This window comes from Panthera pardus, unplaced genomic scaffold, assembly GCF_024362965.1.
Source record: "Panthera pardus isolate Hobbes unplaced genomic scaffold, ASM2436296v1 HiC_scaffold_21, whole genome shotgun sequence".
In the NCBI taxonomy this organism is placed as follows: Eukaryota; Metazoa; Chordata; class Mammalia; order Carnivora; family Felidae; genus Panthera; species Panthera pardus.
Window position 1 is genome coordinate 65161319 of NW_026526777.1, and position 221525 is coordinate 65382843.

At 43.9% G+C, this 221525-nt stretch overlaps 1 protein-coding gene and 6 long non-coding RNA genes across 7 annotated transcripts; 4 read left to right on the forward strand and 3 right to left on the reverse strand.

The window, feature by feature from the left end:
• Positions 1–8576: 8576 nt before the first annotated feature.
• LOC128778869 (uncharacterized) lies at positions 8577–21203 on the forward strand. The gene is made up of 3 exons (XR_008424707.1): positions 8577–9025; positions 12430–12529; positions 21025–21203. It is a non-coding gene; the product is annotated as an uncharacterized LOC128778869 (long non-coding RNA).
• Positions 21204–39605: 18402 nt separating this feature from the next.
• Positions 39606–41642, forward strand: LOC128778871 (uncharacterized). The gene is made up of 2 exons (XR_008424710.1): positions 39606–39852; positions 41307–41642. It is a non-coding gene; the product is annotated as an uncharacterized LOC128778871 (long non-coding RNA).
• Positions 41643–60767: 19125 nt separating this feature from the next.
• On the reverse strand, positions 60768–67249 carry LOC109251157 (uncharacterized). The gene is made up of 3 exons (XR_008424708.1): positions 67092–67249; positions 63778–63867; positions 60768–62593 (listed from the first exon to the last, which is right to left on the reverse strand). It is a non-coding gene; the product is annotated as an uncharacterized LOC109251157 (long non-coding RNA).
• Positions 65913–196254, forward strand: EFCAB2 (EF-hand calcium binding domain 2). Its single transcript, XM_053909411.1, has 7 exons — positions 65913–66315; positions 127770–127854; positions 169490–169562; positions 189667–189746; positions 190890–190932; positions 191031–191097; positions 195651–196254. The coding sequence occupies exons 1-7, from the start codon at positions 66285–66287 to the stop codon at positions 195764–195766; spliced, it is 495 nt and encodes a 164-aa protein (XP_053765386.1). The 5' UTR covers positions 65913–66284; the 3' UTR covers positions 195767–196254.
• On the reverse strand, positions 162258–181938 carry LOC109251141 (uncharacterized). Its single transcript, XR_002073372.2, has 5 exons — positions 181874–181938; positions 171473–171524; positions 167506–167702; positions 166679–166805; positions 162258–163090 (listed from the first exon to the last, which is right to left on the reverse strand). It is a non-coding gene; the product is annotated as an uncharacterized LOC109251141 (long non-coding RNA).
• LOC128778870 (uncharacterized) lies at positions 180880–186904 on the forward strand. The gene is made up of 3 exons (XR_008424709.1): positions 180880–182112; positions 182253–182309; positions 182616–186904. It is a non-coding gene; the product is annotated as an uncharacterized LOC128778870 (long non-coding RNA).
• On the reverse strand, positions 191800–193278 carry LOC109251150 (uncharacterized). Its single transcript, XR_002073385.2, has 2 exons — positions 193028–193278; positions 191800–192068 (listed from the first exon to the last, which is right to left on the reverse strand). It is a non-coding gene; the product is annotated as an uncharacterized LOC109251150 (long non-coding RNA).
• Positions 196255–221525: the final 25271 nt, after the last annotated feature.

The following is a 221525-nucleotide window of genomic DNA, read 5'->3' on the forward strand; positions in this document are numbered from 1 at the left end:
CCTCTCTCTCTGCCCCTCCCCAGCTTGCACTCTGTCTCTGTCTCTCTGTCTCTGTCTCTCTCTCAAAAATAAATAAATGTTTAAAAAAAAAACTTAGGAAGAAAGAAAGAAAGAAAAAAAGAAAGAAAGGAGGCACAAAGGCCAGTCAGCCCACAAATTCTGTATCCCAACCAAGACCTCTGAGTGTGTAGTTTATATTATGGCTCTCCAAGCACGGTGGGTTTTATTTTTTAATTAGCGCTTTAGTGGCATGGAGAACTCTCTTTACATGCTTGGGAAAAGTAAACAAATTTGCCAGGCAGTATATTATTTTCATCTTTTATTTTAACAAGCCTCGTTAAACACGTGGACCAATCTATGCATTTGAAAGCTCCCGCGGGACCCAACCTCAAAATGCGGATGAGAAAGAAACGTGTGATGGTGCCCTCTCACACCTCTGCGGGCAGGAGTCCGAGGTACTTCCTCACGGTCCACATGTGAGAAGGAAGGTCACCCAGAACAACCAAGGTCCTCAGTCTCAACCTGCCCCCCAAGGTTTCCCCAGCATTGTGGTTTTTTCCTACATATCCCCTGTGGTTCAGCCAACCAACTCAGATAAACGCACAATTAAATTTCACCACAGCCAGAGGAAACTTCAGATCCCAAAATGCAAACGTTTATAAAACTTTGTATTAGTTCGCACCAGCTGCCGTAACAAAAGAGCACAGACTGCAGTGGCCTAAACAACGGAAATGTATTTTCTCACACTTCTGGAGGCTGGAAGTCCAAATTCAAGGTGCCTGTAGGATTGGTTTCTTCTGAGGCCTCTCTCCTTGGCTGGCAGACAGCCACCTTCTCGTTGTGTCCTCACATGGCTTTTATCTGTACACGCATCTTTTCGGTGTCTGTCCGTGTGGCCAAACTTTCTCTTCTTATAAGGACACCGTTTGGATTGGATAAGGCACACCCTAATGGACTTATTTTAATGGAATCACCTCCTTAAAGTCCCTATATCCAAATACAGTCAAATTTTGAGTTACTGGGGCTTTGGATTTCAACATGAATTTGGGGGTTGGGGTGGGACACAATTCAGCCCATAGAAAACAGTAAGGACGTTACCCCCTGAAGCTCAGCCTTGCACACACTCAGACTTCTTCTTCTTTTTTTACAGTTTTTTAACGTTTTATTTTATTTTTTGAGAGACAGAGAGAGACGGAGAGTGAGCAGGGAAGGGGCAGAGAGAGAGGGAGACACAGAATCTGAAGCAGGTCCCAGGCTCTGAGCTGTCAGCACAGAGCCCAACACGGGGCTCAAACCCACGAACCATGAGATCATGAAGTGAGCCGAAGTCAGACGCTCAACCAACTGAGCCACCCAGGCGGCCCACACACTTGGGCTTCTAACAAACTCCCCCTTATGTGCTGGTCAAAGCCCCCATTAAGGTCCTTCTGTCTGAGGATTATATTTCTATTTTCCAGCCTCCAGGCTGGTCTCTACCCCACAGCCCTAATGTGGTCTCTAGAGGAGGAATCATGACTTTTTGTCGGAGCCTCACACACCTACCCCACATTCTTTGGTTATCATTTTCGCCTGTCACGGCGACCTCATCACTGACTCAGCTTGCCTACGCTGCCATAAGAACCCTGCTTTCTTTCCCTTCTTCCTGATGCTTTTGGCTGAGACTCTTTTGCAGCCTATCCTCAGCCCTTTTATTTGCGGTGGAATTTCTGAGATACTGTGTTTCTCTCTGGCTTGCTTCCCCCTCCCCTGTGCCCTGTTTTCTTTAAAAGCAGTTTTGGGTATTACTCTACTCTTTGCTATATGTAGTCACTTAAATCCCACTCACCCCACACAGCTTGAATCCCAGATGCATTATCTTTCCAATCAGAAACTCATAAAGATCATTTTCAGTGATGCTTCTAACATTTCCACTATGTAATTTTGGGGGCCCTCCCACTCCTCCCAGCTTCCGTTCACAGCTCTCTCTCTCTCTCTCTCTCTTTTTTTTTTAATGACATTCTTGCTTCATGGACCAGGCTCAGACCTGACCAGCAGACTCGGCCACCCGGGAGTGATGCCCCGGTCCTTGGCTGTGGTCTGGGAGCAGCGCTGCTCCTCAGGAGTGAGTCAGGAGCAGAGTGCGATGCCCAGCAGTGGCAGTGGATTTGGGGATGGACAGCTCATGCCCGGAGCAGTCACAGGTCCAAGGTCAATGTCCTCTCCTGGGAAATTTGGTGGTATGTGCAGGTAGATACTTGGAGAATGGACAAGGATAGCATGACTAATCTAGGCAGAGGCTTATTGAAAAGACTTTGGGGGGTGCCTGGGGGCTCGGTGGGTTAAGCATCCAACTTCAGCTCAGGGCGTGATCTCATGGTTCAGGGGTTCGAGCCCCACATCGGGCCCGCCGCTGTCAGCACAGAGCCTGCTTCGGATCCTCTGTCTGCCTCTTTTTTGGCCCCTCCCCCCACCTCAAAAAACCAAACAGACATTAAAAAAATTAAATAAAAGGCTTTTGTTTTTTGTTTTCGTCTGGCAATTGTGTGTGTGAGGGTTACGTGGGTACTGAAGATTCCCAGCCTAACGCAGATTCACCCTGGGGGACCCTAAGAGGAACTTCAGTTCCGGGGTCTACTATCTGGAAAACCAAATTTAATTCTCAGGAGCCTGAAGCATCATGTGAGTGTCAATGTCTTTGCTTTGATCTCGCTTAGCTGAGATCTGATTATCTGCGTTCAAAGTTTGCATTAATATTCAGGCTAACTAACAGGCAAGGCTGAAAACGCTGAGGTTGCTGGCCAGCCCACTTGTTAACTACTATAATTGAACTAGACTGTGGTCATTAATATAAATGACAGTGACTCTCCTTGGTCATCTGGTCAGCAGTAAAGAGCACCGAGCTAAGAGCAAAGGATCTGTTTCCAATCCTAAGCCCTCTCTCAAGCATTATTTGCACCTCTCTGAGACATTTCCCTCACCTGCTTAAAGAAGGAGATGAATATCCTGAATGCGTAACTTGCATTTGTGAAAATAACACGCACACATTGTTCAAAGGTCAAATAATGCTACAAGGCTCATCGCAAAAAAAGAGCAGATTGTTTTTTATACAGATGGTCACAACAGTATCTCCCATCCTGCAGTGTTCTTCTGAGACCTTGACACCTTGGGAATGGGTGGGAGGGATTGGGGAGGGTCTATGTTTCCTCCCCCCTAATCAGAGTGACAGAGGAGTATGTATTGATCAGGGTTCTCCAGAGAGATAGATCAGTAGGATAGAGACAGAAAGACAGACAGGCACACAGACAGACAGAGACATTGATTTATTATAAGGTATTGGCTCCCCCAGTGATGGAGGCTGAGAAGTCCCACATCTGTCCTCTGCAAACTGGAGACCGAAGAAGGCCCGTGGGATGTAGTTGCAGTTCAAAGACCTGAGAGCCAGGAGCTCCAAGGGCGGAAGATGGATGTCTCAACTCACGTGGTCAGACAGAGAGCAAGTCCACCCTTCCTCAGTCTTTTCGTTCTATTCAGACATCCAAAGGACTGGGTGATACCCACCTGCGTAGGGAAGGCTGCTCTACTTTGCTCAGTCTACTGAATCAAATGCTGATCTCTTCCAGAAACCCCCTAACAGACGCGCACACAGACGACATTTAACCACATATCCCCGGACATTCCGCGAGCCAACGAAACTGACACGGAAAATTAGCTCTCACAGATGCCACGTGACATCTTGTTCCCATGGGATACTCAGCTCTGGAACCCTGAGCTGCCATATGGAAAGAGCTCCCATTAGGCTACCTGGAGGGATCCCCTAGAGAAGCCCTGAGACTGCATGGGGAGAGAGAGAGAGAGAAAGAGGGAGAGGAAGAGAAAGAGAGAGGGAGACAGGGAGAGAGGCCAGGCTGGGCCCCTGTTGCTCCTGCCCCACTCCACATCCTTGAATCTGAGCACCAGCCGGAGAGCCCTGCGTCCCAAACTGCCCAGCAGAGCCCCTCCTGAAATCCTGAGCCTGGAGCCAGGGAGAGCCAATGCACACAGGGGCGGTTACTGTTGGAAGCCGCCAAGTTCCGGGCAATTTGTTACCCGACAGTGGGAACCAGAACACTTCCCAACCCACCTCCTCATTCAGCATCTCTCTGCCGAGAGCTGCCTGCCTCCTTTCTTTTAGCAACGTCTCCTCCCTGCTCGTAACTCCAGGAGGATTACTTGGCTGATACGGCTATCCGTCTCAGACGTGTCACAATCTGACTCACTCTTTTTGGAAGATGGGAGGTATCTTATTCTTCTCTCAGCCCTCCTTCCCATTTCTACCTTGTCCATCAGCCAAACATTGTCATATCGAAATCTTGGTTAAGCCAACACTGACTTTTTTTCGCCTTATCGTTACTACCCACCGAGTACTGTCCACTGTTGAGCAATTGACCCGCGACCATTACGTCCCCTTTCTAATCTCTCCCTTGCCCACTCCTTCGGCGTCTCATGTCAGGACCGCTTCTTACTGCCACACTCCCCGACGGGATTGCAAAGGCCCCCAAAAAGATCTTCCTGCATGGTTAAACCCATCACACAGGGCCAGGGCGACAAGGCACCTCTTCTGGTCGGCATTTCAGTGTTTTAGCCCAACGGTTTCTCCCAAGAGAGTCATCCTTCTGCCTGAGGATGGGCTGAGGCCAGGCCCAGCCAGGCCCAGGCAGCAGGTGCCGATTTATCCCAGCTGCGAGGCTTCCCTGGGTCTGCAGGGCCCGTCAGACCCTCCTCTGATCTGGTGCTTTTCCCTTTAAAAAATTTTTAAAAAAAATCATTTTATTTGTTTTTAATTCTCATCACGGTTAAGTATACTCTTTAATCCCCATCCCCTCATCTCCCCATCTCACGACCCACCTCCCCTCTGGTAACCAGCAGTTTGTTCTCTGCCGTTAAGAGTCTGATTTTGGTTTCTCTCTCTCTCTCTCTTTTTCCTTTGCTTTTTATTTTGTTTCTTAAATTTAACATATGAGTGAGATCATAGGGTATTTGTCTTTGACTTATTTCGCTTAGCACAACACTCTCCAGCTCCATCCATGCCCTTGCAAATGGCAAGATTTCATTTTTTACGGCCAAATGATACTCCCTTGTCGATCTGTACCACATCTTTATCCATTCATCACTTGCTGGACACTTGGGCTGCTACCATAGTTTGGCTATTGTAAACAAACCTGCTCTAAATTTCAGGGTGCATGTATCCTTTTGATTTCGTGTTTGCGATTTTGGGGGGGGGTAAATACCAGAGGTGGGATTATTGGATTATACAGTATCTCTACATTAATTTTGGGGGAAACTCCATACTGTTTTCCAGAGTGGGGACACCAGTTTGCATTCCCGCTGGCAGTGCAAGAAGGCTCCCCTTTCTCCACATCCTCGCCAACACTTGTTGTCACTGTGTTTTTGATTTTAGCCATTCTGACAGGTGCGAGGTGGTATCTCATTGTGGTTTTGATTTACATTTCCCTGATGATGAGTGATGTTGAGCATCTTTTCATGTGTCGGTTGGCCATCTGGATGTCTTCTTGGGAGAGATGTCTGTTCGTGTCTTCTGCCCATTTTTTTTTTAAAGATTTTACTATTTTTAAGGTTTTTTTTAAATTTATTTTGCAAGAGAGAGACAGAGACAGAGACAGAGACGGGGTAAGCATGAGTGGGGGAGGGGTAGAGAGAAGGAGAGAGAGAATCCCAAGCAGGCCTCAAGATGTCAGCCCAGAGCCTTATGTGCGGCTCGGTTTCACAAATGGTAAGATTGCAAGCTGAGTCAAAAAAGAAGAGTTGGACACTTAACTGACTGAGCCACTTAAGGGCCCCTAAAGATTTTATTTTTAAGTAACCTCTATACCCAATATGGGCTTGAACCAACAACCCCGAGATCAAGAGTCATACATTCTAGCAGCTGAGCCCAGCCAGGTGCCCCGTCTTCTGTCCATTTAAAAATCAATTTTTAAAAAAATCTTTATTTATTTTGAGAGAGAGAGAGAGAGAGAGAGAGACAGAGCATGAGCAGGGGAGGGGCAGAGAGAGACACACACAGAATCCGAAGCAGGCTCCAGGCTCTGATCTGTCAATTCAGAGCCTGCCGCGGGGCTTGAACTCATGAACCATGAGATCATGACCTGAGCTGAAGTCCGATGCTAAGCAGAATGAACCACCCAGGCGCCCCTCTTCTGTCTCTGTCTCTGTCTCTGTCCATTTTTAATTGAATTATTTGTACTGGGGATATTGAGTTGTATCAGTTCTTTATATATTTTGGATACTAACCCTTTATCTGATAGGGCATTTGCAAATATCTTCTCCCATTTAGTAGATTGCCTTTTAGTTTTGTTGATTATTTCCTTCAGTGCGTATAAACTTTTTATTTTGATATCGTCCCAGTAGTTTATTTTGCTTTTATTTCCCTTGCCTCAGGATACCTATCTAGAAAGACGTTATTACAGCCGATGTCAGAGACCTTACTGTCTGTGCTCTCTTGAGCGATTTTTATAGTTCAGGGTCCTACATTTAGGTCTTTAATCCATTTTGCGTTTATTTTTGCGTATGGGTAAGAAAGTGGTCCAGTTTCCTTCTTTTGCAGGTGGCTGTCCAGTTTTCCTGACACCATTTGTTGAAGAGATTGTCTTTTTCCCATTGGATATTCATCCTCCTTTGTCGAAGATTAATTGACCATATAATTGTGGGTTTATTTCTGGGTTTTCTATTGCTTCTCCCTTTTTATGTGAGTCACCACGCTTCATCTGATTTCCCTATTCACAAAATGTATGATTACCTCTCATCCACCGTTACATTCTCTTTTCTTCTCCCCGGCTCCACAGGTTTATTTTTACGTCATTTAGGAGAGTGTCGGCAGGCAACAGGGATGAGTACTTGTGTTGTCTGCGTCGTGTTTGAACAGCAATCTCCCCACCTACACTTTGAAAGATCACTCTCAGAACCAAACAGAACAATATATGCAAAAGTGCCTTGCAGACTCTCAGGTGCCAATCAAATGTGATTTACCATCATTTGGTCCCTTGGTGGATTTTCCTGTCTCACTACTTCTGCCAAAATGGACACTTCAGCAAAGGCAGTCATCCTTCTAACCATAATCCTTAAAAATCATCATTCAGCTATGGGGCGCCTGAGCGGCTTAGTAGGTTGAGCGTCCAACTTCGGCTCAGGTCCTGATCTCACAGCTCGTGAGTTCAAGCCCCGCATCAGGCTCTGTGTTGACAGCTCGGAGCCTGGAGCCTGCTTTGGATTCTGTCTCTCTCTCTCTCTCTGCCCCTGATCCCCTCGCATTCTGTCTCTGTCTCTCTCAAAAATAAACATTAAAAAAAAAAATCTTCCTTCATCTGTGTTTTATCTAAGAAGATTTGCTACCTTTATTGGCACATTGTTTTGAGATCAGATACCCCCAAATATAATTTTAAAATAGTTAAAAGCCCTTCAGGGGTGCCTGGCTGGCTCAGTTGGAAAAGCATGTGACTCGATTTCGAGATGGTGAGTTTAAGCCCCACGCTGGGTGCAGAGTTTACTTAAAAATAATAAAATCTTTAAAAAGCATTCCTCAAAGTGATGAAACCATCATAGCTATAAAGTTGCAAAAATTAAATTCTTAGTAAGTTTAAGTGCATGAACTTAGAGTGTAATCAAATAACCAACCAGTCCTTTTATTTTTTAAGTTTGTTTATTTGGATCGGGAGCAGGGGTGGGGGCAGAGAGAGAGGGAGAGAGAGAGAGAATCCCAAGCAAGCTCCGTAGTCAGCCCAGAGTCAGACATGGGGCCTGAACTCATGAACTGGGAGATCATGACCAGAGCCAAAATCAAAAGTCGGATGATTTAACCACCCAGGTGCCCCCCACAACCAGCCTTTTAGATGCCAATTTAAAAGCTTAAAAAAAGAAGGGACCCCAGAGTGGCTCAGTTGCCTGGGTGTCCAACTTGGGCTCAGGTTATGATCTCACAGTTGGTGAGTTCAAGCCCCACATCAGTCTCACTGCTGTCAGCACAAAGCCTGCTTTGGATCTTCTTCCTCCCCCCCCCTCCCTCCCCCCCCCCCCCCCGCCCCTCCCTTGCTCCTGCTCTCTCTCTCTCTGAAAATAAACAAACATGAAAAAAAAAATAATAAAAGCTCAAAAAATAAGTTTAAAGTATCCAACCTGACCTTCATAAATTGGTTAACGTCTCAAGATGATTATGTGTGCTGTTCAAAGCAAGTTGCAGGGGTGCCTGGGGGGCTCAGTTGGTTAAGCGTCGGACTTCAGCTCAGGTCATGGTCCCCCAGTTTGTGGGTTTGAGCCCCGCGTCGGGCTCTGAGCTGACCGGGGGCCAGGGTGGGGGTGGGGGGGGGGACTCTCCTCCCTGGAGCTCCGGGCCCCTCCTCACTCCCCTGAAGTTGCTTTTCCCCTTGATTTCAGCCTGGGGTGCCAACTGCCTCATTCATCCTCCAGCCGAAGCACCCAGCACGGGGCCGGGCCCGCGCGGTGCCCACGTGTCTGCTGAAGCGAAAACACTGCCGGCGGGCCGCGTGCAACTACCACTGCGCCTTTTGGGGGGATACAGCCAAGGGAGTTGGGTGGAGACTCCGCTTGAGATTTTAAGGAGACAAAGATGAGGACGCCTTCCTCCCCCGTGGAGACAAAGTTGTGGAGCTGGCAGATTGCTTCGTCTTTTCATGCGACGGGGAACGAGGGGCAGAGAAGCAAAACCTCGGTTCTGGCAGCCGCCGAGCCCAGCGCGGGAGGCGGCGTGGATCCTGGCAGCTCGCGTGTTCCATGAGAGACACCTGCTTTGCTGGCAGCCGGGAGAGAAAGGCTCAGAATAGCACAGGCGAACCCACTCACAAAAACACAGAAGCTCCCCTGGACTGTAGGCAAGGGGTCGGGTCGGGGGAAGGCCAGGAGGAGGCCTGGGGGGGCTGACTTGGAGCATGTCCCAGCGCCGTCAGAGGGACTTGAATTTCCCCCGTGATGGGCCGGGAATGGAATCCAACGCCCGTCTGGTTCAGAGGCGGCGAGAGCCTGGCTCAGGGCTGGCAAGGTAGGTATGGCAGGCTGCGGCCGGGGGGGGGGGGGGCCAGGAGGCCATGGGGGGAGGGTCTCTGGGCCCCACTGCTGAGAACCGGGCTGTCCCTCTGTTGGGGACGCGGTGAGCTCCCCGGCACTCCGAGTTCCGGGGGAGTGGGGATGGTAGTCCTGGAGACAGTGAGAACCGCAGCCCAAACAAGAAAGCAGGCGGTGGGGGAAGCGAATCAGGGGCCGGGGGCCAGAGGCAAAGCCCCAGCCTGGGAGACCACGCTGTTAACCAGCCTGAGTGCCTCTCTCGGGCCTTCTGCATTGGTGTCCAAAATAGTCCCTTCAGAAGCTCCTTAAGGAAAGGGTCCTGGCGGGGGGGGGGGGGGGGGGGGGGGGGGGTACCCCTGGGTGGCTCAGTCGGTTAAGTGCCTGGCTTCCGCTCAGGTCATGATCTCACAGTTGGTGGGTTCGAGCCCCGCGTCAGGCTCTGTGCTGACAGCTTGGAGCCTGGAGCCTGCCTCGGATTCTGTCTCCTTCTCTCTCTGTGTCTCCCCTGCTGGTGCTCTCTCTCTCTCTCTCTCTCTCTCTCTCAAGAATAGATAAACATAAAAAAAAAAAAAAAAAAAAAGGAAAAGGTCCTGGGGTCACAGAAGTTTGGGAAACACAGCTACAGTAAACCCTCTTAGGGATTCACAACGAACAGTAGCCCCAAGGGGCTCTTCATGAAAGGAAAAATAGCAAAAACCAAACCCAAAAACGCTTTACTTTCTTTAACCCAGGCTTTCCTCAAACGCTTTTCTTCGCGTTAAGGCCTGTCAGCGTCCTGCAGAAAGAGTTCCATCAGCCGTAACACGGGGACTGCTGTTCCCCGGAGGCCTTGACCCTGGAATATTGCCTTTCTAACAATCTATAGTGAAAGATAGATTTAATTATAAATCTTAGCTGTGAGTTTTAATGTCTTCTTGTCTCAAATAACATGTCAGAGTTATGGAAAATTCACATGTCTTTTTTTGTTTTTCCAATTAGCTTTTTCAAAAAATATTTTATTTATTTTTCACAAGCGGGGGAGGGGCAGAGAGAGGGGGACAGAGGATCCGAAGCGGGTTCTGCACTGACAGCAGTGAGCCCCACTGGGGCTTGAACCCACGAACCCCGAGATCATGACCTGAGCCAGAGGTGGACGCTCAACGAACTGAGCCACCCAGGTGCCCCATTTCCAATTAGTTTTTTAAAGATGAACTTTATTTTTTTTAATTAAAATCAAAAAAAATTATTTTATTTTATTTTGAGAGAGAGAGAGAAGTATGCACAAGTAGGGTGGGGGGAGGCAGAGAGAGGGAGAGAGAGAATCTCAAGCAGGCTCCACACTCAGTGCGGAGCCCAATGCGGGACCCTGGGAGCATGACCTGAGCCGAAATCAAGAGTCCGACGCTTACCGACTGAGCCTCCCAGGTGCCCTCAACTTTAGTTTTTAGAGCAGTTTGGGGTTCACAAAAACTTCAGCCGCAGGTAGAGAGTTCCTGTATGTTCCCTGCCTCCACACAGGCACAGCGTCACTCACTATCAACGTCCCCCACAGGATGGGGCATTTGTTACCACTGATGAACCTACAGGGACACATCAATATCACATCAGTATCACCTAAAGTCCCTAGCGAACATTAGGGTTCACGCTTGGTGTTGTACAGTGAGTTTGAACAAATGCATAACGACACGTCTCCACTGTCATAGTGTCATACAGAGTGTTTTCAGTGCCCTCAACGCCGAAAGCGTCCTCTGTGCCCTGCGTATTCGCTCCTCCCTCCCCCCTACCCATGGCCACCACTGATTTTATTACAGTTACTGTCACCACACAAAGTTATTCCAATATTATTGGCTATCTTCCCTGTGCTGTCCTTCGTATCCCTTGACCTGTTTGTTTTATAACTGAAAGTTTGCACCTCTTAACCCACTTCACCTATTTCACCCAGCCCCCCCCCCCCTTTCTGGAAACCACTAGTTTCTCTCTGTATTTATGAGTCTGTTTCTGATTTGTTTTGTTTTTAGATTCCACAAACACATGAGACCGTATGATATATGGCCTCCTCTGTCTAACTTGTTTCACTTACCATAATGCCCTCTAGGTCCACGAAGAGGATATTTTTAAGAGGGGAGGGAGAGATGGGGTGCCTGGGTGGCCCAGTCGGTTAAGCGTCTGACTTCGGCTCAGGTCATGATCTCGCGGTTCGTGGGTTGGAGCCCCGCATCGGGCTCTGTGCTGACAGCTCAGAGCCTGGAGCCTGCTTCCGTTCTGTGTCTCCCTCTCTCTCTCTGCCTTCCCTGCTGGCACTCTGTCTCTCTCTCTCTCTCCCTCTCAAAAATAAATAAACATTAAAAAATTAAAAAAGAAAAGAAAAGAAAACCACTGGCCTATGGGGAAACCCAGACTCCATCAGAAAATCTCAAAAAGCTTTTTTTATTCAGCCATTTACCACTGGTAAGCATTTGGTGACCTAAAAGGTTAGTAAGAAGACAGATATGAAGACCCAGGAGATACTAAAGAAATGGGCCAAGGACATGGCTTTTCATCTCACAAGACAAACCGCATCAGGCTTTGGCTGGGACAGGACATGCGTCGGTCAGGTCGCGAGGCCAAAGGAGAGAGAAGAGGTCGTTTGCTCCCGAAGCCTGTGAAAGGAGACCGTTGGAACCTTCGTTTGCAGGGTTATCTGCAAGTCTTTTCTTGATCTGAAAAGCCGTTTGGTTCTGTGCAACTGCCCTTTTGAATGTTCCTCGAGGGGAAATACTTGCTCTTTTTCGGAATCAAAAGCTAGGAGGGGCGCCTGGATGGTTCGGTCGGTTGAGCATCGACTCTTGATTTTGGCTCAGGTCATGATCTCCAGGTTCATGGGTTTGAGCCCCACGTTGGGATCTGCACTGACAGCACGGAGGCTGCTTGGGATTCTCTCTCTCGCTCTCTCTCTGCCCCCCTCCCCGCTTGCGTGCTCTCTCTCTCTCTCTCTCAAAATAAATAAATAAACTTGAAAAAAAGAGAGAACTAATAGCTAATACTTGTTGTAACCATCTTATTTTTTTTATTCCTTTAAATGTTTGTTTATTTTTGAAGGAGAGAGAGACAGAGCGTGAGCAGGGGAGGGGCAGAGAGAGAGGAAGACACAGAATTTGAAGCAGGCTCCAGGCTCCCAGCTGGCAGCGCAGAGCCCGATGCGGGGCTCAAACCCACGAGCTGTGAGATCAGGACCTGAGCCGGGGTTGGACGCTGAACCGACTGAGCCACCCTGGCGCCTCTCTAGATTTCAGTTTAAATGTTGCTTCCCTGTCCCCAATGTCTGGGCAAGTCTGTTATATCCCTGGTCGCAGTACTTTGTGTACTGGTAATTAACCAGTCACTAGCAATAACTTCGTTTTTGTCTCCCTCGCTCGACTTTAGCACCTGTGTCTTTGCACATGTATGGTTGTGTGTTCCCAGCACCTACTGGCCCCTGATACATGGTGGGTGCTCCGGAGGCATCCGTCGAATGATGAGTGAGGTCACGCCCATTTGGACTTCCAGTTTCAATGTTGGCTAAAAATGTCAAAAAAGTAGATTATTTTTGGGGTGCCTGGGCGACTCGGTCAGTTAAGCATCCGACTCTTGATTTTGGCTCAGGTCATGATCTTACGGTTTGTGAGTTGGAGCCCCGCATCAGGCTCTGTGCTGACGGTGGGAAGCCTGGTTTGGATTCTCTCTCTCTCTCCCTCCCTCTCTGCCCCTCCCCCCGCTCTCTCTCTCTCAAAAGAAATAAATAAACTTAAAAAAAAGATTATTTCCTATTAACTTGTGTCTGTTTAGCTTCTGACCTGAGAATCATAATTTGTCTTAATTTCCTTTCAACTTTTCCTGAGAACATTCCTTCAGATCAAGGGCTGTGACCCTGACCCAGTCTTTTAAAATATTTTTCTTTTTAATTTTTTTTTTTTTTTACATTTATTTATTCTTTGGAAGACAGAGCACAATTTGGGGAGGGGCAGAAAGAGAAGGAGACACAGAATCCGAAGCAGGCTCCAGGCTCCAAGCTGTCAGCACAGAGCCTGACAGGGGGCTCGAACTCACAAACTGTGAGATCATAACCTGAGCCGAAGTCAGACGCTTGACTGAGCCACCCAGGCACCACTTAAAATATGTTTTCTATCAGTGCTTCTGAACAATTCATATCCTCGCTTTTGTATTCTCATTGGCAATGGTAGCATAGCATTTTACCATGTGGAGGGTTTATGTAACCATTTCCTATCGAGGGGGCATTTATGGTGTTTTTAGCTATATATTTTTTTAAGTTTATTTAATTATTTTGAGAGAAAGAGAGAAAGCATGAGTGGGGGAGGGGCAGAGAGAGGGGGAGAGAATCCCAAGCAGGCTCCACGTTGTCAGCGTGGAGCCCAATGTGGGGCTCAAACTCACAAACCGTGAGATCATGACGTGAGCTGAAGTCAGATGCTTAACCGACTGAGCCACCCAAATGCCCCTCTCGTTTCTTTTTAATGTGTATTTATTTATTTTGAGAGAGTGAGAGAGAATGGGACAGGGGCAGAGAGAGGGAGAGAGAGAATCCCAAGCAGGCTCTGCACTGTCAGCACCGGGCCCGATGGAGGACTTGATCTCAAGACTGGTGAGATTGTGACATGAGCTGAAATCAAGAGTTGGATCTCAACCAACCGAGTCACCCAGGTGCCCCATTCAACTTTCTGATAATCGTAAAAAAAGGAAAAAAAAAAAAAAAGCCACATTAGGGGGGAGTGGCTGGCTCAGTTGGTAGAGCACATGACTCTTGATCTCAGGGTTGTAAGTTCGAGCCCCACATTAGGTGTAGAGATTACTTTTTTTTTTTAATTTAATTTTTTATCTTTTTAAATTTACATCCAAATTAGTTAGCATATAGTGCAGCAATGATTTCAGGAGTAGATTCCTTAGTGCCCCTGACCCATTTAGCCCATCCCCCCTCCCACAACCCCTCCAGTAACCCTCTGTTCTCCATATTTATGAGTCACTTCTGTTTTGTCCCCCTCCCTGTTTTTATGTTATTTTTGTTTCCCTTCCCTTATGTTCATCTTTTCTGTGTCTTAAAGTCCTCATATGAGTGAAGTCATAGGATTTTTGTCTTTCTCTGACTAATTTCACTTAGCATAATACCCTCCAGTTCCATCCACGTAGTTGCAAATGGCAAGATTTCATTCTTTTTGATGGCCGAGTAATACTCCATTATATATATATACCACATCTTCTTTATCCATTCATCCATCGATGGACATTTGGGCTCTTTCCATACTTTGGCTCTTGTGGATAGTGCTGCTATAAACATGGGGGTGCACGTGTCCCTTCGAAACAGCACCCCTGTATCCCGTGGATAGATGCCGAGTAGTGCAATTGCTGGGTTGTAGGGTAGTTCTGTTTTTAGTTTTTTGAGGAACCTCCATACTGTTTTCCAGAGTGGCTGCACCAGCTTGCATTCCCATAGGTGTAGAGATTACTTAAAAATAAAATCTTTTTTGGGGTGTTTGGGTGGCTCAGTCAATTAAGCGTCCAACTTCATTTCAGGTCAGGATCTCACAATTTGTGGGTTCGAGCCCCACATGTGATTCTGTGCTGACAGCAAGGAGCCTGCTTTGGATCCTCTGTCTCCCTCTCTCTCTGCCCCTTTCCTGCTCGTGCTATCTCTCTCTCTCTCTCTCTCTCTCTCTCTCTCTCTCTCTCTCCAAAATAGATAAACATTTAAAAAATAAAAAGAGAATCTTTTTAAAAAATGCCATAATAAAGACCCTCATACATAAATGTTGCTACATACCCAATTATTTTCTCAGGATAAATTTCTAAAAATAGAACTGAGCATTTTCTAAGACTAAAGACATATTTTGCCTGGTTTTGTTCCACTAGGGTTGAGCTTGCGTCTCAGACTTAACTCAGGATTCATGTGAGTTGCCTGCTGACTCTATACCCACCCCTTGCTTTTTCTGTGTCAGCGCCTACGCCCGCTCTATCTCCTGTATTTCGTCCTGCTTCCCGACTGGCAACCACATTGCTTGATTTCCGTGTCTCATTACTCTCCTGACTGATTTGTTCGTTGAGTTAAATATTTACGGAGCTCCTACCGTGTGCCAGCAATGGTGCCCGGCGAAGCGAAGTAAACAGCTGTCCAAATGATAACCGAAGGTGGTAAGTGTTCTGAAGGGCGCCAACGGAATGCTAGAATGTAGTAAGAGAATAAATCTTCTCTCCTTCGATAGGTTTTGAGGAAAGTCCTTTCTGAGAAGGTGAGCCCGAAGGATAAGTAGGAACTAACTGACTGATAAGTACACGAAAAGATGCTTGACACCGTCAGTCATTAGGGCAGTGCAAATCAAAACCGCGGGGAGGTACCCCTTTGCAGCCGCTAAGACGGTTGTAATGAAAATAAACATGGGAACAGGTGGATGACAGGGAGAAATCAGAAACTTCAAACACTCCTTGTGGGAATGCAGAATGGTACAGCTGCTGCAGAAATGGTCCGGCATTTCCTCAAATGTCTGAACCTAGAGTCGCCACGTGACCCAGTAATTCAACTCCTAGGTATGTTATTAAAGAGAACTGAAGATGGGTGTTCACACAGAGCCCGCTCACGAATGTTCGTAGCAGCATTATTCCTAACAGCCAGAGATTCGAAACAACTCAAGCGTCAACTCAAGAGGTGAATGGGGAAACCAAATGTGGTATATCCATTCAGAGGAATGTTATTCAGCCATAAAAAAGAATGGAGCACCTTGCTCTTCTACAATCCGCTCCCCAAAGGCAAATCATGTTATTATGACTCTTCCGGCGCTTTCTCATCACACTTAGAATGAAATCCAAACTCCTCACCCGAGTTTACCAAGCACTGGGTGATCTGGCTCCTACCCGCCTCTCAGACCTATTCTCCGATATGCATTCATTCCCCTGCCCACTTCTTTTTTTTCTGTACTTAAAACATTCCAAGTTCATCTATACTGTAGTGTTTCTTCTGCTTGAAATCCTTTCTCTTCTGGTCTTTGACTGGCTCCATTTTATCACGTGGATCTCATCTTAAATGCTCTCTCCTCAGAGCTGGCTTTCTCGGCCGCTCAGTGTAACAAGTCGTGTAGTCCCTTCTCTCCGGACATTCAGTGTCAGCTCTCTGCATGGCCTCAGTGCCATCTGATGTTGTTTCTTCTTTGTTTCTTGTCTGTCTTTCCCACAAAATCTAAGCTCAATGAAATGTAGGGACCTCATCACTTAGAACAGTGCTTGAACGGAGGGCACGTAGGTGGCTCAGTCGGTTAAGCGACCGACTCTCGGTTTCGGCACAAATCACCATCACACGGTTCGTGGGTTCAAGCCCCGTGTCAGGCACTTGGGTCTGCACAGGGCCTGCTTGGATTCTGTCTCTCCTTCTCTCTCTGCTCCTTTCCTCTCTCCCCCCAACAAAAAAATGGGTAAACTTAAAACGATTTTTTTTTACTTTTTTAGTGTTTATTTGTTTTAGAGAGAGAGTGTGAGCAGGGGAGGGGCAGAGAGGGAGAGAGAGAGGGAGACGCAGAATCCGAAGCAGGCTCCAGGCTCTGAGCTGTCAGCACAGAGCCCGATGCGGGGCTCGAATCCACAGACCGCCAGATCATGACCCAAGCTGAAGTTGGACACTCAACCAACTGAGCCCCCCAGCCGGCCCCCAAAATCTTTAAAAATAAAGAACAGTGCTTGAATGAATGAATAAAAGCCTTTCCATGAAAAAGAAAAAAAGAAAGTGCTGACACAGGCCACAACATGGATGAAGCTTGCAAACATGATGCAAAGTGAAAAAAGCCAGATAGAAAAGGCTGTGGCCTGTTGTGATGCCATTTATATGAAATGTTCAGAAGAGGCAAATCCATAGATGAAGCATAGATTGGTGGTTGCCACGGGCTATGGGTGGGAGGATGGGGAATAACCACTTTTTTAAAGTTTATTTACTTATTTTGAGGCGGAGGAGGGGCAGAGGGAGGGAGACAGGGAATCCCTAGCAGGTTCCACACCGCCAGCAAGGAGCCCAGCGCGGGGCTTGGACTCACGAACTGTGAGACGATGACCTGAGCCAAAGTCCTACGCTCAACTACAGAGCCACCCAGGCACCCAGGGAATAATGACTTTTAACGGGTATGAGGGTTTGAGGGGAGGTGAGGAGGTTGTTCTGAAGTTAGATTGTGGTGATGATTGCACAACATTGTGAATACGCTTTAAAAAACACCAAATTGCAGGGTGCCTGGGGGGGCTCAGTCGGTTGAGTGTCCGACTCTTGGTTTGGGCTCAGGTCACGATCTCAGGGTTTGTGATTTCGAGCCCCGCGTTGGGCTTTGTGCTGACGGCACAGAGCCTGCTTGGGATTCTCTCTCTCTCCCTCTCTCTTTGCCCCTCCCCGGCTTGCTCTCTCTCTTAAAAAAGAAATAAATAACTATGAAAAAATTATTTAAATGAAAAAACACTGCATTACACACTTTAAGACGATTAAAACAGGGGATTTTACGTTAATGGAATTACTTGCTTTTGAGGTGAAATTCACCTAACATAAAATCCACTATTTTAAAGTGTACAATTCAGTGGCATTTAACACATTCCCAAGGAAAGTGAAGGAAACAACACCCACGTGTCATGTCAGGAAAGGATGACTGTCTTCCCATTGCCATTTTATGATGCGCTTGTAATTTTTTTTAGTTTATTTGTTTATTTTAAGAGAGAGGGGGCGCGCACACACAAGAGGGGCAGAGAGAGAGACAGAATCCCAAGGAGGCATCGTGCTGTCAGCGCAGAGCCCGATGTGGAGCTCGAACTCAGGAACCCTGAGATCATGACCTGAGCTGAAATCAAGAGTCGGACACTCACCTGACTGAGCCACCCAGGCGCCCCTACGACGCACTTTTTAAACAAAGTCTTCCAAGGAAAGATACTATGAAAGATTACCATGAGGGGCTTCATTTTGCTGACACGTGGTACAAGTTGTAAAGTTATAATATGAGTCCCTTAGGAATTACTTTATGCTGCTATGAATGAAATAAACTTTGGGACACCAAAAGTGCAGGGAGCAATCAGAAACAATCAGTCGGGAATAGCACAGCAAATCCAGAAGGACAAGAGCTTTATTACCACGGCTGAGCTGAGCAGGGGTGAAGCAGGAGAGAGAGGCAAATGGAAGGAACAGGGTCAACCAAAGACCAGAAGGAGAGAGACAGAGACAGAGACAGAGCGTGAGCAGAGGAGGGGCAGAGAGAGAGAGGGAGACACAAAGCTGTCAGCACAGAGCCCGACCCGGGGCCCGAACCCACAAACCGAGAGATCGTAACCTGAGCCTAAGGCAGACACCCAACTGACCAAACCACCCAGGCGCTGTCCTTACTCTTTCTTAATATGATCGGCATTTCCGAGGCCATGCTTCCCGTTGCCGTCACCAAGTTACGTCAGCTCCTTTGCGCTCAGAGACCACCCCTCTTGTATATTCTGATGACCGACCTTTTGCCCAGATCAGGAAAGCTCCATGAAGAATGAGGTTTGTCCGTTCATCCTTCCGTCCATGCAGGAAGGTATTATTGAGCAACAATCATATACAAGGCACATGTCACTTAATACACGGAAAACGGAAAAATGGCTAGGTTGATTGCTAGGGCAGAGGGTCACGGCAGCCTTTTCTGTGTGCATTTCCATCGATGGCTAGGCAGAAAGACTTCAAAAAGCAACCAGTTGCATGCAGGGGGCTCAGAGGCCTCCCCTATGAATTATTTGCAATGATCATTCTCTAGGACGGAAAAAGAAGCCTGGCAAGTTTTTATATTTGTCCTTTAATACCTCTAAGGTGGGGCGCCTGGGTGGTTGAGCATCCGACTTCGGCTTGGGACTGATGGGGTTGCTGAGAACAGGAGTTAATGCAGGTAAAAAGCTTCCACAGCAAGGGCTGGGACACAGTGAGTCCTTAAACATTATTTTGTAATTAAAAAAAAAATTTATTTATTTACTTTGAGAGAGAGCACAAGCAGGGGAGGGGCAGAGAGAAAGGGAGAGAAAGAGAATCCCAAGTGGGGATGCAGGGCTCGAACCCACAAACTGTGAGATCATGACCTGAGCCGAAACCAAGAGTTGGTTGCTCAACGTGCTGAGCCACCCAGGTGCCCCTTATTTTGTAATTCTTTAATGTTTATTTATTTTGAGAGAGAGAGAGAGAGAGCACGAGCATGAGTGGGGGGAGGGGCAGAGAGAGAGGGTGAGAGAGAATCCCAAGCAGGCTCCGCACTGTCAGCACAGAGCCCCATGCAGGGCTCGAACCCACGGACCGTGAGATCATGACCCGAGTCGAAATCAAGAGTCGGACCCTTAACTGATTGTGCCACCCAGGCACCCTTATTATTGTTATTATTATTAAAATATATACAAATTGCACAGTTTAAATCCACCAGGAATATTTAGTGCTTTCGGCAATGCAGCGTTATTTAAAACTTTATTGTGTGAAGCTCTACCACTTTTCTTGGCGATTACCAAGTTCTCTGGGGATAAAGAGAAACTTGTATATTTCACTGAGCTAGGTTTTCACGGTGACTGAAACAGGGGGGGAGTTCCAGTGACCACATATGAGTGAAGCGCACAGAATTCTCACGCGAATCATTGCTAATGGGAAAGTTGACTTTTCCTCTGGATTAAGGACAACACGACAGGTTCTAAGAACAGTGGTGGGTTTGCAGAGGATTGTAAGAGCAGGCTGCAGGGGTGCCTGGTGGCCCAGTCGGTTAAGCGTCCAACTCTTGATGTGGGCACAGGTTATGATCTCATGGTTTGTGGGTTCAAGCCCTGCATCGGGCTCTGCACTGAGAGCACAGAGCCTACTTGGGATTCTCTCTCTCTCTCCCTCTCTCTCTCTGCCCCTCCTATGCGTGCGAGCTCGCTCTCTCTCAAAATAAATATATAGACTTAAAAAATAAGAGAAGGCTGCAACCCGAGGGACCCAGAAACAACAGAGACTGGGACCTAAGTAACCACCACCAAAGAAACGGGGATCAGAGCTGTGCGTCATCAGAAGGAAATGGGTAATGGTGCTTGGGTGGGGCTTTATTCTTTCCAGGGGAGATTCAGGCTCAGAATCAGTAATTTGGTGAAATGAAAAGAAAACGTGAAGGGGACTGGACGGAGAGTTCTAGCACTAGAGACAGCACGGGTCACGTTGATGCAAGCATGGCACTCACAGGAGGAGGGCTCGGGGGAGATGGCCTTTTACCCGTTGGCCTTTCTGGGTCTCAGTTTCCCAGCCACGGAATGAAAATTCAATGGAGACCGTCTTCCTCCGCAAAGTTAGAAAAGGAGTAAAGGTCAAAGTTCCTTAAAAGAGACATTCACTAGGGGCGTCTGGGTGGCTCAGTCGGTTAAGCATCCGACTTCGGCTCAGGTCGTGATCTCGCGGTTCGTGAGTTCAAGCCCCGCGTCGGGCTCTGTGCTGACAGCTCAGAGCCTGGAGCCTGTTTCGGATTCTGTGTCTCCCTGTCTCTCTGACCCTCCCCCATTCATGCTCTGTCTCTCTCTGTCTCAAAAATAAATAAACGTTAAAAAAAAAAAAAGAGACATTCGCTAAATGTAATTATTGCGTGCGGATATTGTCATGTATTTACTCTTCCACATTAATTTTGGAATCACTTGGCTGATTTCTCGTGAAATTCTTTTGGATTTTTTTTGTTGAAACTGAGTTAATGTGTACATCAATTTGGGAAGAATTGACAGAGTTTTAATATTACATCTCTTCTTCTGGGGACAGGATATGCCTCTGCATTTATTCCAGTCTCCCTTTGTGTGCTCCAGGAAAGACTCTCAGGTTTTTGTGTAAAGGTTCCTTACATTTCTAATTTTGTTTATGACTAGACCCTTTACACTCTTTGGTTGCTATTTGAAATTGGATGTTTTCTCATTATATTTTGTATCTGGGTTATAGAAAAGCTATTTTTTAATATTGATTTTAGAACCAGTCACTTAATGAATTTCTCTTATTCTTTCCAACAGCATTTCGGTTGATTGCCATAGAGTTTCTGACTACATAGATAGAGGACCTGAAAAAGAGAGAGAGAAAAGGATAATTTCATCTCTTGGTTTCCAATAATTAAACTCATTTTTTCATTGTCTCTTTGGTTAAAAACTACCAGAACAACATTGAATAATACGGTGAGAGGGTACACATTTTACACGGTTGTTTCAGATGTTTAAAATTTTCTGATTTTATTTTTTCAAGTTTATGTATTTTGAGAGAGAGCGTGCATGCGTGCGCTCGTGAGAGAGACAGAGAAAGAGAGAGAGAGGGAGGGAGGGGGAGGGGCAGAGAGAGGGGAACAGAGCGAGAATCCCAAGCAAGCTCCACATTGTCCGCTCAGAGGCAGACGTGAGACTTGAACCCATGAGATCATGACCTGACCCCAAATCAAGAGTCAGATGCTTAACCGACTGAGCCACCCAGACTCTCCTATTTTTTTTTTTTTTTTTAATTTTAGAGAGAGAAAGGAAGCAAGTGGGGGAGAGAGGCAGAGAGAGAGAGAGAATCTTAAGCAGTCTCCACCCTCAGTGAGGAGCCAGCCCAGGGCTCGATCCCGTGATCCTGGGATCCTGACCTGAGCCCAAACCAAGCGTGGGACACTCAACCGACTGAGCCACACAGGTACCCGTGTTTCAGATTTTTGAATGAATGTCTGTAGAGGTTATGGGTATGATGTTTACTGTTGGTTTCAGAGAGAAAACTTCTAATACATGAAGGAAGATTCCTTCTATTTTTTCTTTACTAGTGGGAAAAAGAAAACACGTGTTAGTTACTAGAGTTCCTGCTTGCAAAGAGTATTTCCCACAAGGCCCCGCATATCTCGTTTCGGTCAAAAGCCCTTACATCCACCCCAATTTAGCACACATCGTCGGATTTGTGAATCAGTGATAGTTCGCGTAATCGTTAGGACCTGAATACACAAAGCGCCTTTTAAATAAACACGGCGAAAATTAAAGTAAATTCGGGAGAACAGGGATCCCGCGCAAGTGCCACATGTAAGGCATTTTGTCAGACGCTCCCAAGCAGTGTTTCTCAAAGAGGGGTCCGCGGTTCACCTGAAGTGCTTGCTGGAAGGTGTAGATTGACGACTGCATCCCAGAGCCACCGAAGGGGACGCTGGGGACGGAAGCTGGCGAGCCACCCTCGCAGCGCGCTCCCCCAGTGATGCTCGTGCACCTTGCGGTTTAAAACCCTGCCGCAAAGATCAGCAGAACTTGAACAAAAGGGAAGCTGAGTGTATTTAAACTTGTCATCACAGAGTGGCGTTAGCTTACCTGTCACGCCGCAGTGAGTCAACCAGTCGACGAAACAGCCTGCCTACAACTCACCCCGTCACCTCGGTCTGGGTGGAATCCTGACCATTTCTAGAAAGTTCTTTAAATGGCCGATTTTTCCAACAGTGCCACAGAGGCTCCAGTATGCCTCCAGAGGAGGCGGAGTTGCGGGAACTCTCTTTTTACAACGTCAAGCCTGGCGGGTCCAGTTCTATCTGTTTTAGCGCCCCGGGGAATATTCTAAGAATAAACGTTTGAAAATGACTGATCTACACCCGTTAGCGACATCTTGATTTTACTGAAGATTTTGATCTTTTTATGTCGGTGCACGTGATTACAACAGTCTTGATTCGAACAAGGTGGACATAGTCCCTTTTGTGTGTTTCTTCCTTTAGATATTGGTCTCAAAAAGTGAAATCTCTTCTATGTCAGGAACCACGACTGCGCATGTCATGTCTAAAATGCTTCTATGAATCCCAGGACATTCTATAGCTGTTCATTATTGTTATTATTCAGAAATTCCCTAAAATTTTTATTTTAAAGGTTTTGAAAAGGGAGGGGGGAACCCCAGTGAGATAAATATGGGATAATTAGGGGCACCTGGCTGGCTGGGTCGGTAGAGCATGTGACTCTTGATCTCGCGGTTGTAAGTTCAAGCCCCATGCTGGGTGTACAGATCACTCAAAAAAAAGAAAAAAAAAAAAGAAAAGAAAAAAGAAAAAGGTAATGAATGTAGGCTCTGGGCCCAGGACTAGGACAGGAGCCGGATCTCTGGCTAGAGCCTTCTGATCACCTTCTGTTTTTTTGGTGAATATCCTTATTCCCCTCTGGGTCTCAATTCCCTCTCTGTTAAATTGAAGATGCTGGAGCGTGAGATTTACAAGATTCCTTCCGGCTCTAAAAGTTGATGACTTATTTGCATGTCAAAGAATTCAACATAGCCTGCATATCGCAGTATGTCAGGCTCTAGTCACAAATAAGAATAATTTTCTGGTTAATCATCAGGTACAGAATAATGTCCTGTACCGCTAGAGATGAAGACTTATTACAAAATTAACTCAGCACAATTAGTGTTTACTTATGTGTAATTAAAAGCAAATTATTACTTTTTTAATGTTTATTTATTTTTGAGAGAGAGAGAGAAAGAGAGCACGAGCGGGAGAGGGGCAGAGCAAGGGAGACACAGACTCCGAAGCAGGCTCCAGGCTCTGAGCTGTCAGCACAGAGCCCGGCACGGGGCTCGAACTCACAAACCATGAGATCATGACCTGAGCCGAAGTCGGACAGAAAAGCAAATTATTTTAAGGGACTCTAAGCTCATCATCATTATTATATTTTTTAAACTAACGCATAATACATTAACTTCCTGTGTTCCATTAAGATCACCAGCTCATTGTGGACAAGGATGCCACATTCAATCAGGCGCGGGATCTCGTTTCTCCACTTCAGGTTTGGGCTCCCTTTCTATTTATTTTTCAGGGCAAGTTTTATTTTTTTCAGGTAGGTCCTTCCTCTCCTCCCACGACCTTAGCAGAGCTGACATTTTCGATGTGTTCTTTTGTACTCCATAATTTCTCACCGGTGCCACCGCTTATAACAAAAAATGAGTTGAGTTATGAACCTTTCACCTCTTTAGCAAACACCGTCAGAGCACACCCTGAAGCCCTAGCAGGTGCTCTAGAGCATTGGAAGCAAAGAAGGAGAGGGGATGGCCGCGGTCCTGAGCAGTCGCCAGCCTTCCTGATGTACCGGAGGAAGGGGAAACCATATCCAGCATCCCGATGTTGCGACAAGGCTGATCCTTGACCAATGCCCATTTTTCCCTTTGAAACAAAATTCCTTAGCAACAGTCTCTTGTGAAATATACATTTGACATTTTAACAATATGGTGTTCGTTGGACGCAGAGCCCCGGGAATATCTCCTTGCGGTTGTCAAAACAAATTCAATGACAAGATAAGGAGTGGGTTGAAGTAATTAATACTATTTTGGTGTAAGCATCACTAACAAAGTGGTAAAAGACAAGGGATGAAAACGACAGCCGCTTTATCTAATGATCATATTTCCCCTTCCCCTGCCCCAAATGCTATTCTACTGTTTTATAAAAGAGAGATAAGGGGTAAGGCATCTTAGCAGAAGAAAAAAGTAGGCAGATACAACCTACAGAAGGATTTATCTTCCCTTTGCTTCCATCCCAGTTTCTTCTTTGCCTAGAGATCGTAGCGTAGATGGTATTCCCAGGAGGTTGGGTTCCCCAGGGTTGGGTAAAGTAACATATCTTAAACAACTCTTCACAGCTGACTTCTCCTTTGCATTTGGATGTACCTCGCACTGCGTAAGCCCCTTATATATGGTTCTCTTTGCTTTGCTGGGTTTTTCCCCCCCTTGTGTTAAAGAGACACTCGATAGCGTCCCACAGGGCTGTGTTTATTTTCACCTCACAGCTCCCCCACTTTTGCGAATGCAAATTAGACACTGCTGTAAGGTTTTTTTGTTTCCTGCTTTGTTGGAAAAGCTTTCACAGTGGCAATATCTGTGATCGCTGGTGTATTAAATGTCAGGCCTCGAATAATTACTCGGCCCTGAGCTGATGGTAAAACAGGGAACTAATTCTTTACTTCTCATCCCGGGCAAGAGAACTGCCCTTAGGATTCAACCCATACTGGTCAAACATGCTCAGACTCAGCCCCGTTGTGTATCTCATGCTACCTCCAAGAAAAAGAAAAGAAAAAAGGAGGAGAAGGAGGAAGAGGAGGAAGAGAGGAAGAAGAAGAAAGAAGGAAGAAAGATGAATTCACAGAACCTAGACTGACTACTACCATTAAGAGGAAATTACATTCACCATATTTCCATGAAATGGCAAAGAGAACCAAGATAAATGCCAGGATGCATCTTGGATCTTACCGATTTATTAGCTTGTGGCAGAATTTAGGAGAGCAGGAAAAGACGTGACTTGTACCCTTTGGGATCAAGTAAATTTTTTCCAAAATTATTTGTAAAATATTATTTGGCGATTTATTGTGTGCATTTGAAAATGAAAGTAAATTAAAGAATCAGTGGACTTTACATCTTTCTATACTTAAACAAATATTTTTAAGTTTATTTTGAGAGAGAGAGAGAGAGAGAGAGAGAGAGAGAGAGACAGCGCGCGTGCGCATGCACATGCACGAGTGGGAAAGCCGCAGCCAGAAAGGAGACTATCAAGCAGGCTCTGGGCCGTCAGTGCAGAGCTCGTTTCTGGGCTTGAACTCACCAACCTGAGCCAAGATCACTATCAAGAGTCGGATGCCTAACCCACTGCGCCAATCAGCGCCCCCACCCCAACCTGTCTATACTTTTTTATAGTGTCTCTACTGTAGGAACGTCGGGATCATTTGTGCATTATAATTTAATTCCTTCTAATTCAAGTGTTTTCGTGTGATCTTTGAAATAAATAACAAAGAGAAGTATCAGTGTTCTTAAGTGGGAAATGGAGTACCAAATACCTCCAATTAAATGTGCAATATGTCAGGAACTGCCAGCCGGCTGCTAACATTTGAGAATTGCGGTTTTCCAAATATATGTAGTTAAGTCGTCTGTTAAAAGGATACGCGAACCTGCACGCTCTTAGGAATACAGATGTCGATACTGGACCATGGGAGGGAGGAAGCCTCTGGCGCCCGGACTTCTGGATCTAGGCTTATAAATATGGATGAACAAGGTCAAGGAAACGCAACAGCAGCACGCGGGGGGAGGGGCACCAGCCCACCACCTACCGCTCCGCGGGCAGCTCCCGCTGCACACCTGTGCCCACACCTGCACACACCACGGACACCCGCGTCCACGCCCATGTCCACACCTGCTTCCCCCCGCGTCCCACCCACCCACACCCACACCTGCTCCCACCCGCGCCCCACCCACCCACACGCACATCCACATCTGCACCCACCCCACACACCCACGTCCACGCCCGCATCCGACACCGGCCCACACCGCCTGCCACCGCGGAAACCCGCCCCAGGTGCGTGCGGGGCCTGGACTCCCCTTCTCTCCCCGCCGCAGGGATTCTTGCCGGGCGATCCTGCTGTCAGGCGCCCGGCCGCCTGCCTAACACCATTTTCTTGAACACAGTAAGAGTATATTGTGAAGGCGTAGCCTGTGTGAATGGAAGTTCATGTCAGAGATTCGAGCAAAAGAAGACAGTCCGTGCGCGTCCAGAAGGCTAGAGCCCCGTCGGCTCAGCAATTTTCACTGGTCATGCGCAGGGTGGTTCTAAGCTTGGGAATGTAATGGTTTTACAATTGTGGGGCCTGCATTTACCCTGCATTCACTTACGGTTTACCGCACCCACCTTCAGGAAGTTTGACACACGCCTGATGATTTTTTGTTACTCATTTTAGAGAAAAAAGACGCAGTGTTAATTTGGAAAAAAAAAAAAAAAAGACTAAATACGAAAAGGACAAACTACCTTCAAACTCGCGATTACATACAAAGGCTTGATCACATTCAGTTTCGATTTTTTGACGTAAATACGTCACAGGCTGATCATTTCGTACTGTGTCGCATCAAGGACACATGATACCCGGTGGCTTCTCTTTTGGTGATGACAGTATCTGTTGACAGATACTATCGACTTGATGCTTCATTGTAAAGTCCCCACCACACCCCACCCCCACCCCAGCTGTTCACCTATGGTTTCAGCAGGCCCGTGATGATCGTTTTCTAAATGCTCTATTCATTTGTGGTTGCAATTCATTTACGGTTGACGACATTTTCATTGCATCATCCCTTCTTCATTTATTAGCAGGATCTCTTCTCTTTGATTATTTGATGACCCTGAGATGCAATCCTTGCAAGAAAGGCAGAATAAATGCTTGCTTCTTTATTTTTACTCATTTATTTTCAGAACAAATGATTGTTTCCTTAACATCCTTGGAAGGCGACCAGCGAGTCCGTTTTTGGAGCATTACTAGGAACCTGTGGATATTATCACACTTGATGGATGTCACTCTGTTGCAGTATTTATTTACTTATTTCTTGGATTCTCAAAATATCCCACCTTTGGCCAGTGCCCCCGTGTCCTTCTGACGCAACCCCGGAAATCTTTGACAGCTCCCTTGCTTCTGCCACAACAAGATGTTCCAGAGGTCAAAGGAACATATTAAATGCCACTGGGGGAAAGCGATCAGCAAAATGTAGAATATGAGACACCGTGCAGGACAAATTATTCTGTTTCTGCAATAATAAATTGATTTGAGGGGGAATGAAGGAAGCGAGAGACCTCTAGATTGGAAAGTCATCAGTTAAATGCAATATCTGCACCTTGTTGGATCTTGACTTAAAAAGAAAAAAAAAAAAGCTGTACAAAAGTAACACGTGAGATAACCAAAGACGTTCTTAGGCGGGCTGGCTTTTGGATGATACTAAGGACCCATCGCTAAAAATCTGAGGTATGGTACTATGACTGAAGTTATGTTAAGAGACTAAAAGACTAAAAAGAATTCTGTATTTTAGAGATCCGTTACTAAAGTGTTTCTGGATGAAAGTATACGATACCTGAAATTTGTGTCAAAATAATCTCGTTGAGGCGGAGAAAGTCGGTGAGATACAGACGGGGTGAGACGGGCCTTGCGTTGATGATGATTGAGGTTGGGTGATGGGTACGTGGGGGTTGCCTGTGTTATTCTCTCTGGTTTTATATCTGTTTGAAAATTGCATAATAAGGGGTTTGCGATTTATGTTAAAATAGAAATCACCCTAGAAGGAAGCCGAGGAGGAACCGATCGTGGCAGAACTACACCAGCTCCAGAAATAAAGTCTTGCCTAATCCAGAAATGTGCTAGCCACCTGCCAGCCGCAGTGGCAGGGCCAGAGGAAAGATCCGGTGACTAAGCCAGGAGAACGGTACTGCCTTCCTATTAGCACTGTGTTGCATGTTTCCTGAGGTGGGCCGCGGGCTTCTGCTGGGTGCTTTGCATGCATTTACCTCATGCAATCCTCACGCTAACTGGCTCAGAGGGGTACTGTGATACCCATTTTGCGAATGGGAAGGCTGAGGTCCAGAGGGCCCACTCACTTGCTGAGCAGCACCGACACGCCTCAGACGGCTCTGTCTGGCTGTGGAGCCCATGCTATGAATACAGCAGCCTGAACAGCTCTCGATAGACGCCAGTCCCGTTCGAAGCGCTTCACGTCTATTAATTCATTTAATATTTACGGCAATAACCCTTGGAGGGTGATGCTGCCGAGATTTCGCGGAGAGGAAGTTGCAAAGCAAGTGCGCCAGACCACACGCCTAGCAAGGGGCAGGGGCCAGACCTGTCTGCCCTTCTCGCACCGGTGGCCCCTCCGCTGCACCGACGGCTGTCCGCCCCGGGTCCTTCCTTCCTGGTTTGGCAAACATCTACTGAGCATGCGCAACAGGCAGTCCGTCTCCCGGGCGCCGGGCCGTGGTGATGAAGGAGTCGTTTTCCCGCCGTCCGGTGGCTAACAGGCCCCAGGTGCCTGCCTCCCCGGGACCTACCGAGGAGATCATGAGGCGAAGACTCAGAAGCTCACGCTACCTTGTTGGCACTTCCTTGGTTGACGCCGAATTGGAAGGAGAACGGAAGCAGCAGCCCCGAGAAGGGTTCTCCTGGACCCTAGAGGGCAGCCTCTGGAGGAAGGGGCCCGTGGATCCTCTTGCGTCGCACGATGATCGTCCACGGGGCCAGCTGGTTCCTGTCCCCCAGGACACCATGCCCATTCCTGCACCAGAATGTTCTCTCTCTCCGGCTGGGTTCTGTTCGTCCTTCACCTCCTCTCTGCCTTGGCTCTCAGGGGGCTCCCCTTCTCTGAAATCGTTTATTGGTCACGCTGATCCATTTACGACTTAATTCTGTACGAACCTCAATTGCTACTTACCGTTTCACTGTGTAGTATCTTGCCTATACGTTGAAATTGTAAACATTTTCAAGACAGAGACGAGGTCTTATACTTTCATGGATATTCCGCCAGCAAGCCCCAGACCATGGAGGGGGTGCTCACTAAATATTGTTTAAATGAAAAGAGTCTGTGCACGGCAGTGTTTGTTAGATGGCAATGCATAAAATGATTAAGATCACAAGCTTGCTTCCGAGTGATGTGCCTCAAACCAAATGATTTACATTCTGAATGTCTTCGTTTTTTTCTCTAGAATGGAGATGATGATTCCTTCTTTGTGCATGTAGATGCTCAGCACAGTGCCTGGCACAAAACAAAGATTCAATATTTGTCAGACCTAATATTTTTATTATTATTTTAAAAAATTTTAATGTTTATTTCTGGGGGGGGGGGACACAGAATCCGAGCTGTCAGCACAGAGCCCGATGCAGGGCTTGAACCCACGAACCGTGAGATCGTGACTTGAGCCAAAGTCTGTCGCTTAACCATCTGAGCCACCCAGGTGCCCCTTTTATTATTATTATAATTGCCTAGCAAAGTAAGGTTTTATTAACTAACTATAGCATTTTTTTCCTACATGTGAAGTCAAATCAGAAAGTTGCTTGGTATGCATAGTTTAGTTGGCTGGGGAGGTTGGGGGGTATAGTGGAACAAGAACGGGCACCAAAGGGGTGCTGGGCCAGGGGCTCAGTCGGTTGAGCATCCGACTCTTGATTCCAGCTCAGGTCATGATCTCGGAGTTCATGAGTTCAAGCCCCACATCCGGCCCTGTGCTGACATCAAGGAACCTGCTTGGGATTCTCTCTCTCTCCCTCTCTGTCTGCCCTTCCCCACTGGCTCACTCGCTCTCTCTCTTTCTCTTTCTCTCTCTCTCTCTCAAATTAAATAAATAAACTTAAAAAAATATGTTTAAAAGGAATGGGCACGAAAGCTGGGCCAGAATTCACATCTCACCTTTAACACTGGCTGCGGGACCTTAATATTTATAAGCTTCCATTCGTTCCTTTGAAAGTTGGAAATAAGAAAAGGAATCCTGTCAGGCTGTTGTATGGTTTAGAAAACAAATACAAAGCACCTAGTCCAGAGTTTAACACAAGATGGATCTTAGGTAAACCATTGTGTTAATATCATCAAGCCTGTAGCGTCCCCTCTCTATGGAGACTATGTCTGTTAAGTAGAAGAGACATTTGTGGTTGTACATTGACCCCGCTTTTCTAGAAAGTTTTAGCCCTCTAGACTAATGGTAATACCTCCGTCCCTCTGAATTCTTGGTATTTAACAATACCACTTACTGTTACATACTCCCAGGACACTTGGTACATGATAGGCGCTTAATGACTTTACATTGAATGACTCGGTAATTTACTTTTTATAGACCCACAAAGATCATCCCCCTTGTGTTGACGCATTTATCCTCAGCTCATCAACCCTTAATCTACCAATGACTGAACTCATCCATTACATTTTTGTGCTTCTTAATGTTGTTCTCAGGGGATAACCTTCATACCTGTACTCCTTTGTTCCATCCATTTGTAAGATTTTAGATCAGATAGGAGAGAGAGCATCCCAGGCTGGGTGAATGATGTTTTCGAGGGGGTCAGGGCGTCGAGGAAGACCAAGTGAATAGTGCTTGACTGGAATCAAGAGTGCCAGATGGAAAGAAATTTAGAGATAAGGTAAGATAAGGGAGGGTGGAGACAGATTGTGGAGAGACTTTACGGTCAGGCTGAAGAAGGCGACTTGACATTTTAGGCGATTGGAAAAGCCAGGGGATTGTCTCCATAAGTTACAATGATTTTTAAATTTGATTTTCTACATTACTTTAAAGAGTCAAAAGTGCTATTAGGCTTACCATGGAAATAGTAATCTCATGCCCTACCTCTTGCAACCCCCCATTCCTCCCCCCAGAGGTAACCATGTTTGAGTCCTATACCTGTTTCTTTTGGTTATTTGAATTTATTTGTTTTTTTGTATGAGAGATGATTTCCAGCCCTTGCTCCATCCCCTTCCCTCAGTCTTCCCAATATATTCACATCATAGTTTATGCTAAATCAATTTTCCCTTTACATCACTCTGACTGTATACAGTTTGCAGCCAGTTAAATTTTCTTTCCTGTACAGTTTTTTGTTTTTCCTAGTGTTAACGATTGCCTCACTGTTTCATTTCCTTAGTTTTCTGCGTACTTACCACTAAGTCAACCCCAAGTGCCCCAATCAAGATACGAATTGCTGAAATACATTCAATAATCTATTAAACTTTTTCTCAACCTGCCATGTGGAACTAAGATCACAGAAGTTCATGTTTTGTCATTTTTCTCCTAGTATTCTGCCAAGGTTATCTTCTTCCAGTACTGAAAAAAAACCAACCAACCAAACAAACAGGGGCAATGATTTAATGAACCAGTCACGAAGGGATATTGATTAGGGCAAATACTTTGCCCGTGAATAAAGAAGGTAGGATGGTGAATGTAGGAGCATCCAGAAAGACATCAGGATGTTGTTGGCTGCTGAGGCTAACATTAATTTATGTTCCCCAAATAGGGTGGATCCATTTCTACAATATACCTGTTCTTATTCATCTCCTGTGTCCCAGCACATAGGCCATTGTTTGATTCTTAATGGACCATGGATAAACAGCCCTTGGCAATGTCCCTGACACAAAGCAACTCGTCAATATCACTCCTGTATTTGTGTAACACACATCATCTACTCAGAAACTTTGTTTTCATTTTAGCTTCTAGTGACCTTTGTTATGGAAAGCCTTTGTAGGCAATTGCTAACTTTTCCAAATATTTTCACGTTCATGATTTTCATTCGATCCTCAGAGCGTCCAAAGAATTCGACTGATTTTGAACCTTGCTGCGGTGCTTGCTAAGTGGTGTGTAAGTTACCTACTTTCTCAATTTTCTCAAAGAAACTGGGGATCACCTCACGGGACAGTTGTAAGAGTTAAATGAGATAATCTCATTTAGGCCTGGAAATGGCCTCAAAGATCATTTATTTAAGTGAACTGATCTTTCCGGTAGGGGAATCGAGGCCCAGGCACTTTTAAGTGAGCCATGGGCATGTTTTGTAGTTTGGTTTGGTTTCTTTGGGTCTGGACAATGCTTTTAAGCAAAACAGGTTTGGCCATGTATGAACAGAAAACCCAAATTAGTGGTTTAAATAGAATAAAGGTTTCTCTTCCATGAAAAAGAAAAACTGTGGCCCCTAGGTGGCTCAGTCGGTTAAGTGTCTGGCCCTTGATTTCGGCTCAGGTCATGATCTCATGAGTTCGAGCCCTGCATCGGGCTCTGCTCTGAGGGTGCAGAGCCTGCTTGGGATTCTCTCTCTCCCTCATTCTGTCTCTGCCCTTCCCCAGCTCTCCCTCTCTCTCAAAATAAATAAATAAACTTAAAAAAAAAAAGGGAAAAGAAAAACTAAAGATAGCAAATTCAAAGTGGTAACTCCAGAGGAAGCAGGAAGTTAGGTACCTATCGTTCTGCTCTACTCTTCCTAACACAGGGCTTCCATCCTCATTACTGTGTTAGGACACAAAGTGGCTGCTGGGGCTCCAGCCATTTGCATTCTGTCAGGAAGGAGGAAGACAGGGAGGGAAGAGGGGCACTTCCCAGCTCAGCTGTCCCAGGGGATCACCTGGACATCCCCATATGAATTCCCCTTTTATCTCATTATCCACCCGACGTGCAAAGGAGATTGGAAAATGTGTTCTTTTATCTGGGAAGCTTGCCGCCTGGGTTAAAGCAGGGTTCTGTTATAAAGAAAAAGGGGGGATGCATTGGGTAGGCAGTTTCTGTCCCAGTTGTCAACATTTTACAGATCAGAATATGTTATGCAGATTTTGGATTTCTCTTACAAAAATTGGAAGATAGAGCTGCGTTTGGGGCCAGGGAGAAGAAAAGTCTCAGCTGGATTGGAAGGGAGAGCCAGAGAGAGTGGGGGAGACCCGGGAAGGCTGGCTGAGGAGAAAGGAGGGAGTGGACGTCCTGAGACACGAGGAGTGATGTGGCATTCTGTTCTGATAACATTTGTGTTTTACAATCTAGTGACAGTGTGGAGGATGCGTTAAACAGAAGGAAAGCAGAAAGAACAGGAAGGAAGCTACTGCAGAGATCCAGGCATGAGGTGATGGGGTTCTAGACCAGCAACGGCAATAGAAATGTACTGTAAGCTCTACACGTGATGTTTAATTTCTTAGTAGCTGCATTTAAAAAGGGAAAGAGAATCAGGTGAAATTCACTTTCATAGTAAATTTCACTTTTCCTTCATTTGTTTTTAATTAAAAAAATTTTTAATTTTTAAAGTAATCTCTACCCCCAATGTGGGGTTCAAACTTACAACCCCGAGATCAAGAGTCACATTCTCGGGGTGTGTGGGTGGCTCAGTCGGTTGAGTGTCTGGCTCTTGATTTCAGGTCAGGTCAGGATCCCATGGTTCTTGGGATTGAGACCCGGGTTGGCTTCCAAGCTAAATGTGGATCCTGCTTGGGATTCTCCCCCCTCACTCTCTCTCTCTCTCTCTCTCTCTCAATCTCTCTCTCCCTTTACCCCTCTCCCCTGCCCACTTGCTCTCTCTTTTTCTAAAAAACTAAAAATTAAAAAACCAACTCACATTGGGGCCCATGGGTGGCTCAGTCGGTTAAGCGTCCGACTTTGACTCAGGTCATGATCTCACGATTTGTGGGTTCGAGCCCCGCATCGGGCTCTGTACTGACAGCTCAGAGCCTGGGGCCTGTTTCAGATTCTGTGTCTCCCTCTCTCTCTGCCCCTCCCCCACTCGCACTCTGCCTCCGTCTCAAAAATAAATAAACATTTAAGACATTTGAAAAAACAAAACAAAACAAAAAAACCAAGTCACATTCTCCACCCACTGAGCCAGCCAGGTGCCCCTGGATTTCACTTCTCTGACATGTTTAAAATATTATTATCTGAATATGTAATTCATATCAAAATTATCCATAAGATAGTTCACATTCTTTTTGTACTAAGTCTTTGAAATCCAGTGTATATTTTGCCCTTCCAGCACATCTCAATTCAAACGCCAAATTTTCATCAGAAATACTTGGTGCAGGGGCACCTGGGTGGCTCAGTCAAGGTTAGGCGTCCAACTCCGCTCAGGTCATGATCTCACGGTTCGTGGGTTCGAGCCTCGCGTCGGGCTCTGTGCTGACAGCTCAGCCTGGAGCCTGCTTCGGATTCTGTGTCTCCCTCTCTCCCTGCCCCTCCCCTGCTCACATGCACCCTCTCTCCCTCAAAAATAAAAAAATAAACATTAAAAAAGTTATTATTTTTCCAACAACTGAATTGAGTGTTTTTAAATTTATGTTACCTAACATGAAATAAAGTTAAAAAATCACTTCTTGATCACACTTACCTCATTCCAAGTCCCAATAGCCACGCGCAGCCAGGGGCTCCCTGCCCTGTTGGGACAGAAGGAAAGGACCCAGTTTGAGACGCATGGCTCGTAAAAGGTGGTCATCAAGAGGAACGCTGCAGACCCCCATCGTCATCACCTCACAAAGCATTAGGCCAAGCATCGCCGTTTGGCACATTCCCTAGACTCGCCAGCTTCTTTGACCTCTCCTGCCCCTTCACCTACATTGCCCTCCCTTTCTTTTTTCACCCAGAAAATGTCTCCGTATCTTTTAAGCCTCCATTCAGAGGTCATCCCTGTGAAATCTACCCCAGGCCCCTCAGGCTTGGTAAGTTGCTCTAGCCTATTTTCACACTTTTGTAGATCTGTAATGTTTCTGCGGCAGGGAACCGTGTCTTAATGGTCTTTGAATCCCTACCACATAGCAGGTGCCTCATAGATTCTCAAGAAAGGTTACTGAGTGAAGAAAACCTTCCGTTTAACCTGCACCTTGTTTCCCTATGGGCACTTGCGTCTGACACATTTTTTTAAATTATTATTAAAAAATTATTAAATTATTAAATTTTAAATTACTTAATTATTTTAATTATTTTAAATAATTATATATTATTTTCATATTAAATAATTATTTAATTATTTAAATTATTAATTATTAATTATTAAATTATTAAAGAATTATCTCTCATTATTTTTGAGAGGGAGAGAGAGAGTGTGTGTGAGCGGGGGAAGGGCAGAGAGAGAGGGAGACACAGAATCCGAAGCAGGCTCCGAGTTCTGAGCTGTCAGCAGAGAGCCCGACGCAGGGCTCGAACTCACGGACCGCGAGATCATGACCTGAGCTGAGGTCGGATGCTTAATCAACTGAGCCACCCAGGTGCCCCTGTTTTTTGTTTTTTTGTTTTTTTTTTAATGTGGAGAAATATCCATGCTTTATTGCTGAATAAAGAAAGCAAGTTAGAGATAATACTATATTAAAATAAATATGCAAGAATATTACAATGACACTTTTAACTGTGATTATATTTGGGGTATTAGAACTGGGGGCCGCATGGGTTTTCACTTACACCAACACGCGTTTCGTTATCGCTTGAGGTTCGTTCAGTGCTCACATATCATACTTATAATATTAAAAGATATTTTTAAATATATAAGGATACCGGGAAAGTAGAGAAACAAGAAAATGTGTCAACAGCAGAAAATCCAGGCTTCGTAGGAAGCAGTAACCCCAAGCCAGGCCTGCCAGAAAACAGTGACAGCTCTGATGGCCTGGTCACCTCATTCTCTCCTCAGGAACGAAGGCCTTTTGCACCCTGCTTTGGCGACATATCCATAACTACCAAACCATTTTCTTAGATTCTTTTTTTTTTCTTTTAGAGAGGGAGCTTGCATGAGGGGAGGAGAGGGGCAGAGGGAGATGCTCTTAAGCAGGCTGCACACTCAGCTCGTAGCCCGTGACCCTGGGATCGTGACCTGAGCCAAAATCAAGAGTCAGACGCTCAACCAACTGAGTCACCCAGGTGCCCCCCTTGGACTCACTTTCTAATGCCTTCTCTCCAGTTTACATAACAAATTCCCCGCGAGAAAGGATCTGATTAGGTTGGCTGATCACGTTCACCTGGGTGACTCCTGTTGGGTGAGATTCTTTTGCCAGGCCACCTCCTGGTCCTGCATTCTCCCTTTATAGCTCACTGGCTTTGGCGAGAGCCACCGCACAGTCATGGCCAAGCTTGCAGAGCTATATGACACAAAGCAAGGCAACGTGCGTAAAGATCGCCCACATTTTAGAAGAAGAGTACGGGTAAGACAGAAGCAGCATCACACGGACCACCCACTGTCCTCTCCCTTTGGTCTGATGCAACCGAAGACAGAGAGGTTAAACAGAATCAATAGTCATCCGACAGCGTGTCATGTCGAGAAAACCAGCCAACAACCCGTTTTGAAGACGTCCTCGTCAGTGAGGAGGAAGCTCGTCTTCGCCGGATATTCCTGGTGGGTCGGTTTGTGTTCCCGGGACCATGAGTTTGCACTGCACGTGCTTACGATCAACAGATTCCAGAAGCAACTTTTCTGCACTACTTGAAGTTTTCTTTTTTTTTTTTTAATTTTTTAATGGTTATTCGTTTTTGAGAGAGAGAGCGTGCGCGTGTGGGGGAAGGGCAGAGAGAGAGAGAGAGGCTCAGAATCCGAAGCAGGCTCCAGGCTCTGAGCTGTCGGCACAGAGCCTAGCACGGGGCTTGAACTCACGGACCATGAGATCATGACCTGAGCCGAAGTCGGACGCTCAACCGACTGAGCCACCCAGGCGCCCCTGAAGTTTCCTTTTCATTCAAAGATTAATTGGTTGATGAAAGGTAAGCAAAGAAAGAAAAGGAAAGGAAAAGAAAAAAGAAAAGGAAACCCAAAAATCAGTGTTACTGCTTCTGAAGGAATGACAAAAGTCATGCTGTTTGCAGGGATGAAAATGCAGAATTTTATAGAATCTGGGATTCCTGTAATGCTGTATTCTTGAAATATTTCAAAGCCCAGTCTGAGCATCTATATTTAAACCTTAAAAGGCAGGTCATTCAAACCCTCCAGGATAAGGGAAAGAAGGCAAAAGAATAGATGTGTCCCAAAAGGCTGTAGGGACGAACACTTTCTTCATTATATTTCATCTAAAAGTAGACATCTTCAGGCCACTAGTATATTGTTAGTCTTTTCTTGCTGGCGAAAGGGCCATCTGTCTTTGAAAACCGATATAAAGTCTATTTGTATGTATGGTACTCGTGAGCGGGGTAAAAGCCATACGAAAGGCGACCTGCGACATCAGGTTTCTATGCCTCGAAGCAGGAAGACCAATTCACCAAGGTGTTTTCTGGTCCGACTGTTGGGTCAGTGAAGTTTTATTATTATACAATGTCTGTCGCATATTTTTCATCCCTCGTGTAGCCCTCACGGTGTCTAATGACGATTTCAATTTGTATTAAACAACCGAGTATGGAATGTCTGTCTTGTGCCAAACACAGTGGAAGGTGCTGGGATGCCAGAGTAAGAAAGATCCGTTTGCTGGCCTGACGTTACTCCTATCTAGCAGGGAAAGCGCATAGCCAACTATAATGCAATAGAACGCGTGCTCGATGCAGAGGTCAACTGGTGGTGTCTTAAGTTTTTGTTTACTTATTTTGAGAGAGAGAGCACGCAGGGGAGGGGCAGAGAGGAAGGGAAAGAGAGAACCCCAAGCAGGCTCTCCACTGCCAGCGCGGAGCCTGATGCAGGGGTTGAACTCATGGACCTCGAGATCATGACCTGAGTCGAAATCAAGAGTCAGACCACCCAGGTGCCCCTACGTTGGTTGTGTGTTAGGGTCACATAGAAATGAGAGAGACGCTTAAGCTGGGTCTCTGAAGAATGAGTAGGGTTTTGTGCTAGGTGGAAAAGCAATGCAAGACAGTGGAAAAGCAACGCGTGACGGCAAAATCCACTGACTATAACCTTTTGAGTCAGGAGACCTGAGTCCTAACTTCAGAGACCCTGGGCCATTTCATAAGTAACAGCTGACCCTCATTTAGCGAGCGCCGTGTGTCTGGCAATGTTCCAAGGGTTTTAAATAAGTGGGCTTCTTTAGTTCCCAAAACAAGCCTGGCAGATAAGACGCTATGATTATCTCCTTTTAAAAAAGGAGGAACCTGTAGAAGTTAAATAAATTGCTCATAATTACACAGCAAAATAAGCGGCGAATTAAAACCCAGGAGACTGGCTACAGCTGTCCATCACTGACACAAAGGTCTCAAATGAGTTTTTGCCGGAATGTTGTACAAAGGTTCCTTATTATCTAATGCGAGGAAGAGGGCTTTTCAGGTGAAGGGGACACTAGGAGCAGAAGCCACAAGATTTTAAAGCGTTTAGGAATTCCTTTCGGCTGCAGATCTGGGGGGGGGGGGGGAGAGGGCGGAGGCAGGCAGGCTGGGGGCTGCAATATCACCAGACGGGAAGCTAGAAGGTTATACTGATGTCAGAGTACAAAGTGCTTCATTGAGCTCTCGTCTCTTGGACTTCATCTCTAGACCACACAGCACTGGTAAATACTTTGGAGCAGGGGGGTGACTCAATCATGGCTGTGACTTCGGAAGATGACAGCCAGGAGTGGGAAGGCGCATTCGGGTGGAGCATGATGAAGGGCAGGGGCCCATCGGGAGGCTGACCGCTTGGTGCAGGGACACAGCAGAGGCCTGTGGGCGGTAGTCATGGGAGGGCCCAGCACGGGTGGCCAGAAACGCATTTTGGAAGGAGATCTGAGCCCCGTCCCACAAAGGCAAGGGTAGCTCTCAGACAGTCACGGAGGGCGGGTCAACCAGCCACCCCGGGGCTGCAGGACAGGGGTTTGGAATCCATGTACTTCCGGGTAAACCTGGCTTGTTTACCAGGATGTTTTGGGTTTTTTTAACTTAAAAAAATTTTTTTGCTTTAATGTTTATTTGTTTACTTATCTATTTATTAAAATTTTTTCTTGGGGCGCCTGGGTGGCTCAGTCGGTTGAGCGTTCAACTTCAGCTCAGGTCAGGATCTAGCAGTTGGTGAGTTCAGGCCCCGCGTCGGGCTCTGTGCTGGCAGCTCGGAGCCTGGAGCCTGCTTCGGAGTCTGCGTCTCCCTCTCTCTCTGCCCCTTCCCCGCTCACGCTCTGTCTCTCAAACATGAATAAACATTAAAAAAATTTTAAAAGAAAAATTGTTTTTCTTTAATATTTACTCATGTTTGAGAGACAGAGAGCAGGGGAAGGCAGAGAAAGAGAGGGAGACACAGAGTCCGAAGCAGGCTCCAGGCTCCGAGCTGTCAGCACAGAGCCCGACACGGGGCTCGAACTCACGGACAGTGAGATCCTGACCTGAGCCGAAGTCGGACGCCCAACTGACTGAGCCACCCAGGCGCCCCTCTACAGAGACTGTTGAAAGTTGGTTTTGGTTTCGTTTGGTTCTTAATCCAACACAGAATGTTGCTTTATTCGTGACCGTATGTTGCCTTGCGCCTTTCACAAGCCGGTGACAGTGCTTACGGTGAGCTCGTGGCTAGAGGCGGCCTGGAAGTGAGGAGAGGATTGGCCTGAGTCACGCACAGAGACCTCAATTTCCAGAGGAGTCTGGTGAGAAGAGAGTCCACTGATGGTCAAGGGTAATCGCGTGTCCGCTGTGCCCAGAATGCTAGAGAAGGGACCTACGCACTGAGGAACAAGGTCAGCTTCTTCGTCGGCCGACGGGTCGGAAAGGGACCACCGGGAAAAGTAGTGTAAGTAGCATATCAACCAATGGGATGAAAAAACGAGCACTGCGGTGCAGACTGGACGTAGGGAAGCAGCCGCGTCTGCCGCGTGTGGCCCCCGTACGTGCGCACTGGCCTATGCCGCACGGAGCTTGAGCGGCCTTGACGGAAGCGCCGGATATCCCAGGTGTGTTTGGCCTAGTTCTCATATTGCGAAAACACGGTGGCCGAAGAGAAAGAAAAAGTGTCACCCAGAAGCTCGGAATTTGGAGGGCACCTGGGTGGCTCAGTCAAGTGTCCAACTTCGGCTCAGGTTATGATCTCATGGATCGCGGGTTCGAGCCCCGCGTCGGGCTCTGTGCCGACGGCTCGGAGCCTGGAGCCGGCTTCGGATTCTGCGTCTCCCTCTCTCTCTGCCCCTGCCCTGCTCGTGCTCCGTCTCTCTCTGTCTCTCAAAAATAAATAAACACTGAAAAAAAATGTATTAACAAAAAAAAAAGAAGCTCTGAATTTGTGAAGGTCTCTCTACAGCCCTGTGATTCCATTCTGCCTCTCCAGGCGCCATGGCTGTTCCCTCACAGAGAGCTCTTCCTCCACCGTATGACCCCATGGGCAATGGGATAGTGTCATTCTGAGCGCGCTCATCCCTGGGATTGCCCCCATAAACCTAACGGAAGTTCCAGAGATGCCCCATCAGTGATGCGGCATTTGCCACCAGGGGAAGGGTGCCGGCCAGGCCAGGCAAGACCAGGACTCCAGGTAGCACTGGGCAGACTCCCAGGAAGGGAACTGACCCATCAACGCCCCAGGAAGCTGGGGCAGGCGGGTTCCCTCCCTCCACCCCACACCGTAATATTCCAAGTAGTTCCAAGGGCTTCCAGAAGCTGCCGGAGCAGAGTGGAGGGAGGGTCTGGCGTTTTCTGGGGAGGTTGGTTCGCTTTGAGTCAGAGCCATCCAATGGGAATATAGCACAAACCACGCAGGTGATTAACCAAAATTTAGCAGCCCCGTTATAAAAAGTGAAAAGAAACAGGTGAAAATATTACGTGGAATATTACATCTCGGCATGTAATCAATGTAAACGTGTATTAACGAGGTATTTTACACGGTTCCTTTGTATCTGTATTCAGATTCTGTATCTGTATCCTTTGTATCTGTATTCAGATTCCAGGGTGTATTTTCTGCTCACACCTCAGTTTGGAATGGCTGCATTTGAAATGTTCAATAGCCACGTGTGGACATGCACAGGTCTAGACACCTACACTTGGGGCAGCCAGCGTAAAGCACCAGAAGCGTTTTGTCTGGTTTCCCAGGGCCAGGGGCCGGACTCTTCTCTTCCCCATGTCTCACTCAGCTTAGGGGGTTTCTGTCCTGAGGACGGGACTGCCTCCCTGTCCGGTGGTTCCCTTCCACTCAGCATTTACCAAAGTCTGAAAACTTCCTTGAGAGACTGAGTGTGATTTTTTTTTTTCCTTTTCCAGATTTAGGACATCCAGGCCCTTCGGCACGGAGGGCAAAGTAGGGGCCCTCTTGCTCTGGTCTGAGGCTGGTACTGGAGTGCGGTAACATTATTTCAACTCCTGGACCAAGCAAAGCCAAAACCCAGCTCTACCTATAGACATTTGAGTTATGTGTGTCCTCTCTTCTGCTTGAGGCTGTTTATGAAGGGTTTTCTGTCAAGCACAACTGAAAGAGTCCTAGCTGATATAAGGTTAACACTTCCTTTCAAATATCTGGAGCTGAATAATCCTCAAGGGACCCGTCAATGCCTCTCTGTTCTTCGGGCTGTGCAAACAAGTTACTTTCCAAAATGTCAACTGTCTTACGGGTTTCTCTAATTGCAGGTAAAGAGACAAGTTGGGCCACATCAGACAGGTGCTCCCAAGCTTGCTCAGCCTTTCAGGCAAACACATATGTTACTGACATTCTGATTTTCACAACATCCTTCGCTTATTTCAGAAGCATGGGAAGCCCATAAAATAATTCCTCAGAAGCATCGGCAAAAAACCCAAAATCTTAGGAATATGAGAATTCCTGAACAGAAGGGCATATTACTATTTTTTTTAAGTTTATTTATTTTGAGAGAGAGAAAGAAAAGAGAGCAAGTGTCGGGGGGGGGCAGAGAGAGAGAGAGAGAGAGAGAGAGAGAGAATCCCAAGCAGGCTCCATGCTGTCAGCACACAGCACACGGAACCCAACTTGGGGCTTGGTCCCATGAACTGTGAGATCATGACCTGAGCCACTATCAAGAGTTGGACCCTTCACCGACTTACACACTCAGGTGCCCCAGTATATTGGTATTATTTTTTTAATGGGATGTTTCTATACACTAACAATGAACAATGAATCAAAAAAGGAAATGAAAAACAATCTATTTACAGTAGCCTCAAAAAGATTAAAATATTTAGGAGTATCACAGTGTTAAGATGTCAGTATTACCCAAAGAAATCTAGAGATTCAATGCAAATCCCACTCAAAATCTCAATGACTTTTTTTCCCAGAAATAGAGAAAATCCTAAAATTTGTATGGAATCCCAAGGGACTCTGAATAGTCCAAACAATTTTGAAAGAGAAGAACAAAATTTTGGAGGACTCAACTTCCTCATTTCAAAACACATTACAAAGCTACATAGTACACTTCAAAACAGTGCGGTACTGGCCTAAGGACAAACATAGAGGCCAACGGAATAGAACATAGAGCCCAGAAATAAATGCTTACATATATGGTCAAATGGGGAAAGGACATTCTCTTCAACAACTGGTGTTGGGAAACTTTGGGTGTCCATCGAGGAACGAATGAACTTGGAATCTTATCTCATTCTCCATACAGTAATTAAATAAAAATGGAATAAAGACCCCCAAACTAAACTCGACGAAGGCATTTGGGAAAACTTGAAGACACTAGGTTTGGCAATGATTTCTTGGATGACACAAGCAGAGGCCAACAATAGCACAAATTAACAAATTAGATGACATCGGACTTAAAAATTTCTGTGCATCGGAGGACAAAATCAATGGGGTGAAAAAGGCAGCCTACCGAATGGGAGAAAATACTTGCAGGTCATATAGCAGATAAGGGGCTAATATTCAGAATATATGAAGGACTCCTACAACTAAACCACAAAAAAAATCGAGTAATTCGATTTAAAAACGGGCAATGGCAGGGTGCCCGGGTGGCTCAGCCGGTTAAGCGTCCCACTCTTGATTTTGTCTCATTCAGGTCACGATCTCACAGTTTGTGAGACTGAGCCCCTTGTCGGGCTCTGCGCTGCCAGCGAGTAACCTACTTGCGATTCTCTCTCTCCCTCTCTCTGCCCCCTTCCCTGCTTGCGTGCTCGCGCTCTCTGTCAAAATAAATAAAAAATGGGCAATAGGCTTGAATAGACATTTCTGCAAAGGTGATATACAACTAGCCAACAAGCACACGAGAAGGTGGTCAACACCACTAATCGTCAGAGAGTTGTAAGTCAAAACCACAATGAGATATCAACTCTACTCACTGTAATGGCTACCATCAAAAAATTAGAAAATTGTAAGCGTTGGGGGATATGGAAAATTGGATCCCTGTGCAGTGTTGGTGGGGTTGTGAACTGGTGCAACCAGCATGAAAGACAATACAACGGTTCTTTGAAAAATTACAAATAAAATGACCATATCCAGGAATCCCACTTCTAAGTATATATCCACAAGCCTCAAAAGCAGGGTCTCAAAGAAGTATTTCCACTCCACGTTCATAGCAGCATTATTCGCAACGGCCAAGAGGCGGAAGCAACCCAAATGTCCACTAATGGATGAACACACGAAATTAGCATATTATTTAGCCTGTAATGTAGGGGATTTAGCCTCAACGTAGGGGATATTACTTAGCCTTAAAAAGGAGGGAAATCCCGTCACATGCTATAACATGGATAAACCTTGAGACATCATGCTAAGTGAAATAAGCCAGTCACACAATGACAAGTACTCTATGACTCCACTCGTATGAGGTGTCAAAAGTAGTCACACCCATGGGAACAGAAAGTGGAATGGTGGTTTCCAGGGGCTGGAGGGGGAGACGGTGGCGGGCGGGGGTCAGGGGGGGTGGAGAAGAGCAGTTGTTTCATGATTATAGAGTTTCATTTCTACAAGGTGCAGAAGTTTGGGAGATCTGTTGCACAATAATGCGAACATAACACTACTGAACTGCACACTTAAAGGTTAAGATGATAAATTTTTTAAAAAAGAGATGTAGTCTGGCTCTCTTCCTATCTCAATGCACCTATGGTTGGTTCATTAATACACATGTTCTTTTTTTTCAATTTTTTTAGTTTATTTATTTATTCTGAGAGAGAGAGAGCGAGCATGAGTGGGGGAGGGGCAGAGAGAGAGGGAGAGAGAGAGAGAGAGAGAGAGAGAGAGAATCCCAAGCAGGCTCCGCGCTGTCAGCTCAGAGCCTGATGCGGGCCTCAAACTCACCAACCATGAGATCATGACCTGACTGGAAACTTTTTTATATTTTTATCGTAAGTGTACTTAGAGGTACTTATAAGAAGACATCCTATGTCCCAATTGGTTTGCTTGAACCAAACTCCAAGCAAGATGCACACATTACATCTGGGGGTTATAGCTCTTCAGTTTCTTTCGGTTAAGAGTGATCTCCTTCCTTCCTCCGTGACTCTTTTTTCAATGCCATTGACAGATGGAAGACGCTGGTCTAGTCTGTCTGGTACAACGTCCCACATTTGGGATTTGCCTGTTGGCTTCCGTCTCCTGGCATTTAACTCCTTGTCCCATTGCCTCTCCTGCTCTCTCCCTCCTTCCCCCCCCCCCCGCCCCCCATTTCCTGTCAATGAACGCTAGCTCTAGAAGCTTCATTAGATTCAGGTTCAGTTTCTTTGGCGAGATTTCATATTAGGGTGGTATAGCCATTGGTAATTTAATAAAAGTTCCTACAAAATCAAGCAATGTTGGCATCTCTCCTAAAGACGCCCTGTCATGGGGCATAAAAACTCCAAAGTCCAGCCACTAGCTTCAACCATTTTTTCTGCTCTTGCTTGTGTTGGCCAGCATTGATTGCCTATTTTTGTCATTGTCTAAAGCAGAGAAAACAACCCAAGGGCCTCCCTGACTATGGAACGTGTTGGGAATGAGTAGGTACATACCCTTCGGGTTCTTGGTTGCAAGCCACAGACATGAACTCTGCCCACCTTATGAAAAAAAGTATTGCGTTAGGGGCACCAGGGTGGCTCAGTTGGTTAAGCGTCCAACTTCGGCTCAGGTCATGATCTCGCGGTTCGTGGGTTTAAGCCCCGTGTCGGGCTCTGTGCTGACAGCTCGGATCCTGGAGCCTCCTTCGGATTCTGGGTCTCCCTCTCTCTCTCTCTGCCCTTCTCCTGCTCACGCTGTCTCTCTCTCTCAAAAATAAATAAACATTAAAAATTTTTTTAAAAAGTACTGCATTAAAAGGATATAGGATGGATTATAGAATCTCTAGGTAAGCCAGAGAACCAGGCTCAGAAAAAGGATAGAAGTATCAGGAAGCTAGGCAGAAGCACCCATAACCAAAGTCACCCCATAGGATCCTGTTGGATGGGAGGCCTACCACCAGCATCAGACGTTCCTGCCACCTTCTGTCCCTAGACCTTGCTCAATGGATGGTTCTCCACCATCTCTCTACCTTCGCGTCACTTGCTCAAGATTCAGAGTTCTGGGCGGGGGCAACTAATTTACCATCTTGGTTCACACATCCACTTCCTGCTCTCAGAGTTTTGGAAGAGGGGGTATCTGGATGCTTCGGCATCTGTAGTGGAATCCCTGGTCTTCCCTTACCACTTACAAAATGGGAGATCAATCCTAATTGGAAACCGTGTAGCCAAAAACCCTAACAAATATCCATTGCCCAGAATGAATTGGATTACTGATGAGATCTGTTCAAAGGACAGGTGAATAGGAATCACACAGAGGAGAAGGAAGGTTTTCAAACATAACCGCAGTCAAGGGTTTCGGCCAAACAGCCACATCTGATGACCTGTGATGGTTGTCACCTTGTGGCATGCGGTCAGAATCACCTGGAGGGCTTGTTGAACCACGGAACGTGGGGCCCCACCTCCACAGTTTCTGATTCTGTAGATCTGGGAAGGGGTCCAAAAGCTTTCTATTTCTGGCAGGATTGTGGACAATGCTGGTGCTGCTGGGCTTGAGTCTATACCCTGAAAACCACTAGGTTAGGTTCCAGATCAATAACTCTATGTTACGTTCTCACTCAGATAATGTGTGTAAGTGATAATCTGTGATTCAAGCTTCAGAAGGATTCTTCACATTGTGACTCTGTGGTCCAGCATTAGCCTGTAAATCTGATTTCTTTCCCATACACTGTTCAGGTTCTCGAACTTGACTTCCCCGCATTATTTGTCTCTGGCCTAAAATCCCTGGTTCCATCACTATTCTTCATGTGTCACGGGCTTAATTCTTCTCAGCACCCTGGTCACCTTCCTATGGATTCTTTTCAGATCCCTACTGTTCCTGTTAACTTGAGGGACCCAGAGTTTGAAACCTATTCCAGATGGAGTTTGACTACTGTAGGGCAAACACAAGAAATACCCTCCCTTACATTGTTCCCTAATTGTCTATTAATTTCCTTCACAAGCTGAATCATATGATTAGCCTCATTTTGATAGTTTTAGCCATGAAAGTACAAGCCAAACTTCCTTCCTTCCTTCCTTTTCCTTCCTTCCTTCCTTCCTTCCTTCCTTCCTTCCTTCCTTCCTCCCTTCTCTTCTCCCCTCCCCTCCTCTCCTCTCTTCTCCTTTCCCCTCCCCTCCCCTCCTCTCCTCTCTTCTCCTCTTCTCTTCCTTCCTTCCTTCCACACTTCTTAATGCCCATATCCTCTCATTGTAAAATTGATCATGGAAGTCTGAGTCTAGGATTTAACATTCATCCATATCAAATTTTATTGTTTGAGCCTTGACCTATCATATTTCCCTGTTATGATACTTTAATCTTAAATTACCAGGGCGTCTGGGTGGTTTAGTCGGTGAAGCGTCCGATTTCAGCTCAGGTCATGATCTTGAAGTTCATGGGTTCGAGCCCCATGGCAGTCTCTGTGCTGAGAGCTCGGAGCCTGGAGCCCGCTTCTGATTCTGGGTCTCCCTCTCTCTGCCCCTCCCCCGCTCATCTCTATCTCTTTCAAAAATAAACATTAAAAAAATTTAATCTGAAATTACCTGTTTGATATAATTATTGTGACTTGAAACTTTGTGACAGCTAAAGATATGATCAGCATAGTACAAATATTCATTCATTCATTTATTCAGTAGGTGTTTACACGTTCTATTATATTACCATTGCCGCTCTCGTCCCAAGCATTAATAAGATGTTGATCGGAACAGGGCCAAGGATAGAGCTCTATTGCACATACTCCCAGGAATACATTGGCCGCTAATCCACCCTTTGAAGGTTACCATGATTGTATCCATTATCACTTTACCTAAATCTATTTCCACCTAGTTTCCCCGACGATAATTTGTTTACGAATGTGTCTTCAGGTTTCTGGCACATACCTTGATGAAATGAGATCCATGCTGTCAAGCAAGGAGACTCGGAGACCAGGAGATTCTGTGTTTCGAACGATGTTGTGGTCCATGACTTGGGTCGTTAGAGCGAGGTGTGCGCCCCAGGTTTGCGCTTACTGCGATGAATCGTTGGCAGGGTGCGCCGGTTCTCAGAGCCTCGGTTGCCTCATCTCAAAAAAGGGAAACAAAGCCAAACTTGCAAGGTTGTTATGAGGATGAGATATAATATATTGAAAGCATCTAGTACGCACTACTCTTTTGAATGTGGTGTGTGAAAAAAATCATAGGAAGAGAAGGATTTCCAGGGAGGGGAAATCCGATTTTTTTCAAATCCTATCTAAATTCAGGAAAAGGGGGCGCGTGGGTGGCTCGGTTGGTTAAGCATCCTACTTCGGCTCAGGTCATGATCTCATGGTTTGTGAGTTCGAGCCCTGCGTCGGGCTCTGTGATGACAGCTCAGAGTCTGAAGCCTGCTTTGGAATCTGTGTCTCCCTTTCTCTCCGCCCCTCCCCTGCTCGTGCTCCGTCTGTCTGTCTGTCTGTCTCTCTCTCACACAAATAAATAAATATTAAAAAAATTTTTTTATCAGGAAAGCTTTGATTCAGGGATTTGTAAATCAGAGAATTCTGATTTACAGCATAGACAAAAATGATTATCAAATAATTTTTAAAGTTTTACTATGATCTTTAACTTCAGTGAACTGGTTTCCTACTTAGTTAAAATATACAATACGGTCATGTGGTTATTTCTCTCCTAATCTGTGGCAAGGTTTGAACCACTATTATTTCTGTATTACTATGCAGTAGAAGACCTTCCCAAGGCTCAGAGAGAAGAAGCAAATTTTATTTTCTCTGGGTTTCGCATGTAAAATAAGGACTTTGTATAGGATTTTGGAAGGATTATATGCCATGACATTTCCCTGGTTATTCTAAAAGGAAGGTAACAAGACATTAATTAAATAATACAAATATTTGCATGAGGCTTTGAAAAAGAACACAAACAAAAAAACCTGGTAACTATATCTAGAGAGGGATTTTAGGCTGGTGGAAGGCAGGGAGGAGGGAGACTTTCTTTTCATTATACAGTCTTTGTGTACCTTTTGAATTTTGTACTGCAGGCATATATTACTGATTCAAAAAAATAGTTAATCCTTTGTAAGTAGTGGAAAAAGAATTTTAAATAACCTTATCCTTTTCACTGAAAGCTTCTTTTTGTAAAATCTCAAAGCTTGATAACAAAGAAACCAAACTAAATTCCCTGAAAAGTCCCATTAAAGTCTGATAATGTATATGAGTTAAACCAGTTAAATGAACCACATTAAAATAGATTTACTTTATAACTTCTAAACACTGCCTCCCAGCCATTCCAATTAACAATAAATTGTCTCTAAAAAGATGCCTGACCCATTTGCAAAAACTTTACTGAAAACATCGAATTTTTATTTTTATTTTTATTTATTTATTTTTTTCAACGTTTTTTTAATTTATTTTTGGGACAGAGAGAGACATAGCATGAACGGGGGAGGGTCAGAGAGAGAGGGAGACACAGAATCGGAAGCAGGCTCCAGGCCCTGAGCCATCAGCCCAGAGCCCGACGCGGGGCTCGAACTCACGGACCGCGAGATCATGACCTGGCTGAAGTCGGACGCTTAACCGACTGCGCCACCCAGGCGCCCCACATCGAATTTTTAAATGCGGACAGCTTAAAATTTTTTTTTAATGTTTATTTTTGAGAGAGAAAGACAGGCAGAGTGTGAGCGAGGGAGGAGCAGAGAGGGAGACACAGAATCCAAAGCAGTTTCCGGGCTCTAAGCTGTCAGCACAGAGCCTGACACGGGGCTTGAACTCACGGACCTCAAGATCGATCATGACCTGGGCTGATGTCTGAAGCTCAACCGACTGAGCCACCCAGGTGCCCCTAAACACGGACACTTCTAAAGTATAAGGAACAGGATAGTATGCTCAATTTAGATGTTGAAGTATCAAGATCTGTGTTTTCAAAATATTTTGGACAACTGTATAACTTTTATATAGAAGACATTTTTATGGTTATATATTTGATTTTTGCTAACAAGATTGTATTCTCTGAACAGTCAACAATTTGCATAAATCCTGACTGCCTGTTTGAGGCAAATAAAATAAGAGTTTTACAAAGAAAATTGTGCACAACAGAGAGAGATTAAAACCATCCCCGGGAGTCTGGCTAGCTCAGTCGGTGGGGCATACAATTCTTGGCCTTGTGGTTGTGAGTTTAAGCCCCACATTGGGTGTAGAGGTTACTTAAAAATAATATCTTGGGGTGCCTGGATGGCTCAGTCAGCTAAGCATCAGGCTTCGGCTCAGGTCATGATCTTGCGGTTTGTGGGTTCGAGCCCCGCGTCGGGCTCTGTGCTGACAGCTCGGAGCCTGGAGCCTGCTTCGGATTCTGTGTCTCCTCTCTCTCTGCCCCCCGCCTGCTCATGCTCTGTCTCTCAAAAATGAATAAATGTTAAAAAATAAAAAAAAAAAATTAAATCCGAAAAAAATCAACTATCTCCAAGGATGACTTAGATCATAGAGCTTTATAACACAAAATGAGAGCCCTTCGGTTTGTGAAATTTCATGCAAAAATACTTGTTTAGAAAATGTTTCCGTCTTTAGGTATGAGCCAGCATCATGGAAATATTCTTTGCCTCAGCTACTGCTGTGATACAGACGCTCTGACAGAGCCCCGTATTAGCTGATTTGGCAAATGCCAGGAAAATGAAAACCCAAATCCTTGCGCTTAAGGAGTGAATAAATACCCAAGGATATAATAACTGCTTGAGAAAGTCCGTAAAGACCTGCAAAGCACTAGGACCAAACAATCAAAATTACATCCAGCAAGTATTCTTATAAGTACAGTGGATATTTAGTGTGAGAGGACTCATCATTTTTTCGGTTTGTTGAGATGACCAGAAGGAAATGCTTTGTTTCTTGAAATCATCATATAAGAGAGTCTACTTTTATTTTTATTTTATTTTTTAAAGATTTTATTATTCTATTAAACATTTTTAACATTTGTTTATTTTTGAGAGAGAGAGAAAGAGACAGAGCATGAGCGGGGGAGGGGCAGAGAGAGAGGGAGACACAGAATCCGAAGCAGGCCCCGGGCTCCGAGCTGTCGGCCCAGAGCCCGACGCGGGGCTCGAACCCGCCAACCTTGAAATCACGCTCTGAGCCGGAGTCACATGCTTAACCAACCAGGCCACCTGGCGCCCCAAAGATTTTATTTTTAAGTAATCCCTACACCCAACGTGGGTCTCAGACTCACAACCTGGAGCTCAAGAGTCCCATGTTCCACCGACTCAGCCAGCCAGGCGCCCCCAAAGAATTTGCTTTTAAACTAATAGAGATTTAATGCTGAGCAAACAGAGCAGAAGGAAAATCTTCTTCCTCGTTTACCTGGTGTAATGGTATTGTCTCCCTTGTGAAGTTCCTGGCACCGTGGTAGGTTCTTGGTACATGTAAGACCTCTTCCCTCCCTCCTGGTTAACCTCAGCAGCCGGGGTCTCCTAATTCCTCCCTCAAACTAGAGCGACTACGTCAGTGTCTCCTAACAGGCCAGTCCACTAGCAGACCGCACAGGAGGCCACTCGTAAGGAGTCCCTTGAACAGCAGTAGGCAGGCAGACCAAGGCTGTTATCTCTGCTGTCGTCGAGGGGGAACTCAGGGTCGCAGGGTGTGACCTCAGACCGCCCAGAAAAGCTCCACGGGCGCTCGATCCAGAGAGCACCCCGTCTCCCAGAGGACATGACAGGGATTCTGAAATCTTTGCCAAGCGGTTTTAACCCAGCGCCAGCGGGGTGTAGACGCAGGAGGCCAGGATTGCCCCTGTAGGTGTAGGTATATGTCGCTGCTTCCTTATAAGCTGTCCTGAGACCACGCAGGCTGGGACACACCCGCTCAAAGCTAATACTCTGTTAAATAGTTACCAGGACTCCTGAGGTTCCCAGCAGACGTCTGAGGACTCCCAGGGGCCAAAGGCCCCAACTGAAAGGTCTGGGGGTTGTTAAAATGCCAAGTGGGGTTGCTGTAGCACCTCCCAGCCACTCAGATTGCAACTGAGCCGCCCAGAGATCACTTAACTGATGTGTCTACCAAGCCCTTTGACCTTTTCCCTTCTAGGACAAGAAGAAAGTCAGAATAATAAAGAAGAACGATAACCACCTTTTACTGCGCTGCCGTTTTGTGCCAGAAGCTATGGAAGTGCCCGAGACACCACCACCGACCCGGTTTTTCTTCACAACAGCCTGCAGGGAAGTGGTGTTTTCTCATGTTGCAAATGAAAAAGCTGAAGCTCAGGCTAGAGAATTTGCCCCGGTTCTCACAGCTAACAAGTGGCAAAGATAGGACCGGAACTCAGGACTGATCGGCATTAATACCCGTGCTTACCCTACTCGGTACGCAGCTTTATAATGACACGTAGTGTTAACCATGTGCTTGGTAAGGCGAGAAGTCTCTAGCAACACAAGGATTTGTTTTTTGTTTTTTGTTTTTGAGTATTTGAAAGCGCACAACCTGTTGCCCGTCATGCGGCAGGAACTCAGTTAATTTTTTTTTTTTTTTAATCGTTGTCTTGCATCCTGGAACACGTGCAGTGCGGTGGGGTAGGCACACAATGGTCTTCTGCAGGGCTTGATGGGTTCTAGGGACAACTATTATATATTTAAAAATAGCAGCACTCACATGCTTCCATAGTAAATCAGTTGGCCGCGTTAAAAATAGATTCTAAACATAGCAGGAGCAGAAATCCAATCTAATGCCACCAAGTCACCGAAAACAGTGACGGCGGTTCAACAGGAAAGGAGACCTTGCATCAGTTGATTATGCGTTTGTCTGAAATCGTCCACCTCCGTTTCAGATTCGGTCTATCCCTCCTCTACAGCAGAAAATACACACACGTGCACAGGTGCACGTACATACACCTATGCAAGGAAACGAAGATGACACGTTCCCATTTATTTCTCTATAGTTGTGTCATTTACAAACCTGTTCATGTTGAGGCTTTGGTACTTAACAACACATACGAGATGAGCTACAACAGTATGCATTTCTATAAGATCTTTTTTTTAAGTTTATTTAATTTGAGAGAGAGAGAGAGTGGGGAGGGGAAGAGAGAGAGAGAGGGAGACAGAGAGAGGGAGAGAGGGTAGGGGCACACGTGGCCAGACTGGTCAATATCTAGAAAGGATGGGACACAGAAGCCACGGTCAAAACGATTCCCTCTGTGTCCAGCAAATTTACAGTGGCAGACATAGAAAGTTGGGTTAATACTCTGTCACTGTCATTTGAAACCCCGGGAGGTGGCATGCCAGATAAAAATTCCAATTGCGGTGCCAAGGACTCCTTCCCCAGAACCACAAATGGCTTTCAGGAAAAGGCTGGAGTTTTGGTTCTCCTTTACTATTATTATTATTTCCTTTTATTTTAAAATTTATTAAAAAAAATATTTATTGTTGAGACAGAGTGAGAACATGAGCAGGGGAGGGGAGAGAGAGGGAGACCGAGGATCTGAAGCAGACTCCGGGCTCTGAGCTATCATCACAGAGCCCGATGCGGGGCTGGAATTCACACATCGCGAGATCATGACCTGAGCCAAGTCAGAGGCTCAACCAACTGAGCCACCCAGGCGTCCTGCTTCAATTCTCCTTTAGTCCCTACTTGAGAAGTGTTTAGAGCACACAATTCATTTTTTTTTAGTTGCTAGAGTGTCCCAGCTGTGTGCCTGATTATTTAGGGAAGAAGCCACAAACCATGTGTCCCTAAGTCACATAATCTTATTTCATGAACGGCAAAAAGAGAATGACAGCTGGGTGTGTATTATAACTTGAAATAGAACGTCGCATCGAGCAACCTGTACCATAAAAAATCAAACGTAAAGGTACATTTGAGAGATGTCTTTTTTGGGGGGGGAGGTACCATATAAAGAATGTAAAAAAATTTACAGAAGGACATATCATAATATTGATTTGTGAATTAAGGAACAATAACCGTTTTCCTTAAAAGAAGTCTGAAAGAGGTTTATTTGTAAAACATGATGCAAAAAAGGAGAACTGGGGACAAAAACATAGGAGAGTGACTAATACTATAGGTTTCGGAGTCAGACTACCTGAGTTCGTAACTCACTTTGGTCAACTTTAGGTCTTTGGGTAAGGACTCTCACTTCTCCAGGTCACCGTTCCTTAGAGTGTCAAGAGGAAATAATCACAGTGTATACCTCATAGGGTCATTGTGAGGGTTAATGTCCTATATGTAATTTCAGGCTGAGCGCATAGGACTTGCAATATTAGTTATTATTTTACAAAAAGTAACAGAGCAGATAGATATTACTAAGTACCGAAGATAAGCCGATTACTACAATCAAGGACGGATTTTTTTTTCCCCAAGAGCTAAAGGAAAAAAAAAAGAAGATTTCACTTTTTGGCCTAAGAAGCGATAAACACTCATCAATAAAGACTATCCAAACTTGAATAGCACACTATTGAATGAAACTGGGAATACAGGACATTGCCTGAAATAGCAGATATCTTCAGTGGCAAGATTTTCACACCACAGAAACAGTTATTCAAATGAGATGCCTCCTGCCAGCTCTCTGAAGGGGCTACAGGCTACAGCACTGTCATGTAACTCCTGGTGGAGAAAAAAATTCTCTGCGTTCTGATATATATGCGTAGGACATGGAAAATCTAAAAAAAAAAAAAAAAAAAAAAAAAGAAACATGAAAAAATTTGAAATCATTGTTATCTTCTTTAATTTTTTTTAATGTTCATTTATATTTGAGAGAGAGAGAGACAGACAGACAGAGCGTGAGCAGGGAAGGGGCAGAGAGACAGAGACAGAATCTGAAGCAGGTTCCAGGCACCGAGCTGTCAGCACAGAGCCTGACGTGGGGCTCCAACGCATGAACTGTGAGATCGTGACCTGAGCCGAGGTTGGATGCTCAACTGACTGAGCTGCCCAGGCACCCTGAAATGATGCTATCTTCTTTAAAAAATGTTTATTGGGGCTCCTGGGTGGCTCAGTCCGTTAAGCATCTGACTTCGGATCAGGTCACGATCTCACAGTTCATGAATTCGAGCCCCGCGTCGGCCTCTGTGCTGACAGCTCAGAGCCTGAAGCCTGCTTCAGATTCTGTCTCTCCCTCTCCCATTGCCCCTTCCCTTCTTGTGCTCTCTCTCAAAAATAAATAAACTTGTTTATTTCTGAGACAGAGTGTACGTGGGTGCACGAGCTGGGGAGGGGCAGAGAGAGAGAGGAACAGAGAGGATCCCAAGCAGGCTCGAGCTTAGCATGGAGCCCGACATGGGGCTCGATCTCAAGACCATGAGATCATGACCTGAGCCAAAATCAAGAGTCAGACGCTTAACTGACTGAGCCACCCAGGGGCCCTGAAATGATTGGTGTCTTCAGTGTGCCCTTAGCAGAAGCAGATCTTGGTTTATTCATAACTTACCTAGATTTGTAACTAACCAGCAAGTATTTGTTTCAGACATTGGGCAAAGGTATGCGGGTTACAAAGATTAATAACATGCATTAGTCTTTTTGGACTTCTATGTTCCCCGTGTAGATTGAAGAAAGAGCCACATGATTTGGATGCTTGATGTGAGGAAAGAAAACTCCATGTAAAAATGAGAGTCAAATGTCCCCTCTCCTTCCAAAGGGAAGACCAGTTCAGTTGGTGCCATGGGAGATGGCGCTGTCTGCCATTAGACCATGACAGCATTTTCCTTGAGAAAGCTATGCCTTAACTCAAACACCAGGATGGCTTTGTAGCTAATACACCAAATTACTTGCCGTATAATACGAGGAAATGGTTATGGCCTGAAAAACTTGAAGATAGGTTTAATCAGTCCTTCTCTCTATTCACAAACTCGCCCTGTAGACTTTGTCTAATTTCCAGAAATGTTGGAGGTGTTTTGGAATTACATTTAATTGCTCTGTTCAGTGCTCCCTCACCCCGGGGCATTTCTCTAATATAGTACCTTTCTTATTGCACTGTTTTCCCCCTGTTAGTTCTGAGCTACCTGTTCATTAATTGAGCCAAATTATCTAGAGGATACAAATTAAAAAGAAGAGTTCAGGGACAAGGCTGTGTTTGACACAGTTTTTTGAATGGATTAGTTCATTGATTAATCCAGCATTCCCAAACTTTATTCAGTTACTTTTCATGTCTGGTTTTTGTCATATCCTTGTTACTTGTACAAGTAGATCATATTTTCTTTAACTTGACATACATTGAATAATTTTCAAAATGTAGTTTCATCTTAAGCAATATTTCTGAAATCATGGGTTTGAGGTACTAGATTTTATTTTGTTACTTTTATTTTTTAAATGTTTATTTATTTTTGAGACAGAGAGACAGAGCATGAATGGGGGAGGGCAGAGAGAGAGAGGGAGACACAGAATCAGAAGCAGGCTCCAGGCTCCGAGCTGTCAGCACAGGGCCCGACGCAGGGCTCAAACTCATGGACCATGAGATCGTGACCCGAGCCGAAGTCGGATGCCCAACTGACTGAGCCACCCAGGGGCCCCTTACTTTTATTTTTTAATGTTTATATATATGTATATATTTTAAAATGTTTATTTATTTTTGACAGAAAGAGAGAGACAGAGAATGAGTGGGGGTGGGGGGCAGAGAGAGAGGGAGACACAGAATCGGAAGCAGGCTCCAGGTTCCAAGCTGTCAGCACAGAGCCCTACGCGGGCTTGAACTCACAGACCGCGAGATCATGACCTGAGCCGAAGTCGGATGCTCAACTGACTGAGCCACCCAGGCGCCCCAGTGTTTATATATTTATTTTTGAGAAAGAAGGAGTGTAAACATGGCGGGGTGGGTGGAGGGAGAGACAGAATCTAAAGTCAGGCTCTGCATTGTCAGCACAGAGCCCAATGAAGGGCTCGATCTCACGACATGGGGATCATGACCTGAGCTGAAATCAAGAGTCGGAGGCTTAATCAACAGAGCCACCCAGGCGCCCCGAGGCACTAGATTTTAAGTACACGTTTTAAAAACCCATCTGTGTAAATTAAAAAAAAATTTTGAGCCACCTGAAATAGTCTACCACTCATTTGGGGAACAGGGGGTTAATAAATTAATGAAAAATTGAATTTGAAAGGCCTCTTTTGGCTTCTCTAATCCAACACAGTTCCACAGAGGTTAAGAGATTTGGCCAAGCCCACTGGCCCGGGGGAGGGTTAAGAATAGAACCTTGCTCTATACCTTAATGCTACAAGTTTAGTGCTTTCCTCATCATGTTTGTTTGCAAAGTATACCCCAACTAGCTGATTAGCTATTTAAATATGGGAATTTCTACCAAATAAAAGGATTTTCTTCTGGGTGTAAATGGTATGAAAGTACTTCCTCTGTCGGTAGCTAACAAGCAGTTAATAAGCCAATTGCTTTAGATCACTAGAATCCTTACGTTCTTATTTGCCAAAGCAATCATTGTCTCTAATTTTTAAAATATAATAAAATAAAAAGAATAGGATTGCACGAATAGAAAATGTTAATAATGAGGGAAATGGGGGCACCTGGCTGGCTCAGCTGGTTAAGTGACTGAGTCTTGATCTTGGCTAAGGTTATGATCTCATGGTTCGTGAGCTTGAACCTCCAATCGGACTCCATGATGAGTGTGGAGCCTGCTTGGGATTCTCTCTCCCCACTGCCCCTCCCCTGCTTGCCCTTGTGCTCTCGTGCACTCTCTCTCTGTCAAAATAAATACATATTAACAAAAATAATAATGGGGGAAATGGCGGAGGAGCCGAAAAGAGGTACAGTACATGGGAACTCTACTTTTTGCTTATTTTTTTTTTTTGCTCTAAAAAATAAAGTCTATTAATGAAAACAAATGAAGAATGCTACTGAGGTTTACTTAGTCCTATTTAAAACTGGGATTATATGTGGCTGATACTATTTTTGTCCACTATATTTTAGTAGTAGGGTTTTGCTATGGACGTTGAAGAAGCTTTCATTGCTAGGATAGCCCAAGGCTGGACGGACAAGAGTACAAACAGACTTCTATGGCATATAGATGTGTAGACCCTGGACTGGATATGAAATTTGCCTTTAACATTATCAACGTCTGATCCTAAATTCTATCTGTGTTGTTACTAGATAAGTGATTGTTTTTAATAAAAAAATGTTTAGTGTTTATTTTGAGAGAGAAAGGGAAAGAGAAAGAGATCGTGAACCAGTGAGAGTGGGGCAGGGGCGGGGAGAGAGGGAGACAGAATTCCAAGCAGGCTCTACGCTGTCAGCTCAGAGCCCGACGACGGGCTGACGACGCTGACCATGAGATCGGACCGTGAGATTGGAACTTGCCAACCATGAGATCATGACCTGAGCTGAAACCAAGAGTCGGATGCTTAACCGACTGAGCCACCCAGCTGTCCCTAGATAAGTGATTCTTAAAGGAAAAGATCATGGTTATCAGCCTAAGATTTCAAAGCATAAGTACAATCAAGTGGTAAAGATGTTATACCCATGTTAAAGATGTGGAGGCACAGAGGTCTAATAAATATTCCACAGCAACGCCAGCGGTAGAGATTTCTTTTTTTTTTTTTTTTAATGTTTATTTATTTTTGAGACAGGGAGAGACAGAGCATGAATGGGGGAGGGGCAGAGAGAGAGGGAGACACAGAATCGGAAGCAGGCTCCAGGCTCTGAGCCATCAGCCCAGAGCCCGACGCGGGGCTCGAACTCACGGACCGCGAGATCACGACCCGAGCCGAAGTCGGATGCTCAACCGACTGAGCCACCCAGGCGCCCCGAAGAGATTTCTAAATAACATCAGAGAAAAGGAGAAAGAAGATTCAGGATGATAGACCTTTGGTTCTCTCACTGTGCTGCTCATTGTTCAAGTGATCATTTAAAAAAAATAATTAACATAACGAAAGACAGGGTCCTAGTCTTTGGGCGCTCACATTTAAAAGAGAAGGGCATTAAAAAGAGATACACATAAGCCTTCATTCTGTACAGAGTTGCTTAGGATTCAGGGAGGGTTCTATGTTTGTGGACATTAATTTTAAAAGTATTTATTACATTCTTGGTTTTTCCTTTTTTTTTTGCATTGTTTTATGATTAGATAGAACAAATATAACACAAAGCTCTCTCCCCTGTGAGAGAGCTATTTATGATTAGTATTAAGTTTCTAGTTAATATTCGGTTAAAGGTCAATGGATTCAAAGGCCTTAAAGACCCATTCAAGGCACTGAAATAAAACAATCTAGTAAATAGATTTAGTCAAGTTAAATTCACAATCTCTTGATCTTCACGTGGAGATATAACCTACCTCTTACCTCCTAGAGAAGGACACCGTTGGTCTAACCCAATGACATCTTTTTTTTTCCTCTCTCTCCCCAATGACATACTTCTATGGTATTCTGGATAACTGAGAACTGGTCACACATTACAAATAAAAAACCACTACAGACATGGTAAGGTTATAGGGTGCACTATACATCATTTGAAGGGGAAAGCTGTTTTGTGGGTCACTAACTTAGTAAACGTGGGACCAAAACAAAAACAAAAACAGAAGACAAACAAACAAAAAAACGCAAACCAAAAAAAAAAAAAAAAAAAAAAGACCAGCTCAAAAGCTATCTCAGCAAAGAGAGAGCAGCTATCAGCTGTCATGTTTGTGAAATCCCTATGGTGCCTAACAGACTGTCCTGCACACCTATATTTTCTATAGTGAGCGAATCTTCCTCCTGTAAGAACGGAGGGGGCGGGTAACATGCACAAGACAGTGCCTTCCTGCCACCCCACCTCCCCTCCAGGCATTGGGGTTGACTTCCTCTTCTGACTTGGTGAGGAAGGATTATGAGAATGTGAGAAGAAATGGGAGGTTCTAGGGAACTGGTCGACCCTTTCCAGGCGAGCAAGCCGTGCCCTGGCTGCACTGCCCCTGCCTCCACTCGCCCAGTTTTCGTTCCCACCCAAGCCTTCCTAAAAATAACTTCCTTCCTAACCTCTCTCCAGCTGCCACCACTCACTCTCAGTCTCACACCTTCCCTTACTTTCTTTTTTATTTTTTTAACGTTTACTTATTTTTTGAGTGACAGAGACAGAGCATTAGCAGGGGAGGGGCAGAGAGAGAGGAGTCACAGATTCCAAAGTGGGCTCCAGGCTCCGAGCTGTCAGCACAGAGCCCGATGCGGGGCTCGAACTCATGAACCGCGAGATCATGACCTGAGCTGAAGTCGGACGCTTAACCGACTGAGCCACCCAGGTGCTCCTTCCCTTACTTCCTTGAAAATAGAAAGGAGGAAAAAAGGAGAGTATAAAGAAAACCCCAGCAAAGCTGGAGATTCTTAGGTTTGTACCATTTTGCTTAGTGATATTCTCTGGTGGGGATGGGGTTGCAAATCCCTGTTCTGGGGGAGTTACTAGGTAATATAGGATTGTATCAAGGAGTTAGCTTCCAATTCACAAGAATATTGAGTCTCAACTGATTGTTATTTGCAGGCATTTTACTAAGTGGCCATCATCACAGGCCAGGCCTATAGAGTCAACCAGGAGGCACAGCATGGAGCCACGTTTTCCAATTCTAAGGCTACAAATGGTATTGTAATTGTCTTTAATACAAGATAATAATACTGATGGGGTTTTGGGGTGTTGGTGGGGGTTCAGAGCCAACAGCCAAGAAAGAATTCTTCAAGACGTCTTTGGTGCAAAAAAGAGCGTGGGCAGGAAGAGCTGCCCTGGGGTTGTGCACAGTGACTGCTTATATACTGTGGAGGTGGGAGAGGTAAAGTCAAGAGGAAGTTTCTCAAAGGGATTTCCACATGCTAAAGAGGATTTACAGATTACTGGAGGCCTAGCTATTGTCAAGCTAAGGTTGTTTTTCCCTCTGGCAAAGCAGTAACAGTAAGACAGTAAGCAGTTCCTGGAGATTAGGCTATCGATGAGATATTTGTAAACTGATGGAGACTCTGTTTAACTATTTGTTTTCTGTCCTTTCCTTTGTTCTTGGGCAGCCAGGAGTGCCTGAGGAATCTCACATATATCCCACGTGGGGTGGGGGTGGGAGGGGGGGCGCGTGCGTTAGCTTGTCCTTGGCCTTCAGCTTCCCTTATGGTCCCTCATCAGTACTATACACAGCAATTAAAAAAATCCACATATACATAGATCTAGAACTATGCATTTATCCCTTAGGCTAGTTTTCTTTTGTCCTGTAAGAGCCATGTGGACTGTCATTAATCTGTGCAAACTCTGGGAAGGACATTTCATTAGGGTCGTGGTGGTATTGAAATGGTACAGTGAAGGAAGCGCTACATGGGCCAGGAACCACCCTCTTACCGTCTCAGAGAGAGTCAAGAACTTTACGAACCAGGAATCATGCCTCTAAAAAATTTCTAGGATTCCAGGATGTGTATAATAACCCCATTTGTTAATTTTATTATCCTATCTCTTTCCTCATACGTCAGCAGTGAAATTCTTGAAACTAAAAACAAACCCAGTTTACATGATTGTATTGAAGGGTAACAAGGAAGGTGGCATCAGAGAGATGGGGATGCTCCAGCCGCCTTCACAACACCTCTCCTCACCCCATGGGGGGACGGTGCCTCCTTCAAGAGGGAGGAGAGCAGGCCAGTCCTTGGGACACAGCAGAGGGAAGAAATGAAAAATCCAGAGTGAGATTCTGAGGCAGAACCTCAGGACAGCCTTTAGGGCTCAACTGTAGAAAAGCTACTTTTCCTCTTAGAAAAACCATTTGGGGATCTTCACTCTTGGTGGGTGTCGTCATCTTTAATATAGTAGCCATCTTTCAGGGATATTGTGATGCGAAGCAAGATAGTCCACGTGAACTGCTTGGCATAGGTCCTAGAACACAGTAAGTGAACCAAATAATCTCACAACTGGTCCTGGAGCCATTGAGGAGTCACATGGCCACAGCCTAAAGACATTAAATCAGGCCAGAAGTAAGGGAGCGGTATATGTGGCTTCACGTCCCAACTGGTCAACCCATCTCCTTATGTCCATCTAACCTCCACGTAACCTCAGGTGGGGGAAACTGAGGTTCCAGAGAAGAAATAACATGGCCAAAGTCATGTAGCTAAAGGGCAGTGGGTCCGTTTATCTCCTATTTGCTTGAATCTTCTATTCAGCATTATCTCCTTATGCGAATGCTAACACAAACGAAACTTAATTTTCAAAGATTTATTTTTGAAGCTGGAACTAAAAAAATCATTCCGAAGTCGATCACCAGCACAATTCTACACTTTTTCTCTATTTTCACACTTTGTGGGGGTGGGGGTTGGGGAGAGGTTATATGAGCGATCATAAAACATTTATCGAATCTCTGGGTCAGCTTCCCCCTTCACCTCTCAGGTCTGATTTTCGACGAAGAAAGACCAGAGACTCACCAAAAGTTACTTCATGCTGAGAGTCCCTGGAAAGTGCTACTTAGGGCAGGAAATGAATTAAACAGTGACTTGCTGTGTCAATGTGTGTTTTCAAGTGAAACAGAAAGAAACATGTGCTTTTGAGAAAAATACGGCCAGGAGTGTGATTTTTCTAGATGCTTCAAGAATTGCAGTTTCACGTAACATTTACTTTCAAGCTGCCCACAAGTGCTATAGTCCCGGCTTCCTGCCCTGGGTCTCCCTGAAAAGCCCGAAGGGGCTCTGGCACTGAAAACGGTCTTGTCCGGGGCCAAGAATTTAATGCAATCCTCCATTTTCCAGGGGCCTGAATCTCAATCTGCAGGAAGGTGGGGAGAAAAGAGGAGTCATGGGTGGGGAAGAGCGAATTTTCCCTCATCTCCTGCCCTCTGAAAGCTAAACTAAGACTTTTAAGTCTGTCCAGGCAAGCATGCCATTATCTGGTTCCCTTAGAGTCCCCAAGAGTCTCTGTCAGTTGCTTTGGTTGATGTTTTGAAGCGGTATTAAAAAAAAAAAAGTGGGGGAGGAAGGTGACTAATTCTGCCCAGAATATTTGCCCTTAACATTCTTCTCCAAATGCTCAGGTTACTAAACAGGATGTAACAGTAATACGTATTTAATTAAGAAGCAGAATAGCACAGGGGCTCTGGGATCACAACTAGATTCCTCTTACCGACTGAGACCCGAAGCAGGCCATTAATGTGAAGATGTGGCTTTCTCATCTGTACAACGGGGATGCCAGTATCAGCCTCATAAGGATTAAAAGAGATAATGTATACACAGTATTCAGTAGGGTTATTTTTATTGCCGTAACTGTAATGAAACCAAACCGTTATTCTGTTGTATTCTGATAAGGTTTTCATTTGGAGATACCAGGGGTAGGTAGGGAAGGTATCTTGAAGGGGCTGAGCTTTCTTCTGTCCTTTCTTTCTTTCCTTCCTCCCTGCCTCCTTTCCTTCCCTCCCTCCCTCCCTCCCTCCCTCCCTTCCTCCCTTCCTTCCACTAATCTCTACACCTCAACGTGGGGCTCGAACTCATGATCCCAAGATCAAGAGTCACACACTCTACCAACTGAGCCAGCCAGGTGGCCCAGGGAGAACATTCTTGATGTTAACCATCCACGGAAGGGTAATAACTTTAGGAAATGGGAATTAGACAACCCAGAGAAGTAACTGCCTCCCGGTCATTTCCTGGGTCTAGCGTTCAAGGCATCTGGATATGCTTAAGGCCACTTCTGCTTGGGAAGGTTTAAAAACGGCAGGGTGGAAATCAGGAAGGGGCCACAAACGGAAGATGCTAAGCTCTATCATGTAGACTGCAGACGGCATGCGGGGAGCAGTCACTATATACTCTAGTGAAGAGTGTGAGGCCTGCATCAGACCCCCTCCTGTTGAGTAGCTCCCACTGGAAAAGCAAACTCTCCCAGTGGAAGCTGAATCTCAGGAAAGAAGTTGGGAGTTTGACCTCAAAGCGTTCCTTCCCCCACGGAAGTGGGGGTTTATCTCGAAGAAAGTGGATTTCCTCGCAAGTTCTTAAGCTTTGGAAAGCTTTTGGTTACATCTGTTGGGTCTCATGAAAACTCCAAGATAGGGAGTTTGGACGTTGCCATTTCTACTTTTCTGAGTTAACGGAGTTTTAAAGAGATAAAAGAGGGGCGCCTGGGTGGCTCCGTCGGTTGAGCATCCGACATCAGCTCAGATCATGATCTCATGGTTTGTGAGTGTGAGCCACGCATCAAGCTCTCTGCAGTCAGCATACAGCTCGCTTTAAATCCTCTGTTCCCCTCTTTCTCTGAAATAATAAAAAAAATACTTAAAGAGATGAAATAAATGACTTGCCTAGGATCGCGTCAGTCCACTGCAGTGCCCAAGGAAAATCCAGTTTTTGCTTTCTTAATGATTCCTAGTCCAAGAAGATTTCAATTATCCCCAGAATAGGAAAGGAGACATAGTGTGAAGATGTTTTGACTATGATTTTGCATCACTCACACCACTTACGCTTTCCATTTCAGACACAACTCAGGTAACTGAGTCAATTGTGTTCAGAAGAAACATCTTCTTTGTCCCTCACTGGCATGGAATCAACGCCTGTGTAAACAGATTTAACTCACTATAAATTCAAACATGCAAAGGGACATAACCTGTACATACCCATCTGGCCCCACTGAATAATTAATCAACTGTCATTGTCTAGAACTGTGCCGTTGCTTTTTAACAGTCTGATAGTCTGATTTAGCCCTAAGATTGTATAATATCTGAGTGGGGCCAGAAATAGTTTTCCAATTAGGAATTTCAGAAAAACTCATGAAAAATCACGATGAGAATCTTAAGTGAAAGAATGCTCTAGCGACATACAGTATTATCACAAAGTTACTCAAAGTCATAGTTCAAAAACAAAATATATTCTGGGGGCGGGGGGGGGGGGCAGGAAACCAGTTGTAGTTTGCCATTGTCCAAAGCAAGTTAATAACGTTTTAAAAGAATTTAAAGTGTAATAAAATCAGAAGTCAGTTTTCCACAACCAAAGAAAAGTGGACAGTCAAGTAGCATCGTGAAGATAATTACTCACTGGCATTGTAGACCTCTATTTTGTCATTTGGATTACCATTTTTTTTTTTTTTCCACTTTGTGGAGTTTTCCAAAATAATGATACTTTTACGTGTAATCAGCTAGTCAATTGAAAAGTATGTTTTGATCTCCTAGTATGTGTCCCAAATTAGGTGAGGTAGAGAAACTATGGGTATATAAAAGATGTATATGGTCAGGCTCTGTCTTCAAACCTAATTAATTGGAAGAGAGATATTAATTAATATGTTACTTCTTTATTCATCCAAATTTAGAGAAACCGTATTGCCTTAAATATGCTGTAGGAATTCAGGGAAGTAGAGATTAATGTGATTTGGACTATTCTAAATAATCAAAAGCTTTGGTTCTTAGTGAGTCACTGAAAGGACTAATTCCAGTCTTAATTTTGAATATATATGTTATTTCAGTCACAAAAATCGGCAAATTGTTCTAGGCACCGGGGACCAACATGTGGACCAATAAAGTGTTTCCTGTCCTCGAGAGCTCGCAGTACAAGTAAATATACAAAGTCATTGCAGATCAATGGACGAGGCTCTATGAGTCCTGGACCACAGAGGAAGCTGCAAGGAGTTTGTGACCTTCAACGTCTGGACAACTGGGGGGGGGGGGGGCGGGGAGGGGGGTAAATGTGCATTTGCAGGAGGGTGAATTTTGAGAGAAAGGCATTCCAGAAAAAAGAAACTGCGAACGGCCTGTGAAAAGGCATAGTGAAAAGGAAACCGGAGATCAAAGCTGAGGTTTTCTTTCCTACGTTTATTTCAAAGCCCTTCACTATCTGTATAGAGAGAGGGAGTCTTTAAAAACAAACTACTAGACTCTAACGACCATGAAATTTACATATATGTGAATGCTAATGGTTACTTCCCCATGTTTTGGGGTGTTCAGAATTTACTGTAAACAACTGTATCCATTTTATGTAAGTCCCTATCTTCTAATAGAAGCCATTTTGTGATGATTCGATAGTTTCTAATCAATTTCAAAGAGAATGCCGGTCGTGGCACCAAATGAATGTCTTCTATAACAAATACTTATCTTAATTAAGCCTAGTTTGCTTTAGGGTTCACTGAGAGAGTATAGGACCAGAATAAAAGGGGCATAAAAACTACGTTAAGAAAATCATTAGATACTAGCACCTTGTATTTTGAAAGCCTCAACATTTACTGTGAACAGTTCATACAGGTTTACATAACGTCACTCCAATTAGCACGCACTTAAAAATCATCCAAGATTAGCTTAAAAATCTCCTATTTGAACCAGATAATGCAAAAATCATTTTAAAAAGAAAACGTCCTCGTATAATGAGCTTATCCTTAAAAGGAGACAGAAATGTAACATCAGGCTACGGCATCAAAGTTTCAGAGCAGCGGCACTGAAAACTTTCCCGTGGCGATCTTAACTGGAGGTCACGTCACATTTCGCCAGCGAGGGCATTTTCACGTGCACGTCGAGGAGGAAGGCGGACACCACTCAGGGGGCCGGGACACCCTCCCGTTTGGGGTCGGAAGCTGCAGCCCCGACGGCGCCGAGTTTGCGCCCGCTGACCCCCGCGCCCCGGCCTCTCCGCAGCCGGGAGGCCACGGCTCGGCCCCCGGCTCTCCGGCTGCCCGTTAACATCCGCAGGGAAAAGGCCGAGCGGCGCCACGTCGCGCAAACACTGGAGGGAGGGAGCCGCGTCTGCGAGGTCCCCACACGGGTCAGCAGGGAGCGAAGGGCTCGGGGCTCCCTCCCTCCCTCCCTCCCTCGTCCCCAGGAGGCGGGGAGAGGGGCGCGCGGGGGAGGGGGAGGGGCGCGCGCTCGGAGCCCCCCCTCTCCCCCCCCCCCCCCCCCCGGGTCTGGACTCGCGCGGGGGCTGGTGGGGGCAAGGACGCCTCGACCTAGGGTGACGCCAGGCATCTCCCGGGCGACGGCTCCGCAACAAGATGGCGGACGATAAAGAAAGGGAAGGCCCAGGTAAGAGCCGCCCGCCGCGATCCCGGCCCGCACTGGGACGCTCCCGGCGGGGTGGGCCGCCCTCCACCGGAGCCTCCTCCGCCGGGAGAGAGCCGACAGGGGAGGGGGCCGCCGGCCCGCCCGCGGGGGAGGCCGCCTTCCGCGACACCCGCAGCCTCCCCGCCGGCGCCTCGGCCCCGCCCAGTCCCCTCCTCCCGCTCCCCTCCCTTCTCCTCCCGCTCCCCTCCCCCTCCCGTCTCCCTTCTCCCCCCGCCGAGCTCCCGGCCGCGGCTCCGCCAGGCCGGGGCGATAATGGCGTCCTTGTTCGCGGCCGCCGGCATCCCGCCTCCACAGCCTCGCCCCGGCCTCGCTGCCGCGGACGCCACGCCGGCAGCTGCCGGGCTGCGGGCGTCTGGGGCGGCCCGGGCGACGACGGGCTCCGGCCGCCCGGATCCGGCGGCCTTTTCGGGCCGCGCCGAAGCCCCGCCCGGCGGGAACGCGCCCGCCGCCTCCATTTTGCAGCCTCAGTGGGGACGCGGGGGGGGACGCGGGGGGACCGGCCTCGGGCTCACGGGCGGCCCCCCTCCGCGCCTCCAGTCCCCGGAACGCCCGCCCCGCCCGTCGGGGCCAGTCCGGGCACACGCGCCCCGCGGCCCTGGGAGGGAGAGCCTCGAGGAGAGAAGGCGGACGAGCCCGACTGCGCGGCGCGGGGTGGGGGGGGGGGGGGGAACCCTCCCGGGTCTTTGAGGGGCGGGCGCCCCGGCGGAGCCCCGACCGTCCGCGCTGAGCTGCAAGACCTTGACGTTGTCTCAGCGCCGCCCCGATCCTCGGGCACCCTCCGCGGTTGCTCAGAAATAACAGCCTGTGTGCGCGCCAGCGGGCGCACTCGGGGCCACAGCCGCGGCCAAGAGCCGGGAGACCGGAGAGGCGAACCTCTTAAGAGATGAAAAGTATTCCAGCCCTGTTCCCCCTCTGGAGTGCTTGACACACCCCGTCACGTGTCCCCTGGCTCCGCCGGCGACCGAGTGCATTTACAAGTGAAGAAACCAGTCTCGTTTGGGTGATCACAGAAAATCAGCGGAGAGACACAGGAAACCTTGCCAAAGGTCTACCTAGTGATAACAGGAATAGGATTTGATTTATTTATAGCACCGCTAGCCTGAAGAGTCGGAATGATGGTATTACAGATGTTACCGTTCCTAAGATGGCCTTCTAATATTACTGTGCCCCTTTAAAAGTGAAAGATCCAGGGGCGCCTGGGTGGCTCAGTCGGTTAAGCGTCCGACTTCGGCTCAGGTCATGATCTCGTGGTTCGTGAGTTCAAGCCCGGCTTCAGGCTCTGTGCTGATGGCTCAGAGTCTGGAGCCTCTTTCAGATTCTGTGTCTCCCTCTCTCTCTGACCCTCCCCCGTTCATGCTCTGTCTCTCTCTGTCTCAAAAATAAATAAACGTTAAAAAAAAAAAATTAAAAAAAAAAAAAAGTGAAAGATCCATCCAAAGGCAATGATTACTTTAAGACTCATGTTAAGATGTTTTATTTTTTTAAGTTTGTTTATTTATTTATTTTAGTAATCTCTACACCCGATGTGGGGCTGGGAACTCACAACCTCAAGATCAAGAGTCCCATGCTCCTTGTACTGAGCCAACCAGGGGCCCCTTTAATTTTAAGACTTCCCCAGGAAACCAAATGAATTAGTTGTTTTGTTTAGTAAATTATTTACAAAAAAATGGAAAAATCATTAGGGGATAAATGAGCAAGTTAGCTATGGATATGTGTGTGTATATATATATATATATATATATATGTATATATGTATATATGTATATATATATATACACGATTAATGAGCATGAGAAAATGCAGTGGATCGTGTTGCGAATACAATTCTTGACTTTTTAAATAGATTTTTCTGATATTTCAGTTTTCAGAAATACTTTTCTATGTAGAATAAATTCAGAGGAAGAAACAATTCTGTTCATCGCTATAGAAGTAATGACAAAAGCTGGATGTCATTCATTGAGCTGGCATGTATTTAATGCCTCTAGAAGGTGTTCTGATTCGGCTCGGATTTTGGAAGGTGCCAAATATGAGGAAAAGCATCTTTTCTCCCAAGAGAAGTGAGATGAGAAAGGAGATAAGACATCCACAAAGGGGAGAGAACAGTTAGCTGGGCTCAGTGGCCTGTATGCCAGGTGTGTTTCTCGTCTCTGCCCTTGACCTGCTCAATCAGTCTGTATTTTTACAGATCTGTAGGTGACCCATAGGCATAGTAAACTTTGAGAAGCAGTGTTACATAGTATTTTTTATTCTTAACAATTTTATGAGTTAACTATAATAGCAGTTTAGAGGACCTGATGAAATAAAGGTCCATTGCCTGAAGGTAACCTAGCAACTCATTTGGCAGTATCTTTTTTTTTTTTTTTTTTTTTGGTTTTTTAACGTTTATTTGTTATTGGGAGACAGAGACAGAGCATGAGCATGGGAGGGGCAGAGAGGGGGGAGACGCAGAATCCCAAGCAGGCTCCAGGCTCCACGCTGTTAGCACAGAGCCCAACGCGGGCTCAAACTCACAAACCGTGAGATCATGACCTGAGCTCAAGTTGGCCACTTAACTGACTGAGCCACCCAGGTGCCCCGTATATACGTATCTTCTTTGTAGGGACATGATTCCTGTCCCGTATTTGATTCTGAGCTCTGAAGGTTGAGAAATTACATCTCCCCAATTAGTCGGAATTGATCAGCCTTTGGGGATTCACTCACGCCAACAACTAATGAATTATTTAAAATAAAATTTTTTTAAGTTTATTTAACTAATCTCTGCAACCCAATGTGGGGCTCGAACTCATGACCCCAAGATCAAGGGTCTCCTGCTCTTCCAACTGAGCCAACCAGATGCCCCTGACGAATTAATTTTTCTTCTCCTCCCCCCACCTCCAGCTCCATGAATTATTAATTCATTAGGGGTAGGTTGATACTTTAACCAGAAAGCTGATCTCTTAAACTTTCGGGGAGGGTGAATTTATATTTCAGAAGTTCCTTGATGAACATGGAATCACACAGAAGAAAGGATAGTTTTGGAGGATATATCCATTACTCTGTAAGCTTCGAGAGGTAGGGGACTGTTTTCTGCTCTGTTAAACTCAGTGTCATGCAGAGTGCTCAGCATATGGTAGGAACTCAGTGCTTATTGAATTCAGATTATTTGAATTAAAGATATTTATGTTTCAGCTAAAACACTACTTGCTATTTCCTAAAAATCTATTGAGGTTTTTTTTTTTTTAATTATAAAGGAAGATTAATTTTCTAGATTTATGTTGTATCCAGCTCTTCAACATGTAGGGATTAATCTTGATAAACGTACCGACAACACTGGTAACAAAAATTGCCTATGATGGGTAATTATGTTTTATTTATAGCATTTTCTGTAAGACTATAGACATTGAAGTTCTATTCAGTTGTAGCATTTTTGTGGTTTAACATATTTCGTCCTAGATCAAAATATGTATATAGTTATATTAGCTAAAAAAGAAAGGAATTTAAATTTTAGAATCAAGTTAATTCTAGAAATTTCTTAATTTTGTTTTACTGAAAGAATGTTTGAAATGGGATAGCAAAATTTTACTATTTGTTAATTAATTAATTAATTAATTTTTTTGCAGAGACAGTGAGTGAGGGAGAGGGGCAGTCGGAAGGGTGGGGGAGAGGAGAGAGAGAGACCGAGGGAGGGAGGGAGAGAGAGGATGAGTCTTAAGCAAGCTCAGCACAGAGCCCAACGTGGGGCTTGATCCCAGGACCCTGGGATCATGACCTGAGCAGAAATCAAAAGTTGAATGCTCAACTGACTGAGCCACCTAGGTGCCCTCAAAAACGGTTTTTGAAGTTCTGCTATTTCACTCAAGTTTTCTCAGCTAGAATATTTTTTTCCTTTTCTTTCTATTTTGTTTGTTTAAGTAGAGAACCAATGCAATTGTTGATTCTTTGAATCTTTAAATCCTTACTGTTTCTGTCTCCTAGAGAATTTCATATAGGACTGCAAGGAACTTCTGTTTGTAATTAGAATTGTATCTAGGAAACAAAGTGCTTAGGAGTAAAATTCTCTAACTTTTGGCAGGCTAGGGAGCTTTGGAAGGTATGTCAGTTTTTTTTAGTAAGCCTCAGATACTCAAAAGCTTGCTTTAGGATATACTATTTTTGTGGGGCTCACGGGTGGCTCAGTCAGTTAAGCGTCCGACTTGGGCTCAGGTCATGATCTCACAGTCCGTGAGTTCAAGCCCCACGTCGGGCTCTGTGCTGACAGCTCAGAGCCTGGAGCCTGCTTCGGATTCTGTGTCTCCCTCTCTCTCTGCCCCTCCCCTGCTCGTGCTCTGTCTCTTTCTGTCTCAAAAATAAGTAAATGTTTTTTGGGTTTTTTTAATTTAGGATATACTATTTTTTGTACTAAAATCTTGCTCATTACTTTGCATTGCTCGGTAAAGTTCACTTCAACTATCAACTCCTAAATGGAAGAAGTTTTACAGGTTTTTGTTTGTTTCTTTCCTTGTATTGTGCTGTTCCTTTCAAAACCCAACATTTGGAAATCTAACGTAAAAAACAAACTACAATTGGACTTACTTTTTAAGAAAGGAACTGTTGAGGGGCGCCTGAGTGGCTCTGCCGGTTAAGTGTCCAACTTCGGCTCAGGTCATGATCTCTCGGTTTGTGAGTTCGAGCCCGGCATTGGGCTCTGGCTGACAGCTCAGAGCCTGGAACCTGCTTCGGATTCTGTGTCTCCCTCTGTCTGCCCCTCCGCTGCTTGCACTTTGTCTGTCGCATTGTCTCAAAAATAAACAAACATTAAGAAAAAAAAAAAAAGGAACTGTTGATAGTACAGGGTATACTATGGAGTAGTAGAAAAAGTGAGCTTTGGAGTAAGACCTGAATTTTGAATTCCAGCTTCCCCAAGCTCTGTCTGATCTTAGCCAAGAGGCTAGACCTAAGGAGCCTCTGGTTCCTCAAATGTAAAGTGGGAATAATTATACCAATTTCATAACGTTATTAGGTTGGGAACAGTGTCTTCTTACTCATCTTCGTATCCCCAGCACCCACCATGATGCCTGACAGTAGAGAAATGCTGAATACATAGGAAGGAAAGTGCTGGACACCCTCTAGGAAATATGTAGCTCTTAGTATATGTGCGGCATGGAATCCAGGAGGAAGGAAAACTTAAATCTAAGTCTTTCCAGTTGTCAATCACACGATGCATTCATGCATATTTTGGGGGACCATTTAATAAGTTTTCTCCCCGTTTTAGGCAGATAACAATCTAGGTAGAGATGAATGGAAGGAGAAAATGAACTTACTGAAACTTGATATACTTCCTCTAGTTCATAATAAAATTTGGAGGAAAAACTGGGCTGAAATTGATGTTTGTGGTGACCGGTAAAAACTTGTCAAGAAAACGCATGCTGTAAAAAGCAAGTGGGCAATGAGACACCACTTCACACCCATTCGGACGCCTATGATAAACAATAGCTGTTGGTGACGCGGGTGGGAAATTGCATCCCTTACGGGCTATGGATGGGCATGTAAAATGGTACCATTGCTGTGGGAAATAGTCTGGCAGTTCCTCAAAAATTCAGATATGAATTATTATATGATCCAACAACTCTGCCTCTGGGTTTACATTTTTTTTTAATGTTTATTTCTGAGAGAGAGAGAGAGAGAGAGCGCGCGCGCATGCGTGCACGTGGGAGGGGCAGAGAGCGAGGGAGAGAGAATCCTAGGCAGGTTCTATGCCATTATCGCAGAGCCCGACGTGGGGCTCGAACTCACGAACCACGAGATCATGACCCGAGCCGAAGTCAGACACTCCACCGACTGAGCCACCCGGGCGCCCCTCTGCATCTGGGTTTATACCCAAGATAATTGAAAGCAGGACCTCGAACAGGTATTTGTATGCCCGTGTTCATAGCGGCATTATTCACAATAGCCGAAAGGTGGAAGCGACTCAAACGTCCATCAGTGGGTGAATGGATACACCGAATGCTGTATATGCATATGATGAAATATTGTTCATCCTTAAAACAGGAGAGACATTGTGACTTCATGGCACCACAGGGATGAACCTTGAAGATATTCTAAGTGGATTTAGCCAGTCACAAAAAGAGAAGTACTGTAGTATTCTCCTTATATGAGGTACCTAGAGTAGTCCGATTCATAGGAACAGCAAGTTGAACAGTGGTTGCCAGAGGTTAGAGAAAAGGGAAGTCATTATTCCATGGGAAGAGAGGTTCAGGTTTTGCTAGATGAAGTGTGTTCTGGAGATTGGTTGCACAACCACATGAATGTACCTGGCACTATGAACTGTACACTTACGAGGGGTTACGACGGTTCATTTTTTATGTTTGTTTTACCACAATTTAAAATAGATCAAATGGAAATGTTGAGTACATCCAAAATGAAAAAAAAAAATGGTACTTTTTTGGGGGGAAGGCAATTTGGAAGTTCGTGTTAAAGAAAAAAATGATGTCCACAGGCTTTGATTCTTTAATATACTCCTGGGTATTTGTCCTTAGAAATATATTCTGGAAAAAAGTGAGAAGTAAACAAATAATGATTTTAAAGTTACTTATAAATTTGAAAATACACATAAGATCTACTTGTCCAACAAATGGGGGGTGTAAAGTAAGTTGTTATGTATTGACTTATTGAGCTTTAGCCATTTAAAACAACATATAAAAATTGTATGCATAAATGGGTAAAGATTACAGGGGAACATAGGATGAGATCAGGTTGGATAGATTTTTAGGGGCATTCATTTTTGAAAGTCTCATTATTTTATTTTTTAAATGTTTATCCATTTTTGAAAGAGAGAGTGTGCATGTGCGAGTGGGGAAAGGGCAGAGAGAGAGAGAGGGAGAGAGAGAATCCCAAGCAGGCCCCACACTGTCTGATGCGGGGCTCAAACTCACAAACCACAAAATCATGACCTGAACTGAAGTCAGACACCTGACCGACTGAACGACCCAGGCTCCCCCAAAGTCTCATTTTATTTTATTTTTTAATTTTAATTTAATTTATTATTTTTTTTAATGTTTATTTATTTTTGAGAGAGAGGGAGAGACAGAGCATGAGCAGGTGAGGGGCAGAGAGAGAGGGAGACACAGAATCCGAAGCAGGCTCCAGGCTCCAAGCTGTCAGCACAGAGCCCGATGTGGGGCTCGAACTCACAAACTGCAAGATTGTGACCTGAGACAAAGTCAGACGCTCAGCCAACTGAGCCACCCAGGCGTCCTAAAAGTCTCATTATTTTTTATTTTTATTTATTTTTTAATTTTTAATGTTTATTTTTGAGAGACTGAGAGAGAGCATGAGCATCGGAGGGGCAGAGAGAAAAGGAGGCACAGAATCCAAAGCAGGCTCCAGGCTCCAAGCTGTCAGCACAGAGCCCTATGCGGGGCTTGAACTCACAAACCGTGAAATCATGACCTGAGCCGAAGTCGGACACTTAACCGACTGAGCCACCCAGGAGCCCCAAAAGTGTCATTATTTTAATGTCATTTATACAGAAGCTTTAAAATGCACTGAACTGTTTTTATACTTTAAAATCTGTATGCCAATTGTAAATTATTCTTATCCATTTGTGAAAATGTGTTTACCACACCCTGTACTTGACAATGCTTTTGTAAACCTCTAGTATGGATCTTATAGATATGAAGAGTGTAATAAAGTAATTTATTCTTTAAATGCAGCAATAAATTTGGAGTCTAAAGACCTGGCTTGAGTTTGGATACTGCTTTTTTTTTCCCAGATTTTACTTGGGCGTGTCACTTAATTTCTCTGAACTTCAGTTCAAAGAGTTCCCAGTCTAAAGAGCACTTACTCTGAAGTGGGCCCTGGGCTAAATGTTTTTACATCAGGTGGGTCATTTAATCCTTCCAACAAACCTATGTGATAGATGCCTCTGTTAACATCCTTTCTACAAATGAAGAAACAGAGGCTTAGGTCGGTAAAACACACTTCCAGTTTCAGCTCCGACAGATGAGAGCTTGGAAGTGATCAGTCCTGTCACTATAAATGGGAAGAAGCACTTGGTAATTTTGGCAAATTGCTGGAAGCTGCGTGAACCACCATAAGTGTGGGAAACTCCCTGAGATCCTGTAGTCCTAGGCAATCCCTCTCCCTTGGGTTTTGCTTCCAGGAACCCTACTGGGTCATCTGGTAAAGAGCCCAGAAAGACCCCATGTTGCTCCAGCAGGGGAGGGGGGAGAGTAAACATTTTGAAATCTCAGTGCATTCCTCATAACAAAGACCTGCTCTCCAGGGGAAAGAGACTTTACCAGTGGATCTGAGGGGGCCAGGAAAAGCCAAAAAACAGTCATGAAGGTCACAGCCATAGACGGGTCCACTAAAAGAATGAAGTCTAGTTATGAGATAGATGCTTCTCTTCACTTCCACCTTCCCACCACATCACACAGTTGTAGCACAATAATAGTGGATCACAGATGAAAGATGTGTGTGGTGAGCACTCTGGTGAAGGAGGAGTCCTTAGAGGAATCTGGCACCCGGAGCAGCAGCAAATAGTAAACACAGCCCGATTCCTAGGTAGATTGACATAAAGCCTCTTGTTTGTCTGTCTTAGTTCCTATTACTTGATGGATCACGTCTGGCTTTCAACAAAAAATTACAAGGCATGCTAAAAGCAAAAACACAGTCTGAAGATAAAGCAAGAGTCAGAACTAAACTCAGATCTGTGATGCATATTTTGGAATGATCAGATGGAGAATTTAAAAAAGGGCTGTGATTAATGTGTTGAGGGCTCGAATGGAAAAAGTAGCAACATGCAAGAACAACGCGGGCAGTGTAAGCAGAGACATGGAAATGCTAAGAAAAAATCAAAAGGAAATGTTAGAAATCCAATGCAAGAGAACAGAAGAATATCTTTTATGGGTTCATCAGTAGACTCGACATGACTGAGGAAAGAACGATAGAACTTGAAGATGAGGTCAATAGAAACTTCGCAAACTGAACTGTAAAGAGAAAAAAGAATGAAAAAACAAACAACCCAGCATCCAAGCACTGTGGGACAATTTTAAAAGGTGTGAAACACACATAATTGGAATACCAGAAGGAAAAGAAGGAAAAGATGGAGCAGAAGAAATATTTGAAGTAGTAATGAAGCTTTTCCCCAAATGAATGACAGATGCCAAAACAGATCCAGGAAGTTAAGAGAACACCAAGCGTACCCTGTTTAAAACTGCAGAAAACCAAAGATGACAAGAGAATCTTGAAAGAAGCTAGAGGAAAACAAACCCCTTCCCTGGACTTTGTCGGAAACCATGTAAGCCAGGGGAGAGTGGAGTGAAATATCTGAAGTGGTGAAAAGTCAGAAAAGCAATGTAACCAAGGTCACTAGTGATGTAAACGAGGTGAAGCAAGGACTCCATTCAAGTCTGACTCCAAGGCCAATGTCTTCTGCCTCTATGCCTCACATAGAGAAGTCAAGTGGACATTTAAATAAGGAAGAAAATAAAAGTCACCCACCATCTCATTATCTAGAGTAGTGCTCAAACTTCAGTGAACATCAGAATCACCTGGAAGCCTTGTAAAAACATGGATTGCTGAGCCCCCAGCCCAGGATTTCTGAACCAGTGGGTCACACCAGGGGTGTGAGAATTTGCATTTCTATCAAGTTATCATGGGATGAGGATGCTGTTAAACAGCACTGATCTAGAATCAAGTTTGTCATTCTGATGTGTTTCTTTCCAGGTTTTTTTTTTCTTGGCAGATTTGTATTTTGTTGGTTTCATATAGCTGATATTGTAGATAGTTTTAGCCCCGGCTTTTTTACTTACTCTTTTTTGTTTGTTTGTTTTTTTATTTATTTTTGAGAGACAGAGAGAGACAGAGCATGAGCGGGGGAGGGGCAGAGAGAGAAAGAGAGAGAGAGAGAGAGGGAAACAGAATCGGAAGCAGGCTCCAGGCTCCGAGCTGTCAGCACAGAGCCTGACGCGGGGCTTGAACTCATGAACCGTGAGATCATGACCTGAGCTGAAGTCAGATGCTTAACTGACTGAGCCACCCAGGCGCTCCTTCACTTACTCTTAATAAGCACTTTCCCATGTCCTAAGTGTTTCTCAAACACATCATTTAAAATAGCTGTATTCATCGTTATTTATGGCACATGTTTATTTAAGCCTTCCCTGACTGTTGGATATTTAGATTGTTTCCAAATTTTCTGTGCTATAAATAATGCTGCAATCAGTGTTCTTCCAAAAGGACCTTTTGACCCAGCTTTGATCCCCACCCTCTACCCCCTTTGAATCTCACCTCTGTTGGATCTTACTAGTTAATAACAGAGGGTAATCTAATTTCTAAATTCTAGGAGTACCTTGTGATCCTTTTATACTAATTACATTAATTCTTTTTTCAACTTCTAATAAAAAAAAAAACAAACCTTTTTATTAACCACGTAGTGGCCAGAGTTTACGATCAGTGTAAGATACATATTTGCTTTTTGTTTGTCTGTTGTATTATAGCAGAAACTCCATGAAGTCAAGCGACTTGTTTCATTTACTGCTGAATCCCTGGAATTTAGGACAGGGTGGAGGAAGTAGCAGTCACTGTAAATATTTGTTTAATGAACGGATGAACCGGGAGTAACACATTGAGTAAAGAAATTTAATGTCACCCTTCATGATCTCATTATGGGTAAATGAATTTTTCTGCTAACCTTTAAAAATAAATGCTGAAAAGAGCCCAGAGCTACCCCCATTACATTTGCAGAAGCACTGGGACTGGAAACACATATTTAATCTAACTTCACGGCAAAAGCTAGAATGCTACGTCCACTTCACCATGGTGATTGAGCACACATGTTTATTTTTACCCTTCTTGAAACCCCACTAGCACGACAGGAAGGGAATTACAAAAAAGGCATAGACCTACAGGGGTAAAGAGAGTGGGAGAGGAGATAATAGCGGTTTCTAAAAAGACGTTAGGAGAAAAGAATAAAAAGATACTAGGAGAGGATGTAAGAAATTATTAAATGGATGGATGAGTGGCAACTAGCCTAGCAGAACCAAAGGAAAGAAACCCAAGTCTGTAGAGGAAGGAGCCCCAAAGAAACAAACCAAGGGGAGCCGTACTGCCCTGGGGACGCTCGGGATTGACAGCAGCAGCCATTGCTGAAGGCGTGTGTGTGCAGTGAGGCTAAATATGGGAGGTGTGGATTGAAGTCACGGCACGTGGTTGGATCTCCCGTCCCCTGGAATGACCAGGTGATCACTTCCCTTCCGTCCACGCGGGAGACTGGAGTTGTACTCTCTGATGGCTTTAAATCAGAGAGACGGGATTTAGGGATACCAGCACAGTTGATGGTAGGAGATGTGCCACCATTTATTATTGTTACCATCTTTGACATAGTAGCTGAAATATTATTGCAATTTGTATGAAATTTAATTATTGTCACGTAGATTAAATATTCTGAGTAGGACTCAAGATAATAAACCTGGAAAGAGGTAGTGTGTCTAACAGGATGTCAAAGAGATGGGGATTTGAAATTCTTTTCATTAAGAATGAGGAAGAGGCGCTGTGTGCCTCTCTAACCGACTACTGGATTCGCACTGGTATATAAAGTAGTACACATACTAAAAACTTCAAAAGAAAAGTGAAAGGGAATCCAGAGATTCAAAGACTTGAGGTGAAATCCGTAAATACAATGAAATTTCATGTATTTATGCAATATATCATGTATCAACCGCAATATAAAAATGAGAGGGAAGCTGTCTCAAATATGGCCTCAATTTCGATGACCTTGATCTCAGCTACACTTCCATGGCCAAACAGGAGACTGCCATACTCTAGAATTGGGGCACCTCTGATAATCTCACATTGAGATATTTCATTCTTGGGCAATATTTTCTTCAATATTTTATGGGAAAAATAACTTTGTAAAACAATTTCTTGAAATAATTCACACTTTGTGGAATAATTTCAAATTCACAGGAAAAACCACAAGAATGGTACAGAGATTTCCCACATTCCCTTTGCCCCAATTCACTAATGTCGACATTTTGTCATATTTTCTAGGAACAAAGGTAGTCGTCTCTTATGTAAAATCTCTATGAAGTTTGAGTTCATCTAATTCTACAGTCCACATCTCGATTTTGTCAGTCGTCCCAGCTGTCAAAAATGCCTGCTCTCGCATTGGCCCCTCTAGGGCAGGTTCTGGTCCAGATCACGGACTGCGTTGAGTCTCTGGCCACTCGTCTGTTCTCTGGAGCAGCACCTCCATCTTTCTTTGTCCATCATGGCCGTGATTGCTTCAGAAAGGGCTTGGGTCATCTGCACAACTGCATCATCTCATCTCTCTACTCCCCTCCCCTCCTATTTACTCTGTATTCCTTTCCTTTCCTTCCCTTTCCTCTCCTCACCTTTCCTGTTTATTTATTTATTTTGAGAGAGAGAGAGTATCCCAAGCAGACTCCGAGCTGTCAGTGCAGAGCCCGACGCGGGGCTCAAACTCACCAACATGAGATCATGACCTGAGCAGAAGTTGGACGCTTAATGGATTGAGTCACCCAGGCGCTCCAACTCTTTCACTTCTTACGTGGCAGGGCAAATACAAGCCATAAGATAGAAATTCTCCCAGTTTCTTGACACATACACATTTATCTGTATCTACCTACCGGATTATTGCAGAAGCCCCTTATGTGGTTTATTCGTTTTCATTTACCGTGCTGAGAATCTGGTTATCTGGTTATGAATTCTCTACCTAAAGCCCTTTAGCGTTTTCCCCTTGCATCAGTACAGGCTAAACTCTGTAACAGGACAGACTAGGATGTTTTGTTTTGCCAGGTCTTTTTCTGATCATGGGTCTGGCACCACCTCCGTGCCCTGGACATTTCATCCCGACGAACGGTGTATCCATTGTTCCCGCGATGACAGCGGTAGGCCCATGCACACATCGTTACCGCATGATGGGCTTCATTTAAGAAATTGTGTTGCTTGGTGGTAAAAACGGGAAGTCTATAGTAAATCCTTATGGATTCGTATTTCAGCTTTGCCACTTCAGAGCCGGGTGGCTTCGTAGGCACCACACCGTTCTACTTTCTTCACGTGTCAAACGGGTGTAGCAGAGCTGACCTCATATGGTAGCAAAACATGTAGTAGAGAGCTTCACACGTAGTAGGAGCTCTGTACGTGTTCTCAGTCGTCACGCTGTGCTCGACACTGCGGGAACGCTTAAAATTTCTTTTAACGTATATTTATTTACTTAGAGAGAGTGCATGGGAGGGGCAGAGAGAGAGAGAGAGAGAGAGAATCTCAAGCAGGCTCCACACTTTCAGCTCAGACGCTGACGCAGGGCTTGATCACATGAACCACGAGATCATGACCTGAGCTGTAATCAAGAGTCTGATTTGCTCAACTCACTGAGCCTCCCCCCGCCACCCCCCCCCAGGCACCCCTGGGGGAGCAGTTAGAGGTGGGCCTTGCTCTCTTAGAGATGATACTACTGCAGAGGAGAGAACCATAGTTACAGAATTATTTAGCTACATTTGGGATAAGTAGTTCAAAGATCGGGGTTTCAGAAGAGGGACACTTAACTTTTTCTTCCTTCGGGGGCTTTGAGCGTGGCATTCCCTCTTGCTAGTTTTCAGCAGAAGGAAGTGTAAGTTTGAAAGGCCGAGGCAATAAAGAAGAGCGAGTGGCTTATTAGAGCATTGAATGAGTGCCCGTGTAGCAAGTGTTAAAGAGCGGTAGGAGCTGAGGTTTGTGGAGTAGACAGAGGCCGGGCCTATTTGATGACCAGGCTGGAGGGGGGGTGGGTGCTGACCTCTTTTCAAGAGGAAAAGGAAGCCATCTTAGCTTTTTAATCAGGGAGAGAACACCGTTTATGTTTTTATTTCATTTCATTGCATTGCATTTCATTTCATTTCATTTCATTTCATTTCATTTCATTTCATTTCATTTCATTTCATTTCATTTCATTTTTTAAGTTTATTTATTTTGAGAGAGAGAGAGAGAGTGAGCAAGGGAGGGGCAGAGACAGAGGGAGAGAGAGAATCCCAAGCAGGCTCCCAGCTGTCGGCACAGAGCCCGACACAGGCTTGAACTCACGAACTGTGAGATCATGACTGGAGCCCAAACCAAGAGTCGGACACTTAACCGACCCAGCCACCCAGGCACCCCTTAGTTTATGTTCTTAAAAGGTCACTTGCTGGGGTGCCTCTGTGGCTCAGTGGGTTAAGTGTCTGCCTTCAACTCGGATCATGATCTTGCGGTTCATGAGTTGGAGCCCCACGTTGGGCTCTGGGCTAACAGCTCAGGACCTGGAGCCTGCTTCAGATTGTGTCTCCCTCTCTCTCTGCCTCACCACCTGCTTGCATTCTGTCTCTCTCTCTCTCTCGCTCTCAAAAATAAACATTAAAAAAATTATTAAGAAATAAAAGGTCACTTGGCTGTACTGTGGCAGATTGGAGCAGGGTGGGAGCAGAGGATGTTGGTGGTGTCTCAGACTACATGGCAACAGAACGAATGACCGAGAAGGTCTCAGAGTCTAGAGATTTAAAAAGAAAAAAATTATTTTTAATGTTTATCTCAGAGAGAGAAAGAGAGCATGAGCAGGGAAGGGGCAGAGGGAGAGGGAGACAGACTCCGAAGTAGGCTCCAGGCTCCGAGCTGTCAGCACAGAGCCCCACGCGGGGCTCGAACCCACAAACCGCGAGATCATGACCTGAACTGAAGTCGGATGCTCAGCCGATGGTGGTTCCAGAGTCTAGAGATTTTTAATTCCTTTGTACTGGATGTTGGGACTTGGAGGACAGGGTTACTTACAGATGGATTAACACCATTTCGACTTCTGACTCCTCCTGGTCTCTGCCTAAATCCCTGCCTTAGACTGGATGCCACCCTTGTGGTCCCACAGTCCTGTCTATACGCTTCTGCTGAGTTTGAGCACATCCGCTGTTACAGTTTGCTGTGGCTGGTTTGTTTTTCCTTTAAACTGGAATGTATTTGTAGGTCAATAAGCACCTGATGCAGGAAAGCACAGATGAAAGCTAGATGATGAGTGAATACAGGATTTCATTTTTAAGCCAGGCATTTTAGTGCTACAGCATCTTTGGATCAAGTTGATTGTAAAATAAGAATTCATGGAGAACTAACCCTCCCCACCTCAAAAACAAAAAACCCGAAAAAGACGAATTGGGTTCTTGGTTTGTTTTTGTTTTTGTTTTTTTAAAAAGCTCATCTCTGGAATAGGTACTGGCAGTCTTGAGACGAAGAGAACGATAATGTTATTTGTACCTTCTCATTAATTAACCTTAAGGGCATTTCTTTACCTTCTTTGCTGTGTGTTTTAAACAGTTCTCATGGTAAAGATTCCTCTTGGGACTCATTATTTCATTTTAATTTCTGTAGGTGGGGTTTGGAGCAGCTAGTTAGATATTTAAACATGTATAAGACATCTTAGGTCTGGAGCACCTGGGTGGCTCAGTCGGTTAAGTGTCTGACTTCGGATCAGGTCACGATCTCATGGTTCGTGGGTTCAAGCCCTGCGTCAGGCTCTGTGCTGACAGATCAGAGCCTGGAGCCTGCTTCGGATTCTGTGTCTCCCTCTCTCTCTGACCCTCCCCCGTTCGTGCTCTGTCTCTCTCTATCTCAAAAATAAATAAGCGTTTAAAAAATATTAGAAAAAAAAGAGTCTCTTTCTTGGTTTGTGTCTCTCTTTTGTTTTTTCCTTTGCTCATTTGTTTCTTACATTCCACATACGAGTGAGATCAGAGGGTATTTGTTTTTCTCTGACTTATTCTGCTTAGCATTATAGTCTCTAGCTCCAGCTGTGTTGCAAATGGCAAGATTTCATTCTTTATTTGTGGCTGAATAATATTCCATTGTATATATATACACCAGTTCCTCATCCATTCATCAGTCGATGGACACTTGGGCTGCTTCCATAGTTTGGCTATTGGAAATAGTGCTGCGTGCGGTAAGCATAAGGGTGCGTGTATCCCTCTGAATTAGTGTTTCTGTATTTTTTGGGTAAATACCCAGTAGTGGGATTACCGGGTCGTAGGGCGTTTCTATTTTTACGTTTTTGAAGACACGCCATAGTGTTTTCCAGAGCGGCTGAAGCAGTTCGCATTCCCACCCACAGTGCAAGAGGCTTCCTTTTTCTTCGCATCCTCACCAACACCTGTTGTTTCTTGTGTTGTTGATTTTAGCTATTCTGACAGCTGTGATATCTCATTGTAGTTTTGACTTGCATTTCCCTAATGATGAGTGATGTTGAGCATGTTTTCTTGTGTCTGTTAGCCATCTGCCTGTCTTTAGAGAGATGTGTTTGTTCATGTCTTCTGCCCATAGTCAATTGGATTATTTGGTTTTTGGGTGGTGAGTGGTATCAGTTCTATATATATTTTGGATGCTAACCCTTTCTCACGTATATCATTTGCAAATATCTTCTTCTGTTCAGTAGGTTGTGTTTTGGTTTTGTTGATTGTTTCCTTCGCCCTGCAGAAGCTGTTTTATTTTAACGTAGTCCTAATAGTTTATTTTTGCTTTTATTTTCCTTACCTCAGGAGACCTATCGAGAAAAATGTTGCCACAGCTAATGTCAGAGAGATCACTGCCTATGCTTTCTTCTAGGATTTTTATGGTTTCAGGTCTCACGTTAGGTCCTTAATGTATTTTGAATTGATTATTGTGTATGGTATAAGAAGGTGGTCCAATTTCATTCTTTTGCATGTAGCTGTCCAGTTTTCCCAACACCATTTGTTGAAGAGACTGTCTTTCCCCATTGTGTATTCTCTCCTGCCTCATCAAAGATTAATTGACCATATAATTGTGGGCTTATTTTTGAGCTCTCTATTTTATTCCTTCCATCTATGTGTCTGTTTTTGTGCCAGTACCGTACTGTTTTGGTTACTACAGCTTTGTAGTATAACTTCTGGGATCACTGGGATTGTGAGATCTCCAGTTTTGTTTGTCTTTTTCAAGATTGCGTCGGCTATTTCGGGTCTTTTGTGGTTCCATACACATTTTAGGATTGTTTGTTCTAATTCTGTGAAAAATGCTGTTGGTATTTTGATAGGGATTGCATTCAATGTGTAGATTGCTTTGGGTAGTATAGTCATTTTAACAGTCTTTGTTTTAATCCATGAGCATGGAATGTCTCTCCATTTCTTTGTGTCCTCTTAAGTTTCTTCCATCAGTGTTTTATAGTTTTCAGAGAACGGGTCTTGGTTTATTCCTAGGTATCTTATAGGTTTTGGTACAATTGTAAATGGGATTGTTTTCTTAATTTCTTTTTCTGCTTCTTCATTATTAGTATAAAATGCAATGGATTTCTGCATATTGATTTCATATCCTGTGACTTTACTGAATTCATTTATTAGTTCTAGTAGTTTTTTGGTGGAGTCTTTAGGGTTTCCTATATATAGTATCATGTCATCTGTAATAGTGAAACTTTTATTTCTTTGTTACTAATTTGGTTGACTTTTATTTCTTTTTGTTAGTAGTGCCTAGTATGGAATTAAAGAGAAAAAGGAATTATTATATAATGATATAACTGGAATTTCACCTCTAACTTGAATTTCACCAACTAAAATGCATTTTATATTATATTGATATATCAACTTAATTATATTTCTTTTATTTTTTGTTTTAAATTTAAACATTTTTTTAAGTTTTTTATTTAAAAATTTTTTTAATGTTTATTTATTTTTGAGAGAGAGACCACGAGCAGGGGAGGGACAGAGAGAGAGGGAGACACAGGGTCTGAAGCAGCTCCAGGCTCTGACAAGTTGAACTTTTGACATCCTTTGCCTGCCTCTATTGTGTTGACTTTCCAGAATGTCATAGTATTGGAATCCTACAGTATGTAGCCTTTTCAGACTGGCTGTTAGCAACATGCAGTGTTTCTACACATCTTTTCATGACTTGAAGGCTCTTCCTTTTTTTTTTTTTTTTTTTTTAAATCACTGAATAATAGAATGTACGGATGGGTCACAGTTTATCCATTTACCCACTGAAGGACCTCTTGATTCCTTCCAATTTTTGGTAATTATAAGTAAAACTTCTATAAACGTTCAGGTGCAGGTTTTTGTGAGGATATAGGTTTTCAACTCATCTGGGTAAGCATCAAGGAGTGTGACTGATGGGTCACGTCTGGTAAGACTCTGTTGACCTTTGTAAGAAACTGCCGAACTATTTCCCAAAGTGGCTGTTCTACCGTTTTGCACTGTCACTAGCAATGATGGCATTTCCTGTCACTCTACTTCTTTGCCAGCATTTGGTTTTGCCAGTTTTGTGGAGTATAGCTGTTGTAATGGGTGACCGATGGCATCCCATTGTTGTTTTAATTTTCAGTTCCTTATGACATACGACGTTGAACATCTTTTCATATGTTTATCTGCCATCTTCTTTGGTGAGATATCTGTTCACAAGTTTTGCCTACTCCCCCTCACCCCTGCCCACCTTTATTGAGGTATAATTGACAAATGAAATGATACGATGATTTACGTGTATGTGTGTGTGTGTGTGTGTGTGTGTGTGTGTGTATATATATATATATTTAGACACAGAAAAATACATATTTTTCTCTAGTCAGTGAACACAGTCATCCCCTTATGTGTGTGTGTCTGTGTGTGTCTGTGTGTACATGTGGTGAGAATGCTTATTTTTTTTTAGGTTTACTTATTTTGAGAGACAGAGAGAGGGTGAGAGAGCATGAGCAGGGGAGGAGCAGAGAGAGAGAGAGAGGGAGAGAATCCCAAGGAAGCTCCATGCTGTCAGCACAGAGCCCGACATGGGGCTTGATCCCACGAACCATGAGATCGTGTCCTGAGCTAAAATCAAGAGTTGGAAGCTCAACCGGGTCGCCCAGGTACCCCAAGAATGCCTATTTGTAATTTTTTAAAAAACATTTATTTATTTTCGAGAGACACAGAGCACGAGTGGGGGAGGGGCAGGGAGAGAGAGGGAGACACAGAATCCAAAGAAAGCTCCAGGCTCTGAGCTGTCAGCACAGAGCCACCCAGGTGCCCCTATGGTAATCCTTTTATGTCCTTTTATCTTCATAACAATTCTTGGAGGTATTATTCTCACTTAACAGATAAAGAAATAGGCTAGTAGGAGGTAGGTCCTGTTTGATCAGCATTTAAACTTTTAATGTTCCACATTTCTGGAAAATTATGTAAACGTTTTATTTAAAATCAATAAATATTCATAAGGAAGCTATGTTTCTTCTTCACATTCAGTACCTTTCAAGTCATTTTCATGTGGTTTGTAGAAAAAAAAGGGAGATTTTTTTTTTTCTGGTTTTCATGGTACAGAAAGTGAAGAAAGTTATTAAAATTGACTTTCTGGACTGATTAATTCAAGAAGAAAATCAGTTGGTTTTCATAGAAGGCCTCTTACATTTTGTGACTGTGTGTTTCAAACCACACCAAAAACAGAGATAAGAAAAGCTGATGGGAAGCTGAAAACCCTAAGAAGCTTTCTTCTAAGCCATAACATGTAGTTGACAGACATCTTTTTATAGACATGTCTGTGATTGCACAGTTTTTTTAGGCTTGACAATTTTTTCAGGGAGGAAAACCTTTCTGTAAAGTTTATAAAAGCTGTTTACAGTAAAATAGCAAACCGTAACAAGTCAGAAACCTACCCAGCTCCCTTTGAAGCACTGTTGGACCGTGTTTCCATAAAAGTATAGACAACAATCGCAGTGGAACACAATTAAGTCTTTGTTTAATGAGGAGAAGTTGTTTTATACCACTTCCAAAATAATTTTTCAAGCCTTGAATTCTTTGTAAAATTGAGAAAGTGACAAATCCAGACGAGAGAGGAAGAAAAAGGAAAACGAATTTGATTTAGCAAAATTTGTTAGACAGCTAGGATTACAGAAAAAAAGGAATGAGTTTGACACAGTCCTTGTATGAGTTAACTGTTACTGTGCAACCGATTTCCCCCAAACCTAGAAGCTTAAATGACCGAACACTTATCATTTGATACAATTTCCAGATGTAGGTTTAGTGGGCGATTCTGGCTCAGATTTTCTTACAAGTCTGGAGCTCACTGACATGACTGTTGGCAGGAGGCCTCGGCTCCTTAATGGTTGTTGGCCAGAGGCCTCAATTTCTTGATAGGCCATCTGAGTGTCCTTACAATCTGGCATCTGGCATCTGCCAGACAGAATCATCCAAGAGACAGAGACAGATAGAGATCAAGACAGAAGGTGCAATATCTTGTATAACCTAATCTCAGAAGTGACACCATTATTTGTGCCGTATTTTATTGGTGGCCTAAACTAACACAAAACATTAAAGGTGACTACGCAACAGTGTGACTACCAAAAGGTTGGAGCCATTGGGAGCCATCTTGGAGACTAGCTAGCACAGTCTTCCATTTAGCTCCCAATGATCCAGATCCTTCCCACATGTACATTCACTCTCTTCCAAGGCCCACCGAAGTCTCATCGCATTCCAGCATCAGATTAAAGTCCAGAGTGCCATATCTAAATCAAGCCTAGGTGTGGATGAGGTTCCTTGGCTATGGCTACTTAAGTATAGCCTCTTGAGTAGTTTCTCTCCATCTGTAGACTGTGAACTAAAGAGACAAGCTGTTTTCCACTTAACCACCCAACATGTAATGGTGGAATAGGTAAAGGATAGCCTCCTTGGACTAGAAGGGAAAATAGGAGGCACACAGGAGTCGCTGGTGCATAAAATCCAGCTGGGCAAATGTTGGAAGGTCCTTGATTAGGACTCGGTTCTACTGTCTGCAGATGATTCTAGATGGGCTTTAAGCTCTACCGTGTGGGCTCTTGGTTCTACCCTCTTTGCCATTCTCTCTCTTTTATGAGAAATAGTACATGTTTTCAGCTAAGTGTTTTTCTAAGCCTGCTTCCGGCCAACAGAATTTCGGGGAGTCCAAAGACCTTTTTCATTTTGTACTGTATTGTACTGTACCGATTGCATTGCAAACATAACAATCTTAGAATCTTCATGGGTCTCCTGTGAATCTTGTCCTTTAGACAAAAGCCATACCCAACTTTACTTGAGACAAGCCGTTGTCTACCTTGAGCTTCCCGAGCTGAGAGACATTAAGCTGCATTTGAAGCCCCACTGGTTGATCGCAATGATCTGTGGGACACACCCTCGAACGCTTGAAATGCTTTTTTGCTAGTTTGAATGGTGCCCTGAGACACTGTGTTTGATCTTTCGGAGGTCCTAACAAAGGATTTTATAGCCACATATTCTGTTTCATGTTTAGACTGTGTTTTCCTGGCAGTGCCCCAAATTTGATCTTTGCCCAGAAGCCATTTCTTATCTTAGCATCTATTGCCATCTGGAGAGGCAGGGAATTTTCACAACTAGCAATTCCTGGCTGCTTTTTACTTAACAGGCTTTCCTTTGGGTTATCTTTTTCCTCTTGCATTTTACTACGTGCAGCCAGAAAGAACCAGGGAGCACCGTCAATGCTTTTCCTAGAGGTACTTCTATCTAGACCACCAGGTTCATTCGGCATGTGTTCCACGTTAATATGAATTTTTCTGTGGTTCATAAAAGGGGGCCCCTTTGTGGTTTCCAGTGTGATTTCTGCACTTTCTTTTAAGCTCTAACAGCCTACTCAAAGGCCAGCACTACCTGACTCCAAAGCCCCTCCCGAATATTTAGGGTTTTTTTTTAGTAGCATCTCACTTTCAGGTACCAAAATTCTGTGTTATCTGTTACCATTATCTATTAATTATTCGAGTTGGAGATCGAGAAGAACAGAGAGAGACAGACAGTAAGACAAAAGCCTACCATTAAAAGTGACATGCCATTACTTCTGCCTTATTCTGTTGGTCACGTGATTGGTCCCAGTAGAACGGGAAAGGTTTGCCACATCCCTGCCTGTAGGAATTCCATAGTTGAGTGGCTATTTATTAGTGCCTGAGCATTGTGTTAGACTCACATGTTGTTCATTTATATCCAACCCTGAAAGGAGTTGTTACCTCCAGCTGAAGCTTAAAGAGATAACTTGTTCAAGAGCTCACCAGAGAACATGGATTTGAACCTATGTTCAGGAAAGAAGACTTGGGAGCCCAGGCCTGAGGTAAAAGAGTGGATAGATATTCCATGGGATTGTTGCCTTTGTTTTTAAACCTGAATTTTCTTCAGCTTCTGTTACATATGTGGAAAGCTTTGGTCAATGATCTTTTCTTATAGTCCTTTCTCCGTATAGCTCTGACCTTTACCTGTCTTTTCCCATCCTTCTACGGATTTTCCTCTGGTCACTTTCCATGGAGTGCTTTGGGACTTCAGACTTATTCTAATGTAAATAAACTTCTATCCAAATACTCTTTCTAGAACATTTTCTCATCTGGTTTTCTTAATTAACCCTGGCTTTCCTTTTCGAACATCACGCCTCTTGGTGCCATCTTGATGGCTAACCATCTTGATGGTTATTCATTCTCCCATGTCTTTTATCTTGTAATAAGTTACATCAGCCCACTTCTACTTCCAAATGACTGCTCTTTCATTCTTATAGAAAAGTTCTTTTTCCTTTGAAATTTATCCCATCTTACTCACCCTCTGTTCGTCACTGTCATTTGAAGTACAGATTTCATAGCGGCTCGTAAGATTTAGCCAGGAGAACATGATGTTGAAAATGAGTGGAAGGAAGTTAAGGTCATTGAGGTTGCAAAGAACAAGGAATTATGAAACTTGTGTGTTGGGTGAGTGGTCTGCCTGGTCACTGAACTCACCCAGGATGATGGTGGAATTTGAGATGAACAGAAAACTGACCAGGGAGACCACTCATCTCTCTCTCTCTTTTTTTTTCCCATTGACTGACCACAATCTCCTAGATTTCAGTGGTACTCTGCTTTCTTACTTATAAAACACTTGCTGGTAGATCTTACCAAGACCTCTAGACTCCTTGATCCTTCTCGCCTCTTCCCCACTCCCAGTTTATCAAACAAAACTGATTCTAGCTAATGTAAGTAGCAAATGAATTTATTAGATGATAGCAGGGAGCTCTCCAAATAGTCAAGAACCAGGAGGGTCAGCATCCTATCACAGCTATGATGATATAAGGACAGTCTGGTTAATATGCCCCTGCTAGGACCACTGCCCCTGGACCACTGCTACCAAATTCTTGCTGTTACTGCTTCCACCAGCCCCATAGATCATTTAAAAATTGTCTCTCATTTTTGTATTACCTCCTTAAGATTAAAAATCCTGTACAAGAACATTTGATTGGCTAAGCCTAGTTCATTTGTCTGTTACATCAGAAGACTGGGAGGGGAAAGATCTATCCTTTTTGGCTTACTTAGTGAGAGAGCAGACATTGTATTCTGCCAACATACCCAATGGGGGTTCTATCCAAATGGGAAGAGTATTTGGATCCTAAGTGCCAAAAAAATGAAGAAGGAAAAGGAGAGGAAGGAGAAGAGGAAGAGGGGGAAAAAAAAGTGAAAGAAAGTGAAGAGGAGGAAGAAGAGGAAGGAGAGGCATCCATGAAAGTCTCCTTTAACCCCCTGCTGGCTTGGGGATGGGGGGCTGTCTGCCATAAAGCTGTCTGGTCCAACATCAGCCTCCGTACTCTCAGTAGATGATCCTGCTTTGTATTTCAAAAATGGTAGCCATCAGGCTTGAACCCCCTCAACTTACTGCTTCTACCTTTAAACATATCTTCATCAACACTCTCCTTTCCTACTTTCCTTTAGTTATTTTAGTAAAAGAGCTGTTCCTTCTCTTGTTTGAGGCTAAGTTTCTCATTTGCATTCATAATCTCATCCACTCTGTCTTCTCCAGGACTTTTCTTCATTAACTAAGACTTCCTTCACTTTGTTTTTGTTTTTATCTTATTTTATTTACTTAGTTTTTAAAAGGAATCTCCATGCCAAACATGGGGCTTGAACCTATGACCCCATGATCAAGAGTCACGCGATCCACTGACTGAGCCAGCCAGGCGCCCCCCCCTTCTCCTTGTTAAGAGTATTTAATAATATCTCTTTTATGCCAGACATTGTTGAATGCCAGAGGTGTACAGATGAATTTGATATAGTTTTGAAGGATTTAGTATTTGGCGCGGAAAAACAGACACCAATAGTTGGTTGTAGTGTAATTACTTACAATCAGGATTATTTATCACTATCTTATCCATTAGAATGTCAGCATATCTTTTTGTTCTCTGCTGTGTCTTCAGTGTCTGGTACACAGTTGGTGCTCAATAAATACTCTTGCATGAATGCTGAGAAGTAAGCACAGGGGGCTAGCAATCATGCAAGACAGTGGTTGGCCCAGCCTAGAGAATGGAAAAAGGAAGATGGAGGTGGGGGAGCTACAGAGGCTTGGTGGAGGAAATATCAAGAACAGCATTTTCAAGGTTTAAAGTCAGCAGGGAAAAAATGAGGCGAGAGTCCCAGGCAGAGAGGGGAGCATGAACGAAGGTGGGGAATGATGAAGAGGCAGGTGGCTTGAGCAGGTAGGTGTTAAAGAGTTAATAACAGTTAACATTTATGAGTGTTTATGTACATAGTCTAAGTCTTATATATGTATTTTCTCACTTAATACTTACGGTGTTCTGTGAGTAAGGTGTTATTCCCGTTATAGAAAAGAAAAATATCTTCGATCCTTAGGGAAGCTAACTAACTTGCACAAGTCCACTTGGCCTCTAAATCTTAGAGAGCAGGGATTTATTTTGGCTTTTTTATGGCTGCAAAGCCTGGTGTTCCTTAAAGCGATCTTGTTATACTAACGAAGTGGTTCCCAAACTTGGCTGCGCATCAAATCCCCCGTGGAACTTTGTAAAAATACAGATTCCTGGCTTGATCCAGGATCCTGAATCTAAACTTCCAGGGGCAGAGTTTATGGGTGCATATTTCTTTTTTTTTTATTTTTTTATTTTTTTAATGTTTATTTTTGAGAGAGACAGAGCATGAGCGGGGGAGGGGCAGAGAGAGAGGGAGACACAGAATCCGAAGCAGGCTCCAGGCTCCAAGCTGTCAGCATAGAGCCTGACGCGGGACTCTAATTCACGAGCTGTGAGATCATGACCTGAGCCAAAGTCGGACGCTCTACCGACTGAGCCATCCAGGCGCCCCTGGATGCATATTTCTTAACAAGCTCTTGGCCGCTTCTCCTGCAACTGACCCCGTGTGGTTCTCTCATCCTTGAGAATCACCACAGCCAGTGTCAAGAACAAGGCAGGAGTCACTGATTAGACCCTAGAGATCTAGTATTCCTAAGGATCTGTGACTTTATCCTGTAGGTAATGGGGGGATTCCTGGAGGATTTTAGCTGGAAAGTGATGTCATCAGACATGCATTTTTGCCCACCACTTTGGCAACAATGGGAAGGATGAAGTTGGAGGTACAAACAATAAGAACGTTTATCTTTAGATTTCTGTCTTGACGGATTCCTTCCTTTTTGCCCACAAGCATTCTCAAATCTCCATACATTTTTTCTCATAATCTTGCTTGTCTTTTAGTTGTGTGAGTTTCCTCTCTCTCCTTGCTAAAATTCTTAAACAGTTATACTCAATGCCAGGTTTCAGTCAGGTCAGGAAATGCTGCTTCTCATTTTCCTCATGACTGCCTCACCCTTAAGAATCCAGCTTCCACCCCGTTATCCTATGTCTTCTCCAGCGTCATCTTTCGTTCAGTAGATTCTTACTGAATGTTATTTGCAAGCATGGTCCTTTCTCAGATTTTGAGTTGACATGATAAAGACCTGGGATCGAAGAAAAGGATCTAAAGGAATAGAGATAATGGGCCAGTGGCAGAGTAATCAGTCAACAAACTCTTAACGTACCAGCCTGCTTCAGAACCAGGGGTGGGAGCAGGTGGCCTACAGGCAATTAGAAGTCAGAGGAACCTCCATCTGAAGATGGATGAAGGGTCTGATGGAAAATGACTTTGGTTTTGGATAGGCTTGAGTTTGAGGAAGTGAGATTTGTAGTAGAAATATAGGCCCATCACTTGGGTGAGAAAAGGCTTAAAGCTAGACAAATAGATTTGGTAGTTCACAGGTTGAAGTGGTAAGACGTGGACAGTGCATAATGCATTACATTCATGAATTTTTTTAAATATTTATTTATTAGAGAGAGAGAGAGCGTAGGGGAGGAGCATAGAGGGAGGGAGAGAGAAAGAGAACCCCAAGCAGGCTCCACACTGTCAGCACAGAGCCCGATGTAGAGCTCGATCTCATGAACCACAAGATCACGACCTGAAGAGTTCTACGCTTAACTGAGCCACCCAGGCGCCCCAATCCGTGAAATGTTTTTATAATAATTTGTATCTTTGCATTTCTTGAAACAAATTCTTTTGCTTAAGGAATGGCAAATATATAATTTATCTTGATATACTAGAATTTAAAATGACACAAGGATTCAATTTGACTTTTGGATTTGGATCATAATCATTTGAGAACCTCCCAAAAGGTTGCATTTTCCTAAGAGAAAAGAGTGCTGTCTCTTTGATATATTTTATGTAGTCCTTCCCCTCATTTTCTATATGCTTTCTACTCAAGCTGTATGTCCTTCATTTTATTTTTTCTGTTCACGCTATTTTTCTTTTTATTGTTTTGTTCCCCACTAAGTTGTGTCTGTGAAGAATGAAAACCAACTTATTCTGTTTGTTAAAGTTTTGGATCAAACTTTTATTGCATTTTGTCTATTTGCATCTTTTATTTGCGTTATAAAATGTTTCTGGAAGCTGGGTGAGCGGAAATGTAGTAAGATTCATTTGCAAACCTTCATGTCTGGGTAGAACTCTTAAGTATCATTGCATGACCTATAATTTTTAAGACCCGGTGATGGGAACATATTGAAAATAGGCTATAAAACTGGCCATAGTTGGAGCAGTTATCTTCAGTAGGAAACAAAAACTTAGGATGCCCCAGTCCTGTTTTATTATGTGCCATATTTTTAACGTAAATTAAACAATTCTTTGTGCCTTTTTTACAACTATATGCAAGTATTATGAAACTTATATATATAAACATTTCAAAGATTCAAAGCTTTTTATAAAGAATTATATATATATCAATCTTAAATGTTAAGTCTAGTATATGATAATATTTATAATCTAAGCAATTTCTTTTTTTTAAAATGTGTATTTATTTTGGAAGGAGAGAGAGAAAGAGACAGAGCATGAGCAGGAGGGGCAGAAGAGAGGAAGACACAGAATCTGAAGCTGTCAGCACAGAGCCCCATGTGGGGCTCAAACTCATGAGCCATGAGATAATGACCTGAGCTGAAGTCAGTTGCTTAACCAACTGAGCCACCCAGGTGCCCCTATAATCTAGGCAATTTCTTAAAAGCAATGAAAAGCAGTGTGATGTAGTGAAAAGAATAGAATCTTTGAAGCCATCCAGACTTGTGCTTGAATCTTCAATAGCCTATTTCCTAGGTATTTGTCAAGTCACTTATTTAGTTTTCTAAGCCTCAACAACCTCATCTATTAGGTGAGGATATTCACAGCCAATCCTGCTGATTTTTTCCGAGAAATAGTAATAGTAACTCACGTCTAATGAACCTGTGTATGTGCCTGGGTCACTGCACACATCGTGTCTTTTAATCCTCACAGCAGCCTTGTAAGGTAGCTGCTATTATTATTGTTGTTGTTCATATTATCCCAGCATTACAGATGAGACTACTGAGACTTAAGGAGATTTGGTAATTTGCCAAAGCTAGGAAGACTTTGGGGATGCCATCAGTTTTGTCTGACTTCAGACCGTTAGCTTTTTTTTTTTTTTTTTGATTTAACTTTATTTTTTATTTTTTAAAATTTACATCCAAATTAGTTGTATATAGTGAAGCAATGATTTCAGTAGATTCCTTAGTGCCCCTTACCCATTTAGCCCATCCCCCCTCCCACAACCCCTCCGGCAACCCTCAGTTTGTTCTTCATATTTGTGAGTCTCTTTTGTTTTGTCCCCCTCCCTGTTTTTATATTACTTTTGTTTCCCTTCCCTTATGTTTATCTGTTTGTCTCTTAAAGTCCTCATATGAGTGAAGACATATGATTTTTGTCTTTCTATGACTAATTTCACTTAGCATAATACCCTCCAGTTCCAGCCACGTAGTTGCAAATGGCAAGATTTCATTCTTTTTGATTGCCGAGCAATACTCCATTGTACATATATATCACATTTTCTTTATCCATTCATCCATCGATGGACATTTGGGCTCTTTCCATACCTTGGCTATTGTTGATAGTGCTGCTATAAACATGGGGGTGCATGTGTCCCTTCGAAACAGCACACATGTATCCCTTGGATAAATGCCTGGTAGTGCAATTGCTGGGTTGTAGGGTAGTTCTATTTTTAGTTTTTTGAGGAACCTCCATACTGTTTTCCAGAGTGGCTGCACCAGCTTGCATTCCCACCAACAGTGCAAAAGAGATCCTCTTTCTCCGCATCCTCACCAACATCTGTTGTTGCCTGAGTTGTTAATGTTAGCCATTCTGACAGGTTCGTGAGGTGGTATCTCATTGTATTTCCCTGATGATGAGTGATGTTGAGCATTTTTTCATGAGTCAGTTGGCCATCTGGATGTCTTTGGAGAAGTGTCTATTCATGTCTTTTGCCCATTTCATCACTGGATTATTTGTTTTTTGGGTGTTGAGTTTGATAAGTTCTTTGTAGATTTTGGATACTAATCACCCTTTATCTGATAATGTCATTTGCAAATATCTTCTCCCATTCTGTCGGTTGCCTTTTAGTTTTGCTGATTGTTTTCTTCGCTGTGCAGAAGCTTTTTATTTTGATGAGGTCCCAGTAGTTCATTTTTGCCCTTGCCTCCAGAGATGTGTTGAGTAAGAAATTGCTGCAGGCAAGATCAAAGAGGTTTTTGCCTGCTTTCTCCTCAAGGATTTTGATGGCTTCCTGTCTTACATTGAGGTCTTTCATCCACTTTGAGTTTATTTTTGTGTATGGTGTAAGAAAGTGGTCCAGGTTCATTCTTCTGCATGTCGCTGTCCACTTTTCCCAGCACCACTTGCTGAAGAGACTGTCTTTATTCCATTGGATATTCTTTCCTGCTTTGTCGAAGGTTAGTTGCCCATACGTTTGTGGGTCCATTTCTGTGTTCTCTATTCTGTTCCCTTGATCTGAGTGTCTGTTTTTGTGCCAGTACCATACTGTCTTGATGGTTACAGCTTTGTAGTATAGCTTGAAGTCTGGGATTGTGATGCCTGCTGCTATGGTTTTCTTTTGCAGGATTGCTTTGGCTATTCGGGGTCTTTTCTGGTTCCATACAAATTTTAGGATTATTTGTTTTAGCTCTGTGAAGAATGCTGGTGTTACTTTGATAGGGATCACATTGAATATGTAGATTGCTTTGGGTAGTATCGACATTTTAGCAGTATTTGTTCTTCCTATCCAGGAGCATGGAATCTTTTTCCATTTCTTTGTGTCTTCTTCAGTTTCTTTCATTAGCTTTCTATAGTTTTCAGTGTATAGATTTTTCACCTCTGATTAGATTTATTCCTAGGTATTTTATGGTTTTTGGTGCAACTGTAAATGGGATCAATTCCTTGATTTCTCTTTATGTTGCTTCATTTTTGGTGTATAGGAATGCAACCAATTTCTGTGCATTGATTTTATATCCTGCAACTTTGCTGAATTCATGAATCAGTTATACCAGTTTTTTGGTGGAATCTTTTGGGTTTTCCATATAGAGTATCATGTCATCTGCGAAGAGTGAAAATTTGACCTCCTCCTGGCCAATTTGGCCGTTTTATTTGTGTTGTCTGATTGCTGAGGCTAAGACTTCCAATATTATGTTGAATAACAGTGGCAAGAGTGGACATCCCTGTCTTGTTCCTGACCTTAGGGGGGAAAGCTCTCAGTTTTTCCCCATTGAGGATGATATTAGCGTTGGGTCTTTCATATATGGCTTTTATGATCTCAAGGTATGATCCTTCTATCCCTACTTTCTTGAGGGTTTTTATCAAGAAAGGATGCTGTATTTTGTCAAATGCTTTCTCTGCATCTATTGAGAGGATCATGTGGTTCTTGTCCTTTCTTTTACTAATTTGATGTATCACATTGATTATTTTGTGGATATTGAACTAGCCCTGTATCCCAGGTATAAATCCCACTTGGTCGTGGTGAATAATGTTTTTTAATGTATCGTTGGATCCAGTTGGCCAGTATCTTGTTGAGGATTTTTGCATCCATGTTCATCAGGGAAGTTGGTCTATAGTTTTCCTTTTTAGTAGGGTCTTTGGTTTTGGAATCAAGGTAGTGCTGGCTTTATAGAAAGAGTTTGGAAGTTTTCCTTCCGTTTCTATTTTTTTTGGAACAGCTTCATGAGAATAGGTGTTAACTCTTTCTTAAATGTTTGGTAGAATTCCCCCTGGAAAGCCATCTGACCCTGGGCTTGTTTTTTGGGAGATTTTTTATTACTGATCAATTTTCTTTACTGGTTATGGTTCTGTTCAAATTTTCTATTTCTTCCTGTTTCAGTTTTGGTATTGCAGATGTTTCTAGGAATTTGTCCATTTCTTCCAGATTGCCCATTTTGTTGGCATACAATTGCTCATAATTTCTCTTCTTATTGTTTTTATTTCTGTTGTGTTGGTTGTGATTTCTCCTCATTTTTGATTTTACTTATTTGGGTCCTTTTTCTTCTTGATCAAACTGGCTAGTGGTTTATCAATTTTGTTAATTCTTTCAAAGAACCAGCTTCTGGTTTCATTGATTTGTTCTAGTGTTTTTTTGGTTTCAATAGCATTAATTTCTGCTCTAATCTTTATTATTTCCTGTCTTCTGCTGGTTTTGGGTTTTATTTGCTGTTCTTTTTCCAGCTCCTTAAGGCGTAAGGTTAGGTTGTGTATCTGAGATCTTTCTTCCTTCTTTAGGAAGGCCTGGATTGCTATATACTTTCCTCTTATGACCACCTTTGCTGCGTCCCAGAGGTTTTGGGTTGTGGTGTTATCATTTTCATTGACTTCCATATACTTTTTAATTTCTTCTTTAACTGCTTGGTTAGCCCATTCATTCTTTAGTAGGATGTTCTTCAGTCTCCCAAGTATTTGTTACCTTTCCAATTTTTTTTCTTGTGGTTGATTTCGAGTTTCATAGCATTGTGGTCTGAAAATATGCACGGTATGATCTCGATCTTTTTGTACTTACTTAGGGCTGATTTGTGTCCCAGTATATGGTCTATTCTGGAGAACATTCCGTGTGCACTGGAGAAGAATGTATATCCTGCTGCTTTAGGATGAGATGTTCTGAATATATCTGTTAAGTCCATCTGGTCCAATGTGTCATTCAAAGCCATTGTTTCCTTGTTGATTTTTTGATTAGATGATCTGTCCATTGCTGTGAGTGGGTGTTGAAGTCTCCTACTATTATGGTATTACTATCGATGAGTTTCTTGATGTTTGTGATTAATCAATTTATATATTTGGGTGCTGCCACATTTGGCGCATAAATGTTTACAATTGTTAGGTCTTCTTGGTCTATAGACCCCTTGATAATGATATAATGCCCTTCTGCATCTCTTGATACAGTCTTTATTTTAAAGTCTAGATTGTCTGATATAAGTATGGCTACTCCGGCTTTCATTTGTTGACCATTAGCATGATAGATGGTTCTCCATCCTCTTATTTTCAATCTGTAGGTGTCTTTAGGTCTAAAGTGGGTCTCTTGTAAACAGCATATAGATGGGTCTTGTTTTCTTATCCATTCTGTTACCCTGTGTCTTTTGATTGGAGCATTGAGTCCATTGACATTTAGAGTGAGGACTGAAAGATATGATTCTGATGTTGTTCCTTTTTAATGAGTCACTGATTTCTCTAATTCTTAAATCGTGCTCTTTTGCCTTAATCTCCCTCTTTTTCTCTGCTTCATTAGTCTCTATGAGTTTGTCCTCTATATCGCTGATTCTCTGTTCTGTCTTGTCCATCCTTGCCGCCGCTGCATCCATCCATGATTGCAGCTCAGTTATAGCATTTTTAATTTCATTCTGGCTGTTTTTTACTTCTTTTATCTCTGCAGAAAGGGATTCTAATCTATTTTTGACTACAGCTAGTATTCGTATTATCATGATTCTAAATTCTGGTTCAGACATCTTGCTTGTGTCTGTGTTGGTTAAATCCCTGGCTGTCGTTTCTTTGTGCTCTTTCTTTTGGGGTGAATTCCTTCGTTTTGTCATTTTGAGGGGAGAAATGGAATTAATGAGGTAGAAAAATTGAAATTAAAAAAATTTTTAAAAATATATTAAAATGAAAAACACACCCACACAAAAATCGAATAGATGATACTAGATCCTAGGTGTGTTTTGATCAGGGTGTAGAAAGTAGTTTGACAGATTAGAGAAACAAACAAACAAAAAAGGTGGGAGAGAGAAAAAAAAAAAGGAAATCTTTTGAGAATTTGAAAAAATGAATACACTAAAGTAGACTAAAATACACAAAAGTAGAGAATATAGTAGGAAAAAATTATAGAAAAATATTTTTAATAAAAATTAAGAAATATGAATTTTTTCATTTTACGAAAAAAGAAATGAAAAAGAGAAAAAAGATAAAAAAAGAAAAAAGGAAAAGAAAAAAAAGAAATCGTTTGAAAATTTGAAAAAGTGAATACACTGTAGTAGACTGAAATAAAATGATAGGAGTAAGATAGAATTTGAAAAAACTTACATAAAAGCAAAATATATAGCAATAAAAATTAAATAAAAATATTTTTAAAAGAAATTGAAAGTAAAAATGAAGTTTTTCTCTTTCTGCATTCAAAAAAAAGAAAAGAAAAAGAGAAAAAAGAAAAAAAAGGAAATTGTTTGAAAATTTGAAAAGGTGAGTACACTGAAGTAGACTAAAATAAAATGATGGAAGTAAAGTAGAATTTGAAAACATTTACACAAAAGTAAAAAATATAGTAATAAAAATTAAAGACAGATATTTTTAATAAAAATCGAAAATAAAAATGAGTTTTTTCTCTTTCTGTATTCAAGAAAAAGAAAAGAATTGTAAAAGTGAAAAAGGAAAAAGAAAAAAAAATTGAATAGATGAACCTGCTAACAGATTGAAGTAGGACTTAAATTGCTTTGTTTTCCCCTAGAGGTCAGTCCATGTAGCTCTTTATAGTCCATAGCTTAAGCCGTTGGTGAGGTTTGTGTTCTTGAAGAGCAAAGTTGGCCCAGTTGGGTAGGGCTCGGTGTAACAGCTCTGCTTTCCCCTAGATGGCGCTGCTAGCCTACTGGGGTGGATTGTTGTGGTGCTCATAGGTGCGCGTGAGCCTGCACATGCGCAGGAGTGGTGAAAAATGGTGCCGCCCAGCCACCCAGTCTGTTCTCCCAGATCAGCAGTTGCCCACCGGTCCTTGGTCTTCAGCTCTCCTCCACTCCCCGCTTTTTCACTCTCCGTGACCAGGCCCCAGGCAGTACCTCTCTCCCAAGTTTTGTCTCAGATGCGGCTGTTTTCCCCGGCCCCTTACTTCCAAAGGACTGTGGCTTTGACCTGCTCCGCCCCTCTGCAGGAGGGTCTCACTGAGCAGTGGCCGAATGAGCAATGGCCGAGTGTTGGCTGCACCCAGGAACACCCACTGGACCCTGCTGTTGCCGGTGCCCCGAGACTGCAGCTGGGTGCCAGCCCGCCCCCCCAAAAATTTGCGAGACTGTACCCTCAGCATTTCAGGGACCATGGAAAATCGCAACACACATCTGACACCAGGCTTCACCCTCAACAACCTTGCCCCAGCACCAGCGAATGTGGCTGCCTTCCGGTGTCTGCTGAGACCAAGTGGCTTCAACAGTCTCTACCAAATGTCCTTCCAGCAGTGGAATTGCTTTTCCCCGTGTGGCCCGAGAACCTCCCGGACCCCACTCTGTTCTTGGGGATTCACCTTTCCCACCAGAGCACCGCCAGGTATCGAGCTGCGGAGCTGCAGCCTTTGCGCTCCCCTTGTTTACAGTCTTAATGGAATTGAAACCCTCTCCTTTCTCCTTTCTCCCCTTTTAGTTTAGTCCCTGAGGCTGTTTCCAATTTTCCACTTTCTCTCCAGCTGCTTTTGGGGAGGGGTGCTTTTCCCGTATGCTCCCCCGCTCCCCAGTCTCCATCCTCTCTCCGCCCGCAAAATGGGTTCCCTACCTTTCAGGGCTTCTTGCTCCCCAAGTTCAGCTCTTCATGTCGTGTACCTGCTGAATTCTGTGGTTCAGGTTGTGCAGATTGTTGTGTTAATCTTCCAATCGGTTTTCAGGCGTGTACGATGGTTTAGTGTTGGTCTGGCTGTATTTCATGGACGTGAGACACACAAAAAGCTTCCATGCTGTTCCGCCATCTTGGCTCCTCCCCCAGACCATTAGCTTTTAAATGAAATCATCCCAGACGTCACACTTAACCTTGTGTCTGGCACACAGTACAAGTATTGCATTCGTTTGTTCAGACCTGTTCCGCACGCCCATCCTGGAGATGAAGCGGATATGCCCATCTTTCATATTTTAGGATACAAAGTAAAGGCAATCTCCAAGTTACAAGTTCCCAATGTGACATAATGAAAATAGCTTATGTTTTTAAGTTATTGCCAAACGCTATGTGCCAAGCACTTTACATATAATATTCAGCGTGCACAGTGGCCCTATGGGATACAAGTAAACTGTCATTAGCTTCATTTGACAGATTGGAGACTCAGGCACACAGAAGTTAAGTCACTTACACAAGAGATTAAGTCACACCGCCTGGCAAAGCTTGGATCTGAGCAGTGAGTCCAGAGGACGTGGGCCACATTATTTACGTATGTCTCGCAGAGCACAGTGCCCAGCATATAGTAGCCGCTCAACAAAGATTTGCTCACTGGGTAAATGAATGAATGAACTGATGAGTGAAACAAACAACTTCTCCTTCCCCCTTCTCTCTCCAGGCCTTCGGTTAGTAACCAACTTGCTCTGACATGATCTGAGCTACTGTTCCTTCCCCATGATCGTCTTCCTTCTTTCCCCCCTCAAGAATTGTGTAATTGCTGTGTGTAAGTTCTCAAATCTGGCTAAATACAGTGGTGTGTGTCTGCTGTTCCGGGCTGTGGGAGAATGAGGCTGGAAACCCGCCCCGAGCCATTGTGGGCCATGCTTCATGGGTGTTCACACTGCCGAGTGTTGTGTGGTTTATTCGTTTATTTTCCTATCATTTGATCATTCATAGAACAGATTTTATTGGGCACTAAGTATGCACTGTGTGTCTGCTCTGATGCTAAAGGCTTGGGAATACAAGAGTGTTGAGAACTGAGTCTCCTTACCATCTCTGCCTCCAGCTGAGTTACCCTCAGGGCCGCAAGAGTGATCCTCCTTGATTATAAATCTAGCTAGATGCTCTCTGCTTTATAAATCTTCAGTTGATATCTCTTGCCCTTAGGATAAAATCCAGATTCCTTTAATGTGTCCTTTAATGTGTAAAAGACTGTGTCCCTACCTTGCATTCTGTCTCATAGCTACTTCTCAATAGAAGGATGTTTAGGATCTAGAACTTTTCCTTATGTTTTTTGGTTTCTTTTTTGAGAGAGCATTGTAGTACAATTTTGCTGTTCATTATTTTAATTATTTTTTAAAGGAAGACAAAGTCTGGGATTGTGATGCCTCCCACTTTGGTCTTCTTCAAAATTACTTTGGCTATTCGGGGTCTTGTGGTTCCATACAAATTTTAGGATTGCTTGTTCTAGTTTTGAGAAGAATGCTGGTGCAATTTTGATTGGGATTGCATTGAATGTGTAGATAGCTTTGGGTAGTATTGACATTTTAACAATATTTATTCTTCCAATCCATGAGCACAGAATGTTTTTCCATTTCTGTATGTCTTCTTCAATTTTCTTCATAAGCTTTCTATAGTTTTCAGCATACAGATCTTTTACATCTTTGGTTAGGTTTATTCCTAGGTATTTTATGCTTCTTGGTGCAGTTGTGAATGGGATCAGTTTCTTTATTTGTCTTTCTGTTGCTTCATTGTTAGTGTATAAGAATGCAACTGATTTCTGTACATTGATTTTGTATCCTGCGACTTTGCTGAATTCATGTATCAGTTCTAGCAGACTTTTGGTGGAGTGGAGTGCTAACGCATAGGGGCAACTTGTACCCCAATGTTTATAGCAGCGCTTTCAACAATAGCCAAATTATGGAAAGAGCCTAAATGTCCATTAACTGATGAATGGATAAAGAAATTGTGGTTTATATACACATGGAATACTACGTGGCAATGAGAAAGAATGAAATATGGCCTTTTGTAGCAACGTGGATGGAACTGGAGAGTGTTATGCTAAGTGAAATAAGTCATACAGAGAAAGGCAGATACCATATGTTTTCACTCTTATGTGGATCCTGAGAAACTTAACCAAAGACCATGGGGGAGGGGAAGGGAAAAAAAAAAGGTTGGAGAGGGAGGGAGCCAAAACATAAGAGACTCTTCAAAACTGAGAACAAACTGAGGGTTGATGGGGGATGGGAGGAAGGGGAGAGTGGGTGATGGGCATTGAGGAGGGAACCTGTTGGGATGAGCACTGGGTGTTATATGGAAACCAATTTGACAATAAATTTCATATTTAAAAAAAAGGAAGACAAAAAAAACCGGATATAAGGATATATCCGATATAAGGATATAATTTTTAAAAGAACACCTAAGAATTTGTATCTTGTAAGTACCTCCCCCCAAGAATGCTCAGGAAATGGGGGGCACACAGTAATCAAAAAGTGTTCCTGTTTTTTAACACTCTCAAAAAATAGTCTTAAGAAATTCTGATTTTATTAAAATAAGCTTTCAGTCAGTGTACAGTATGTTTTAAAACTTATAAGATCGTCTGAAATGAGGCATATATTGCATAGCTCTTTTATAAACATGTGCTTGTTAACTGGTATTTCTGGTATAATTTTACCATCTGACCATCTTATAAAAGTGCTTATTTCCACATATGGTCATTCCATTTTTTGCTAAATGGGCACTCTATAAAAAGTAACATTTTCTGGAACACCTGCTGAACATGACATTTCTGTGAAATTTAATATGTTTTTGCTAATATTTTCCCCCAAGCTTGGCAAAATTGCATATACCTTGCTGAAAACTTACGTATTCATTTTAGGTGTATTTAATTTTTGAGATAACACTTCTGATATTGAATTAGATGTAACCGTGAATTAAATAGACAGAATTACTTGGGCTATCAACCCATCGTTTTCTCATGTGTTAAGGTTTTGTACTTTAAACATGTTCTGTGGCAAGAAATTGATCCTTTCCAGAGCACACTTGTTAATTACAGCTTTATTTCTATTAACATGGCAAAGAGTTCAGTTTGAGTAAGACTGTGCCTAGTGAAGAGGGGCTGAGTGTGGATTTTTAAAAATTGGTTAAGACTTCAGTAAACACATTTTCATTAATGGTGGTTATAGTCAATGAAGTGCTTCTTAACAAAAACAAAAACAAGTGATTAGTCTTTAGAGTAGAGAACAATAGACCAAACCCCAGTCCGTGACCACATAAGACTCTTTCAGGAGGGACCCTTTCATTGGTTGAAAGGGCTAAGTGACTATTAAAATCTCTTTCAGTTTAGATTCTGTGGTTTTCAGTTGATCTTTTTCTCTACTGGCCCAACTCTGTCATCAGCCAAACACTTCATGAAGTTTCTCAAAATTTGTATAAAATCTTAATCTGTTATGGGTTAATAACTAATGAAGACATAATGGGTCTCAGTTATTACCAACTTATAATAAATTACGTTTACACAAACATATAGAGAAAAGCACTTTGATTACCAAAATACTGTGAAAATTAGTGATAACACATTTGATCACATTGTGTTTCATTCTACTTCTAGGTAAAAAATGTATTTCTTTAAATAGAATCATGCCTCAAGTACCTCATTTGTTATATTCTAATAATCCTCGAGATTTTTTCCTAGACAAAAATTATCTTTTCACAAAATATTTAAAAATCAGATGCATTTTAATTGTTATTTTGAAATGTTGCTGTGAGCAGTGTAAAGTTTCAAATATATTTGCCAGCATTCACCTCCATTATTGCAAAGACATATTGTTATCCTTTAATTTGAATAGTTTATATCGTTTTCTGACAACAATAGAACTTTCTAAAGCTTTCATTAAACGTTGTTAACATGCAAATATTAATAGGTTAATATAACTTTCTGACATGTTGTCATGGTATTTCAGACAAATATGAGGAGACCTGGTCTTCTATTTTGGCAAGAATATACACAATCAGGCCTTTTTCTTTTTATGATGAAAAAAATGTAGTTAAATTAAACCAGGAATACTTAAAAAACAAAAACAGAAACGCTAACCAGGAAAGGGCAAAAAGGGGAAGGTAGTGCTTTAGTTTGCTTTTGACTTGCTGGTTGGCTTAACTACCTGGCCTGGAACCTTTTTCCTGTACTGAACCAATCTTGCCTTCCTGGGTTAATCCCATTTAGTCATAGTGTATAATCCCTTTAATATGTGGCTGGGTTTGGTATGTGCGAGTATTGTGTTGAAGCTTTTTGTGTTTACATTTATAAGGAATCTTGGTCTGTAGTTTTCTTTTCTTCTGATGTCTTTGTTTTTTTTTTTTTTTGGGGGGGGGTCAGGGCAATATTGACCTCATAGTAAGTTGGAAGTGTTTTTTCCTCCTCTTCATTTTTGGAAGAGTTTGTAAAGGATTCAGGTTAATTCATTAATCTGTGCACATTAGATGTGGCCCCATATATATGTTTGCATCTTAAACTTATGATGTGGAAGCTTATGGCACAAAAATCTATTCTACGTGGTAAGGAGCACGATGGAGACATGGTCTCCAGTACGGTATGTGACTTTCTCTTTGAGTATTGGAAAGGCAGAGTAGAAATCCATGTAAAGAATTCCGATGAGATTGTTTCTGTCAATTTACTGGTTAAGCGCAGGATAGCTAAGAACTTCTTGTTCAGCCATCATATAGCAGTTTTTATTTCAGAGCTTCTATCTTTTGGCTACAGGTATATTAACAGATGATAGAAGAGTGTGAAATAATGGCAACATATTTCTCATGTGGCGTATTGGAAAACTTTTCTCTATCTCTTCTGTACTAAGTCTTTTGAGAATATTTCTACCACAAAATTACCACGAAATCCACACAGGTTTTTGGTCACTAGTCAAGTAATCTGGTTTTAGAAAGTTAAGATTGGGAAAGGGAATTATCATAGACAGGGTTGAGAAACCTTTGGCTATTATGAATACTTTAAAACAAACATTATATTGCTACAAAATTTCAAGCAAACATTTTCATATTGGAATCCCGTGCTAGGGTAGGAAGTGTCTGGAAATCTACCACTGAGCTGCTAAGATGTGCCAAATAAAATGTTTATTTTACAGGGATGTGTTCGATTTAATGCCAGTATCTATATTGCCATAATAGAATGGACCGCTTGGCCATTCTGCCCTAACAACAGGCAAAAAGCTGAACACTTTGAACAATTGCCAACTCTTCTTGGATCGGTAAGAGAGGAGAAGACACAGGACAGGCTGCTGCCCCCAATATTGTAAAGACAGGTGACTACAGGGAGTCACAGCGCAAGACTCCAGAGCAGAGACTCACAGACAGAAACAGCTGTGGGAACCGGTGCCAGGAGAGGAAAACGTGGACTGTCATCTATGAAGTACAAGGGTGACAGTTAAAAACTCCAGGGGGACCCAGTCATCGGGGGACCCCACACGTTTATGAGTTTTACCTCCAGGAACTTGACCAGATTCCAGTAGTAAATGTCAGAGAAAAATCCCCTTGTGCTTTCAGTAAGAGGAGGGGAAAAAGGAACCATTTTGAAATACTCCAGAGAGGGGCACGTGGGTGGCTCAGTCGGTTACGTGTCCCAACTTTAGCTCAGGTCATGATCTCACGGTTCCTGAGTTTGAGCCTCGCGTTGAGCTCTCTGCTGTAGGGATAGAGCCCACTTCAGATCCTCTGTCCCCCTCTCTCTGCCCCTCCCCTGCTCATGTGCTCTCTCTGTCTCAAATAAATATTAAAAAAAAAAAAAATCTTTGAAATACTCCAGAGCACTCTGTTTTTAACAAGAAGAAACGAGTTAATGAGAACCTAACCTGCTGGGATGTTATCAGAGCCTAAACTGACCTGGGGGGAGGGAAATAACCAACTCCAGCTCACTCTGGCCATCTTGTCCTACCATCCCACCTAACGGGAGAGGAAACGACAGAGAAACACTTGGGACACTCATAGTCCAAAGGCATGGTCTCACTGAGACCTAATCGCGGGACTTCTAGAACACTGTCCCCAGCTCCCACACCTCACCATTGCATTATAAAGGCCTTCCTTTTCCTTTCCCTGGCACATCATGCCCAGCTATAAAGAAAAAATTACAATGCATACCAAAAGGCAAAAGAACACAACCTGAAGAGGCAGAGCAAACATCAGAACCAGACGCGGCAGGATGTTGGAATTATCATAGAGAATTAAGAAAGAAATTGTGATTAATATCCTAAGGGCTCTCATGGATGAACTAGATGGCATGCAAGGATAGGCAATATAAGCAGAGAGCTGGAAATCCTAAGTAAGAATCACAAAGAAATGCTAGAGATCAAAAACGGTAGTAGAAGTGAAGAATGACCTCAGTGGGCTTATCAGTAGACACGACTGAAGGAAGAATCTCTAAGCTTGAGGACATATCAAAAACTTAAAAAACTAAAAAAAAAAAAAAAAACGACTGAGAAAAAAACAGAACAGAATATCTAAGGACAGTGGGGCAAGTACAAAAGATGTAACATATACAAAATGGGAATTTCAGAAGAAGAAAGAGGGAAAGGAACAGAAAAAAAAAATTGAAACAATCATGACTATTTCCCCTAAATAATGTCAGGCACCAAACCGCAGATCCAGGGAACGGGGGAACACTGACAGGGACAAATGCCAAGAAACTACACCTAGGCATATAATTTTCCAACTACAGAAAAAAAAAAAAAAAAAAGAAAAAAAATCCTGAAAGAAACCGGAGGTCAACAAACAAACAAACAAACACTTCACTATAGAGGAACACAGATAAGAATTACATACAACTTCTCCTCAGAAACCATGCAGGCAAGATGAGAGTTGAGTGAAATATTTAAAGTGTTCAGAGAAAACCCCCACCAGCCTAGAACTCTCTATCCTAAGAAATTATGCTCCAGATAAATGCAAGAGAAATAAAGACTTTCTCAGACAAACAAACATTGAAGGAATTTATTTTCGGTTGATCTGCCTTGCAAGAAATGTTCCAAGTTCTTGGGTAGCTCAGTCAGTTGAGGGTCCGACTTCGGCTCAGGTCATGATCTTACAGTGCATGGGTTGGAGCCCCACATCAGGCTCCCTGCTGTCAGTCTGTCAGCAGGGAGCCTGCTTCAGATCCTCTGTCCCCCTCGCTTTCCCGAAAATAAATAAATATTTTTTAAAAAGTTCTTTAAAGAGGAGGAAAATGACATAGGTCAGGAACTGGGATCTCTATGAAAGGAAGAGCACTGAAGAAAAAAAAGTAGGTAAAATAAAACTTCCATTTTTCTTATTCTTTTTTTTTTTAACGTTTATTTATTTTTGAGACAGAGAGAGACAGAGCATGAACGGGGGAGGGTCACAGAGAGAGGGAAACACAGAATCTGAAACAGGCCCCAGGCTCTGAGCGGTCAGCACAGAGCCCGACGCGGGGCTTGAACCCACGGACCGTGAGATCATGACCTGAGCCGAAGTCGGACGCTTAACCGACCAAGCCACCCTGGCGCCCCCATTTTTCTTATTCTTAATTGATTTTAATAGATATAATTTGTTCAAAATTACAATAATAACAATGTATTTGATTATGTATGCTTATGTATATGTCTATGTACATATACACATGTATGCTTATGTTTGCTTATATAAATGAATGACAGCAATGATGTAAGGGGTAGGAGGGAGGAATTAGGATTATTTTGTTATTGTAAGGTACTCACATTACATGTGAAGTGGTATAGTATTTGAAAGTGGACTTGGATTAGTTGTAAATGTGTATTGCATACTCTAGGGCTACTACTAGAAAGGATTTAGGGGTGCCTGGCTGGCTCCGGTAGTTAAGCATCTGACTTTGGCTCAGGTCATGAGCTCATGGTTCGTGAGTTCCAGCCCTGCGTTGGGCTCTGCCCCTCCCCCACTCATTCTCTCTGTCTCTCTCTGTCTCTCTTGCAAAATAAATAAACTTAAAAAAAGATTTTTAAAAAAGACGTATAATGTATATGTTATGAAAGGACAGAATGTGGAATCATATAAAATGCTCAGTGAAAACCAGAAAAAGCAGAGAAAGAGTGGAAGACAAAAATAGGAACAAGGAATAAGGGCAACAAATAGAAAACAGCAGATATGGTATTTATTAACACAACTATATCAATAATCACTTTTTTTTAAGGATTTTTTTTAAAGTTTATTTATTTTGAGAGAGAGAGCATACACAAACGGGGGGAAGGGCAGAGAGAGAGGGAGAGAGAATCCCAAGTAGGCTCTGCACTGTCAGTGGAAGCCCTACGTAGGGCTCAATTCTGCAAACTGCAAGATCATGGTCTGAGCGGAAACTGTTGGTTGCTTAACTGACTGAGCCTCCCAGGCACTCCTGTGTCAGTAATCACTTTGAACATAAGTGGTCTAAATGTACCAATTAAAAGACAGAGATTGTCAGAGAGGATCAAAAAACAAGACTCAACTATATGTTGTCTGCAAGAAACCCACTTTAAATATAAAGACGCATATAGATTAGAAGTAAACAGATGGAAAAAAATACATCATGCTAACGGTAATCAAAAGAAATTGGGAGTGGCTATGTTAATTTCAGACAGAGGACACTGGAAAGCAAATACTCAGGGATAAAGAGGCATATCACATTAAGGATAAAGGGGTCAATTCTCCCAAGAAGACATAATAATCCTTAACATGTATGTGCCTAAAAAACAGAGTGTCAAAATGCATGAGGCAACAACTGTGAGGAGAAATAGATGAATCTACTAGTCATCACCCCTCAGCACCCCTCTATCTGAAATGGACAGATCCAGCGGACAGAAAATCAGTAAGTAAGGAGGTTCATTGAACTCAAAAACATCATCCGGCAACTGGATATAATTGATAGCTATATACTATTTCATCTAACAATAGCAGAATACACATTCTTCTGAAGCTCACATGGAACATGAATCAAGGTAGACCATATCCTGGGCCATAAAACAAACGTTAACAAATGTAAGACTAGAAGTGTCCACTCTCATACTACAATGGAATTAAGCTAAAACTCAGTACCAGGAAGATGACTGGAAAATTCCCAAATATGTGGAGATTAAACATACTTCTGGGGCTCCTGGGTGGCTCAGTCAGTTGAGCGTCCAACTCTTGATATTGGTCATGATCTCAGGGTTGTGGGATCGAGCCCCAAGCTAGCTCCATGCTGAGTATGGAGCCTGCTTAAGATTTTCTCCCCGTCTGCTCCTTCCCTGCACACATGCATCTCTCTCTCTCTCTCTCTCTCTCTCTCTCTCTCAAATTAAACAAAACAAAACAAAACAACCCTCCATACTTATAAATAACACATGGGTCAAAGAAGCAATATAAAGTGATATTTTAAAATAGTTTGCAATAAGTGAAACTAAATATACAGTGTATCAGAATACACACTTGTTAGAGATGCAGTGAAAGCAGCGCTTAGAAATGCATTGAATGCATAGATTAGAAAAGAAGAAAGATCTAAAGTCAGTCATTTAAGTTTCTATCTTAGGAAACTAGAAAAAGAATAGCATGTTAAATCCAAAGTAAGAAGAAGAAAAGAAATAATAAGAATTAAAGCAGAAATCAATGAAATAAAAAAATAGGAAATCAATAGAGCAAATCAATGAAACCAAAAGCTTGTTCTTTGAAAAGATTAATAAAATCAGTAAGTCTTTAGCCAGGCTAATTACAAAAGAAAAAATAGAAATTACAAAGATCAGAAATGAAAGAGGGGGCATCACAACAGATCCCATGGAAATTAAAAAGATAGTAAAAGAATAATGTAAACAGTTCAATGCCCACAAATTTAATAACTTAGATGAAATGGATTAATTCTCTGAAAGACCTAAGCTGCCAAAACTCACCCAAGAAAAAAAAAACAGACAATCTGAGTGGGTCTGTATCTGTTAAAGAAACTGAATCAACAACAACTTTCCAAAACATAAAGTACCCAGATGAATTCTATCAAACATTTAAGGAAGAATTTATACCAATGCTCTCCAATCTCTTTCAGAGAATAGAAACAGAGGGAATACTTCCTAAGTCATTCTATGAGGCCAGCATTATCCTAAGACCAAAACCAGACAAAGACCATATAAGAGAAAAAATTACAGACCAACACCTCTGGTAAACATAGATGCAAAAACCTCAACAAAGTATTAGCAAATTAAATTCAACGATGTGCAAAGAGAATTATACACCATGACCCAGGTATGCAAAGCCAGTTCAGTATTCAAAAAGCAAGTAAGGTAATTCATCACATCAATAGGCTAAAAAAGAAAATTCACATGATCATATCAATAGATGCAGAAAGAGTGTTTGAGAAAATACAACACCTATTCCCTCAGTAAACTAGAAATAGAGGGAAATTTCTTCCACTTGATAAAGAATATTTGCCAAAATCTACAGCTAACATCGTAGTTAATGGTGAGAAACTTGGGGCTTTCCCACTAAGATCAAGAACAAGGGAAGAGTGTCCCCTCTCACCACTCCTCTTCAATGTGGTACTGTATGTACTAGTGTACCGTTTAAATGTTTGGGTCTCCCCAAAACTCATATTTGATATCCCAACCCCCAAAGCTGATGGTATTCGTAGATGGTGGGCCTTTAGTAAGTGACTGGGTCATGAGGGTGGAGGCCTAATGAATGGGATTATTGCTCTCTAACCCCTTCCACCATGTGAGGCTATAATGAGAAGTCCATAATCTGGAGGAGTGCCCTGGTCACCAGACCATGCTGGCCACGTGATCTCAGACTTCCTGCCCTGGAACTGTGAGAAATACATTTCTGTATTTGTTTATAAGCTACCCACTCTGTGGCATTTTGTTCACAGCCCAACAAGAAAAGAAAAATCAAAGGTATACAGATTGGAAAGGAAGAAATGAAATGGATTGGCTTTACACATAAAATGTATTTTTTGGATTCTTCTGAAAGAAAATTTGCATTAAGCAATTGGCATATTTTTATTTCTAATTTTTCAATAACTTTTTTTTACACACTTCTCATTAGAATAAGGGAAATGTTTACTTACATAATCATGTTCTCTGTGAGTATAAGAATTTTAACATCCCTCCCTTTTTCTTATAACAGCTTTATTGGTGTATAATTCGTATACAGTTCATTTTTTGAAGTGTACATGCAGTGGTTTTTAGTATATTCATGGGTATGTGCAAGCTATCACCACTGTCAATTTTAGAACAATTTTACTAGAATGGTTAATTAAACTTTCATTCTTATAACTTCTTTTAAACCATTTTAACTATTTTTAAATTTTTATTTACTTTGAGAGAGAGAGAGAGGGAGGGAGGGAAGGGCAGAGAGAGGGGGAGAGAGAATCCCAAGCAGGGATCGAGCAGGGCTTGATCTCATGAACCGTGAGATCATGATCTGAGCCAAGATCAAGAGTCAGATGCTTAACCCACTGAGCCACCCAGATGCCCCTTAACCATTTTCAAGTGTACAGTTCAATGGCATTAATTACATTCACGGTGCCGTGCAACCATCACCACTGTCTATTCTCTGAACTTTTCATCATCCCAAACAGATACTACCCATTAGACAATAACTTCCCATTCTTCCCAGCTCCTGGCAACCACCATTCTACTTTCTATCTCTATGAGTCTGACCATTCCGAGTACTTGATGGAAGTAGAATCATTATTTGTCCTTCTGTCTGGCTTATTTTCATTTAGCTTAATGCCTTTAAGATTCATCTCTTTTGTAGCATGTCAGTGTTTTCTTCCTTTTCAAGGCTCAGTAATATTCCACTGTGTGTGTGTGTGTGTGTGTGTGTGTGTGTGTGTGTGTGTCCCACATTTTGTTCATGTATCCATCTGTCAACAGACATTCGGGTTGTTTCTACCTTTGAACCATTGTGAATAATACTGCTATGAATATTGGTATAGAAATATCTGCTTGAGTTCTGCTTTCAGTTATTTTGGATGTGTACCCAGAAGTATAATTGCTGGGTCATGTGGTGATTTGATTTTTAATTTTGTGTGGAATTTTTGTACTATTTTCCACACTGGCTGTACGAGTATACATTTCCACCAATTATACACAAGGGCTCCGCATCCTCACCAATACTTGTTGTTTTTCATTTTTATGATAATAGTTATCCTAATGGGTGTGAAGTGGTATCTCATTGTGGTTTTGATTTGCTCATCTAGTGAGCATCTTTTCATGCACTTATGAGCCATTTGTATAACTTCTTTTGAGAAATGTCTATTCAACGTTTTTGCATGTTTTTAACTTGGGTTGTTTTAGTTGTTTAGTTGTACTTTATACAGTCTGGATGTTAATCTCTTGTTTTTTAAATTTTTTTAACGTTTATTTATTTTTGAGACAGAGAGAGACAGAGCATGAACGGGGGGCGGGGGCAGAGAGAGAGGGAGACACAGAACCGGAAGCAGGCTCCAGGCTCTGAGCCATCAGCCCAGAGCCCGACGTGGGGCTCGAACTCACGGACCGCGAGATCGTGACCTGAGCCGAAGTCGGATGCTTAACCGACTGAGCCACCCAGGTGCCCCATGGATGTTAATCTCTTATCAGATATATGGTTGGCGAACATTTTCTCCCATTCTGTGGGTTGTCTTTTACTTTCTTGATAGCATCTTTGATTCACAAAAGTTTTAACTTCAATGATGTCCAGTTTATGAATTTTTTTGGTCGTTTCCTCTGCCTTTGGGGTCATATCCGTGTAATCATTGCCAAATCCAATACAGATGAAGATTTTCCCCTGTTTTCATCTAAAGGTTTTTATGGTCTGAGCTCTTATATTTAGGTCTTTGATTCCTTTTGATTTAATTTTTGTGTATGGTACAAGATAAGGATCCAACTTCACTCTTGTACATGGATAGCTAGGTTTCCCAGTACTATTTGTTGAAAAGATTGTCCTTTCTGCATTCAGTGCCCTTGGCACCCTTGTCAAAAATCAGCTGACCATGTGTGAGGGTTTATTTCTGTGCTTTCCATTTTATTCCATCGGTCTGTCTGTCCCTATGTCAGTACCACAGTGTTTTGATTATGATAACTTTGTCATAAGTTTTGAATTCGGGAAGTATGAGTCCTGTAAGTTTGTTCTTTTTCAAGATTGTTTTGGCTATTCTGGGCCCTTTGAGATTCCACATGAATTTTAGGATGAGTTTTCTGTTTCTGCAAAAAAAACCACCAGTGGAATCTTGGTAAGGATTAGATTAAAGGTGTACATCGCTTTGATACTAATTTGCTGGGGCTGTTGTAGCAAAATACCATAAACTGGATGACTTCAACAACAGAAATGTATTGTCTAACGGTTTCTGGAGGCTAGAAGTGTGACATCAAGATGTTGGCAGGATTGACTCCTTCTGAGGGTTGTGAAAGAGAATCATGCTTCTCTCTTATCTTATGGTGGGTTGTTGGCCAGTTTTGGTATTCCTTGGCTCCTGCTGCAATACTCTGATATCTGTATTTATCTCCAAATGGTGTTTATGCTCTGTGTGTATCTGTCTCTCTGTCCACATTTCCACTTTTTATAAGGACATTAGTCATACTGGATTAGTGGCTCACCCTACTCCCATATGACTTTATCAGGTTAGTCATTACAGTTGTAACAACCGTATTTCAAACAAGATCACATTCTGAGTTTAGGGGGTTAGGACTTCAATATACGAATGGTGGGGGGAGGGTACAATCCAAGCTATAATAGGTAGAATTATCACCTCAACAATAGTAAGTCTTCCAGTCCATGAACATGGGACGTCTTTCCACTTATTTATGTCTTTAATTTCTTTCATCAGTGTTTTGTAGTTTTTAGCACACAGGTTTTTGCTTAAATATATTCCTAAGTATTTTATTCTTTTTGATGTTACTGTAAATGGAATTATTCTTAAAATTTTCTTTTCAGATTGTTCATTGTTATTGATAGAAATGCAACTGACTTTTGTGTGTTGATTTCGTATCCTGGACCATTGTTGATTTCCTTTATTAGCTTCTGACAGTTTTATTTGTGGTATTTTAGGGTTTTCTACATGTCATCATGTCATAGCAAACAGATAATTTTACTTCTTCCTTTCTAATTTGCATCTCTTTTATTTTTCTTGCCTAGATCCTCTGGCTGGAACAGCCAATCCTATGTTGAATACAGGTGGTAAAAGAGGGCATCCTTGTTTTGTTCCTGATCTTAGGGGAAAATCTTTGTCTTTCACCATTGAATATGATATTAGCTCTGGGTTTTCATACATGACCTTCATCACGTTGAGGACTTTTTCTTCTATTCTTAGTTTTCTGATTATTGATATTGTTACAGGATGTTGAATTTTACCCAATGCGTTTTCTGTTTCAGTTGTAATAATTACGTAGTCCTTTATCCTTTATTCTATTAATGTGATGTATAACTTTGTTTTTTGTTTTTCGGAGTTTTTTTGAGTATGTTGACACAAAATATTACATTAGTTTCAGGTGTACAACATAGTGATTCAGCAAGTCCACATATCATACTATGCTCATTCCAAGTGTAGCTACCATCTGTCACCATGCTATTACACTCCCATTGAGTATATTTCCTGTCCTGTACGTTTTGTTCCTCTGACTTATTTATTCCACACCTGGAAGCCTGTGTCTCCCACTTCCCTTCACCCATTTTACCCATCCCTCTCCTCCCCCGGCAACCATCAGTTTGCTCTCTGTATTTATAGGTCTAATTCTACTTTTTGTTTGTTTGTTTTGTTTTGTTTTTTAGAGTCCACATATAAGTGAAATCGCATGGTATTTGTCTTTCTCTGTCTGACTTACTTCACTTAGCATGATACCTTCTAGGTCCGTCCATGTTGTTGCATATGGCAAGATCTCATCCTTTTTTATGGCTGAGTAATATTCCACTATGTGTGTGTCTACATATATTATATATATGTATCACGTGGATATATATTAAATATATACATATATATGTGTGTGTATGTGTGTGTGTGTATAATCTTTATCCATCCATCTATTGACGGAACTTGTGTTGAATTAGTGTCTTTGTTTTCTTTGGGTAATACCCAATAGTGGAATTACTGCAATGATGTGGTGTATAACTTTGATTGATTTTTATATGTTGAACCAGTCTGGCACTCCTGGAATAAATCCCATTTGGTCATGATGTGTAATCCTTTTAATATGTTAATGAACTTGTTAACCACTACATTTTACTGTCTCTCATTTTCCTAAGTACCTTAATCCTTTCCTTGCCAATTTCTTAGCAAACAGACAATTCTCTTATGACACAAATTGTTCTATAATGTAGAAAACCACTAAGCATCACCCAGTTTCATTATAGGAAGGAAATAAATATAACTCTGTTAATAATACCCAACAAAACACCAAAAAAGGAAACTCTGGAATGTCCATATCCATATGAGATATGAATGATCTCCTATCTAATTATTAACTGTTTAGGAAGCATTTATTGAGCTTCTAGTATGTTTAAGTTGTTTGACTGTCAAAGTTATTCTGAAGGTGTTTACAAGTATGGAAAAGAAACAAATAAATAAGCTAAATAAATAAATAAATAAATAAATAACTACCATAGAGCTCGATGTAATAATATGATAGATATGCCCGTCGATGCTACCTAATTACATCTAACTGAAAAAGAGGATGAGGTTAGCCTTCAAAAAGTGTGTTATTCTTAAACTGCCTTGAATGATGAGTAGAGTCAGCCAGGAAAAAGGAGAGGACTGTTCCACACAGAAGGACTATCAAGCACAATGGTGCTATGGAAAAGCATAATGATTGGGAAACCACAAAGATTTCCGAGATGGGAGATCTGTACAGGAAAGTGTTACAAAATGACATTTTTGAGATAGGTGGGGCCCAGTTCATAAAGGATTTTGTGGGCTTGATTAAGGGAGTCTGAATGGTTTGTTTTTTTTTAAGACCCCAGGAATCATTGAAAGATTTTAGAGTCATGTGAGCAAATTTTTATTTTAGAAAGATCATCCTAGCAAGGACTGTGGCTTGAAGGTTGGAATGGGAAGAGGGGGAAAGGAGACTGCAGGCAAAAAGACAGCAAATATTAATCCTGTATTAATCGAGGCCAGAAATGATGAGGGTCTGCACTTAAGCAGTGGCAGTGGGAATGGAAGAGGAGAGACAGATTTCAGAAGTGTTTCCTACGTACAATCAAAGGGTGCTGACGATCAGATAGGACTGTGAATATGGGGCCCTCTGAACTGGCTGGGGGGTGAAATTGGAAAGACAGTGATCAGGGGCACCTGGCTGGCTCAGTCGGAGGGAGCATGCCACTCTTGATCTTGGGGTCGTGGGTTCAAGCCCACATGAGGTGTAGAGATTACTTAAATAAATAAAACTAACAAAAAAGTGAAGGACAGTGATCAGAGAATCAACAGAAGGCAGCAACGAGAAGGAGGAGGAGTAGGTGACATGTCCTGAAGGAACAAAAAACTTAATGGAGTAGGAGTTTTTAACAGGATGAAGCAAGGACGCTCCCAGGCCACGCCGGGATGTAGGGCGCTTTGTAAGACACTGCGATGCTTGGTCTCTTCACCAAGCTGGTTTCATGGCGGGAGGGAGAGGAGACTGAGGAAGGATGGGGGACTGTTTCAGTTTAGAAGAGGCCAAAATAAATAAATAAATAAATAAGAACAAATGGAGCACACAAACTTTGACTAGAGTTTGGGTTGGAAAAACTAAGTGGCAATGATGATACAGCTGGAGAGATCTGAAAATTGAAATAGCTGTTAGATGATTTTAGTGAATTCTTGCTCCTTTTTAAGAATGTCACAATTACATGGGGGTTATGTGGGAGAGTTGTCCTTATTTTTAGGAAATGCATGCTGAAGCATTTGGGGATGAGGTACTGTCATGTCTCAATGTATTTAGGGACAGGGACAGAAGGAGGAAGCCACACATGGAAAAATATTAGCCATCGTTCAACGCACGTGGCGGGTATAGAGTTGCTTACGGTGCTGAGCTCTCAGCTTTTCTTTCCTTTAAAGTTTTTATTTTAATTCCAGTTAGTTAAAATACAGTGTAATGTTAGTTTCAGGTGTACAGCATAGTGATCTATCACCTGATGCTCATCACAAGTGCCCTCCTGAATCCCCATCACCTGTTTCACCCATCCCCCACCCCCACCCTAAGCTTGCACCTTCTCTGTATGTTTGACATTTTTCTTAATCAAAGGAGTTGGACAAAACATGACGGGCTAGGAGCAAGGGGCTGTAAGCAGCAAGGGGAGAAAATATTGCTAATATTCCTTAAATCCCTGAGATAGTTGACCAGGAGAATGAGCGACACACTCTCAAAGGACTTAGGTGATTTACCTTAGGGGAGTGATTCCCAGCCTTTAACACTTACAAACATGAGCATGGAATATAATATTTGTATAGGTTACTGGGGTAAACAGCTAGGGGAAATTTGAGGCCTGATGAGCATGGGGCCTAGTGAAAAAAAAATCATTGCCTTTCCTGTATTATTTTTATAAGAAAATGAAACACAGAGTATTAGGAAATTTGTAAATGATGAATTTATATATATAAATGTTCCAAATATATTTAAAAATTCTATTAAAAATTTTTTTAAATGTTTATTTACTTTTTGAGAGAGACAGAGCACGAGTGGTGGAGGGGCAGAGAGAGGGGGAGACACAGAATCGGAAGCAGGCTCCAGGCTCTGAGCTGTTAGTACAGAGCCCGACGCAGGGCTCGAACTCACAGACCGGGAGATCATGACCTGAGCCGAAGTCGGATGCTCAACCAACTGAGCCACCCAGACGCCCTGTATATTTAAAAATTTTAATGAAGAACTTCAGCTTGCTTCCCAGAATACTTTTTATTTCTTTATTTTTATTTTTTTTAAAGTAAGCTCTACACCCAAAGTGGGGCTTGAATTCAGGACCCTGAGATTGAGAGCTCCATGCCAACTGAGCCAGCCAGACACCTGCCCTCCAGAATACTTTTGAATATCAGATTTTATGCTTCAATTTTTGATAGTTTACCACCAATGAGAAAAAATGTAAAAGCATCTTTCTCAACCATTAAAAAATTCTAACAGCTGGGGACACCTGGGTGGCTCAGTCGGTTAAGCATCCAACTTCGGCTCAGGTCGTGATCTTGTGGATTGTGGGTTTGAGCCCCGCGTCGGGCTCTGTACTGACAGCTCAGAGCCTGGAGCCTGCTTCCGATTCTGTGTCTCCCCCTCTCTCTGCCCCTCCCCTGCTCAGGCTCTGTCTTTCTCTGTTTCTCAATAATAATGTTAAAAAAATTAAAAAATATTCTAACAGTTGAAATTATATTTGTATAATCTAAAAATGTATCCTTTAATTGGCAGATATAATTTAGACAATTTTTTTAAATAATGCAAATTGCTTTTAATCCATTTGAGCATGCTTGTATCAATTATTTCAAAATAATGGTGAAGACATAATTTTTGTAACATGCATGTGTTGTTAGAACCATGTAGCAGACTGCTAGAAGGACACATCGGCTGCAGAGGGGCAGAAGTAGACAATTTATGGGAAGGTAGGGATCTGGGGCTGTTACCTAGACCCATGAATCCCCTCAGTCCCAGTGGATCACAGATTAGGTTGCACACGATGCTCCTTGGACATCGGGAACATGGACTTCTCCAGCAACTCCTTGTGCTTCGTCCATGGTAGGCAGGGATGTATTTGGTATATAGTTTTTTTTTTAAATTTTTTTAAATGTTTGTTTTTTTTTGAGAGAGAGAGAGAGAGAGTGCAAGCGGGGGAGGGGCAGAGAGAGAGAGAGGGAGACCCAGAATCCGAAGCAGGCTCCGGGCTCCGAGCTGTCAGCACAGAGCCCGACGCCGGGCTGGAACCCACAAATGGTGAGATCACGACCTGAGCCGAAGTCAGACGCTTAACCGACTGAGCCACCCAGGCACCCCCGGTATATGGTTTCTGAAATGAGAGCCCATGTGGTAGATCACCTCCTTGGTGATGTGGGGCAGTGGGTGTCTGCTGGCATTTGTTGTGCTTGCCACCCGTGGGAAGGGACATGCCATCAGCTCCTGTGCTCCCCTGAACCTCCTTTGGGAAGCCCTGGAATAGAAAGATGTGCTCAGCTGCCGGCCTCATCTGGCCACAGTGAAGGACGAGAGGATCAGTATTTTTGGTGACTGTTATCCGTTCACATGTTGCCAGTGGCCCGTAGGTGAGGATTCCTGAGTTAGGGAAGTCCCAGAGTTCAATTCAGGCATTAATTATTCCCGACAGGTGATGATTGGAGAAAGGAGATTACGTGATCAGGTACTTTTGGAAAACGCTGCGTTAAGGTGAACAGGTTTCTTTGCTGTAGAACATCCTAAAGACTTTAATATAGTAACACGCATCACGTATTTCCAAGAGGAGACTGTAGTACTCAAAGGTTCCCGGAAATATTGATCACTGAAGTCATTTATTGAGAAGCATCTTGAGGAATGGGTGTGAAAAAGTGCGCTGCAGAAAATTTAGAAAATATTGAAAAGAAGGTGTTAAAGTTAGTACCCCCTTTTCTTTTTTTTTCAGTTTATGTATTTTGAGAGAGAGAGTGAGTGAGGCCGGGGCAGAGAGAGAGGGAGAGAGACAGAATCCTACGCAGGCTCCACGCTCTCAGTGCCGACCCCAACGCGGGGCTCGATCTTCCGAACCATGAGATCGTGACCTGGGTGGAAATCAAGGGTCAGGCGCTTAACTGACTGAGCCCCCAGGTGCCCCAGTGCCTGTTGTTTATATGTAAACTTAGAGAAATCGAGGAATGCTGCCTTCAGCTGTAGGTAACTCCTGTTTCAGGACACAAGTCAGCATGAACTTTGCTGGTCAAAGACTAGTGCTCGAATCTATTAAATAATAATATTGCTTCGGGGCGGCTGGGTGGCTCAGTCGGTTAAACATCTGACTTCGGCTCAGGTCATGATCTCACCGTTTGTGGGTTCAAGCCCCACATGGGGCTGTCTGTTGTCAGCACAGAGCCTGCTTGGGATTCTCTGTCTCCCTCCCTCTCTGCCCCTCCCCCACTTGCACGTGCCCGCGTGTGCCCTCTCTCTCTGTCTCTCTCTCTCTCAAAAATAAGTAAACTTAAAAACATAATTTTTTAAAAACCAAAAATCATCACTACCACTTGATGCACTGAAGTTGTTTTGGTAGCTGCTTAGTGCGATAAGTCATGAAGAGGAACTAAAAAGTATAAATTTTAGAAAGAAGAGACAAAATGTAAGATCAGAAAATATAACCAACTGGAAAGCGATTATAATTAATAAAAGTTTCAGGAAATAGATGCATATAACATAAGTAGCAGCAATAAGACACTCAACATTTACCTCAACTCCCCAAAATTACAGGGTTTTAAAAAATGATTCCCGCGTGGGGCGCCTGGGTGGCTCAGACTGTTAAGCATCCGACTCTTGATTTCGGCTCAGGTCATTTTCTTCCAGTTCCTGGGATCAACCCCTGCATGAGACTCTGCCTGACAGTGCAGAGTCTGCTTAGGATTCTCTCTCTCCCTCTCTCTCTTCCCCTCCCCTGCTCACACTCTCCCTCTCCAAATAAATAAATAAAAAAAAAATTCTCACTTGAAATCTTCAAAACCCATAAAAATACTCAGGCATAGTCTTCTTGGAGAATTGTATATGACTTATAGGAGGAAAACTATAATGTGCAATATTTAATTTAGAGATAGAAAAGGGATGTATAACTAATATATATCGCTTAGATGTGAAAACTACATACTTAAAAATCTTCATTCTTTCTCACTGTGTAGCTTCATTGCAATACAACTCCCAGTGGTATTTATTTGGCCTTTCTAAACTTTATTTGAATTTCTAAATTTCTTTTGGAAGAATAAACTGGTGAACATATCAATGAACATTCCTAAAAAGAAGACCGATACAGTGGCAATAAATAAATTAGTATGCTAATTGCATAAGACTAGACATACAAATCAGAATAGAGTCAGTAGAATACACAGTCAATAGAGGTAGTCTCCATCACATAGGACACTAGATCACATTGTGAAGTAGGAGGAAATAAATCAAATGCTTAGAAAATTAGAAATTACTAAACTAAGATTAGAAGCTAGTCTGTCACTTTGAATCAAGTCAAAATAAATGTCATATGTATGAAAGCGTAAAATGTATTTTTAAATTGTAGAAAAAAATTGAATTGAGTATTCATCAAATCTCCAGAACAAGGTGATTTTCTCCCTCCTTCTTGGTCCTTTCAAAGGATAATAAGTTCCTCCCCTCCCCTCCCCTCCCCTCCCCTCCCCTCCCCTCCCCTCCGCTCCCCTCCCCTCCCCTCCCCTTCCCATTGTAATTATTATAAGTTTTCTTCACACCCATTATTGTCTTGCATACACACTGGGGTGCATATATCCTTTATTTAGACATTGATTAAAAGTTAGAATAATTCCCCAACAAAGAATGTTTGGATAGTACGAAAATCATTTATACTTGGCTTAGGGATGTGACAGCAGTACACTATAAGACCAGATATCACAATAGAAGTGTCTGTCTGGCGTTGAGATAGGCTGCCTGTGGGGGCTTCTCTGTCTTGCAGAGCTCATCAGGCAAAGTCTGGAGAAGGGCACATTGTCCGCGTTGTGGGAAGTATTCACAACTCCAGTCAAGAGTTGGACTGAACCTCCAATATTCCTCCCGAGTTTCCAACCCAGGACCAGCCAGATAGGAGGGGCATAGGGTGAGGTATGAGGGCAAGTGTGTGGTGCTTCCGTGCCCTCCCCGGATTGGCCTCTCTCCCAGGACCTCCATATATGCACCAACCAGGAAGCTCCTCAGAGGATAAGTTTCAAAACTTTAAAGTAGAAAAAGAAAACTCATCTGCTGTGACTACCTAAGAATAAAAGATAATATAATTTTTCAGTGACCTTAAAGTTAATGTCATGATAAAAACACTCAATAGTAGGTTTAGAAGGAACATGACTCAACATCATAAAGGCTGTCTATGAAGAACTCAAAGCTAATATCATCCCCAATGGGGAAAAACTGAGCACTTTTCCTCTAGAGTCAGGGACAAGACAGGGGTGTCCACTTTCACTGCTGTTATTTAACATAGTGCTGGAAGACCTAGCCACTGTGATCAGACAACAAAAGAAATAGAAGGCATCTAAATCAGCAAGAAAGAAGTCAAACTTTCACTATTTGCAGATGACATGGTACTCGATATAGAAAACCCTACAGACTGCATGAAAAAACTCCTGGAACTGGTAGCTGAATTCAGCAGATTTGCAGGCTACAAAATCAATGTACGGAAATCAGTGGCATTTCTATAAACCAATAATGAAATAGCAGAAAGAGAAATGAAGAAAGGAGGCCCATTTACAATTGCACCAAAACCAATAAGATACCTAGGAATAAATCCTAACCAAAGAGGTGAGACCCGGACTCCAAAAACTACAAAACATTGATGAAAGAAATTGAAGAGGACGCAAAGGAATGGAGAGACATTCCATGCTCATGGAAGAACAAATATGGCTACAATGTGGTTTTTTATGGAACCACAAAAGCCCCCAAATAGCCAGACCAACCTTGAAAAAGCAAAACAAAGCTGGAGGCGTCACAAATCCAAACTTCAAGCTGTGTTACAAAGCTGTAGTCATCCAAACAGTATGGTACTGGGACAGAAACAGACACATGAAACAGAGTAGAAAACCCAGAAACAACCCCGCAACTTTATGGTCAATTAATCTTCGACAAAGCAAGAGAATATCCAATGGGAAAACGACAGTCTCCTTCAACAAATGTTGGGAAAACTGGAAAGGAGCATGCAAAAGAATGAAACTGGACCACCTTCTTACACCATACACACAAATAAATTCAAAATGCATGAAAGACCTAAATGGGAGACCTGAAATCATAAACATTTTAGAGGAGAACACATTTAGTAGCCTCTTTGACATTGGCCATAGCAACTTCTTCTAAATACACCTCTTAAGGCAAGGGAAACAAAAGCAAAAATGAACTATTGTCAAGAGAAGAAGCTTCTGCACAGCAAAAGAAACAATCAACAAAACTAAAAGCAACCTGTGGAATGGGAGAAGATATTTGCAAATGACATAGCTGATAAAGGGTTAGTACCTCAAAAATATAAAGAACTTATAAAATTCAACACTCAAAAAATGAATAATCCAATTAAAAATGGACAAAAAACATGAACAGACATTTCTCCGAAGAAGACACGCAGATGGCCAACAGGCACTTGAAATGATGCTGCACATCACTCATCACCAGGGAAATACAAGCCAGAAGTTCAATGAGGTATCACCTTACACCTGTCAGAATGGCTAAAATCAACAACCCAAGAAACAGCAGGTGTTGGAGAGGATGTGGAGAAAGGGGAACCCTCTGGACTGTTGATGGGAATGCAAACTGGTGCAACCACTGTGGGAAACATGGAGGTTTCTCAGAAAGTTAAAACCAGAACTGCGCTACGATCGAGCAATCGCACTGATAGATATTTACCCGAAGAATACAAAAATACTAATTCAAAGGGATACATGTACTCTGATTAATAGCAGTATTACCTATAACAGCCAAATTATGGAAACAGCCCCAGTGTCCATTGACTGGGGAATGGATAAGGAAGATGTGGTATATCTATACAATGGAATTTACTCAGACATAAAAAGAATGAAATCTTGCCATTTGCAATGACATGGATGGAGCTAGAGAGTTCTATGCTAAGTGAAATAAGTCAGAGAAAGACAAATACCCTATGATTTCATTCATATGTGGAATTCAAGAAACAAAACAAAGGAGCAAAGGGAGAAAAAAGAGAGGCAAACCAAGAAACAGACTCTTAGCTATAGAGAACAAATTGATGGTCCCCAGAAGGAAGTGGGCGGGGGATGGGTGAAATAAGTGATGGGGATTAAGTCATCACCTGTTGTGATGACCATGGGGTGATGTATGCAAGTGCCGAATCACTAAATTGTACGCCTGAAACTATATTACACTGTACGTTAACTAACTGGAATTTGAATAAGAACTTAAAAAAATTAATAACATGACCTTAAACTTAGAAAGCAGACATCGGTTTTCTGCACTGGCAGTGTTACAACCAGTGAGACTTTCCCAAGACATTATTATGACTAATTAGACCCTTCCCAATGTCCCACACAAATTCAGCTGTTGCAACCCACTGTATTTCAGTGAGATAATAAGACAGACTCACAAAGATGAAATGGACAAAACCATTCACCAAAGAATAACTGTAACAATGGAAAATTGGAAACGGCCGAAATGCCTACACTTAGAGGGTTGGTTAAATAAATTATGATAAATCTCTATAATGGTATACCAAGCAGTCACTAGAAATGATAACGTAATAAACATATTTTTGAAATGCAGGATGCTCACAATTTATTGTTGAGTGAAAGTTAGATTAGAGGACAACAAGAGAGTAGCTAACCCCACATGGTAGGATTCAAAGTGATTTTTACCTAATCTAAACTTTCTTCCGTATCTTTTTTTTCTTCCAATAATCTGGTATGCTATGGATGGTCAGCAAGGATGTGAAGCTCGTTCTATTTTAGAAAAACAAATGCAAACAACTGACCTGGAATTTTTTTTGCAGTAATTATGACACAAGGTTAAGTCTTCATTATTTAAAGAGCACCTACAAAAATTGCCAAGAAAAAACGGGAGATCCTAGAGGAGTGAGCAGACAACAAGAACCGATCGTTCACAGCAGGTCCGCTTGTGATCAAAGGAGAGTAAATTTAAATAATCAGATGACATTTTTTTGTTTTTTGCTTGTGAAGTTAGCAAATGTGGCTCACTGCCATGTTTTTTTGTAATAAAGAAAAATTAATATCAGTAAGTTGTGGCATATTCCTTTGGTACTGTTAAAAATGGAAGGTTAGGTAGGTTATGTTGTAGCCTGGAAAGGTATAGCATTTAAGTGAAGGAATTAAGAGTTACGGTTCTTAACTAAGGAGTACTAGCAATTAGAGTGTGGGAGAGAGCAACCCCTCTGAACTTTGGTGGATACCTTGCTGTTTATAAATGTGGATACGGCATCTGACGCAAACCTGGTACGTAGTGTTGTATTCAGTAAGTTTTCGTTGAGCGAAAGGATAGTGTATGAAATACAATATACTAAAGGTTGTGTGCGAAGAAAGATTGGATGAAAATCTAGCAAAGTGATTCGTGGTTATGTTAGGGTAAAGGGAATATGAGTAAATCCCCCCTTCCCCCCATTTTCTATAATTTGATGGTATTCTATTTATAATTAAAATAATTATATAAAATCAATCTCTCCCTTTCTAGGTGTCCTAGTTTTACTTAGTATCTAAAAAATAAAATTTGAGACTTCACTGCATTTTCCCCCTTTAGGCTTCCACTCAGCCAGACACGTTGGAGTCAACCTTAATTCTTATCTTTTTCTCTGCACCTAACACCAAACCTATCAGCGAGTCTTGTTTGCTGTGCCCTTTAGAATATATCCAGAATCCTGTCATTTCTCACCGTCTCCAACTGCTTCCATTTTTATCCCTGCCACCATCAGTCTCCCTCTAGAATATTGCAATAACCTCCTAAGTAGTCTCTCTTTCCACCCTTGTCCCTTTCCAGGACATCCTTTAAGGGGAGTCTGGGTGGCTCAGTTGGTTAAGCGTCCGATCAAGATCTCATGGTTCGTGACTTCGAACCCCGCATCGGGCTCTGTGCTGACAGCTCGGAGCCTGGAGCCTGCTTGGGATTCTGTGTCTCCTCTCTCTGCCCCTCCCCCGTTCATGCTCTGTCTCTGTCTCTCAAAAATGAATAAACATTAAAAAAATTTTTTTTAATTAATTTATTTATTTTGAGAGAGAGAGTGATCGGGGAAGGGCAGAGAGAGAGGGACAGAGAGAATCCCAGGCAGGTTCTACACTGTCAGCACATAGCCCAATGCAGGACTCAAACCTACAAACGGTGAGATCATGACCTGAGCTGAAACCAAGAATCAGACGCTTGACCGACTGAGCCACCCAGGTGTCCTTTTCCAGTATATTCTTTTATTATTATTATTATTATTTTTTTTTAACATTGATTTATTTTTGAGAGACAGAGTGTGAGCAGGGGAGGGGCACAGAGAGAAGGAGACACAGAATCCGAAGCAGGCTCCAGGCTCTGAGCTGTCAGCACAGAGCCTGATGTGGGGCTTGAACCTATGAACTGTGAGATCATGACCTGAGCTGAAGTCAGATGCTTAACCGACTGGGCCACCCAGGCACCCCTTTCCAGTATATTCTTAACATCGTAGCTGAAGTGAATATAAGCCAGGCTATGTCACAGCACTGCTTAGAAGCCTCCAGTGATTCATCATCTCATTTAAAGTAAAAAACAAAATCCTTAAAGCAGCATGCAGGTATAGAACCCGTCTTCTGCCCCCAAATCCCCGAATGCACACCTTCTGACCTTATTTCCTACCCTTCTGCCTCTGCTGTTCTCTTTGCCTAAAAACTCCTCCTGTGGATATTCACAAGGCTGCCTCTTCCCCCTCATCACTAAGGAGGCCTTCCCCCCACACCCCCCATCCTCCCCCACCCACACAGCCAGCACTCTTCATAGGCCTTCCCTGCTTTATGTTTTCCAGGCCCATTTGACCTACAGTGTATGTGTGAGCTTCTGTATCTCCTCCAGTACGCATAGCTCCATGAGGTAGGGACTTCTGTCCATTCTGCTCCTAGCTGTAACCTTAGCACTGACAGTCGTGTCCAGCACATAGTAGAGCCTCAATAAATACTTACCGAATAAATGACTTCCTAATTGTTCCAGAGAAGTAATTCTTAGTCTCAAAACTCGTTTGGAAGCTCTTTGAGAGAGTATCACATGTGGCCTTTGCAGGCCTTCCCAGCCCCCGGCTTCCGCCCTCCTCAGGCACAGGATAAAGCAGGGCAGGTGGGCATGCCGGTGACCTACAATCAGTATCTAGTGCTGGGTTCCTTCTGCCTCTTCGGCTGGGACTCTCTGCCCAGACAACTCGGGACAGAAGATACGCCGTGTTGGAAGCTTCCTGTGTGTCGATTGCGGTGGCCCCATGACCCTGTACACGTGTAAACCCCGTGAGGCTGTGTACTCGAGAGGCATAGGTACTCCGATAATACACCGTGTGTGTCTCGTGCCTCGGGAAACGAGAGTCCGTCCGTTCCCTGACTCCTCTAGAGGGAGGTAAGCACGCTAACTGGTGCGTTAAGATGAGGAGAGTTGCGCGTGCTCTTCCTTATTGAGAAGTTCTAGCTGAGCGGCTGAAATTTCTGTTCGGAATCCAAAGGGAGCGTAATTAAAACAATTTTTATTTACTTTGTCTTTTGCAGACATAACCGTAGCAGAGTTCCACAAAAAAATCAAAGACGCCTTTGAAGTGTTTGACCACGAGGCGAATAATACGGTGGATGTGAGGTTTGGACGTGTCTTCTTTGTTCTGATTCTAAATGACGGACACAACTCCTAAAATAGAAGAGGGGTCTTGTCTTTTTCCAGGTCTTGGATTTCTTCTGCTGTTTAAAAGTGTTTATTTCCCTGTGCTCTGTGGAAGCCCTCTACTAGCTAGTGCTTTGGATCAATACTGTTTCCTGTTCTTTATAACCTGGTGAAAAGAATATCCACATTGCCCGCTGCAACCTCCGGACTGTAAATTCTGTGAGTGAGGTGACCCCTGCTGTAGCATGATTGCTGGGCACATAGTTGGCGCTCGGTAACTATTGGTTGAGTCGAGTGAACGGAATTTGCTTTTATTATTTTTTTTTAATTTTTTTTTAACATTTATTTATTTTTGAGACAGAGACAGAGCATGAACGGGGGAGGGTCACAGAGAGAAGGAGACACAGAATCTGAAACAGGCTCCAGGCTCTGAGCTGTCAGCACAGAGCCTGATGCAGGGCTCGAACCCACAGACCGTGAGATCATGACCTGAGCCGAAGTCGGACGCTTAACCGACTGAGCCACCCAGGTGCCCCTGGAATTTGCTTTTAAAATAAGTAGGTTTTGTGGGGCGCCTGGGTGGCTCAGTCGGTTGAGTGTCCGACTTCGGCTCAGGTCATGAGCTCACAGTTCGTGGGTTTGAGCCCCACGTCAGGCTCTGTGCTGACAGCTCGGAGCCTGGCACCTGCTTCGGATTCTGTGTCTCCCTCTCTCTCTGCCCCTTTTCCGCTCGTGCTCTGTCTCTCTCTGTCTCTCAAAAATGAATAAACATTAAAAAATTTTAAATAAAAAAATAAATAGGTTTTGTGTGATCGAGCCAGAAATTACAAAGAAAGATTAATAATGCTTGAACAGTGATATGCTCCCCAAGTCAAGTAACAAAAAGAACCCGAACAGAAGAACATACAAAGAGGAGAGAGAGACATGAATACTGCTAGATCGGGAATGGAGGACAGGAGACAATAGTTTGAGACCAGAAAGGAAACAAAGCAAAACAAAAAGGCAGAAGAGACTGTCCACGAGAACAGCAGAGGCTGTGGGATCCAGGCCACGGACATCCCAGAGAGGCCACGGACCTTCCTTCCAGGAGACCGAGCCGAACGAGGAACATGTGGGGGGATCACAGTCTCGAAACTCAGAAGCGAGGACACAGAGGCCAGCGAAGCAGTGGGAAGTGACAGAGGGGCTAGTCAGGGGACTCAGTGCTTTAAAGGAGCCACACCGGCGGAACCACTGCATGCGATTTTATTTTGTTGGCCACACATTGTAACTGTGTGTATTGTATAGTGTCTTCATCCCTGAAGGCACAGGTGTGACTGTAGGAGAGGAGACTGAGAAGGGGCGGTGCCGTTCATTACTTTATAAAGTTGAGTTTCTCCCTCCACCGTGTTTCTGGGCCTTGAAGCAGGCGATAGATAAGGTTGGGAATTCCGTTCCAGAACCACCAGCGCAGTCGGCCTTGTGTGAGCCTTGGCCCAGCTGTTGCCGAGGATGTGTGTGGCTCACGTGCTGGGCTTCAGATGCTCTGGCCACAGCGCGGGCCACACGGGTGCCACTTGTGGGGGGCACTTTATCCTCAGGGTGGGTATATCATAGGAGGAAGACATCCGGTGGGGCAGTCGTGCCGGTGACAGGGTTTGGGATGAGGTGGGGAGCATGTGGCATGAACGACTCAATCCAAGGATGGCTCTTGCCTTCGCCTCAGACCTCTTGCTGAGGCTGGAAGGTTCCCCAGGGGGCAGGGGACAGAGGTAGTGTTAGAGAGGTCAGGGAGAGCCAGAGGAAGACCAGGGGAGCAGAGAAGAGAAACCAGCATTTGCTTGAGGCTTGTGTCTGACAGGTGACCTGTTGTTGGGTGTGGGGGGCTTCGGGGACCTTCCCTCATCTCAGTCTTTTTATTTGTGTGGCAAGAGTTGGCATCTGTAGGGGCGCCTGGGTGGCTCAGTCGGTTGAGCGTCCGACTTCGGCTCAGGTCATGATCTCGCGGTTTGTGAGTTCGAGCCCCGCGTTGGGCTCTGTGCTGACAGCTCGGAGCCTGGAGCCTGCTTTGGATTCTGTGTCTCCCTCTCTCTGCTCACACTCTGCTCCCCTCCCCTGCTCACCCTCTGTCTCTGTCTTTCAAAAAATGAATAAACGTTAAAAAAAAAAAAGTCGGCATCTCTAGTTTCTGGAGACAAAGAGAAGGTAAACAGTTTGTTCAAGAAAATCTGCCAAATCTCGTAGAGCAATGATGCGGGCCCTTTTTCTGGTACAAGGGCTCGTTGAAGAGAAACAAACATGCTTCTGGGATGTTTATCTTTTTGTCATTCAAAATTTAAGATTTTTCCCGAGGCCCCGAGGGAGAGTGTCTATTTTTACAACCTAAATTGTCTACTTTATTACATGAAGAAGGCTCCTGAGCAAACGGACATTGTTTCACACAGTGAAGCATTAATGCTAAGCATATTCGAATAGTAGCAACAGGGATGAATGTGGCTTTCTAATCTTTATTCCTTCTGTTCATTTGCTTTTTTTTACATTCTTTTTAATGTTTTTATTTATTTTTGAGAGAGAGAGAAAGAGAGAGAGAGCGAGCATGAGTGGGGAAGAGGCAGAGAGAGGGAGACACAGAATCTGAAACAGGCTCCAGGCTCCGAGCTGTCAGCACAGAGCCCGACGCGGGGCTCGAACCCACAAACCGCGAGATCATGACCTGAGCTGGAGTCAGATGCTCAACTGACTGAGCCCCCAGGCGTCCCCTTCTGTTCTTCTGCAGTTCCTGTCACTCCCATCCACGCTTTATAAGACAGAGAAGCTAAGTGACTTGCCCAGGAGGGCACAAGTGGCCAGCAGCCGAGCAGGAACTCAAATTAGCTCCTTCTGTTTGGGCAGCCGAGCAGCGGCCCCAGCCCAGGCTCTGGGAACGCAGTGATGAACGTGAGCTGTCCTCCCTTTCACCTCAGAGGGCTCTCTGTTTAAAAGGTTAATCTAGCTAGAATTTAGGTTGGCATGTGATTAAAAATGAAGTCTAAACACAGACTTTTGTTTCTTTTCCAAATTGCTAAACCTGTATTGTTACACCTACTTTACAACATACTGCCTTTTCTATAATTGGGTCTGATTTGGGCTGTGTATTCTGATCTCCTGCTTTATCTTTCTGTCTTCCACTAGGTCAATCCGGTCCTAATTGCTGGAAATTTAATATATGTTTTAATATCTGATCGAACTAGTCTCTTTGCTGCTCTTCGTTTGCAACATTTTAATTAAGAATTGAAAAAAGAGGTGCCTGGGTGGCTCAGTCGGTTAAGTGTCAGACTCTTGATTTCGGCTCAGGTCATGATCTCATGGTTTGTGAGTTTGAGCCCTGCGTTGGGCTCAGTGCTGATGCACGGAGTCTGCTTGGGATTGTCTGTCTCTGCCCCTCTTTCTCTGCCCCTCCCCTGTGCTCTCTCTCTCTCTCAAAATAAATAAATAAAAAAAAAACCAACATTGGGGTACCTGGGTGGCTGAGTTGGTTAAGCATCTGATTTCGGCTCAGGTCATGATCTCGCGGTCTGTGAGATCGAGCCCCGCGTCGGGCTCTGTGCTGGCAGCTCAGAGCCTTGGGTCTGCTTTGGATTCTGTCTCCTTCCCTCTCTGCCCTTCTCCACGTGTGCTCTGTTTCTCTGTCTCTCAAAAGTAAACAAATGTAAAAAAAATTTAAAAAAAAACCAACATTAAACAATTACAAAAAAAGAATTAAAAAAAAAAAACAACACAACAAGACATGGAAACAACCTAAGTGTTCATCGATGGATGGAGGGATAAAGAAGTTGCGGTATAGAAATACAATAGAATATTATTCGGCCATAAAAATGAGGAAATCCTGCTGTTGGTGACGGCATCATTGAATCCTGAGGGAATTATGCTCATGAGGTAAGTCAGGGAAAGACAAAGACCGTGTGATTTCACGTATAGGTGGGATCTAAAATGCGAACAAATAAAAAAACAAACTCAGGAAAGGAGACCAGGACACTAGTTACTGGACCAGTGGTTACTGGACACGGGGATGGGGGAGGGGAGCTGGAGGAAGCTGGTTGAGAGGTGCAAACCTCTAGTTACGTGGTAAGCACCGGGGTGTGATGCATCACAGGATGAGTACAGCTAACGCTGCTGGGTGGTCTGTAGGGAAGAGGTGAGGAACGTCAATCCTGAGTTCCCATCACAAGGAGGCCTTTTCTTTCCTTTTCTGTTCTTTTCTTTGTATTGCGTCTGCATAAGAGGACGGATGTAGGTTGGACCTGTCGTGGTCACCGTGTCCCAACGTACGTAACTCGGACCGTCATGCTGCAGGCCTTACGCTTACACAGTGACATCTGTCCATTGTTCCTCAATAAAACTGGGGGAGAAAAGAATTGAAGGCAGAAGGCTATGTAAAGAATAGCGTAGGGAAGCATCTGACAGAGAGTCCAGAGATGTAGCTAAGGGCTCGGTTTGGGCGGGAGAGAGCTCTTGCTGGAGAGGCTCCCAGGACACTTAGCTGTGTCTCTCCTACAGTGTAAGTATGGTGCCATTTCCTTGGTAGGGCAGCCCTGGGCCCCCTTAGGATGAGTTTTGGGGCAATTACTCTCCTTTGTCCTCACCTCTGCTTTGCACGAATTGAGAGATTGAATTTGAAATTGTACCGCCGTGTAAAACATCATGAAATGGGCCTCTGCTGCTTTCCTCCCGGTCCGAGGGGCAACCCCAGGTCCGGAATCAGACTGCCGGGGCTCCACTGCCAGTCCTGTGACTGAGGAACTTACTTATTCTCTCTATTCACTTTGGCCTCAGAGGAAGGATCCTTTCAGGGGTCTGGGAGGTCTTAACTATCTTTGTAGTAACTTTAAGACAGTATTTGCTATTTTCATTCTCAATTTTTCACAAGTATATGTTGGAGGTTTTGAAAAGCTACATGATGTGTGATATTGCAACAGATTGAATGCAGAACCAGATATGAGAATCCAGCTGTCTTCTGTGAAGCCCGACAGCAGGGAGATTTGCAAACATGGAAAACGGTGCCGTTCTCCTAACTCAGTTTGTTCTTGTTTGGAAAATGCACTTATTTTTCATAAAATTACATACACTTGCAATGGATTTATTTATCATTATTTCTAAATGAATATTTTAAAATATTTAAGAAAGATTTCTAAGGGCGCCTGGGTGGCTCAGTCGGTTAAGCATCTGACTTCATTCAGCTCAGCTCATGATCTCACGGTTCGTGAGTTCGAGCCCCGAGTCGGGCTCTGTGCTGACGGCTCGGAGTCTGGAGGCTGCTTCGGATGCTGTGTCTCCCTCTCTCTGTGCCTCTCCCCTGCTCACGCTCTGTCTCCCTCTCTCTTTCAAAAATAAATAAACATTAAATTTTTTTTAAATTATTAAAATACAACAAAAAAGTAAACAAGATTTTTAAGTGAATATTTAAAATATTTTTTAAGTTATTTATTTTGAGAGAGAGCATGTGCAGGGGAGGGGCAGAGAGAGAGGGAGAGAGAGAATCCTAAGCAGGCTCCATGCTGTCAGTGCAGAGCCCGTTGCGGGGCTTGATCTCACGAACCGTGAGATCACGACCTGAGCTGAAATCAAGAGCTGGATGCCTAACTGACTGAGCTCCCCAGGCACCCCTAAATTTTTTGAGGTTTAATTTCTAATATGGTAATAGAGATAAATATAACTCATATAAGGAAAAGCTCTCTGGGGATCTCTATAATTTTTAAGAATGCAGAACACATTTTGAAACCAAAAAATTTGAGAACCAATGTTGTCAGTGGTCATTTTTTAAAGCTCTTAGAACGATATTAGCTCAGAACAAACTAGCTATTATTAATAGTATTATATTATTAGTAGTAACTTTAGTAGTAGTATTATACTTTAGGACAATATAATTAGTAGTATTATACTTTGTATTATTGAAGTAAATAATTTAAAGCAGTTTTTCCTCTGTTTGCTCTGGATTAGCGATTATACATAACAAACCTCTCATAAGAATTGTTTTACTTATTTCTGTGCATTGTGTGTTGAGTTTTTAAGTTCTGAAGTTCATTTTCCTGATTAATTAGTTTTTGAAAGTTGGCACCTTGAAAACCATTGAGGCAGATTTTTAATATCATTAATTGGGACCATTTTAATTTTGCCTCATATAAAACATAGAGCGTGATACATTGTGACTTAAGTACATTTCCTGTTCTGTGTTCAGATTTCAATCAGTAAGACTGATTGAGAACCAAATTTTTGTATAGATGAGATACAGACAAGGGATAAAATTCAAAAGGTACAAAGAATAGTACAGGCACGTCTTTCTACCTCAAACTCCGGCTAACCAGTTCCTCTTTTTATTTATTTTGTTTTATTTTATTAAAAAAAGTTTTTTTAATGTTTATTTATTTTTGAGAGAGAGAGAGAGAGAGTGAGACAGAGTGTGAGCAGGGGAGGGGCAGAGAAAGAGGGAGACACAGAATCGGAAGCAGGCTCCAGGCTCCGAGCCATCAGCACAGAGCCCAACGCGGGGCCCAAACCACAAACGGTGAGATTGTGACCTGAGCCGAAGTCAGATGCTCAGCCGACTGAGCCACCCAAGTGCCCCATGTTTTATTTTATTTTTAAAGTTTATTTAACTATTTTGAGAGAGAGTGAGCAGGGGGAGCAGGGGACAGAGAGACAGGAAGAGAGAGAGAGAATCCCAAGCAGGCTCTGCACCATCAGTGCGGAGCCTGAGGAAGGGCTGGAAGTCAACCGTGAGATCATGACCTGAGCTGAAATCCAGAGCCAGACGCTCAACCCACTGAGCCACCCAGGTGCCCCAGTTCCTCTTATTAAAGCAAGATTGTTACAAGTTTTTTTCCAGAGTCAGTCCATGCAAATACGTGTGTGTGTGTGTGTGTGTGTATGTGTTTTAATGTGGTAAGTGTACATAACATGAAATTTAACATTTTAACCATTTTTAAGTACAATTTATTGGCTTTAAGTACATTCACATGCCTGCCACGCATCTCCAGAACCTTATCTTCTCAAACTGGAACTCTGTACCCCTTGAAACAATAACTCCGCACTCCCCCTCTCGCTAGCTCCCGGCGGCCACTCATCTACTTTCTGTCTCTATGAGCTTGACTGTTCTTGGGATGCCATATAAGCAAAGTCATACAACATTTGCCCTTTTGTGTCTGGTTTATTTCTTCTAGCATACCATCTTTGAGGTTTATCCTTGTGACATGTGTCAGAATTTCATCACGTTTTTTTTTTATTTAAACATTTTTTTAACATTTATTCATTTTTTGAGAGTGAGAGAGACAGAGCATGAGAGGGGGAGGAGCAGAGAGAGAGGGAGACACAGAATCAGAAGCAGGCTCCAGGCTCTGAGTTGTCCGCACAGAGCCCGACGTGGGGCTTGAACCCACAGACTGCGAGATCATGACCTGAGCTGAAGTCGGATGCTCAACCGACTGAGCCACCCAGGCGCCCCAAATTTCATAACCTTTTTAAGGCTGAATAATACTCTCCTGTGCGTATACACCACGTTTTAGTTATCCATTCCTCTGTTCATAGACATTTGGGTTGTTTCCACCTTTTGGCTTTTTCGCTCAATGTTGCTATGAACATCGCTGAACAAATATTTGTTCAAGTCCCTGCTTTCAGTTCTTTTGGATGAACACCCAGCAGGAGAGTTGCTAGATGATGTAGTAATTCTATGTTTAATATTTTAGGAAACCACCACACCGATTTCCACAACAGCTGCATCATTTTACATTTCTACCAGCAAAGCACAAGGGTTCCAAGTTCTCTATGTCCTTGCCAACATTTGTTATTCTGTTTTTCCTTTTTATCACAATGGGTCTAAAGTGGTATCTTGTGATTTGGATTTGCATTTTCCTAATGATTAATGATGTTGAGCATATCTTCTTGTGCTCATTGGTTATTTGTACCTCTTCTCTGGAGAAATATCCATTTAAGCCCTTTGCCCATTTTTAAATCGTACTGTTTTTGTTTGTGTTTTTTTTGATGTTGAGTTATAGGATGTGTATTTTTTTTTAAATGTTTGCTTATTTTGAGAGAGAGAGAGCAAGCCAATGGGGGAGGGGCAAAGAGAGAGGGAGAGAGAGAATCCCAAACAGGCTCCATGCTGTCAGCACAGAGCCCAGAGCTCAATGTGGGGCTTGAACCCATGAACCATGAGATCATGACTTGAGCCAAACAAGAGTCGGAAGCTTAACCGACTGAGCCCCCGGCGTCGCAGGATGTGTATTTTTAATGTAAGTGGTGAGAGACTAAAACTGTTCTGTACTTTGCTTTTTTCACTTATCATATCTTTGTGATTATTCTTATTAGTACGTAAGAGCTTCCTCATTTCGTTGTATGGATGAACCATAGTATACTGAATTAATTTCCTATCAGTGGTTATTTGGGTTGTTTCCAGGCTCTTGTTATTTTTTTTTAAGCGTGTTTATTTATTTTTAATGAGAGAGAGAGAGAGAGAGACGCAGAGAGAGAGAGAGAGAGAGACAGCATATGTGCATGCACATGATCAGGGGAGGAGCAGAGAGAGAGAGAGAATCCCAAGCAGGCTTCTCACTGTCAGCATGGAGTCTGATGCAGGGCTCAAACTCATGAATTGTGAAATCATGATCTGAGCCAAAATCAAGAGTTGGACACTTCACTGACTGAGCCAGCCAGGCATCCTCAGACTCTTGTTATGGAGAATAGCTTACTTTGCATGTTATTTTGCAAAAGTGAGAATTTTTCTTTAGTTAAATTCTTGAAAATATATTAAAGTGCATGAATATTTTTGCTAGCTGTTGCTATATTGACAATGTATTCTTTCACTTTATTTAAAACTTTTTTTAATGTTTATTTATTCTTGAGAGAGAGAGACAGAGTAATAGCAGGGGAGGGGCAGAGAGAGAGAGACAGAATCCGAAGCAGGCTCCAGGTTCCTAGCTGTCAGCACAGGGCCTGACGCAGGGCTCAAACTCATGAACTGCGAGATCATGACCTGAGCCGGTCGGACACTTAACTGACTGAGCCACTCAGGTGCCCCTTTTTCACTTTATTTTATGAGTATGCCTGTTTCCTTACTCTCTCTTAGACAAAGTTTAATCATCAGACTTTAGGATTTTTGCTAATGTGATACATAAAGGATAGAAACTCAGTGTTAATTTTCATTTCTCTAATTATGGACCTCTCTCTGTATGTCTAAAAATGGTTTGTATTTCCTTTTGCTTGAACTGGCAGTTCATGTCCTTTCCCATTTTTTTATTGAATTTTTTTTTTTTTATATATATTAAAGATCCTAGCCATAGAGTGTGAACTGTATGCCATCTGTCTTTTGACTATTTTTACTTTCTGGTGTTCAGAAATTAAAAAAAAAAAAAAAAGGTAAATTACACACCAGTATGGATTTGGTTTTTGGAAACAAACAAAAGTCATCAGAGTAGTCTTCATAGAATAAATTTAAGTTGGCCGGAATGAAGCTAGTATAGTAAAAAATAACATTCCACAAGGAATGCCTTTAAAGTAAAGAAGCTAATTAATTTTTCCATGTAGCTGATGAATTTAATTTGAATGTCATTCAAATCTGAATCACAAACAAATCTAGTTCTTTTGTAATCAGTTTTCTTTCATTTTTGAGTCTAACAGAATAAAGGTATATACTACAAGTCAGTAGAGTCAGTTGCTGGCTGTATCATTGAATTTTTTTTTTTTTACGTTATTGTAATATTACTGACTATATTCCCAGTGCTATACCTTTCATCTCTTTGTACGTCTTAATCTCCTTCCTGTTTTATCCACCCTCCCTCCCCACCTCCCTCTGGCAACCAGCAGTTTGTTCTCTGCATTTAAGAATCTGTTTGTGTTTTGTTGGTTGTTCATTTGTTTTGCTTTTTAGATTCCACATATAAGTGAAATCGTATGGTGTTTATCTTTCTCTGTCTGACTCACCTCACTTGGCATAATACCCTCCAGGTCCATCCATGTTGTTGCAAATGGCAAGATTTCATTCTTTTTTGTGGCTAAGAAATGTTCGTGTGTGTGTGTGTGTGTGTGTGTGTGTGTGTGTGTGTGTGAGACATCTTCTCTATCCATTCATCCATTGATGGACACTTGGGCTGCTTCTGTATCTTGGCTATTATAAGTAATGCTGCAATAAATATGGAGATGCATATATCTTTTTGAATTAGTATCTTTGTTTTCTTTGGATAGATACCCAGTAGTGAAATTGCTGGATCATATGGCATTTCTGTTTTTAATTTTTTGAGGAACCTCCATTACTGTTTTCCACAGAGGTTGCACCAATTTACATTCCTACCAACAGTGCATGAGGGTTCTCTTTTATCCACTTCTTTGCCAACACTTGTCATTGTTTTGTCATTTTGAGACTAACTATTATGACAGGTGTGAGGTGATATCTCATCGTGGTTTTGATTTGCATGTCCCTGATGATAAGTGATGTTGGACACCTTTTCATGTGTCTGTTGGCCATCTGGATGTCTTTGGGAAAAGTGTCTATTCAGGTCCTCTGCCTGTTTTAAGTGGATTATCTTTTTTTTTTTTTTTTGTGGTGTTGAGCTATATAAGTTCTTTATGTATTTTGGATACTAATCCCTCATAGGATATATCATTTGCAAATATCTTCTCCCATTTGGTATGTTGCCTTTCTGTTTTGTTGATGGTTTCCTTCACCATGCAAAAGCTTCTTATTTTGGTGTAGTCCCAGTAGTTAATAAGAATAAACTTTTGTTTTCCTTGCCAGAGGAGACATATCTAGAAGAATGTTAAGGGCAATGTCCAAGAGATTACTGCATGTTTTCCTCTGGGAGTTTTATGGTTTCAGATCTTACATTTAGATCCATTTTGAGGTGTTTTTGTTTTGTTTTGTTTTTTTGTTTGTTTGTTTGTTTTAGTGTAGAGTGTAAGAAAGTGGCCCAGTTTCATCTTTTTTGCATGTAGCTGTCTAGTTTTCTGAATGGAATTTATTGAAAAGACTGTCTTTTCTCCATTGTATATTCCTGTCTCTCTATCCTGTCCTATTGATCTCTGTGTTTGTTTTTGTGCCAGTATCATGGTTTTGATTACTATCATTGTTTTTTTATGTGCCACCCTCTTTTTATTTATTTTCCTCATGCCTGTTTCACTTAAGCCCCAAGAGTGTTAAGAGTAACAAATGAAAAATCATGAATGAATTTTGAAAGGTGTTTAAGATCAGATCAAGTTATATATGTTTTTAACACTCCATTCTAACCAACTCCAGAGTGGTCTGATCCTGGAGAATTCGGTGCGCCAAGATGACAAGGGTCCAATCCTGGAATAAAAGTGCTGGTCGTCCCGCTTCCCAACCACACCCATCTGTGTCATTCCTATGTTTCTGTGCCTTTGCAGAGTGACATTATTGGTATTTGAGACTATTCTGTGTTTATTTTATTCCTGCTTCTTCTGTAGGGGATTTTTCCTAATATTTTCTTGTTTTCGTAGTCTTTGGGCAAACTTTTTGTAGTCCAGCGGCCCCCCGGGTGTCCTCTTGCTAATGCACCGAGTCTCCTTTTTGGTGTTTCCATCCCAGCTCAGCATGAGTCTCTGAGGCACACAACACCCAGTGTTCATCTGTTTCACTGATAAGGAGACTTGAGTTTCTTAAGCAGTTGGCAGGAACTTTGAGTGTATTAGAGCTTGTCTAAAATTCAATAAGAAGTAGGTAATAAGAATCTTTTTGTGATGGATTAGAGATAACTTTTCCTAAGAAGATTGGAGGTACCGTGAATATTATTTCTACTTCTTTGTATTTAATGCTATTTTTGAAGATAAGTTGATACAAGATTTCACAATACATTTCATCAGGTAGTCAAAAGGGTAGTAAAAAGGGTGAGCAATACAGAGAGATTGCAGGGACAGTTTCCCTAAACAATTATTATCTGAGAAAGCTTGAAACGACTCAAAGAGCTTTGGAGAAACTGCGCAGGTCAGTGGGCCTGTGTTTGTGCGATGGGAAAACACAGTATTAAAGAGGAATGGGATTGTTGGATCCATAATTGTAAAAAATGGGTCTGTTCTTGCATAGTCCACACACGTGAATGAAATGAGTGATGACCTAGACCACGTGGACAGCTTGGATCAATTTCAACAACGAATGTTGCGTCACAAAAATTACAAAAAGAAGCAAACCTGATAACATACGTAAATGTTAAATATACAAAAGAACAGCAGCATCTGTGGTGTGTGAATACAATGCTGTGCATGGGAACGAGAAATATTACCCTCAGAATGGTGGTTGCATCTGAAGACAGAGGCGGAAGGGATGGAGAGCGGGACTTCAGCTGTTTCTGCCGTGTTTTATTGTTAGCGAAAAAATCGGAAGCAAATGTGGCAAAAGGTTAAATCTTGGTATTGGATGTATGGCTGTTATATTCTTGTGTGTCCTTTTTTCTGTAATATTTCGCAATGTATTTCACAATAAAAACGCATATTTGTTTCAAGAGTGGTGTATACCTTGGCTTTTCACCATCTCACTTTCCGGTTGCTTTGTGAAATTTCGGTTTGCTTCTAATAGTCCTTTTGATGAACTGCGATTAAATAATCACTCGAAGTTTTAAAATCTCATCCCAGGGGTGCCTGAGTGGCTCAGTCGTTTAAACGTCCGGCTTTGTCTCAGATCACGATCTCTCAGTTTGTGGCTTTGAGCCCCACATCAGGCTCTGTGCTGACAGCTCAGAGCCTGGAGCCTGCTTTGGATTTTGTGTCTTCCTCTCTGTCTGCCCTCTCGCGCTCGTGCTCTCTCTCTCTCTCTCTCTGTCAAAAGTAAACATAAAAAAAAATTCCAAAAATAAAAAATTGGGGCATCTGGGTGGCTCAATCGGTTAAGTGCCTGACTTCGGCTCAGGTCATGATCTCACGGTTTGTGGGTCTGAGCCCTGCCTCGGGCTCTGTAGCTGACAGCTCAGAGCCTGGATCCTGCTTCGGATTCTGTGTCTGTCTCTCTCTCTGCCCCTCCTCCCGCTCATGCTCTCTCTCTCTCTCTCTCTCCCTCTCTCTCTCTCTCAAAAAAATTAAGTAAACATGAAAAATAATTTTTTTAATTAAAACAAATTTAAAAATCATCCCAAACCTTACCTCCCAAATAACAGTTGTTAATGTTAGACAAATGTAGCTCTAGACCTCTTTTTATTCATATAATAGGATAAATGGGGAGTTAATAAGAAAGGAAGTAGGAGGAATGGGAAGAAAGGAAAAAGAAAACGTATGGAAGAAAATGATCTAGAATATAATCTCCATGAGGGCAGGACCTTCTGTCTGTTCTGTTCACTGCTGTATTTCAGCACCTCGGCCTGTGCTTGGCACATAGCAGTTGCCCAATATACATACATTTATTAAATACATGAGGGAAGAGACTAGCCTATAAAAATAAGATCACGATAATCATGCTTTTAAAAAACAAAAAGTATTAATTTAATTTTGCTTGAATTAAGAAAGGAAAAAAATAAACTTAAATTGAAGAAGTTGTGGACTCTCAAATGTTTGCTGGCCAGGAGAGACATTATTTATTTTCACTTCAGAGAAGATAATGAGGAAAACCTTAAGAGGGTATATGTGTTTTTAAAAAACTACTTATTTCACATACAGAGTGTCAGTTGACTCCCTCCTGTGGAGAATGTGGACGTTAGCACTTTTAAAATTTCTTCCATTTTTTCACCCTCAGTTCCCCGATTTATCTGCGGCATATTATTATGCTTACGCTGACAAGGTACAATATTCATACTTGGTTTTGTGTTAATTTTTTTAGTATATTTTTTCTCTATTTGAATGGAATTACTGCTGACCCCCATTTCCCTTCCCTTCTCATATTCTTTGATTTATTTCTGTGGTCTGGGTTCTCTTGTCAGTTTCTTTTGCGAAAAGGGCTCTTGGGTATTTTTGCAAGTTCTTTAATGTTTATTTTTTAAAATGTTTAGAGAGAGAGAGAGAAAGCATGAGGTGGGGAGGGACAGACACGGGGAGGGGGGCAGGGGGGAGACAGAAGATCTGAAGCAGACTCTGCGGTGACAGCAGAGAGCTCCATGCAGGGCTCGAACTCTTGAGTCACAAGATCATGACCTGAGCTGAAGTTGGACGCTTAACCAACTGAGCGACCCAGGAGCCCCAGTTCTTTCATGTTTCAAATGTTTGCCTTATAGTCAAATACTTTGTACTTGAGTGACATCTTAAAAGTTTATACCGTCATTGTTAAAAATGGCTTTAAGACAAACACCTTGAGATGTATAGCTGTATCATAATTTAATGTATCTCCTAACTTTGGAAACTTGGGTTGCTCATAATATGATGCTATTGTTGTGTCAGGGCTAAAATTATTGACGTGGAATTGTTCAAAGACTGTAGCCCTTTCCTGGAATGCCAAAAAGTAAATCCTGGAAGCCCGAGATCTTTTTTCTTACCTTTTCTGAAGAGGAAGACTTTGTTTTTTTTCTTGTTGGGAGATAAGGTGTCTCAATCTGCATAATTAAATTCTGATATTAGAATGGCAGTGGTGGGGGGGATGAATAAAAAGTTGCTATGGTCTGGGGCGCCTGGGTGGCTCCGTCGGTTAAGCATCTGACTTCAGCTCAGGTCATGATCTCATGATTTGTGGGTTTGAGCCCCGTGTCGGGCTCTGCGCTGACAGCTCGGAGCCTGGAGCCTGGAGCCTGCTTCAGATTCTGTGTCTCCCTCTCTCTCTGCCCCTCCACAACTGGTGCTCTCTCTCTTTCTCTGTCTTTCAAAAATAAATAAATGTTTAAAAAAAAAAAATAGAAAAAAAAAAAGAAACGGCTATGGTCTGAATCCCCCTATATCATATGTTGAAATCCTAACCCCCAGTGTGATAGTATTGGGAGTTGGCCTTTGAGAGATATTAGGTCATCAGGGTGGAGCCCTTGTGGGTGAGATTAATACGCTCACGAAAGAGACCAGGGAGCTAGCCCATCCCTTCTACCAAGTAAGTTTACAGCAAAAAGACGCTATCTAGGGAGCAGGTTCTCACCACACCAAGTCTGCCTGCCCCAGGACCTTGGACTTGCCAGCCTCCAGAACTATGAGAAATAAATGTTTGTTGTTTATAAGCACTCAGTTGATGGCATTTTGTTTTGGCAGCCAGAACAGACTAAGAAGGCCACCCTCACTGTGACTGAAGAGGAGTTTGCCAAAGATTCAAAGATGTTAAGGGGGAAGAAAGATTTGAGAGAGAATAGTGGATCTTGGTGACAGGGTGTGAAGGCAGTAATCAGGAAGGGGGATTGAGATGAAAGATACATTTTTAAAATAATATATTTCCATGGCTCAAAATTCAAAGAGAACAACAGTCCAGAGAAAAGTCTGGCTAACTCCCTTCCACCAGCCGTCCAGGACCCCTCCAAAGTATTAGTGACAATTAGTGCTAATTTCTCGGGATCACTCCAGAAATATCCTATGGTACGTATACAAGGCTATGCATGTATGTTGTCTTATTACCCCCCCTTTTCACTCAAATGGTTGTGCACTTTCATAGGACGGTACAGTTCCCTTGGGATGGGACCAAGCCCGTGATGAAGTTGATTTTTGTGGCCTGTCAGTAGCATTCAGGAGTCCAGAATGGACGTAGCTTTCCAGTTTACTCTTAGTCTAAGTACACACATGTGCTAAGTTTTAGTCTATTGGATGGCATCAGAAAGGTGGGGGGGGGGTCCTAGATGTCCTAGTAAACCATACCCCAGGCTTCATAGATGGGAGTTGATTAATAGAATACCACGTGACAGACGTATAGCTCTTAGATTGGGACTATCCTGTCCAGGGCACTTAATTTGCTGTTGTGATAAAGAACACCCTTTTCCTGTCTTTGGTAACTTTGGAGGCTGACTTTGGTTGACTCTGGATTATAGATATCTGTCTGTCGTATTTATTGTATTGTCTAGATCAGATGCGATTTTTTTCTTACAATTTTTTTTAAAATGTTTATTTTTGAGAACGAGTGAGCAGGGAAGGGGCAGTGAGAGTGGGGGACAGAGGACCCAAAGCAGGCTCCAGGCTCCGCGCTGACAGCACAGAGCCCAACGCGGGACTCGAACTCACGAACCGGGAAATCAGGACGCGAGCCGAAGTCGGAGGCTCAACCGACTGAGCCACCCAGGAGCCCCAGATCAGGTGTGAATTTTGTTCACCTTAAAAATCAGGAGCTGGGGGCTGAGGATTGGTGGTCTTGGGGAGTGTACTTCCTGGGGCCTCTGGGTGTGTACCCTCTGTGGCTTCCAGCTTCATAGTCCTGCAGCCTCAACCTGTTCTCCTTCACATAGGAACTAAAATACGATAAGAGAAAAATAAAATAAAATAGTGATGGAGCGGGGCTCTGATGACAGACAGTGTCCTAGCGTTTCTGTTGGGGCCTGTGGAGAGATGCCGTATTTGGTTGTGTAGCCGTCTCTGGTGAAGGCAGCCGTGCCTCGCAAGGCGGGTCTAGGGGCACAAAGCGCCACTCCCTACACATGAGGGACCTCTCACCGGGACTGTGGATTACTCCCTATCCGGTAGAGCTCCCCCCCAACCCTGATGAGGTGGTAGAAGCCTAAAATTGGGCCATTTCAACCCAATTCCAGGCCAGGAGTCCTCCCTGGTAATGCTAGCGATTTCCTGCCATGGTGCTTGACTGGTAGAGACTGGGCAGGCTAATTGTATTCCTGCCTTCCTGAGCACACAGCTAAGCTAGACTTCCCACCCTACTGGGAAGGTGGCGGGAGGCTCGGAAGTGCAGTCTAGGTAGACCGCCTGGCTGGGTTGCGGCCAGTGGAATGTACCGGAAGTTCTGCCTGATCTTTAAAAACCTCCCGTGCGTGGCCCTTCGTGTTTTCTCTCCTTCTGGCTTGATGCGTGCAATAGAGTGACATTGGAAGCCATGCGTTGAAGGTGATGGAGCCACAAGGTGGAAGCAGCAGCGTCCCTGAACGATTCTTTGGGGTAAAGCCGTTCTTCGATCAAGAAAACTCATTTTGGCTTTGGTATAAGCCACCTCCATAAGCGTTGTGTTAAGCCCCTGGATGGTGGAGTTGGTTGTAGGGGTGACTGTTATCCTCACAGAGTTGCCTTATGGAACTTTCTCCACAGGAACCCAAGGAAGGATTTGGGGCGCCTAGGTATCTTAGGGAGCTGTGTCCGAGGCTGAAGTTGGTTGAAGAGGCTGATGGGAAATAGAGGAAGAGCCCCCATTGTTTTGCTACCGCCGTCAGGCGTGACGTGAAAAATGTCCTCCTTCGCGACTTACCCTGCAAATCGCAGGCTGTGGCGATCAGATACATCTGTGGTTGCGTAAGAAAGTCTGGGAGTTGTTTGAAATGGCCCCAGATTGAGTGGGGAGGGGAGAGGAGCGAGAAGGGCAGGAGGCGATCAGTAGCCAGTGGTTCCGTATTGTACACAGGGCCAGTGACTCGGTGTCCACCATGGTCAGTTGTGGCGGTGGGATTCCGTGTTCGACAAATTCTGGATGGAGGGAGTGGTGGAAACTTCATCCGTTTCATCTGTAGAGATAGTAAGAGGTGTCTAAATCTGTCCTTTCCCTGGGGGAGGTGAGAGAGACAGGACTGTGCCGGGTGCTATTCAAGTGGCTGTGAAAGGAGATTGGGTTACATTAGCAGGGTCCCAAGGAGCATGGGAATTCATTGTTTGTGTCTTTGAAGGACTCAGAAACGAGCGTTTGGAAGTGTCACTGCATAATGCAGTGATGAAACCAGGCCAGGAGCCAGGCTCCAAGTGCTGTAATTCAAGTCAGCTTCTGGTTAATTTAAAGGCACGGTGGCTACCCCAGCTCCTGACCTGTAGCCTTCTTCGGTTTCATTTTCTGAATTACTGAGAAGTGATACCCAAATGTCTATTTTTTTTCCCCCTGAAAAGTACCAGTGCGTTTTGTGATAGTTTCCAGCCTTTCCCTGAGAGCTCATTTTGGCCATCTTTCCTTTGCTCTCCCAACTCTAAAAAGTATTTTTCTTTCTAACTAAGAGCTTCTATTTCTCGTCTCTCCTATGTTTAAGAACTTACTGAAGGGGCGCCTGGGTGGCTCAGTCGGTTGAGCGTCCAACTTCGGCTCGGGTCATGATCTCACTGTCCGTGAGTTCGAGCCCTGCGTCGGGCTCTGTGCTGACAGCTCGGAGCCTGGAGCCTGCTTCTGATTCTGTGTTTCCCTCTCTCTCTGCCCCTCCCCTGCTCATGCTGTGTCTCTCCCTGTCTCAAAAATAAATAAAACCTTAAAAAAATTTTTTTAAATAAATAAAATAAAAATTTACTGAAGACAAAATGTATCTAACATTTGGGTTCTGCAATGTGTACAGCATTGTCTTTGGTCCATATACAGTGTCACTAATATTTTTCTTTTTTTTAAATGTTTTATTTTCTTTTTGAGAGAGCGCAAGCGGAGGAGGGGCAGAGAGAGAGGGAGACAGAGGATCCAAAGTGGGCTCTGCTCTGACAGCAGCGAGCCCTATGTGGGGCTTGAACTCACAAATTGTGAGCTCATACCTGAGCTGAAGTTGGACAGTCAACCAACTGAGCCACCCAGGTGCCCCTACAGTGTCAGTCCTATTAGCAGTCCTATGACCAGAGGTACTGGTTTGTGGAGTTGTTAGGAAATAAATATTATAAAGGTGGATTGAGGCCATTCAGTGAATGGTCTTAATTGTGCCCTACGGAGCCTGGACTTTGTTATGTAGGCAGCAGAAATCCATAAATGCAGAGAGGTAACAGATTTGGGCTTTTAGAAAAAGAACTTGAGGATGGTAGATAGGTTGGCATGTGGACTAGATCAGTGGTTTCTAGCTCTGGGTGCGCTAGACCTAGAATTACCTGGAAGCTTCTTAAAAAAAAAAAAAAAAAAAGCTCACACAGTGAAATGAGCAAAGACTTGAACAGGAACTTGAAGAACGTGGCATACATTCTTTCAGTAATAGGTACAAACAAGGATATGGGGCAAAAGGAATTCCCAAACCCGGCTCCCAGGAATCTTAACTAGAGCTTGGGGGAAAAAATGGCTAACAGTGTGTGTGTGTGTGTGTGTGTGTGTGTGTGTGGTGGTGGCCTTTACAGAGCCGCCCCATAACCCAGATAGCCCAGGACTGCATACAGAAGAGCAGCATAGAGCTGAGCTCGAGGGCTCTCCTACCTCACAAGACCCTTGGCTCTCCGGAACCCATAGCCTGATGCCAGGCAGAAACATGGAGGCCAGCACAGGAGCAGACATGGAGAGAATGAGGGCCTAGCCACACAGTCTCAAGTAATGAGCCCTTTGGATAAGTAACCTTTCCTTGGATTCACCCTGATCTCTATGTTGTGCTGAGTAATCTTTTCCCTGAGGCAGTGAACGTGGAATGTGCTAGCCGCCTTGGTTGGGGGAAGGGTGCCTTGAGTTGGATGGAAAGGCTTCAGTGTCATTCCAAAATATCCCACTCTAAAGATGCCTTTCCTATAAACCAAAACACAAATAGCGAACAACAAAAAACATTTCTACCCAATAAACCCCCAGCTAATGCCCTATCCTTGTCTTTCTCTTCACAGCTAAGAATCTTAATGAGAAAAAGGGTTTGCTTTCATTGATAACCTTCATCCTGTTCATTCTTCATGTACCCTTTGTAATTTGGCTTCTATCCCCAAACCCATTCCCATTCAAACGGTGTCTCCTGAGGTCACTGGTTGTCTCTTCCCTTGTTTTCCCCAAGTTCACCTATTGTTTTTATCCAACACCTCCGATTCTTCCTTCTGAGCTCCCTTTAGGTCCATCCCCATCCCTCTTTTCCCTGTAGGTCCTTTTCTGGAAAATCTCATCCCTATCCAAGTCTGGGGCTCAACCTGGAAAAATTGTTAAGAGCCTGTAACAACTCTTAGGTCAAAGGGGAAATTTTAGGACAATGACATCAAAAACTTCTGGAAAGTAACCATAATGGAAATGAGATAGGAAAATGGAAATGACATTAGAATCCATGAGGTACAACCAAATAAGAGCCCATGAATGCCTAGATCAAGGAAAACAAAAGCATAAGAAAATGGATAGAATATATGACTCAAAAAGCTGGAGGAAAAGTGCAAAATGAGAGAAAGCAGAAGGGAGGGCTTGGTGAAGATAAAGCATGATGGGGCTGGAAAAGGGAAATGGTAGGAACTAATGAATAAAATGAAGGGCTGGTTCTTTGTAAAAGGTTAACATAAGAAAAGTCCCTGGCAGTTTTTTCTTTGTTTGTTTGTTTTGAGAAAGCACAAAAAGGCACAAATGTCTGGGCTGAAATAACAATCGAAATGGGAAATTTAAAGATATCATGAGAGTCGTTTGTACAACTCTATGCAAGCAAATCTGAAAATCTAGCTGTAAAGGGCAACTTTCTAGTAGAATATCATTTGTTGGAACTTGTATACCTGGTTTGGACACACTTAACTATTGTTAAGCTGGCAGTACTCCCCAAATCGATCAACTGATTCAATATAATCCCTATCAGAATCCCAGCTGCCTTTCACGTTTTTTTTCAGTAATCAACAAGCTGGTCCTAAAGTTTATATGGAATTGCCTCCCAAAAATAAATAAACATTAAAAAATAAAATAAAAAAAATAGGGGCACCTGGGTGGCTCAATCGGTTGAGCGTACGACTTTAGCTCAAGTCATGATCTTGCGGTTCGTGAGTTCGAGCCCCGCGTCAGGCTCTGTGCTGACAGCTCACAGCCTGGAGTCTGCTTCAGATTCTGTCTCTCTCTCTCTCTCTCTCTCTCTCTCTCTCTCTCTTTCTCTCTCTCTCCCTAACCCACTCACATTCTGTCTCTGTCTCTCTCAAAAATAAATAAACATTAAAAAAATTTTTTTAAGTTTATATGGAATTGCAAGGGACTTAGAATAGCCACAGATAATCTCAAAAAAGAAGAACAAAATTGAACTCACCCTTCCCAATTTCAAAATTTACACAAAGCTACAGTAATCAAGACCTGTGATACTGACATAATGGCGTGAGGCTACACATGTACATCAGTGGAATGGAGTTGAGGATTGGGGAATGAATCTTTACATTTATAGTCAATTGATCTTCTGCAAAGTTGGCAAGTCAATCCAATGGAGAAAGAATAGTCTTTGCAACAAATGGTGCTGGGACAACTGGATATTTCCATGCAAATAAGTGAAGTTTGGACCCTTGCCACGTACCATATATAAGAAATAATTCAAAGTAGATAAGAGACCTACACTGAGGACCTGAAACTGTAAAACTCTAGAAGAAAACATAGGTGTTAAGTCTTTGTGACCCAGGATGGGGCAGTGGCTTCTTAGATATGACACACAAAGCAAAGCAACAGAAGGAGGAAGATAAGTACATTGGACTAAATCAAAATTAGAAACTTTAGCGCTTCAATGGACACCATAATGAAAACAAAAAGTCTGCCACGGAAGGGGAGAAAATATGTGCAAATCATGTATCAGCATCCAGAATGTGCACAGAACTCTTACAACTCAATAATAAAAATACAAATAACCCAATGAAAAAGTGGGTAAAGGATTCGAATACACATTTCTCCAAAGAACATATTTAATGGCCAATATGCACGTGAAAATATGCCACACATCATTCGTTGTTAAGGGGGAATACAAATCAAAACCGTAAAGAAATACTACTTCAGATCCACTAGGATGGCTATAATTCCCCTTCATGTAAAATAACGAATGTCAGTGAGGATGTGGAGAAATTAGAACCCCCATACTCTGCTGGTGGGAATGTGAAATGGTGCAGCCACGTCAGGGAACTTTTGTCGTTCCCCAAGAAGGTAAACACAGTTACTGTAGGACCCAGGCATTTCATCCCTAGGCATATACCCAAGAGAAATGAAAAAACACGTTCACAGAAAAGCTTGCACATGAATGTTAACAGCAGCATTACTCCTAATAGCCAAAAAGGAGAAACTCAGCTGTCCATCAAGCGATGAATGGATAAACAAAACGTGGTGGGTCCACACAATGGAATATTCTTCACCCACAACAAGGAATGAAGTACCGATACATGTGACAATGTGGGTTTCCCCGGGAGACATTACGCCAAGTGAAAGACAACTTGGGTAGTAGATAGTGATCACGAGGAGGTGAGGGGAGAGGGAATGAGAAGGGACCGCTGGCAGGTATGGGATCCTCTCTGGGACATGGTCTAGGATTAAATAGTGGTAATGGCTGCTTACCATTGTGAATTTACTAAAAGCCACTTTCCAAAAAGTTAATGGACAAAAAAAAGTGAAGCAAAACAAATTAACAAAAATGGCACCCAGTAAAGGTAAAAAATCTAAACATACCAATTTCTGTAGAATCAATAGGCAAGTTTTCAAAGCGCTCTCTCACCAAAAGGCTTCAATCCACATGCTTTCACGGGAGAATTCCATCCAACCTGAAAAACACTTTTGTACCAATGGTACTTAATTTCTTCCAGAAAATAAGAAAAGAAGGAAAACTTCCAAATTCTTTTTCTGAAGTAAGTATAATACTGATAGCAAAAACTTAATGAAAAATTCCTAGAGAACAATCTTACTTATGAATATCTATACAAAGATTATAAGGGAAATGCTAAGCAATGAAATGCACATTAAGGCAAAATGGGATTTATTCCAGGAGTGAAAGAATAGTATTATGTTCGGAAGTGTATTCATACATTTCATTATTTTTTAAAGTTTATTTATTTTGAGAGAGAGAGAGAGAGAGAGAGAGGCAAGCACGGGAGGGGCAGAGAGAAAGGGAGAGAGAGAGAATCCCAAATAGGTTCTGCACCGTCAGCGCAGAGCCTGATGCGGGGCTTGAACTCATGAACCATGAGATCGTGACCCGAGCTGAAACCAAGAGACAGACGCTTAACCGACTGAGCCACCCAGGCACCCCTACATTTAATGATATTAATAGGTCTGAGAGGAAATATCACAGGATCATCTCTACAGACACATAAGAGGCATTGGACAGAATTCTGCATGCTCATAATTTTAAAGATTCAATATGTCGGAGTTCCGCAGAGAAACAGAACAGGACATGTCTGTATCATCTATACCTACGTCTATATCTGTATATCTATATTTGTATGTAGAGCGGGGTGGGGGCGGGGAGGAGATTCATTACAGGTATTGGCTCATGTAATTACGGAGACCAGGAAGTCCTGTGACTATTGTATGTAAGTTGGAGAGTCAGGAAGGTCAGTGATGTGATTCCGTCTGAGTCCAAAGGCCAAGCAGCAAGAGCACCAGTGTCCAAGGGCGGGAGAGAGGGATATCTCAGTTCAAGGAAATATAGCAAATAGGCCCTTTTTCTGCCCTTTCTGCCTTCTCTTTCTACTCAGGCCCCCGACAGATTAGATGATGTCCGCCTACATTGGTGAGGGCAATCTTCTGTACTCAGTCTACCATTCAAATGCTAATCTCTTGAAGACAACCTTACAGACACAACCCAGAAATAATATTTTGCCAGCTATATGGGCATCCCTTAAGCCCAATCAGGTTGACACCTAAAATCACACTCAGTAAAGTCGATCCGGAAATCCGTGTATCGTAACATGAAATCTGTGTATCTCAGCCTAAAATCCAGTTTCTTTCTTAACGAGGGAGCACAATCAACATTTCTGTTAAGTCAGGAACAAAAACAAGAATATCCATATCTGCCATTATTATTTAACATTAGAGGCTTTAGCCAGCGCAATTAGGCAAGTTGTAATGGAAACATAAATATTGGACGCGAAATGGTAGAAGGTGGGAAAGATAGAAGAGAGAAGAACTGTCTCTATTTGAGTCTATCTTTTCCTCACCTATTGGGGAAGTCACCCGTATCATAAATGAACTCTCTGTGAATATTTCTGGATTTTCTGTTCTATTTCATTGTCTGTTATGCCACACTCCATTCATTGTAAAGGACTTGTAATGTTTTACTATCAAATAAAGCTAAACTTTATTATGAAATATCTAGAAATTATGAACTATCTAGAAAACCCAAGAGAACCAGTGGAAAAACTACTATGGGAAAAAAAAAAAAAACTCCAATAAAGCAGTAGGAAATCAAACCAATACACAAAACTCCAGAGCCTTCAACTATACAACAACCAGTTAAGTGGTACCATGGAAGATAAGACCCATCTACACGAGCAACAAAAAAGCTAAAATTTAGAGACATAACAAAAAAAATTAGAAATGCTACCGTTGGAAAACCTGAAAGATCTAAAAATAGACTTGAACAAATGGAAAGACGTACCATGTGTTTTGGATAGGAAGACTTGCACTCATAAAGGTGAGTTCAACTTACAAATTCAACACGGCCACAGTTGAAATACCAATAGAACTTTTCTGGAGCTATGCAAGTGAATTTCATGTTCACATGGAAAACAAATAAGCAAGAGTAGCCAAGAAATTGCTGATAAAGAAGAGAATGGAGGTGAGTTTAGCTTTATTTGATAGTAAAACATTACAAGTCTTTTACAACGAGTGGAGTGTGGCATAACAGACAATGAAATAGAACAGGAAATCCGGAAATATTCATACAGAGAGTTCATTTATGATACGGGTGACTTCTCCAATAGGTGGGGAAAAGGTAGACTCAACAACTATATAATAGCCATTCGAAACAGTATGAAATTAGATCTGTACTTCAAGTTGTATACCAAGATAAAGTCTATATGCAACAAAAATCCAAGCATAAAATGGAAGATCTTTTTAAGTGTTAAAAAAATGTATAGGTGAATTCCTTTATGAACTTGGAATTCTAAAGTGAAAAGATTGACATGCTCAGCCACAGCAGAAAAAAATTTCAAGAAAAAAAAATTTTAAAAATCAAGAGATAAACGACCGAGAAAATGTTACGTTGCAAATGGCTAATATCTCCGAGGTATAAAAGTGGTACCTCTTTAAAAACATCTGATTTTTAAAAGAAATCTCCAGTTTTTAACCATAGAGAAAAAGGCATGTTATTATTTTAAAATAACTTTTCCAGGATCCGACACGCAATCCTTGCACTTAGTTGTCTAGTGTCTTCAGTCCTGCAACCTGTGACAGTTCCCCCGCCTTTCTTGTTACTTTTGAAAAGTCCTGCTCAGTGATTTTGTAGAATGCTCCTCAGTTTGGGCTTGTCAGACGCTTTCTCCCCCCCGCACAGATCGAGGTAATGCGTTTTTCGGCAGGAATACCAGGGAGTGATTTTGTATTCTTCTCAGAGCATCACGGCAGCGGGTACTTGATGTGGCCGTGTCATTGCTGGTGATGCTCACCTTGTTCGCTTGCTTGAGGAAGTGTCTGCTAGGTTTACCACCGTGAAGTTATTATTTTTCCCTTTGGAACTCATAAATATCTTGGGGGAGAGACTTCAAAATATCCTTTCTCTTCAAACTTTGCCCACTAATTTTCACATTCATTGATTGATCTGACGTGTAACAAATGATTACCATCACATTTGCCGAATGGTGTCTCAGTGTTATTTTTTAAAAAGGAAACTCCAGGACAGTGAGCTTTTTGTCTGTTTTGTTTGGACGGCGAGCAACCATTTGGTCAGTGTTCATCTTGGGATCATTTAGATCTTTCACAGCAGTGGCAGATGTTTTAGTTAATTAATCTAGTAAAGGTTTATTAAGCCCTTGTTACAACCAAAACATCTATGAGAGATATGCAAAAGGCGCTGTGGTTCTGTTCCACTTCCGGGTCTTTTTCTCTACCACTATTTTTCACCTCAGATCGCATTAGCCACCGTGATTGGTTCTAAGAAAATGTTATTGTGCAGACTCCTGAGAGACAGAATCTCAGGAATCAGAGAATGGAACCAGCTTCCAATTTTGCTCCATACTAGTTACGTTCCTGGAGGGTGAGTCCTTATTTTTAAAATGGGGATTATAATATGGATTGAGGGGTGCCCGGATGGCTCAGTCGGTTGGGCGTCCAGCTCTTGATCTGCTCAGGTCCCGATCTCATGGTTCATGGATTTGAGCCCCGTGTTGGGCTCTGCACTGATAGCGTGGAGCCTGCTTGGGATTCTCCCATCTCTCTCTGTTCTTCCCCCACCGACATGAGCATGCTCTCTCAAATAAGTAAACTTAAAAAAAAAAAATCCCATAATAGAGATGGGTGGGAGAATTAGATGAATGAATAAATATGAAAGTTCTCTTTGATTGAAAGGTATTTTTCAAACTGTAAAGTGTTCTACAAATTCATGTACTATTTAACAGATATATACTGAGTGCTTGTTATGCGTGAGATCCTTCGAGGTATTGGGATGTAGCAGGGAGGGGCCTCTGCCCACACGGAGCTTACATTTTAGAGGAAGAGACAGAGAATATACAAGTAACAAGATTTCAGTAAAAAGTGCTATAAATATAGTACATAAAACAGGGTGATGTTACGAAATGCTCTAGGGAAGGTAAAAGAGGGTGATGTGTTAGCAAATGAGGGGTTAGTGAGGTGGGGTGAAACGGAAACAGTGTAGATCTCTGTCAGGGAAAATTTCTCTGGAGGTCATTTTCGAGTTAAGATCTTTAAGATTCGAGGGGCTCCTGGGTGGCTCTCGGTTGAGCATCCGACTTTGTCTCATGTCGTGATCTCACTGTTCATGAGTTTGAGCCCCACATCCGGCTTGCTGCTGTCAGTGCAGAGCCTGCTTCTGATCCTCTGTCCCCCTCTCTCTCCGCTCCTCCCCTCCTCTCTCTTTCTCCGTCTCTCTCAAAAATAAAAATAAACATTAAAAAAAGGATATTTAAGATTCGAAGGAGCCAGCCATGTGAAAAACTGGGGGAGGGCAAATTAAAAGGTCCTCCGAAGGGGCAGGGGTCTAGTGTGTTAGAGAAAAACAGAGGACGGTGTGGCTGTGAGGCAGGCAGCTGGAGACCAGGGTGTGAGACCTGTCAGGGGGTGGCCAGGCCCCAATTATGCTGAGCCCTCACAGGCATTATCAGTGCAGTGGGAAGCTCCTGGGGAATTTAAGCAGGAGAACTACGTGGTGTAATTTTCATCTTTATTTATTTATTAAAAATTTTTAATGTTTATTTTTGAGAGAGAGAGAGAGAGAGAGAGAGGCAGAGCATGAGTGGAGGAGGGGCAGAGAGAGAGGAGACACAGAATCCGAAGCAGGCTCTGGGCTCTGAAATGTCGGCACAGAGCCCGATGCGGGGCTCGAACTCATGAACGGTGAGATCGTGACCTGAGCCAGAGTCGGACGCTTAACCGACTCAGCCACCCAGGTGCCCCCAGTTTTCATTTTTAAAAGATTGTTCTGGTTGCTGAGAGAGTGGATGGAGGTGGCTGGTGAGAGCAGAGGCGGTGGCTAGATGAGGGGGACGGCCGTGGTCCCGGCAAGAGATGGCGGCCAGAAAAGGGTGGTTGGAGCGTAATAGTCGTTATCGTTATTGTCAGGGGCCCAGATGAGTCCCCCCAGCCAGAAGTCACATCCTCGATGCCCAGCATCTCAGAATGTAACCTTATTTGGAGATAATCACCTCTCTAAAGAGGTGAAGGAGATAAAATGAGTGCATGAGGGCAGGCCCAAATCTGACCGAGTCAGAAGAAGAAATTTGGGCCCACCGAGACACGAGGGATGCATGCACGCAAGAAGACAGTGTGAGGACACGGGGAGAAGGTGGCCGTCCACAAGCCAGGGAGAGAGGCCTCAGAAGAAACCCACCGTGCCGCCATCTTGATCCTGGGCTTCCTGCCTCTAGAGCTGTGAGCAAATAAAACACCTGGGGGGTGCTTAAGCCCCCCAGGCGTGGTGTTCTGTTATGGCCACCCCAGCCGGCTAATGCACTGAGGATAATAATGACAGAGGTGGTGATCCTTGTCTATCTGGTTCATGACAGTAACCACAGCACCCACGGTAAAAACAGAGGTGCCGTTGAGTCATTTATTATCTAGACCGTCCAATATTTGGTAGAGGTTTTTTTCTGTGATACACAGGGGACCCCGAGTCCTTCACTTGGGGGCTGGAACCTCTAGCACATAGGACTATACGAGAAATAATACTGTAACCGGTTAGAGCCCAGAGGTTTTTGGAAAGCACATTTTAGCAGTGGGAAAACGATCCTCACTTGACTAGAGGGGCCTCTGGAAAAGTAAGCCTTTTTTTTTTTTTTTTTTTTTTTTTTTTTAATAGAGCAGTTGTGCTGAATAAGGAGGTTTAGCCATTATTTCGGTTTCATTTCACGGCTTCGCAAAAGAAGATCAATCTGTGAAAGACGCCCAGTGCGAGGGCAGGGTCTTCCTTCTACCGGCTGTTCTACCGAGAACAGTCCCTGGCACACAGTCGTGTTTGGCAAATATTTACGAAGTAAATGGAAATAATTTTCGAATCCCGCTCTGTTCCTTCTTAGAAATTTTTGAATCGCTTTCCGCATTCTCTTATACGTGGCCGAATATCCGCTATTCCGTACAGGAGGTAAAATATTTTGCTTATCTTTTGTCCCTTAGCATTGTGTCAATTGTCCCGAACGGGGTCTTCACTTTGAACGATTTTGACCTTAGCCTGCCCTTACGCGGAAGACTCGCCGAGGGCCTAGCTCCGTGGCACTGGCTCCACCTTGTGTCAGGAACGTGGTACTGCACCCACTGGACGCCTGCCAGGACCAGCCAGGCCCTGGTCACACAGGCTGTGTATAACCTAAACGGTGCCACTTTTGGGCAACGTTCCTGTGACTCGTATGTTCTGAAACGATTTTGTCCCCACGTCTACGCATTATATATAGTGCAAGTACAGAAACAAATTCGTAGTATTTAACCATAAAGGCTTCTGGAGTTGGTTCCTACTTCTTATCGACACACACAGCAATGTCTCCTCTGCCAAAGCGGATGAAATGGCCCTGCAGATTTTTAAAGACTTTATGTGAATGTTGATTTTCATTTTCTTGGAAAATGCTGCCAAAAGTCAGGGGTCCTCGATTAAGAAAAAGGAAAACCCCACGAAATTGATTTAAAAGAAAGAAAAACATTTTCCAAAGGAAAAACAGATTTTTTTTTTTTTTTTTACAATAAACATACCGAATTTCTGTTTCAGAAACACGGTCGAACACTCAGTGAGGGGGCCCTCGTTCGTTCAGAGGATGAACCTGTCTAGAAACATCGGGTCCAGTGCTGACTCACAGAGATGATGGTTAGGTTTCCAGGAACCCTGCAAGGGCTGCTACACACTCATTTTGGAACAAGTCAATTACACAAACTTACAAGGAAATTATATTGAAAAAAACAAAGGTGCTCCCTGGGGCGGCACTGACACCCAGTTTGGAAAGGCGCAGAGATTAGCACGGCCCCTGCGTGAGGGCGTCACCCAGACTCGTCAAGCCCTGTGTACTTTTCCAGGCTGTTCTTATAAAATGCGAAAATGAAGGTGCTTATTAACAACGAAAAGGTAATAAAGACTCAAAAGTGGCCACTTCCTAATTGCAGTACCATCACATTTGACTCTTACTTACGCTTTTTTTTTTTTTTTCCCATTTCAAGTTAGTTAGCATACGGTGTAGTATTGGTTTCAGGAGTAGAACCCAGTGATTGATCGCTCACATACAACACCCAGTGCTCATCCCAACAAGTGCCCTCCTTAAGGCCCATCCCCCCACCCACCTCCCCTCCAGCATCTCCCAGTTTGTTCTCTGTGTTTAGGAGTCTCAGATGGTTTGCCTCCCTGTCTGTTTTTATCTTATTTTTTCCTGCCCTTGCCCTATGTTCATCTGTTGTGTTTCTTAAATTCCACATGTGAGTGAAATCCTATGATATCTTTCTTTCTCTGATTGACTTATTTCGCCCAGCATAATGCACTCTAGTTCCATCCACGTTGTTGCAAATCTGTCTCGTGTACGTGTGCTGGGGTGCCGTACGGTGATGTGCTGGGGACACCGGGAACATCTCTTCCCACCTCCTCCCCCCGGTGACTTCACTCTGGCAGCTCAAAATTGGCCCAGATGGCTGTGTTGACACCGTGGAAATGCAGATGCTTCCAGTCAGGGCTTTTCCCTCTTGAGGAACCAGTTGAAAACAGCACACTCCCCATTGTACGCACATGTGTTTGCGCCGTTTCTCTGGACTCTCTTCTAAAAGCCTGACAAAAAGACTTTGGAAGAGATTATTAAAATTCAAAAACGATTTTAGGGGTGCCTGGGTGGCTCAGTCGGTTAAGCGTCCGACTCCAGCTCAGGTCACGATCTCGCGGTCAGTGAGTTTGAGCCCCGCGTCGGGCTCTGGGCTGATGGCTCAGAGCCTGGAGCCTGCTTCCGATTCTCTGTCTCCCTCTCTCTCTGCCCCTCCCCATTCATGCTCTGTCTCTATCTGTCTCAAAAATAAATAAAGGTTAAAAAAAATTAAAGAAAAAACAAAAAACAAAACGATTTTAGTTTTATTTTACTACATTGACTTCAGTAAGTTCCTAAATAGTTGCTTTAAAAGGTACTTTAATAACCGTAAAAGACTTTAACGATCGACTAATGTTACGAGTAGTCTTAAAAGATACTTTACAATAATTCTCAATCGTTTCGCTTGATTCACAGTCCCGGTTCGTGCAAGTAAAGTAGGTTGATCAGCCTTAATGTTGTATGTAACTGTACCACTTTATTTCACAGTTTTGCTCAACTTTCCAGTTGTCTGGTATCTTTGTCATTTCTTCTTTCTGAACTTCTGTCTTTCATTTTCGCCATTAAGCTTGGGAATTTCTGTTCCTTGTCTCCAAAAGCTATAACCTCATCTCCTTCAGTGTTTTCTTGCTCTTTCTTTTTCGGTTCTCCTCCTTTCTAGACCTCTGTCTCTTTCTCAGAAATTCATGGCCTGATGTTTCTCTGGCCTCTGCTCTTTTTTGCCCTTCTCTCTTTTTTTCCCCCGTTTTTCTTCACTCACCTTTAGGAGTCTCTCTGCTCCTGAGGCTGAACTGTGAGTTACATGGTTTCCTCCTTGATGGCCAGGACCCCAGCCTCCTCCCGGGCATCTGGGGTTCTGGAAGCCCACCTGACTGCTTTGGCTGCAATCCCGTGTTATTGGCAGCAGAATCATTAAGTAAGAGGAGCTCTCGGGATCGTCCTGTCTTCTGTGCCTCTGGCCTTGTATTCCGGGACGAGTTAGAACAAGAGGCATCTTTGCCTCTCTATTTCCTGCTCCTCTCCTCCCCACCTCTCCCCTCCCCTCTCCTCTCAGGGAATGCGGGAGGCCTCTTGAAATAAATTCACCTAATGCATTGTCATTTGAAGAAAGAACACATCGGAGGAGAAAGGGTTAGTAGTACTTAAACACCCTCTGCCTTCCCCCTGCTGATCCAGGCTGGAGGGGCGCCCGTGCAGGGAGCTGCCTTCTTGGGCCAGAGTGGATCTGACTGTGGCTGGCAGGTGCTGTCCCATCTGTAGCGAGCCTGAGCCCTGTGCTCGGTGAAGAGTCCGGCAGAGAAACTGCTCTGGTCCTGTGCCCACAAGGAGCAGTTCACGGTGCTGCCTTCCTCACTGGGGGGCTCCGTCTTCTCCAGGTACTTTTACCTGCAAGGAACAGTAGACCGATAGCCAGCCTCTTGGCAACTTGTACTTCGTGAAACACAATGTCTTAGATCTATCCAGTGCTGCCAAGTTTTTGATTTGATTTTGATTTTGATTTGATTTGATTTTTTTAATATGAAATTTATTGTCAAATTGGTTTCCATACAACACCCAGTGCTCATCCCAACAGGTGCCCTCCTCAATACCCATCACCCACCCTCCCCCCCCTCCCACCCCCATCAACCCTCAGCTTGTTCTCAGTTGTTTTTTTTTTTTTTTTTCAATATATGAAGTTTATTGTCAAATTGGTTTCCATACAACACCCAGTGCTCATCCCAACAGGTGCCCTCCTCACTACCCATCACCCACCCTCCCCTCCCTCCCACCCCCATCAACCCTCAGTTTGTTCTCAGTTTTTAAGAGTGTCTTATGGTTTGGTTCCCTCCCTCTCTAACCTCTTTTTTTTTTTCCTTCCCCTCCCCCATGGGTTTCTGTTACGTTTCTCAGGATCCACATAAGAGTGAAACCATATGGTATCTGTCTTTCTCTGTATGGCTTATTTCACGTAGCATCACACTCTCCAGTTCCATCCACGTTGCTACAAAAGGCCATATTTCATTCTTTCTCATCGCCACATAGTATTCCATTGTGTATATAAACCACAATTTCTTTACCCATTCATCAGCTGATGGACATTTAGGCTCTTTCCATACTTTGGCTGTTGTTGAAAGTGCTGCTATAAACATTGGGGTACAAGTGCCCCCTATGCATCAGTACTCCTGTATCCCTTGGGTAAATTCCTAGCAGTGCTATTGCTGGGTCATAGGGTAGGTCTATTTTTAATTTTTTGAGTAACCTCCACACTGTTTTCCAGAGTGGCTGCACCAGCTTGCATTCCCACCAGCAGTGGAAGAGGGTTCCCGTTTCTCCGCATCCTCGCCAGCATCTGTAGTCTCCTGATTTGTTCATTTTAGCCACTCTGACTGGTGTGAGGTGATATCTGAGTGTCGTTTTGATTTGTATTTCCCTGATGAGGAGCGACGTTGAGCATCTTTTCATGTGCCTGTTGGCCATCTGGATGTCTTCTTTAGAGAAGTGTCTGTTCATGTTTTCTGCCCATTTCTTCACTGGATTATTTGTTTTTCGGGTGTGGAGTTTGGTGAGTTCTTTATAGATTTTGGATACTAGCCCTTTGTCCGATATGTCATTTGCAAATATCTTTTCCCATTCCATTGGTTGCCTTTTAGTTTTGTTGCTTTGTTTCCTTTGCAGTGCAGAAGCTTTTTATCTTCATGAGGTCCCAATAGTTCATTTTTTCTTTTAATTCCCTTGCCTTTGGAGATGTGTCATGTAAGAAATTGCTGCGGCTGAGGTCAGAGAGGTTTTCCCCTGCTTTCTCCTCTAGGGTTTTGATGGTTTCCTGTCTCACATTGAGGTCCTTTATCCATTTTGAGTTTATTTTTGTGAACGGCATAAGAAAGTGGTCTAGTTTCATCCTTCTGCATGTTGCTGTCCAGTTCTCCCAGCACCATTTGTTAACGAGACTGTCTTTTTTCTATTGGATATTCTTTCCTGCTTTGTCAGAGATTAGTTGGCCATACTTTTGTGGGTCCACTTGTGGAGTCTCTATTCTATTCCATTGGTCTATGTGTCTGTTTTTGTGCCAATACCATGCTGTCTTGATGATTACAGCTTTGTAGTAGAGGCTAAAGTCTGGGATTGTGATACCTCGCGTTTTGGTTTTCTTCTTCAATATTATTACTTTGGCTATTCGGGGTCTTTTGTGGTTCCATAGGAATTTTAGGATTGCTTGTTCTAGCTTCGACAAGAATGCTGGTACAATTGATTGGGATTGCGTTGAATGTGTAGATAGCTTTGGGTAGTATTGACATTTTAACAAGATCTATTCTTCCAATCCACGAGCATGGAATGTTTTGCCATTTCTTTGTATCTTCTTCAATTTCCTTCATAAGCTTTCTATAGTTTTCAGCATACAGATCTTTTACATCTTTGGTTAGATTTATTCCTAGGTATTTTATGCTTCTTGGTGCAATTGTAAATGGGATCAGTTTCTTTATTTGTCTTTCTGTTGCTTCATTATGAGTGTATAAGAATGCAACTGATTTCTGTACATTGATTTTGTATCCTGAGACCTTGCTGAATTCATGTATCAGTTCTAGTAGACTTTTGGTGGAGTCTATCGGGTTTTCCATTTTAAAGTAATCTGTACACCCAGCATGGGGCTTGAACTCAACCCTGAGATCACGAGTCACATGCTCTATGAAGTGAGCCAGACAGGCACCCCCAGGTTTTTATTTTAAATGCTAAAGTACTGAGTTAAGAATATTGTAACTGATTTTGTTGTGAAATTGAAGAATGTTGTCACTAATGTATTTTCTTGTAAACTAAGACATCGTTAGTGATCAACTTTTTAAAAAATTATTTATTTATTTTGAGAGAGAGAGGAAAGAACGCAAGCAGGGGAGGAGCAGAAAGAGAGACAATCCCAAGCAGGCTCTGCACTGTCAGCACAGAACCTGACATGGGGCTTGATCTCATGAACGTGAGATCGTGACCTGAGCCAAGATCAAGAGTTGGACGCTTAACTGACTGAGCCGCCCAGGCGTCCCAATAATCAACTTCTTAAGCCAAACATGATAAATATAGTATAACACAAAAAAGTAAATTGTTTTGCAGATAGTTTATATGAGGCAGGATTTCTGTTGTTATTTCTTACTACTTTGGTTTTCCTGCCTGAGAATGAAAGGTCCTTATCTTGTGTTTCCTTTTTAAGTTTACTTTTTACTGCTCTCCATGCCCGACGTGGGGCTCGAACTCACAACCCAAGATCAAGAGTGGAATGCTCCGACTGAGCCAGCCAGGCACCCACTTCTTGTTATTATTTTCTTTCACGAACACTTTTTATTTAAAAAACTTAACACGTCTAGACAAATAGTAAGAGTGGCGCATGGAAGGAATTCTTGTGTACGGTCCCCTAGATGCACCAATTATTAACATTCTGGCGCATTTGCTTTTGCCTGTGTTCCCTCTCTTTCATGATGTACACACACACTACATTTACACGATCTACGTATTTATACGTTTTATTATTTTATTTTGCTGGACTATTTGAGAGTGAGCTGTAGACGCTGTGACCTTTCCCCTGAAATCCTCCAGTGTGTATCTTCTAAGAGCAAGAATATTCACTTACATAAGCCACCGGTGTGTGTGTGCGTGTGTGTGTGTGTGTGTGTGTGTGTGTGTGTGTGTAAGTATAATCTTAGAATCAGAGCCCCTGGGGAGAAAACTTTCAGAGGTCACTGGCTCATTCCCCCGCTTCTTGCAGGTAAATTCCTACCGTACAAAATTGCTATTTTCCAGGAGTGATAGACCCTGGTTCCCAAGGGACCAGGCCTGTGATGTGCATGTGCGAGGGACACAGTCTGGGGCACTCCTGAAGACACGGATGTTATGAACCAACACTGCGCTGAGCAAAACCTTATCTGAGGGCCAACTCTGTCCCTTGGGTCGTCTGTTTGGCGCCCTGGATCTGTCTTCAAGGTTCCCGTGGGATGGAACCTCCACTCTTCTTTGGAGGCGCCTTGTCACAGTCCCCAGGTTCCCTCCGTCTCGTGACATACTGGATCAGGTTTATGAGAGGTGGCGGTGTGCAGGGCTGAGGCGTGTGGATTCCAGCCTGTGTGTGTCGGGATCCCAGCCACTACTTCCCAGGGTGCTGGGGAAGTTACCCAATCTTTCTGTGGCCTGGTTTTGGTGGGTCGTCCTCGCAGGGCTGCCGTGGGGAGGAAGCGGGTAAGAGGATTTAGAGCAGTTGACAACAGAGCCCGGCCCGCTGGTGAAACCCTGTGCGCGGTTACCACTCCCCTTGCAGCCCGCAGGTGGTGGAGGGGAGGGAGTGGGCTGCGGGGTCTCCTTCTCCAAGTCCCAGAGGAGGTGACGGCTCCCAGCCGGAAGGCCGGTCAGTCTCCTGTGTCGCTGTCCTGCCCCCTGGTTGGGCCCGCAGCCCCGGCCCCCTGCTCTGGGGGGGTGGGGGCCGGCTAGAATGCGCAGCTGTTTGTGGCCCTGGTAAGTTATTGAACATCTCGGGATCATCTCCTGGTCTGTGAAATGGAGAGGACAAGGCGCACACCCCATGGGACTGTCGCGGGGGGGTCAAGGCGTCCGTGGGGACCGCGGGACCGGCGGCTGCACTGAATTCAGCTTCTGGCCAGAAGCTGCGCGTGCCTCTCCAGAGCGGCCGCCTTAACCCTGTGTTCCCCTTGCCTGCCACTCCAGTCCCCCACTGCTGCCGCCCTGCACGGGCTTTCTGTCCCTCTCTCCCTGCAGGGGCCGGTGCTGTGATGACCGGTGGGCCTCTCTCCGGCCAGATCTGAGCGGCGGGCCTCTCTCCTGTCCAGATCGGAGCGGCGGGCCTCTCTCCCGTCCCCGATTGAGCCGTGGGCCTTTCTCTGTCCAGATCCAAGTGGCAGGCTTCTCTCTGCCCAGATCCGAGTGGTGGGTTTCTTCTCTTAGGCCCCTGTAACACTTTGAACAGTGAGGTCATCCTGCAACCAGGGGTCCAGGCAGGGGGCAGTTGAGGGACCGTGGGAGGAAGAGAGGGGTGGAGAGGCTAAGACAGGACAGACTGAGCATGTGGCCAAGAGCTAGGCCGGCAGGTCCACAGTGAATGGCGGGTGGTGTCCTGACAGCTACAAGATGACTGATTCATTCATTGTAAGGTTTATTTATATATTTTAAAAGAGACAGAGAGAGAGAGTGTGTGGGAGAGCAAGGGAGAAGCAGAGGGAGGGAGGGAAGGAGAGAGAATCCCAAGCAGGCTCCACGCTGTCAGTGCAGAACCCGACGCGGGGCTCTAGCTCACAAACCGTGAGATCGCGACCTGAGCCGAAAACAGAGTCAGATGCTTAACCCACTGAGCCACCCAGGCGCCCCCAAGATGAGCGACTTAGAACAAGGGCTGTGCTAGCAAAGGAAGCGGAGGGAGAGTAGTTGGAGGCGGTAAGGCACCTGTTAGAAGTGTCTTAAGAGAGGGAAGTTACGTGAATATCTCAGGGCAAAAGAGGAAGCCACTAGTAAAGGGCTGAATGAAGATGTTGAGCGGGAGGCAAGTGTGTCCAGAAAAAGAGCCGAGACCGACGGGGTTAAGACTACGCACACCGAGATGAGCACTGAATAATGTGTATACTTGCTGGGGGGAAAAAAAGGAGCCCAGCCTGGAACTCAGGAAAATGGAGAGGGGTGAGCTTTATTAAGGAAGGGCACTTTTAGTTCCTCGGAGGCTGAGAGGGAGAGGAGGGGAGGCTTGTACACACTTGGAAGGTGGTATAGGGGCCAGGCCTGTAGTGGGGGTGCCCACCATCGGATGTGTGTCCCTCCCGAATTCATATGATGGAGCCTTGCCCCCCCCCCCGACGTGATGGTGTTTGGAGGTGGTGGGCCTTTGGGAAGTGATTAAGTCTAGATGAGGTCACGGGGGTGGGGTCCCCGCGATGTATTGGGGCCCTTGAAAGAAGAGGGAGACCCAGAGCTCGCTCGCTGTCGGCCATGGGAGGATACGGAGAAAGGCGGTCATCCACAAGCCGGAAGCAGGGTTCTCACCAGGCCCGGAGTCTGACAGAGCCTTGGACTCTGCCGCCTTCAGAGCCGTGAGCTGCCTCTACCCAGGCTGCGGCGCGTAGCTGTGCGGCCTGGGCTGGCCGAGCGGGCAGTCGGCGGGTCAGCAGTGCCCGGTTCGCATGGGGGGGGACGCAGGTGACAGGCCTGTGGGGTCTTCCGCTGAGATTGGGCGTACCTGTGGTTTTGAGCGTGAGGCTGGAGATGATTCAGAATAGCTGTTCGGGGGGCAGTTTGCTAGGGAAGCAGCAGGAAGCGAAAGCAAGGGGGTTAGGCAGCATGCGGGACGCTGGATGTTGGACGGCGTGAATCTGCAGCAGCCCGTGATCTTTGTGTTAGGTCTTTTCTTCCCGCAGTGCTTTGCAGGAGTAGAGGAAGGAAACCAGGGAGTTGCTCAGGGTTAGGGATTAATAGAGCAGGCAGGATGGAAGGTTCAGGGGCCCAGAATCCAGGACAGGAAACGGCAGGTCTGACTGGTTGACGGCAGCAAAGGAGCACGAATGCTCGGTGAATTCGCCGCTGCCCACAGCTCACGGGCCAGTTTGTAGGGCTTCGGGGTGAGTTCTTGAGTTGTATTGTTCTTCAGGCCGCTGTGGACTCATCGGCCCGAGAAGCTTTGCCCTTTCCCCTTAGCGGAGTCAGGCTCCGTGCTTCAGGGCCGGAGAAAAGTAGTGCCTGCATGGCTGGAGGGCATCAGACGAGCTGTTTTCCGTGGGCAAAGTGGGTCGTCCTGGCTGGATTCACTCAGAGGAGGAGACATGGTGATCGGTTCTTCAAAGGGGAGCCAGAGGGGTAGAGAAGACCTTTCCAGGCGGGAAGGAAGGACCTGCCCTTCTGACACGGAGCCTGCGGGTGGCAGGCCCCGGGCCAGCCGTGTGCCCCCTGAGTGCTCCCACCTCCCCAGGAGCACCCCCTCGCGAGCCCTGGTCTCTCCAGCCCTCTCCGCGCTGGCCCCTGCCCATCCGCGTTCGTGAGTGCCCACCTCCCTCCGGTCTTACGTTTCTTACAGAATCTTCCCTGGCCCCACGCCTCTGCCCCCCTCCCCAGACATCACTTCCTCCCCTTCGCTCCCCGGACCCATCCTCCTGGACGCCGTGCAGTCTGATTTCGACGGCGCCTTCCCTCCTCAAATATCACAACTGATCTTCCTTCCCTAAACCCATGCTCTCCGCAGCATGGGACACTGAGATGAGGCTCGGTTTCCCCACGTCTTTCCTCAGCTCCCTGGACGCGGCCCTGTGCGGAGTTCGCGCCTCCCCTCTGGCTCCTCTCCTCCGTGGCTAACGCGGGCCTCTTCCTCGTACCGCTGGGTCAGCACGGGCCCTCTAGAGAGTCCCTCCTGGACCCCTGGCTGGTGTCTTCCTGCCAGCACACTCCCGTCAGAGCCCACGGCTTCGCTGCCAGAGCTGTGTCTCCGGCCCACACCTTCCTCCCGCTCAGGCCCTCCTGTGCGTCGTGTCTGGGGCTGGACGCCGCCCGGCCCGCCACCTAATAGCCCTTCCTGTGTCTTGGGGGCTGGCAGCGACCAAGGGCTCGTTGCAACCTGGTTCAGGGGCACCTGGGGGGGCTCACTCGGTTAAGCGTCTGACTCTTGATTTTGGCTCAGGTCATGGTCTCACGGTTCGTGAGTTCGAGCCCCGCTCGGGCTCTCTGCAGACAGACTCAAAAAATAAATTAAAAAATTAAAAAACAAACAAACAAACACCTGGTTAACGTTTCTCAGAGAGGCACGAGGGAGAACAATTACCTTGCTGACACGGCGCAAGGTGATTCTCTCTCTCTTTCTGTGTACCTCTCAACGTCTGACTCGTGATGACGGCTCTTCCTAGCCGTTTCCAGAAATAGGGAGTATTGGACTGATAATTTAAAATGTTCTAGTAGCCACAAGGAAACAAAAGGCAAAAGAGAAACAGGTGAAATTAATTTTAGTAATAAGTGTTAGTCAACCCAATATGTCTAAAATATTGTCATTTCAACATGTGTCAATTTAAAAGTGATCGATGAGATATTTTACATTTTTTTGTGTGTGTGCTCAGTTTTTGAAATCTGTATTTTACACTTACAGCCTGTTTTTGTTTGGGCTAGCCACCTGCGCAGTGCTCAGTAGCCAGATGGACGAAAGGGCCGCTGTCCTACACGCCTGCCCGCAGGCGGTTCCAGGTCCCCTCTCCACCCCCTACCCCCACCTCTGCCTCTGGTGTAGGGTAACCAGCTTTTCTTCAGGTCCCTCTGATTCTGGAGTTTCTTCAGTTTTCTTTTCTTTTCTTTCTTTTTAATGTTTTATTTATTTATGTATTTTTAATTTTTTTTTTAATGTTTATTTCAGAGACAGAGCATAAGTGGGGGAAGGGCAGAGAGAGAGGGAGACAGAATCTGAAGTAGGCTTCAGGCTCTGAGCTGTCAGCACAGAGCCCGACACGGGGCTCGAACTCACAAACCACTAGATCATGACCTGAGCTGAAGTCAGATGCTCAACCAGCTGAGCCACCCAGGCGCCCCTGGAGTTTCGGTTTCCTGATGCACATAGCAAAAGGCCCGGAAGGTTATGGAAGGGCTAAATCTGTGAATACTTACCAAATCATGTTTTTGTCCCTGCCTCTCTTTGGTCTAATGTATACAGCAGCCAGTCTGATGTTACAACGATATGTTTACTAGTTCGGTGTTAGCCAGATTCACGGCACATCTTTAGGGACTTCTCGAAAGTATAGTCTTGTAAAATGCTTCAGTTTCTATGCACACCATCATGTTTAGATCCTGCCTTCACGAGGGACCTGGGCGGGAAAAGCAATGCAGAAGTTTACAGACTGAGGTACTCCGGCCGGTGTGAAACGTAGTCCACAGGAAGACGTGGCGTGTATAGTGGGCCGTGTTTGTTACAAAGGAAAATCAGTAAATGAAAATTAAGAATCCCGTCTTCCGCAGTTAAAGACTTTTGATTTTCCCTCGCTGCTCATCCCGCAGCCTCTGTAAGTGAAGAAGCCTAACATTCTAATTTAAACTGTTTTCTCAGGGGTGCCAGGGTGGCTCAGTCAGTTGAGCGTCCGACTTCAGCTCAGGTCACGACCTCACGGTCCGTGAGTTCAAGCCCCACGTCAGGCTCTGTGCTGACAGCTCAGAGCCTGGAGCCTGCTTCAGATTCTGGGTTTCCTTCTCTCTCTGCCCCTCCCCTGCTCATGCTCTGTCTCTCTCCATCTCAAAAATAAATAAAAACATTAAAAAAATTTTTTTTAATGTTTTCACAGGGCGTCTGGGGGACTCAGTCGGTTAAACATCCAACTCGTGGTTTTGGCTCAGGTCATGATCTAATGACCGCATGGGGCTCTCCACTGACAGTGGAGCCTGCTTGGGATTCTCTGCCCCTCCCTCTCTCCCTCCCTCCCTCTCTCTCAAAATAAATAAATAAACTTAAAAAAAAATGTTTTCTCAGTAAAATAGGGAGTAAGTATAACACCATTATTACCCAGAGTGGTAAAAAAAATTAAATATTCTAGTCAAGTGGGGTGCCTAGGGGGCTCAGTTGGTTAAGCATCTGACTCTTGATTTGGGCTCAGGTCATGATCCCAGTGTCCTGGGATTGAGCCCCACATCAGGCTCTGTGCTGACAGCTCGGAGCCTGCTTGGGATTGTCTCTCCCTGCCTCTGTCCCTGTCCTTGCTCACGCTCTCCCTCTCTCACTCTCTTTCTCAAAATAAATAAATAAATGTTTAAAAATTCTATTCAAGTGCATATTTGTGAAATTAAGTTAACATTCAAATATTGCATCTTTAATTTTAATAATTTTAAGTGGAAATCTTTAATAATCTATTCTAAATCCCCTCTCTTCACATCTAGGGAGTACCGAATAGAATTTATACTTTTCTTAGGTTATTTGCTGAATTGAATTACATCATTATGGGGAGGGCAGGGGCATAACTAATATTTATTGAGTGTATGCCATTCAAAAAATCTTGCATAGTATAAAGCGAGAACTATGCTTTATATTATGATAGTTCGTATTATTTTACTCTTAGGGTGTTCCCCGCCCCTTTCTAAGTATTTGCACGAAGTCACTAGGTTTTAACCACCAGGTAGGCTTCTAAACCCAGAGATTAACCGTGCAGCCTAGCACGTGATAGAGCTCAGATCTGAACCCTGACAATCTGACACTAGGGGCCACGCTTTTCAGTATTTTGCCACTAATGTGGACTTTAACACAAACCTCTGAGGGAGATATTATTGTCCCCATTTTACAGATGCAGAAACTGAGGTTTGAAACAGCTAATTAACTTAAAATCAGCTAGTGAGTGCCTGACACTTCTTTTTCTTGCCCCCTCCCCTGTTTTCATTTTCTAGAACTTTCTGATTTGGGCTCGGGCTAATCCACACAAAACACTTCTTTCTTCTCCCTTTGGTTCACCTGTCTGCCTTTTCCTTCCCCCGGAAAAGTATCTGCTGTCCTCACGAGGTAGAACTTAATTGAGTGACCTCGGTGCTACATCTGCCCTGACCTTGTTTAGAGAAACACAGCGCTTGCTTTCCAAAGTTTATGTTCTAAAACTGTTGACCACTTTTTCCGCAGAGAGATCGGAACAATTATCAGGTCGCTAGGGTGCTGCCCGAGCGAAGGAGAGCTCCATGACCTGATCGCGGAGGTAAGCAGACCTGGGGCAAGGCTGCGTGCCGCGGGCTCCCTGCTTCGTCCATTCCTGGTGCCTAAAAACCCTTCCCTGCAGCTAAGCGTGTTCTAAACTAATGAGGGTGCTTGGTGGAAACATTCGGGCAGCTTTACGGATCAGCCAGCCAACAGGGTCTGAACAAATTAATAGCAGATCTGGAACAAATGGCTTTGACTGAGTAACATGATGGCTCAAATGAGGAGCCCACTTTATATTGTTTATACACTTTTTTTTTAATGTTTATTTATTTATTTTTGAGACGGAGAGAGAGAGAGTGCACATGCACAAGCGGGCAGGGGCAGAGAGAGAGACACACACAGAATCTGAAGCAGGCTCCAGGCTCCGAGCCGTCAGCACAGAGCCTGACTCGAGGCTCAAACCCACAAACTGGGAGATCATGACCTGAGCCGAAGTCAGATGCTTAACCAACTGAGCCCCCCAGGCGCCCCTTATTTATACTCTTTAAACTTAGTTGAAGAAAGGCCAGCAGACAGACACAGGGGACTGACTATATGCAGAGAGGATATTGGCACTGGAAAGGTAAATATACTGAATAATGTCACTTCAGAGGGGATAGAAGTGGAAACAGAGACTGGAAGAAATTTATATTTATTTGGGGGAAATAAAACCAACTTTCCGAGCAAGTAGTAAACACAATAATAAGAACTAACTTGACATTGACCAAAGAGTCTAAGAATTTGAAAAATGGTTATTTGCAACCGTGTAGATGAGTCCCTGGAGAGAGTTATCCCGTAAAGCAGTGGTGAGTGGCCCAAGACCAGAGAGCTTCCTGCCCTGTTTGGTTTTCCAGCAAAGGATCTGCTCTAACTTCCACATGCAGCTTTCAGTCCAACAAAGCAGGGGCCTGCGGGGAACCGAGCTCCCTGGGCCCCCACCACGAGAAGAACCTTTCCAGAACTGCTTTTGTGGGTGTGTGGGTCTCCAGGTAGGAGGAAACAGGAGACAGGCAAGGAAGCGCGATTTTGTTGATTTCCTTATTTCATGTGCCCAGCACAGCACCGGCCCCGGGCGCATCCCTTTCAGTTTGTCCATGATAATCGGTACTTCAAAGACAAATGAAATAACGCATTTGAATCCTAACGCACTATATAAAGTTAAGGAACGGAAGATCAGGAAGGTAACTCTGATACCCACCTCTTGGCATCTTGGTAACTAAAGGGCAGTACCAGTTTTTCATTAGCATTTAAAAATATTCAGTACAGCACAAAATCTTTACGCTGGTTTTCCATTTGGGGACCCGGTGAAACTATTTTTACTCAGAGGAAAAAAAAAAACAACTTATTTTTCCCAAGTGGGTCCTCATTTTTAAAAATAAGGTGTTGATCGCTGCTTGACAGTGTTTATCGACAAAGCGAGAATCTGTGCTAGGGAAAGGAAAGTTGGCATTGTGGAGCAGAGAGGGACTGGAGGATGAATTTACAGTGAAATCGTAATGATTGCATACAATTCAGTAGAGTAAGCGCAGCGGTAATGAAAAATGGCCCTGGAAAGATAGAAAAGCGGAACCTTTAGAGCCTGATTCCTTGATGGTTGGTTTGTACGTTTCAATCTGTAGCGGGGGTCCACCAATCCCAACCCCTGGGCCAAATCCAGCCCACCTCCTCTTATTGTAAATGAAGTTTTATCGGGACACAGCTAAACTCGTTTATTTACATATTGTCTGTGGCTGTTTTCTCACTGCAAGAGTGGAGGTTCAGTCCTCGCGACAGAGACCATATGGTTTGCAGAGCTTAAAATATTTACTGTCGGGCCCTTTCCAGGGAAAGTTTGCCAACTCTTGATCTGTAAGTTTTTCTGGCAAAGTGGAACAGACACCACGAATAGTGTCAGGAAGTCTACTTGCAAACCCCAGAGCTACCACTTACAGCTGTGTGGCCTTGGCTGAGCAGCGTCCTCTTTCCAAGCCTGGTCCCACATCTGCAAAAAGAACGCAACAATAGCCAAGTGTCTTTATGAGGATTCATTCTGATCGCTGCAAGGAATCAGCTGTTCCCTGGTGGGCACTCAGTGTATATTTGGGTTGGCTTGCTCTGTAGGTGGCTCTCTACCGAAATGACCCCGTGGGTTTCACAGTTAATCACAGTAGATGCTCAGGCCCCAGCATTTTCTTTTGTATTTGTCCTTTGCTTAGGTACATTGACACAGCCTTTGAAAATTACACGTTTCGAACAGTTGGACCAAGAGGGATCACTGTGCGATCTAAGCCCTACATATGTTTTTCTGTATTTGTGCGCAACAGTTTGTTCAGATTAAATTATAGCAAGATGCTTAAGAAGCTTAAGAATTATAGCAATATGCTATCTAAGCCCTACATATGTTTTTCTGTATTTGTGCGCAACAGTTTGTTCAGATTAAATTATAGCAAGATGCTTAAGAAGCTTTGGGTGTGACTACCCTTTTTGAGGTTTCCCAAATAACTGAGGGGGAAAAAAAGCACATAGATATTTGTAGGTATCAAATACATTTAAAAAAAAAAAACAAAGCTCCAAATAGTAGGTGAATAAGGATGCATGAATGTTGTATTGATAAATGCTCTGTAATGGTTTCAGAAACGAAACTATATCTGCTTCATTTGCTTTAAAATGCAATAATGTAAAAAAATACAATCATGTGACAATGCTCTAAAATTCTACACATCGAAGGGCACCTGGGTGGCTCAGTTGGTTAAGCATCTGCCTCTTGACTTTGGCTCAGGTCATGATCTCATGGTCTTCAGATCGAGCCCTGCATTAGGCTGCATGCTAGGCATGGAGCCTGCGTGGGGTTCTCCCTCTCACTCTTCCCCTCCCCCCTGCTTGTCCCTCCCTCCTCCCTTCCTCTCTCTCTCTCTCAAAAACAAACAAAAACCCGCATCAAAATCTATGTTCAGTTCTCTAGCTGCCATTTACTTAAATTTCAGTGTAGATACATACTCTCAGCCCCTCACTTCCTGAGGAGCGATAGGAGAGCTAATGTCTCTCTTGAAATAAATCATTTAAAAATCACTCAGCATTGATCCCTCTACTTCATATTCTACAATTAGCAACTTGCCCCAAATAATCTCTACCCGCTTGGAATATCACAAAACCCAACAGCCTTAAGAAGGGTTAATATAAATTTTATTGACATACAGGTTATTAAACCATTCTTCCTTTACTATGGAGTTAGAGGCTTCCAGGCTCTTCTGTGTGAGAGCTGGGGCCGGGGGTGGGGGTTGGGGGGGACATGGTGGCCTCTCAATACCAGCGGGAAGGGCGTGGAGAGGTCTACAGCCTTCAAAGTTCAAACTCAAGTGGAATTGTGGAGAATTTAAAGTAATTAGAAGGGAGAACTACGAGATGTTTGGAAAATAACACCTATGTTGATAAGATTATTACACTGTACAGTGATTTTTTCTAAAAGGTCAATTCGTCAGGAAGGTATTAAAAATTATAAATGTCTGTGTTCCATAGATGGAGATTTTAACAAGCTTCTCAAGTAATTGATAGAGCAACTACATAAAATATCAGCAAAGATGGAGATAATCTCAACACCACCATTAACCACTCTGGCCTAACTGATATTTATAGGACACTACACCTACAATACATGTTCTTTCCAAGTGGCCATGGAATGTTCAATAGGATGTATTAAGTGCTGGACCATAAAACAAATCTCAGTACATTTTAAAAAATCGAAATCATACAGGATATGTTCTCTGATTTAAAAAATGGAATGAAGCCAGAGATCAATTGAGAATAAGATAACTAGGAAGTCCTCAAATATTTGAAATGAAGCAACATACTTCTAAAACGATTCATGAATCAAAGAAGAAATCACGAGGGGAGTGAGAAAGCATTTTGCCCTGAACGTTGATGAAAATGCAACACGTCAAACGTTGTGGGATTCAGGGAAAGTAGTGCTTGGAGGCCAGTTTACAACTCTAAATGTTCACATTGGAAAAGTAAAAAGACCTAAAATTAATGATCTAAATTCTCATCTTAGGAAGCTAGGAAAAGAAGAGCAACATAAACCCAATATATAGAGAAGGAGAAAAATTGTGAAGAGCAGAAATCGGTGTACTAGAAAATGGACAGAGAAAATCCCTGAACGCAAAATACTAGTCTTTTCAAATAAAACTGATAAACTTGTAGCTCAGACAATCAAGACAAATTACCAACATCTAGATTAGAGGAGGGTTTTTCATTATCCTTCAGACATTTGAAAACGATAATAAGAGACAGCTTTATGCCACTAAATGCAACAACTTAGATGAAATTGACATGCTCACCAAGAGACACAAATGACCAACACTGACCCAAGAAAAAGCGGAGAATTTGGGTAGCCCCCTATCAGTTATGAAAATTAAATTTATAATTAAAAACTTTCCCATAAAGAAAACTAGAAGTTCAAATGGCTTCTCTAGTGAATTTTTTTTCCAAACATTTATGGAAGAAATAGTACCAATTCTACTCAAAATTCTTTCTGAAAACATTACAGGAGGTAACACTTTCCAGGCTAGTATTACTGTGATATTCAAACCAGACAATTGTATTACGAAAAAAAAGGAAAACTACAGATCTTGTTAACATAGATGTAAAAAGTCCTTACTATGATTTTACCAAGTCAATTTCAACAGTATCGTATAAAGGATAATACATCATGAGCAGGTGGAGTTTATCTCAGGAATTTAAGGTTGGCTTAACATGAATCAATGTAATCTACTACATTAAGAGAACAAAGTCGATAAATCGTATGATCATTTCAATAAATGTGTAAAAAGCATTTGAAAAAATTCAATACCCACTGAAGATAACAATACTCAGCAAACTAAGAATAAAAGGAAACTTGTCAATCTGGCCAAGGGCAGCTGTGAAAACTCAAGGCTAAGATGATACTCAGTGTTTTCTACCTAAAATCGTGAACAAGGCATGGATGCCTGTGTTTATCACTCCTATTCATCATTGTACTTGAAGTCCTAGCTAGTGCAACAAGGTAAGAAGAAATAATAAAATACTTTTATATTTATATTATTTTCTATATTTATATATTTTAATAATATTTAATATAGTATATTTAATATTATTATAAAAATAATAGAAGTGAAACTATTTCTATGTCAGACAACATGATTTTTCATGGAGAAAATCCTAAGACAGTTACCAAAAAGCCACTAGAATGTGTGACTTTTAGCCAGATCATAGGCTACATGGTCAACATGAAAAATTAATTGTATTTCTTTTTTTTTTCCAGATGTCTTCTTTATTTATTTTATTTTATTTTTTTACATTTACATCCAAATTAGTTAGCATATAGTGCAACAATGATTTCAGGAGTAGATTCCTTAATGCCCCTTACCCATTTAGTCCATTCCCCCCTCCCACAACCCCTCCAGTAACCCTCTCTCTGTTTTCCATATTTAAGAGTCTCTTATGTTTTATCCCCCTCCCTGTTTTTATATTATTTTTGTTTCCCTTCCCTTATGTTCATCTATTTTGTCTCTTAAAGTCCTCATATGAGTGAAGTCATATGATATTTGTCTTTCTCTGACTAATTTCACTTAGCTTAATACCCTCCAGTTCCATCCACGTAGTTGCAAATGGCAAGATTTCATTCTTTTTGATTGCCGAGTAATACTCCATTGTATATATATACCACCTCTTCCTTATCCATTCATCCATCGATGGACATTTGGGCTCTTTCCATACTTTGGCTGTTGTCGATAGTGCTGCTATAAACATGGGGGTGCATGTGTCCCTTCGAAACAGCACACCTGTATCCTGTGGATAAATGCCTAGTAGTGCAATTGCTGGGTCGTAGGGTAGTTCTATTTTTAATTTTTTTAGGAAGCTCCATACTATTTTCCAGAGAGGCTACACCAGCTTGCATTCCCATAATTGTATAATTAGAAATCAATGGTAAGAAAAATGAAATCAAGTAAACAACTCCATTTAAAAAAGCATTAGAATAGAAGAGTTAATACATCTAACAAAATATAAGCAAGACTTATACACTAAAAACAGCAAACACTATAAAGAGAAATTAACTAAGATTTAAAAGGATACATATACATGTTCATGGATTGCAAAACAACATCGTTAAGATGGCAGTTCTTTGATGAATTCAGTATGTGTTCAAAATCATAGCAGGCTTTTGTTTTTAAAGACATTTGTATGTTGATTCTGAAATTTGAATGGAAAAGCAAAGGACCTAGAATAAACAAAATAATTTTGAAAGTGTAGGGCAAGGGTGGGTGGACTTTCACTACCTGATTGCAAGATTCACTGCAAAACTACAGTAATCATGACAGTGTGATATTTGTGGACTGAAAGACATATAGACCAATGGGACAAACCAGAGTATGCAGAAATAGAACTATACATCTCTGACAAAGGTGCCAAAGTAATTCCATGAAGAAAGGATGATCACTTCAATAAATAGTGCAGGAGCAAATGGGTATCTGAATAGAAAGAACACAAAGTTTGTCACTCTTTTTACTCCATACAAAGGTTAACTTGAAGTGGATCATAGACCTGAATAGATGAGCTAAAACTATACATTGCTAGAAGAAGAGAGAAAACCCTGTGATATTGGGTTAGCCAAACATTTCTTAGGTAAGACATAAAAAGCATGAACCACACAAAAAAAACAAACAAACACAATAAACAATGATTATCTTAATCAATATTAAAAGGATTTGCCCACTCAGGGGGCGCCTGGGTGGCTCAGTCACTTACACATCTGACTCTTGGTTTTGGCTCAGGTCATGAGTTTGCACCCTGCATCAGGCTCCACACTGTTAGTGTGTGAATCCCACTGCTTGGGATTCTCTCTTTCTCCTTCTCTCTGCCCCTCCCCTGCTTGCGCATGCTCTCTCTCTCTAAATAAATAAAATAAAATAGAATCAAATCGAATTGAATAAAATAAAATAAAAAAATAAAATAAAAATCATAATGATACTCACTGAACTTGAAGAAAGAGTGGAGGACCTCAGTGAGACCCTCAAGGAAGAGATAGAAAACATAAAAAAGAACCAATCAGGGACGAATAACTCAATGAATGAAATGAAAAATACACCCACAAGAGAGAATAGATAGTAGACTAGAGAAAACAGAAGAATGGATCTGTGACCTGTAGGACAGAGTGATGGACAGCAATCAAGCTGAACAGGAGAGAGAAGGACAAATGCAAAATGAAAATAGACTAAGTGAACTCAGTGACACCATCAAGTGTAGTAACATTGACATTATAGGGATCCCAGAAGGAGGAGAGAGAAAAAGGAATAGAAAATTTATTTGAAGAAATAATAGCTGAAAACTTCCCGAATCTAGAGAAGGAAAGAGAAATCCAGATCCAGGAACCACAGAGAACCCCCAACAAAGTCAACCCAAAGATGTCCATACCAAAATACATAGTAATTAAGATGGCAAAAAGTAGTGATCAAGATAAAAATTTAAAAGCAGCAAGAGAAAAGAATGCAGTAACATACAGGGGAAACCTCATAAGGTTATTAGCTGATTTTTCAGCAGAAACTTTGCAGGCCGGAAGGGAGTGTCATGATATATCCAAAGTGCTGAAAGAAAAAAAATTCTGCAGCCAAGAATACTCTATTCAGCAATGCTCTCATTCAGAATAGAAGAAGAGATTAAGAGTTTCCCAGACAAACAAAAGTTAAAGAAATTCATGTCCATTAAGTCAGCCTGATAAGAAATTTAAAAGGGACTTTTTGAGTGGAAAGGGAAGACCATAAGTAGGAATAAGAAAGGTAGGAAGCACAAAAGCAGTAACATTAAATGTATCTGTAAAAGTCAGTCAAGCGATTCACAAAATAAAAGATGTAAGGTATGACACCATATGCATAAAATGTGGAGTGGGGGGAGAAGAGTGAAGAATGGGTTCAAACTTAAGTGACCATCAACTTAATATAGACTGCTATATATAATACTAATGGCAACCACAAATCAAAAACCTGTAATAGATATGCAAAAAATAAAGAGAAAGAAATCTAAGTATATCACTAAAGAAAGCCAGCAAACCATGAGAGAAGAAAGGAACAGAGATGAACTACAAAAACAACCGGAAAACAAGTAACAAAATGGCAATAAATACATACCTATCAATAATTATTTTGAACGTAAATGGACTAAATGCCCCAATCAAAAGACATAGGGTGAAGGAATGGGTAAAAAAACATGACTCATCTATATGCTGTCTACAAGTGACCCATTTCAGACCTAAAGACACCTGCAGATTTAAAGGAAAGGGAAAAACATTTATCATGCAAATGGAAGTGAAAAGAAAGCCAGGGTAGCAATAGTTATATAAAGGACAAAATCAACTTTAAAACAAAGACTGTAACAAGGGACAAAGAAGGACACCATATAATCATAAAGGAGACAATCCAACAAGAAGGTCTAACAATTGTAAATATTTACGCACCAACATGGAAGCACCCAAATACATAAAGCAGCTACTAACAGAAAGGAACTAATCAATGGTAATACAACAATAGTAGGGGACTTTAATGCACTGTTTACATCAATGGACAGATCATCCAAACAGAAATCAATAAGGAGACAGTGACTTTGAATGACACATCGGAGCAGATGGATTTAACAGATATTTTGAGAACATCCCATTTTCATTTCTTTGATGTGTCTGTTGACCTTCTGGATGTCTTCTTTGGAAAAATGTCTGTTCATGTCTGCTGCCCATTTTTAAACTGGATTATTGTATTACTATCAAGGAAATGCAAATCCAAACAATGAGATATCACCTCACACATGTCAGAATAGCTAAAATCAAAAACAAAAGAAACAGCAAGTTTGGTGAGGATGTGGAGAAGAAACCCTGGTTCACTGTTGGTGGGAATGCAAGCTGGTGCAATCACAGGGGAGAACAGTACGGAGGTTCCTCAAAAAATTAAAAATAAAACTACCATATGATCCATTAATTCCACTACTGGGTATTTAGCCAAAGAATATGAAAACATTTATTCAAAAAGGCATATGCACCTCTATGTTTATTGCAGCATTACTTAACAATAGCCAAATTATGGCAACAACCCAAGTGTCCATCGATAGATAAATGGATAAAGAAGCTGTGGTATGTATATAATGGAATACTACTCAGCCATAAAAAGAATGTAATCTTGCCATTTGCAACAACATGGATGTATCTAGAGAATATAATGCTAAGTGAAATAGGTCAATCGGAGAAATACAAATAAATACCACATGATTTCACTCTGATGTGGAATTTAAGAAACAAAACAGAAGAACAAAGAAAAAAAGAGACAGACCAAAAAAGAGTCTTAACTATAGAGAACAAAGAGGTGGTTACCAGAGAGGAGGTGGGGGGGGGGGAATGGGTGAAATAGGTAATGGAGATTAAGAGTACATTTATCATGATGAGCACTCAGTGATATATAGAACTGTTGAATCGCTATATTGTACACCTGAAACTAATATAACCTTGTATGTCGACTGTACTGGAATTAAAAAAAAAAATCTCCCTCCTGTGTACCCCTGTGTTTTTCAAACTGCTGCTTCTATGGTGTATGTCAGAGGGGCTGTTTGTTGTGGTGTCTCCATAAGGGGGAAGACCCAGCTTCCTCTTGCCCTCTGGCTCTCCTAGAGCCAAGCCTGCTGATTTTTAAAGTTCCAGGTATTAAGCCCCACTGATTGTAAGAACTTTCGAAGTTAGGCCTCTCTGGCTTTCAAAGCCAGATATTGTGGGGGGGGGGGGGGTTGTCTTCCCTGTGTGAGTCCCTTGTGCCTGGGTACCTGGCATGGGGTCTTCTCCTCTTCCCTCTCTGTGTCTCCAGCATCCCTCCCTCCCCTGGACAGTCTCGGACAGTCCGGCATGTCTGTTAGGCTCCCAGCTGTATCTCTGCCCCTTCCTCCCTTCTTTGATGTAGCCTTTTTTTTACATTTAGCTGTGGAGAATCTGTGCTGCCAGTGTTTGAGTCATTTTCTGGATTATATACAACTGACGTGGGTGTTACCAATTTGTATCCATGGGATGAGAGGTGAGCCCAGGATTCTCATACCAAAATCTTCTGCCTTAACTCCACTCTTTGAGAATTCTTGGCCTACTGCTGGAGTTCAGTTTTCTGGGTCTGTTAGGTCATGGTTACTCGTCCATCTGCTTTCCAGCTTCCAAAATTTTATTGCTGTTGTATGCTCTCCTAGTCTACCTGTCTAAGGTTTGTGATTGTTTAAAAAATATATTCCTTTACTGCAATTTTAACGAGGTTCGAGAGGGACTGAAGTTACATGCGTGTGTGCACTTTGCCTTCTTAACCCAGACTTCCACTGATATTTGATTAGTCATTCAGCAGAAAGCAGCAGTAATAATCCAGAGAAAATGAAAATAAATCTAAATGAGATATCCTTAAATAATCTTTGAAAAAGAGGTTTGCTAAATGTGAGAATTAGAACACTGAGCAATTATAGCATGTATGATATAATACACACTTTAGATTGTATTAAGGAAGCGTGTTTAAATATTAAAGGTAACTACAAAAAGAATAGAAGTTGAACGTATCACTTCCAAATTGATAAAGAGGATAAACGAATTCAAGGGCGTTTCAGTCAGTCCAAAGAATGTGGAAAATAACTAAAAAAGAAGCATAGAAAAATCAGGGTGCATAGAAAGCACAAGATAAGGATATTAGCAATTATAATAAATGCAGCTGGACGAAACTCACAAGGTAGAAAACAGAGATTGTGAAATTAGACTTTAAAGGTTTTTTTTTTTTTGAAATTAGACTTTACAAAGATCCACCTTACACTGTACCAACAAATTCTGCCTTCAGATGATACACTGACCCCTTCTTACCACTTCTATACCCATCACCTTGGTCCAAGCCACTGTCCCAATCTCCCTGAACAACCATGGCGGCCTTTGAACTTTCTGCTCCCGCGCTTGGTCCCCTGCTGTCTACTCTTCACACTACAGTCAAGAAGGATGATGTTAACAAGGTTAGGTCAGTCAGAGTGCTCCACTCCTCTGCTCAGAACCCCTCTTCTGAGGTCCCCAGGTCACTTAGGAAAAAAGTCCAAAGTACTTTTCTTTTTTTTTAAAAAAATTTTTTTTCAACGTTTTTTAATTTATTTTTGGGACAGAGAGAGACAGAGCATGAACGGGGGAGGGGCAGAGAGAGAGGGAGACACAGAATCGGAAACAGGCTCCAGGCTCCGAGCCATCAGCCCAGAGCCTGACGCGGGGCTCGAACTCACGGACCGCGAGATCGTGACCTGGCTGAAGTCGGACGCTTAACCGACTGCGCCACCCAGGTGCCCCCCCAAAGTACTTTTCTTAGCACAGCTTACAAGGCCCTAAGGGATCAGGTCTGTCACTTCCTGCCATTGCCCTTGGTCACATGCTGGCTTCCTTGCTGTTTTCGACTATGTCCTACATGCTTCTATTCAAGGTCTTTGTTCTTGCTCTCACCCCTGCTCTGGGGTGCTCTTCTTCCAAATACCCACAGCACTTAGAGATCTTATGTTTTAGATCTGGACCAGAGTGAGTCCTAATGTGGCAAGAAAGAAAGCATCTCGCAGATGATGCTGCCATCCTGAACTGCCCCATGTTTTACCTGTGCCTTGTGAATCTCTGTCCTTGGAAGTTTGATACTAGGTAAGATCTCGGATTCTGGTGAATCTGACTTGATGATACAAGCCTTTGTGTTTTGTCAGTAGTATTCGACACGATCTGAAGTTCTCTATTTATGTGTCTGTCTCTCGCTTTTGTGATAGAAACTGCTTGAAGGCGCAAAGCTTATGCCTCGTACACCATTGCATCCTTAGCATGTAGAACAAAGCCCGACGTGTACTGGTTCAAGAAACTGCTCTCCTGTTTGCTGTGGGCCTGAGCAATGGTCTGGTTATAATTGTGTTTCTGACACCTTCTCTTCTGCCTCTAATACTTTCTGGACTCTACTTGTAAGACCTATTATCAGAATAGTAGCAAATGTGGAAATTAGGCTTACAAAGCACCGCAGAGATACTTACTATAGGTCTGATTCATGTGCTCAAAAATTCCAAGTTTACGGGAAGTAAAAGTAATGAAAAACTCCTATGAACGGGTCATCGTTCATTCGACAAATAATTATCAAGCATTTACTACGTGCCGGGTGTCAGGCATACAGAGACACAAGACAACTGAAGAAACCCCATCCTAATTGGGCTCGGGGTAGTTTCAAACCATTTAAATTTGTGAACATCGAAAATGTAAATACATAGGCATTAAAATATTCGAGATTGTACTCAGTCCTCTTCATTTTGCTAAATGAAGAAACTCACCCATAAATGAACGTTCAGTGCATTTTCTGTGGTCAGTGATTTAATGTTAAATTAATAGTGGTGAGAAGCCTTTATGATGTCAATGTGTCAAATATTCCCTAGTAACCAGTTACAACAATGTAATGATTCTACTGAGTCATTTCCTGCATTTTTCATCTTGGCCGAAAAATACCTTACCGTACCAGACGTACCACAAGCCCCAGAGGTCCCAAATCACAGTTTCTCATTATTTTTAATTGGTTAAGTATCCTCAGAAATATTTTCTTTGAAACTTCAGAAATGGCTGTCTCGTTAGTAGAGTAAAATCTGCATAATCCACAAAAATTCCAGTGGGGATTTCCATCAGCCTGGACCTTAACTACATCATTCTCGTTTCCAGATGAGCCCTGAGATGTCACATTGTTCGGAATCCAACTGTGTCAGAGATTGGGAACGGGTGGGAATAATTATGTTCTGATTTTGAAGTAGCTGGTGACGTGAAATATTGTTATCTGTTATTTTTCCTCAACACCTTGGCATTGGAGGAGGTGGGAGAAGGAAGTAGATCTGCTCTAATTTGTGCTAATGTTAGATGCCGGAGGTAAAGATTTGTAGACCGAGAGGTACTTCGGAGATTATCTAGAAATGGCTACCAGCCATGATTTCTGAATGAAAATAGGTAAATGGCGGTGGGGGAGGGGAGTGGGGTGTTGAGAGGATTGTGTTGCACAAAGAATACACTGAGATTATCACTTATCTGTAGCTAGAAGAACAACAGTAAATGGTATGAAAGCAGCGGTCAACAGAAGAAAAAAAACCCAGAGAAATCGGTCAGTAAGTGTCGTTTTCCGTCTCTTACACAAATATGTAATATAAATAAATAATTTCATAATTTTATATAAACCAACCATAACAAGAGACTAATAAAAGTTTTTATTTCAATGTTTATTGTGATAAAATAAGTAATACATTGTAGAAAATTTTTAAAGAAATAGAGAAAAATCCTTTCCAATAATCCATCACCGTAATATAATCATTGTAATATCGTAGTGCACTTCCTTCCATATTATTTTCGTATGCCTGTTTTTAACATGACTGTATTCTTGTAGTACTGTTAGTTTAGCTGGAACCCCTTCACACCTCCCCCCTACAAGAGGATAAAATGGGGAAATTGATAGCCACTGATGCCTGCATAACCTCAAGTTCTAGAAACACTCAGTTGGAAGGGAACGTAATGATCTGGCTTAGCTACCTGACGATTCTTAGCATCTCTGATGGTTGGTTCATTCCAACTTTTTTTGGATACTTACCTTAATAAATAATTTATAACCCAAACACATATCCTGATTTTTGTACAATAGTCTCTGGACTGTTTTGGAGTAAATAAATTTTCTTAAGTAGGTGGCTTTTTATTATATTTTTTTAAATGTTTATTTTTGAGAGAGAGACAGAGACAGAGAATGAGCAGGGGAAGGGCAAAGAGAGAGGGAGACAAAGAATCTGAAGCAGGCTCCAGGCTCTGAGCTGTCAGCACAGAGTGAGACATGAGACTCAAACTCGTGAGCCGCGAGATCATGACCTGAGCCGAAGTCGAACGCTCAACCGACTGAGCCACCCAGGAGCCCCTAAAGTAGGTGGCTTTAAGATTTTTCATTCATAAAGATTTTTTTTGGCAAATGCCAATGAATTTTTGTTAATAAAATATTCCGTCCAAGGTAGAGAAATACTTTCTAAATTGTACTTTTTTCTTTTTTTGCTTTGAGTCATGATTTGTATCAGAATTTGGATATGTGATATTTGGAGCCTAACTTGAAATATCTCATGGTTTTTGTTTTTATTTTTTAACCACAAAGAGTTAAAAAATGGTACATATATCTTCTTTGGTGACCTGGAACTAGGTGAAATGTAGGTGCTTTATAAACCATATTAACTGCTGATATTATCTTGCTTTTGTGAAGCATGAAATCGTTCAATTTATTGACTGAGTGTTGTGTCACTGGGGAGAAATGAATTTTCACTGTGTGTTTTATTGCACCTACTCAGTGAGTTCAGCATTAAAATAAATAATGCTTTAATGAGAAAAGGGATGGCCTGATGATTTCACTGTGGGAATAAAGATGATTTCACTCCGGGGGCAGAGAACTCTGGGCTGTGGTCCCATCAAAGCACCTGACCGAATTATGGACAAGGTGGGCACTTCACCTCCCTGTGTCCGGCTTTCTGCAGGAGCGAAATACATGAAGACAATTGACTTTGGCCAAAGTGGAGTGAGAAACCGTATTTGCCTCATGCTTCGAGACTGAGATACATGGCGATGTTTATAAAAACCCCACACCATCCATATTTACTGAGACTTCTTCATGCCGGGGAGAGGGTGCAGAGAGACTGGGGTGTCTGCAGGTGTGGTGGTAGTGGGGGGATCTTCCTACAAAGGGGTTTATTACGTCTTCATTCACAAATGCTGCCCAGGCCGCTTGCCGGTTGTGACCTCCTTTTCCGTGCATTAGCCCTCCTCGTGGCTGAAACAAACCAGATTGTACCGGACTTTGCCTCATCCCTGTCGGTGGTAACATGATGTGTTTGTTTGCTTTCTTTTTGTCTTTTGAAGAGGAGGGACGTGTTTGGTGGCTGGCTGTTACTCTCCCCCTGTCCTGCCAGTCAGCCCACAGAGGCACAGAGGGAGACAGCAGAGGGGGAACCCACGCCCTGTCCTCTAGGCGGGGGCCGGGGCCGGGCACAAGGCACTAGGTATGCCTAGCAATGGAGTATGTTCTCACCACACACCCTGTGGCATCTACAGGTGGAAGGCAGGACCAGACTCCCGTATGAACAAGTTAGGTCTGTTTGGTGGGGCCGGGAGGGGGTGCTTGTGCTTGAGATTTCAGCACCAGACATGGATTCTTTTAGAAGATGTCATTGCACGATACAGAACCAGATGTGCGTGCCCTCTTGATAGAAATCATCATACTCATAACAAGAGACTCACGGTTGGGGCGCCTGGGTGGCTCAGTCGGTTGGGCGTCCGAGTCTTGGTTTCGGCTCAGGTCACGATCTCCTGGTTCGTGGGTTCGAGCCCCGCATTGGGCTCTGCACTGACCTTGCAGAGCCTGCTTGGGATTCTCTCTCTCTCCCTCTCTCTCTGCCCCCCCCCTCAATAAATAAATTAATTTAATTTAATTGAAAAAAAAGAGAGGTTCACAGTTTACAGAACACCTCATATCATCTCATGTAAACTTCACAGCAACTGTGTGAGATAAACCGGCCACTTGCCCTGTTACAGGTGAGGACGTGAAGGGGTGTGTTGGTCAGAATATTTTAAACTATCCTTGGTCTAACATGGTGAATATGTTGATATTTTTCCGTGAGAAAGGCAACATCTATTTTTTTAAAGAAACTTCCCAATACAAAGAGAAGTGTTTTCCCAGTATGACTTTGGTTGAATGAAGAAATGGCAATGAATTCCTAGTTTTTCCCAACATGTCAGCTCTAACATGGGAGTCCTTCTTGAGTTCACTCCATTATAAGTCAGGTAATTGATTTAAATTTTTTTATGTTTATTTATTTCTGAGACAGAGACAGAGCATGAGCAGGGAAGGGGCAGAGAGAGAGGGAGACACAGAATCCGAAGCAGGCTCCAGGCTCTGAGCTGTCAGTACAGAGCCCCAAGCAGGGCTGGAACTCAAGGACTGTGAGATCATGACCTGAGCCAAAGTCAGATTCTTCACTGCCTGAGCCACCTGGGGGCCCCATAAGTCAGTTAATTGAGTTTTCTCTTGGAGAAAGTAGGTCTGGGCTGTGTTATTTTCTCCATATCAGCTCTGTAAAATCAGTTCTGAATTTCGAATATCTGCTTTGTTAATTTCCAGTTGGTAAGTATAGGAACTTAAGCTTGATAGGGATTCAAAGTCTTTGGGTTACAATGTATCATGCATACTTAGAATGTGTGTGTGTGTGTGTGTGTGTGTGTGTGTGTGTGTGTGTGTGTTTGGTAGGGTTACTGTGATAGAGTACCACAAACAGTAACTTAGACAACAGGAATTTATTATCTGACAGTCCTGCGGGCTAGACGTACAAAGTCAAGGCATGGGCTGGGTTGTTTCCTTCTGGTCTGTGAGGGAAGGATCTATTCCAGGCCTTTCTCTGTGGCTTGGAGATAGCGGTCTTCAGGTTCACATGGCATTCTCCCTGTGTGCATGTTTTTCTGTTTAAAGTTCCCCTTTTTATAAGGACACCGGTCATTTTAACTTGATCACCTCTGTAAATACCTCTCTCCACATAAATCACATTCTGAGGTATGGGCATTAGGACTCCAACATAGGAATTTGGGGAGGACACAACTCAACCCACAAGTCATTCTCTCCGTCTCTCTCTATATCTGTGGATATATCCTCCTTCTACACCTCCCCCCACACGTATATAATTCGATATTTGATATATTTCTATTAAATCTTTTTTTAATGTTTTTATTTATTTTTCAGAGAGAGAGACAGACAGAGCATGAGCAGGGGAGGGGCAGAGAGAGAGGGAGACACAGAATCTAAAGCAGGCTCCGGGCTCTGAGCTGTCAGCACAGAGCCTGACGCAGGGCTTGAAACACAAACTGTGAGATCATGACCTGAGCCGAAGTTGGATGCTTAACCAACTGAGCCACCCAAGCACCCCTATTTCTATTAAATCTTAATGACATTTTAGTATGTGGGTCTAAATAACCATTGAGCCATTATCGCATAACATTTCTAGAACATAGTATTTTTGTCCTATCTTACTTGTGGCCGCATAACATTAACTAGCTTGTCCTACACCAGAAATAACAGAACCACATCTTAGCCTTCCCTCTCCCCGTTCGTATTTCCAGATTCCTCCCTTCTCTTCTGGTTTCTTCTTTATGATAGAAAAATATACCATATTTTCAAAATGACTTTTAGGGGCACCTGGGGTGGCTCCGTCGGTTGAGCATCCAACTTTGGCTCAGGTCATGATCTCACGGTTCATGAGTTCGAGCCCCATCCCCTTCTCTCTTCGCCCCTCCCCCACTCATGCTCTCTCTCTCTCTCTCTCAAAAATAAGTACACATTTAAAAAATTAAAAACAAATAAAAATGACTTATAGAAAAATGAATGGAATCCAAATAAAGCATAGAGTTTACTGAATACTGATGTATTAATATCACTTCATTAATTGTGACAATGAGCCAACTAGCACTGTGCCATGGAAATGGAAGGATTAACAATAGGGGGAAATGGGTGGGGGTATATGGGAACCGTGTACTATCTTCACAGCTTTGCTCTAAATCTAAAACTATTGTAAAATAAAAAAGTTGTTTTAAATGCTAAAAAACCTTCTCTAATACAAAATAGTTTTTAGTCCAAAACAGTTTATTAATACTATTCGTTTAGAATTATCATATAATTGGGGCACCCAAGTGGCTCAGTCAGTTGAGCGTCTGACTTCGGCTCAGGTCATGATCCCCCTGTTCGTGGGTTCGAGCCCCGCGTCAGGCTCTGTGCTGGCAGCTCGGAGCCTGGAGCCCGCTTCGGATTCTGTGTCTCCCCCTCTCTTCACCCCTCCCTTGCTTGTGCTCTGTCTCTCTCTCTCAAAAATAAATAAAACATTAAAAAAAGAATTATTATTTAATTGCATCGTTTTTATGCCATTGCTTCTGTATCTTTGTGTACAAAAGAATGGATGAGATGTGGCCTCTAGAGGACAGTGTTGGGTCATAGAAAGATTTTCACATTCTGCCCAAGTTGAAGGTGGACTTCTTTATTTTTCTTCTTACTTTGTAACCATAAGTCCTCTGTTTATTCATTATCCGTCTTAAAAGAAAAAATGTATGCATCTCCTGCCATCCTGGTTCGCTGGAGATCTGCTTTAACTTGCTGTTTTTGTGCAGTTTTGGCTCTCACAGATAGATCGGACCAGAATGATTGCAGTTTTCGCCCCAGCGTTGCGAGCCCCCAGGGGGATCATGGAAATCGTGTGGGAGCCAGGAGAGCCTTACGGGGCACATGCTATGTGTTGTGAATTCTCACGTGGTGGACAGAGTGAGCTATAGAGCTGAGCTTTGGAGAACCTACAGACCATTTGTAGATTGATGAGGATGCTCATAAAATATAGAGGAGTTTTGATCTTTCAAGGTCGAGACTGTTTGCTCTACGGTGATTTATTTGTGGGGGATGCGGAGAGAGGGAGGCAAGCCATTGATTGCCCCGGCTTCTGGAGCAAATTGGTAAAGTGATCAGCATAGAAACTCGCCATTTTAATTTAAAAATTATCCCTCCAAAGGTAGTCTCCTGAGATCGACATTTGATTTTTAAGAGGCTCCCGGGGTTGGGAGTCACAGTGCTACTCAAGCACATCGGAGCCAGATGAACATTAATTTGCAAAATCTCACCTTGTACCGAGAGGCAGCTGCTGAGACAATTGTTCGCGTATTGATGGGCTCAGAGAGTCTGGAGTATCATTGTGTCATGAGATGGGTGACATTTTCTGTTGATAGTGGAGTCCGAGGGCTGCGCTCATACCAGGTGAGCCTCTGAGCTTCTAGTATAAACATTAAAAAATAGTTGTCATCGGGACCACAGTGTGTTCCACTTAGCAGCAACCTATAGATTTCTTATTTTTTGTTCAAAGAATGAATCTGTTAAAAGGTCCTGTGTTGAATTGGGATCTATGAGCCTTTTAATAGGACTTTTGAAAAGGAGTGGAAAATTTACAGCTCCTCGTAAATAACCTGACATGAAAGTTAAGATCAATAGTGTTTTGTTCGGCCACACCGTTGACGTTGAACCTATGGGTGGGAGTCTCTCATTCTCATTTAACAGTGCCAGGTACCCAAATTTCTCTTCCTCGGGTGTAGTGTTTTATTTAGCAGTGGTATAACAAAGTGCCATTAACCATGTGGGCATTTAGTAAATATTATGGTGATTTGATATGTACTCTGGTCCTTGAGACATGATTGGTCCCCTAATCAGGGCCCTTCTCCGGTGTTCCTCATCACAGGAGAGAGCATCACTGCATCCCGTCTCTACAAGTCAGAGTCCTTGACTCCTCTCTTGGTTCTCATCTCTGCGCATAATAGACGCAGCTCTGCCCTATTGCTTTTACTTCTTAAATCTTTCTTGAAACCATCCACTTCTTTGTCATGGCCACCACTCTAGTCCAAGCTCTGTCACAGCTGCTGAGCCCACGGCAGAAGCCGCCTTGCCCCCAACCAGTGTGATCATTCACACACACACACATCTACGAGGCCTTCGGGGATCTCCCGTTGGTCTTAGGATGACAACCAGAGTCACTTTCATGGACGGTAAGACCCAGCAAGCTCCGGTTCCTGTCTCTCCCTCTTGCTCCTCCATCTTGCTCCCGAGCACCCCCCCTTCAGCCTCCTGGCTTCCACGGGGTCTTAGTGCATCCTGTTTCCTCTACGTGGAGTCTCGTCTCTGCTGGCTTTGTCTAAGTACCTTCTACTCACCCTTTATAAGTCCGCTCCAGTGTGATTTCCTCGTGAGTGCCTTTCCTGATCTGACCTACAACTGCCCTTTGCTCTATGCTCTAATAGACCCATTCTCCTTCACTTCATTATGTTTATAATTAGACACTCAGCTCTGCTGTTTTTTGATTAATATAGGTCTCCACTAATGAATGTAAGCTCTACGAGCAGGGACCATACCCAAGTATGCTCATTATCAAATCCCTAGCACTTGGCACAGTGCTTGGAAAAGGAGTTGCTCAGTACACTTGCTGAAGTAATACATGGCTATTATTTTTTCTTTTCTTTTTTTTTTTTACATGGCTATTCATTATGGAATGTTTAGGTAGAGGAAGAAGAACCCACTGGATACATTCGATTTGAAAAATTTCTTCCAGTGATGACTGAAGTACTCTTGGAAAGAAGGTAAGAAGGTACATGCAGTTGTGGAGGTAGTGATTAGAATTATCTTAATTTAAAAACACTTGGCTTTTTCACTTTGTATATTCTTTTAAAAAAATTTTTTTTATATTTATTTTTGAGAAACAGAGACAAAGCGTGAGCGGGGGAGGGGCAGAGAGGGAAGGAGACACAGAATCTGAAGCAGGCTCCAGGCTCTGAGCAAGAGGTCAACACAGAGCCCGAGGCGGGGCTCGAACCCACGAACTGTACGATCATGACCTGAGCCGATGTCGGACGCTCAACCGACTGAGCCACCCAGGCGCCCCTCATTTTGTATATTTTATTCAACCAACCAGTGTTTATCCTGGGATAGCTTCCTTCTAACTTTTCACTATAATTTTTTTTTAATTAAATTATTTTTTTTAAGTTAATTTATTTATTTTGAGAGAAAGAGAAAGAAAAAGGTGGGGGGGAGGGGAGAGAGAGAGAGAGAGAGAGAGAGAGAGACAAGTAGGGGAGGACCAGAGAGAGAGGGAGGGAGATTGAATCCCAAGCAGGCTCGGCACTGACAGCATGGAGCCCGATGCAGGCCTCGAACTCACAAACCGTGAGATCATGACCTGAGCCGAAACCAAGAGCTGGACACTTGACTCCACTTGAGTGGACGCTTGATCCATCCAGGCACCCCAGTCACTGCATTCTGAACGGCCATTTGGCATATGCTTAGAAATATCAACGATGTTTGTGCTAATCTGATAAGCAAAGTGTAATTACAGAGGCAAAAGGCTACCAAAAGCATAAACCAACAACAGATTTATTATCTTCTGTTTTGAATCATCACTGAGACTTAACCCTAATTACTCTTCTAAAGACCGTGTAGCGTTAGCTGACCACAGTTGGTTTACTGTAGAAAGTTTATTTCCCGAGAAGTGGATTTTTATCATGATGAAAAAGATGAATAGATAACATCACGTGATTTTGAACTAAATATTTTCTTTGGGTGTGAAGCGCTTTCGACTTTCATATCTCGAAATCCAAAACTGTTCCAGTGAGGGAAGTACTATTATCCTTGTATATGAGCAGCTTTTATTTTGTTCTATGTGATCGTTTATTGTGTAGAGACTGAGCTAAATACTGTGACATTTGCTCCCTTTACTGCATAATTAGATACAGACCAATTCCAGAGGATATCCTTCTTCGAGCGTTTGAGGTGTGTAAGCTCCAGGTTTTATATGTATTTATGTGAAAAATTCATCATATAGAATTTATTCACCAAACCAAACATACAATATCCACCTTTTCTTTTAGGTATTAGATCCATCTAAACGTGGGTTTCTTTTGAAGGAAGAACTGATCAAATATATGACTGAAGAAGGTAAGAGTGATTTATTACTTCTTTTTAAACTGTGACTTATTTAAGTGATTAATAATTTAACAACAATTATGGAAAAATTCTAGGGGATGCTTTTATTATTAAAAATTTTTTAATGTTTATTTTTGAGAGAGAGAGAGAGAGAGAGAGAGAATGTGTGAGCAGGGGAGGGGCAGAGAGAGAGGGAGACCCAGAATCCAAAGCAGGCTCCAAGCTCTGAGCTGTCAGCACAGAGCCCGACACGGGGCTTGAACCCACGAACTGCGAGATCACGACCTGAGCCAAAGTCGGATGCTCAACTGACTGAGTCATCCAGGCGCCCCTAGGAGATGCTTTTAAATCAATCATTCTGGTTCAAAGAGTTATTGACTACTCCTGTTATTTTGGTTTTGGAATGGGTTCTGTTTTGTGGGGGTAAGAGGACGAAGGGTGGGTTAAGGGGAGAGTGATAGTTGCTGTATAGGATTTTGTAACGTATAATGAAACTTCTACAAATTGAAGGCACTCTATTCACTTAAAGTATTTTCAGAATAAAAGCTATGCCCTTGGAAAACATGAACTATCAACCACTATAAATCAGTGCCTGTGACTAGATTGAAGATTTGAATTAGGTTATGGTAAAATTCCTTTTCAAAGAGCTTTTTAGTTGATGAACTTATAGATAATACAGACTCAATTGAACAGAATTCACACGGAAACTTCCAGTTCTTTATGCTGGCGGCGTTCTGTATTTGCTTTGACCTTGACCTACACATGCCCGGTTATCCATAACACTGTTTTCTTGAGGCACTCTCTCTGCTCAGGCGGATGTGTAAGTTCGTCTTCCTTGGACTTCTGTGGCCTGATGGTCACTCTCCTGAAACCGTGCCCATCTGGGTCACGTTCCTTCCTCCCATATGAGGTTAGGGTTCTGTCTCCTTTGTTCCGTTCGCTGGTTTGCGGGTTGAGTCCCGCATGATGCACAGTTGCCATCACTAGAGACAGAACCAAAAGTGCAAGTGACTGTGAGGACTGGAGACCAAGATTGTCCACCGGCACAGCTGGTTGGGCCACGCTGACCTGACCCACCACGAGGTGAGGCTACGGGCAACGAGGACAAGAATGACTTGGCTGTCACGGCTGCCACCAAGCACTCTTGTGACACTGTAACAAATATCTTCGAAAAGAATTTTTTTAAATGTTTATCTATCTTTGAGAGAGAGAGAGAGAGAGACAGAGCACGAGCGGGGGAGAGGCAGGGAGAGAGGCAGACACGGAATCTGAAGCAGGTTCCAGGCCCTGAGCCGTCAGCACAGAGCCCGACTCGGGGCTCAAACTCACAAACTGGGAGATCTGAGCCAAGGTCAGATGCTCAACAGACTGAGCCACCCAGGTGCCCTGAGAGCAAGAGTAAAGTCTTATGCGTTACAGCCACCCCCTACCCCCCCACCCCCCTGCCCTGCCATAGTAAGTCTCAACAAATGTGGGTTGAATTATTAAAGGAATGAGCAGGGGCGCCTGGGTGGCTCAGTGGGTTAAGCAACTGACTTGGGCTCGGGTCATGATCTCACGGTTTGTGAGTTCGAGCCCCGCGTCGGGCTCTGTGCGGACGGCTTGGAGCCTGGAGCCCGCTTCGGATTCTGTGTCTCCCCCTCTCTCTACCCCTCCCCTGCTCATGCTCTGTGTCTCTCTGTCTCTCCATGATAAATAAACATTTAAAAAAAATAAAAAATAAATGAATGAGCCAATGAAAGAAGGATTCGTGAAGGGGCCCAATGGAGAGAGATAGGTACTGACAACATAGTGTGAACAGAGGTGGGGAGGCAGAAGTGAGCGTGATATCTCCGTATCACAGAGACTGTGAGGGGAGAGCGCCTGGCCAACAGCAGGAGACAAGCCTGGGTAGATCTGTGGGCTAGCCTGTTGAGGCCTGGGCTCAGGGCTCGGGACTCACCCTGTGGGCACCACAGGAGCATCGCGGGGTGTTGAGCAGATGGTCCTTACGGGGCAGGAGGGATTGTTGGAAGACCAGTCTGGTGCTGGCGGTTTGTTGGACGAGTAAGAGACCGGTCAGGAGGCTACTGCGGCTTTGGGAAGGTGCCCTAGCGAGGTTAGTCTGGAGCCAGCAGGCGGAATGGAAAGGAGAGATGGGTACAGGGGGCCCCCCAGGTGGCTCAGTCGGTTAAGAGTCCGACTTCCGCTCAGGTCATGATCTCACGGTTCTTGAGTTCGAGCCCCACGTTGGGTTCTGTGCTGTCATCACAGAGCCTGCTTCGGATCTTCTGTGTCGTCTCTCTGCCCCTCCCCCACTCACGGGCACTCTCTCTCTCTCTCTCAAAAATAAATAAACTGAAAAAAAAAAGAGAGAGAGGTACAGTAGGCCTGTTTACAGCAGGATCCGTGGGTCTCGATGAGTAACAGCACGTAGGGAACAAAGGTGGGAGCTGAGGCAGGAGTAACAGGGCCTTGACTCGGATGATGGGTGTCACGGGAATGCTGTTGACTGACACCGAGATATCAGAAGCAGACTGCCTCGGACACAGAGATAAGGGGATGTTTCACAACATCCACAGACTATTAGGTTGGGAAGCTGCATTCTGGCTGCCCGGGATGTCATATGAAACACATGATAAGCCACAGCGAACCAAATTCCTGAAAGACGTCCAGGCATGTGATGGTGTCAGACAGTATTTAGCAGCAGGGAAGGTCTCCAAAACTTTGTTTCAACAAATACATGTTGCCACCTGTGTGCCAGAATGTTCTAAGTGTTAGTTAGATAATAACATGTTGAGTCCTCATAACAACCGCATTAGATGGCTGCCGTGATTATCTTCTCCATTTCGCAGGGAGGAAAACTGAGACACAGAGAGCTTAAGTGATTTGCCCAGGATCTTAAAGTTAATGAGACAGCTAAGCATTTGAACCCAGGTAGTCTGCCTCCCAAGATTGTGCTTTAAAAAAAAAATGTTTATTTATTCATTGAGAGACAGAGAGAGAGAGAGAGAGAGAGAGAGAGAGAGAGAATCCCAAGCAGGCTGCACGCTGTCAGCATAGAGCCTGATGCAGGGCATGATCTCACATGAGATCATGACCTGAACTGAAATCAAGAGTCAGACGCTTAACCGACTGAGCCACCCAGGCGCCCCCACAAGATTGTGCTTTTAATCATTAAGCTATTCCGTTCCTATCCTTAATCAAACACTGTGTACCTCCTTCCTTGCCCACGGAAGCGGTGTGGCTGCCTTCTGGATTGTACTGTGAACAGCGTCGTGTTCTGAGCGGTCGAGTGTAGCCCTCGGGGTCATGGACCTTGAGCTGGACTACGGCATCCAGATCCCAGCTCTGCCACTCATTGGCCGGGGCGGTGGCCTCGCGTCTCTGTGTGCCGGTTCCTCTTCTGTAAGTGGGGCAGCCATCCTTTCGTCTTGTGAGGCGCTTGGGAGGTTAACTTCGTGCGTCTCAACACGTGGTTGTCACCAGTGCTCTGTGCAGGACCTCCACGGTGCCCATCGGAGTTCGTTGGCAGTGGAGTTTCCATTTAATCAGCTGTAAGAAAGATGTTAGGCTGTATAAGCGTTCTGTCTTTTCTCAGGATGTAAGTACGGTTTCGAGAACTCGACACATTGCCCTTGTTCGATAGTCTGTTATCATTGTCCTCACGATCCCCACTTGAGTGATTTCTGTGGTTTTAGCTGAATTCCGACCTGGAAAACATCGTGTGTCATGGCAGGTGAAAAACTCGGAAGATAAGTGATCCACAGGCCTTAGTAACTCACCGGCTCAGAGAAGCGTCTTTTGGGGGGAAAGTGGCGATTTGGATGTTTCTGTATTTTTGCTTAATATCAGGACAAAGTTCTTTCTTAAGTAGTTGGCAACCTTTCCGGCGTTCCTCCTGAGTTTGCTTCTCATCTTGGTGGCATCAGGGTCCAAGATGACCCTCAGCTGTTACCTGGATCCAGCAAAATCCACAGGTTCTCTGTGCAACTTTTGGTTTCGTATGACAGCAACGCTGGGCCAGACTATAACAGAGAGGACCGTTTTGACCCGGAGGATGAGTGGCATCTGTCCGTGGGTTCAGCTGGCATCACGAAGCTGGCCGAGCTGGTCAGGGAGTATTCAGAGACTTCACGTCTCTGTCAGCGGCTCTTCAGCAACTTTGCGTCGCGACCGTTTAATCCCTTCGTCACAGCCTTGCTCAATATAATGATTAGACTCCCTAGAAAAGTGAGCCTTCGGGTGAAGGCAATTCCAATAGTTTTAATTTAAATAAATAAGCAACCTTATTCAGGGGGGTCTTAATGTTCTCCTGCTGTTCTGGCTGGAGTGATCGATGTTATAGGTCGCTTGAGCTATGATGTCTGCAAGGCAGACTAAGTCCCAAGTCGGCCAGGGGTACAACTGCCTGCTCTTTGAGTGTCTGGACGGTCGTGATGTGCTGGCTCCGGGGCTCCAGGGAGAGGAACCAGCGACACGGCGGGGACCTGGGGGGCTCCGTGGCAATTAAGCTCGTTGGCGGAAAGAGAAAGCAAAAGATCAGAGGATCGTAAATGATGAATTTCCCTTCTTGTCCTTCCCAGGTGAGCCTTTCTCTCAGGAGGAAATGGAAGAAATGTTGTCTGCTGGAATTGATCCAGAATCGAATTCAGTTCATTACAAGGACTATATAGCAATGATGGTGATAGATGAAAGTTAAGTGCCTTGAAGACTTAATTTCTAACTGAGAGGCTGATTTTAAACATGGCTTGTCCTTGTGAATTTCGCGTTTTATCTTATAATTCCTGTATACGCTGATTAATGCCCAGTAACAACTATTTCAAGACACTTTGTTCTTTAAAGATGATCATTACGCTGTAAAACACAGATTTATTTGGTGTGGTCTAGCCTTATGGAATGGCAAATTGCTAATTATTTTAAAGCTTGTTCTTAAAACGTTTTAACATTATCCGTGGATTGTTGTTAATTTCCCGCAATAAAACTCAGGTGACCTTCAAATTAATTAAGCTGAAAAAATGAAGAATGACCAGAATGACCCCAGGTTTGGCATAGAAGGATCTTGGAATGGGGCAGAATGAGCACAAACTGAAAATGAGTAGTAGCATGGGGAAAGCCACAAACGACTAATGCTTCGGCATCTGAACGTGGAAGGGGCGTGATTGAAATAAATATTGATAATTAATTGCTTATGAGTGTCGATTATAAGTCTCATTTGAGATGATATTAACCCAGCTAAAGGAGTTGAGGTAATTGAATGTAGAGAGGAGAAAACTGAATGGAGGGGCGCCTGGGTGGCTCAGTCGGTTAAACGTCCCACTTCGGCTCAGGTCATGATTTTGAGGCTCGCGGGTTCAAGCCCCGTGTCGGGCTCTGTGCGGACAGCTCGAAGCCTGGAGCCCGCTTCGGATTCTGTGTCTCCCTCGCTTTCTGCCCCTCCCCACTCTCACTCTGTCTCTCTCTCTCCCCCTCCCCTGCTCATGCTTTCTCTGTCTCTCAAAAATGAATAAATGTTAAAAAAAAAATTAAAAAAAGAAGACTGAATGGAAATTGATAATGCAAGGAAGTGGCAATTCTCTTCTGTCTTTAGAGTTCTTACCTGTTCACAATAGCTGCCGTGAGAGTATTGTCCTGACTACTGAGTGAGAATATTGAGAAATTCTGTGGTGTGCAGGAGGTATAGCTGTTGAAAGAGCAGCATAAAGTTATCTGAACACAAGGAATCATGATGGAGAAAGGCCCAGGAACTTACAAGCAAAGGGGGAAATAAGGTAAAGGAAAATGAATAGTCTCCCATAACCTGTCTAGCCTTTCATGTGCATGCATTACACACACAGGGATCTCTCTGTATTTTTTTATTTTAAAAATTTTTATTATTATTTAAAACATGTTTATTATGATTTTAAAAATGTTTATAATTTTTTAAATTTACATCCAAATTAGTTAGCATGTAGTGCAACAGTGATTTCAGGAGTAGATTCCTTAGTGTCCCTGACCCATTTAGCCCAGCCCCCCTCCCATAACCCCTCCAGTAACCCTCAGTTTGTTCTCCATATTTAAGAGTCTCTTATGTTTTGTCCCCCTCCCTGTTTTTATATTATTTTTGCTTCCCTTCCCTTATGTTCATCTGTTTTGTCTCTTAAAGTCCTCAAATGAGTGAAGTCATATGGTATTTGTTTTTCTCTAATTTCGCTTAGCATAATACCCTCTAGTTCCATCCATGCAAATTTTTGTTTTTTTAATGTTTATTTTTGAGAGAGAGAGAGAGAGAGAGAGAGAGAGAGAGAGAGGCAGAGAGAAAGGGAGACACGGAATCTGAAGCAGGTTCCAGGCTCTGAGCTGTCCACATAGAGCCTGATGCGGGGCTCAAACCGAGATCATGACCTGAGCTGAAGTCAGATGCTTAACTGACCAAGCCGCCCAGGCGCCCCTATTTTTTATTTTTTAATTAATGTTTCTTATCTATTTTTGAGAGAGAGTGCGAGCAGGGGAGGGGCGGAGAGAGAGGGAGCCAGAGGATCCAAAGCGGGCTCTGCACTGACAGAGTTCGAACCCACGAACCATGAGATCATGACCTGAGCCAAAGTCGGATGCTCAACAGACTGAGCCACTCGGCGCCCCCCACAGTGATCTCTGTTTAAAGATGCTTCACCCCTACGTGTGTGTATACACACACACACACACACACACACACACACATAAACATTTGATGTTGCTTATGATTCTTCCTCTTAGGCATGCAAGAGAGGGGCTGCTACCCAAGAAACTGTCACTATTTGTCCATTCATTCATGAAACATTTACTGAGTATTCTTGGTGTGTTAGGAACTAGAGGGGCAAGGTGGCGCTGTCCCTAACTAATCGAGGTCCCCAACCGATCGAGGTCCCCAACGGATCGAGGTCCCCAACTGATTGAAATCCCTAACTGATCGAGGTCTCTAACCGATCGAGGTCCCCAACTGATCGAGGTCCCTAACTAATCGAGGTCCCCAACCGATTGAGGTCCCTGTTTAGTGGAGGAGATCTGCAAGTCAGTCAGCAACCACATTTCAGGCTGGGGCACATTCAGGGGGCTATGGAAATGTAAAAGAGGGGTAGCTCACTCAGCCTGGTGGGTGAGTTTCCAGGAGAGGAGAGGGTCTGGTGAGCAGAGAAGGCGTCCCAGAGTAGGTAACACCTACGGTAAAGACAAGTGGTTTACTGAGCTGGTGGCAGGACACGGGGTATTTCCAGAGGGGACCAGTGAGTGCAAAAACCCTGGGGGTGTCATGAAACATGAAGCAATCTGGGAACTTAAGGTGGTGTAGTGTGTTTGGCGTGGATTTGGGGGAACATGATGAGAGATGAAGTTGGGGCGGTAGACGGGGGCTGTATCCTTAAGGATATCGGGTTAGGCGTGCAGTTAGGGTTTTAGTGTTAGAATTTCGACTTTTTCTGATGATCATCGAGAAAGAGCATTTGTAAATAGCATGGAAAATAGATCCGGGGGAGTCGAGACTAGAAAGAAGCAGAGAGACCAGCTGGTAAACGACGTGGCTGGTGGAAGGACATAGGTTGGGAATAGTCTGGCCGGAGTCCCAGGTTTCTGACTTGGACAGCGGGCAGATCGTAGAGCCACGAATTCAGCTAGGAAATCCAGGAAGCAAGTCAGGGTTGGTGGGCAAAATGGCGAGTTTGGCGGTGGACGTCTAGGGCTTGAGGAGCGAGTACACCCAACAACCAGTTGGATCAGTAAGAGGAAAATCTGGCAAGAGACTTGGATTTCGGAAGGGAAGAGGGTCAAAGCCCAAGGGGAAGGTCAGCACTTAAGGGAGGGCAGGGGAGGAGGGGCCCACGAGAGACTGGGCAGGAGAAGCCTGAGGGGGGAAAGCAGGACAGAAGCGTCAGGAAGCCAAGTGGGAGAGGATCGCAAGGATCTCAAGGCTGTAGCGAGGGCAGGGAAGTTAAAGATGGAGGATGCAGGGGCGCCTGCGCGGCTCAGTCGGTTAAGCTCTGACTTCGGCCCGGGTCAGGACCTCACAGTTCGTGAGTTTGAGCCCCGCATTGGGCTCTCTGCTGTCAGCGCAGAGCCTGCTTCAGATCCTCTGTCCCCCGCCCCCCGCCCCTCCCTGCTGGTTCTCTCTCAAAATAAAAAATAAACTGACAAAAAGATTAAATAAAGATGGAAAAATGTGTACCAGTGGTAGCAACAGCGTTCGCGGGTGGCCTCTGCGGGAGCAGATTTGGCGAAGTGACAGGGGCAGCGTCGGGTGGGTTGGGGACCAGAGGGCTGTGAGAAGGTGGAGCGTGAGGACGGGGCAGGAGAAGGAGAGCAGGTTGAGGGAGTTATTTTCGGAAGAGGGGACACATGCAGGCGTGTGTGTACTCAAAGGGCTGAGGATAGGAGAGAAGTCAAAGACCCTAAGGAAGTAGGCGGATCCAGGTTCCAGAGCAAGAAAAAAAAAAAAAAAAGATTGTTTTGGGGTGGGTTGGAACAAGGAACCGGCATAGACAGTTCCTACCCAATGGCCTCTGTTTCATTCTTACTTTTTTTTTTTTAATATTTATTTTATTTTTGAGAGAGAGAGCATGAGCTCCAAGGGGCTCATGAGGGGTAGAGAGAATCCGCAGCAGGCTCCAGGCTCCTGTCCGAGCTGTCAGCACGGAGCCCTACGTGGGGCTCGAACTCACCAACCGCGAGATCATGACCTGAGCGGAAGTTGGATGCTTAACCGCCGGAGCCACCCAGGAAGGCCTGTTTCATTCTTGAATGGAGAGGAAGGTAGTAGGTTAGGAGCTTGCGTTGACAGAGAGCCCAGGTGAGGATTTTCAGGAAATCCTGGAGGATTGTGTTCAGTGACCCGGGCTCAGGAGCAGAAATGGTGGGTTGCTCGGCTGACTCAGGGTTAAGGTCCTGTCATCCGAGATGGAAGGAACCAAAGGGCAAGGCAGTGGGGGACTCCGCAGGAAAGCAGGCATGGGGATGGTCTGTGGAGTCCACGTGTTCGGCACAGATACGGGAGCGGCTAACAGACTGCGGCAGAGGGGCAGGGCCCCCGAACCTCTACAGGGCAGCACGAGTGTGGCCGGAGGGAGGGGGGACTGGCTTGCTTCCCAGTCGTAATCCAGTCTGCTTGCCATTGGACTCCAGTGCGTTCTTAGGGCGTTCGTCTGCTCTCCATGTTATTCCAGCTAACATCTGTGCACTATTCACCGTGCCCTCCACCTATCAGCTCCCCTGACCCGCGCATCCCCCGCGGATAAGGGGTACTGTTGCGTTACCCCCATTTCACAGCGGTGGTAACAAGGCTACACAGCTCTGAGGGTTGTACTTGTCAGTGTTCGCCACATTGTGTTGTGGTAACAAATAACCCGAAAACCTCGGGGCTTTCTACGATGAGCTGTTACTTGTTCGTGTTTTATGTCACGTGACCTCTTCCAACCGTGTCTTCGACGGGAGGGTGGCCATCTGTCCTGGTTCACCCCGGGGGGTTCCCACCGGTCCCTGTTGTAGGGACATAACTGTTACTAGAGCCCCCTCTTAGCAACATGCCAGTTGAGACCATCGAAATGTGGTTATCCTGTTCACAAATAGCACATAAGGGGCGCCTGGTGGCTCCCTCCATTAAGCATCTGACTCTTGATCCCGGCTCAGGTCACGATCTCACGGTTCGCGAGATCGAGCCCCACGTCGGGCTCTGCCCCGCCAGTGTCGAGCCTGCTTGGGATTCTCCCTCTCCCTTTCTCTCTGCTCCTCACCTGCTCACACGTGCACTCTCTCTCGCGCTCTTTCAAAATAAACCTAAAAACAATAGCACATAAAAATGATGGTGAGGAATCCTTCCTGCTGGAATGTTTTGGGAACGATAACCACCGAGGCGTGCTAACGGCCGGGGCAACACCCGAGTGGGGAACGGATGTGGCGCTCGCTTTGCGGTGCGTGTGAGAATCACCACCCGGAGAGGAGGACGAGCCTCGTGCTCGTGGGCCAGGGCGGGGCCGCGTGAGGGAGGGGGGGCGGTGGCCCCGAGAGCGTCAACCCCCAGGCTGCCCGCGATGGCGACAGGCTGTGGCCGCGCCGCGGCGTGGCAGGGGCGTGAAATGCCCTGTAAGGAGGAAGCGCACTCAGGGCCACATCATTCGGCGGCAGTGGCCCGCGCCAGCGTGTCGCGTTGAAGCGTGTCCTGGTGCCCAGCGCGGGGGCCCAAGCAGGGACTTGTCCGGAGCGCTCGGGCAGCTCAGCCTTCTCTTCCAGGAGCCTGTGGCCCCGGGCGACCCCGGTGCCACAGAAGCACAGTTTGGTGAGTTCGCCCCGATGCTGTTCATGAGCAGACGGTGCCACGTTGTCCTCTTGGGGAGGCGCGCTCCCTCCCGGAAGCTCCCTCGGGGCCGGGGACCCCCTTCTGGAATTCCTTCGGAAGTTCTGACTGGCGGCCGACTTCCCACCCCGTCTCGAGGAGATTCGGTCCCTTGGGGAGTCACAAGAGTTGGCCCTGGGGAATGCGGTCCATTTATCTTTAGCACAGACGTTGTTTTTCGGAGGCCCCCCGTAGAGCGCGACCCAGAAATCCGGTTTCGTCTTCTAGTTGTGGCATCAGTGTGGCCTGTTTACAAAGGGGAGGGTTGTCTTCGTCCGCAGGCACCTCTCTCACCCCCGTGGCCCTCGGCCTCCGGTGTGAACCACAAAGAAAGAGCCCGATTCTGCTTCCCCTGGCTTCCCAGGCATCCAAGTGCCTGGAGGATTCTTTTTCATGGAATGGGGGGGGGGGGGGGGGGTGGTGGTCCGTGTAGATCTTTCTCCCTTCCGGCTTCCGGGGAAGCGCACGCCTCGCCCATACAGCCACTTCCTCGTGGAAGATGAGCGTCACTGCCTTGTGTCCTCTGGGCACGTTAACAAGCAGACGGCCTCCTGGTCACGCGAGCCCCACCTCGTGCCGGGCGCAGGAGCTTCGTGTTTCCACAAGTGTGGTCCGCGATCTCCTGCATCGGGACACCTGGGAGGGGTGCCCGGTAGACATTCGGGCTCCCGAGCCCCACTCCAGAGCCTGAAAACGGAATCTGGGCGTGCTGTGGCGCAGGGGTGGGGCTTGGAGGGGGCTCTGCCTCTGACTGATTAGGCAGCGGGTGCAGACGTTCAATACTGCTGAGTCTCTGCGTCTTAATTGGTAAGTGGAAAGAACCCCTACCTTATGGGGCTGGTGGGAAAATCAAATGAGATAATGAAAGAAAATTCTTTAAGGGGTGTGAGGTGTGACACAAATCTTATTTATAGGAAACCAGCCAGGGAGGGAGGAAGGGAAGGAGGAAAAGAGGAGAAGGGAGAAGGAGGACGGGAGAGGTGGGGAGGGAGAAGGGGAGAAGGGGGAGAGGAAGGGGGAAGGGAGGGATCAGAGAGGGGAGAGGGGGGAAGAGAGGCCAGCTGCCTGGGTAGGGACAATCAGAGAGGGTGGGAAAGTCGTAGGTGATAATGTATTTAATCTGGGGGCTAAAGGCAGTGATCCATCTCAGGTACTACTGGTAGAAGGAGATCAGGAGGTTTGCTATCTTGGTGCTATTGATTACAAGCTCTTAAGTGTAGATCGAGAAATCAGGAGGGTTTTTAAAAACGTTTTATGTATTTATTTTTGAGAGAGAGCGCACATGCACGGGAGTGAGGGAGGGGCGGAGAGAGAGGGAGACAGAGAATCCCAAGCAGGCTCCGTGATGACAGCTCGGAGCCTATAACTCGGGGCTCAAACCCACGAGCCATGAGACCATGACCTGAGCTGAAATCAGGAGCCGGATGCTTAACCGCCTGAGCCCCCCAGGCGCCCCGAATTGGAGGTTTTAGGCAGTGCTTTATCTTTTTTTTTTTTAAAAACTGCAGTAAAATAAAAAAACAGTATAAAATTTGCCATCTTAACTGTTGTCAAATGTACAGTTCAATAGTGAGTATATTTATGTTCTTGTGAATTAGATCTTCAGAACTTTTTCATCTTGCACATCTGAAGTGCTGTACCCATTAAACAACTCCCCTCCCCCCCCCCCCCCCCCCCCCCGCCGTGAATACCATTCTACTTTGTTTCTGTGAGGTTGACTACTGTGAGTTAAATACTGCGTGTAAGTCAAATTGTACTGTATTTGTCTTTTTGTGACTGGGATGTTTCACTTGGCATAGTGTCCTCAAGGTTCATCCACGTTGTCGCAGGGGTGAGGATTTCCTTTCTTTTAAAGGCCGAATAATACTCCATCGTAGATACTGACCACATTTTGTGTATCCATTCATCCATCGGTGGGCGTTTGGGTCGCTTTCACGTCTTGGCTACTGTAAATCATGCTGCCATGAATGATTCCGGATAAATACCCAGAAGTGGGATTGCTGGATCTTTCTCCTTTTTTGCAAAATTGCTCTCAGTCACAGTGCTTTTAAAGTGGCATAAATTATTCACCTCACTTACTGGAGAAAGCTCTCTAATTCACTTGAGGAAACAATGTTTTATTGTTATTTAAAAAATTGATGCGGTGGAACATTTGAGGCCAATTCTAGTTCTTTGGAGAAGGAGGTAAGATAAAATAGCCCGCTGTGAAGATCCAGACACAGTTTTATATGAGCGGCTGTGCAGAGTGGCAGATAGATCCGGGTACTTCCTTGTTAGTCTTTAGCTACTCAGTAAGAAATCTTGAAAGCCACTTCGAGCCATTTATGACTATGTTTATGAAATTTATGGAAGTATGGATCGAGTATTACCTGACTTAAGGTATGGCTAAAAAAAAAGTCAGGATTTTGTGTGTGTGTGTGTGTGTGTGTGTGTGTGTGTTCTGAATGCTTAGGTTTTAAATATCTTGCCAGCTGTGGTGACTCCATTCGGAACCCAGTTACCAGTTCAAGGCATGATGTTCACAGGGGCAGAGTTCATTGTTAGGGAGAGTAAAGATGACTCGATTTGCCAACTAGTCTTCTTGGTAATTTCCAGTATTTTTTAGTTACTCTTCACGAAATCGGAGGAGACCTTGTAAGTCAGCTGACCAAGAGCTCCGCCATTTTCTTGACGCTCGCTTCCCTTCCGCTTGCAGTGCCGGTGCTGTATTCAATTCCCGGTCACTTTGTGGGAAACTTTTTAAGCCTCTTATCAGTTTAAGGAGGCTAGTTTTGTTAAAACCAGATAACATCTGTGAATCCCCCACTTGACTGGGCACCCACGTGTTTAGTAAAGGGTGAGAGTGTGTATGGGGGCCAAGGCACCCCCGTGCTACCCTTAGGACACCTGCCTTCCTTCCTGACACGTGACTCCTGACATGTGGACCCCGTGACCATGCTAGTGTCCATCCATATTGTGCATGGTCAGAGCTAATTCTAATTTTGAGAATCTCCAGAGGAAAGGGTAAACAAAGTAAAACGTAAAATGCTCTGAAAGTTGTCCGAGTATTTCTAAAGCAGTGCATGGCTATTAAAAAGAAATCGGAAAATACGAGTACGCAAAAAAGAAGAGAAAACCCAAGACTATGTATCTTTATATAACATCTTCAAAATGTCACTATGGAGTCGATTGGTCAGGGTCCTAGACTGTGAGGACAGAAACAAGGCTGCTTCGCTCAAGTGAAAGGGGATACACAGGAAGGCAAAGGTGGTCATAGTGTCCACAGACCGTGAGATCATGACCTGAGCCGAAGTCGGACGCTTAACCGACTGAGCCACCCAGGCGCCCCTGTAATCTGCACTTTAATACACCGTGAACAATTTTGCTGTTAGTGTGTATTTACCTAAAATAGAAATTTAATCATTGAGTAGTATGTAATTGTTGGGATCTATTGTAATGTATTTAACTAGTTTCTTATTCCTGGTCATTTAGATAATTTTCAGTTTTGCTCTATCACGATAAATTGTTATGAATATCCGGGTAGTTAAATCTTAATTATTTGCTTAGAATACATTCCTAGAAGCGGAATGGTTGAGTCAACTTTATTTTTTTATTTTTTATTTTTTAAATTAATTATTTTTTTATTTAAAAAAATTCTTTTTAATGTTTATTTATTTTTGGGACAGAGAGAGACAGAGCATGAACAGGGGAGGGTCAGAGAGAGAGGGAGACAGAGACTCTGAAGCAGGCTCCAGGCTCTGAGCTGTCAGCACAGAGCCCAATGTGGGGCTCGAACTCACAAACTGTGAGATCATGACCTGAGCTGAAGTCGGAAGCTCAACCAACTGAGCCACCCAGGCGCCCCTTTATTTTTTATTTTTTTATGGTTCTTTATTTTAGAGACAGAGTACCAGTGGGGGGAGGGGCAGAGAGAGAGAGACAGAGAGAGAGAGGGAGACAGAGAATCTGAAGCAGGCTCCAGGCTCTGAGATGTCAGCACAGAGCCCGACGCGGGGCTCGAATCCACGAACTATGGGATCATGACCTGAGCCGAAGTTGGATGCTTAGCCGACTGAGCCACCCAGGCGCCCCTGGTTGAGTCAACTTTAAAGAGCTGGGGACTTATTTATAAGCCTATTGTTAATAATGTGTTTTCAAGCTATTCTAGAGAAACCCTCAGCTTTTTTAACTTTGCCAATTTGATAGGCAAAAAATGGCATCTCTTGATTTTTTAAGTATTTGCATTCCATTGATTACTTGAACTTTCTAAAGGCCTGGGACAATGTATATTGGAGGATTCCGTTGGATTAGCTCCAGGAGGCACCAAATCGGAGCCCTCACAGACTGTTTCCTGTCAGACAGAAACGACAATCCTGCTGCCTGCTGTGAAATAGAGCCCAAGGCAGAGTCCGGATTCCAGAGGTACGCTTTCCCTCTAGACGCTCATCGCGTGGAGGAGGTGATGAGTGAGAACGAGCCACCGTCACACAGAACAGTTGGCCGGAAGTGTCACAAATACCCAAGGAAACAAATAGGAGCCTGGGGAATAAACATGCAAATAAGAAGTGAAGAGTGATCACCAAAGTCAGAGCGAGTTCTTGAGATGTAAACGCGTTTCCCAGTGCAGTTCGTTTGCTCGCGCGGTCAACATCGACTGAATCCCCAGTACATGCCAGACTCCATTCTGGGCACCAGTGATGCCGAAATGAATGAGACCCAGTCCTTGCCTTCGACAGAGCTCAGTCTTATGGGAGAGATGTCACGACAAGCCATTACACCACGCAGTAGGTGTTTAGCAGCGATAGCAAGGTGTTTGGGGATCCAAGCAGAAAGCAGCCAGCTCTGCCTGGGGGACTCACAGAGGGCTTCATAGAGGGAGTGACAGGATGAGCCACAAGAGGTTTCTGTGCCCCTGTTAGTGGTGTTGCTGCCAGTACTGGGTGGGGGAGAATGTTCAGGAAAGAGGTGGCTTGAAGCTCATGCTAAAATAGCTATACAGCATGGGAGAAAGAATGGATCTGCTTTGGGGATGCCACCTGTGCCAGGTGCAAAATATGTGACCTGGGAGAGGTCATTTGATGTGTTTCTACCTCGGTTGCACAGCTGTAAAATGGCGGTCTTCACATCTATCTTGTAGGGTTGCTCTGAGCATTAAGGGGTGCCCACGCAGGACTTGATAAGCGGTATCTGTCACTACAAAGTGCTCAGTAAACATCTGTTGAGTGATGAATACAAATGTTCTCTTATATAGTAGATCTTTTAGAACTATATGATGAAGTTGAGTTCAGATGCTTGTAGGGTTTCCGGGCATAAGGAAGGCTATTTTCCTCAACGAGTGACCTCACGAATTTTATGAAAAAAGGGCATACATGTTTTAACTTCATTCAACAAACATTTATTTAGTGCCACTCTGTGCTTGGAACTGCCCCGGTGAACAAAACCAAGTCCCTGCCCTTTCGGAACTTGGCTTCTCGTTGCGGAGACAGCAATGAGTCAATAGATGTATATGTCACACGGGGAAAAGCCCCGTGGAGAAGAAGCAAGATAAGGGTAATTAAGAGAGTGTTGGGACACCATTCCAGCCAGGGTGATACGGGATGTCTTCTCCAAGGAGGTGACATTGGAACAGTGACCTGAAAGAAATGAGGGAGCATCGGGGAAGAGCATTCCCCGCAGAGAGGACAGCAGGTTCCCAGGGTTTGGCGGCGTGGAGAAGCAGCCGCTGAGGCCGTGGTAGCCTGGGCGAAGAGAAGGAAGCAGGAGTTGGGGATGGGGAGGTAGGCAGGTCCAGAACACGAAGGGCTGTGTAGCCTGGGAAGGGACTTCGGTTATTTGCTAAATGCGAAGAGAAGCCACGGAATGGCGTAGAACCGATCAGTGGCCTGTTGCATGGAGTATGGCCTCTCAGACCAGGGTGACAGTGGCAGATGGGGTGAGAAGTGGTTGGCATCCATCCTTGTGGAACGTGAACCAAAAGGACTTCCTGAAGGATTAGATGTGAATGGAGAAGGAGAGAGATGGCGAGGAATGGAGAGTGTGGTGGGGGACAATGGCAACACGGAGAAGCCAACTAAACACCCGGGTTGGCTGTCCAAGCCCAGAGCCCACGGCAGGATCTGGGAGTGGAATGGTCAGTGTTCTGGTGACAGTCAAAGCCGTGGCATTGGGTGGGACCACCTAAAGAGGGCGATGGGTAGAGAAGAGGAGAAAGACACACAGAGGAAACATGGTAGCGGGAAGATCCCGGATCCTGCTGTGTCCCCACTCACCAAGTACCACTGAGGGCCTCTGTCTGTCTAGACCCTCACCCAGTTCTTTCTCGTCAATGGCCTTTCAGATTCCCAGAGACAATTTGGACCCCACCCCCCCCCGGCTTAGAAAACACTGCAGGTGTTGGAGACAGCTCCAAACTTTTTACTTGCGTGTGCAATCCAAGAATATCCCCTCTGACCACATTGCAAGGGACCTGTCACGATGCCCATGACTTCCCAATTTCTTTTAAACTCTCATGATCTTCAGCCCTGAGTGGAAGGGAGTCAAGATTAATCAGGGCCTACCTAGCCCTGTCGGGGGCTTTGTTAGAACATATAGGAGCTCAATCTAGAAAACTGAAAACATGCCCAAAATGCTAATAATTTTTTTAAATGTTTATTTACTTTTGAGAGAGAGAGAGAGAGAGAGAGAGAGCATGTGCAGGGGAGGGGTAGAGAGAGAAGGAGACAGAATCTGAAGCAGGCTCAGGGCTCCGTGCTGTGAGCACGGAGCCCGACGCGGGGCTCGAACTCACAAACCGTGAGATCATGACCTGAGACGAAGTTGGCTGCTCAACCGACTGAGCCACCCAGGCGCCCCATGACTTTGTTTTTCTAAATCGAGTCTGCCCCCAAGCCCCTCCTGTCCGATCATGTTACGAAGAGCTCTCGGTTTACTAGTTTACCCACCAGCCAGGAGCAGAGACCCCACCCCACTCACCCCTGATGTTAGAAGCAGGCCCTTCTCTGCGGGGGGCCACAGGTGTGGCTCCCCTGCCTTCCCACTGCCCAGGCCCAGGGACCCCACCTGCTCTCACCGGACACTTCAGCTCTTTGCTTGTTTGTGGGAAGGCTTTTGAAAGCAAAGGCATTTTGCTTTTGCCCTGTTTGCAAAGGAAGCCCCGGTTCTCTGGGACTCAAAGCCCAGCGTGCCCCCCATGAAGGGGTGGGTGGTGAGGAGGAGAGACGGAATTACTTTTTAAGTTTTTCTCTTTCAACAGCAGGAAGAATAATAAGAATAAGAATAGCACAGTAATAACTCTATAAGTTATTCTGCCGGGTTACAATATATATGTCTTTGTAAAATGCTTTATTATGAAGAGTTAGTGGGCAAAGTACAGTGAACCCCCCCCCCCCCCCCACACACACACACCTCCTTCCTCAGCGGCTGTCAACTCAGGTCCCATCCCATCTGTCTTCAGGTACACCTCCCCCTCGTTATTCTCAGACAACTCCAAGACACCATTTCATCTCATCCATGATATTTTCAGCATATTTAAAAGACAAAGATTCTGGGGCTCCTGGGTGGCTCAGTCTGCTCGGGTCATGATCTCCAGTCCGTGAGTTTGAGCCCCGTGTCAGGCTCTGGGCTGATAGTTCGGAGCCTGGAGCCTGCTTGGGATTCTGTGTCTCCCTCTCTCACTCGCTCTCAAAAATAAACATTAAAAAAATAAAGATAAAGATTCTTATTGAAAAACATAACCATAATATGATGAAAATAATAATTGCTTAATGTTACCATCTATCCGGCCAATGTTCAGATGATCAGTTTTCCCATAAATGTAATGAGAGGCTTTAAAAAAAACACAGTTTGAGTTAGAAGTCCAATACGATTGGTTGTAGTGTGTGTGATTAGTTGATTTTTTTTTTAAGTTCCCTTTAACATATGATTTTTGTCTCCAACCTTTCTTCCCCCCGCCCCGCCCCGACACATAATTATTGAAGAAACCGCGTCGTTTGTCCGATAGACTTTCCCACGGGCTGGATTTCGCTGGCCGCATCCCCATGAGATATGCAGTTGGGCGTGTCCCTCTGTCCTCTCTAACCCATAATTTGGCAGTTGGATCTAGGCTTGATCAAATTTGGGTTTGATTTTCTGGGTGGTGCAAGATGACTTTATAAGCGTTGTGTCCTTTCATTGGGGAATGTGTGATACCTGGTTGTCCGTCTGGACGTCAGTGCTGTTGGCGTTGAGCGCTAAGTTTATCCGTACACGAGGGGTTGCAAAATGGTGAATCCGCGTCTATCCTTGCGTTCTCTAATGGTGACCAATGAGTTTTTGTTTGCTTTTTAGCATTGTCAGAAACTTCCGTGTGTTTGGTATGTTTCCATCCGTCGTCGTTACTCGTACTGATGCTCCAGTACCCCATCTTTGCTTAGTGGGAGTCTCTTCAGGTTGGCTTCTGAGAGCTTCCTGGGTACGGGGGATGAGATGTTTTAGGCTCGTTTCATACAATATTTGGTTTTTAAAGATGTGTTGTCCATCCTTGGTGACCTGAGATCGGGGCCAACACTGGGTCTTTCCTTGTGCTGTGTGATTAGGCAGAAAGAAGCGCAAGAAAGGTTTGGTTGGTGTTAGAGATTTGTGGGTCCAGATACCTGCTTTCCATCGTGGTTCTACACAGTAGTGCACAGACACAAACCCTCTGGTGAAATGGGGATCAGAGAACCTTCAGGATGGTTTGTGAGCAGCTTAGTTAATCTCCTGACGCTAGAAGCTGGATCGGAGAACGCCACTGGGACGTGAGGCCCAAGCGTGGGCCTCTGATTTCTCAAATCCAGACAGGATTCTCTGGGAGGCTGTGTATGTAGAACCTCTGAATGCATTGTTATAATCAATATAGTAACTGACTTCTATTTTTTTATTTTTATTTATTTTTAATAGTTTTTTTAAGTTTATTTATTTCTGAGAGAGAGAGAGTGCACGAGCAGGACAGGGGCAGAGAGAGAGGGGGACAGAAGATCCGAAGCAGGCTCCACTCTGACAGCACAGAGCCCAACGCGGGGCTCGAACTCACGAACCACGAGATCGTGACCTGAGCTGAAGGTGGACGCTTAACTGACTGAGCCACCCAGGCGCCACAGTAACTGACTTTTAAATCCCAGTGGCAAGAGGATTTATTACTTGTCTTGATTTCCCGCTTGTTGGTACAACAACGCTAACAAGAATATAGGAGAGGCAGGCCCCGTACAGACTTTTTAAAACAGTGGTAAAAAGTGATAAGAGCCAAGCTCAACACCTTTCCCCTTGTGTGGCCGGTCAGATTCACCTTCCCTGCAGGGGAAGGACCCGGTGGGCACTTGGAGAGAGCTGGAATTGCTATTCTTGCACTCCGTCTAGAATGTGAGGGGGCTCGTGGGTGTCGTTCCCTGTAGTTCAGGGGGTGGGGCCCGAGTCAGGAGGTCTCTGAACAGGACTCAGCTCGCAGCAACCTGTGCCAGAGCTGGATCCGCGGAAGAAAAAGTGGGACGAGGACAAGGGGCTGCTTCTGGAAGCTGGAAAGAAGGTAATGAAAGAAGCACATCCCTGTCTGAATTCTATAAACATGGACTTAAGAGGGAATGTGGGGGGCGGGGTGCGCCTGGGTGGCTCAGTTGGTTGAGCGTCCGACTTTGGCTCAGGTCATGATCTCGCGGTCTGTGAGTTTGAGCCCCGCATCAGGCTCTGGGCTGACAGCCCGGAGCCTGGAGCCTGCTTTGGATTCTGTGTCTCCCTGTCTCTCTGTCCCTCCCCTGCTCACTGTGTCTCTCTGTTTCAAAAATAAATTTAAAAAATTTTTTAAATTTTAAAAATTAAAAAAAAAGAGGGAGGGTGGTTCGGGGATAGGACAGGGTAAAGGGCAGGAGAGGCAGGAGACTGAATATGCAGAACCAGGGACAATGACCAACTGACTCAGTCTTTTGGGGGACATTGGAAATGAGAGGGGCGTTTTGATGGGGAGGGTGACCAGAAGAACTAACAGCTGGAGAACAACCAAGCTTACATTATTCTGGAGCTGCCTTTGCAAGGCACTGATCACCTCTTTGGGTGATCTATTTATTTATTTTACGGTTTATTTTATTTATTTTGAGAGAGCATGTGCGTGAGTGGGGGAGGGACAGAGAGAGGGAGACAGAATCCCAAGCAGGCTCCAAGCTGCCAGCACGATGCAGGGGTCGAACCCATGAATGGGGGTGGGGATCATGACCTGAGCAGAAGTCAAGGATCAGGCGCTCAACCAACTGAGCCACCCAGGTGCCCTACCCCTTTGGGTGATTTAAAAAGGACTTTCTATTAAGAAATTTCAACACTAGGGGCGCCTGGGTGGCTCAGTCAGTTGGGCATCTGATTTCGGCTCAGGTCATGATCTTGCGGTTCGCGAGTTCGAGCCCCATGTCAGGCTCTGGGCTGACAGCTTGGAGCTTGGAGCCTGCTTCAGATTCTATGTCTCCCTCCCCTGCTTACGCTGGGTCTCTCTCTCTCAAAAATAAAGTAAAAAATAAACATTAAAAAAAATTAAAAAAAAAAAAAGAAATTTCAACACTAAAAGAATAGGACAGATGTACTCCCATGTATCCATCAGCCAGTAACACGTTCCCAGTCTTGCCCTGTCTATGCCACCTGTACCCTCACCCCTGCTAGACCATCTCAGAGCCAATTGGAGACATATGTCATTTCATCTCTAAGGGCTTTGATATTATCTTTGACAGACATGGATGCCCTTCCCTTTTTTCCGCACAACCACGAAACTGTTATTATAACATAAAAAAATTAACAAGGATTCCTTAATATTGTCTGATATGCAATCATTGTTTAAGTTTTCACACTTGTCTCATAAATGTCTTTTTACCATTGGTTTATTCCAATCAGGATCCAAACAGTGTCCACACGCTACGTTTGGTTGATGCCTCTTTCCATCTCTCCCGCTCCCCTCCCCTTTTGTTCTTGCCATTTATTTGTGAAAAGCCTGGCCACTGGTTCTATAGAATAGTCCACGTTTTGGATTTGTCTGATCGCATTTCTGTGGTAGTGTTTGACGTGGTTTTCTATTCTCCATACATCCTGTAGACCCATTGTTAAAACTAGAGGCTTGATCAAATTTCGAGATCAGTTATGTTTTTGTTTGTGCTTTTTTGCAACTTCATTGAAGGTGGTATATATATATTTTTAAAAGTTTACTTATTTCTTTTGAGAGAGAAAAAAAAGCACAAGTCAGGGAGGGGCAGAGAGAGAGAGAGTGAGAGAGAATCCCAAACAGGCTCCACACTGTCAGCAACAGAGCCTTGATGTGGGGCTCCAACTCATGAACCATGAGATCATGACCCGAGCCGGAGTTGGACGCTTAATTGACTGAGCCGTCCAGGTGCCCCTAAATGGTGATTTTTTAAAAAATTCTGTTATTCCTTCTGTATTTATGTGCTGGGATTCCTCTGTTAAGAATAATTTTCCTTCATGGACTGTTAGGCTCCTTTGAAATGTTGTCTGTACAGCAAGGGTATCGTGGTTTGCTTGGTTCCTTACTTTAATTTTTCAAAAGAAATGTTTCTTGATTTCTTAAAAAATTAAAAAAAATATATATATATATTTTAAGAGAGAGACAGAGCATGATCAGGGGAGGGGCAGAGAGAGAGGGAGACACAGAATCTGAAGCAGGCTCCAGGTTCTGAGCTGTGTCAGCACAGAGCCCGACACGGGGCTTGAACTCATGAACCAAAAGATCATGACCTGAGCCAAAGTCAGACGCTTAACCGACTGAACCACCCAGGCGCCCCTCTTCATTTCTTTTAAAAACATGCATTTTATTTTTATTGATTGTGTGTGTTACAGGTGGGGTCTGAAATTGCCTGGGCCCTTATGGGAGGTGTGGCCCCCACTTGGGTGCCAGCCAAAGCCGGAGTGGGTAACATGCGAGTAGCCTAATTATTTTCTGGTGATTTCTAGTGTTTGCATTAGCAGTTACCCACTATTTTTGTCACAGTGAATCTGTCTTTTTTCATGTGGGTGGAAGTGAAGTGTTTGGACTTGATTTGATGTAATAAAGCTGTTGCAGATTGATAAACAGGTTTCAAATGTTGTAAGGTTATAAAGAAAAAGATGATTCAGAGTATTTATGTAAATGATAAATAGCGCAGCAAGAATTCACAAGAAATCTGAATGTGATTCTTCCCTAACTAAACACATATAAACGACCAACTAACACACACACATATATTTTAGTATGCTTTGCTATTGAACATATTTAAATTATATATTTAAAACAACGTTCATGTTAAAGTTTATTTATTCTGAGATTATGTGTGCGTGAGCGGGCGAGGGGCAGAGAGAGAGGGAGAGAGAATCCCAAGCAGACACCGTGCTGTCGGCTCAGAGCCCAAGCTGGGGCTCCGTCCCAAGAACTGTGAGCTCACGACCTGAGCCAAAATCCAGAATTGGACGCTTAGCTGACTGAGCCACCCGGGTGCCCCAGATAATCCAAAACAACCCCACCCACACAACTGGGATTTGCATCTTTCTGTGTCTGTTTCTTCCATTTTAAATTTGGTCATTCAAGAACACACATTGGTTACCAGGGAATTTGGAGGCAGTTGTAAGCCAGATAGAAATGTAGTTAAATTTCTGCAATGATCAGATAGTTTCAAAATGCTCTTAACAGGGGAATCGGGAATTCATATGGCGTGGGAGATAGAATTTTTTCCAAACAGTTGGAACCTCACTCCAGGGAAAGGCTGCGTGTCTAAATCCCTGATGGACGTGCCCGGGGCGCACGGCTGACGCCGGGGGCTCGGGTCCTGAGGGCGGTGCAGCAATAGTGAGGTTGAGTGGGCAGGTACGAGGCTCACAGAAGTGTAACCCGTGGGCCCAGAGGGTGCACCCGGGGCCCAGTCAGCCGTGGTTGAAAACTCTTCCGGACCTGGAGGTGTGGACCGAGGGGGCCCATGCGCCTCCACACTGTCCCCTCCTGGTTCCCGGCCCTGGGCTCCCGGGCAGGTCCAGAGGGACCCCCAAGTCGGGACCCCCACCCCCACCAACCCTCTGCCAGCGCCGACTCCCCGCTGTGCCCCTTGGTCTCTGAGCTGATCCTCCCTGCCCCCGCCCTACCCATCGTCTCCGTGTTCGTTCTTCTTCCTTTTCTCTTTATCCACCTGTCGATTTCTCTCCGATCCTGATCCTACTCAGGTCTACTCCTCTTGTAAAAGACACTTTCCAGGGCGCCTGGGTGGCTCAGTCGGTGACGCGTCCCACTTCCGCTCAGGTCATGATCTCGCGGTCTGTGAGTTCAAGCCCCGCGTCCGGCTCTGTGCTGACAGATCAGAGCCTGGAGCCTGTTTCAGATTCTGTGTCTCCCTCTCTCTCTGACCCTCCCCTGTTCATGCTCTGTCTCTCTCTGTCTCAAAAATAAATAAACATTAAAAAACAAAGTTAAAAGTCACTTCCCTTCCCTAGGACGCATTCCCCGCATCCCTGGTCTCTCCCTGCCCTTCACCACTGGCCCGGGGAGAGAGTGCTGGCCTCTCCAGTCCACTTCTGTCCTCCCTCCGACCCTCAGACCCTCCACCCTGCCTTCTCTGGGGCACCTGGCCTGCCTCCCGCCCCCCGCCCTCTCTGCGGCCACTCACCAGCCTACCACCCAAATCCCAGCTGCCACTTCCGGTTCTTGACCTGTGTGAGTTCACTGTCGCTGCAGCGTTCCCAACTTGCGGGATTCAAAAGCATGCTCTTTCCAGATCCCCCTCCCTCTCTCATCCCCTTAAATATTAATGTCCCTTAATGACATTCATGAAATGAAATTAATGAAATTAATGACACCTTAAATATTAATGTCCCCGGGATTCAAGCCTTAGCTTTCCTTTAAACAACAACTCCCCCTTCCCCCTGCCCAGCCCCTGGTAACCACCTTTCTGCTTTCTGTTTCTATACACTCGGCTACTCTAGGACGCTCATGTGAGTGGAATCAGGCACTCTTTGTATTTTTGTGACTGGCTTATTTCACTTAGCGTCATGTCTCTGCGTGTGACAAGATTTCTTTCCTTTTTAAGGCTAAATAATATTTCATCGCACATGTAGAACACATTTTGTTTATCTGCTCATCTGTTGATGGGCACTGGGCTCCTTCCACCGTCTGGCTCGTGCAGATAGCACTGCTTTGAAGGTGGGTATGCAAATGTTTCTTCCAGATCCTGCTTTCAGTTCTGTTGGCTATGTGCGCAGAACTCTATCGGATCTTACCGTAGTTCTGTGTATAATTTTCTGAGGAACCACGATACCGTTCTCCATAATGGTTACACCATTTTACGATCCCGCCGACACTGGTCGAGGTTTCCAGTTTTTCTGTGTTTTTGCCAACGCTTGTTATTTTCTGGGGTTTTTTGATAGCTGTCATCCTACCAGTGTTTTGATTTGCATTTCTCTGATGACTGGTCGCATTGACCATTTTTTCATATGCCTGTTTTGCCATTTGTATGTCATCTTTTGCAGGAATGTCTGTTCTAGTCCTTTGCCCATCTTTAAATTGGGTTATTTGATTTTGTTGTTGTTGCTGTTGTTGACTTGGAGGTCTTTATAGTGCCTGGATATTAACGCCTTATCAGGTATGAAGTGTGCAAATATCTCCTCCTATTTTGTAGGTTGCCTTTTTCACTCTGTTGATTTTGTTGCCCAGAAGTTTTCAAGCTGGGTGTAGTCCCGCTTGTCTGTTTTTGCTTTTGTTGCTTGTGCTTGGCATGTTTCTAGAACACGTTTGAGTCCTACAACTCAGTGGCTCACGGCCACGGAAGGGCGATAAGAGGAAGTGCCACCATCTTTGTTCCTTCAAAGGCTCCTGAACTGAGGTTTGCTGGGTTTCAGTGGGGACTTACCCACGCTATAATTTGAGGGATAAAAAGCGTCTTACTGGGCAGAAGCTTCTGTCAGGTCCTCTGTTATAGACCAGCTTACAGATGGTTGAGAAAAAATGCTTTTCCTTTTTAATAAAAACAACGGCAAATAGCTACACGTTCAAACTTGTAAAAACCTGTCAACACAGAGTACTAAGCCTGCTAATGAATATACCCTAGGAGAGCAAAGACCAAAAAAACCCAAAAAACAACAAAAAAAAACCCCCACAAACGCATGCTTTGCTGCTAAAAATTAGCTTTATAATACACTTTTTTGGCAAAAGGGGAGAATGAAAAAGAGCCACAAAGACATAAAAAAGGCAGCAGGGAGACAGCCCCTCCCCTTCGTCTTCACCCTGGTCCTGGGTGTTTGGCGCTCACAGGCACTGAGTTGAGACCACCGGGTGCGTAAGGTGCTGAGAACGAAGGGTGACCTCGACAGGACAGAGGCGCCCAAGTGTCTCCCCCCCACCCCCGCTGACCACGGGGAGAAGCGTTTGTAAAAGAAAAGTATGGCTTACCACCCCCTCAATTCTCCGCAAGCATCTGCAGGAGAGAGGGAGCTCAGATCTGTGTCTTTACTGTGCATGTGGAATTTCCAGGGGTGCAAACTTTAATCGACCAATGAAGTCCACATGAGTGTCTTTTAGTTTCATGGTACCTGCGGATTTGGGCTCTTTCTTACCTCTCGAAATATTTCCAGTGCCTACTTTGTCTCTCTTCTCTTGCACGAAAGACAGCTTTTTCCTTCTGACTTTGAAATTCCTTGCGTCAACAACAATAACACCTTTTGTACTTGAGTCTGTCCAAGGGAACACAGCACAGGGGTTTTCTTGAAAACCCTCTGGTGGCCGTCAGCTAATCTGAAAGACATCATTACTGTTGTTTTCTAGGAAGAATCCTATTACTTTAATTATTTCCTTTAAGCTCACCTTTAACATTATTGGAGTTTCAAAGAGGTATCTGTAGCTGAGTAAGAGAAAGTGACTGAGAATTTTACTATATTTGTGTGTTCCTATGTTTAGAGATATGTGTGAAAGCATGTGGTTTTATTTTACTTTTATTTATTTATTTTTTAAGTTTATTTATTTTGAGGGAGAGAGGGAGAGAATCCTAAGCAGGCTCAGCGCTGTCAGCACAGAGCCTGACACGGGGCTTGAACTCACAAACTGTGAGATCATGACCTGGGCCGAAATCAAGAGTCGGACACTTAAGCGACGGAACCACCCAGGCGCCCCATAAATACATGATTTTAAACTTAAAAAAAAAAAAAACTAGAAGCTTCTGCCCTCTGTTCCCTCTTTATACTGTTTTGAGAATGGGTTTTATAATAAAAAGCTTATACTTTGAAAAACAGGATGGGGCTCCTGGGTGGCTCTGTCAGTTAAGTGTCTGATTCTTGATTTCAGCTCAGGTCATAATCCCACGGTTCGTGGGTTCGAGCCCCACGTCAGGCTCTGTGCTGACAGCGCGGAACCTGCTTGGGATTCTCTCTCTTCCTCTCTCTCTGCCCCTTCCCCACTTGTACTCTCTCTCTCTAAATAAATGAATAAACTTTAAAAAAAAAAACCCGGAAAAACAGGATATATTTTACCTCGATCCTTAAATAATGTTTGCTCATTCTGCTCTGCTTTCAAGATTATTTTTTCTGTGAAGTTTTCCCCCCCAAAAGCTCATTACAGTGTCTTACAACTGAGTCAGCCAAATGAGACACAGTCGAAATGCCAATTTAATGAGGTTTCCAGGTGTTCTTCTATGAGGATTCAGAGAAAGCTAGTAAGGATTTATCCAGAGTTACTCTCGGTGATCTTAACCCAGTCAGTGTTGAGGTTGGTCACAGATTTTGTCCACTGTGTGGACTGTATCCTTGTATTACTTTGTTGCCTTTTCATGTACATTTTCCCCCTTTCTTTTAGGGATAAGATCTATTGCTTGTACTTTCTAAAAGAATTTTAATTCCAGTGTAGTGAACATGCAGTGTTACATTATTATTATATTATTTCAGGTGTACAATATGGTGACTCAACAGTTCTATATTTTACTCAGTGCTCATCAAGATAAGTGTATTCTTTGTTTCATAATTTTTTTAATGTTTATTTATTTTTGAGAGAGACAGAGTATAAGCGTGGGAGGGGCACAGAGAGGGAGGCACGGAATCCGAAGGAGGCTCCAGGCTGCGAGCCATCAGCACAGAGCCCAGTGCGGGGCTCGACTCACGAACCATGAGATCGTGACCTGAGCTGAAGTCACACGCTTAACTGACTGAGCCCCTCAGGCGCCCCAAGATAAGCGTATTCTTAGTGTTTTCATGTTTTTATGTTTGTTTCAGTACCATTTATAAGGCCCATTATTTGGACTGTGCTGGACACCATGGAGAATATAAAAGTTGAAAATGTGATTCATCTGTTGGAACAATATTGTGGTTCCTGGGGGAAAATGCAGTAGGACGAGGACATTCCAGTCCTCATTATCTCATGTAATCCTCCCAAAACTCTACCGTTCGTGAGTGACTATGATTATCCTCATTGTAGAGCAGAAAGAGCTGACCCACACAGAGATGAAGGGCACGGTTCTGGGAGGTGAGGAAATGCAGATCCCAGCCCAGATCTGCCTGAGTCCAGGCACCAAGTTTGACACTCACCGCTACCGTTAGGACACCCGTTGGTATACCATTACGTCACTCAGAATGTCTGGTCTGGAAAATAAAAGAGAGTTGATCTTGCGCTGTTACCTTTCGGTTTTCACTGAAGTGACAATGAAAAGGGAGGGGCGCCCGGGTGGCTCAGTCGGTTAAGCGTCCGACTCTCGATTTCACCTTGGGTGTTGATCTCACAGTTCGTGAGTTCGAGCCCCGCATCAGGCCCTGCGCTGAGAGTGTGGAACCTGCTTGGGATTCCCTCTCTCCTTCTCTCTCTGCTCCTACCCTGCTTGCTCTTCTCTCAAAACAAATAAACTTAAAAAAAATTTTTTTAAAGAGAAAATGAAAAGGGAGCATTTATGAGAAGACCGTCTGAGTTTCATAATGGTCTCTCGTGCCACGTCCAGCATTGGTTTGCAGGGTTCCTTCCGAAAAAGCCTTGCTGGGCCGTTTCCAGACCCTTCCGTGTATGCCTTTCCTGTGGAGACCGCCAGGCAAAGCTCAGTGGTTGGCCAGAGGCCTGTTTCTGCCATTCTTCAATGTCAGGCTGAAGACTTGCTCAAGAGGAGATCCAGCCATGCTTGAAGAGCCTGCCTGATTGATTGTATGGTCAGGGTTTTCATTTCTTAAAAGTGTATTGAAGGGAGATGCTATCAATCAGCTGATTTAAATTATTATTTTCTTAAAAAAAAATCATTGCCCCCTCTTGAGCTATGAGGAAGGAGAGTTACTTCCTGGATCCTCCGCGTGGCTTATGCCTGGGGAGACAGGTCCCCGCAGAAATACGGGGAGGCGGGGCAGGGGGGAACGTGCTCTCAAGACCGGAAGTGTGCAGTTACACAACCTGGTAACAACTGATTCACGTCTCCCTGTCTGCTGTCCGCCCCCGCTGATGGGTGCGTCTCATGTACTCTTTTGCTCACGCGTTCATTTGTTCATCAGTATTTAACGTTCTTGAGCGAGGCGCACCTGCCCCTGTAGCAGGGCCGGGGGAATGGTCTTCAGAGCCCACCCTCGGGGGGCCTGCTGTCCCCAAGGGGCATAGACAGGTGAATGGGCGAGTCACCCCACCAGTGGCCAGTGTGCTCCTGGAGCTCAGAAGGCGAGCCACCTTGGTGACATCTGAGCTATGTCTTAAAGGGTGAATAGGAAGTTTCCAGACACGTGGGGGGGAGGGAGGTCATTTCAGACAGTGACAGCCGCTTCAAGGGCACAGCACCTCCGGATCGGCTAGCCTAGGCCTCCATCCAGCAGAGGCAGTCGCTGAAAACGAGGAATCCTCCGGGAACCGGAAGAAAGGGCCTGCGTTTCTTGTTTATATTTATTTAATATTATTATCATTTTCTTCTCTTATATAATCCTTACTTATATTCGTCTAAAGCTTTCAGCCACTTTGACTATCTGGCTAAAACCTCTCTTTGTCTTAAACTATGGATGTAAAGATTCATACTGCCAAAGCGGCACAGAAGCTGGTCTTGTGAAAACTGTTTTATCAACCACATACACACAAGAGCCAGACAATAAAATCCTGGCTCCCTAGCTCCTTATCGTGTACTGTGTGGTACAAAGTATTTTGTTTTTATCTCCCTCCTTGTGGCTGATACTCAAAACGCCAGCTATGATTTTATCTGACATTCAGAAATATCAGTGTGAGAGCCTCTAAGCCCTGTAAAGAAAATTACTGTTTTTCTTCATTTTTTCCCCCCACCAATATCGAGAAGCTCCCAGCTTATTGTCATTGCATCTGGCTTCCTTCTATCAGCAGAGGACAATGGCAAAAGGAAAGCATATCCCCTTAGTTTTAAATATGCCTCAAATGGGAAATCCTGGCTGCTGGGGCGAGGGCAGCTATCGTGTCTGAGACTCACGGTGCATGAAAACTCTGAATCTTTTTGAAACTATGGGAAGGGGCTCTCCGAAATACCCTGGAGTCCAGGACATTCCTGTGCTGCCGTGAGAAATAGATGAGAAGGGAATTCGAAAGAACGATGGCACCTACGATGCATCTTTTGAGGTTGAAACCGCAGACCGGTCTCTTCCGGGAAGCCGTGAATAAATCTCGAAGAAAAGGACCCGGAGACGACGCGGGCTGGGCTGGTGAGGAAGCCAGGGGAGGTTGGTCGTGAGGTTTCCAGAGTGTTCTTGAGGTTCCTGTGCAGGGTGGGGGGATGCCTGGTTATCACCTTCTAGGGCTCTTTGGGAACTAAGGAGAAACCCTTCATTGGCAGACGCCGTGTGCTGTGAGACAGCAGTAATGATGCTGGGGTGCTTTGATTTCTAGCAGATATGATATAAAGAGAAGATTGTGTCTGCACGAGGATGGCTCTCAAGGTCGTCGGCTTAGTCGCAGGGTGTGACCCCCCCCACTGGATGAGGAGCTGGGCAGAGGTGGCGGCGAACCAGCTGTGCTCAGGTTACAGGTGGCTGTGAGATTTTGTTAGAGCACAATGCGTGCCTCTGGCTATTTTGTGGAGGTGGGAGAATTCCAGTTTGCTAGAAGCCTTGATATTCCAATGATGTATTGGTAACGAACAGAAATTATGGATAGGTTTACAGTTAGGAAAAATGAACAAATGAATGAATGACCGAGTAATTGACAGATAGGAGAATTAACACATAGGAA

Excerpts from the sequence above, each read along its gene's own strand:
- EFCAB2 (XM_053909411.1), top strand. The coding sequence starts at position 66,285 with ATGGCGGACGATAAAGAAAGGGAAGGCCCAG. Across the intron at positions 169,563-189,666 it reads TCCATGACCTGATCGCGGAG|GTAGAGGAAGAAGAACCCAC; the intron begins GTAAGCAGACCT and ends TGGAATGTTTAG. Across the intron at positions 189,747-190,889 it reads GAAGTACTCTTGGAAAGAAG|ATACAGACCAATTCCAGAGG; the intron begins GTAAGAAGGTAC and ends CTGCATAATTAG.